Source organism: Hirundo rustica, chromosome Z (genome assembly GCF_015227805.2).
Source record: "Hirundo rustica isolate bHirRus1 chromosome Z, bHirRus1.pri.v3, whole genome shotgun sequence".
Taxonomy (NCBI): Eukaryota; Metazoa; Chordata; class Aves; order Passeriformes; family Hirundinidae; genus Hirundo; species Hirundo rustica.
Genome location: NC_053488.1, coordinates 597,447 through 837,167, shown reverse-complemented (window position 1 = coordinate 837,167; position 239,721 = coordinate 597,447). Strand labels below are relative to the sequence as shown.

General features: G+C 47.8%; 3 protein-coding genes across 5 annotated transcripts; all 3 read right to left on the bottom strand.

The window, feature by feature from the left end:
* Positions 1 to 19,799: 19,799 nt before the first annotated feature.
* ACAA2 (acetyl-CoA acyltransferase 2) lies at positions 19,800 to 40,015 on the bottom strand. Its single transcript, XM_040090788.2, has 10 exons — positions 39,937 to 40,015; positions 34,016 to 34,182; positions 32,320 to 32,448; positions 30,446 to 30,562; positions 28,130 to 28,277; positions 25,613 to 25,788; positions 24,587 to 24,716; positions 22,347 to 22,417; positions 21,643 to 21,797; positions 19,800 to 20,434 (listed from the first exon to the last, which is right to left on the bottom strand). Exons 1-10 carry the CDS (start codon positions 39,950 to 39,952, stop codon positions 20,350 to 20,352), a joined length of 1,194 nt encoding a protein of 397 aa, XP_039946722.1. The 5' UTR covers positions 39,953 to 40,015; the 3' UTR covers positions 19,800 to 20,349.
* Positions 40,016 to 42,428: 2,413 nt separating this feature from the next.
* On the bottom strand, positions 42,429 to 195,577 carry MYO5B (myosin VB). 3 transcript variants are annotated; one of them, XM_040090694.2, is made up of 40 exons: positions 195,447 to 195,577; positions 165,712 to 165,822; positions 162,056 to 162,227; positions 159,667 to 159,811; positions 143,334 to 143,490; positions 141,276 to 141,419; positions 139,807 to 139,888; positions 136,166 to 136,273; positions 134,060 to 134,169; positions 132,205 to 132,470; positions 126,848 to 126,929; positions 124,226 to 124,366; positions 115,618 to 115,740; positions 113,766 to 113,849; positions 108,624 to 108,773; positions 107,543 to 107,640; positions 101,464 to 101,550; positions 92,854 to 92,965; positions 91,152 to 91,363; positions 89,248 to 89,404; positions 86,306 to 86,545; positions 81,869 to 82,108; positions 76,894 to 76,978; positions 75,374 to 75,522; positions 74,512 to 74,631; positions 72,655 to 72,792; positions 71,014 to 71,076; positions 65,056 to 65,295; positions 64,158 to 64,255; positions 58,094 to 58,171; positions 55,701 to 55,899; positions 54,909 to 55,002; positions 53,758 to 53,901; positions 52,502 to 52,653; positions 52,042 to 52,131; positions 49,866 to 50,016; positions 48,826 to 49,111; positions 48,094 to 48,268; positions 46,302 to 46,382; positions 42,429 to 45,524 (listed from the first exon to the last, which is right to left on the bottom strand). In XM_040090694.2, exons 1-40 carry the CDS (start codon positions 195,471 to 195,473, stop codon positions 45,372 to 45,374), a joined length of 5,544 nt encoding a protein of 1,847 aa, XP_039946628.1. In that variant the 5' UTR covers positions 195,474 to 195,577; the 3' UTR covers positions 42,429 to 45,371. The 3 variants fall into 3 exon arrangements, with proteins under 3 accessions (XP_039946628.1, XP_039946629.1, XP_039946630.1); XM_040090695.2 differs by lacking the exon at positions 58,094 to 58,171 and having other exon boundaries at positions 65,044 to 65,295; XM_040090696.2 differs by lacking the exon at positions 58,094 to 58,171.
* Positions 195,578 to 201,135: 5,558 nt separating this feature from the next.
* CFAP53 (cilia and flagella associated protein 53) lies at positions 201,136 to 217,574 on the bottom strand. The gene is made up of 8 exons (XM_040090899.1): positions 217,476 to 217,574; positions 216,313 to 216,542; positions 213,945 to 214,121; positions 207,546 to 207,849; positions 204,535 to 204,753; positions 203,307 to 203,523; positions 202,784 to 202,886; positions 201,136 to 201,358 (listed from the first exon to the last, which is right to left on the bottom strand). Exons 1-8 carry the CDS (start codon positions 217,572 to 217,574, stop codon positions 201,136 to 201,138), a joined length of 1,572 nt encoding a protein of 523 aa, XP_039946833.1.
* Positions 217,575 to 239,721: the final 22,147 nt, after the last annotated feature.

The window sequence follows — 239,721 nt, the reverse complement described above, 5'->3', positions numbered from 1 at the left end:
AAGGACGCACTTCATCCTCTCTAGGACAGGGTTTTCACCCATCTCCTCCTGCTGACGGATTGCTGCCACTCAGCTGGCTTGGGGGGTCTGGGAGAGGACGCAACACCCTACGGTGCAGGCTGGCAGTGCCTCCAGACCCCAGCTGCTCCTGCTCCGTGCCCATGCTTTCGTGAGATTCCTTTTTGTCCTTTGGCTCTAGTGTGGGGCCACCCGTTGTCCTGCGTGACAATGGAAGGCGACAGATCAATCCCTCATCCCGCTTCGGGGCACCGAAACGGAGTTTGGATACCTCCTGGTGTCCGGGCTGGGAGGTAAGATACTCCTTCCAGACACAGACTGCTACTGTCAGGATCAACCTGGAGCTTCATGGAATTCAGTCATGGAACTGTCACTTGAAGCCCAAGATTCGTCCCATGTTTTGGTCCACGCAGTCAATAAATGAAAAAAAGAAATTCAAGGTTTGGCTGAGGGACACCCAAATCTTTCAAGCACGTACGAGGGGAGCTCCAAGACAGACACCAGAGCTTCCTGCCGGGGTGTTTAATGACTGTGAGCCCATCCTGTGGCAGAGTGCAGCCGAGGGGAGCCACCAGAGGAAAGGCAAGCGGGGATTTTGCTCTACACATCCCCATTTCAATGCCCAACACCGTAGTTCTGCTTTTGGAAGCAAACACCAGAGCTACCAGGCAACAAAGACGGCAAAGAGAAGGAAAAGGGAAGAGGAGGAGACCGAGGGGGAGCGGGATCAGAGGTTAAAGGGCACCCAGAGCCTCACACAAAACATTTTGCTTTTGATCTTGTCCTTGATCATGAAGGTCCGTCCCACTTTTGCACAGTCACAGGTCGTGTTATGGCTTGTTTTCTCAACAAAAAGAAATACAAAGCCAGAAAGTGGCAGACACTGGCTCTCACACACAAACCTGAGCAAGGGTCACATTTTCAAAGGGTTCAGTACCTATTCTGTCTTCAGACAAGGACACAAGGGAGGCTAAGAGGGTCTGGGGTTTGTCTCAGCTTCCTGTGTGAATGCAGATGAGCAGTTTAGGATCCAGCTCCTGCCACCATGCCCCAGGCTGGCAAGTTTTTAAGCAAATTGGACAAAGAAGGAGAGATCTCAAGGAACCAGTTTTTTGACAAGTTTATGTAGGGAAGAACAGAGTGAGAGAAAAAAAAGCCCCTTTAAGTGTTTCCATTCAGAGGAACAATCAATCTGTGGGCTCACGTCCTATTAAATATTGGAAAAACACACGCACCAGAGACCTCTTAAAAGGCATTGGCCATCAGGGAGCTTTTAATAAGAGCTCATATTTTCTTCAACACCAAAGTCAATCAGCATCAAGACACAAACCCACGGGCAATCAGGCATCATAGCACAATGCTCACAGGGCTTTTCCCCTTTCCTTCCTTTTGGACGAGGCACAAGAAATAAAAAACTTGTTCCCAAACTGTACAACTCTGAAGTGAGCAGCTGCTCACCAGGGGAAGACACAGAGCTAATTACCAAGCTGGTCCAACAGCCTCCTTGCGAGGCTTGTAGGGTGATTCAGGTTGGAATGGGCCTCGGGGGAGATCTGCAGCCTCAAGCCCTGCTCCAGGCAAGGTCAGCTCTGAATTCACACCAGCTGAGCCACAGAAGCCTCCAAGGATGGAGACAAGGATGTGCCGCCTCTCTGGGCAGAGCTTCTCCTGCAGGTCCCAAAGCTGTGATGTCAGGGGCAAGAAGGTAGTGGTGAGTGGCAAGGGAATCAGAAATTTCACAGAGCACCGACTGACCTCCCTCTTGGAGTTCCCCATCTTACCAACTCCTATCAACGCCCGGAGGACAACAGTTTTGGCAAAATCCAGAGTAAAACCCACTTTGACTAAAAAACGCCTCTGCAAAACCAAGTTCTCCAGGGAAAGCACAGAGCACGACCTCTCCCCCTGCATCTGCATCAGGAAAAATCCACCCATTGCCTGCCCACGGTGATCTCAGGCCCTAAATTTGAACTAGGAAATCAGCTGTCATTGGGAAAGTAACCTGGGTATTTTCAGCCACCGAAGAGGAGGATTCCTGGCATAGCCTGGGACTGCTCCGTGGCAGTCACAGCGCTCAGTTGCCTTTTGTGGGTTGCCTTTTGTGGGAATGAGCCTCGGGACTGGCCCCGGGGAGGAGGGAGCACGGGCAGGTTCAGCTGGTGCGAGGTGTGACGGGCGCAGGTCGCAGCCCACGCTGAGGCCAGCTTCACATCCCGTGACACAGCCGAGCCCTGGAAGGCCTTTGGCAAAGCCCAAATGTACCTAAACGGTGGTTATTAGGCCCAGAAAGAGTTAGTCCCTAGCTACTGCTAGCAGCCAGCTGGATGAGTCCATAAATGACAGCCCAGCACGGATGGGGGCTGGTCTCAGCCCAGCTCAGGTATTTTTATATAATATTTCCTGCCTTACAGATGTATTTATATTCTCACCCCCTACTTCACTGCATGACCAGGGCTCATTTCCAGCAACTTGATGCACACCTTATGCAGGGCCAAAGCAGGCCAAAGACAGCAGGAGCTGAGCAGTTCAGATCCTGGCCCAAAGTAGGAGAAGCTGTGACCCCACTGTTGTACCCCTGGCTGTCCCAAAGCACTTTCTGAGACAAATGGTGAGGTTCAGCTCTGCCCCAACATGGGAGCAAGACCAGGTGCTAAAATTCTGACAGGATCAGAAAAAGAAAGTGGCTTGTTACAAGCAGCAGGTTCTCCCTGCAAAGATACAAGTGTGCTGGTGGGAAAGGGCTGGTGCTAATCTTCACGCCTGTTTTATTCATGGCCTCATTTCCCTCTGCCAGAGGCACTGATCAAGACCCATCCATGGGATTATTCTTGTTAATGAGTGAAGAGGAAAGAGCCCAGAATGACTCTTAGTTTCTAGACCAGGATTCGAGGATTGACACTCAAAGTACCGAGCTGCATGTCGGTGATCAGCGTCTGGGACACCTCGTTTAGAGTTAACTTTAATGCCGGTTCCTGAGCTGCCAGTGTCGGAGCACAGGCACATCTTGGTGAGGCCAGAGCAGGGTCAGCAGTGCTGCATGTCTTTGTATCATCTCTCCCTGGCTGTAACTCTCCACTCCTTTCCTGCACACAGAAATGTGGCTCTGGTGACGGCGACCCCAGCGCAAGGCGTCGGAGTCAGCTCAGCATTTCGCACCTGCTCCAGGCCGTGCTGCCAGACCCTTCCTCCTTCCAGTGTGAGGGCAGTACCTGGGGTGCAGCTGCTGCTTCGGGTGTTTTTCTCATGTGCCTGTGCAATACATAACCGAGTGGTTTCCAATCCCATCTTCGTGCCCAGCACCTCCCAGCCCCTGCCTCCCCTGTGCCGTGGGCTGGTGGAGATTCTCCCTCTGTGGAACAAGAACGGAGATGCTCCAGGGAAGGAGGCTCAACACGGAAATCTCAGAACCACAGAATCACAGAAGAATTTGGGTTGGAAGGGACTTTAATGATGATGCAACTCCATGGGCAGGGACACCTTCCACTGTCCCAGGCTGCTCCAAGCCCTGTCCAGCCTGGCCCTGGACACTACCAGGGATCCAGGGGCAGCCACAGCTGCTCTGGGCACCCTGTGCCAGGGCCTCAACACCCTCCCAGACACCAATTCCTTCCCAAGATCCCAGCTGTGCCTGCCCTCTGGCACTGGGAGCCATTCCCTGGGGGCTGTCCCTGGGTGCCTTGTCCCCAGTCCCTCTGCAGCTCTCCTGGAGCCCCTTCAGGCCCTGGCAGGGGCTCGGAGCTCTCCCTGGAGCCTTCTCTTGTGCAGCTGAGCAGCCCCAGCTGTGCCAGCTTTTAAAATGCAGACTCCACCACTTTCTCTGTGTTTTGAGACATTTTCCTTCCCTCCCGTTTGCCCACCACTGCCTCTGTCACCTCCAAGAGCTCCTACTCCAGAATGCCACAAGCCCATTTATTCGGCTTCTTGCTCTGAGGTGCAGCTCAGCCACCTATGACTGCTGCTAACCCAAGCTCAGTTTTCCTCCATCCTCCCTCCCAACGTAAAAATCTAATTTCTTAGCAATGCCTCAGACTTTATCACGGTGCCCCAAGCCCCATTCAAGGCCTCCCAAGGTCTCCCCTTCCCCCCAGCCCTACGAGGAGGCAGAGGAAGCCAAACTGCAAGGACAAGCCCTGGCTTGGCAGCGATGCCAAGAAACTCGGGAGGTTTCCTGCTGGAGCACCTATGGAAAATGAACAGCTTATTTTTTCCTCCGTGTGTTCCCATTCATTCACGCTGAACACTCCCCAGTGTTTCCTGTCTCGGCAGAAGCTACGTTTGCTGTACCCAAAACCCTCTCAAAAATGCCACCAGACAGTCATATCCCACCAGGGTGGCAGCCCCTGGGTGTTTTATGGGATCACGGCATCAAACAGGTTGTATTTATGCTGTTTGCACCAAAAACGATCCTCCCCACCCTCCAAAAAGAACTTTCAAGGACAATATATTTTTTGAAAATATTTTTTAAAAATTATTTTGATTATTGCAGAATTTCTTGAAGACCACTTATTTTGCTATCAACAGAAAACAATCAGACTCCAGAAACTATTTAGAAAACCTTGCCTTGAGTAAATGAATCCCAGAACACTCAAGAAGTCACGTCCACCTGTTATCAGAAGCCACACACTTTGTAAGCACTTAGGTATACATCATTTAAAAAAACCCTAAACCTCCTTGTATTAAATGGCACATTTATTAGAGCTACTAAGTGCTTTGAAAAAGATCTTTTTACTTAAGAATTTAAAGGTATTTTTTGGGAAGATGTAATCCATTTTGGAAAGTTTGTTCCACATTTTTAGTCCTGCTGACAAAGTCACTGCTGTTTTTGCAGAGGATCTGTCACTTCCCTCAAGAAAGTGTTTTTATACTAAAAAACTTGTGGCTGCAGCATCATGTCCATACTTAACACTTATGAAATGCCTCATTTTTCAAGATTAGAGCTGGATAATTTTTGCAACCTCTTTCTATCACATCTTAATTATTTTTTCTCCCAATGGAACAGAAATATTTCCTCTTGATTTCTTGAAACAAGGACAGTTCGTGCATCATTTGGCAGCCCTGTGCAAGCAGTTTGTACTCGAATTTCCAGAAACACAAGGTGTTATTTACATTGCCAATTGCAACACTTCTTTCTGTGTAAAAGCTCCCTTAGAATTCCCCAATGCCAATCTTTTCCCTTTTTTTTTCTTTTTTTTTTTTTTTTTTGGATAAACAGACCCTGAAGGCAAGAGGAACACTGCAGGGAAGGAAAAACGCTCTGATACTGTTAGAGCTGGAGGCCAAACACAAATTCCACACTCTCTCCAGGCACAGGTTGATAAATTTGCTGGGATTTCAAGGCGCAGCCCCAGAATTCGATGTTCCCTGGGAGAGTGTTGATGCAGGAGATATATCTGTCTCTTAATACGCTACTCTTCCAGGGGAATGTGTCGACTGGCCCTCAGCTGGTCCAAAGTGCACTCCTCGCCGCTGTCCTGCCGCCCTGTGGAAGTCTTTCAGCTCCAGGGCTGGGAAGGAGAACTGGAAAAGGTCGAGGAATGGGAGGGGAGGGGAGGGGACGAGCAGCAGGAACGGGACCACGCCGATGCCCCAACACCGAAGCCACAGACCCCAAATTGCCAGCAGCTCCCGGCCACACACAGCGAGCCCCGCGTCTGTCACTGCTCCCACTCCAGCAGGCCGCCTCAGCATCCACCCCTTTTCAGATGCTTTCCAGTGGGAGCCACAGCCTCAGGGAGACAATAACCCTGGAAACACTGCAGTCGGCAAACATCCGTGATTGTTCCGCTTTAAGCAAGCCAGAGGTTCTTAAGTGGGAAACACCACATGAGCGGATATTCCACGCTCACAAGGTTTTAGAAACAAAAATAAGAGCTTGCAGTAAATCAACCCAATTGGAATAATAGGTAGGGAATTATTGTGTGTTTTTTTTTTTTTTTTTCTTTTAAAGGAAAAAAATTAAATCCTGGAGTGCACAGTTGTAGAAATAAGACACAATACCAGGAAAAAAACCCTTCAGAAAGCTGACGTTTAACTCTAGAATTTCACGTTTTCAGAAGGCACGGCTCGTCCCACACTCCCACCCCTGCGGAGGAGAGAGGAGAAGCTGAAGGCATTTAGCAGACTTAGATTTGCATCTATATTCTGCAAGCAGCAGATGCAAAGGAAGAGATTCATTTCCCCAACATAAGCCATCTAAAAATTAAATGCTGATAGTCATCTTGGATTCTTTTTTAACCCAGATTAAAATAGCTGCTATGTGCAGGTCTGCCCTGCTCTCTCCCCAGAGATTACTCAAAGCGCTCAAGTGCCAAAATTAAATAGGGGGCTGAAATCAAACCAGAGCTATCCCACCCTCAGCACAACTCCTGAATGCGCGGCCTTGTATCCAAAGCACACTGGAATCCCTGGAAAAAATCACGGCTGTAATCCTGGAAGGGCGTATCAGTCCTCTGCTGCTGCCCAGCGATTCGGGGAGGTCAGGATGACCTGAGGTGCTGTGTCAGCCCCCCCAGAGCGACCTGCCCTGCATCCAGCACCCTTCAGGGCAGCACACCAGCGTCCACTGGCTTGGCTTCAAAGGGAAAGGCAGAAGTGGAAGCGAAGAAGACACTCAAGCCCCCAAGCCTCTCTGCTGAGATCGGTTGCTTGGGATATTTTTACCGTCAGATATCCTGAGCCCTACCAGAGCAGCACCACCCTGAAGGCATTGGAATGAGCATCCCTGGGGGTGCAAAGGCAGGAACAACAGTAAAATCCTCAAAAAAGGGCCTAACAGGGTGAAGAGAAAGAAAACGCAAAGAATTTAAACGTGTCTGCGGCCTCTGCTTTTCGCTGCACCGTGCGGAAAAGGGAACGGTGCATGCCTGTGTGCATGCACAGGAGCAGGAGGGAGCAGAGCCTGGCCACACCAGCTCCTGCTCCTCAGCAGCACCCCATGGGACCCCCACGCTCGCAGCTGGGTGCCCAGGGTGTCCCACGTCTGCTAAATTTGCAGAATAAAGATGCAAATCTAAGTCTGCTAAATGCCTTCAGCTTCTCCTCTCTCCTCCGCAGGGGTGGGCGTGTGGGACGAGCCGTGCCTTCTGAAAACGTGAAATTCTAGAGTTAAAAATCAGCCTTCTGGAGGGTTTGGGGATTTTTTTGTTTTGTTTTTTTGGGGTTTGTTTGGTTGGTTGGTTGGGTTTGTTTGTTTGTTTGTTTGTTTGTTTGTTTGTTTTTCTTTTTTTTTTTCCTGGTATTGTGTCTTATTTCTACAGCTATGCACTCCAGGATTTAATTTTTTTTCCTTTAAAAAAAAAAAAAAAAATCTTTTCCCCCACCTATTACTCCAATGGGTTTGATTTACTGCAAGCTCTTATTTTTGTTTCTAGAACCTTGTGAATATCAGCTGATGTGGTGTTTCCCGGGGGCACACGGGGCACTCGGGCAGTGGGAGAGCAGCAAGAGGAGCCCCCAGCTTCCCAAAAAGCACCACCAGGAGACTCTCCGGCAGCAAAGGAGGGGAGGGAGAAGTCCTGGAAAGGAGCCCCCGTTTTTGTTGCTGGAGTCTTGCACTGCCAACCCAACACAAGGCTGGTGATCGAGGGCTCTGCCCTTTTATCGGCGCATTTCGAGCATCCAGCAGTCAGGGGAAGGTGCGTGGGGAGCAGAGTGGGAGCAGAGAGGGGACCAAGCTCATCTGCTTTTGTTCTTTCGATTGTTTTTTTTTTATTTTTTTTTTTAAGCGTGGCAGATGCCGCTTTTCCACGCGCGCTGCCAGCTCCACAGAAATTCTTTTTTTTTTTTTTTTTTTCCCTTCTTCTCCTTTTTTCCCCCCCTAACACGTTCCTTTGGGAAACAAAGGTTCGACGCAAAGCGCTGCCCCCTGATGAAATGTGGAAAGCGCCCGGTCTGGCTGCTGGTGAGTGCTGCTATTCATCTGACTAAGCAGCATTTGACATTTGGGCTTGGCGGGTCTCAAGTTTCCCTCTAGTAAGATATGGGCTGACTCCGCCGCAGCCAATCTCGGTCGGAGGCTGAGGATGGTGCCGGAGGGAGGGAGGGAGGCGTGAGCACATCCCAGACGGCGCAGCACCCACGGGCTGCGTAAGAGCGGCGCTGCGAGCCTGACCTCAGCTGCACCGCAGCCGTGGCACCGCTGCCCGGTCCTCCCGGACCTGCCGGGGATGCTGCTCAGCTGCAAATCCATCCCTTTCCTTTCCCTTTTATTTTTTCTTTTTCTTCTTAGTATTTTATCTTTTAGTCTTGGTATTTTATTAGTATTGTTATTTTTATTTTTATTCTTTTTCTTTTGAGTGATGTTTCGTTTTCTCTTGTTTCTTCTTATTCTTGCTTCTTCTTTGTTTTCTTTATTTTTCTTATTCTATTTTCTTTATTATTTTTATCTTCTCTTTTTTCTTGTTTTTCTTCTTCTTCTTCTTCTTCTTCTTCTTCTTCTTTTTCTTCTTCTTTTTCTTCTTCTTCTTCTTCTTCTTCTTCTTTTTTTTTTTTTTTTTCCCCCCACATTTCTTAACGACTTACACTTGGGGTTTTTTTTCCTTCTCTTCCCCCAGCTGCCAGAGTTTTGTGTTTCCTGTTGCCCGCGTGGTTTATCACCTTCTGCTGCAATCGCCAAGTGGAAGCTGTTCTACAAGGGCAGCGCCGAGTTTCCCAGCCCGGGCTTGAGCCTGGTGCAACACAACCGGCAGCATAAAGGGAAATCCTTTCTGTCAAGCCAGGGTTTCAGATTAAATCCCGTCAAACTGAAATCATACCAAAAGTGACAGGCTTGCAGAGCGCTGGCTGGGTGTTGCAAGGAGGCTGTGAGCTGAACCCACAACTCAGACATGTCCTCCCAGATGGAAGGACTCCAAGCCAGACAACAATACCACAGTCCAGTCTTCTGAGAGGTGTAATCCACAAAAAATCCCGCTCTGGGTGGATGTGTCGCTGCCCAAGCACAGCGAGCCAGCTGGAAAGAGCTGGCATGTTTGCCTTTGATGAGTAAAGCATTAAGTATGATTTGGTAGAGGCAGTTTGTGGTGCTGGGAAGACCTATACCATCCTTTAATCTTTACATTTCTCTTTGTCTTTTGCCCTCCTCCTCCCCACCCCAACATTTTGCTTTAACTACAAGCAAGGACACAAAGAGGGGAGCTGCAGCGTAAATGACACGGTTACTAAAATGAGCAGCGTTTATAAGCAAGAGTTCTCTAAGTATCACCACTTCCTGATGCAAGCACTGAACTCCTTGTCCACGATTTTTAAGACTTGTACAACAGAGTTTTTCAAAGAGTAAAAATCCCTTATCACCCTGTTTTGCACCAGACCTCCCAGGACTGTTAATGCAGTCACAGAGTCTCCCAGCACCCAAGAGCACCGTCCCTGAAGACCCACTTGTCACCCTCATTTCCACTTCCTGAGACTTTCTATTAGTGGAAATGAAATTTGCAGAACTTATTGCATAACTCATTCAAAAGAAGTTAGGAAGAAATATAAACACATCTCGTGGATGACAGTGAGCCTCTGTGAACCCTGAGCAAGCATCTACTCACTCCAAAAGCTATCCAAGGGCCCAACTGAGCGCAGGAAAAAAGTCAACCCCAGGCCACAAGTGCGGCAGAACACTGTAAAGCCATGGCTTTAAACTTTATTTGCCAGGTATCTCCATCCCTTGCCTCCAGGAGATGGATGGCCTCACCCAAGGATGGTTTTCTGCACGGTCCCTGGCTGCCCAAGAGCTCTGCCAAAGCTCAGCCTGACTTTGAGCCATCTCTTTGTTGGAGGAGACGCTGGAGCTCTCCTAGACAGGGTCTCAGGCCATCACGTCAGTGATCAGCCATGCGGTGTGACTGCAGGGATGCACGGGTCTCATGTGTGCTGCATGCTGCTGCAGTCCATGCAAGATGCGGCACGTTCCTCAGCTCAAGGTACACCCAAGATACTCATCTGCTCTGCAGACACAGCTGGGCCTCTCCAGAGGCAGCCCATGTGGACAAACATGGGTATGGAACAGCCTTGCACACAAATACGGGGATGTGCAGCCCTGCCAGAGCCGCACAGGAAATTCGGGGCATTCTCGAGGGATAAAACTGAGGAGTCGCCTCTCCCGGGTCACCCCAGAGAACCTCTGCCAGCTGTGACGAGGGTGCAGTGCCCTCCTGCAGCCCTGCCTGGGCGAGAGCAGCACCCCCAGGGCACCGAGCCTGGGGGAACACGCTCCACCCCACCCCTGCAGACCTCGGCTGAGGCAAGCAGAGGAGCTGTGGGAGGAACAGAGCAGGTAGAACCAGTGCTCCCCACCTGCCAGGGAGCTTGCTGCTGAGCAAGACCAGGGGCACAGTCCAAAACAAACAGCAGGAGAAACCACTTCTCCAAGGAACAGCTTGTCCACGCTGTTGAAACTGCGAGGGCATTACAGCAGAGAGAGCAGCCCTGCGCCAGCAGGCACCTCTGCTGTGCACACTCAAAGGCTTGAAGCACACCTGGAAAACGGAATGAAGAGGTCAAACCTGGGAGAAGGGCCTGCCTCATGCCACAGGCTGACCACGAGTCCCACACGTTTGCTCCGGCTGCCTTTAGCAGGCACACACGGGGAGGAGGGACTGACACAAATCCAGCTCTGAGCACTCACAGTGATGTGACTCTGCGTCTCACAAGGAAAAGGAATGCGGGTTTTTCTCTCCCTGCTCCTCAGGAAGGGCACAAGCCTCACTCCCAATGGTTTCCTGTGTGTGCCACAGGAAGATGGGCAGGCTGAATGCTGTCCCATCGGGAAGCAGCAGGCTGGAAGGGGTTTCTTCCAGCAGAGCAACACCATCTCTGACACCTCCCTGGAGGGCAGGAAGAACAGAGGGCTCAGTTTAACCTGCCCTTTAAAATCACATCCAATTCTCCCTTGTTCTAGCACCGAGCTGCACATCTACAGGTAACCTTCGGGGTTGAGACTGGAGGAGTCCCACCACACTCCACAGCTACACTCACACAGATGCATGACTGTGCAATAATAGTTGCAAAAACTTCTATCATTCAGGCATCAAGACCTGAAATGGGAGGAGAGGGACCTCTTTTGTTTCTTCTCAGCACGAGGTGAGCTTGGAGAACACCACCAACCTGCAAAAGCCAGTGATGCGCCCGCTCACACTACGTGGCCACCAAGCTATCAGCACTGTGCACACGCCTGCAGCAGGCAGCTGCGTAAGTCACAGAAAACATTTTTAGAAATACAGTTGCCATCACTAAAATGTTATATTCCCTGTGAAGAGTCCTTCCTTTGTTCCCCTGTCTCAAACTCTCACGGTTGAAGGGGGCAGAGGCAGCTCCAGTTGCAAGTTTACTAGCAGATTAACAAAAACCTTGAGGAACTTCAGCATATTTCTGGTGGCTGATATCCTAACGGATTTTATTTATATGAAATCCATGCCTTAAACAGCTGATAGTTGCTTCAAAACATGTCAAATTGACCCCTGTTCTGGCCTCAAAGGAGCTCACAAATCACAAATTTACGTAATAAATAAAAGTTCCCCTGGGACAAACAACAGACTGTAAAATGCACCCGTTCAGCAACTGCTGGGAACACTCATTTCCTAATCGGGCCCCGTGGATGCAGCACACACCAGCTTAACCTTATCTCCCCTCATCTGGGACTCAGACTGTGCGCTCACACAGCAGTTGTGCTCCTCCAGGAGCACCGTGGTGCTCAGGTGTCAGGTTTTTCAGAGATGAATCAAACACAGAACTGTGAAGAGCTACAGGAGCTACACACGACCCTAAACCCGCCTGGCACAGCCCCAGCCCCATTCCTGGGGGATGAGGAACCCGGGCACTGAACATCCCTTTTTGGCAGTCTGGAACCCTCTGTCAGATGCAGATGAGGAGCTGCTCCAGCTGTGGATGCTGCAGGTGATTGTTCGGAATGTCAGGGGGTTGGGTCACACCACGGAGCTCCCCACCTGCAGCCTGGCAGTGGCCAAGGCCAGCAGGAGAGCTCAGCTGCTCGGGAGCACTTTGGGAAAGGGCTAGGTAGCCAGGCTGGTGCTGGAATAAGCTCAGGACTTGGGGTGGAGCATGAGATCAGGGACATGAACGTGAAAATCAGGTTTTGGCTCATTATCTACACTCTATCACTGTATCTGACATCCTCTGCTTGGTGGGCTACAGCTTTGTACCAGGTATTTGGTACTTCCCTGATGCCCCATCCCTGGAAACATCCAAGGCCAGGCTGGATGGAGTGCTGACCAACCTGATCTAGTGGAAGCAACTCATTGCAGGGGGTTGGACTAGGTGTCCTTTGAAAGTCCTTGCCAACCCAAACCACAGAATTCTGTGATTCCGTGGTCTATTCCGGCACTGCCAGTGGTAAATAACGGCTTGATGAGGTATCTCACACAGGGGAGGCATCTAAGAATTTTAATGTACTTAATTCCACAGAAAAAATAGTTTTTTTAAAGTTAGATAGCTCTGTTCCTACATTCTCCCCAGGTCTTGACGCAGAAACAACCTACTGACTTGAGCTCCAGCTCTGCAGAGGGGAGCGTGCTCAGGAGAGCATGAGGAAGTGGGATAGTGGGGAGGGAGGGAACTCGGCCTTTGGGTGCCTGTGCTGTGCTCTGCAGTTTTGCACCTTAATGCCAAACGTCTCTTGTACTTGTGCAGTACATTCCTCAGGTCCACAGATGGGAGACAGCAACATGATCTTGTGGAAGGTGTGCCTGCCTCATGGCAGGGGCTGGAACGAGGTGGGCTTCAAACTCCCTTCCAACCCCACACATTTCCTGATGATTCTGTGGCAGGGGACAACCTGCAGCACCAAAACAAACCGAAGAAAGCTGCTGAGACACAAAAATCTGTCTCCTGCTCTCTCTGAGGAGCAGGCTGAGGGATGACAGCGAGCTCACTGCACCTGCAGCAGTCTCATGGAGAGGCTCATGCCAGCTTGTCGCTCTAAGCTTTGTGCCAAATAACTGCACCAGTGCCCAAACCACACCGAGAACGAGGGAGGAAAAAGAGAACTCCTCTGTATGGTTAGAGCCCCAAGCTGCCTATCCTCCACCACACAAGCAGGGATGGGAGTCACTGACACTCCCCCTTCCCACCCAGGGGAGTCACACTGAAATCCTCCTCCGAAGCCAGTGATTTAGACTGGAATTACACAGGTGGTAGCAACATACTGCAAATTCCTTGGGTTTGGTTGGTTCTCAAGTCATTCTCATGGAATCTATTTATAGGCCTGCAACTGCATTTTTCCATGGCACTCCATGACCCTTCCTCCCACCCCAGTGCTGGGCAGAGCAGGAAAAAGCTAAAGACAGAGACCTCAGATAAGCAAGACCTGAGCAAGAGGCACACCTGCTTTGCAGTACAAGAGTCATGTGTCTCCACTGCAGTACCTGGAAGCTGCTCAGAGAAGAAACAGCGGCACACACTTCTGCCCAGAGCATCAGGACTCGGGGCTCCCAATCTCCAGGACAAAATGCTACAGGTGGTGACGGAGGCAGGACACCCTTGGTGAAGGCACGCCTCAGAAACAGCATTAATGAATAAATACTAGTGTTTGTGTAGCCGCATCCAACACTTGCCACAGTGAGCTCCTGGTTCATATCCAAACTTGCCCTTTCCCTCAACTTCAAACTACTCCATGCTCAATACACACTCCAGACCCTACTCCATACTCAGCCTGGAACTCTATACTCTACTTCCATACAATCTCTCCTGGATCTTATTTGCAGACTGACACTTGCCACTGTTAGAGAAGCAGTCATAAATGTTCTACCTTTTGCTCACCACAAACTCGCAATGCTTTTCTCCAAATTAGTAACATTTGTTACTGTTCTAGCAACGGAAGAGTTGCTGAATCTCACAGTTTCATGACTATTTTTAAGGTGACTTAGAAGTTTCTGGAGTCTGGTCAATGTACTTTAGTTTGTACAGGTGAGGAACTTTAGCCTGGTGTCAGAAGAGGCTCCTGAAAATAAGGTTTTCACGCTCAATCCCACAATTAGCATTCCCGCAAATAGAATTTCTCAATGCTCTGCCATCTCTTAAGTTCTCCCTCCCATGTCAAAATTGCGTTGTCTTCCTCTTCACGCACTAGATTTTGAAAATCCCTTTTCAAGATCTGAAAAATCTCTGTTTGTAAATAACCACAGCAGAGGGGAAAAACGTTGTGTAAAATACTCTTACGAGAAAAACAAAAAGCCCAATGATTATATCATGTGTATCTTGTATTAGAGCTAAATGTTTATAAAGAGGGATTAATTTTTTTTTTTTTTCTTTCCTGGCACCATCTATAATAAATACACTGCTAGAGAAAACATGTGAAGTGGAAGACATGCACTCAACACTGAAGAAACATGTTTGGATACAGCTCAGTGTGGAACTCACAGAAGAATCTAACACCATAATGGGTTTTTTTTTTAAGAAAATAAAAAATTCTGTTTTGAGCTTCCGGCTTGATGTCAGTGCTCAAATCTCTCAGAGTAAAACTTGGGTGAGTTTTCTTTCGAGACGTGGTCAGATGGTGCATGAAAGCTCCATTAACTCATTAGCTAGTAACAGGAATGAGAAACATTTCATGGGTTAGCAGAGGTTATCAGGCAGCAACACAGAAACGAGGGCACAAAGCCTTTCCCCTCCTCCCCTTTCCCCCATAGTTCAGGTTTTGGCTCATAAATGCTTACTTTGTTCTTTTGGTTTTTGGTGGGTTTTTTGGGTTTTCTTTGTTTTGTTGGTTTGTTTTTGTTTTTTTTTGTTTTTGTTTTGTTTTGTTTGTTTTGTTTTGGGGTGGGTTTTTTTTGTTTTTTGGGGTTTTTTTGTGTTATTCTAATTGCCCTGCTGCTAATGCAGAGGACCCGGTGTGATGTCTGTGTTTGGGACAGCAAGGAATCTGTTGTGCCTGGCTCTTGGTGTCCAGGCTGAGCATCACAACCTCTCCAGACCAGCAGGTTCACTCCCAGAGCTTGCTGCCTTCGGCTTCCGTGCAACAGCTCCCTGTCTCGCTGATTTTCACAGAGATTAAAGCTCTGCTTTCACAATCACTAATGCCACATTTGGGCAATTCCTGATCTCACAGAAAACACATCCAGCCCAGGCAGGGCGTGAAGACACAGCCCCAGTTCTGCTGAATCAGAGCAAAAGCATGGCCACCAGAGGGAAAACAATAGCTGCTCTGGTTTAATACCTGCCAGGGGGAGTCTGTCATGCTGACAATTCCAAATAGCTGTGGATCAGCAGCCTGAGATCACACCTGATCTGCACTGCAACTCCTATGGCTCCAGCACTGCGACCAAGCATCGCTGGCTCCACAGCTGGACTTGTTCTCAAAGGGCGCCCTCGAGTAAGTCCAAAACCTTTACCTTTTGATCTTAACTCACTTCCATGAGAAAAAACTTATCCAGTATAAAACTAAAATCAACAACCGCATGTGTAATTCAAATTTAACTCGTGCTCCAGCCCACCTGTTGAATTTACTTTTTCATGTAAATGTACCAAAGCCAGCAAAGACATGACCAGCACTAGCTGTTTCCAGAAGAGGAGAAGTGCACCCCTGTTATCAAACCCTTAGCTCTGGGCTCTCAGAAGCATTAATTTCCCTTCTGATCCCCCTCAGCATCCCCCGGCAGCATCCCAGTTGGACAGCACAGAGTTTGGCAGGTGGAGAGGCCAGACAGAGCCCTGCCCAGATTAACAGCATCCCACCAGATGGAAAACGTCTGGATTTGCAGATGGAGGAAGAGCTTAACAGAAATACTCTCACGATGAGGTGAGACTTCCCCAAAAATGTGCACCTTAGGAGCTTCAAGATGTAATTTTTTTTGCACATAGAATGCTACACAACGTCCCATCTCCATTACTGGAGCTCCACAAGCAGTGCAACGGGACTGCTTGTCTCTAATCCAGAGAGGCATGCAACAGGTTAAGTCCATCTCTGCCAGGCCTCTGTACCTTCTCCCTCTCTCTCACATACAGTTGTTTAGGATCAAGGTTTATATAGGGTTTTTTTTGTTTGTTTGTTTGTTTTTCCCTAATTTTTTCCTATTTTTCTTATTTTCTGGACCAAGGAACCCCAGACTCTATTCTCTCCGTCTCCTGCCAGACCTGCACTCCAGTCATCATCCCCTCAAACTGCAGTTGGGACCCACCCTTATGCAAAACACCAAACGCTTCCCAACGCCCTCGGAGCCCAGCAGCACCACACGCTCCGGGGTGCAGGGCAGCACAGATGTGCTGCCGGCGTCGTGGCAGCTGCCTGCTTAAAAACCCCAAGAGGAGAAACGGGGCCTGAATTTTTAAGCGCTCAAGTTTCAAGGTTTAATCTGTCAAGCTCTTAGGAGAAAGGCCGTGCTACTGCAATGAGTGCAGATGCTTTTGCGAGTTTGCGAGGCCGGGACAGCTGCAGGGCGTCTACAACGCTCCACCCAGCGGCAGAAACCTCCACCTGCCTGAAGGGAGCAAATCCTGCACGGTTCCACACGGGCAGTAAACCCCACACGTGCTTTCTTTCCCCACACGGGTTCAGAAGGAGAAAGAAATTAACATTTTCAATGTACTGCACAATAGAGACTCTTCACGTAGAGGATACAACTCAGGCTAAAAAGATTTTTTAAAAATAAATAAATAAATAAATAAATAAATAAATAAATAAATAAATAAAGCATGCACTCAGGACACTTAAAGTACGTGACTATCCCTCTAAAATCTAACACATTTCTTATCTCCTGCTCCTTCCACGACACTTAAATCCCCCTAATCCCAACTGCTCTCAGCAGAGATGCCTTAATTTCCCAAAGGCGGAAACACAGTTCTACCATTGTTATATCCAGGAAATCAGAGGACATTAGTTGGGAATTAGTACAAGGATCAGGTATTTCTGCTGTTACTCCGTAATAAATGATGGGGCTTTACTAGCAAAGACAAGCTCAGACCAAAGCCTCAATGCTCAGCACCCCCGTGTATTGTGGAAGATTGGCTCAGGAATCAAACATCAATGCTAATGCTCGTCTTTAATGATAACTCAGCAAGAAAAAAGTGTTTTGAATCCCTGCCCATTGGAACTGAGGTTGGAAGCAGATGGTCTTTAATGTCCCTTCCGACCCAAACCATTTTGTAATTCTGTGATTCTGCATTCTGAAGCACAGCAAGCCGTGTTTGTGCCAGGCCTAGCACAGGACCTGGTTTTAACCTCCTGGGAATGCCATGCTCTAGGCTTAGAAGTGAAATCAGGAACTACAGAAGAGGAATTCAGAGGGATTGCTGCTGGTCTCAACCATTCAACGGATTAATTAGGACAAAGTCGGTTTAGATGGGATATTGGGAAGGAATTCCTGGCTGTGAGGGTGGGGAGGCCCTGGCACAGGGTGCCCAGGATCCCTAGAAATGCCCAAGGCCAGGCTGGAACAATCTCATCTGGTGGAGGGTGTCCCTGCCCATGGCAGAGGGTGGGACAGCGTCCAAGGTCCCTTCCAACCCAAACCATTCCCTGATTCCATGAACACATTGCTCTGACCATTGCTCATCTGGGTGTTGTGGAGGAAGCTGCAGGCGTTGGAGCAGCCCTACCTGAAGTCCCAGCAACTTCATGGGAAAGGATTTCTCACTGCTTCACTTTAGTGTGGCAAAGTCCCTCATCAGAGGTTCTCACAGGAAATGAAGGGGATAAAAATGGAACTATTTGGGAATAAGCAGTTGGCTCATACTGCACAGAAAGGTTACTGGCAGGAGGTTGTACATCATCTGCGCTGATAAAAAATTGTCAAGGTATCTGGAAGTTGTAGCTTATGCATTAAAAAGTTCTCTGGAAAATAAGGTGGACATCATGAAGCATTTTGCAGAAAACATGCCATTACTCAGGATGACCAAACGCAGCTCTCATGGCTAGAATTACGTAGGAATCTCAAAATTTTGAGTGATAAAAAGGGGAAGTGAAACATTATGTGCTAAACAAAGCACATGAAGGGGATTTACTGTAAACACACAGTGATGAGCTCAGAAAGAACGGTCATTACACAGGGATAAGATCCTGGAAAAACTTCATCCGGTTGTCTGAAATGAGAATTCAACGATCATGCACAGTCAAGAACTGCCCATAAATTCCTTCATGAGAGCAAGAGGAGAGGCAGCACCCATCCATGACCTCAGGGGCCAGACCCAATGGAATGACATGAAGTTCTGTAAGGGCAGGTTTAGGTTGGATATCTGGGAAAGGTTCTTCCCCCAGAGGGGTCAGGCACTGCCCAGGCTCCCCAGGGAATGGGCACGGCCCCGAGGCTGCCAGAGCTCCAGGAGAGCTTGGACAGAGCTGCCAGGGGTGCACAGGGTGGGATTGTTGGGGTGTCTGTGCAGGGACAGGGGCTGGGCTCTGCCAGAGCTCCAGGAGAGCTTGGACAGAGCTGCCAGGGGTGCACAGGTGGGATTGTTGGGGTGTCTGTGCAGGGACAGGGGCTGGGCTCTGCCAGAGCTCCAGGAGAGCTTGGACAGAGCTGCCAGGGGTGCACAGGGTGGGATTGTTGGGGTGTCTGTGCAGGGACAGGGGCTGGGCTCTGCCAGAGCTCCAGGAGAGCTTGGACAGAGCTGCCAGGGGTGCACAGGGTGGGATTGTTGGGGTGTCTGTGCTGGGACAGGGGCTGGGCTCTGCCAGAGCTCCAGGAGAGCTTGGACAGAGCTGCCAGGGGTGCACAGGGTGGGATTGTTGGGGTGTCTGTGCAGAGACAGGGGCTGGATTCCACGATCCCGGCGGATCCCTTCCAACTCAGATTATTCTCTGCTTCTATGATTCCAAGAAGGAAGAGGGAATTAGTTGTTGGGTATTACAGAAGACACTACTGGTTATTAAAAAAAATTCTTCCGCAAAGGATGTGGCAAAATCCATGTGGCAAATATATTTTGAGCAGTGAAATCCCAGTAATCCTAATTTACTGAGATAAGAGTAGGAAGAGGAAAACAGATACTGTATTAGACAAACATCTGGTTTGCGGCCCGATGGCAGCTGGGTTGGATGGAGTTTTTTTAATCCATATAAACAGTGCTAAATATCTCTACAGTTGTTAAAATCACTGCACCCATGAAAACCCCTGGGAAGGGGATCAGCATACTTCAATTGTTATCCACCAGCTGTAGCAACACTTGCCTTGACCTGAATTTCCTGCTAGGCTAGGCAGACAGGCATGAGTAACTGCCTGGCTTTCACAATCCTCCCATGCCAGCAGAGTGGCAAGAAGCTGTTGCAGATAAGGAATATTTGACAGCGGACAGAGGACAGGAAAGAGTAAAGGCTGCAGTCCCTGCTCCTGTTCCAGCGCTGTGGAGAGGCGTGTGCTGTCTCAGGGCTCTCTCCAGTGAGTACCTGATGCAGACATGCACATCAGAGCAAGCTGCTCACGGCAGCCTGAAGGACTCCAGTGAGCACAAAGCCTTCATTTCACCCCAGTGTCATGTTGGTTCTGTCAAATGATTCATAGCTCTAACTCCACTGCCTCTGAGAGGCCAGGCAGCTTCCTTGGAGCTGCACCTCCCAAACTGGCCAATAAGAACAGACCCAAGAAATATGGGTGATACTATCAGAGGAAATTTAAGAATGAGATGCTGAATGCATGCAGTCGCCATGTGACAACAGGAGAGATGCAGCCACAGCCCTTCTCAGAGGGCTGGCAGATTTGCTGGAGTTCTCCAGAAACTACCTAATAAACACCAGTTACTCCTCGACCAGGAAAAACACTCTCTCCAAAACTCAACAGTCATTTCCCAAAAGTAACGATTCTCACAGTGATTTACTTTTAAAATAAACTTACAAACAGAACACCAAGCCCTTTTCCTTTTTGTGTTGTATTTATTATTCCTTTGGGAGGCACAATGAAAATTCCAGCTTCTGCTGTTTTCCCTTGCAGAACAGCAGGGTACAGATTAATAGCCATCAATCTACAATCAATATATACTTCAAAAAGTCTCTGATTACATTTTCACATTTCCTGATAATATAAGAGGCACATGTTCCAGACAGTGTCAGTAGCTGAAGTAAGTTCAAGCAATACTTGCTTGAAAAGCTGCACTGACTGCTATTTTAAGGCAGGTTGGGTGATAAGTTTGACAGGCGATTTCCTCAGGAAATGAAAGTAATTTTTGCCTACAGAAACACATTGATTGAAAAGAGGCTTTTAGAAAATACCTCATCAGTGTGAAATCACATCGATGCCGCACTAGAAAGACATCAACGAATCTCTTTTTTTTTTTTTTTTTTTTTTTTTGTTCAGAATTCCGAGTTCTCAGTTGTTCCTTTACCTTGGAAAGGGCAGGCAGCGATGCTCTGTTGGTTTCTCAGGGAACCAGCATCTCGGGCCGGGCTGCACCGGCCAGGATCCATCAGGCTGTGCTCTCAATGAGCACAGCAATGCCTTGCCCGCCGCCGATGCACGCTGACCCAACGGCGTACTTCCCACCACGGCGCCTGCTCGGAAACAGCAACAGGGAGGGCGGGTTACCTGCAGGAAACCACAGCAGCTCCTGTCCTGATGTCACGAGAGGAAACCAGCTACCAGCAGGGTGTTACTGAGGATGTTGTTGTTTTCCTAGTAAAATATCACAAAGTGACCAGCTGATGTTGAAATATTTCTGGAGGATAACTTTGGACATCGTATGGTTCCACGCCCTGCCACAGGCAGGAATTACTCCCACTAGACGCCACCTGAACGCTTCTAGAGTAGTTTTTGAACCACCTGAACACTGCTGAGGGAGTTTTTAAATGCTAGGTTTCCTACAGCCATACTCCAAGAAACAGTCTTCTTGAAGGTGCAAATGATCTGAAGTTTCATGGCTTAAACAGTGTTGCAAGTACAAGCAAAGAGACACTGATCTCTACCCTGAGTGGGTGGGAAAAAACCAGAAAATTCAGATTAAAATGGGTACTAAGCATATCAAACAAGCCAAAAGAGCCAGAATTTCTGAAAATGAACTAAAGGAAAGAGAAGGTGACAACAAAGTCTTTTAAAGCATCCCCTTCCAGTAGCTAAAGGGGACTAGAAGAGGGACTTTGCATATGAGCCTGAAGGGACAGGGCAAGGGGAAAATGGCTTCCAGTGCCAGGGATAGATAGGATATTGGGAAGAAATTCCTGGCTATGAGGTTGGTGAGGCCCTGGCACAGGGTGCCCAGAGCAGCTGTGGCTCTTCCATCCCTGGCAGTGTCCAAGGCCAGGCTGGACAGGGCTTGGAGCAACCTGGGACAGTGGAAGGTGTCGCTGCCTACGGCAGGGGATGGAATGAGATGGTCTCTAAAGGTCCCTCCCAACCCAGAGCGTTCCAGGACTCTATGAATCCATGAAATGCACCATGCCAAGAAGAGAACAGACTTTGTTCAGAGGCCATTTCAAAAAAAAAGGAAACCTTCCCACAGACTCCTGTGGGCTTGGACCAGGCCTAGGTGAACTAACGAACGCTGCTGTGGCAACAGGACGGAACGTGAGGCAGGCGCAGGACCCGCACTGCAGCAGAGAGGTGGCAAATCCGTCCAGAAGGTGGCACGTTCCGGCGGGGAGGGCTGTGTGCTGGCCGACTGGAAGAGTTCAGCCACAGGGTATCCGTGCTCCGCCAAAACGTCTGCAGGCATCAACGCCCCAGCACTGCACCCACCCTGAGCAGCTCCTGTCCGTGGGCATACCTTAATTCATGCACCAGGTGAGCCGTGATCCGTGACCCCGAGGCCCCCAGAGGGTGGCCGATGGCGATGGCACCTCCGTTGACGTTGGTCTTCTCAGGGTCAAGGCCCAACACTTTTTCCACAGCCAGATACTGAGGTGCAAATGCCTCATTTACCTAAAGCACCAGGGAAACGACAGAAGTTTTACACCAGCTTCCGGCAGTACGTGTGCAAACAAGATTAACTGAGGTGAGCTGGTCCTTCAGGTCCTTTAGAGAAAAACATTAAACGCTGTGTTTGTAACAGCATGCTTAGCCAACGCACATCTGTCCATCCAACCCAACTAAATTAAAATACTAAGCAAGTATGAGGTGTATTTTATAAAAAAAAGGTACAGTATGTTCTGAGGCAGTTGGTCTACCAAGAGCCTGCTGCACTGACAGAGAAAGGCCCTGTTCACATGTATGACTAACTGCAAACATGAGCAGCCCAGCCAACGGAGTAAAATGTCGCATCACATGAGGATATTTTTGTTCCGTGGAATGCAATCACACCACTTCCAGTTTCCACGTGCCCGGGATTTTTGTAGTGACTGTGCCGCAGGAACTGGATGGACAGAGGTCAGGCAGGCTCCTGACAGCCAAGAGCACCTACGTGGTATGAGTGGAATCTTTCTGCTAAAAAAGATCAGGGGTAAAATCACCGCTCCTGTAAAAACATCTCACCTCTACCAAATCCATATCCTTCAGGGTCAGTCCTGCCTTCTTCAACACCTCTGTGATTGCAGGTACAGGGCCTGTTTAGAAATAGTATGCAGTTAGTTAAATAGAGACTATTAAGTATTAGAAACTTGTTTTACATAGGATAAATTCATAAGACCTCACGAGATCCCCTCCCACAAGGCTCTGAGCAGCCAATGAATTCTGGATATGTCACTCACCTGTTTTATTAGGTGGCAAGAGAACTCCTAAACCTCAAAACTACTCAGTCTCCCGGCCAACATAAAGCCAGGGAAAGCTAAGAGTGTCACAACTGCTGCACACAGAGCTTTCAAGTCAAGAGAAGTGAGAGTCCCCAGGCAAATAAAACAAATTCACAACGGTTTTGAGGCACTCTCCTTCCCAGTACTCTTGGTCCCACTTATTCTCTCCTCACAGCTTGCAGCCTCCAGGTAAACAGAAAAGGAAAAATTCAGGCTGCTCTAGAGTTTGCTGGTCATGTGCTTAGTTATGGGTATCGTTGTTTTTGTGTTTGTAATGTATCTGAAAAATCTTCTAGCAAAAAGCCAAACATTTAATTAGCTTATTCCAAACAATTAAATGCCTCCTCAGACCCAGGTCTTGGACAATTGAAGAAAGTAAGATTTTGGTTTTCAGAGTATTAAGAGTTTGGCAACAATACTGTTCCCTGAAAGAAAGCTGCCTTCTATAACCTAATATAATACACTGAGGGAAATTAATCCCAAACACAGCTCCCTAAGGAAACACACACTCAAAGAGAATTTTGAAGGGTTAACTAGGTACGTGCTTGCACGAGAAACGTTCTGAGATGCTGGGTGGTGGCTGATCATCCAATTCCAAAACGCCAACAATCCTAAACGCTATCACACTGCCAAAAAACGGTGTTGAAAACACACAGCTCAAAGCATAAAACAACAAAAATAAGTAAATGACCAAAGAGAAAGAAGAATTAAAAGAAGAAAGGGCCCAGTTCAGAGCTCAGCAGAGTATCGGGGAGCCCCAGGCAGCTTAACACTAGACTCTAAGTGCATCTAATTAGGGAAGGATTTTAGTATGCCTGTTAGGCGTGAGAGTAATGGGAGGGTCTCCTGTGGACAATACAAAGACCCCTAATGACAGCCAAGTAAACTTTTTCCCCACTCTCTCTTTTTTAAAATCATGAATGCTCCCACTGGACGCTGTGAGACAGGAGTCTCTATCAGTACGTGAAAGGACCAGTGGCTCAGACTGAGCTCCTGTTTGTCAGATCTGCTGCTGTCACGCTGATGAATCTCATCTGGTCTCTTTGAGCGGCTGGGGACAAGCTGTGGTGTGAAGGAGCTGGGATACTAAGTGATCCTCCATATGATTTATGAAGTTTTCAAACTAGCTACAAGAGTTGCCTGACTTGGAGAGAACAGGCTGGTGCAGGAAGCACAATGGCAGCACAAAGTCCAGTGAAAAAAGCCCTCCCTCCACGTTTGCTTTGAAGGCTGTGTCAGTCTGACCAGGAAAACAAATCTGACAATGCCTCATTTGCATTTCCACTGGCACACAGAACCAGCCAACAACAGCTCCTCTGAACGGAACGACAGAGAGGAAAAGCAATGCCGGGATACAATGCTGTCTGAAAACCCAAGTGAAGGGAAAAATCCTGTGGCGTCTGGATTGGCTTTGTGGGATTGTTTGTGCTAAGAGATGCTCGATAAGGAAACAGAAAACATGGGACTAAAGCAACCAGAAAAGGGGTTGGTTCGCCAAGTAATGCTTGAACAGATGCATGCCCTGGGATCCAAGCAGCTTGAGCCACTGAGGAAGTGCTGAAAGGCGTTCACATAGCCACGACTTCACCAACAAGAGGTCAGGCAGGCAATTCATAGTGACACATTTCATCACGGGATTTACAGCTTACAGGAAACTAAAATGAATTTTAGGCGAAAATGGTTTTTTTTTTTTAAAAAAAAGGTTTGTTTGTTTTCTTGACTAAAAGAAACAGTAAAAAAGGGGAAGGAGGAAGAGCCTGAAGGACTATACTCATGCTATGACTGTGGGTCAGACACTGCACACACCCTTCCAGCAAAACTGAGGAGCAAATCTGTCCCTCTGCACAACAGGGCACAGAAACGCCTTCAGAGCCACCAGCCCGAGCACAGTGGAGCACCCTTTCCTTGCTTTTAGAACGCCCAGGACAAGAACATTTAAATGCTGCTAGATGCTCTAAAATGATGTGCTCTACTGCAACTTACCGATGCCCATGATGGAAGGGTCACAGCCAGCCGAGTGATAAGCTACTACTCTTGCCAGAGGAGTAAGACTGTGCTTTTTAAGTGCTGATTCACTGGCAAGGATGACTGCACCAGCTCCATCACACACACCCTTGCAGTGAGAGAGAAGCATTCTTAGTGGGAAAATATAAAGAAACAAAAAAATATCTTCATGCTCTTTAAACTAAACCCCCTAAAAGGGGGCTGAGTCTAAGGTACTATAATCAGCATTTAACAATGTTTATTCAAAACAACAGAAAACAATCTTTCACTATTCTGAGGATGGGGCATGAAAGTTAAATATAGATAAATGTTTAATAAATTCCAGTGTGTTCGAAAAGAAAAGTAAGTCTTTCTTGCATTGGAAACATGCTTCTGCTGACTTGCAAGAACACTATTAATAATGAATAATATATGTGCTATTAATTATAAAAAATACTTTACAGACACCCACACTGTGGCTTACAGTCTATTTTAGGCATGAATTCAGACTGTATGATCACAGCACTCCATCTGGCCCAAAGAACTTTAACCAATTAATTAAGATACTGACTGTGGGAGGAACAGTCCACAATGACATGCTGCTAAGCACTGAGTATATTCTGGGTAATAGCAAAATGTGGTTTGGGGGAGAGAGGACAGTAGCTGTGGTACAAAGATGAGCAGCAGCAGTATGCCCACCAACAAAATGTAAGTTTAAAGCAAGTAAGTTCAGTAACCACTGCCTCCCAAAGAAAGCAGAGGGGCTACCAGCTGCACAACTCAAGGCTGATGAAGAAATGCCAAGGCCTGACTGCAAGATCAGTGGCAATCCACAGAATCAAATTTTAGGACTTAGGAGCGGCCTGAAGGATGCCCTGGCACCTCAGGGCTGGAAGAGTCAGCCAGGCCATTCAGCTGCAGAATTAGAAGTCATTTTCATCAGCAGACACCACTGACAGCCAACTTGGCGAGAGATAAAAACGGTGGCAATAGATCTGGAGAACCACAGCGGTCTGATGTACTCACTGAGGCGTTCCCAGCCGTGACTGTTCCATCCTTTTTGAAGACACACGGGAGTTTTGTCAGCTGCTCCATCGTGGTCTGGGGTTTGGGGTGCTCATCCTTTTGCATGCTTTCTTTACCCTTCTTTGTCTTCACTTCAATCGGTGCTATCTCAGCTTTAAAGTAGCCAGCATCATTAGCTGCAACCACAAAAAGAAAAGTAGAAGGACTTGATAAAAACATCTAGATGATTCTTCAGCATGACCGTATTTTCATGTGCACACAGTTTATGCTCTGTTTGAAACAAAAGCTCAGGGACTGCAGTACTTATGCTTGATTTTGCTTAAATAAATTGGTTTGTATTTTACTGTTGGGTGCTTTTGTGGTTTTTGTTATTTTAAGAAATTGGGGCAAAAACCATACAAGTACACTCTAAAACTTCTCCAAAGAAAGTCTCAAATATTGAAACTTTATTTCAGGTTTAAACAGCTGAACTTTTGGGGGGTTGTTTGTTTGTTTGTTTGTTGGGGTTTTTGTTTATTTGGTTTGGTGTTTTGTTTGTTTGTTTTTTAAATGTAAACTGCTAGGTTTATTTTTAGTACATATTCCCCTTGATTACTGCTTTTGAGATGACAGCTGAAATGACAGCTCTGTCATTTCTCAGATGGCCAAGATGTAAATCTCACTTGGAGAGGAATGTGCAAAAAACCTCTTGAGCCACATTGTTTCTCTTGATAAGATACTGTATTATCAATCAAAATCCGGTTCAAGGTGCTCCTCCAAAAGCTCTCACTGTCAAACCAGGATCTCAGAATGGGATTCAGCTGCCTAAACAACCTAAAACAATTCAAGTCATTGGAGGTATCTAAGATGCCCCAAAAAGGATCTGGCTACATGGCCTAACATAACATGAGACAGAGATTTAAAACTAAGACACTGAAATGGTCAGATCTGATGCTGTTCAGCTACCTCTGGGCTTCTCAACAAATTCCTCAAAACCTTTTTCTTTCCTGATTAAGCACAGGGCTCTCTCTTCACTGTGGGATAAGACAATCTGGTCCTACAGACAGAAACAAAAACAGCAAGGTAAAAATCCTAGAAAACAAGAAGCACAGTTTCTAGCAAAGGCTCCAGGAATGGCAGGAGTTAGGTAACAAGAGGAACAAGCAGGAAAGGTAATAAATGATGAAGAAAAAGTTACAAAAAGCACTTCTACATCTACATTTTTACTGGAAAAAATTCCAAAATCTTCCTTCAAGAGTGCAGCTGTTAAAATGCACCATCACTAGAATCTAAAACCATGCTTAGATCTTCCCTTCCCATGTTCACCTTTGGCCTGCAATGCATGATGAGTCCCAGCATGGCCACTGCACATTCTACTGGCTTTTGGCCTAAACTTCACAGCAACTGAATCACAGAAACCAGGGATGGTTTGGGTGAGAAGGAACATTAAAGTCCATCTCATTTCAACTCCCTGCCATGGGCAGGGACACCTTCCACTGTCCCAGGCTGCTCCAAGCCCTCTCCAGCCTGGCCTTGGACACTGCCAGGGATCCAGGGGCAGCCACAGCTGCTCTGGGCACCCTGTGCCAGGGCCTCAACACCCTCCCAGCCACCAATTCCTTCCCAGGATCCCAGCTGTGCCTGCCCTCTGGCACTGGGAGCCATTCCCTGGGTGCTGTCCCTGGGTGCCTTGTCCCCAGTCCCTCTGCAGCTCTCCTGGAGCCCCTTCAGGCCCTGGCAGGGGCTCGGAGCTCTCCCTGGAGCCTTCTCTTGTGCAGCTGAGCAGCCCCAGCTGTGCCAGGCTGGCTCCAGAGCAGAGGGGCTCCAGCCATGGCAGCATCTCCGTGGCCTCCTCTGCACTGGCTGCAGCAGCTCCATGTCATTCCTACACTGGAGACCTCAGAGCCGAATGCCTCTGAATCATGGTTTTGGGCACGTAAACCACCCAGAGAACAGTTTAAAACACAGCTCCTAAACAAACATCCCCTCTTCAGACTCCATGGGCTCCGAGTGTTCAAGCTTTCAAGAACAACATCGAATTTGCAAAAGAAAGCAGGGGGATTCAGATGAATTACAGCAGATGCTGGCACACAAGAAGGATGTGGGTCACTGTGGAAGACTGCTCTTCCCACAGAGGAAAGTGAAGCCAGGCATGCCTGGGACAATGCTGCATCCCACCAGAGGGGCACCAACAAATGCCATTCACCAACAGGAGTCCTGCTCAGGCAGGAGCTGACCCGTGGCTGGCCAATGCTGTTTGCTGCCCCAACAGCTAGGGAATGTCCCTGAGGAAATCACAGGAAGGCAGAGGAAAGGAGTTCCCACTAAACCTTCTGAGGGGTGCAACACCTGACCCAGTACACTCTCAAAGTCAACCCCCAAAGGAGCGCGTTATTCGCACCAACAAAATCACGAATTTGCCAACAGAAGGACGAATTACACCAGAGAAAACCTGAGAACACTTGGAATCAACGCTGAAAATGGACCAGAACCTGAAACCAGCATCACAGAACCACTTCCACTCCTCGATTTACTCACCAGCTTTGCACCTCTGCTGCGTTTTGAGCGCGTACCGGTCACATTCCTCTCGGGAGATGCTGTATTTTGCAGCCAGGTTTTCAGCTGTCACTGCCATAGGTATTTTGACATGTGTATCTGTCAGGGCTTCCCACAACGTGTCCTCCAGCTGCCACGCAACATCCGAGGAAGAAAATTAGAAAGCAGGGCAACGCTGTATTTATTACTGACAGCTTCTAACTGTTCAGCAGTCTCTTGGAAAGTAATGGCTCTTTGTAAAATTAATTCAGGTCACCTACAGATAATTTATTGATTTATTAGGATGAACACACTGGAAAACGATGCACAAGTTATTGTGTGCTATTCTAGTTAATCTTCACTGCGCTCTAGCACAATTCTTTCCACTCACACGTGGCCCCAAGAGGCTTGGGGAAAGGTTTAAAAAAAGATTTTTAGTATTTCAGCACATTTCACTTCTGTGTGAGATTATTTATTAGAGCCCTGTGAGCAAACACACCTGTCTGGTTGCCAAGAACAAAATGGGGAGGCTCTTTGAGAAGGCACAGCAGCCTACTGATTCTTTAGCTCTTTCTCTACTGTCAGGTAAAATCCCCTGCCTAGAGTCACAGGCTTCTGTGGGCACAACGTCTCAGGGGAGAAATTACCCAAGTCCACCTTCACTCAACTTGGTAAAGGCAGGCCCAGTCAGTTCAGATGGGTTATGTTATCTCTGTCAGCAGTGAAGTTCTGCAAAATAAACCCTTCATCCACCTGTCACTGTGTAATTCAGTTATTTTTATGGTAAGAACCCAGTTGCACCTACTCGGTGTATCAGCATCTTTGTGAAGGTGCTGTCCGTAGGGCCTGTGCCACACAAGAACAGAACCAAGCGCACAACATAGCCACCATCTTCACAGTGGAAATACAGCGTGGGGAAAAAAAAATCCCAAGGGGCTGAAACACTGAAATATCCTAATTTTGCATTCTGATATCAGTTACGACCCACCGAGAAAGTGGCGGCACGTTATCAGTTTATCCTGCTGCACTTACCCCACAGTATTCACTTCGGACTTGTGAATGCAAAGATAACTTACTCATCAATGGATTTAACGTCTAGGCTCCACTTTGGAATTGAGAGATGCCCACAGCTCACAGGAGGTACACGTGTTCCTCACCAGTCTATCTACCCACTGCCAGCATCACTAGCCTGGCCTAAACTGTGTGTGCCTCTGCTTCACAGACACTCTGTACGTAGTACTTGCACAGGATGCCCCACGTGAACTAAATTTTGTGTCCAAGAGTTTATTGGCATGTTTAACATGGAAAAGGAACTCAAAAATGGTTTTGAAAAAGCTGGAAAACTGGCACGCTTCACAGAATGGCCTGAACCTACTGTTTTGATACTGTCTGAATACTAGATAAATGCTTTAAACTACAAAATCTGGATCTAATCTCCACTAATTTCACTGGATGAATGAAATTTCAGGATTTAGTGCCTGTACAAGGATTTAGTGCCTGTGGGAAATGGCACTAAATTTGTCTAACCATTAGGAGTCCATCCACAAACAACTTCAAAAACTGAAAGATTTGACAAGTCAAATTGAAACAAACAACTGATCATGGTTAGACAACTTGTTTTAAAAGACAGAGCTTTACACCTCTAGATACAGGAGCTTTGCAAAATAAGTTTATATTTATTGATTGTTATAGTGACAATTATTAGTGAAAGTTTCTTGTGTACTTCACTGCATACAACAAACAACGAGGCCATTAACGAAGTTTATTCCATTCAAGAGATGGGGAAATGTGGGAAATGGATTTGTAGAGAATTCTCAAAGCCTGACAAAGTCTCACATAGCATGCATCCGTATGCAAACTTTGAGACAGTTTGCTGACTTAGAAGTGCCATGGAACAGGACAGACACGGTTGGAAGAGAGAAATGGAACTAGAAACAAGTTTCCAAGGATGGCCTTGCAAATAAATTAAGACACTTTGGAGAAACAGAACTAGGAAAGGTGCACTGTAGTAGGACCCACGAGGGGTAATTTTAGATGATTGGTTTTAAGGCATTAGCAGCATTGTGTGGCAAAAGCTGACAGGCCAAAACCCACTCAGAATATATTGTAATTACAAAATAGTTTGGCTCCTGATTGTGACGGCGTGAATTGTAACACCCGTACAGTCTCACCCCTCACGTGAGACTGAAAACGGAATCAAAGTTTTTAAAACGCCTCTCAGTTACCCCTCAGCTCTCTGGGTCAGGAAAAGGTGTAGTCCGACAAGTGCCTCCAATCCTGACACTAAACAATGCTTTCCACAGAGAACAGAAGAAGTACCTTGAGCTCTGCTCCTAATCTGGTTCCAAACCGAACCTTTCGAACGGCGTAAGGAGCCTGGCTCATGCTCTCAGCTCCGCCACACAGAACAACTTCTGACTCATTCAAGCAAATTTCCTGTCAACACAGAAAAACAAAACAGATCTAGGATTCAGCTCACTGTTTGAGTAATAAAATAACTGTTTCAAAATAAGGGGCTGTCACCTACAAAGCAACGAACTTAAGAATGAATCCAAACTTAGTCATGTGTGTATATTTATGAAGGGCTTATCCTTCTGTTAAGGCTGGGGTCTGTCGCCTTGATGCCACGTCCCTTTTTCCTCCTTTCTGCAAAGAATGGCCATATCCATGAGGGAAGGAGAGAATATGGGTGGGCACACGTGGCAGAGCAGAGGAACAGAGACATCAGGCATCTGCATGCTTGTGTGCTTTGGTTCACAAATGGTTGCATGGTGGTTTTGGGCCCCCATTCTTCTCAGAAGGAACACAAATTACACCTCAAAGCCTGAAGTAGGACCTTAACAAATCAAAAAAAAAATGGGAGGTAATTTTAGAAGACAATAGCTACGGATATGTATTTTAGAAGACAATAGCTGCCAAAATAAGTACCCAAAACACACTAATTCATCAATGGCAAAGAAGTACACGAAACCTAAAAGCCCCAACTCCTAAATGCACCATCAGAGCATTCAAAAATAGCGCTTCCTTAAAATGCTTCACTGAGTTGGGACTTTCAGGTTACTTATGAACTGGAATGAAAGAAAATTAAATTACCCCAGAGAAGCTGTGGCTGCCCCATCCCTGGAAACGCCCAAGGCCACACTGGACAGGGCTTGGAGCAACCTGGGGTAGTGGAAGGTGTCCCTGCCCACAATAGGAGGGTGGAACTGGGTGACCTTTGATACGCCTTCCAACCCAAACAGTTCCATGATTCTGTGGTCTTGATATACATTTGAGATTTCTAGTTAACAACTTGTGTCTAGCAGCACCTGCTGAGATGCTTACTATAGTTACCAGAAACTTTGTGAGCATCCAAGCAGAGCTGGCTGCACTGATGGAATGCCATCCTTGAAAAGGGCCTCACCACCATACTTTCAATAAAAGTTGGTCACGCCCTGCAGCGGATTTTTCCAGTGCGGACAAGCGTGTGTAAGGCCTTTGCAAAAAGCACTGGGAAAAACAGTGGGGTGGATATTATTGCAAACACATAACCTTATCTCCACATTTTTCACATCTTTTCTCCCAGGGAATCAGACCTAAAATAATTCTTTAGCCAAGGAAAACCAAAAAAACCCCAAAATCCCACAAAACCAACAATTCGCTTGTTCAAGTATTCATAAAAGCAATGTATGAGCAAATGAAATAAAAATCCCTGTGCTCTGAGTCAACGGTTTTGGCCAGCTCCTCAAGGAGAAGTTGATTCTCTTGCATTTTAAAAGAAGTGACACTATAAACTACTTAACCCGTGAGAGGTTTGGATCTTTGAGCAAAAGCACACTTAAAAAGCACAGGTTGCTTCTTACACAGCTATCCCTGTGAGAATATAAACAGTGATCAAGGGATGAAAGACTCCTGGAGCCCAGTAATTCATACAAATTCATACAAACAGGATCACAGGATGCAGCTATTGCACAGCTGAGCTCCACTGACACTTGCTGCATTCCCTGTACTAAACTAAAAATTGCTACAATAGTTGGATTTTAAAAAACAATCCCACAATGAGGCATGGTGGTGGCCGAAGTCCCGCAAAGAACTGCCGGACAACAGAAATCTCCACCAAAAATCCCCGTCAAGATCCCAAACACAAAGGACTCGTTCCTACACGTTAACAGCCTGACAAAAGTTACAGCTGACACGGAAACACAGCTTTGTACCTGACAGCCATTGGCAATGGACTGGAAGCCAGAGCCACAGAGCCTGTTGACGGTGAGGGCTGGGACGGACATGGGGACTCCCACACGCAACCCAACGTGCCTCGCAATGTAGATAGCATCCGAGGAGCTCTGCAGGCAGAACAGCAAACAGGTTTTGTCACACTCCCCTCGATTTGGAAAGCAAAAAAAGTCTTGGTGGGAAGCCAGAACAGTGCCACTGCATCCCTGAGGTGTGTGCTCAGCAGAAACCTTACTGCTCACCAGAAGCACGTTGATTCAGCTCGAGAAGACACCATCCTGCAGGATCTGAAAGTGTCACTGCCTTGATAAGCATTTTAAAGAAAAATGTGTGCTAAGTCAACTTTATGTTATCCCTCATGCCTTATTTTCAAAACAGCACCCACACAGCAGGGCAGATCCTGACAGGTGAGCTGCAATTATTTTAGTAATTTTTATTATTTTAAATTAATACTGCTCAGACTGACAAGGGAAGGCCTCCCAAAATCAGAGAGGACACCTATGCTCTTAAAGAACATGCCCTGAGCTTAAATGCATTATAGAGACAAAGTTCTGTGCACAGTGCTACAATACACATGCAAGTTCAGGAAAAAAAAATTAAAATTAATCAAGCTACTTCTGCTGAAGAAGGGGAGTTTGAAATATTCATACAGTCATAGTTAAATAAACTTTATCAAACAATACCAATAAACCAGAATTTTAAAAAAAATAATAATAATCCACTGGAATGGGGAAGTATGATGCAAAGGAAAAGACATGTACTTTCCAAATTAAAAGACACTTTATCAGGAGATTGCTATTTTTTATGTGAAAGCACTGCAAGAGATTTGAGTGCAGCAATTCTTTCTTAGGCCACAAATACCTCTTACAAAACTGAGAAGCTGAATAAAAGAAGCTGAGATGGTAGCTGTAGGAGACAGAGTAATTTAAAGCTACTCTTTTGGCTGAAAATCCAAAGAAGGAATACTTCCTGTTTCTTTGCTTACTGTCCAAGTTCTCAGTCACTTGCTTCTTCTGCAACCTTGAAACATGCAAAATACAAGTCTCCACCCTTAACAGTTATGGTGAAATCAGAACACAAAGCAAATTAAAAAAAGCTAGGAATGTCCTTTGCTGTCCGGCCTAAAACAAAGATCCTCACTTGTACGTGAGGGTAACTGCAGTTTTGCAGTTGCATGCAGCAGCATCCTCCTCACAAGCTCTTTGGAAAAGACACCATTGTGCAAATGTCTCTGTCAATCAAGGCACGGAAACTTGCATTCACTCAAAAAAAAAATCTACGGAAAAGACAAGAGAAAACACAAATCACTTGCAGGCTTGACACAGAGAGGGATTTATGCAACTTAGTGAAAAACCACTGATCACTGAGTCACACAGCTCCAGCCATTAGAACACGGGAAGCGTACCTGGGATGAGCCAGTTAATTGATACACAGCTTCAGGAGGTCAGCCCGTCCTCATTTAAACCACCTCTGGGCACTAAAAAAAGCAAGCCAAGCCTCGTTCCCAACAGCACCACAAATCACACAGGATACACACATCCCTCAAAACACACGAGCAGAAAAAAACAGGCTGCAAACTGCACCCGACCCCTTTCCCTCCCAGGGGCAGCTATCTACAGGGGCACACCGAGGGTGCCTCAAACAGCCCCTGAGCAGCAGATTTTCCAGGCTACCAACCTGCATGACATTGCCCACGACGACGCTGTCGATGATCTCAGGAGAGACCTTGCCGGCGGCCAGCGCGGCTCGAGCGGCATGTTCCGTCAGGTCGGTGGCCGAGAAATCCTTCAGCAAGCCCCCGTAAGTCCCAAAGGGAGTGCGCTTGGCTGCCACGATGAACACACCTGAAACAGGGGCAGAAATGACCCACAGCAGTGAACACACCTGAAACAGGGGCAGAAATCACTCACAGCAGTGAACACACCTGACATGGGGCAGAAATGAGCCACAGCAGTGAACACACCTGAAACAGGGGCAGAAATGACCCACAGCAGTGAACACACCTGAAACAGGGGCAGAAATGACCCACAGCAGTGAACACACCTGACACAGGGGCAGAAATGAGCCACAGCAGTGAACACACCTGAAACAGGGGCAGAAATGACCCACAGCAGTGAACACAGCTGAAACAGGGGCAGAAATGACCCACAGCAGTGAACACACCTGAAACAGGGGCAGAAATCACCCACAGCAATGTACACACCTGAAATAGGGGCAGAAATGACCCACAGCAGTGAACACACCTGAAACAGGGGCAGAAATGAGCCACAGCAGTGAACACAGCTGACATGGGGCAGAAATGACCCACAGCAGTGAACACACCTGACATGGGGCAGAAATGAGCCACAGCAGTGAATACACCTGAAACAGGGGCAGAAATGACCCACAGCGATGTACACACCTGACATGGGGCAGAAATGACCCACAGCGATGTACACACCTGACATGGGGCAGAAATGACCCACAGCGATGTACACACCTGACATGGGGCAGAAATGACCCACAGCAGTGAACACACCTGACACGGGGCAGAAATCAGCCACAGCTGTGAACACACCTGAAATAGGGGCTGAAATGACCCACAGCAGTGAACACACCTGACACGGGGCAGAAATGACCCACAGCAGTGAACACACCTGACATGGGGCAGAAATGACTCACAGCAGTGAACACACCTGACATGGGGCAGAAATGACCCACAGCAGTGAACACGCCTGACATGGGGCAGAAATGACCCACAGCAGTGAACACACCTGACATGGGGCAGAAATCAGCCACAGCAGTGAACACACCTGAAACAGGGGCAGAAATGACCCACAGCAGTGAACACAGCTGAAACAGGGGCAGAAATGACCCACAGCAGTGAACACACCTGAAACAGGGGCAGAAATGACCCACAGCAGTGAACACAGCTGAAACAGGGGCAGAAATGACCCACAGCAGTGAACACACCTGAAACAGGGGCAGAAATGACCCACAGCAGTGAACACACCTAAAACAGGGGCAGAAATGACCCACAGCAATGTACACACCTGACATGGGGCAGAAATGACCCACAGCAGTGAACACACCTGAAACAGGGGCAGAAATGACCCACAGCAGTGAACACACCTGAAATAGGGGCAGAAATGACCCACAGCAGGGAACACACCTGAAACAGGGGCAGAAATGACCCACAGCAGTGAACACACCTGAAACAGGGGCAGAAATGACCCACAGCAGTGAACACACCTGAAACAGGGGCAGAAATGACCCACAGCAGTGAACACACCTGACATGGGGCAGAAATGACCCACAGCAGTGAACACAGCTGCAGGGAATGCACAAATTATCCACAGATACTGCACCTCACACCCTGGAGTGCACCAAACCAGCCTCCAGTTGGCAACACCCGAAATTGACACGAAACTTTTCAAGTATGGACAACATGAACACAGGAAGCTCGAGGTTAAATAATGGTGCTTTCGACAAGGGATGGCATGGCAAATTAGAAAGAAAAGCTGGGAGAATTCTGGAAATATAGCCCCTTTCCACAGTGAGGTTTGACAACAAAGTAAGATTGGATCCAATTGTGGAGCTTGGAGCAGACTGCCACATACATCAGACATTAGTGCTAGTGCACTAAAAGCATGCCAGTGGCATCTAGGAAATCCTGTAGTAGACACCTGTGAAAAAATCAGATGGGCAGCAGTGCTTTTAGCAGTGGCCATTCCCTCACCCTAGAAAAATCAGCAGATATTTGGTTTATATGCAGAAACAGTTTCCCCAAAAAAACAAAACAAAACAAACACACACACACACACAAAAAAAAAAACAACAAAAAACCCCCCACCAAACCAAACCAAACAGAAACAATAAAGTACAAACCCATACTTTTTATATGCAACTTTAAGTACTTTAGATTAAGAGGAAAAACATTCCCTAATCAAAAAAATTAATGCCCCTGCCAGAAACATATATGCCACCTAAACATCTTTAGCACAAATCTTCTGGTTCCTGAGAAGAAAATCCAGTTTTCACCAGGCAGGAGACCACGCGCAAGCACATGTGCACAAATGCACGGGCCAGGGGCAGCCGATACAAATTCCAGCTCAAGAGAAGACACCTCTGAAGCGGAGCGAACATCTCCTGGCTGCCTGTCACACTGGCTCTCTGCCCCCACGTGCAGAAAAACAAGTGGGAGGCGGGCTGTGAACTTTCCCCCAGTTGAACGGTAGGGCTCACAAGCCCTGTTTCCACAGCTCCCTTCAAACACCCAGCTATTTTAGGTAACACTGCAGGGGACGTGCACAGATGTAGGAGCGCAGACAAATGAAAATGCCAGCTCATTGAGCTGCTCACGAGCACTGATTTCAGGTCATCCCACCCCTCTTACTTGGCTGCTCTGTCAGAGAGGGGGTGCTCTCCACCTCGCGTGTATTCGCACCCCAGCCTAGCACGACTGCTAGGAAAGGACATTCCAAACCGGTCAAGGTCAAGGGTCCCCACTGGCAAAGACCTGAGCACAGTGCAGAGATCTAAAGTGTGCATGGAGGATGCTGAGACTCGTATCACATAATGGTTTGGGCTGGAAGGGACTTCAAGGATCCTCCAGTGCCACCCCTGCCACGGGCAGGGACACCTTCCACTGTCCCAGGCTGCTCCAAGCCCTGTCCAGCCTGGCCTTGGACACTGCCAGGGATCCAGAGGCAGCCTCAGCTGCTCTGGGCACCCTGTGCCAGTGGCTCGCCTCATGGCAAAGAATTTCTTCCCAATACCCAATCTAAATCTTCCCTCCTTGGCATTTCTTTCCTGCAGCGAAACAGGCCTTGACACTCACATTCTTCACCACCCCTCCTGCCCACTGATTCCCTGCCTTCTCCTAATTGACTACAAAGGTTTGCTGCAGACCAGCCTGAGGACCTGACCAAGCTAAAAGAACTCTCTCTCCTCCCTTCTGGCCAGGTTGTCAGTTATCCACATTATTTGTTCAGTCACATCCACCGTGGCATTGCCTCATGATCAGTCTGGGGGCGAGGATGGAACTTTGCCCTTAAACATTCCCTCCACATCAACACCACCTCTCTCTCTTCCACCGAGGCTGCTCACGGCTGCCCACTTCCCAACAGCACTGCAGGGCCAATAAACCAGGGCAGGTCACACAACACGGGCAGCCAAACTCTAACCCAGACTCAGCAGAAAATGAGGGATTAATTTTCCCTTGGATCAGTTCTGTGCCTGAGTTCACCTTCTGGCTGCTCAATAAAACAGTAACTCAAGGCTCAGAGAGAAGGCTGGACTGAACCAGTAAGGGAAGAAGATGGGGAAGCAGCAGCACAGCCTGTGTTATGTTGAATTAACCGGGACACAGACACTCCTTTAGGATACATAACTCCAGAGACTGCCAAATTCTGCTTGACTGGAGAGGCACCTACAAATGCTAACCCCTCCACGGAATTTCAGGAGAGGCAACAAGGGGTGGTTGAAGTCCTGAGTGAAAAAGGACTCTTTGTCCTTTGACAACTCTTCCTAAATTCCCATTCGTTAGCTCTGTCCAACTTTGTCACAGAAAGATTCCAGAGTCTCTGCAATTTTCCAAGGTGATAAACATCGGATGAGAGCAGAACAGTGCCAAATGCATAGAGATCTGAAAACTTTTGGGGCAAGAAAGCCAAGATCACTCTGAATCCTTACCAAACACTGTATTTGAGACATCTTTTAAACTAGTTTTGTGAACTACTTGCTGCCAAACAGGGAACTGAAACACTATTTAATCCTACAACATTTCACAAATGAACTTGGTATGAAAGTAATTCTTATCAGATCCTATTCTGAAAGCCTAGAAAACAATCAATAACATTAAAAAAGGAAGTTAAGAAGCAAGAATGGTATATGAAAGTGCTGTGGGTTGAGATGAGAGAAAATCCTGCAGTGGGCACAGAAAACTAAAATCACAGGGGCAAGGTGCCCTCTGTCCTATCCAGCTCAGCAAAACCATCAGAATTATACAATGTTGACTACGCAGGCTTTAGCACTACAATCCCACACCATGACTGACACGTATGTTATTATTTAGGTACAGTCCGTCGAGTAGCAAAGCGCTGTCAAACAGATAAAAAGCCCTATTGCAATAAATTTCAATTTTGTTTTCACACAAGAGCAGGTCCAAAAAGGTGTATTTACCTCATTTTTAAGAGTCACAGTATTTAAACAATGTAGAGCATAAATAACTTCCTTGCACGGGACACTTTCAGGGGCTGTGGTGACTTAAGGAGTTTATCCTGCACTATTGGCGCTAACACCGGCAGTGACAAACTGACACTGACATTTGACGTGTCACAGTCACTGCACGTAAACAGGGAACCACAGAATTACAGAATCATCTGGGTTGTAAAAGAACCTGAAGACCATGGAGTCTCCAACCATTACCCGGCACTGCCAAGGCCACCACTGACCCCTGTCCCCAAGTGCCACATCCACAGGGCTACCTCCAGCGGTAGGGACTCCACCACTCCCATGGGCAGTCCTTTCCATGGAGAAAATGTTCCTGATACACAACTCAAATTCCCAGTTCCATGACAGACATGCACCCTTGCTACGCGTTTGTTGGCAGCACAAACTCGAGCACTGCAGGAAGCCAAACACCGAATTACTGCGTAAAGCAGCGCTGGGGAAACAGAGGCTGTGACTGACACTCTGCAACCCCACTCCCACCTTCTGCAACTCACTTCCACCCCCGGACCACATTACCACTCTCTGAACCCCATTCTCACATCCAGACCACATTTCCCACACTCTGAACCCCATTCTCACCCCCGGAACACATTCCCACTCTCTGAACCCCACTCTCACCTCCTCACCACATTTCCCACTCTCTGAACCCCATTCTCACATCCAGACCACATTTCCCACTCTCTGAACCCCATTCTCACATCCAGACCACATTTCCCACTCTCTGAACCCCATTCGCACCTCCTCACCACATTCCCACTCTCAGAACCCCATTCTCACCTCCTCACCACATTCCCACTCTCTGAACCCCATTCTCACCCCCGGAACACATTCCCACTCTCTGAACCCCATTCTCACCAGCTCACCACATTCCCACTCTCTGAACCCCACTCTCACATCCAGACCACATTTCCCACTCTCTGAACCCCATTCTCACACCCGGAACACATTCCCACTCTCTGAACCCCATTCTCACCAGCTCACCACATTCCCACTCTCTGAACCCCATTCTCACCCCTCACCACATTCCCACTCTCTGAACCCCACTCCCCCTCCTCACCACATTCCCACCCTCTGAGCCCCTTCCCCACTCTACGACGATCATTCCCACCCTCCCACCCCACGCAGCCCGGTGGGGTTTTTTTGGGTTTTTTTTTGGAAGTTCCTAATTACTTCCAGCGGTCTGTCCGCGCAGGCACGGACGGGACCGCGGGCAGGGAAATCCCCCCGGGAGGCACGGGAACGGCTCTCGGGGGCTCTACTTTGCCATTCCTGAGGGCCCCACGAGCTGCCCCGCCTCAGAGCGCCCAAGCCGTGACCGCCCGCCCTCAGGGTCCCCCCGGAGCCCCTCAGGCAGGCAGGGATCGGCGGGGGGACGCGATCCTCACCCCTCAGCAGCGCCATGGCCACACCGCGCCCCGGCCGAGTGCCGCGCCCGCCCCGCACATTCGCCACGCTGAGGGCGGAGGGGGCGCTGGCAGTTTGATTAAAGTTAACTCCTACGCGTAGGTTTGGTTTTTTTTGTTTGTTTTGTTTAATTCATTTTAAAACTGTGGTGGTTTTTTTTCTTTGTTTGCTTGCTTGTTTTTAAATTTTGCTTCTGCTCGGTTGGATTTTTTCTTTCCCCCCCGTGCGGTTTTGGCGAATCTGCGGCAGGGGAAGAGGGGGCGGGGTTGAGCGCTGAGGGGAGAGGCTCAACCCGCCGCCCGCCTCACAGGTAAATTCAGCGTGTTACAGTTAATTGCTCATAATCCTGGGATCGTTCCCGTTGGAAAAGCCCTCCCAGACCATCGAGTCCAACCTGTCACCCGATCCCCACCGTGTCACCGGCCCAGAACGCTCAGTGCCACGTCCAGGCATTCCTTTGACACCTCCAGGGTGGAGACTCCAACACGTCCCTGGACAGCCTCTTCCAGTTCTTTTCCATCCTTTCCATGGTGAGATCCCTTTTCTTGTCCAACCCAACCCTGCCCTGGCCAGGCAGCCGGGATCTATAACCCTCCTCGAGGGGACTGTGGAGGGTTGCACAATCCCTGCACAATCTGTGGCTGACCCAACGCTGTCCCCAATTCCAAGAGTTGCCTCCCCTGGACACGGACGGAGACGAGCAGGAGCTGTTTGCAGCCCATCGGTTTGACAGTGGAAAGCCCTTGGATATTCTCGTTTTCCAACACAGCAGACACTGAAAACAAGGGGGGGTGGGGGGGGGGGGGGATGGATTAAAAAGCCTGCATCCATCTATTTGTTACCAGAGTGAAGAACTGATCCCTGCGTGGGCTGCAATGAACAAGCATCAGTCGTGGTGATGCAACACCATGGATGGTGCGAGAACTGACAGCAGGGCAGATCTGTGGGTTGCTCTGACAATATGAAATAGTTAAAACCACACACAAATATCGTAGATACGGCTTGGATTGGAAGGGACATTAAAACTTATCCAGTGCCACCCCCTGCCATGGGCAGGGACAGCTCCCACTGTCCCAGGCTGCTCCAAGCCCCATCCAGCCTGGCCTTGGACGCTGCCAGGGATCCAGGGACAGCCACAGCTGCTCTGGGCACCCTGTGCCAGGGCCTCAACACCCTCACAGGGAAGGAATCTGGATCTTCAAGCTACACCTCTAAACCCACCCTTCACAGTTCTGATGGTTGAGCTGCACCTTGAAGTATGATTTATCTGTATAATTGCTCCAGTGGAACTATCCTGGCTGTCAGGCAGAAGACAGGGAAGATAGTGAAAATATTTTTTGTACAAATAAAAATTGCCATATGTCTTCAGGGATACAGTTAGAGCTCTGTAAATTTTCCAGAGGCAAAAAATTGTTACCCTGTGAAGAGCCCCATTTTTCATTTTAAATAATCTCTCAAGTACTTTCCCTACATAATTCCAATGATTTAATAAAATCATAAATCACTGATCAGGCAATCTTGTCTTTAAAAAGAGCTGAGGGTTTTGCTGTATTTTCTTCCTTTGCCATTGACTTCTCTCATCTGAGTCTCACTTAAGGCCAAGGGAAGGGATCCTGCCCCTGTGCCCCTGTGCTCAGCTGAGAGCCCACCTGCAGAGCTGCTCCAGCCCTGCCTCCAGCAGCACAAGGACGTGGAGCTGCTGCAGCCAGCGCAGAGGAGGCCACGGAGATGCTGCCAGGGCTGGAGCCCCTCTGCTCTGGAGCCAGCCTGGCACAGCTGGGGCTGCTCAGCTGCACAAGAGAAGGCTCCAGGGAGAGCTCCGAGCCCCTGCCAGGGCCTGAAGGGGCTCCAGGAGAGCTGCAGAGGGACTGGGGACAAGGCACCCAGGGACAGCACCCAGGGAATGGCTCCCAGTGCCAGAGGGCAGGCACAGCTGGGATCTTGGGAAGGAATTGGTGTCTGGGAGGGTGTTGAGGCCCTGGCACAGGGTGCCCAGAGCAGCTGTGGCTGCCCCTGGATCCCTGGCAGTGTCCAAGGCCAGGCTGGACAGGGCTTGGAGCAGCCTGGGGCAGTGGAAGCTGTCCCTGCCCATGGCTGGGGTGGTGCTGGATGAGCTTTAACGTCCCTCTCAACCCAAACCATCCTGAGATTCTGTGATTTATGCACATGCACAAGGGGCGGCATTTCCTCCCCTCTTCTCCACTCATTTACAATGGCTCTCAGTGCATTCCATACACAGTGAGTTTCTAATCAGCTGCCAATATTTCAGAACCTCTGAAATCAATTTATAACTTCTAAACCTTCCTGTGTCCTGAGTAAAAGTGATTCTCCTAATTTCTCTTTATACACTACTTAGAAATGTTTCTGTTAGATGGAAGTATACATTTAAAGGGGTTACTTTTTGCATCCCATTTTTGACCAAGAGCCACAATTTCTTCAAAAGTGTTTATTTCACAAATTTTTTTTTATCCCCAGCTGAGTATTACAGTGACTATTACAAGCATTTTCTTATAAACAAAGGTGTAGTTTACAGATTTGTTCAAAATGGAAAAATATTTTATAAGCAGTAGTATTTCATCTACAGTATTCACTCATGTATATCATTCAACATGTATATCATTCAACTGACAGCAGCTATACCTTCAGAAAAGTTAACATATATTAAAGGTATTTCCTAAAGTGTTCTCTTCCAGATGGATCTCACTGGATAAACTACATGATGACAGATCAAGACATGAATCCCAGTTCCCATCTACACGAACTAAGAGTTTTTAAGAGAGAACATATAAATTACTATCCTGAAATTGCCAGTGAAGGACCATTATCCCCTAGAAGACCATTAAGCACACTTAACAATGGTTATCAGCAACAAAGTCACTGCAGAAGAGGATTCTGCAGCAATCTGCCACTTAGTCTGAGTGATAAGAATAGGTTTAATCAATGCATTGGGAATTGTACTCCAAATAATTTACATCAGAAAGAGGTAGAGACCTGAACTGCCTGAAACTGCTGACCTAACGTGAATCCTGAGCAACAGCTCTCTGTTTAAACCACCTTACAGAAAGGCTGAATCCTGCTTTGAATTATTTATTTTTAAACCATGACGACTGTTGGAGCATGGAAAGAAGGGAGAAGCAGCAACTAAAAAAGTCAGAGCACTGCAAAGACATTCACCATGAAAAGAGGTAGGTGAAAATAAATAAAGATATTGCAGGTGAGTGGGCAGCAGGGCTTGCTGGGCATGGACAGCAGAGTGGTTGCATGACCCTCATTGTACAGCAAGGGGAGATGAAGGCACTACTGAAGACACAGCAGAGGTGAGAGCTCAAGGACTGCAGTTTGGAGGTAGTCCTGGCTCTATACAAGCCAAACATCTATAATTCCATGGGCGACAGTGTAAGGGGGGGGGGGGGGGGGGGGGGGTGGGGAATTACTTTTTAGCCTGAGGTCTGTCCTTCAGTGGTAACTGTTGCTCTAAACTATATTCTCAGTTTGAAACAAGGTATTTTACCCACTGGCATAGACCTATATAATTCTGCACAGCATTTGTCAGTTTCTTTTAAAATGTGCTTTTTTGGATAGTAGTACACACACATAGTACATACAGGACTACTGCAGTTTGTATGTACACCGATTATATACATGATGTCTAAATCACAACACGCCCCTTGCCTAGAGAGGAAACTGCAGCAGACAGGAGTTAGTGTATCTTCAAGAAACCTCACATTCCACTTTCAGTCTCGGAGCAGACAGCCTACCTGGCCATAAATTTGCTGTTTGGATTTACACCAGCTAAAAAGAGCCAGATGAAGAGAGTGGGTTTTTCTTTGAAAGCTCTTAGTCATGACAGAGCTGCAGACCACACAAGGAACCACAAAAGCAGGTGAGTTGAGATTGATTTAAACAATTGTGGAAGCAGAGAGGGCAGAATGCTGGCAGCCACACAACCTGATTGCAGTTTGGCACGTTGTGCTATGGCAGAAGCATCCCCACGCTGAGCAGTAGTGGAGCAACAGCAGCCCTTGGGAAGCCAGCTCCTCCCCTGCTCAGCACTCGCCGAGAATTCAGCGTGTGCTGCCAAGGACCAAAGAAAAACCAGTGGCTGGTCTCCTTCAACATCTGTGTGGTGAGGTCAGAGGGTTGGTTTGGTTTAGTTTATAGGCCTGATTTAAAATCCCCAAAAAACTAACAGAATCTCAACTGAAAGCAATTATTCATTTAAGGTTGTTGTAGACAAAGGGTTTGGGTTCACTCCTAAAGAAATGGCTTATATTACTAACATACCACCTGACAGCTTTTTTTTTTTTTTTAATTGTGTTAGTACATTTCATCTCTTTTAGAACTTCTTTAATTTTTAAAGCATTCTCCATTTATCCAAGCTGTGTATTTGCATGATTCTGAACGTGTTGGATGGGTGCTGAACTGAATGGAGCTTTTCCATGGACAGCTACAGATAGGATTAACCCACTGAACAGAGGTAGGGGTGGATGATTAAACTGGGTTGCCTTAGCATGATCTATGCATGGGATTCTGATACTGGCCATGTAAGAGATCCAAGAACTTTGGCAGCCACTGGATGAAAGTGTCTGACACTCGAAAGCACAAGGAAAGCCAACAGCAGGGATCAGGATGATGCTGTACTAGAAGCAGAAGGCTTAAGGCAGTCCTTTGCATCATGATTATTTCACTGGGACAAAACCTTTTCTAATATAAATTTGGTAACGTAAGAAAGTCCAATGGAACAAAGTCCTGCCAATTTATTTAAACTTCCATGAAGCAGATGCACTGAATGTATTTAGGAGGAGCAACGGCACTTCCCAAACATACAATTTGTGACAAATTCCACATCAGTGGAAACAAGCAGCATCTCAGCCCTGTTACCTTCATGGTGCGATAAATACACACCTTCTGCAATTTACCTTTTCAATTCACTATTGTGAATGCAGTTACTAGCAAGAACTGAAGGCAGAACTGCATGTTCTGTTATTCATACACACAGGACCACCTGCTACTAGACAAATGACACATCCTACAAGGCAGCACAAGTATCTCAGATTTTGTTTTTGTCATAGACACCTATGAAGATCAAAATAAGCTGTCTCCCACTTCCATCCTTTTTTGTTAGTGGCTTTTGAAGATGATTATGGGCTTTGAACTATGTCAACATAAAATCAAGCAGTAAAAAAAAAATCTATTTTTCAAGTATCCTTATTTCTGAGCTGCAAATTACCAAAAGAAAATCACATACAGACCAGTGTCTTTTTTAGTGTACATTTTAGCATCCATTTGTTACTGTGTACTGGTTCTTCCATAAGCTGTTTGGTCCATATTTAAAAAGCTCTTGAATTCCTTTTATGATTTTTTTCTTTCATTGCTGGAAGTCTCTGGGTGAGAGGTGAGCTTAATTCTACTTTCTTCAGACTTTATTGAGAAAATCCAAGTTGAGAGAAGCAGGGAGATGAATGGAGTCCATGGTGATGGCAGATGGGTTGAACGGGAACAGAACAGGGAACATGTGCTTGAAGTCTAACAGCAGCTGTGGAGGGTCATTCCGTTCTTGCAACTGCTTCTGTTGGGTGTGGGAGAAGAAAACAAATTTAGCGTCAGTTGTTCCCTTTTCTTGTTGTGTTTAACACCGTCAAAGGTTTGAGAACGGGCATCATTTTAGACATACTGCAGAGAACAGTGAGAACTATTTTGTTCTCTTCTCCAGCAGCTTTCCTTCTGAGCGAGTATTTACAGGAACTTCTACACAGACTGTAGGAAACACTGCTTCAGGAGAACCTGGTTACATGTTCTACATGACCACAAAGAAAAATACAGGACCTGGAAACAAGATGACCCCCTTGGCACAGTAAAACCAGGACTAAATGATACCACAGACCACCTTTGATTCAGCTGCTCAGCCATGGTGATATGTTCTGGGGGTAGCTGAACACATCCTTCCTTTTCCTCCCTGCTCTTTGTGAGCATTAAAAGGTGTTTGCTTTAATTTGTTTATCTTTCCTTTAGCTGCCAATTTCTACCTCCTATCTCAGAAGTAACTCCATTTCACCAACTCTTTGTTAACTCCTGCAACCTTAATCCTCAGTCGTGTTGCTACTGAGGAGCTGAATTAGCTGAGCTGGGGATTTGGGTGCTTGTTGCTCTCTGTGATTAACAGCATGGTCATCTCTGCAGCTGTGTGTTGTAAATGTGTGTGTGCACACACAGAGCACTGAATTCAGGACAACCTGCAGCACCACGCCTTTTATAAAACACCCAAGTTAGCAGCGATTTAATATGGATGTCACTAGAACTACACACTGTTATTTGTGCCCTCCAATTGATAGCCCTTTAAATTTACCTGTATGTTTCGTATGAAAGCTACTGTCACACGTTCTTCAAACTCATTCACAGGAGTGTAGAGATTAAGTATCTTTACAATCTGTTGAAAACAAAACACGGTTACAGTTGTGAGAAGCCCAAACTTTTCCAGAACACAAAGCACCACCAGCGGTTTGCCATGATATGGCCACATGTATTGGATTATGTAACCTAAAAAAAAATGTGTATTCTATTTCATCTGTTGAAAGCTGTTTTTTGGGAGATGTGTTATCCCTCCTTACTCCAGAGGGAAGGGGGAGGATGCCTCCTGATAATGTCCCAGCCATTAAACCCAGGTGGGGCAGTGTTTCTTATCTCTGTCACCACCCCTCCATCCTCCAGGGGACATCTTCTGATAATGGGCCATCAGGGCCCACCAGTGACAGGACACATTCCATCATCCCATTGGGAGATGCTCCACACAGTGTGGGGAGGAGCCAGCTGTTCCCAGCTGCATAAAAACTGGGGTTTTTATAAAAACACAAGGGATCCGGATTTTCCACTGGATTCCCAGAGGAAGACCAGACCCACCTTGTCACCACTGGATCTTCTACAGGACCATCTCTACCCCACAGAAGCACATCTGTTACTCCAGGAGGATTTATTTGGAATGCTTCCAACACCCTGACCACCAAGGTGCCAGGTTGTATCCCTGACTCTGTCAGGGTTTTTCCAGGATCCTTGTTTGCTTCCTTGCTTGTTTTGTTGTACTACTACATTTGTATTTTCCTTTTTTTTTAATATTCCTAATAAAGAACTGTTACTACTATTCCCATATCTTTGGCCGAGAGCCCCTAATTGTAAAACTATAATAATTTGGAGGGAAGGTGGTTTACATTCTCCACTCCAAGGGAGGCTCTAATTTTCCCTGGCAGACAATTGTCTTTCAAAACCAAGACACCGCAACAAGTCTGTCATGACAAAACAGAGAAAAGAAGCTGCAGAAGTATCACCCTGGTGGTTTTCTTTGCCTGCTGCAAGGTATTACAAGATCTATGGACCTGTCGAAATCATTTCTTATGGAAACACTTGTAAATTGGCAACAGACTCAGGACAGTCGATTTATACAGGGCTCCACTTATACAGGGACTCCACTTGGCTGGAACACAGTGACATGGATGACTTCTGAAGTCACCTCTACAATACTTCTCTTGATGCTCCCTCATTCCCGCTCCTCCCCTCATCTTTTCTCAAAAATGCATGTTCAGGACAGGGTGATGCAGATTCATTAGAAAGGCTCTCTGAGAAGCACAGGAAACCAGCTTACACCTCTCATTTCACCCTTCCCACAATATTATCAAATTAAGGACGGGCAATCCAGCAGTAAAAAATATGAGTTTATATCCTCCTGGAATGGAGTCTCAAAGTCCAAAGTCACATCCAGCTAGCCTAGGTTGGCATTTCTCAATCTCCCACCCCAAACAGGAATCCTTGGTGGGCATCCTGTAGACACAGCCAGTTAAGACTTGTCAGAAGACAATCAGCGGGTTTAAATGCCAAGAACTTGACTCACACAACAAACTCCTCAGGGCTGTGTTTCATCTTAGCACATTTCTGGAGCTCCAGTGCCATCAGTGGCACTGTAAGAGAGGAGCCACCACTGTGACCACCTCTGAGAGGGGCCAAGATGTAACATCAGCCCTCAAAAGTACAAGCTGTGCCCACTGAAGGAATGGCACGCTGAGGCTGGCCACCGAAGAGCTGGCAGCAGGAGACCAGCCTTTCCCACTCCTTGATTACCCTGTGCTGTAAACCCCTGCCCTGCTCCCTACCTGCTGCGTCGTGAGCGACGTGCACAAGGAGCAGATGGCCTCGGCATCCTCTGAGGTTTTCTTTTTCAGCTGCAGAAGCTGTGCTGCCTGAATCAAGGGCTCCAGAGTTTGTGCTGCTCCACTCTGCTGCAGATTCTTCCCACGCAGCCATTCCTCCAGCTGGCTTATGTTAAACCTGGATAAGCAACCAAGACAAGATGTGAGCTGAGAGATAAGAAGTAGCATCTTCAAAACTCTCTGGGCTCAAGCTATGTTTCAGTGCTGGTGTATGTGGATCTTTGTGATGCATATTTGTGATACACAACAAGAGACAATCAGGCCAAAGCTTAATACTCAACAACTCAGAGTAAAATATATACTTCCAAATACCTTACAAACAGATGAACCACATAGCAGCCAAACAACTCAAGGGAGGTGCTTTTCTACAACATTCAGATTCCTCCAAGTTTCAACAATTAAAATTAAGCCTTTAACCAGATTTTAAATGCTAACAAAATCCTGCAAGGCACCCAGATACCTCTGAGAATATCTACACAGAAAACGGTTTTGCTGTGCCCACTCTCCAGCTCAAGGGAACACAGAAAGATCCAGCATGGGAAGAGGAGAGGGTAGCAAAAGGAAGATTTAACTAATTTGCACTGAGAAGTGCGCTTTACCTTCCTATTTTCCACACTGTAACATTAACAAAACCTCCCTAAGCAGGCGCAGCCCTGCCCCAAGGCCCAGCCCCACCTCAGCTGCATGCCCGTGCTCCACGAGCAGACATCCTTCCTCAGCAGGAGGTTGTTCAGGGCGATGGCATTGATCATGTAGAAGAGCTGCTTGAACACCTGCTGGATGATCTCTGGGTCCAGGCCCTGGTCACACATGATGCTGTGGAATGTGTTCAGCTGGCGAATCATTTCATCCAGGCTGTAGGAGCTGTCACCTTCCGCCGCGTTGGAGGAGTATTTCCTGTGGCCCATCGGTTTGACACTGGAAAGCCCTTGGATACTCTCGTTTTCCAACACAGCAGACACTGAAAAGAGGGGGGGAAATGGGCTAAAAAGTCTGCATCCATCTATTTGCCATTAGAGGGAAGAACTGATCCCTGTGTGGGCTGTAATGAATACGCATCAGTCTTGGTGATGCAACGCCATGGACGATGCGAGAACCGACAGCAGGGCAGATCCATGAATGGTTCACTCTGATAATACAAAATAGTTAAAAACCACACAAATATCCTAGAATTATACGAGAGGTTGGTTTGGAAGAGGCTTTAAAAGCCATTTAGGTCCAACACCTCTGCAATGATCAGGGACACATTCCACTATCCCAGGCTGCTGCAAGCCCTGTCCAGCCCAGCCTGGGACATTTCCAGGGATGGGGCATTCCTCAGATGAATCCTCAGGGATCTGGCTGAAGAGGTAACTTTTCTCATATCTTCTCTCACCCTCAAGAAACAAGGGCTTTATGAGTCTTTTTCCTCTTCTCAGTCCTTTCCTCCCTTATAATGTACATTTCCATCCATAAAAAGATTAATCACAGCCCTGATCTGGAGGGGAAAGCGGACCCACCAGCACAACCTCACCTCTTCCACTGCCTCCCCAACAGAAATGAAAGAGTTATCTTCTGAAATGGGAGGAAAACCCCTCATCCCTATTAGCTTCTATCATGGGGGAAGATAAAAATTCTCCTGGGTCCTGCTGGCACTGTGCAAAGGTCTTGAAAAACAGCCGGAGCAGATAATCTGGGCCAAGAAACACCCTGCTAAAGGGCAGCACTGAGCTCACCGATCATGGGCTGCAGGATGCCCTCTGAAATGTTGATGAGCTGCTGGTAGATCTGGATGGAGAGCTGGCCCAGCACCTGGCGGTACTCGGTCAGGTCGAAGTTCTTCAGGCAGTGCTCGTTCTGCTTCGCCGTGTTTTGGGTCATGAAAACCTGAACAGGAAATTAAAACACCCGGGCTCATTATCCCACCCACTGACAGTCCATCAAAACATTAAAACAACCCTGCACCTTACAGTATATTACACCAAAATATGTTACCAAAATGCATTATAGAAAAGATCAAAACTCATAAATCACCTTTGATTTACCCAGGCATTTGTTCATAAATTATTACTAGAGGACTACCTTTTGAAGAAAATCATTAAACTACCGGTTTTTCATTTTATCCTTAGCCAAGGATCTGCACATTTGTATTGACTGCAACGTAGGATTAGAAAATGACATTTCAGGCCTCTGAAACTAGATTTTTAGCTACATGCTTATAGCTTTGAGTTCTAACTGTTTATGGGAAAAAAAATATTTTTAAATTAAGATTCTAGAAAACGGAAAAAAAAATTACTGCATGTTATGCGCTTTGACATTTCAAATTGTTCTGAAATTCGTAAATCTTCCTAAATAACTGAAATTGTTGCCTGCCTTTTGCTGATACGGCTGATCTCTGATCCTACATTTGGCTACTGTAAGCCCCCAGTTCTGGGCTCAGATATTAATACCAGTTTTAGTGGCAGAAGCCATTGAGATGTTTTAATTAACACAGATATTTTAATTGCCTGGTCATATGGCCTTACTCAGTGTGAAAATAAGAACTATGAAACTGTTTGTGTTGGTCTCTGACTAGCAAAATGCAAAAATACAACATGTACCAATCTGAGTTGATTTTACAATTTCCCCATTTTCCTGACTAATCGAAGAGAATCATGCTTTTCACATGACAGGACCGCATGTGGGTTGGGATTTTCTTTTAAACTTTCTCTTAAAAATAGGCTGGATTTAAAACTAAAGATAACAATATCTTGCAAACTGCTCAGCAGCTTTTCTCCCCTCTATATTCTGCACCAAGCTGCCAGTAGAATTTGCAAACAGCTGGTTCATTTAACACAGTAAATCACAGCAAACAACCTACAGTTTAAGATTGTGTTTTAACCCAGATGGTTTTCTGGGATTTTCTTTAAATGCAATATTATTATCCAGACAGAAGAGGGCAAACAAGAGCACAATTGCTAGTAAGTAGTCTCTAAAATATTTTTCATTTAACTTTTAATTTTAAATCCTCAAAATCCAGTACTGAGGTTTTACATACGAATCATTACCTTTTGAATGACCTGAATAGTCGGTTTAATTTTTTTTTTCTTACAGTTTAAATGCTCAATATATCAAACAAAAATCAAGACTAAAATAAAAAATTATTTGGGTCTGTTGAAAATTTTAATATGCAGAATACAAAGCTGTAAGGATAGCAGTGTGTAATGTTCTAGGAGAATTGTGATAATCCTGGTTTTTTGAAAGTGGTCACCTTTAATAAAACTTATTCCAAGCTATGAAATATTGTTTAATGAAAAGCTATGAGACCAACTAAAACCAGGAGAACAGCCTTCAAAACAGCACACCAGAAAGAGCACAGAGAGGCTGGCACAGCTGGGGCTGCTCAGCTGCACAAGAGAAGGCTCCAGGGAGAGCTCCGAGCCCCTGCCAGGGCCTGAAGGGGCTCCAGGAGAGCTGCAGAGGGACTGGGGACAAGGCACCCAGGGACAGCACCCAGGGAATGGCTCCCAGTGCCAGAGGGCAGGCACAGCTGGGATCCTGGGAAGGAATTGGTGTCTGGGAGGGTGTTGAGGCCCTGGCACAGGGTGCCCAGAGCAGCTGTGGCTGCCCCTGGATCCCTGGCAGTGTCCAAGGCCAGGCTGGACAGGGCTTGGAGCAGCCTGGGACAGTGGAAGCTGTCCCTGCCCATGGCAAGGAGTGAAATGAGATGGGCTTCAAGGTCCCTTCCCAACCCAAACCATTCTCCTCAACCATGAGTTTAGGAGCATTTACAGGAAAAGCTAGCTGTGCTGCACCCAGATTAGCCGAGGAGGGAAGCCTGAGTGGCCCCATCTGACAGCCAGAGGCCAGCCTGCGGTGCCAGGAGGATGCAGCACCCTCCCTGCAGGGATGCCCTGCCCCAGGCCCCCTCACCTCTTCCCCGCTGTACTGCTTCAGGCAGTGCAGGAGGCGGCAGGTGTTGGCCAGCCAGAACGATGTCATCTCAAAGTCGTCTTGGTGTTTCTGCAGACACAAAGTGAAAACACGTGAGACCCCCCCGCCCTCCCTTCCAGTGGGAGGGGGTGATGGCATCACAAAACTAACCAATTTTGAGTGTCCCCACCCAAAACCCAGGCAGTTTTTCCTCTGCAGCTGGGCAATATTAGCTGTTCTTCCCCACAAAGTTTTTTTTTTTTTTTTGTTTTTCTTTAATCTCTAAATTAATCCAATTTTATTGCTATGACCACAGTTCTCCTTGTTCTTCTAAAAAAGGGAGTCTCTAAGAGAGATTTGGCTTGAAAACCACTGTGAGAGCTGAGTGTCACACACATGGACATGGTCATTACCATCTGACAGCCTCTCAACCCCAAGACAAGAGCAAATGGGCACCTGCCTTCAGCACTTTCTTAACACCGTTGATGGTGGAGGTGAGCAAGGAGTGCACCTTCTGGTCATCATTGATGTAATCTGCGTGTCTGATACACATGTAGAGGATGTAAGCAGGAAGGCAGGGAACAGTAGCAGACACTGCCTGGGGCTTGAGATCTAGAAGATTTGACAATTAAAAAACAAAAAATTTCACAAAAAAAGGCAAACTTGTATTTCCCCAAATGACAAGCAGAGAATGCCAGAGCTGGAGAGTACCCAGGCAAACCCCTCTCCCCTCAACTCTGGAGAAAATGATATTTTGGCTCTGAAACTAGCATCCCTCTGCAGAGTGGACACAGAGCCAGAGGTTCAGCTGCAGGACAGTGGGACCTGTCCCAGACCCTCAGCACCAGGGCTTGGGAGGACAGCCCTGCCTGCACTGAGGTTTGTGACACCACCCCATTTCTCCTTATGGATGCACACTAGAGCCAGAGCATGTAAAACCCTACCCCAGGAGAACACAAACCACCTTAGAACAGCTCCCTGAAGCTTTCAGGAATACCTCCCGCAATAAATCCTCCCTCTGAATTGATGACACATTAAATCACTCTTTCCCTCAAGATACAGAATCCTAATGGCAGCTGCAGGCATTTTGGAGCCTGTAAAGAACAAGCTTGTCTGATTAGGGGAACTTCAGTGCCCACAGCACTGGGCTAGCACTGCTCTGGTGAACACTTTTTGGATCCTCACTAGGCTCTGCTGGGGTTAGAGTTGCAGTAAATACCAACACCTAGCCAGGGAAGCCTGACTTCTGAAACAGCACAGAGTGAGGGGATGCTGCAGCAACTCTGACCAGACTGTGCAGTGCAGAAGAACTCACAAGTTCATTATCTGTCTGTTATAACCTCACAAACCAAACTACCTTTGTTCCACTGCGGTGCCAGATCCCAGGGGTCTATCCTTCTGCCACTCCCTTCCCATTCTGTAACATCATATGAAGCTCAGAAGTTACTGCCTGCTCTAAAAACTGTAGCCTTGCTTTGCATTTCCCATTTTTTGCTACCCCTAAGGGATTGTATCCCTACAGGCCTATCTGCTTAGTGCAGCACTACTTTACCTACCCAAAGTGCCATCACCACAAACACGCAGCCACAGAAGGGATTAATTGAGAAGATCTATTTGTCTACCTTTATTTTTTTTAATCTCAAGTCTACAAACTTCCCCACGTGCTCTCCTCCTGAGAAGGAGCAGCCAGGCAGAGAAGCAGAGCAAGTTCCCCACCTGTAATGAGGTTTCGGATGAGGAGTGGCTCATCTTCTTTGTAATATTCCAGCATGCCCTGAAAATCCTTCTCCTTCCTCTGGACAGCAACCTGCATGTTCCGCCCGTGTGGCCTCCTCTCCACTGGCACCGTTGTCTCCGATGCTGTGAGGAGAAAAGATGATCAACACCTGGCTGGCACCTGAAAATCAACAACTGTTCAGGCCCTCCACTGTCCTTCTTAGTGCAGACACCAAGTCAACAAGTCATGCATTAAATTCCCAGTTACGCCATCAGCTTTGGCAGACTAATAAAAATATAAACAATTAGGTCCTGGATTACCAGTCCGCAGAGTTCTGACTCTGAGCGAAAGAAAAAGTGCAAAGCTTGAACTTAAAAGAGGAAGAAATGAAGCCATTTTTTACTTTCCAAGAGACCACAGGCTAGAAGGGAGCAACCCTAGTGTATGATTTTCACAGAGCGGGGCAAAAAGAAGGCAGGCAATGCAAAATCCCCAAGCACAGCATCTTCTGTCTGCCTGCAAAGCTGCAAACCACGGTGGCACACTGCTGAAGTGTAATAAAACAGAAGAGACCAGCATGCAAATACTGCAGCAAGCAGCATGCAAATCACACTGACAGAGAGCAGCTGGGCGAGCCGTGGAAACCCTCCAGTTATTCAGCTTAATTTCACTTAATGCCTGGTTTCCAGAAATTAACTCGTGAGAACGGGGCTCTCTGATTAATCACGGCTTCTCCAGAGAACAGCAAGCGCTTTCTATACAACACAGACGCCACATTTAAGGTGCTTTCCCATTAAGCAGAATATACACACATATTTGGATACCAAAGGGTTATAATCCCCCCTTCAAAATTGACAGGTCAGAGCATTTTCCTGCTGGCCACTGGGCTCCTTTCTGTATCTCTGCCTGGGTCACTGCATTGACTGTGATGACAGCAAAAAACTTTCCTTAAATATCCTCCAAACCCTGGCACAGGGTCAGTGTCAGCTCAGTGCCTGCTGCTAGTTCAGTGCCAGAACAAGCGAAATCTTACTTTCATAGAAAGAAAAAGAGAGAAAAGAAGAAAATCCTGCAGCTCTCCAAGGCTGGCCAAAGGATTAAAACCCAAGTGCAGTTCCCTCAACCCAGTATCACCCAACACACAAGTCACCTTCAAAATCTTGGACCTTCTTCATGTAAATCTTCAGCTGCTTCTTCAGCTTCTTTTCATTCTTTTCCAACTTTTCCAGCAATTCCTTAAGATCCTGAAAGTCAGAAGAGACATTTGAAAGAACTCCCAACATCAAACCCAAGAACAACTCATTTGGGTTGAGTTAGAGGCTGGAGTCTGGTCTGTGCATCACCAAGGCATGGTGTGAGCATCTCAGTGGAAGAGGAGCACCACGTACAGCATTTAACCCTGGCTGTTAATTAAACAGTTTTAAACTGTTTTATTTAGATCCTAGAGTTGTTGAAAAAAGGCAAAAACTTAGGAGGTGCCAACATTCCCTCCAGACCTTGCATGCAGATACAGAAGGGGAGAAAGGGAAAATTTATGATCACTCAGGCCAAATTTTTGAAGTGGAAACTGCCTTTTCACACTTTCAATAAAAGCAAGTAAGGTGAAAGGCCTGTTCTGCCTCTGTGCCTAACACAGTAGAGGGGTCCCCAGTGATCTAATTTAGAAGGCAGTGCCACAAAGTAGGCAGGCTTAAAAAAAGCATTTGAAAAAATTAAAAATAAAGCACCTGTGTGGTCACTAAAGTCATACAACCATGGAACATCAGCTCAAGGCCAAGTAGCAACACTCCCAAATGCATCAGTGGGAGATGCTGATGGATTCTGCAGAGTTTAGGAGGGGTGAAAGAGATCCCAGTGCCCTTCCCTCTCTGTTAGGCTTCCCATCTCCTTTCTCTCAAACTGCATTTTGCCCACTTTCTGTGTTCTCAGCACAGCCTCTTACCAGGTTTTCATTGGTCAGACGTGTAATTTCTTGCTGAAGTCCTAACTCCACCTGGACCTCTGGAGAGAGCTGCAGAGTCTGCAGGAATGCCTGCTGCTGGTTCTCCAGCTCCTCTTGCATTAAATCAATCTGGTTCCTCATCGCTTCCATCTCTTCTTCATGCTCCCTTCTCTGGTCCTGGAGCTGTGCTTCCAGCAACCTGAGAACAGGACCACACTGATCAGTCTGTGATGTCTGCATGATGGAAGTAACCACCATTTGAGTTTAGAGCCTTCAAAATCAGACAACTTGGGGGATACCTCAGCCAACCTCCCTATAAATCTGACAAACAAGAAGCAATTATTGCCACATCAGTCTGTCATTTGCTATACTGCAGACGATATACTTTTGAAATTAAGAGACATGAAATCAAATATTGGAATTTTTCTTTTTTTAATAAATCCCAAAACATCCCTTTTTTTTTCATTTAACTGCATCAAACATTCAGGTTCCTTTACTTGCAAAAAGCAAATACATGGCAAGAAAGCAATACAAATCAACACCTGCAGGTTTTGTTTCCAAAAGCTCAGCTTGAAGGACATTTTTCCCTGTGCTCCTTTCCTGTCAAACATAAATTCTCACTCTTGAAAGCTGCCATTTGCTAAGCCATAATGCCTTTTTTAAATCCAGTGGAGGAATGATTCACCACTGTTAACTGCAGTCACCTGTGCTGATAGTGACGGTGATAAACCTGGCAGGTGACATGGTAATTGATTTTTTTAAGTGTCCCCTACCCTCTGCGACATGGAAGTCTCCCTTCAGCCCACCAGCTCTTGCCAGAAGACTGAAGTGACTCCAGAAGGTAGGAGGGCTCTGAGACAGGGCCACCAAGCCAGAAACCACAAAGTATAGTCCCAAATTACACAGTTCAATGGTGGACAAGAGAAGAAATGACCCAAGGGGATCACCAAGCCCCTGCTGTAGCTCAGGGATGTGCCTGGCCAGAGCTATGGTCACCCCACACCCAGCTCAGGGCCTTCTGACACTGGATGCAAACAGCAATCCTCAAAGATGAGGAAGATTCTGCTGCTGACACCTCCACACTGACCCAGGACATGCACAGACACAGCTGGGCCAGTGGGGAAAAAGAAATTAGTTGTGATCCACACTGTGGACAGTTTCCCTACAGGAACAGCTGTGCGTGGAATTTTTTGTTTTTGTTTTGCCGTTTTCCTTTACTAACTTTTATAAAACAGTGCATGCTTTCAGGGAAGATTCCTGGATGAAAAGTACTAATCATTCCTCAGGCTGTTTTGTGTGGTTGTTGTTTTTGTTGCCTTTAGAAAATTTAGTAACAGAAACTCTACTCCCACCTTCCAGCACAAGACAGAAAAGCATGTTTTCCACCTATAGAAACATGGGCAGTAATGCAGTCAGCCTCATAATCCTGTCAGGACTTATATTCTTAATAGGCTTGGAAAATACAGACCCACCATGAAATAAGTATTAAATACTTAATTTTCATTTTATTTCTTCATACTGGGATTAGGTTGGATTCAGTCTGGATAATCTGAGACACCCTCAGAAGACCATGCTCCTTCTATGAGCCTGGGATCCTACTTTGCTTGGAAAAACACATGAAATAATCTCTGTTATTTCCTCCTGTTACTGTCTGGTTTCACTCTGACACCTCTAGATGTGAACACTTTAGACTGCTCTATACACAATATTTAATTTTTTCATCTCTTTAATGTCCTTAGAACTTTATTAAAAATCATAAATATTGGAGCCTCATAGCCACCAAGCACAGGGTGATGCAGGACAAGAATCCAGGAGGGATTTTTGCCCAGCAGAGCAGGACCTGGGGAGAGCTGTGGAATGAAGGCACCCTGTGTCCACCATGTGCTTTTCTCGCCTACAGACAATACATGGATGGGAGCACGAAATCCCCAGGATCATGCAAAGGATGAGCTGGGATACAAGGACTGACCTTCCAAAAGGTCAAGGATTGGGAGAAAACACTTCTGAGAGGTGCCGTGTCTTAGTGCAATTGGGGAAAAAAAATTAAAATAAAATGGGAGGGTTTTTTTGACTTCTTGGAGTCCCAGCTTCCCAACCCCTTCATCACCCAATTTGCCATGAATGTCACATAATCCTTAAGGGATCAAGCACAGGCATTAGTGACAACAGCCACCACCAGCAACGGCCCACTGGAACCATGACTCCTCTCAAAACTACAGGAGGGTCTCAGTTCCTGCAGTTTGGAAATCCTACCTCCAGCTGCTCCCAGAGAGGACAGTGGGCCCCGTCCAGGACCACATGGCAACAGCAGAGCAAGAGAAAGAAACAAGAGGGCAAGGAGAAGGCAGGAGAAGGAAGAAGCAGTAGTGGGGAGAAAAAAGAAAGTGTTTGACCTGGCAACTTGCTTTAAACCTTGATAAGCCAAGCCGAGCTCTCCATCTTCATTGAGATACCCCCAGTCCTCAGTCTTGCTAGAAATAAAGGACAGAAAAAGGAAACAACAGGACAGAGAAAGACAAAAGGTCAATTGAAAGAGAAGGGGGGAAGGTGCAGAACCCTTATTTATTTCATTCAGTATTATTTTTTAGAGCACGCTTTCATCACATTGCATTTCTTTTTCCATCTCAGGGAAGAAGAGCCCTGCCCTGGCTGTGCCGTGTAGGGTATTTTAAAAACAAGCTTCTCCATCTCTTTCCCACTGCAGGAACTGGTCTAAAATAAATTCTATTCCTTCTGCTTCAGCCAAGGATTTCCTCAGCATTTGAGCCAAACACATCAGTCTTTCCTCAGAGCAACCTTTGGTCCAAACACCACATGCATCCACACAAGATCAATCTCCTCTGTATACATCCAGGCAGAATAATGGGCAGAAGAGTCTCATCTTGCTTTAATACCTTTAGCAGATTGCTTTTTTTAGGCTCCTTTTAGCAGATTGTTCAGGGTTTTTTTGTTTTTGTTTTTTTTTTCAAGTTATATGAGGCAAGAAGCTGATTTATCTTTTTTAATGAGGTGCCAAACGGATTACAAATGAGTGATGCAAGCCGGTCAACTTGACCAGAAACACTTGTTGTAGCAAGAGTTTACCTGGCTTTGATGTCAGTTAGAAAAGAGAGTTTGTTTTAAGCAACAACAATTTAAAAAGTAAGCAAGGAAACCATCAAACTTAATATATCATTATAGTAATTAAAAAAAAAAAAAAAAAAAAAAAAGAAGAAGAAGAAAGCCAACACACATTTTGAAAAGAGCTGTAGCAGACTCCATTCCCTGGCAAGGGGATCTGCATATTTCAGTGGAAAAGCACAACACACAAAACATTCACGGGCATATTTTCACACGAGGAAAGCAGAGAGAAATGCGGTGTTGCAGCACTGCTTTGAAAGGGCTCTGGAGGTGCCTCACCACCACAGACAGCTCGTGCATCCCTCCCATGCCAACGCTCAAGCGCGGCACTTCTCAAAACAAGCAAACATTTCAGGCACTGACATTTGCAAAGTTCATCTGTTACAGCCACATGTATGAATTTAAATTAAAACCTCGTTGCTATCCCATACATAGCAGGTTTCCAAAAGGGTCTACAGGCTGACAGATACAGGGAGGTTTATTGTCTCATTTGCATGAACTTGTTAGTAAAGCCTTTTTTTTTGGTTCATGTAATCTTAGCAGGACACGCCCTCAGACCTTAAAAACCAACAGAAAAAGCAGGAAGGATCCCCACCATTTATTGCACGTAGAAGCCTGTGAAATCTCACATGATGAGCAGCATTTTCAAGAGATAGCCTCCTTGTGAAAATAGCTTTCCTTCCTTTTTTAATTGTAGGCATTGAGGCAAATGAGGAGAACAGTTCAAGAAAGTGCCATTATAAGATAAATATATTAAAATGCTTATTTCAGGTAAACCTGCCCTGGGAAATAAACATTCACTCCATCTCCATCAACACAGCATTGTCTCAGATACCACTGCACTCCCCCTTCTCCCAGAAGTTCATGTTGACCAAGACATAAAAAGGGGTCCCTTAAAGGTAATTAGAGTAATTGGCATCTCAAACATAATTTCCTAAAATGCTGGGTAAATCCTATTTTCAAATAAGGCTGGAGAGGAGTTGAAAGGGCTGATTCACAGAGCCCTTTATCCTGATCTTGGAGGCCCAGGTCTGGGGAGCAGCTGGGACTTGCAGTCAGCAAACTGTCCTCATCAGAAGCAAAAAATTCCTGCCCAAACACCTCCCCGCCCTGTGAAAGTAGCTTAAAGGAGGTGTATGTACCCCAGACCCAGAAATGTTAATTTCAGCATCTTCAGTAAACTATCCTCTCTCTGTAAAGAAGGGGCATTTCACATTCAGAGACAGATACAACTTTTTGTCTGAGTTAAAAGGAAAAATAATGCGCGTCACAGACTAGATCTATGGCAGAGTGGGAAGATACCCACCGGAGAGTGGGAAGCAGAGATAGGATACCATCCCCACATGATGGCCTCTCCCAGCTGCAAAAACATCCCTCATGTGAAGCCAGCATCAGCTTTTCACTTTGCACAGCAGCTGTGGGTGGGACTTGCCCAACAGAAAAAAAAAATAAAAATCCATGTACCCAACAGAAATCACTTGGAAGCTGATTTCAAAGACACAGCCTGATTTACTTTGAGCTGCCAGGTATTATCTCTTAACACCATCACCTGGTCTCTCACTGGCTCTGTATTTCTACCAAGGCCTGAAAGAATGATCCCAAGAACTGAAAGAGGGAACAAAAAGCCTACTTAGCTTCCAATTCAGTTACTGAAGTGGACAATGAGGTAGGAACTAACTTCTTTTCCCCTTAGCAGCTGAAATTCAGCAGAATTTTTATTTAAGAGGAAAAAAGTTTAATGCATTTATATAGAAAGGGCTGCTTTAAGTTCAAACTTGCCCTTGACCTGGAGTCAAAGGGCTTTCCTCCAAAAGCTTTGTGGAGAAAGAATTGCTACAAGGGCAGGTTTAGCAGCACCTGGCAGAGTTCTTCCTGGTTTCCTCCTGTTGTATTTAGAAGTGCTGCATTATATAGACACGGAGAAAATAAAAGGTTGATCTCCCACTAAAATAAAGCCATGGTTTGTCCTCAGCCTAAATAGCTAAGACATGATGACTTGGAGCTAGGAGCAACTCCTGGGTGGAGCGAAGTTTTACCACATCTGTCAGCCTGGGCTGGTGAAGAACCTCCACGTGGTCAAAAAGCACCTCAGACTGGGGGGGCAAAGAGCAGCTGACACCCCCAAAGGACTGGGTCAGACAGAGGGACTTGCACAAGCCCAAGCAGTGGCCCAAGAGAACCTCCTGAGGTTCAACAAGGCCAGGTGCCAGAGCTGCACCTGGGTCAGGGCAACCCCCGGGATCAACCCAGGCTGGGGATGAGCAGAGGGAGCGGCCCTGGGAGAAGGAGCTGGGGTGCTGTGGGTGAGAGCTGGACCTGCCCCAGCCTGAGCCCCCCGTGCCCTGGGCTGATCCCGCAGCGTGGGCAGCAGGGCAGGGGGGATCCTGCCCCTGTGCCCCTGTGCTCAGGTGAGAGCCCACCTGCAGAGCTGCTCCAGCCCTGCCTCCAGCAGCACAAGGACGTGGAGCTGCTGCAGCCAGCGCAGAGGAGGCCACGGAGATGCTGCCAGGGCTGGAGCCCCTCTGCTCTGGAGCCAGCCTGGCACAGCTGGGGCTGCTCAGCTGCACAAGAGAAGGCTCCAGGCAGAGCTCCGAGCCCCTGCCAGGGCCTGAAGGGGCTCCAGGAGAGCTGCAGAGGGACTGGGGACAAGGCACCCAGGGACAGCACCCAGGGAATGGCTCCCAGTGCCAGAGGGCAGGCACAGCTGGGATCCTGGGAAGGAATTGGTGGCTGGGAAGGTGTTGAGGCCCTGGCACAGGGTGCCCAGAGCAGCTGTGGCTGCCCCTGGATCTCTGGCAGTGTCCAGGGCCAGGCTGGACAGGGCTTGGAGCAGCCTGGGACAGTGGGAGGTGTCCCTGCACATAGCAGGGGGTAGAACAAGATGACCTTTAAGGTCCCTTCCGACCAAAGCCATTCTATGAAAGAGAAATGGGACTGCTTCTTGCAGAGAAGATGAGAGAATAAGTGGCTCTTGCCTATAAATCCCATTTCAGAACTGCAACCCCACCAGAAAATCTTCTCATTAAAATATTTATTGATCAAGATTAGAAAGGGAAGGCACCTCTGTTTCTCATGCTGACACCATTGGGTATAGGGCTGTGTAAGTACAAATGCAAATTTGTGCTGGGGGGAGGGAATGCTAATTTGTGTCCACAAACCTAATAATCCAGTTCCCCCAAGCATTTGCCTTCATCCACTTTACTGCCATCAACACCAGCCTCCTTCTTATAAAGCCCCCCAATAAACAGAAAACTGCAAAGGGAACTTTGTAATGGGGAGGTTGGTGGTGCTTAATGAGCCACTGGATAAATCACTGTAGAAAATCAGGGTGAGAGCGTATAGAGCTACTGCTGCTGTATTTCAAGAGCCAAGCTCCAGTCAAGCTTTACATGAGAGGCAGATGAGAGAATAATGAAGTGACCCGGGATACTGCAGATTTCCCCTCCCTAACTTTAAGAGGCCAAGAACCACCAAGGCCAGATCACATGAACTTCTTAAAATTGCAGCTCACCCGTGCAATTGCAAGGAAAAAGATTTGTACTCCCGTGGAAAATTAGATCCTGGAAACTCACAGGCTCTGGAGGGATTTAAAATCCATGTGGATGTGGCACATGGTTTAGCACTGGCCTTGGCAGCGCTGGGGGAAGGGCTGGACCTCAAGACATCTTTTTGAACCTGAACAATTCTACAATTCGATTCTTTCTGCAGAAGTCAAGTGTGGAAACCAGAATGTCGGGAGGAGGGCTGGAGCCTCCTGGCAGGCTGCAGAAGAGAATGTGCACCAGTATGGCCAGACACCAATTCATACCAGGGACCAGTGACCCCCACGGGTCAGACACAAGTCCTGCAAAAGCAGCAAACCTTATTTTGACTCCTTCACCAACCCCTGAACACAACCTTCCCTACCCATGCACACTGGCAAATTTAGGGAGTAACAAAAGCTGTGCCCAGCAATGGCATTTCACATCTCGTTATGAGCACCCACAGTTCCAGGAGAATGTTAGAAAGAAGGAAAATGAAGGAAAGAAGAGAAAATTCATGGAATTCATTAAGTGACCAAAACCCACTCCTTGCTGCAGGAAGCACGCTGAGCTCTGCTGATTTATTGACAAGAATGTGATGTGCAAATTAATCTCATCACCTCTGCTGCAGGAGGGGCACAAGCTTCATCAGCAAGCTCACTTCAGGAAAGCAAATACTCAACGGCAAATTGAAAAGAGCCACTAGGATTAGTCCTGAGCTATCCAGACATGATGCCCAGGTGAGAAACCAACGTCACAGGAGCCCTGGACCCCAACAATCCCCAGCTCCAGGCCTCCAGACCTGGTGAAACCTGGCAGAACAGCCTGGCTGAGCCTCAGTCCAGCCATCAGGGTTTTGAGCCCCACTTAAATGGGCCTTTCCTCTTATCCATACAGGTGTGAATAAAATCCTCATTAAGTTGGGTCCCAGCCTGGAATGTTAACAACCTTCCGCAACCACTCTACAAAGTACCAAACCATACTGTGTTATTAAAAGCCATTAATCCACAATGGCTGGGTCTTCTTCCTTCCCTGAATGGAAATTATTTAGGGGGGAAAAAAGCTTCAAACATCTGTATTTGTCAAGAGGAAAAAAAAAACAACTCCTTGAAGTAAAATAAAATTTTACTTTTTGTATTATTTTGCTGCTTAATCCATGTAATTTTTTTCTTCTTGAAAGTACTGCTTTACTATTTTATACCCTCCTGGGCAGCTGCAAAGACTGATTTAATGCTTGGCAGTATCAGCTCATTGTTACTGACAGGACAGACACATGTTCCACGTATTAATCCTCACTGAGGTAAACCTGCAATAAAACAGTTTTTCCTAACGTTCAGTTCGGGTGCACGAAAATCAATAATGTGAGTGTTTCCAGGGAATACAGCATGTTTGTTAGCTCAGTTAACCACAACGGGGTTTCGCCTCTGGAAAACCAGAAGGGAACTGTGGCATCTTCCCAACAACATATGAGATACCTGAAATAAATACAAATACAACCCCAAATCTTACTCTTGCTGCTCTTTACATACTGGAAGCAAAGTCAAAACCCAGTTTTGCTCGCTTCCGTGTTTGTTTTTCCACCTGCTCAATATCTGACTGGAACCAGATAATCTTAAAGGCCTCTTTTAAACCCAAACCATTCCGGGATTCTACAATTCCCTAAGACGCGTGTCTTTGGATTCATCCTTATGGCCCCACCCTTGAGTCCGTAACACAATCCAGAGGCTGGTAGCTCTCTAAAACGCCGTGATTTTGGTGTGGACCCGTCTGACACGCAGAATCCCCCCGGTGCTGGAGAGGTCTGTGCCACACTTACCGGTTGGTCTCGCACATTCCCTGGTAGGCTTCGATCGCGTCCGCCTGGTCAACGTGCCGGTCACTGTTGGGCCAGCTGGCACTGGGGGAGATGCTCTCCTAAAGTCAACGTGCAAAACAGCAATGTGACATCCTGCTTTAAAACTCTGCCTTGGCTCTACAAGCTCCTGACACCAAACAACTCCCAACTACTCCATTAAAATCATCCCTGGGGTGTCCACCACACTGCTGAGTTTCTATGGATCCACACACACAGAAGAAGAGATAAGAGATGGAAGAAGGATACAGTGATAAGAGATGGAAGAAGGATGCAGTGAACTTGGGAAAAGGATAAGCAGGGTGCTTGGCCTGGTCTGAAATAAACACCAAAACCCTGAGGAATGATAAGAGAGCGAATCAATAAAGTTTGAGTTTCTGGAAAATGTGCCCTTCCATTGGAATGTGCTCTAGATACAAATCCCATCACAGCTGTTTGAGAGAGAGGCTACCTTCTTGCCTGCATGTCAGAAGAAACACATTACAGCTGCACCAGCCTGAAACGAGCAGAATCTGGTCTCGAAATTCTTTTCCCTCACCCCATTTCCTTGCACAGAAAGATAATTGCTGCAAAACATTACCAGGAACACGCTGAACCACACACACTGCTGCAGGGGTGGTGTGGGCTGGCTTACCCTCATCAGGCATGGGCACTAGGGCAGTACCATGGCACAGAGAGTCCTGGGCTGTCTGAAATGCCAGGGACTACATCCCATCCCCGGGCAGGACCTGCTGCACAACCCTCCATGACCTCCCTGTGCCATCCTGCCCACCAGAGCAGAAATGGCATTGCTCAGGCAGCCAGCCAGTCCCCACCAACAGAGGGGAAGAAGGAAAAGAAAATCAGTTACCCTCTCCTTTACCATGTTTTTCTTTGTGTCCTTCTGCTGGGCTGCCTTCATGATCTGCGACCTGAGGGTGAGCACCTCCTCCTTGCGCACCTCCAGCTCCTCGTTGGCCGATTTCAGCTGGTTCAGGAGGAGGTTGTAGCTGTCCTGCACATCATTGGAGTAGTTGTTCTGCACGGCGTGGTCTGCGATGGCCTTCCTCAGCTCATTGAGCTCATTTTTCAGCTTCTTGTTCTCCGACTCCAGCTCTTGCCTCTGGGAAACATAGAGCCATTAAGCGGTTTAGATAAACTGCCCTGTGGTGCCTCATCCGCTTCTGAGGTGCCACTAAGGTGACTCAGATATCAATGATTACAGATCAATGCACGCCAGGATCTGGGTTTTGCTGCCAGCCCAGTCATCTGTGGTTCAGGGAAGGTAATTTTGCTTTAGTCAGCAGTCAGCAGTTGCTATTTAATAACAGCGCTACAGGGTGACCCGGGGTATTTTTTCTTTCATGACACTATTCCTAAACACGAAAGCAGGCTGTTAAAGAAGCTAAGCATGCTCTTTTCTCCTCCACCTCTTTTCCTTCTGAATCAGTAAATCACACAACCCCCACAACGTTCAGCTCACCTTTCATATTCATTAGATAAGCTGGAAGACGCTGATTTGCACACACCATCATCGTGGCAGGCATCCCTTAGGTGAGCCACAGGTCTGTGAATTGCCTCTTCTCTCATACACTTTGTAATTCCCCCACCCCAGCGCAGTGTTTACAGCTAGAGGATTTCCTCACCCTGATGTCTCCCCAGCCACTGGCATTTGACAGGCAGGGCCAACACTGTGCTAGCTTGATGCCAACTGATTCTCCTGCACAACATCTTTGCTGAGACAGCTGAAGGGCTTATTTTGCATGGCAGCAGAAGACAGAAGAACAGAACCCTGGCAGCTAAGACAGCCTTCATTTTAGTCCGTCACCACAAAGCTTTGCTGGCAGGTGGCAGCACAACATTTGGCAGCTCTCTGCCACCACCCAAAACCCACCTGGAGAATCCTTGCAAGAGCAGCTTTGCTCCCTTGCACATGGTGGAATCACAGAATCATGGAATGGTGTGGGTTGGAAGGGAGACCTTAAAGCTCATCCAGTTCCAACCCACTGGCATGGGGAGTGGCAAGGACACTTTCCATTACACCAGGCTGCTCCAAGCCCCATCCAACCTGGCCTGGAACACTTCTGGGGATCCAGGGGCAGCTTTACTGGGAAATCTGTACCAGAGCCTCACCACCCTCACAGCCAAGAACTTCTTCCCAATATCCCATCTAAATCTACCCTCTTCAAGCTTAAAGATCCTCCACCTCTGGGTGCTGCATGGTGACACCCAGGACTGCTCCTTCCCGTCCCCACACTCACAGACTTCTCAGGCAACGCCAAACCCCAACAGGACTCTTGTCCAGCACAGCCCAAACCAACACCCCTGCACGTGAGCTGACAAAGTCTGCTGTGGGGGTCAGCTCTTTCCCAGGGACCAACCCCCATCCGTGTGGATTCTCCGGTGTCTACAACAGCACAAGATCATCCCCCACTGTCACCCATGTGCCTCATCTCCCTGCTGCTTACTGAGCCTCCCCACAGCTTCCTTTCACAACCCCTCTTATCTCTGGGATATCTGCTTCACTATCAGCGTGGGCTGAGTCAAGCTAATGAATCCAAAAATGGCTGGGGGGGGATTTATACAATTTATACAATTTACACAGTGTGTAGCTAGCACAGCTGTGTAAACCCCGTTTCCTATGGAAACGGGTGCTGTAATTATAAATCCTTACAAATTATAAATAGCATGGCTTATCACAGCAGAGGTGTGAACAGAATAGCTGATCTGGCATCTGGGCAGCATGCTCCTAGCTGAACAAACAACATCAGTAATGGGGCACATTCAGGTACTTTATACCATCTGTCGTGAAAAAAACCAAAAGGGTGAGAAATGCCTCGGATCCATCAATTCCTCCACATTAAGCACGGCAGAGGGAGCATATGAGACATGGGATTTTCTCTAACTGGTGTTTAAAGCAGGAGTTGGAAGTGTGTGCGTGGTGGGAATTGATAGCACACTGGGCTTAACTCTTCCTGCTACATGGAGAAGCATCACCCCTCAATGATCATGAAAGAAGTTACTTGCTTTTCTACTAAAATTACTCTTCTGTGGGTTTTGTTATTTGCTTTACTTTTTTTGCTTTGCTTTACTTTTCCTTAACCTTCCTCCTCCTCCTCTTTGTATCTCTTTCTCACTCTCTTTTTTATCATGGGTCAACCACACTGCTAACTGCAAGGGCTGGTCATTTCAAGCTCTGCTCTGGTTAGAAACAAAGCCAGGAAGACCAGGAAAGAAAGCAATAACCAGTAACCCTGCTCCAAGGGCCCCTACTGTACACTCCACTCCTTTCAAAGTTTACATTTAAATTTATTCCCTACTCCTTTTCTTTGTGGGTTTCATGGAGCAGTGTTAAAACACCTTCTGGCCCCAGCTCATACACTCTTTTTGCATCAGCATTTGCCACAGAAGATCAGAAGCTAAAATAAAATGCTACGGATGTGGAAAGAGATTCCTACTGGCAAAGTGAAAAATGCCCTTTCTTCAGCATGGTCCAGTCATGCTGATTTATTTGACAAATATCTGATAAACAAATTTGACCAAAAAAATTTTACAGCCAGGATGCACTGAACTTGAACTCACACTTGCCCCAACATATGCAGCGTTAAAGAGCTCTGACACCCAAGCACTAATGGTGATGGAAATAACTTCCCTCTTTAGCAAAGAGCAGTGCTGGGGGAAGTGTCAGCTTGCCTAAGTGAGAGGTTAGCACTGCCATGCCAGGATTTTTCCCCCTCTCTTCTTTTCTGGTACTCTGCAGGAAAAGAAAATGAAATCCTTGACACAGCTCGTTTTATGATGAGCTGCCAAGTTCTAAGGGATGAAGCAAACATCCCAGCTATGCAACGAGTTAGAAACTGAATTATGCATCATGCTCCTGCTTGGAATCCTAGAATGGGTGAGTTAGGAAAGATCTTTAAAGGCCACCTAGTCCAGCTGCAGGGACAGCTTCCCCTGGAACAAGTTGCTCAGAAACACAGAGTCAGAGCAAGGGCTCCTTGGTGTTTTCATTCCCACTGCCACTTTCCCAGCTTGAAGAAAGAAGGAAAACACATTTTTCCCTGGTGCGTCTGAGGGACATATCTCCTTGTTTTGCATTCCTGGATGAATAACCAAACATCTGGCTGGGCGTATTTTTGGCCACCATTTTTTGAGAAATGTATTTATCCATTACGAAGGACAGGCTACTTCTGCCTGTAAATTTATCAGTGTTAGCTGAGTTTCCCACATTTCTTCTCAGCCTTACAAAACCAAAAAACAGATGAGCCTCTCTAATGGAGCACCGTGCCTCACTCACTTCCCTCCATCAGAATCTGCTTCAACAACAGGCTCTCCACCAGATGCTAATTCCAAGGACAAATCCCTGCCATCACAGGTGTCGTGACAGTAATTATCATAGTAATAATTACACCAAGACACCAAGCTGGAGGACAGAAGACACCTATCAGAAGTATCAGACCATGTGCTGGTTGCAAGAAAGCAAACCTGCAAAGCAAACCTCCAGTAACACCCACACCATGTATTGTCATGCTTGAGGGATTGTGACTGCCAAAAGTGTCTGAAATGAGACATAAAAGTATGGAATCTTACAACAGCAGAGACAGTCTGAGTTGGAAGGGACCTTAAAGTTTATCTCATCCAAACTGAAAGAGAGAAGTTTTAGATCAGAAAGGAGGAAAAAATTCCTGGCTGTGACGGGGGGCGGGAGGCCCTGGCACAGAGAAGCTGTGGGTGCCCCTGGATTTCCTGGAAGTGTCCAAGGCCAGGTGGGAGCAGCCTGGTCCAGTGGAAGGTGTCTCCATCCATGGCTGACTAACTGGTTCCTCACAAGCCATCCAAGAGAATCCACAGAAAGACTGCCTTGTGTGTGAGCTTTTAGGCAACTCAGACTATTTCCCCGAGATAAAGTCTTTTCAAGCTGGTGAAAAGGAAAAATAAACATATTCACAATAAACTCTTAAAGGAGCCAGAGACAGTACAAATATTTGAGAAACGTATTAGCAGGAGAAAGAGAAGACAGGAGTAGCTTTGTCATAGCCATGGAAGCAGCTGTCAAGGGGGAAGGAGGGAAAAGAAGCCCTCAAAATCAGCAGTAAGTCACTTTTGCCTTGCAGACGGAGACTTCAGGCTGTGTCCTGTGTTCAGATGTGGTGGGAACAGAAGGGAAGTGTATCTGTCTCTCTTTTCCAGTGGTCCCTCTCAGGTAAACACTCCTACAGGGAATGTGAAATGCCTGCAGGGTAATTTTCCACCTGCTCTAGACGAAAGTTTAAAGAACCCTGCATTTTTGGCAACACACGCCCCCTATTCTTATGAAACGCTATTAACATTAAATGGTATTTTAAAGTTTGTTAGATATGTCTTACTAAGAATCCTAGTATGTTAGTATGCAAAAAGTATAAAAAATCCAAAATTAGTATTTCTGAACTTCCAGGGTTAAACCTCGAAGAAAACACAGTTTGTGAATTCACACAGAAGTCAGAACTCCAGAAGCCATTTAAGGAGGTGGTGGTTCTCATCTGCTGGGTTTTCACCTTCAAAACTGCACGTCCATTTTTTTCTACGGGGTCAAAAAACTTAAACCTTCCACAAGTATGTTTAACCAACTGGAAAACACTTGGAGAGTGACCTTGCCGTGCTTCTTCTCCAAGGGGCTATGCAGAGGTACTAAGGAAATTCAGTGGGATCCCCTGCATCACAAACAGCACATTTAGCAAGAGCTACACCAATATCATGCTAGGAAAATAAAATGGGATTGATTAAGCGTCACAAAAATCTACTGCTAGAGATAAGAGCTTAGTGAGGGTTCGACATCCTTTCTATCTCTAATTTCTTTTTTTGCTTCTTTTTGCATCCTTCTGAGGAGATGATGCAGAAGCAAAATTTGCTATTACTACTGACAGATGGTTTAGCATCATGTTGTTCTGGAAAACATATGTTCCTCTGGACTTCTCGGTTGCATTGCAATATTTGTTAAGGGGACAGGGAGAGAAGGAACATCAGAAAGGTAGGTCTGCACTGAAAAAACAGCATTAAAAATTTCTCTTAGTAACCCTATCCCAGGAATTGTTTTTCTGAGGATAAGCAGGACATAAGAATTGGTCTAAAACAGTCAAGGCCAGAAGTGTTTGAATACAGTTAGAGCAGGAGGACAGAACACACAGAAGCTGCAACAGGAGACCAGGAGGTTTCAGCTGCTCTGATTGTCACAGAGGGAAAGAAATGGGGACAGAAACTGTCAGGATTTAGACCTTGGGGGCAAAATAAATTCTAGGGTAGGGCAATAGCTGATAAAAAACAGGATGACTGTGATCTGCCAGCATTTCTGCTGGGAGATGGAGGCTAATACTGCAAATCACACCACAGGTTTATCTGGGTTTGACTGCAAATCACACCACAGCTGAGTTTAACCTGAGTGGCACCTTAGGACAGCACAGGAAGTGGGTAAGAAGCAGAGGTGGAGCCTGGAACAAGAAACAGCTGTAAGAATTTACACCTGCTGCAAAGCCAACTGCTGAGACCTGCAGCGCCCTGTCAAAGGGAGCCCAACAAAGTCCCAGAGGGAATACCTGCCGTGGAAAAATCCCCCTTCACCACGAGTGGGCTTGTTACCTCCACAGATGACTCAGAGACAGGTAGATCAGCAGAGAACAGATGTTGCCCCATAGAGAAACATCTGTGAGCCCATTCCAGGCCCAGGAGCTGATGGAAAGCTATAGATTTCCAACTGCCCTCTCTAACAGAGCTGATTACAGCAGGTTTTGGATTATTATCACGTTCACACCATGGCTGCTGGAGCCATGCAATAGGTTCCAGCACTAAGCAGAAGCCTCTCACTCACCTTCAGGCTGTTGTATGCAAAATCTTCATATTCCGAAGTCACTTCAGTCTTTGTTTCAATTACCTGTGCAGATTAAAGAGGTAAATTTATATTTAGGAGCAGGCAGAGGAACCGGCACACAGCAAGGGGTAGCTGGGCACGTCTCCATCAGCATTCAGCCCTGCCGGCCAGCTCAACCGTAATAATGTCATTAATTGCCATCAGACAGCAACCCAGCAACACCAGTGGGGCAGAGGACACTCCAGGAGAAACGGGTTTAATCTCTCATTAATATCTTGATAACTGCACCTCGCTGCAGCTTTCAAACAATGACAGTCATTAAGGGAACAATCTTCAACACAGCAGCTGGAAAACAGGTTTTTAATCCTTCTGCAGCAGGAATGAGAGGCTGGGGAAATCTCCTGTTTCACGTGTTTCCTGCAAATTGCTAGGGGTGATCAATAAGGATATCTAGTGAAGCAAGTAGATAATTACTGTTGATTCTGTTGAGTCTCTTACTGCATTTATTCAAAGGTACGCTGATATCACACTGGAGAGTAATAACAAAAATAATTCCCAAACAAAGCAACAGGAGCCCCAGAAATTTCAAATATGTAGCCAAGAGGGATGGCATTTGCCCAACCATTTGTAAAAGAGCATCTTCAGTGCTTCAGGGCACCAAGCACACAGCACTGCTGTTTCATGGCACACTCTGGCCTCTGACAAACCACAGAACCTTGGCTGCAGATGGCAGGGAAAGCACATACAAGAGATCTGCTATTAAAATCCCCAGTCCCAGAAGTCAGCTCACCACAGCCTAGAGAGCTGTATTTTCAGACTTACAGATTCCTGTCCCCTGTATTACCACTGGGTTGATTTTCTTAACATACATGTTTTTAATTTGCTTTCAAGCAAGAAACTCAAAGTGCAAGAAGGGTTTTTTTGGTGGGGTTTGTTTTGGGGTTTTTTGTTTGTTTTTTGGTGGGTTTGTTTTGGGTTTTTTTGGTTTTGGTTTTTTTTTCACAAGAAAGGAATAATACAGCAAAAGAATACCCCTGCCTTGCAACAGAAATGGAGAACCCATTCTTCTAACAGCTATCCTGATGTTTCTGATTTACTACACTACTTTTAACCTGTATTCCTCTGATCATTACCGAGGAAAAAAACCCACACAAGACACACAGAGGATAATAAAACCAAACTGAGGACACCAGCCTGACTGACATGTGAGTGAAGCACTTTTCAGCTCATGCCACACACTGCTGGATGGAGGGAAGGCAGGACAGCAAAGAAATGCTTGAATAACAGAGAAAGGGAGGGTTGTTGAACATGCAAGGTGCCACAGGTGGGACACAAGGTCAGTGCTGGTGGAATAACGTGTGCCAAAATCAATTCTACCTTTCATTGCTTTCAAGAAGCTTAAGATATTGCCCTAAATATTTTATAACTAGTTTGTTTAAACAAATAAATAAAGCAGTTCTCCTGTCCAGTTGTGTTTAGCTGACAAAAAAGGTTTATCTCCATTTTCCAGATGGATCTGTAGCCTCTTAAGTTGAACTTGTCATTCTCAAAGCTAAATTCCTACATCACGTGGCCTCAGGCAATCAAGGAAAGCCAGCTACAAATATGAAATATTAGTATCCTTGAAAAGCTGCCTCTTGCCTGGGATTGCTTGATCTCTTGCTCCTTTTTCTCCAACTGGGCTTGCAGCTTCTTCCTCTCCAGCTCGAGCTCCCTCACTCGCTTCTGCAGCTTTAGGAAGAGGGTCATGTCCATGGCTGCTTTCTCCATCCCAATCTCCTGGAGAAGAACAGGAGGGAGGGAAAAAAACAGAAGACCTCAGTGTCAAGTTTTACAACCATGCACAATGCCACATGCAACCTGATTGTACATCAGCCACAGCCAGGAGCTTCCTAAGAAACACATGTACTTCCAAAGAGCAAATCCACATTTTAAATACCTATTTTTCGTGCCAGTAAAATACCTGACTTGTTTTGATAAATCATTGAACGCTTAATAGCCCAACCAATAAGTAGGTGATGGGGGCTAAGAACATAAAAAACATCCTACTGGGCCCCTTTTAGTTAAGTGTTTTTTTTTTTGGGGGGGGGGAGGGGGTGCGGTTTAAACTGCCTTCACCTGGAATATTTTATATCAAAGCATTGTCAATACTGATTATTTTGACTTCTGAAAATGCTTTCAGAGCAGTTCAGAAACACTAAAGCAATATAACAGAGCAGCCAGCAAAGAGAAGTGGGGGTTTCTGCAGGCATGGAATTGGTACAAAAAGTATGGTCTTGCCAGGAGGTGGCAGACCCTAGGAACATTCATCACCGACAAGTGCTCTTGAGTCAGAAAAGCGGAGTTTAAAAAGCAGCCTGTTCTGTCAGATGTAAGTAAAAACCACATTTTTCTTTTCCACAGGATCCCTGATAGCCAAGGAATAATTTGCGCTGCTCTTTCCTGCACTAGGAGACTGTTGATTTGATTACAGGGCCTGTGCTGGCCAGCAAAGCATCCATGAAGATGCATGGGAGTGAAAATTCTTGGGGCAAGAGGGCAGTGAATTCTGGCATCCTTGCGGAGAAGGCTCATGATACAGTCATGATCCACCAGACTGGGTGTAACTGCGGCGATGAATTTTCATCAGTCTCTAAGCTGGTATGGCCCAAAGACAGTTCCATATGATTTTTAAAGCCCTGATGCCACAAACAAGTAGCATTTTCCAGAGCGCCACAACTCCGCAGTACCTCTCACACAATTAACAATGCGTTTCTACAGCACAGAATCAATTTTACCCAACGCACCACACCACCCAACCTCTACTACCCACCCCCATACTACAAACCACACACCCACAACCACCCTGAACACAGCTCCTCCCTCTTGGCTCCTATACCATGCACAGAAATCATTGATCCCTCATGAAAATTGGGCAACCTCCAATGAGATCCACATTGCACTTATCTCCCCTTGGGAATTCTCCTTAAAAAACCTCTCTCTAGGTTACGGTGAGCAAAGTGTGTCAAATCCATGAGCCTTTGCAACATTATGTTAATTTATTACTTCCCATTGGTTAGCTCCCCAGTTCCTGGTTTTTACCCCCTTTGATTGGTTCTTTCTGTACCCTCTTCCCTGACTGGTCCCTTTCCAGTTCCTTTCCCTATTGGCCAAGTTGTCAAACCCCAACCCCTGGCTATCCTATATAATCCCTTCTCCCTTGACTTCTTTGCATCTTCCTTGGGGTTCTCACCCCTTTGGGAATAAAGAAGACTCCTGAGGACTGGAAGATTCCCGTCCTGTGTCCCGTGGTTCTTTCTCCTGCATTGCCTGGAGCGGCAATCGCGGCCCTGCTGCCAAGGCAGCACTCACAAGAGAGCTGATCACTCTGAGTGCCTGTGCCGAATGGGGTGTCTTTCTAAAGAGTAGGGTGTCTTTCTAAAGACGTTTCTGGCAAAGAAGGTCACAGCACCTTTCCACCACCCTGACTGCGACACCCTCCCTGCTGGTTCACTGTACCTCCACCTGCTGTATCACATCCTCGGTGTCCCCGATCTCAGAGGTGCAGATGGATGGGTTATTGGAATCAGACTCCAAGCTGCTCTGGTTGGATGGGTTTCTCCTGTGCCCCGATGTTTGCTGCCAAGAAATGATGCAGGCACATAAAGCACCCAGTGTTAAAGGATTCCTCTTGAAGTGTTGCCTCTTTAGAGCAAATATGTGACTATATACTTAAGTTACCTTATAGAGAACTACATGTTCTAAGTTTTTATGCCCTAACCTTAAAATGCATATTAACACTTCAAACTGCAAAGATATAGAAGCTCAGTTTAAAAATTCTGCATGAATCAAAGGCTCTTCATGACACCAGATGCCTGGTAAGTGTGAACACGCAAATCTGAGCTCAAGGTTGTGCTGCTGACACTACCCTCTAGGACCCTCTTTTAACACTCAGCCTTCCATCAAATCCAGCAGCACTCTGATTTTCAACAGTTTTTCTAACACTTTAGCAATGCTGAACATAAAGAGCTGGGGTTTTGAAACTCTGAAGTCATATTGCTGGAAGGTTTTTTTTGTTTTTTTAACCCAACACCTACACATGAACGTCACTGACACAAAAGCCAAACAAGAGCAAGCATGATCCAGCTTTTGCTCAGATTCACTGACATCTCTGAGCATTTCACAGAGAAGCATAGAAGACCAAGCTCCTTTTTCAAGGAACACAAATGGTTTGGCTCCAGTGCAGAGAGGTATTCTTGGAAACATCAAGTGCAAATTGCCCACTAATGGCAGCTGTATTAAATGTTTTGGGGGTGAGTGAGCCACATTATCCAGGCACCAACATCAGGTCCAGGGCACAAGGGAACAGGGATTTCATTACCTTAAAAATAGTAATTTCATCCTTCAAGTTGTCATATTTCTGCTCCAGACTTGCATACTCTTTTACCAGGTTCTGATAACGAGATCTCTCTTCTTCGAGCTCTTTCTTCATCTGGATATTTTCCTCAACTGTGTTTTGTGCAAATTCATCTTTAAAATAGGAAGGGGAAAAAAAAAGAAATTATGAACTTTAGCTCAGAAACAAGCTTTTTTTAAACATGTGGAACAACAACAACTAATGAACAAATACTCTCAGCCAAGAGCATTTAAAATCCATGTAAGCATTCACTAATATTTAGAGACTGTTATAATCTGTATTTGTTGCCTCAAGATTTGAAACAGCTTGAACTCTTCTGCTTGCAGAGTCCTTTGTCTTGAGTTAAAGTGAAGTCTCCAGCTCCTACAAACCATCATTTAGCTGTGACAGCTCCACCTCCCATGTGCCTGCCATAAGCACAGGACAGTACGTAAGCACATTCGTGTTGAAAAAGTGGTACTTGCTGCATATAAAAACCTCCCTGCCTGCTTCCCACCTGCAGCTTTGGCACAGGGGCAAACCAACAACAGCAGCTCTCCCTCATGTCATCATCAACCATTTACCATGGCAAGACTGTGGAGGTTCAAAGCAGCTTTTATCCAAATAAATCCAGTTATCTGTTGAAAACTCCCTTTTGGAAGCAAACCCGGTCCCTTCTTTTCCTGAAGAACCAGGCAAATGTAGCCTGTGTGTTGTTTTAAATGCATGAACAAGAAACCAACACCCTCCACTTCCTTTCTCCCATCCTAGATGCTCCAAAAGCATCCTGCAAGGGAGGAATAAATATTTGCGGCAAATTTCTTCTTAATATATTGGTCTTATCTTTATAAGGAATAAAGGTTATCTTTATTCCTCTATTCTGTGTTAGGCTAGGTGCGAAAGGCACTTCATAAGTACCACAGAGCAGTGTTAGCTACATCCGCAGCACGATGGTATTTGTAAATCTTTGCAAAATCAAAGCTGAAAAGGGTGACAAAAAATAGAAAAGCTCAATACACACATGAGAGTCTCTTTTGTGAAACAGGATTTTCCCAGGTTGCTTCCTCTATGTATGGCTTGTCAGCTAAGTCTCTGTTTTAAAAAAACACTCACAGGCTCGTGTCACACTAGAGAAATCCTTTGTCACAGCTCAATAATGTGAATTGTGCTGCCCCTTGGATCCCTTATTAATCATTCTCGGGACACTGTTATTCCCTACTCCACCAGCTTCACTGCCTCCCACACCATATGCATGAAATGCTTTAACATAACCGAACTAAAAAGCCTTGCTGGGTACTTTATTCTGTATTTCACCTATTAAACTAGCCTCTGGCTTATCACCCGCCAGTAGGACAGCATGAACAGAACTACCTGCACAACAAAGGCCACCAGGAAAGGGTCACGGTAAGATTAGCATTTTTCAAGTTGGGGAAAACAAGCTTCAGAGGAGAAGATTAAGCCCTTGGCTAATGGAGGCATGACGATGCTATAGACAGTTTTCCTACCTTCAGACTGACAGAGAATCCTGCTGTTCAGCTCCTCTTTTTCCTGCTTCAGGAGAGCGTTTTCTTCTTCCAGGTCAGAGATACGCTATGGAACAACAAGGCAGAGAGTTACTGCTGGCTGCAGGGCAGAGCTCCTGCAGGGATTAATTTCACCTGGCAGGAGACAGGGGGCTTTGTTCAGCCTCTCTTTGCTCTTTAAAAGATCTGTTCCCCTGTGTTTTGCCACTTATCGTTTGTACACCAGTATCAGAAGCGCAGGAGAAATGCACTGCTAAACAGAATAACCTTCCCTTTCCTGAGGGCACCTCTCCTTTAAATCAACACTTTCAGCAGAATCTTACAAAATACTGAGCAGCTGGACTTGGTGGCCATGATCTGCAGGAGCAAAGGCCTTGCAAGGGATCAGGTCATCAAATCAGAGGTTTATTTTTCCATCTCAATGAGCTTCATCATTGTCTTCAAGTCACAGCACTGAGTCACAGCTGCTGGGGAAATAAATCTACTGACTGTTCCCAGAGGTGTATCACTTTAGGGGCTGAGATGGACACTGTGAATGTGAGCTGAGAGAATAGGTCAGGCTTTTTTAACTTTATTGTACCCAATGCATGTAGCACGATGAGTCACTTCAGTGCTTCCCACAGCTACAGAACCTCTGGTACAGTGAGGAATGACATGTACCAGGGCCCTTGGCATTACAACAGCAGCACATTTAGCCATTATCAACAACAACAACTGCCTCATAAAATACAATGCAAACAGGAACTAAATCCTCAAAAATGCTATTTTCGCTTGTGACAACCGCAAGGCTGTACTGATGCTGACAGCAACCAAACCTGGGACGTTATTCAGCCTCCTGAATTCTGGTGCATTCAACAGCATTATCTCAAAACACACAACCACCGTATTGCCAAGTGAAAAATGATGCCACAGCTAAGCAGGATGATTCTGCTGCTGTCAGGTGGGAGAACACACATCATCCCAGAACGTGTCATTCCCTGTTGCCTGCTCCTTCACTTCCTGTAGCCACCGCTCAGGAAACGGCTACACACAGCAGAAGGATTTCAAGGCGCCAACGATAAACAACACTGCAAACACCATAATAAGAGTTTTCAAAGTCCAAGAGCAGTAATTTTGCTGTCACCACTAGATTAAATTTATAGGCAGCCCAGCTGGCATGCATTCCTAGCACAGATTTCAGTCTTCCACACAAGCGTGTTCCAATTAAGGCATTTTTTCAAACACTGGCTATGCCAGATACATACTAATCTAATACATACTAATGATGAGGACAAAAACACAGTGCATATTTGCTTATAAGTCACAACTGAATCAGTCCTGTTCCATGCACAAACTGAAAAACCTCCCCACTCATTACTCTCCCTGTTAATTTACTCCAGCTGCCTGCATTACATCTGTCTGCACCTCTCCTAGAAGGCTGGAGTCTGGATGTACAACTAGAAAGTGAAAAACCCCACAATTTAGGCATACAGAGCTACTGGTGTTTTAATTGCTGTGAACTGAGCCAAGATTTTAATATTTTGTACCAAAACCAACAGTACTCCTTCACCATAAATCACATCTGCCATTAGATAGTTCTGGTGTCTTCAAGGCAAGAAGAATTCTTAAAAAAATTAAACAGATACAGGAGTGATGGAATGGAAGGAAAACCTGTGATGCAATGGGACAGCAAGGAACTCTACTTGTTTGTCCCATCAAACTCCACTTGTTCCTGTCCCATACCAGGAAAATGTTAAGGTGGTGGGATTATTTTACAAATGTTTTTTATTGGGTGCTGATAAGGAATTCTCTGCCCAAAGCTATGATGGTTGGAAAACAAAACTGGACAAAAATGTTTGAGTATTCTCAACCGTGCTGAGAGGATATTTGGAAGAGAAAGACTTAACATAATCCACAACAATTATTCCCATATTTTAATATTTCTAATCCAGATTGGGTATTTTTAAGATGTTCTCTTGAATCGCTAATTTTTTTCTGTATTCCTATTTGTACGTGAAACAGGAACAAGCTCAGAGTCCAAAACATGTGTGTGACCAAGCCAGTGGGAACATGAACAGTGCACTACACACGGGGAGAGGCAAAGGGGGCAGGTCACACCATGGCCAAGCAGCACCAACTCCACCCCTGATACCTACACAGACAACGTTTGTACCTCCTGCTTGTCTTTCCACGGGAAACAGATCTTTGGAGGCGCTTCAAATGCAAGAGCACTTGCTTGGAAAGATTTCTGTGGAGGATGCTGAGCAGGGAGCACTTGTGATGGCTGCAGCTCTTATCTAAGTGTTACCCTGGAACAACCTGCTCATGAGATCTGCCTCTCATCCTCCCCCAGTCTTGTAAGGAAAGGATGATGGCAATTGGCACTTTTCTAATGGAATTCCTGGCCAGGCTGTGAATTATTCTAGCAAGATTAGGTGCTACCAAAAGCCCTAAAAAGAGCTGGTTGGTACTTACCCAGACGTTTCAACCTTTATCACAAAATTAAGCAAGAAGAGCTATTCTAAAATTAAGAACTTGGAGAGAATAGCTATGACAAAGAGATCAAAGGACTTTTTTCCAGTAACTAAATCATAACTGACATGGATTTGCAGGAGCTGCAGAAAAATTTAAGGCTCATCTCAGTCTCACTCAGAAGTGAGATATATTTGGGGATCTGTCTCACTACAACCATGGCCGTGGTGTCATCTTGATATTGAAGGTGAAAACTGTTTCTCACCTGAATTTAGTTTCATGACACTTCCTAGCTTCTAGCAGATATTAGAACAACTAAAAAAAAATCTTCCCAGAATTTTTCTTCAGAATTTTTCTGGCTAAATCAATATTGTCAGGAAGGAAACAGGTCCTCTCCATCTTCCCACTTACAAGGAACAGAAGGGAGCAATGGAAAGCTAATGTCAGAAATGGGAGCCTGAACTGCTCATTAGAAATGTTTCATAATTAAACCATCTATTTTCATGGTGAAATGCACAGTATTTGCTCCGCTGTAGGCACTTTTACAACAAGGGAAAGCTTCTGCTTTGTTTTTATGCTTTTTAAAGCATTTCTTCAGTGATTAAGCCAACCTTCCATCCAAGTGCTCAAAGGGGATTTGCAATCAAGAGCAGAGAGAGAGAGACAGAGTTTATCCCCAGCTGCAGCACCTTAAAAATCAAGCATCCTTTCAGGCCCTAAAAGTTTGTGCTGCAGCTAATGAACAGAGGCCTGTGCCAAAAAGAACCTTATTATTTTAAAAGGAAATCATTGGTTTCACATGTCCCTGCGTGGGTGCACCACAGGTACAAGGAGTGGAACAAGTGTTCACCTAGCAGCTCTCTCGGTCCAGCCAAGGACAGCGAGTGTACAGACTGTTCACCTCTTTGAGAAGCACACCCAAAAGTGCCTTTCACTCGTGCCAGAGGCCAAGGGTAAATCACCCTGGCCACAGTCCTTCACCACAGCTTCTCAGCCAAACCCATCACCTGAGGGCTCAGCCTCGAGGGGATGTTAGCCACAGCAATGGTGCTGTGCGAAGTGCACTAGAAGAGCCTCATAAGAATGTTCTACCACTGTAATAATAACACAGCTGATTCCAGGCTTTTTTTTTTTTTTCTTTTTTTTTTTTTGTTTTTTTTTTTTTTTTTAATTTCCAAAAGTGGCTCATCTTCAGGTTGTCACACACCGAGCACTGTTCAAGAATAAGAGCTGCACAAAAAGCTTTTTCTTTGCGATTTATCGAGTAGAAAAGCCCCAAGTTTTTTTTCCAATAGCAGGATCAAAGATTCAGTTCAATTTCTGGTGCGGAAGAGATATCATGGATTTGGCTTGAGCAGCCACAAGCAATTGCAAATGAAACTGAACTCTCATGTCAGTGCCTCAGGTTAAGAGAACGGGTGTTACTCAGAATTAATCTGATCAGCAAAGAAATTCAGGGCAAAAGGTCCATCTTTGCTACATGCAAAACAAACTCTGCACTCTGAAGTCTCTTTCTCCCACTAGAATGCCTTCTTGTACAGAAGTGGCAGCGTTGGACCCCACTTCCACCCCAAGGGATAAAGCAGAGGAGCTGCACTTGATTGTCCTTGTGGTTCCCTTCCAAACCAAGATATTCTGTGGCTTTACATGAAGGAGGAAGGAAAAAATAAATCTGTTTTGTGCCTATCCCAGCTCCAAACCCTATAAAAGCTCATAACAACCAGAGCTGGTGCTGGAGCAGTGCCTCCCCTCAGGGAGGGAGGCTGGTCCACACACAGGTCATGCTCTGTGTGTACCTACAACACCAGCCATGTCAGAAACTGAGCCTTGTGTCCCATCCAGGGCTGGGATGAGGAATATTTACATCTTCCTAATATTTGCAGCATCTGTGACAGCGCTCTCCAGTAATCTGCATCACACACCATGAGGAATCACTGTATACACATGAAGCTCTCGGCATATACATGAATCTTAGGACAAGAAAAGCAGCTTTAAGTTATGCCGGGGCTGGTTTAGGTTGGGTATTAGGGAAACTTTTCTCACTGAAAGGCTTGTAAAGCATTGAACAGACTGCTTGGGGCAGCAGAGAGGTCACCAGCCCTGGAAGGGTTCAGAAACTGCAGGGATATGGCACTTGAGGACATGGTTTAGTGCTGAACACCGTGGTGCTGGGCTGACGGCTGGACTTGGTCTTTTTCAACCTTCACAACTCTGTGATTCCATGCTATTCATGGTTATTAGGCATCCTGATTTCCAGATGTGTTTGGGTTTGGGGCGTTTCCTTGTGGTTGGCAGCACAAACGGCAGCAGGGACAGGTGGACATCCCTGCAGGAGCTGGGCTTGAGTCAGGGCACCCCATGAGCTGGCTAAAGGTAAATCCGGGGGGCATTCAGCAGCAGAAATGATAATCAAATAACACACGCTCCCCTTCAGAGTAGTGAAGAGCGAGCTTTTGCCGGTATGGCCAGCTGCAGGAGACAACCTGAGGCAGACAGACAGACATACCTTCCTCAGCAGGTCCCTCTCCTTGCCATGGCTGTCCTCCATGGCCTCCCTCTGCCTGTGAGCCCTCTCCAGCTCCAGCCGCAGCCGCTCCATCTCCTCCTGCAGGCTGAGGAGCTGGTTGCCATCACCCCGCTGGCTCTGCTGGTACTGCTGCAGCTCCTTCTTCAGCTTCTCCACCTCGGAGGAGTGGGCTGATGTCAGCATGGATAGCTGCTCATTCAGAAGCTTGTTCTCCTTGTTCTGCAGCCAGCATCCCAAAAAAGAAATAAAACACGAGCACAGGTGACATCAGTGCATGCAGTGATGTGCCACAAAAGCAACCACTCAAATCCTCAAGCGTGGTGGGTGAGAGACCCCCAATAACAAACGTTTCCATGCAAATGCTAATGAAGCTCATAAAGCTAAAATCTATTTCTAAACTGTGGAGAAAGCTCAGTAATATTTTGGCAATGATTACAGAAGCATTTGTCAAATTGGTATTACGCTGATGCCACTCAGAGCAAAGGCAAACAACTCTTGGTAGCACTGGCAAGTAAACCAAAATACTACACTTCCACTACAGCTTTCAAGGGATATTGCTTAATGTGATTGGTTTGAAATTTTGGGGGGGTTTGTAGTATTCCTTTTGCAGTTTACCCTTCTATTCCTGAATCCCATGCCTGCAGAAACCTGGAGTGACAACGCAGAACTGCAGCCTCAAGCACAAGGAGCTCCCAAAACTCCAGGTCTAAGTCATGTGCCAGCTCAGTTATCCTTTCATTTTCTCAGGTTTTCACTTTTTAAGCACTTAGCAGTGTTTTGCTCTCCAGTTTTGAGAACTGAAAATTCAGCAGACTTAGCTGATTTTTGGGCTTCGAATCAAAGTCAGTGGGCGCTATATTGTGACTAATAAAACATCATCATTACTAGACATCCCGAGGCTAAAAACCAAGAGCTTCATTAAAGGCCTACTACATAAGCTGTGCTGACTTTGAGTAGATAATCTTGATACCACAAGAACCACTTTGAAACTGCAAGTGCATTCTGGTTTTTAAAGTTTGATCTGATCATCCTCTGGCCCCTCTTAAGGTGACCTTCCAAAGCACCCCCTCTCACTGCATCTCAGTGCTTCTGAAGCAAGACAAAGACGCATCTCAAATGGAAAAACAAGTAAATGAGGCATATTAACTTTTCTTCCTTTGCTCTCCAGTAATGAATTATTAATGAACATCAAAATTCAGCATTCGTATCATATTAGGAAACTATAATTTCTGCATGACCAAAGGCATTTCATAGAATCCTAGAATGATTTTAGCTGCAAGGGACATTATAGCCCATTCCATTCCACCCTCCTGCCACAGGACAGGGACACCTCCCACTGTCCCAGGCTGCTCCAAGCCCTGTCCAGCCTGGCCTTGGACACTGCCAGGGATCCAGGGGCAGCCACAGCTGCTCTGGGCACCCTGTGCCAGGGCCTCAACACCCTCCCAGACACCAATTCCTTCCCAAGATCCCAGCTGTGCCTGCCCTCTGGCACTGGGAGCCATTCCCTGGGGGCTGTCCCTGGGTGCCTTGTCCCCAGTCCCTGTGCAGCTCTCCTGGAGCCCCTTCAGGCCCTGCCAGGGGCTCGGAGCTCTCCCTGGAGCCTTCTCTTGTGCAGCTGAGCAGCCCCAGCTGTGCCAGGCTGGCTCCAGAGCAGTGGCTCTAAAGACATTTCCAAAAAAATGCACCTTCCGAACCCTGTATACATGGTTTTACACACCACCCAACTGAGATTTTCATGAAAATACAAGATAAATACACAGAAATGGTTCTGGGAGGCTTTTTTTAGCAACTAGAGACGTCAGAGACCACTCACTGGATTGGTCCCCACTGCAATCAGAGATTGCTCAACAGACCCTGTTAAACTCAAACTTGCTTTATTTTCAATCATTATCCAGCCCCGTAGATCTAAGACAGTCCTGGTTTCAACCCAAGCTCTGTGAAAAAAAACCTAGTTTATTTTGCTCCCAAAGGCAGATGTAACAAATTCATCAGCTTGTTACCCAAACTAGTTTTATTCACAATAAATGCCCACAGAGAGATAGCACTGCTTGCAGGGACAGTGTACAGAGCTCACAGCGTATCTAAATATTGGCTGCATAAACATGCAACACAAAATTAGGCACATGCCTTATAAGTGTCTCAGGCAATTCCAACAAACATTTATTTTATTTAAAGAAAATAAATTGAAGGGAAGGGGAAAAAAAAGAAAAAAAAAAAAGAAAAAAAAAAAAAAAAAGTGGAATTGCTCCAATGTAAATAGAAAAGAAAGTGCTCCAGTGAGGGTGTTTTTGAGTAAAATAGATCAAAATCTCTGTGTGCAAAAAAAAAAAAAAAATCCCTCACCTGATTAAAAAAACTTAATTAAATGATTCCAGTTACAGATGGCAGAACATCTGAGCCGAGGCTGATGCAGAATAATAGGTTTTAATGTTTTCAAAGAAAGACCTCTTCCTTAGGGGCACACGGAGGATTTCATCTTTACTCATGCATGAGCTAAAGTAGCAGAAATAGAAACATTTGCTTCCACAGCTACTCAGGATATGATACAACTCCAGTTCTCCAGGTTACCTGCTGTATACTTTTTTTCTTGGAAAGTTAATTGGTATTTTCAAAGGTTGTGTTTATATATTAGAAAGGAGCGAAAGCAAGATCCTTCAGGGAAACTATGATACAGCAAATGCACTGTGCCAGAAAAAGAAAGATTCAGTGTGCTGAAAAGAAAATCTACTGGAACGGTGCTCATTAGCACTTCCAAAGCATCCCAGGAAAATGTGGCAGCCCAGGAGGGATGGTTGAATTCAGCTCACTGGACAGACCACCACGTGTAATCCAGAGCAGGAAACCTCTCCTGCAAAAGCTACACAAAAAGCATCGAAGAAACTCCTACAAAATGGTCTGTGGCGAGACTGAGGGAGAGAGCAAGATTAGCTCAAGGCCATTATTTTTCCCTGGTTAAAAGCTCTCCATGACTCCTTCCCTAAAGGAGATCCCTCTGCTGCTTTCATAACCCATGACAGGAAAGTCAATGCTAACCAAATATTAGGGTGGGTTTTTTGGTTTTTGTTGTTGTTGTGTTGTTTTGTTTTTCCTTTACTGTTCCACTGCCCCACTTCTAGCAAGGAAACAGGGAAAAATAAAAACTAAAAAATACTACTGATGTTCCGGTGCCAAGTCCAGCAGCTCAGCAGACCCAACACTGACATCCACACACCTTGCACAAGTTCTCCCCAAAATACCTGGACCTGGAATGACTCATGCTATTCAATTTCACCAAAATATCTCCTGGATGAAAGGTCATATCAAACCTTCTTCTGAGAGTTTTCCATTCCTGAGCTACTGTTTGTGAAATCTAACTATGGAAAAGGCATTTTAAAACTAAACACCAGGGTCTGGACCCTGTTTTGCGGTGCAGTTAATGCACTGCAGCCAATTAACACTGCAGTGAGGGTGACCACAGCAATAAAACTCCCCATGTGGCCTGACTTTGCACCATGTGAGACAACACAGAGCCACATGTCAACATCTCCAGCTCGGGAATGCTTGTGTCATACCGGGGTGGGGAGAGCTCAGGTGGTGAGGGAGCCGTGTGGGAAGGACAAGGGTCCTTGACAACGCCTCGGAATGACAAACTGGAATTGTCACAGACTGGTGCCACAAATAAGGGGTAATCCTGACTGAAGAGAATGTTCTCCTACCTGTAAAAATGCAGTTTAAGGGTACAAGTGGATATGAATTTCCCTGTTTACATTAGCCAGTACAACTAGGTCCCACTCAGAATTTCTTACCATCACTCCACCATTCCTTGTACAGCAATACAGAAGGTATTTAACAGGGTAATTTGTACACATTAGTAGGTGAAAAAATTATCCTGCTACGTGTGTAAAATCAAATCATTATTCTGCAGCTTATTAGTGGCAAATGGCTACTGATGAAAAGATCCCTGTGATCAAACAGTCTCTGCAAGGTCATCCCACGCAGGGGTCTGTCACATCACACCATCCCACCCACCCTTACTCCTGGAGAGTCGTTGCGTCTAGCAACACAAAGGTCCTCAAAGTAAAGTATTTACCCAAACCGCTGTTTATCTTCCAGGGAATATCCCAAGACACTCAGTCCATAGCACCAGTGGTGGCAGATACCCTGCACACAAAAAACACAGCAGGGGCAATTCAGCCCCAAACCTGCGACACTGGATCCCACGTGGAGCTGGCCTGGGTCTTCAAGCGACACCTTCCAAACCTGCCATTCCATCTCCCCGCTCCGAGCCCTGCTGGGCAGCCCCCACAACAATTCCAGTGCGGCTTTTGCGCCTCCCAGAGCAAGCTGTGTCCCACCCACCCTGACAAAGGCCCAGCCGCCACCACCACGGCCCTTCCCCGGAAAGGCTGGGCCAGGCCTGTCCTCGGCACGTACCTGCTCGTCCACCTTCCTCTGCAGCTGCACCACCTTGTTCTCCATGCCGACGTTGAGCTTCTTGAGGTGCTGTACCGAGCGTGCCTCGATGCGGAGGGCCTGGAGCTGGCGCCGGGCCCGGAGGCGCCGCCAGTGGCACTGCAGCACCACGGCGGCGGCCCGGGCGCGGCGGAACCGCAGGCGGGCCAGCCAGCCCCGGGCGTACCTCTGCAGGACGGTGGCCTTGTGCTCCGCCAGCATCTGCAAAACACGGCCACGACGGCGGCGGTCAGCACGGAGAAGGCACAGAATCACCCAACGGTTTGGGTTGGAAGGACCTGAGAGCTCAGCCAGCACGGGCAGGGACGCCTTCCACTAGACCGGGCTGCTCCGAGCCCTGCCCAAAGCAGCTCTGGGAGCTTCTCTGGGCTCCTTGTGCCATGACCTCCCCACCCTCACAGCTGGCAATTCCTTCGCAATAGCTTCTCTAAATCTACTTTCCTACAGCTTAAGGCCATTCCTGGAAGATCACCTGTACGCAGCAGCTCTGGTTCAGCTGCAACAAGCATTAAACACTTCCCAAACTGCCTTGGAAAAGGCTTCTCCTCCAAGGAGTGTCCTGGTAGATTGCAGGGGCTGATGGCTGGAAATGGAGGCTGCCGTTTTGCACCCTCTTTCATGGGCAGTACACTTGTAACTCTGCTCGTGGAGGCTTCTCCAGGCACGGTTCTCCACTGACGCAGGCAGGGCACACCTAGGAGCCTGCTTGGTCTCAAAGCAAAGACCTGCTTGGCTAGTGACATGAGGGAATACGATCCTGGTTGTGAGGACTTGGTGGGAGCAGGTGACGTCTGGGCAGAAGCGTGACTTTTTTTGGACCACAGAATAGTACTGAGATCCACCAGAGCCACAGCTCCAGAATAAACAGTCATCAACAGACAAAGCCCCACTTAGCAATGAACTTACTGTCCCCTCAGCACCAGACATCACCCACATCAGAACAGATCTGTAGACTTTTTTCTGTGTTCCACCTCTGCATTATGGTAATTTTTACTGCAGATAAATGCTGTCCTGATGGGATTTTATATCATGTGGATAACCTTCAGATAAAACTGTGAGTCCTTTCGCCATACAGTCTGCAGCCAGTTCTCTAGCACAAGTCAATTCCTAGTAATTTTTATCTGTTTTCATGAAATTTCTGGTATGTTTGCAAAGAATTTCTTCCCCAAAATTTATAGCTATCTTGTCAGTCAGTGGCAGTTCAATTTTGTCCTCTAAAACTGAAGGCTGACATTTTAGAGATACAAACAGCATGCGGTTAATAGCTTCATTATGCTTCAGTCTGCTAAGGAAATAAATAGGAGAATTTGAAAATCACAAGATGTTTTATTGTTATTAGTTTTGGTTGTTTCAGAAAAGGTTATCCTATCAGCTTCTCTTACAAATATTTTGCTTTCTTTGAAACCCTAAGGCTTTCTTTGCAGTTGCAAATTTTAATTCAGAATAAAGAGATTATATGAATTTAGGATGCAGCAAGAATGGCTGTGAAAGGAGCTTTGTATGTCCCCAGCCTTGGCATTCACAAATGGGGAAAGCTAGGGATGCCCAAACAGGTAGAAGAAACCCCACTACACTGCCCTGAAGACTTATTTCAGCTTTACAGCAAAATTTTGGTGGGCCCTGGGCATGCTCTCACCCCACAGATCATCACCCATAGCCCTGCACCTGTCACTGAACATGCACTGTAACCAACACCTATATCTAAAACCTATGCCCAGGTATTCCAAAGATTAAGGATGTTCAGATTAGCGAGGTGAGACCTTCAGTCAGCTTTCTTTGCCCTGTTAAGATTTGGGTGGCCTTGAATCTCAGAGAGTTCAACTGCTGGACCAGCTTCCTCCCCTGCAGAAGTTTCCAGTTTAAAAAACAGATGCTTAAAGAGCAGTGGCAGCACAAATCCCTTACCACCAGCTGCTGTGTCTCAAAGGACAACCCTGGTCTCTCTGGGAGGTCACCACATGTCCATTAACTTCAATTATTTCCAGGAACAGGCTTTTCCCTCGTGATGCCTCTCCCTTCTAGGAGTAGCCCCACAAGCCAGTTAGGCACCAATTTAGGTAACTACCAACACTGTGCTGGGTCTGAGGAGCGGACAGGAGATTTTCCAAAGGTGTTCTCAGTTTCCTGACAGAGAGTAGCTGGAGAAGGACTTTGGACAAGGCACCCAGGGACAGCACCCAGGGAATGGCTCCCAGTGCCAGAGGGCAGGCACAGCTGGGATCTTGGGAAGGAATTGGTGGCTGGGAGGGTGTTGAGGCCCTGGCACAGGGTGCCCAGAGCAGCTGTGGCTGCCCCTGGATCCCTGGCAGTGTCCAAGGCCAGGCTGGACAGGGCTTGGAGCAGCCTGGGATAGTGGGAGGTGTCCCTGCACATGGCAGGGGGTGGAATGAGGAGATCTTTAAGGTCCCTTAGACGCAAACCACCCCAGGATTCAATGATTACTCATGGTATCACTGCTGTCATCAAACTCTCTATCTTTTGTGTCCCACTCCTGGTTTTACACAGAAAGCTAAGGGAGAGACCTGTTTAAAGAGTTTTTTATATAAATAAATTACTTACTGCCTTCTGTGACAGACCCTACTGGGAGCAGGCCCTGCATGCAGCTCTGACATACACTCAGAGTGGGATGGGGAGGTTTTAGCAGAGCATAGGTTAGATCAAATGACATTTCCACAAGGCCTCCCAGCACCACAGTGACTAACTCCATTTAGCTGCTCTGCTGAGGTGCTGCTGTCAAAATGTTTTTTGCTTGCACAGCTTTAAATAGCAAAGCCGTCACCCTCCGTTCTCCAGCAACACTGGGGGCTGTCAGCTTCACAAACGTCAACACAGCCACAACAAACACATCGCAGAAGTAAACAAAAAGGTTCTTTCCTCATGCAAAGACCCTCCTGGAGGTGTACCTGGTAGTAAATCCTCCTGACAAACATGCCCCGAGTGAAAGCCTGGATGGTGAGGGTGGCGTTTCGGACCCTCAGGAAAGCCCGGCGCATCCGCAGCATTCGGTACTGCTTCTGCAAGATGATGGCAGCCCTCGTCCTCCTCAGGTGCTCAAAAAGCCTGCAATACACAGGAGGAGGGTAAGCAGGGAAAATAAACTCCACTTCTTTCTGATGCAGTACGTCTTGAACCAGGGGGAGAGTAAAACCTTCTGTCCAATGTGGCTTGGTATTATTCAGGAAAGACCACCCCAACAGCTGGGCTAGGAAAGCCTCCATGCCATCAGACAGCAGCCATGGAACCCAGGAGCATTGGGACCACAGACCAACACACCTCATTGTTCCCAAACACCATTAAACCCAAGTATTCCCCAGGTTTTCCTTGGTTTGAACTCTCTGCCTTGCGTCCTTGCGCCCAGGTTGGTTCCATCATTTCCCTGACTATAAAAAGCACATGTCACACAGGGTATCTACTGACTCGGTGAAAACAGCAGCAAATTGATTTGACATTTAAACTGGTGTGGACTGCTTTGGCAACATTCCTGAGCAGAGCCTCGAGCAATTCACTGACAGTAAATAATGAGGGATGTGGTCAACTCCGCACCACGTTGCTCCCATTCTCCAGCTGAACTCACGTTCAATTTGCTGTTACACTGGTTAATAAATGCCCATAAACCCTCCATTTAATTTGATAATTAGCTTGTTTTGCTGAATTTATGATTCACTTATTGCTCTCAGCATGCAGCATTATACAGAGATTTGATCCACTTATTTTATTTTGTGTCAAAATTAAGAGCCACATCGGATTGGTTTATATATTCCTTTGATTGAGGTGAATGGCTTCTCTTTAGGACCCAAAGACCCAGGGCTTCCTGAAGAGGATAAGAAATGGTCTGTCTCCAAAAAAGAGACAGTTGTTACTCAGATGCCATCCAACCCTACAAAACCTGCACAAAGAGGGGGACTGACAGATTATGCAGAAGAAACTCTGCAGCAGCTGTTCCTCCCTGACATCAACCCCCTTCACAACCACAAACAACACCACAAATTCAGCCAGTGTCTCAGATGTTCTTGTGCTGATTGTCTCACTTGAAGAAGGGCCACAAGCAGGAAGGTGGCCAGTGTGTTGGGATGCTGTTCCCTTGCCTCACTGCTCCCTCACACCCACCCCACACCTGCCACCAGCAGTGTTACCTACGGAAACCCAGCGAGCCACTGACACGAGGGAGCTTGAAAGAGTTAACACGGGGCTCTGTTATTCTCTACTGTACACAGCCCCCCTGCCAGTGATTTGGAGTGATTTTTCCTCATTATAAAGGACACAGCCAATCAATCCTGAGAACTCCCCCCAGACATCACGGAGACACAAACCTGGTCCCTGCAGGGGAGGAGTGCATACCAACTAGGCAGCTCTTCCCTGGCTGATCTAAATGCCCTTTACCCAAGGCAGTCCCAGGAAAATAGTAATTCTGTGAAACACTTTAACCTAAATCCTTCAGAGTACACTATAGTCATCTCATTATAACCAGATTGTCTATGTCAGGACCTTGGCCCAGCACCTAGAAATTAAACTAATTTAAATATGAAACCAGTCTGAGGCAAAGAATTTTGATCTCTTAACCCAAAATAAAAATGGAGAAAGGGGCCAGAAACAAGTCCTGAATTTAGCCCAGGAACTCTCACCACAGCGTTACCCACACGCGCATCACGCGTCTTGTTTTCAAGGAAGCAGAGCATCTTCAAAGTTCCTCACATGAAACCACCAAGTTTGAGTTCCAGAAGACGCAACAGGTTGGAAACACGGGTGGGCAGAGGTGTTTTCACATGTGACTTCCCAGCTGGCCCCTCTGAGGTTCCCCAGGACCCACCTGCGTGCCAGGTGCCCGCGGACGTAGCGCTGCAGGGTGAGGGTGGCTTGTCTCAGCCTCTGGTACTTGGCCCTCTGCAGCCAGCCCCGCACCGTCTTCTGGATCATGATGGTGGCAACTCTGAACTTGTCTGCCCGCAGCTTCTCCAGATATGCCACCTGGCCTGCACGGAAAAAGATCTTGGTACGGCCAAACTGGAACTTGTCTGGATCCTTTTCAAAAGCACAAAGAAAACTGCATTTAATTGAGGCAAACATTACTTTTCTTCTTTTTTGTTTTCAGTCTAAGGTGATCAGTAGATACATAGCAAAAACACCACTTGGAATCAAATTTATCAACACACACCTGTTCTTAATTGGGTAGTTAATGAAGATTTTATTAGAGGTATTACATTGTTAGTCTTATTAGACATTATTAAATATCATTAGACTTACTAGACTTACTACACTTGAGTGTTTATACACCCATTAAAGAATGCAGCACTAGAACTCAGTCTTAAACTGCATATATTTGCACAAATTTTGAAGGGGTTTTGAGTTGGGTTTTTTGTGTTTTGTGCATTTTCTTGGCTTGGTTGGGAGTTGTTGTTGTTGTTGTTGTTGTTGTTATGTTTTGGGGGGTTTTGGGGGGTTTATTTGTTTGGGGTTTTTTTGTTTTATTTTGTTTGCTTGTCTGTTTGGGGGGTCAGATTTTTTGTTTGGTATTGGTTTTCCTTTTTCTGTTATTTGCTGATTTTTATGTAAATAAAGAAATCACAGAATCACAAAATTGTTTAGGTTTAGGTCGGAAGGACCTTAAAACTCAAGTATACCCAACCTCTCTGCCATGGGCATGGATACCTTCCACTAGACCAGACTAGAAATGCAACACCAGAGCACCTCAAGAAAAATATTTCTTTCTCAAGAAGATTAATGTTTAGATCTAAAAAGTCATACATGTGCTGCAAAAGGCTCTGCAGCCAAAGGTAACACTGGGTGCAAAAACCTAAAAGAGGAACCCAATTGGGTCAATTCTTCAAAATCCCTCAGGAAAACAAGAGATCAAACATTAAAACCTGTCTAGGGTGCTGTGCACATTCTGAGCCACGCAACAGCATGAAATCTCTGCATACACGTTTGCAATTTAAAAATAATGCATACAAGCAAGCAGTAAAGTTTTTGTAACGAGAGGTGGCAAAACCTTCTAATTAGTTTACGGTTAAAAAGTCCCAGTCTGTGGGGGCCTTATCCACACAGGGCCGTTGAAACTCTCCCACCCATCAAGAGAAGGCATTTACTGCACTCTTCCCTTACTCATTTGTGCAAAGAGGCACTTAATGATTAACTAAGGTTTATGACATTGTCACAGGCTGGACCTCTGAAATGCGCTCCAGCCGTGGCTAGACAAAACCAGAAGGAGAGGCTGGGCTGCCACATTTTTTAAAAGTGGCCAATCATTCATGTCCAGCCAGTGACAGCAAACTCTGGACTTCTCCAGCACTGAAATTATTTGTTCCTCTTGACCACAACCAAGAAAACCCGTGTCCCACTTGCTCCTGCCACCTCCTCGCAAGACTCCCTCATTTTGGGAAAGCTCCCAGGCTGCCTGGGGTGGAGAAGCACCTGCACGAGGAGCAGGTGAAGCTGGAGCAATTTCAGAACCACACCAAAGCCATGAATTCCGTGCTTTTGAAACCACTGACAAAGATCTGGTCCCAGCTCACCTCAATGAGGTCCTTCAACAGGCTCTGACAGATCTGCTCCTTGTCTTTGTTGGAGAGGTGTCTCTTGTTCATAAGCACACGGTACCTATTTAAAAAGTCAGGGTAGGACCACCTGAAAGCAAAGCACACACTGGGTTACTCTGTATGCTGGGCACTGTTTCACTAAAATAAAGTCCTTGGAGTCATAGACGAGTCAAAGTGCGAAATACTTCCAGGGATTTCTCAGCACTGCCCTCAGCATAGACCAAAGCCACCCAGAAGGAGCTGCTCAACCGCAGCCTGGCCCCAGTCTCAGACACTGAGTGACCAGGTCAGGGCCCTTCTAGGCAGGAACAGAAAAGCCACAGATCACCCTGCTTCCCAATCTCCTGCTCTTTACCACTCAAATGCAAACAATGCTGTTCCCGTCACAAAAGAGAGCCCAGCTTTGGAGAAATCATGGGTCTCTTGATTGCCCCCCCCCCCAAAAATTAAACAGCAATCTTGATGAAGTTATAGAGAATTCATCAAATAGACTTTCTGTGGTTTTTGTGTTCCCAAACTCTGCTGAATACTTATTTGAATCAATTGACTCACTAATTGCTCCATCTTGAGGTCTGTGACCGACAACCTTCAAACAAACGCAAAATCTTTTGGCTCTGGAAAGACAACGCAGCCCCTTGGAAGATGCCTCACTGTCTCCAGCAGCAAAGCTTCCAAACAGGCAACAGTAATTGAAGGAATTAGAGCATTGTATCCCACTGCTAGGAAATACCATCTCCTGCTGCTGGTGATAGATGTAGAGCCTGCAGAATGTGATCCTGAAATTGCTTCAGCATCTGCCAAGATTCAGCCTTCTCTAAATTAACACAGTGAGTTATAAACCTCTCAAAACCGGAGTTTTTAATTAACACTAGCCTTTTCCAGCAATGTCCAGAATGACCACTGATATGTCAACAAAATACGCGTAACAGACATCAAAGGGAGACCGGAGAGAATCGCAGAGAACTTGATTTCTGCCCTCACTCAACAAAGCCACCTGTGAGCCTGATCCTTACCTGCAGGGATGCTCTGGCAGCCAGGACAAGAACAAACTGTGAAGAGCTGCCATACAGAAACATCCTTGTCACCCAGAAGCCCTGAACATACCTTAATTTTTGCATTACTGCCCCGCATTCTTCCTGTTTTTACACTTCCAGGGATTGAGAGTGTGGGAGGGAAAATAAACTGCAAAGGGCCAGAGCAATGCTTGCAACAGGTTTGCAGTGGTGAGGCTGAGCGAGACCACCTGAGCAGTCACAGCTGCCAGCTCTACAAAATACTTGATGAAACAGAATAGTTCACTTGGAAAGGACCTGCACAATCATCTACTCCAGCTGCTGATATCTCTCAAAACACCTTGAAGGCTGGAAGCTGTGGTATTTGCTTAGACAGGCATATTGCTGATTTCAAAATACACAGCCAACAGAGTTTTGTGTCACTTCAGAAAGGCAATGGGGGAGGAAAGACAATACTATTTTTTTGGTTTTTTTCATTAAAAGCAATACTCTAATTAAAAGAGTACAGCAGAAGGAAATGTTCGCAAAGGCAATGAAGAGAGAAAATGGGGGAAAAAAGATGGACTGGTAAGGACTGGGAAGCCACAAATAACTCTGTCATGGACACACAGCACCCAGGACACAGCCAGTAAAGAATATGGCAAAAATCAGAGGATTTCCTACCCTTAGGATTGCACCTGAAACCAAAGGTAGAATGCAGAGCTCCTGGAGGCAGAAGAATAAGGGAAACTGTGATGAAAGGATTTCCCAGGCTCAGAATGCTCAGATTGATTCTGGAGCAGCCAGATTTAGTGCTGATTTAATCTCTGCCTCCAGGGGCTAGTCCTGAGGCCAGGGAGCTAAGGCTACCCACCCTCAAATAACCAAAAGTACTGGATCACCACTAAAAAACACTAAGATGTCAGCTATGGGGAGCTCGCTCTGGGGTGAAAACTGAACACAAAGACTATGCAAAACTACAAGCTTGTGTCCTGTAAGGTTTAACTTAAACCTGCCTTCTCTTTGCTTTCCCAGTGCCTCCGTTTTATAATTACATTTCCCATTTTGCGTAGTGCAAATAAAACCCGTTTTCATTTTAGGCACGCCCGGGGTTTACACGGCTCCAAATCAAACCTGAGAGGAGCAGCAGAGCATGCAGTGCCCAAGGCACTCAGCCAAGCACACGAGGCTGGCCTGGGTATTGCTCGAGCCAGGGAAAGCTTGGGAGGGGGGAAGAGAGAAGGAGGAATATTCCCATTAACCTGCCAGAGTCAGCTCAGGCACTGACATTATTAACTGCTGGTATCTGGAGGAAAAAAAAAAAGATCACCCTGCAGGTGCCACCCAGGCTCTTCCAGCAAAGAGCAGATGGTGAGGAGGCAGAACATGAAACTCAGGGCACAGGTCCAAGCTGGGCAGAAAGCAAAATCCATCATCTTCCAGCACCAAGGAGGAGATCCCACAGCTGCTCACTAACAAGGGTCAGGCACCTGCAGGAATTCCTTAAAAATAGATCATAAGCCACTACACAGTGGGTCTTCCCCCAGAGCATGTCGTTCTCATTTTCCAAAGTGGAAAAAATTGATTTTCCACACCCATCCTTAATAAAAATTACTCACTTTTCAGGAGTAAGTCTTGTATGAGACATTGGAAGAGTCAGAGAATACAGCCCCTGGTTTCTGCCGAGGTGTTTATCAGGACTGGTGGCATCCACAGCCCCGTATCCACATCTCCCAGAGGTTCTCAGCCCCACACTGCACCCCCAGGGCACAGGATTGCCTCTCTTGTGCTCTCACCACCCTCTGATTTAGCAGGGGATGACAGCCCTGACACCACACCACTCCTCTATTATTGTCCATAGAGCATCAAGACAAAATCTGTGCCATGCCAGGGCTCAGCCAGCCCCTCAGGAGTTTCACTGGGATATTTGCCATCCCAGCTCACCAGCAAAAGAAAGCTGCAGGGGTTCATAGGTGCTGCTACAGAATCCTCCCCGGAGAAAGGAACAATTAAAGCACTCAGGTTTAATGTAACATGTCTCATTGAACCACTCAAGGCTCAAAGCTGTATAAAATTTCCTTACAACTACGTGCTCGGAGAGAAACAAACATGATCCCCCAGCCCTGCAAGAGAGATTTCTCCAGTGCAGAAATTCAGAAGCTCGGTGCTTTGCTGTACACATGCTTCTTAAAATAATTTTTCTGCACATACATATTGGCTTGATTTTTTTTTTTTTTAGGTACAATGTCTCCATTTTTAGAGGGGAAAAGAAAAAAACCAAACCAAACCAAACCAAACCAAACCAAACCAAACCCAAAACCAAACAAAAAAAACCAAAAAACCACACAAACAAACAAACAAACGAAAAAACCACCTCATTTCACACTCGCCAAACCACACACACTGACTCCCAGCAGGAGACAAAGGATGTGCTATGTTACCCCACAGCTTAGGAAGTCAGGAAAGACTAGGGAAAGGGTACCCCTCAGTTCAACTTGTGGACAGGTATCAAATAAAAAAGAGATTTCAGGTGCTTGGTATGCTGCCACAGAACACACAGCATGGGCAATCTCACTGCTGGAGGCTGGAAACTACCAAGGGACACTAAATAAACACAAGTCCTCATTATTACCAAGTTTTAAGACACAGGTAAGTGGTGCAGAGAAAAGAGATGGAACCAGGGGGATTTTTATACCTGCAAACCGAGAAACAGGAAGAAGGAGGCACAAAGGATTGGGCAGATGCTGCTCAAACTGAGATCAAGCCAACCTCAAACAGCTGAATTTTGCTTTGATGTCAGCACAGGTCACTAAAGGGAAAAGGCAATAAAAGGAATGGAAGGATTCAGGAAAATAACTTATGCTTGTGGAAAAAAAACCTCCTTGGGCTCAAGCAGCAAGGAGGATGGTTGCTGGGAGCCTGAGACTTCATCATCCCAGCAAGGTCTTTGTCATCCACAGGAAACAGAGGGAAAAAGCTGCAGCACACACCACAGATAATTTTTTTCCTGTAGTTTAAACAACCAGATTTCACACAAAAATGCAGCCAAGTGCAAGCAAAGGGGCTGCTCCTACCCAAAATTAAGGGGTTATGAACCTGAGCAGAGCCAGCCGGGTTTATTACAACATCAAAAGAGAGAGCATAGGTAGGAAACTGAGGGAGACATTCTAAGGAAGCCTCCGAAAAGCATCTTTCCAAGCAGTCATCAACTGCCCAGAATATCCACAACCCCTTGTTTCAGGGTTGTTACAGCAGTGTTATGCCAGCTGCACTGAGTGAACAGCTGAAAGGAGTGTAAGAGGCCAAGAAAGCTTCAAACTCTTAACCACAAGATGGTTTCTTCTGTACCCTAAAATAACTGAATGGGAAATGTTTCCACTCAGGGTGAGCAGATTCACTGCCTTCATCACCCAAGGTGCTGAGCAAACTCAGTTTTGTGTAAGAAATCCTGGTAGCACCACATGGCACCCTGCCCTGAAGGGAACAATATTTTAAGCAGGAAGGAGCTGGACAATATTGATCTTTCCAGAGGAGTCGAAACATGTCTGGAGGGGTGCAGGTTCAATCTTGGAGCCAAGATTTGCCATGAAATTATTTTAGAAACTGCAGTTCAGGGAGGAAATTTCTCTTGCCTTGTTTACTGCAGCAGAACAGATTTGCCTTTCAATTAGCTCTAAAACATGCAGCCTGGCCTGGCTTGAAATTAGCTGGAATATATTCAAAGGGAAAAACGAGGCGGGGGGGAAACCCCTCCATTTACATATTACACCTTTGTTGGGAGTGGGCAAACAGAACTGTTGGTAGCCAAAGCAATTTATAGGTCTCGTTATCCTGAAATAACAGCCAGGCAGCTAAAGGCACATTCTATAAAAAAAAAATTATATATCCAAGGATGTCCGTGATCGTTTTTAATTATAAGTGTTTAATGTTTATAGAGTTCAGCAGCTGGGATTTCACACTGAATTGATACAAAAATGCTGCATCTGACAGTGAGCTCCAGCGACCAGAGGAAGCAGCCAAATGCCAAGGATACTTAAACTATAAATACATAACTACAAAGAGGGTATTTCAGAGAGAACTGCAGTGATTATTCAGAGTGATGGCATGGTGGTAGACCACTGACTGGAGACCACCATAACCAGCAGGGGAAAAAAAAAAAAGGTACAGTTTTGACAGAACCAATTAAAAAACTTGTTTTAAGGAGTATTTTGTTATTCACGGAGATCCGCGCCAATTGGTCCTCTATAGACTCATCTCTATGCAGCCAGTTTCTGTAAAGAAGATGAATGGTTTCACAGCACGGAGACATCTTCCACGCTTCACCCAGGGAAGCTGATGATAGATTTACTACCTACACACCTCAGACAGTCCATTCATCAGAGTCGTTTATGTACGCGCTAACAGATACAGATTTCTTAACTGCTGAGTAACATTTCAAAGCAAATGATACATTTTCAATTTATTTCAGACACTGCCAGAGCGCAGCCTACCATGGAAATGGTAAAATAAACCCAGGCACACCCGTGGGGGAGCCCAAGGCTTCGGATTTCTGCAACTTACAGGGCTTGAACAGCTACAGTTTGTATTAAAAATTATTTTTTTTCTTAGAGGTAAAAAAAAAAAAAAAAAAATTATTAAAGACTCAAAACCTTGAACTCTTCAGCAGCAGGTTGTTTTATCCAGAAATCTCTGACTCAAAGCCACAACACGCTCAGAAGTTACCCTTGTGACAGTGTGCTGGAATATACTCAGAGGTAAACATTACAGGATGAAAATAAGTGTTTTTCTATTGTTTCTGAATAAAACTCACCTTGAGATAAACAAATTTGGAAACTCCCTGTTGCTTTACAGGTAAAATTGCTTACACCCAAGTGAAGCAAAAGTCACGAAGATCAAGTCTTCTGTTATTATTTTAAAGTATTCCAAATTTAGAGCCTTCACATGAGGTTTAAATTTAAAGCAATGACTGTCTTTTTTGGTTTTATTCTTAATTAAGCAAGATAAACTCAACTTGTCTCAAAATATAAGGAAATACAGAGGAATAATCAATGCTCACTGTGATGAAAACAGAGAGAGAGAGATCACATATAAAACTGCAGAAAGAACTAAAAATTCTGTTACTTTTCCTACAAAACAAGATCCCATGGAAGCATCTTTTCCCGTGATGGTCTATAAAGTCAATTTAAATACACAGATTATTCACAATCTTTCACTGACATCACCCAGCTCCTGGGTCTGGATTTTCAAGACTGGAATTTTGTGAGTAAGGAAGGTGAAGAAGAGCTACCACAGCCCAAAGTGAGCGTTCTATTCGGTGCAGAGCTGTTCCTATATACAATTATATCCTAGAAATATTAAAATACACAAAAATCTGTCCTTCAAGCATCACAAACTTTGGAGAAGGTCACTCTGAAAGGCTGAAATAGCTTTTTGCACCCTTTTTTTTTTTCCTTTGTCCCTGGAGGAAGAACAAGAGCAGACGACTTGCAGCCATGGAAGAGTTCTGTATTCTCAGTGTCCTGGGAAAAGATCTCATAACCAAAAGCATGCAAGCAGAAGTGAGAGCATCACTTTTTACTTTGTCAGGGCGGAAAGATCTTTGCACTGGTCAATTCGTTGCTGTCAATAGATCCTGGCCAGTCTCCAGGTGCTGCAGTGGTTTCTCCCCTCTGTTCCCCCTCCCCAGTCACTAATTTTACATTGATTTTCCTGCTGTCAGGTCTAAACTGCAGTTAAGTGAGCAAAAATGGAAGAAAACGCTACAAATCTGCAGGATAATTATGAACACAGAGGAACAGGGTGTCTGTGCAGCTGTGACAAGACCAGTAACAAACCTCACAAAACACACAGCGCTCAGGGCAGAGTTCCCCAAGCTCCCCCAGGACCCACCACAGCAGAGGCAGGGCCCAGACTGCACTGGGCAGTGTGACTGCTTGCTTGGAGAGCAAGAAACAGCATTTCTCTGGCTTCTTCCATGTGAAAAAAAACCCAAAAACCTCATAGTTTCAGAGTGTTTACTATGAGAGGACTGACAGATTTGGTCTGGCAACAAAGATGGTAATAGAAGACAAACGCATGGGCTGGAGTTTTTTATTCCCCACCATGGCTTAGTGACAAGCAGCTTTTTACTGGCTACTTCCACAGAATGCCTCAAGACTTCAGAGATGAGAGCCAAAGGTGATGCTGGGCCAGACTATCTATCAGGGCCAGACTCCCAGCAGCAGGACCCAGATCCCCACCCTCCCACACCGGCAGAGGCCAGAGGGGAATTGGTTTCCATCAGACTTTTCTTCTTCCCTTTTTTCTGTTTTCCTTTCCTCCTCCTGAAACAGTTGGACTCAGCTGGACAGGGAGAAGCCCACCACCAGCTGTGTCCTGCCCATGGAGGTCACTGGCCAAGAGAGGTGAAGGGCTGCAGAACCTCCTCAACATGCAGCTGCTGCCCTCGGCCGCCAGAAACCCTCTGCAGCTTTCCAGGAGGAGCACACTCCTCCTCAAAATCCGGGACAGGGATTTTTCTCATGGCGTTCCACATCATGCTCAGCCAGCTCTTCACTGAGCATATTTATAACTTCTTTGTTCCATATTAAAAAAAGGCTGTTGGCTCTGCTGACATTAACACAAAGCTGCTTGGCACTAAAATGCAAGTGATGCATTTTTAGAATTATTTGCCCTTGTCATCTTCAGGACTTATGTATAGTCCATGTTTTCTGATTTATTAGGTCTTAAAAACCCCTTTTGAATTTTACATCTCCATCAGCAGGGGCCACACCACCCATAATCCTCCTTTTTATGATGCAGAAGTTTGGAGCCTAGGATGATCTGGATGTGCCGTGTGGAAGTCCACAACAATAATTTACAACCCTTATTTTCTTTCTCCGCAAGCAGAATAAAAATTTTTTTTGGCTGAAATGAAGATTGCAGCAGATGTCTGAAGCCAGGGAAAAAAAAAAAAAACCCAAGGAAAAAAGGAAAGAAAATAGAACAGTGGAAGGGACTTCAGGCAAAGAGGGAAGAAGCCCCTTTAGGGCAATGCTTGCTTCCAGAGCTGTTGTTTTGTTGCTTGATGTCCACCTAGGTATGGGATCAAAGCTGGGCTCCATCATCTGCCAGTCATCAGCTTTTTCAGAGGTTTCATGAGAGCAAATTACCTCTCAGAACCAAACTGACAGCACCAGCTGCAGCACTGGACACAGCACAACACACCCTCTGTCACCCCCACTGTGCAGCTCTCTCCTTGATGATGAATCTCTTGGCCTTGAGGAACCCAGGACATGACGGGAGTTTTGCAAAACAAAGGAGAAACTACGTATAAAAAGTAGAAAATCTATCCTGGATATAAACCAACCTAAACAAACACTGTCCTGAGAACACAAGCATTTTTTTTTTCTCCCTCCGTCACCTCAGATTATCAAAGAACAGTTTGGTCTGGAAGAGTCTTTAAAGCTCATCCAGTGCCACCCCCTGCCATGGGCTGGGACACCTTCCACTGTCCCAGGGCACTCCAAGCCCTGTCCAGCCTGGCCTTGGGTACAATGAGCTTGCTGAGTAAATCACAGGAGCAGCACAACCCCAGGGAATTCCAGCCCAGCACCTGGATGGGAAGCCAGCTGCACTGATCCGGATGGTCTCCAGCACTCCACAGGCTCTCAGCTGCTGCACTGCTCTCTCCGGATCAAACCTGCAATTAGATTTAGGACAGACATTAACACACTGTGAAAGGGGTCCCACCTCAGCACCCCACCTGCCAGTGACTCTTCCAGAGACAGGAATGACCCTCTCCCCTCCTCATTACTCCTCATGCACAGATGTCACGCGTTTTTCTCTGCGTATCACAAAGGTGTGATTTTCAAGCTGCTTCAAACCTTGCTACCACCCTGCTACCAGTTACCAGGTGTATTCTTGGGATAGGATGACCACCTGCTGCAATTAATTAGTGCCTACAGCCAGAATCTACCTGGCTTTGTAAAGAAATACAATCACAATAAAGAAGGGAACAGACGACCTCACCACAAGCTGCCTGGTGAACCAGGCAATATTACTCCTGCAGCTCTCAGAGCAACAACCTATTTACAGAAACCAAATTCAACAGCAAAGTAAGTCTGATATATCCAGTTCCATACCAAAACCAGGTAATTAACAGCTGCCACAAGTTTCTAGATTAAGTTTTCCATGAACAGCGGTGCTCATGTTCCAGACTAATGACTTTGGTAGGCACCATGTGGAAATTCAGGCTGTTTCTTCCCTTCCCTTTAAAGCTTGCATCACGCCTTGTCACTGGCATCTCACTTCCATCAGCCATTTGTGCCAAAAAACCTCATTGCAACTTCCGGCTGAATACTTGGGCAGTGCTTCCTCTGGTTCGTGGCAAAAACTCACTGCCAGATCAGACTGTCCTTGCACAGAGTGAGTTCAGACACCAGCATCCCCCATGGCTGCTCCCTCATTCCACCCTGACTCAGAATACACAAGGATGTTCCAGCTCTCCTGCTCAGGAAGGCACTGGGAAAGGTCCTTGCATCAAGCTTTGACTCACACGATGCAGATGTCCATAGCTGCGCGAGGTTTCCACAGCAAAGCTTCTCGTATAATACCTGCCTTCCCCTTTCTGAAAGCCCAAAATATTTCCACCTGCAAGTCAAGATTGCATGAATAATTCTGTCTGCTCTCAGCTGTACAATAGCAGCGTGAAAAATAGTTCCCTTCTTCTCTCTCTGCTTCTTTTAATTCCCTGGACCTGTCAAGTCTACAACAAGTTATTCGCTCCAACAACACAAACACTGTGCAGGGTGAAAAATCAGTCTGGGCTGTCACTCACTTCAAGGAAGAACCCACAAGGGTGCAATTTCCATAACAATAAATAATGAACAGGACTGGCAGATCGACTGGTAAGCGTCAGTCCTGGAAGATCCCAGGGCAATCTCTGTTGTATCCAAGGGAAACTCTGCAAAGTAGCAAAGCCCAGTGGGGGAGAAATGCAGTCACCAGAGAGGCTGCAGTCATCTATCAGCTACAGCTCAGCTATGGGCTAACACTGAAATTAAGGCCCTAAAAGTGGGACAATACACTTTATTACAAACTCCTTTTCCTTGCCATGGAAGGTAGAAGCACCTAGCACGTTGCTTTTGGCCTGGAAACCCGAGTCAAAGATCCCAAACCCTGCCTGAAACAGAATCTAAAAGGAAAACTGACAGAGGAACAACCTGAAGTCAGGCATTCCCCTTGCACATCACTCTTTGGAAGTCTTCTCCACCAGAAATTAACCTCAGACACAGCTTGCAGTCAGATGCAGCAAATATCCCTGCTCGGTGCCTGCTCCAGGATGGGAGCCTGACACCCCTCAGCCCCATCACAGACCTTATTTCTTCAGCAAGTTGTGAAGTGGGAATGCATGGTGCAAGAAACCTGAGGCAGTCTCCATCCTAACCCTCTATGTTCAAAAGCTGGGACAGCTATGGGGGCAGACCCATAGCTCAGGCATTTGCTTATCCAAACTGACAGAAACTTCCACAGAGGGAGGCTGAACAACTTCTCTGGGCAGACTGCTCCATTGACAGACTGTCCTCAGGGAGAAAAAAACACGTTCGCTCATCTCCAATCTGAACTTCCTGTGTCAATTTGGGGCCATTGGCTCTGGTCCTCCCACCACACACCACTGTTGAGAGCATGGTTTTCTCCTCATGGTAGCCCCTCTAAGTTCTGAAGGGCTGCCATTATATCCTTTCTGTTCTCCAGGGTAAGCATCTCATTTTAGTAAAAGCGTAATGCTCTTGTGAGCTGAAGAACTTTATCTTTTAGAAAGAGAAAACTTCTTTTCTCACTGAACAGCAAACATAACACTGAGTGTTCTGCATGCTACAGGCACCACTTCAGCACTAACCTGGAGCAATGCTGATGATGTCTCACTTCACAAATGCTTCCCAGCGCTGTGCATTTTCCAGCATGTGTCTCTGGATCCCACTTTTACACATAAGTAAATAGGCTTCAGAGAGCAGGAGAAGGAGCTGGGGGAGCTGTGGAAGGGGCTGGAGCCCCAGGAGAGGCTGAGGGAGCTGTGGAAGGGGCTGGAGCCCCAGGAGAGGCTGAGGGAGCTGGGGAAGGGGCTGGAGCCCCAGGAGAGGCTGAGGGAGCTGGGGATGGGGCTGGAGCCCCAGCAGAGGCTGAGGGAGCTGGGGAAGGGGCTGGAGCCCCAGGAGAGGCTGAGGGAGCTGGGGAAGGGGCTGAGCCTGGAGAAAAGGAGGCTCAGGGGGAACCTTGTGGCTCTGCACAACTCCCTGACAGGAGGGGACAGCCGGGGGAGTCGGGCTGTGCTCCCAGGGAACAGGGACAGGAGGAGAGGGAACGGCCCCAGGCTGGGCCAGGAGAGGCTCAGGTTGGACATCAGGAGGAATTTCCCCATGGAAAGGGTGGTCAGGAGCTGGAAGGTGCTGCCCAGGGAGGTGTTGGAGTCCCCATCCCTGGAGGTGTCCAAGGAAGGCCTGGACGTGGCACCGAGAGCTCTGGGCTGCTGACACAGTGGGGATCAGGCACAAGTTGCGCTCCATTATCCTGGAGCTCTTTTCCAACCTCAGTGCTCCTGGGATTCTGTGACTTTATTTGAGCCAGGCTAAGGATGCAAATTCCTCAAGCTGGTGGCAGCAAGACCAAGGTTCACCACGATCCCCAGGTCACAACGCCAGTTAAGAAACCAACGAGGGGTGAGGGGAGAGAGTCTCTTGCAGAACCACCCACAGGAGACACCTGAACCCCCTGTGGATGAGGATGCAACCCCACCACCACAACCTAAAGCAACCTCCTCCAGAACCATCCTTGTGTCTGTTTTGGTCTGTCATTTGTTCCCAAAATCCCAAGCTTGGACATTCACCGACAGTAGCATTGAGACATTAAATTTGAAGAATTAGGGATTTTAGGGAAGTTAAGATAATAGATGCTGAATTAGCTGAAGTAGGTAGATAAGCTTTGCTTGCAGTTAACAGAGGCCGGATCTTAGATAAGATATCCTGAATTTAGTAACTCATTGCTTGTCAGCTTTATGTTAGTGTAGCTGTGCTTGTAACAAAAAACAAAATGCGGTAAATAAGATACAAGATAACTGCAGATTTCCTGCTTAAAGGACCCACTGAACACGGGAAACTGTAAGTTCTACCAAGGATTCATTTATCACAAATGCATTGAAAAGGTAGAACGGTCAGGACGAGGAAGACCCCTCTTACTTCCTCATTTTGGGTGACCCCTCCCCAGAAGAGACCCCCGACTCATTTTAGGAAATAAACTACGCATGCTTAATCACCTTTTTGCCAATTAGCATACAAAGCGAGGAATGGGAGGTGACAGGGGTATGAATATGGATATGTTTTGGATATTCAACGCTTTTGTAAATAAAGGGCTTTGTAATTACCTGTATTAGGGAGCTATCCCACGTGCTGCCCGGCCGTAATAAACATGCACTTTGTAACTTTAAACTGTTAGAGAGTTTTTGTCTGTCACAGTTCGGTATCAATACCAGATCAATACACGTATTTCTTTAATAAGTCAGCATCACACTGGACAGAGCCATCACTAGGACTAGGAGCAGGCACTGGCAGAATTATCCTCCTGGTGCTTGCTACCCACAATATCTTAGTGATGCAACTGAGTTCATTCAATTACTGCCACCTGAAAACCAGGAACTTGCGCATCCACGGAATTTATATTAACTGTATCCTGAGCATCACACGAAAAACTGAATTTGAACGTTGAAAGGCAGAGAAGTGAAGAACGATGAGCTGGAAGGAGAGCCAAGTAGGTACATGGAGCCTTGGAAACACTCCTTGGAAAGATGGAGCCACTTCACCACCCAGAGCACCTACCACACTCTCACTACAGTAAATCAGAGAATAATTTTGCGTTTCAACTGAAGAAAACAGTCAATCACACAGTGTAATCCTGAATTTCATTTAAATGAACACCCCTTGCAAAAGGCAACAGGTGACCAAGGTCCCGAGCCAATGTCCAGTATCTACAGGATGGTGTGTGAAACAGATCAGTAGAGCACAGGAACTGCCATCCCAGCACAGACAGCCTTCTCCAGGGCCGTCACCTACTCATCTAAGGCATCAGGTAAATATAAACCAGTTTCTGAATGTCTTGCATTGATTAATACCCCTCACTTTGCTGTTTGCAGGGGAAGGAGAGTCAAGCCAGGCAGCTTCCTGGCAGATACATCTCCCCCAGCACATCATGACCGAGGGTGAGACTGTTTAGAGGAGCTTTGCCCTCCTTTGAGGACACTGCTGGAGCTGTCTCTGCACTCCAAAATCACACTGTGCTCACTGGGAGCACTCAGCCTGCATCGGATCAGCTGGAGGGAAATGTCTCCCTGTTGCTGGATTACATTTACAACCTTCTTCCTTAAACTGCACCCCCTGCACTTTATGCCTTTCGAGGACATCACATCTGCAAGGCCCCTGCATACTAATGGCCAAGCTTTCCTGGAGTTACAGGGAAGAAAACTGGGTACAAATCCATGACCAAGAGGTCAAACAGGGCTAACAACTACCTGCTCTCAGGGTTTGCTGCCTGTGATATGTCTCTGAGCTACAGAGGAAGATCAGGACTGGCCTTTTGCTTCACCTGCTCACTCACCTGGAAACCTGCCTGAAGTTGATACAAGCCACGTCTTTACTTTTTGCTACATTTATTTTGGAAGCACCAAGATATTTTCATTCATTTTACAAGCCCACCACTTATCTCTGCTTTTTCATTTCTTTCTCTTTTCACTGTTTGGAACTATAATTACTTAAATCAAAGCCAGTCTAGGATGAAGACTGCCCAAAGACCCTATTACAGCGAAGTGAGGATGCTCAGTATTAGCAGAGCATATCTATGAATTATCAGAACCTGAATTTGTCTTCATTTCAAAGGCATGAAACCCACACGCTGAAACACAAAAAGAACTCCAGCAACCCACAGAGACCTTCCAGTTACAGGATCAGCATTAAAAGGAGGGGGCAAGCTCTCCAGAAGGAGGAAAAGCCCAAAGCACGCTCTGCTGCTGACACCGAGAGGTTTGGGCATCTTCATTGAGGACTATAAAAGATGGTTATTTGCGAAAACAAAGTCCTTTACTGCATCGTTAAATCAGCTTGATAAAAGCAGAGTTTTTACAGTCACGGCCAGAACATACAGAGCCTTCTAACACAGAGTCCTTAAGTTCTAAGCAGAAGCAGCAACATCTTATCCAATCAACAGCAACAACAGTGGCAGTGTTTTTCGTGAGGCTACTAGTACTCTCAAAGCAGCGCATTTTATTCTATTTTTGTCCAGTTAGGTTAAAACACGAATCTTCTACAGCCTCCCTGACCTGTCCTAAGCTAAGATTGATGTGCGAAGGCAAACGCAAGTTCTCACATAAATTCCACGTATATAATTCTATCCAAGAACGTTTAGCAAGGTTACATTGCTCTCATTACATCTAGAACTTAACCATCTTTGCAAAAGGCACTGCTACTGAACCTTAACCTAGATTTAAAGTCCTTTACTCACAAACTAATTCAGCCTCTTATTTACCAAAGCACTTAAAAAAAAAATCCTCTACTTATTTAAAACTAAACTTGCGTTTATCCCGGGGAGGTTTGCACTCCAGCGTGCTGCCATAAAGCTGAGCACATTCGCTCATTGGCAGCGCCACTTACTTGAAGGGGAGCTTCTCGTCGTTGGGCTTGATGCAGCGCACGTAGTGCGGGGTGGTGGCGTTCAGGGTCTCCATCAGCAGGTGCAGGGAGTTGCGGAACTGAAAGACAAAACCACTCGTCTGGAGGAGGGATGAGGGTGCTGTAACCCTGCAGCCCCAGACAGAAAGGCGCCACAAGCCACCCGTGGGCGTGACACGGCGGGAACCTCCCCACGGACCCGGCAAAGGCAGGGGGAAATTCCGGGAAGATGTTGGGGGCTTGAGGGCTTCCAGCTCAAAGAGGTTCATGAGCAATAAAGCTCGGGGCTCTGCCCAGCTGGGTCTTTGAAACATCTACGAGGATGGAGACAGCACAACCTCTCTGTTGAACTTTCTGACTCCCCACAGGGGGGGAAATGCTCCTTTTCTGAAGCTGTTTGAATTTATGGGCCCCACAGTATATTGGGACACCATCCAGAGAATCCCACAGTGGCCTCCTGTCACCGAGACACACAAAGCAGACACATGCAGACAAGAGATTTCTCAAGGCAGAGGTCCTTCCGAACTAGCTCCCAGCTAAGAGAGCGGAGAGAAGAGCCCCTTTATTTTTTACTTTTTATACATTTCTGGGTCTAGCAGAAGATTGGCTTTTTGGGGTTTCCACCCCTCAGCCTCAGTGGCCAGACCAACTGTCAGTTACAATTATTTTCAGGTTAGAAATATGCAAACAAAGGACAGAGAATGAAAAACAAAGGATTTGTTTATGTTACATCTGTGGGAAAGGTAGAAAACTGCTCTTAATATTGTACAATAACTAAAAAGATCTGACTCCATTTAAGAAAATCAAAAGGCTCAGAAAAACCAGGGTAACAGCCTCCTCCCTCCACAGATCATGTCTCAGCTGCTTTCAGTCAAGACTACTCAAGGCTGCTGTTACAGAGACACTGCAGAAGTCATCCAAAATGCAGCAGCTGAAGAGAGAGACCATGGGAAAGTCTCCTTCCACCCTCAACAGCCTTTTATTTACCTCCGCTTCAAACTGAAGCAACCAGATCTTAACTGGATTGCTCTGACGTTACTGACCCACTCAAATCTTACATTACCTGGTGTCCCACGGTTTTCCTGTGCTCCTTGTTGGCAGCTTTGAAGACTGCCCTGGCAGAGCGGACGCTGATCCGGGGCGCTCCCTTTTTCATGGCAGTGGCGGGCACAGCGTCCTTCTCTTCCTGGAATAAGTCTGCTACCATCTGATACTAAAACAAAAGGCAACACTTGAGCACCTGCTTGCTGGGAATGAATCCACCCAGATCCCTTTGCTCAGGTCATTTCTCACCCATCCTAAACCTGGAAGGGGGAAAAGCGCAAGAAAGTGAAAGCAGGAAGAGTTGCCTTCATAAACCACATCAACAGGACAACTGACCATTCTGTGCTGCGGCCCATGAAACCTTGAAACGTGCACATTAAACTGAACTAGCCAAAAATAAAAAAGAGCCTGGATTGCTGAGATCCTGCCAAGGCACAAAACCTCCTGAACATGAGCTGAAACTCTTGCTCCCAAGGCTTTGTTTCAGGATGTTTATCCAGCCCTGCCCCAGCATGGATGCTGCCTGCACAGCACATACCCCAGGAACAGGATCTCCTGGGAGGACAGGCAGCAGCCACCACAGCCCCACAGGCACCCCTGCTTTTCAAATAATTAAGGGACACAAACACTTCCTCCCGAATTACCCAACTTCCCATCCCACAACCCTGGAAGCACCAGTCTAGCCCGACAGATCCCTAAGTCTGGGATTTCTGGCAAGCCAGCAGCAACACCTCTGCTTCATAAACAACAGGTGAGCTGGCAAATGCAGTTAATGTTTTTTCTCTTATTATTATTATTATTATTATTTAGGGAGCAGGATATTCAGATTTACATTAGGCTGGGAAACCTGACCATTAAGTAAGCCACTATAAATCTGGTCTGGTTAGCAGGGCTGTTGAATTTCCACATCTCAAATCCATCTAGGCACCCACACTGTCTATTGCCACAGCTGCACTTACATTCAAAGGGGAAATCCTTAAATGCAAAAAAACCCTCTCTGTCAGCAGGTGGGATGTCACCTGTCAGAGAGCTGAGCTGGGCTCCAGCCCGGTGACACCACCAAAGCACCCACGATGCCTGCCAGCAGCACGGATGCGGGAGCACCTGAGGGAGAGAACCACATTCCCCACATCCACGGCACACCATGCCCAGCACATCCACCCCAAAGCCACTGGCACAAGGCAGTGCCAGCTGCATAGCACTCTTGCCCCCAACCTCAGGCTCCTCCAAGAGCCCAACCTGGATGTATTTCCATTAAGATTCCAGGAAGAGGGCTGTGCTTTACCACTTTCTAGACATGAATGGACAGCCCTGTGCAGTGAAGGGCTGCCTGGCTCTCTGCCACATCCCTGGGCTGAGACAGGAACACTTCCAGCCCTGTCCTGTGGGCTATTCTCACAGCTTGTTAGTACGGCAGCCTCAACACCACTGTGGGAAGGAAATTATTTGCATTACATGACCAATTTCTTGCAGGTTCCACAATCCGGCCAAGGACCTGCTTCATACTCTCAGCTTGCACTGCTATCTCTGCGATCACCCAACTCCTACCTAAATAAAGGCTCTCTCCTTCTTCACCTGACCCTCTATCCCTTAAAAAGACACCCTGACAGTTGTTGTGGATGACACATCACCATCTGGGATGCTCTGACTCCCGCAAACACAGCAGGCATGGATGGCGCATTCACTGATGAAGATATCCTACACAGGCTCTGCATTACTACCTCACACCCGAGAGCGTGGTAAAACCCCTGGGTCTAATTTTGGGTTTCAAAACATCTTCTCAACACAGCTGGGAGTGCCACTGACCCCTCCATCCACTTGGTATTAATAACAGCAGTGCTTGCTCCTGAATGAGCGCTGGAGAAGGATCCCAGAGCCGAGCTCCCAGCTTGCACGATGCAAACCTGGTGGAACTGGGATCATCTCTAGCAGGAATCATTCCACAGGTTCTGGGGCATAAACAAGAAGGACAGACCTCTCCTTCCCAGCTGGCAGAGTCAAAACCATTGGTGCATTATTTGTAATTACGAAGAACTGGAAAATAGTACCTTCACAGCGTGCCTGTATGCTTTCCATCAGCATTCAAATCGTCTCCATTAATTCAAAGACCATTGGCTCTCAACTGTTTTAGCTGACCAGCACTTACAGAACTAATTAAATGCTTTATAAAGTCTCTTTCACCATCTTGTTGATGGCGGTAATTGCATTCTAATTAGCAGAAGGCAGTTCTGCCTTGGTGGGAGTGCTTTGTCAGCAATGGCTGGCTGACAGGGAGGTGTCCAGGTCCTTGCTGTGTTAAATTCAGAGTTCTCCCTTGCCCTCTGCACTGCTTTAGTGGGAATGCAAAGAAGAGCGCAGGGAATGCTGTGTGCCAGCCTGATCCTGAGGACAGGACAAAGTCTTCACAGCACAGCCCTCTGCAGCACAGATCTGAGCTTTTTGAATTCACACATTTGGGTAGCAGACTCGGCACTGCCACTGCTGCTTTTTCTGGTTCAGTGAGACCCGGTCGCCTTTTGCACCAAAACAAAGTTGGTTTTGATTGTTTATAGCCCTGGAGGGCAAATGGCAGGCAGGAGGCAAAAATATCAGGGTACCAATGTGCTGGCAAACAGGGGTCGGGGGTGGCAAGAGCAGATCATCGGGTGTGGAAGGATACACGGGAGGAATGTGCCAGTGCTGCTGCTGCTCTTCCTCCCAGAACAGCACGGGATCAGCACAGGCTGATAAAAGCCACTGCTCCCACGTCATTAATGGAATGGCTTAAAGGCAAAAATTCATCAAGCTATCTCCCAAGTGTTATTCCAGAGTGTTCCAGCTGTGGCTGCCCCATCCCTGGAAGCATCCAAGGCCACAATGGACAGGGCTTGGGGCAACCTGGGATGGTGGAAGGGGCAGAGGTGGCACTGGATGGGATTTAAGATCCCCACCAACCCAGCTATTAAAAAAAAGTGTCCAGCCTGTGCCAATATTATATTGTGGTCCCTATATATGACAAGAGCCTTTCTTTTATATCCCTGCCTTTAGGGAACAATCTCCAGGGTCTCCACATCTCTACACCAGCGAGTTACAATCTCTCCTCTACACCAGCAGGAAGAAGTCAAACAGAAATCCTTATCAGACACTGCCAGTTCTGCACAACTGACTCCAATGGCAAGTTCAGCACTGGCTGAGTAATTAATCATATAGCATCAATTATTCCTGGAGGTTACCTGGCATTTCTAATGAGCTCTAGTCACACCCAGTTTTTTCCCTGGGAAGCTTCCTGAACATGTAGAGCTCTTGATTTAGGCATTATTAAAGCCCAGCTTCACAGTTATTGATTTCACAACTACTCCCATGGATGAGAAAATTGCTCATCTTGCCATCTTCACACGAATTCCTTGTTGTGAAACAGGCCAAGCCATCGACAACATATAAATAATCTCCCATTCTCATCTCTTACAACTCTGACAGGAACAAACTCCTGAAAATAATGTTTCCTCCACCTTTCCTTATCCCACTCTTTATTCAGGGTGGCATTTAGAAGGTCACAGGCAGCACCAAACCCAAGGATGTCACAAAGAGAAGTATGAATATGAGACATATTTGCTTGCAACATGCAGAGGGCCTTCAAAATCTTTAATGCAAAAAAAAAACCCCAAAACCCCAAACAAACAAACAAATTTATCAACCCAAACAAACAAAAACCCCACCAACTACTGGCCTATGCTGGTTTGGAGGAAAGCAGATGAACTCCTTCCTTAAACCACACACCAGGTTTGGAGGAAAATGGTGCCCCAGAGTCCCACAACCTGGATTTTGGCTGCTGGATGGTGAGCTGGACTTTGTAGGGCTGCATTTTCACACTACCTGTTTAATAAAAGCTGTCCCTGGGAGAGATGAGGTTCTTTAAAGTTTCAGCTCATTGATTGACAAAGAAAGACCGAAGGCTGCAGGGAAGAACTTTTGGTCTGGTTCTAAAACAACAAGAATTTGAAACTCCTTAGCTGTCTGTGCTATTGATACTTTTAACTCAACCTATCCAAATGCTCTTAGAGAGCACGAGTACGGTACTGGAAGCCAGTGTAAAATCTGCTCAATTTATATAGAAAACTATAAAATCTCCAACTTGGAGCCCACTGTCAAATGCTCAATTATTGCAGGCACGACCTACTCCAAAGCTTTCAGAGCCCCACAGCCCTTCTGCTTCCAACATCCCACCAAATCCACAGCCCATAGGAAATTTTAAACACCCAGAGCCAAAAATCCTTTATCAGGAGTCCTGGCATTCAAAGCCAGTCAATACATCCCTGATGTCACTTGGTAAAACGAGATGTTGACAAGTTGTTTGTACAACACCCGGGAGAGGGAAGGTACACAGCACAAAACCTTGTAACATCAAGAGGGATCATTAGTATCTGATAATTTGTTAAAGTTACACGTTGGCAGTGGCGTAAAACAGTTCCACAGCAGCTGGGGTGTCGCAGAGTTCATGTTACATTTCCAGCATTCTGTTTGATCTCTAGTTTTCGCACAGTAATTATTGTAGTAATTAGAAGTCACAGGGACAAGTGCGATGGCTTACAGCTAAGAGGAACAGCTATTTTCACACAGACGGGGGATAGGGCCAGCAAAGCCACCCACAATATACAAACTAGACTGCTGACAGTGGCTTTTAACCCCAAATCCCCATGCTTTTGACCAACCTGGTCTAGTGTAAGGCATCCCATGGCACGGGGCTGGAACCAGATGATCCCTCAATTCTCTTCCAACCCAAATCATCCTGTGATTCTACAGGTGATGAGTGACGGGTAGGGAGCTCCAAGCAAGAGTTAATTGGGATTCACAGAGCCCAAAAACTACCTGTGCCTAATTCTGACCCTTGGTGACCGAAAAAGAAGAGGATCAGCAGGTTTGGAAATTCTTTTTGCGACGCATCTTGACAGGACACCAACATCAGGGTGAAGGAACCCACAGACAACCACCCACATCCACACATGGGTGTGACTGTAACCCCCAGCACCCTCCTCTCCCCACTTTTTCCCTGCTCCACACCCCCTTTGGTTGCCGTCAGTGGCTGGAGGCAGCTGCACGTTCACACCCTCAGCCTGCTTGGCGTGGCACAGGGATGCACAGCTCAGCTCCAGCCTGGACCACTGCCCTGACTCACTGCTTTTACCTTGCTGGCTTTCAGGATGTTGATCTGCTCCTCATACACGGTGTCCCTGTTCTTCTCCAGAAACCCCTCGCTCTGGTACTCCACCTACCAGGACACAAAGGGAAGAAGCTCAGAGGGTCAAGTCCAGACACACAGGGACAGGGTGCTCACACCTCTCCCCCACGGTCGGGTGCTCACCCGAAAAACCTGAGAGGGGAAAGGAACAACTGGAATTCAAAGGTCACTTTTTATCAAAAGAAGTGAATCTGAGAGAAGGCAAAATCCTTACAGCAAACACAGATAGCTTCCCCGTCATTGAATTGCTGTGTGTGGAAGCCAGAGGTAAAAAATGCAAAGATCATCAGTACCTCTACACACTCTTTTGCTCACTCCTCAACTCCTTCTAAGTTGATCAATAAACCTTAAAATATGCCCTGCCTAACTCTCTTGCAGGCCTTTTGGGTTTTGAAAAAGCAGAGCGTTGCGATGCAAAGGAATTTAAAAAAAAAAAAAATTAGAGAGAACAAAAGAAAATTTCCCTTTTTTTCTCATTTAAAGAAAATGAAAGCGTGATAAGAATTATTGTTTATGAAGGATCCATATGCGAAACCAGCTGCCTAAGGAAAGGTGAGGACCAACCTTTTCCATGGTGCGTGCCCATGGCATCCAGGGCAAACCTGTTTAGGAAAAGCACCTGTACGGCATCACAGCACCTGGATGTTGTGCAGCTCCTCAGACACATCCCTGGGTTGATATTTTGAATTTTTTTCTAACAAATGTGTGTTTGGGGTAGCTTCAAGCTTTTGAGATTCCTGTTTGTTTTGAGTAACACACAAAGCTGCAGACCATGGACAACACCCCCAAGCACCAGGCACCAGGATTTGGTTTAGTTTAGTGCCACAGTCGGTATCTTCCCCCTCAGAAAGGCAGGATCTGCCTGGGATCACCTCTCACCTCCGTGCTGCACTGTGCCTTGCTGACACTCACAGCTCCTGCTCTTGGAACACAACTCCTTTTTCCAACAAATTTTCTGCCAAGCTGCCCTTACAGAAATCCATTTCAATGCAGCTTCGGGAAAAAGCATTTTTCCCTCCCAGAGAAGCCACGACAGCTCACAACCCTGAGAAGAGGCTTAAAGCCCAGAGGCTGATCCAGATCAGTACTCCAAAGCCACAACCACCACCCACCAGGCACAGCAGTCTCCAAGGACCACCTCATGAAGACTGTACCAGTCCCAAAGCCATCCATCAGACATTACCATGAAAAGTGTGCAGCTTTTCAATTAATTCAGACTACAGTGAGCCCCTCCTGGGAAATCTCCTTGGAAGACCTCTCTTAGCTCATGGTGACCACAGCGTGTCAAATCCATGAGCCTTTGTAACATTATGTTAATTTTTTACTTCCCATTGGTTAGCTCCCCAGTTCCTGGTTTTTACCCCCATTGATTGGTCCTTTTTAGATCCTCTCCCGGACTGGTCCCTTTCCAGTTCCTTTCCCTATTGGCCAAGTTGTCAAACCCCACCCCCTGGCTATCCTATATAATCCCTGCTTCCCAGGGCAATTCGGTTCTTCCCCCTTGGGCTTTTCTGCATGAATAAGACTCCTGAGGACTGAAGGACCCCGTCCTGCCTCTTTACCCCTGCATCACCCAGAGTGGAAATTGCGGCGCTGATGCCAAAGCAGCAGTCACGAGAGAGCTGATCACTCCGAGTGCCTGTGACCATGCCAAACAGGGTGTGCTTCTAAAGACGCTTCCGCCGAGGAAGGTCGCGGCACCTTCCCATCACCCCAGACGGGGACAGGGGGCTATCCACTGATTTATTTTCCTGCAGGAGGCTTTCCCGTCCCTGCCAAGCGCTCCCCGTGCAGGTACCTTGTCAGCGAAGTGCAGGACGATGAAGGAGGTGTTGGATATGCGAGGCTTCTGGAAGTGTTGGCTGGCGGCGTGGCGGTCGTACAGCTTCTGCGCCCAGTTCTGGTCTGTGCCCTGGGGCACCTGCATGGGGACAAAGGGGACAGTGCCAGGGCCGGGTGGTGCTCTGTGCACACGTTCTTTCGTGAGAAACACACCAAAGCTGCGTTTCCAGCAGGAAACACCCAAATCTTGGCTCTGTTCCAGCAGCCGGAATGGCTCTTGCAGGAAAAACAAAAAAAAACCCCAAAAAACCAAAACCAAAACACAAAAAAACAAAAAACAAAAAACCAAAAAAAAAAGGGAAGACAAACCAACAAAACAAACCAACCAAGCAAAAATGCAAACAAACAAAAAACACAACCACCCGTCAAAAAACACCCTGAAATAAAACAAACAAAACCCCCCCCAAACAAAAACAAAAGCGAACACAAACAACAGAAGCAAAAACAAAAACAACAAAAAAAACACCCAAAGACAACAAAAAAATCCACCAAAACCCCCACAAACCCACCAAACAAAACCAACAAAACCAAACAAAACCAAAACCAAAACCCAAACCTCCCCCACTTTGAAAAAACAACCCAGAAACAAACCCAGAACCAAACAAAAAACCCCAAAAGGAAACAAAACCCCAAATATACACACACACACACAGAAAACCCCTTAAACAACAACAAAAAAAATCCACTAATTAAAACAGAAATATTAAGGAAGTATTTTTACACTTATGACACATTAAGAACTCAGGGACCAACATTATTTTTTAATGCTGTTTTAGGTGACTGAATAGTTTCCAGAAACTGCCACATGAGACCACACACATGAAATTCTGGTTTATTTAACAGTGAAATTGTTCCCCCTGGGGTCTGAGAGCAACAACTGTTGGGGTCCATCCCCATCCCATGAATCACTGCTGAGCACAGCAGTGGCTGCACATACGCACACACACATGGGTTTTTTAACAACAAAAAAAGGATAATTGGATATTTAGGTTAGAAAAAGAAATGGTTCAGAAGAAAATCTCACATATTTAAACTTAGATGGGACAAAGCCTAGAAACCACAGAACAACTGTGCAGCAACAGAAAGAGCTCTTGATGATGTATCAGGACTTTACATAGGCCTTTATACAAAAAATGACAGGATATAGGGATGGAGAACAGAAAGATGGGGAACATCAGACAGGTGAGGAATATTTCTTTATGCTGTTCTGAAACAGCTTTTGGCTTCATGACAGCAAACCAAAACACACCAAAAGGGTTCTGGACACAGGAATAAGCACCTCCTGCCAATCCCTGTAATGAGGGTGAATTAAATGCAGCAGCCCCTCACGCAAGCCGTGCTCTCCCACATTTATTTATATTTTACAGATTTTAAGTGTAGCCAATTATGGATACACACAGAAATAACACAGACTGTCTATAAATATTGAAAGGCACTTAGCTATGCAATTATATACGTATTTTATTTATGCAAGGTAAGACTCGCATGTCTAAACTATGGGGCTATATTAAATGCAGATGTGTTTCTTTTCATGGTCTATATTTAATATTTGCATGCAAAAACATCCTTTCTGGAGGTATCGCTGGGTGCCTCCAGTGCAGGACTAAGCCACAGGTGCAGAGCAGGAACACTGCAGCCACTCTGAGCCGGATTTATCCTGCACCAGCTCTCTTCCAGGGCATCCACTTTGCTGAAAAACCTGCTTATCTCAGAGCTGAACTTCAAAGACCTCGCTCCTGCCTCCCAGAAAGATGGTTTGCCATACCCTGCTCACTGTCCTGCAACCTGGGTATTTTTAGCTGCCTGGGAAGCACCTGATAGGGACCAAGTTCCAGAGATAAAAACTAACAAGGCCATTATCTGTACTATTATAACAGCTTTTGGTATTACCTCCGCAGTTTGAGGCCCTTAGAGCAACTGAGAAGGTTATTTAGAGACTATCCATCTTCTTTTTTAGGAGATGGGGAAGAAGAAGAGCAACTGCCTTGCAAGTTTTGTTCGGAATCTTTAAACAGGATAAAGCTGACACCAGGAATTCCACAAGGTCACTGCCTGTGCTCTTCTGTCCCTGCCGTGCCTCCGCCTGCCAAGGGCAGGGTCCCCACCCCTCTGGATTCACCATCCCTGGTGCTGCCTGGAGCTCCTGCAACCACAACCACACCCACCCACTGCGGCCAGGGCCAGCCCCGCAGGATCCATTCTGCATCCCAGGACCAAGAACCCACCAAGAACCCACCAGCCAGGTGAGGAGATGCTTGGGACCACCTGCACTAAAGGCTGAGATTCCCACCAACACCTCCTCCAACAGAAGGACAATTAAATGGATAGAAGAAACAAAGGTCAACGGCTTAAGGTGGAGGAGGGTAGATTTAGGTTAGATATTAGGAAGAAATTCCTCCCTGAGAAGCACTGGCACAGGGTGCCCAGAGCAGCTGTGGCTTCTCCACCCCTGGCAGTGTCCAAGGCCAGGTTGGATGGGGCTTGGAGTAACCTGCGACAGTGGAAGGTGTCACGCCCCATGGCAGGGCATGGAACTGGATGAGCTACAAGGTTCCTTCCCATCCAAACCATTAACTGATCCTGTGATTCAAACTGAATTATCTAAAAGTCAACTGTCTAAAAACATAGTAGAACTACTGACATTTTATTTCTTTACTCCTTAGCACTCCAATATAAGTTAAAAGCCTAACAAGAGCCTAGGCTGCTTCTGCACTCCAGAAACATGTTCCACTGCAAGTGATGTGCCTGACTTTAAAGTCATCAGAGCTGACAGTGTGACGTCAGGGAGGCTGCTCTGCCCGTGGGTCGGGCGGCCCACACGAGAGGAAAGCCCAGGGGTCCAACCTCTGTGTAATCCTCTCGTGGAGCAGAAATTCCCCCGGACAGCAAGGCCATGTGCTAACTTCTGATGTCCAAAAAAACTAATGAGTCCAGACAAGGAAAACACATTTGCTCAGATCCCCAAGTTGGCAGTGAAGCACGGAGACAAGCAGGGTGGAAAAGCAGGCGGCCAGGAGTGGAGTACAGCGTTCCTGGCACTTGACAGAAGGACACAGCAAAGGTTAAAGAGCATCTTCTGAACAGCGTTAGAAAATGCATTTGGCACATTAGCAGCATAACGCGGTGGCGACGTGCCACGGAACACAGGATGGAGCCACAGAGGAGCTCAGGAACATGAGGGAGTTTGTAGGTTTGGTGAGACACACCCCCCTTTGGCAGCTCCAAGGTCAGGCTGCTCCACAAGCAGAAAGTTCCTTCACAAATTTGGATGACAATGACAATATTGACATGTGAACCATCCCAATCATCCTGCTCTTGGTTGAACCCTTTTGGTTGCACTTGATGGAAATGGACATTTGTTTTTCCATTGATTTTTTCACTCTCACTCCCATGCAAAGGCAAAAGTAAGGAAACAGTGAGGTAGCAGGACACCTTATGGAGAAACATGGACATCCACAGTAGCCTCTGACTGTACTCCCAAGCAGAACAACGGTACCACAGAATATCCTGAGCTGGTGTCATGGGTTAGTACAGTTTGGTTTTTTAGTTATAGAAGAATGTAGAATAATTCTCCAGGTCAGGACATGGGAATTGCTTTAGAAAGGACAGGGACCTATCAGAGAGTTAGTTGGAATATTGGCATCTGTTCTGACCACTGAAAATTGTTAGCTGCGACTTTGGGAAGTACCATATAAAACCCTGTGAATTTCCTGTAGGTGGGTCCTTTTCCTTCTTTCCTTTGGCCAGAGAGAGACAGGTAACATTGGGCTGGGCCTGCTGGTCCCCCCTTTTGGGGGGAGCTGGCCTGAGGCCTGGCCGGATTCCATCAGCTCCTGGGTGAAGGGGGGGAAACAAGAGGTTGCTGCTTTGCAACAGCTGCTTTCTTCAGACTTCCCTGGAGCAGGGAGAGATCTCTGCTGGGCCCCTGATAAGAGCTATGGGCACCATTTGGGCCGAGGCCACCCCAATTTACACCGAGGGGGTGGGCTGAGAAGGCATTTATGATCCTGCCTGTTGTTTTTTGTGATTCCGGACTGCCCGGGTGCGCTGATCTCTGATGTTTCTGTGAGTTCTTCCTCCCTCACCGGAGCGGCCTTGAACATCTAACAACACGAGCTACAGAGAGAGAAACAAAGACTCTGAGCAGATTTAACTCTTCCTTAGCAACATGAAGCTTCCAGAGCTTGGCCCTTCTCTGAGAGCGTAAAAAAGGACAAAGTGAACGTAAAGAAAAAAACAGCATGAAGTCAGTAGAGCAAGAGTGAAAAGACTATTGGGACAGAGGGTTGAAGAGTTGGTTGTTCCATTCTTATTTGAGCCATGGAAATGAACTATATTTAGATCATTCCTTTAAATCGTGGGAAAAATATGCATTTGGGGAGATGATTGTTTTAATTTGTGTGTGGATTTGAGCAAAGGTGTTTGTAATGGACTTAGTAATATTAATCCTATAAGATGCTTGAACAGAGATAAAGATGAGAAGCCCCCTGCACCAGTGAAGAAGTGAGAAGATATCTCTGTACTTTGAGGTGAAGAATCCTTTGCTTTAGAGTTATTCATCTTTAAAAGGTGACACCCCAGTATGCAAAAGTCTAAGACCCATGACCCATAAGCAGCTTGGGAAACTGCTCCTGGGAGGGTCACAAAGGCAGGTTTCTCCAAGCAGTTGTTTTTGTGACAGTTTAAAACCCACAAGAGAACTGTTCTAGGTTGTCAGTGGGATCCATGACTCCAAGAGATACTCTTCCCCTAAAGAATTGGTGAAACACTATTGTCAGATAATGAAACTGACTGAAAATTACAAGTTTTGTCTCTTTATGTTGTTTTGTAAGAAAGTGAACAGTTTGTAAGGGGAGGGAAGAGTGTTTTTGAAGTTTCATTCTGTTTTAGTTTTTTTTCAACTTTCTTTTTTCTATGCTTTTAGTGTATACTAATAAACCTATTTGTTAATTTTAAGGTTGAGCCTGCTTTGTTTTTCTCCTAGTCTCTCTCCCACAAAAAAGTAAGTACTAAGACCAGAATTTAGTGAACCTGAAACCACTATAGCTGGAAGGGACTCACAAGGACCAACAACATCCAACTCCTGGCACTGCACAGGACTGTCCCAAAAATATCATCCTGTGCCAGAGAGCGCCGTCCAAGGCACTTGGGAAGTGCCTGGAAGACAAGCAGCACACCCACACAGCATGTAATTTCCGCCTGAAAAACAGGACAGCTCATCCAGCTTTGACAGAGGCTCAACTGCATTTCTGAGGGTTTTCTGTTTCCTCTAAGAATAACTTAAATCTCTTGAAAAAACCAACCAACCCCAACTGTCTGCTCCTCTTCAGAGGGTGCAGGTCATTGCACAGGTTTCCTCAGAATTCAAAACAGGCACTTTCTTCCAAAGAGTGCTGTCCCCTCCACCAAAGTAACTCCCTTCACAAGTGCAACCATACCCTAAATCTCTTCCAGATATCCGAGCAATCTTCCCACAACTGGATTTAGAGACGACAGCCCTCATCCTTCATTCCTTCTGACCGGCTCTACTCCTTTCCCAGATTATTTCCCCCTTGGCCCCCCAGTGACTGCACCCACCCTTCAGAGCTCACCAGAGGGGTTCTCCTGGAGGCCCTTCTGCCCTTTCCCACCTCTTTAGGAACCCTCTCATCAGTTTGTGCTACAGCACGTCAGCATCCCACCACCGTGGTCACACCATGGTGTGACTTTTCTGAACGGGGGAAGTGAACTCTCACTGTTCCTCTGGCATCAGAGCACAACCAAGAGGTCCTAAATGCTACAGATGCAGGCCGGTGAAACTCCAGTGTTTTCCCAGAAAATAGGGAAAAGGCCCTTCAAGGACTCCAGGGTCCCCTCAGCAGAGGACACAAGTAACAGTCCAGAGAGATTATAAGGATTCCTGGGCACACCAAGGATGTAACAGGAAGTAGGACCAAAAGAGCTCCAGAAGCCACCTCCAACCTTAATAATTCTACAACAGCTTCCAAATCATAATACTTCAAAGCTGTTTAAAAAAACCTTCATCTCTCCCCTGGAGAGCGGTTTTTCACAAAGACATGGAGGAACAGAACAAGGGGGGATGGCTTCCCAGTGCCAGAGGGCAGGCACAGATGGGATATTGGGAAGGGGTTCCTGGCTGGGAGGGTGTTGAGGCCCTGGCACAGGGTGCCCAGAGCAGCTGTGGCTGCCCCTGGAACCCTGGCAGTGTCCAAGGCCAGGCTGGACAGGGCTTGGAGCAGCCTGGAACAGTGGAAGGGGTGGAGGAGGGGGTAGAGCAGGATGATCTTTAAGATCCAGACCAAACCCTTCTGCGATTCTGTGATTACATGATTCTAAATCCTAAAGTCTTGTTACAAGAAGAAGGGCTTTTCTCATTAGCTTTCATGAGACAGGTTTAGTCCTTAACACTCCAATCCCGGTTCAAGAGCCCTCTCTTTCACTGCCAATCCTTACATCAATTTTTCCCTAAACAGCAACAAGACTCTCCTGTGACCTACACTGCTTCAGCACGTACCCAGCCACCTCCTCCCCAGCCGCACATTAAGGATTAAAAAAACCCCCATACTGTGAAGCAAGAACATTAGTGACAAACCCTCTGCATTTGCACTAATGCTTCATTATGTACTAAATATTCCCCTGACGCCGTTTCACATCCCGGAGTGTTTTTATCCACTGCCGTAGGCTCTAACGATGCGGCATGTAATTACCTTATTGTGGTCACACCCCAGGAGGTGAAACACTACCGTGGGGGTGAAGGTTTTCATCCATAAACCGCTGCTTTCAGTGGACAGGTTTTGCTGAAATTTTCATAAATCTGGAGAACACTTGCAGGTTGTTATAAAAGAGGCGATTACAGGGCCAGTAATAAGAGCCTGTGACTAATGACAGGTAAACACCCAGATAGCTGGCATTTGATGAGAAGGGGGAAGGAATAGATCTTGTGGGTTTGGGGTGGAGGTTTTTTGTTCGGTTGGTTGGTTGGTTTTTTGTTGGGTTTTATTTTGTAAAAAAACCAAGTATGGATGGAAAAAGTAGCACCAGGAAGATCTACTGCTGGCACAGGGGAGTTGCAATGTCCCCACCAGCAATGCCACCAACAACAACCAGTGCCAGGTGCTCCAGAGAGGAGCCAAGGGTGTTACTCCCAACGCCAGGGAAACTTTCCTTTTGGTCCTCACAGCATCCAGGGGACAAACTGAGCCTGCAAAATTGAACTGGCTTAATCACAGAGACCAGATGAAATGGTGCTGAGTATCAAGCAAATAATCTGACCTCCTTCCAAACCAGCACTGGCTGAGATACTATTTTTAAGGACAGCAAATTAAGTCTAATTTGTTCTCATTTTTAAGGAGACTTCCTGAGAGCAGACTTCAACAGGGCAAAGCCCCAACTTCAGCTCACCCCAAAGACGTAGCCAGCATGTATCTGGAGGACAGCAAACACTTCACAGGTCATCCTCCTTCTAGACAAACACAGGTGTTACATCCTTGTCCATGGAAACTAGCCTAAAAAATGGATCACAACCCTTTCCTTCTGATACAACACGACACTTGTGTTCTTGAGCCACCAGATCTGTTCTGTGCTCACAGATCCAACAGGCACAGCAATTCCTTGGGTCCTTCTTATCACCTTGGCTATGCTGGTGAGGGCCCCTTAACTACTTCAGCTCTCCCAACACTTTGTCTCACTCTTCCCTGCCTTTATTCAAAAGCACTGAGAGCCTTCCCAGAGTCGGAAAGACATTTCCTGGAACAGAATACATCCAAGTCTCAATGGAAACCCTTCCTGAGGTTCCTGTTCCTGTGGGTCACCCCACAGCAACACCAGGTTGAGGCTCCTCCAGGCAGCAACACCCAGCAGGAACGCAATCCCCATCTCCTTCCAACTGGACATCTCCAGCATCAAGGAGATTCAAAACAGGCATCCCAACATCCCAAGGAAACCTGCCCTCTGACACTCCTTGTTCCTATGTATATTGGATTATTCACGACTGAACAATGTGTGAACAAGGAGTCCAACCTTTCTCTTGGATTGTCATCAACGTTTGTCAATCTGGCTTTTCTTCTCAAATTTCAAACAAGATTTAACTTTGGCCAGTATGAGAGAGAGAGGGCAAAAGAGAGCAAACTGCTCTCCAACATGACAGCTCTGAAGTCTACACACCAAATGCAACGAGCTTTACCTCAAAGAGCCGTTGCAAGAGGACTCAGGTTTCCCCTGAGACAAAATAAGGCTTGGGAGGAGCACCAGCTCCTGGGCAATGCCAAAGACATCATGTCTCAAGCAGTGGTTACTCCTCAGTAGAGCCAGGACAGACAGACGAGCACTGGCTGCACATGGTGAGTGCAGGTACAGGAGTTTGGAGCGAACACCTGCCCAGGAGGTTCTGAAGTGTTCCAAACCAAAGCAAATGCCAGCTCAAGCCTACCCTTGCCGTGAGGACAGCAGCAACACATGCGAAAGGAGATGTTAACCCGCCTACAAGACACCACAGACTAAAGCCCATTGTTCAATCTTTTTACAGAAACAAGGACACCAGTGAAAAGGTGGGGGCTCCTCTTTACCTTGCACTCTTCATCCAGCAGGTCCAGGATCCCAAGCTTGGCCTCTATCAGGTCTATGCAGGGCTGGTTGTCATAGAAGTCTATGAGAGTCCAAGGGATTCCCTCCTTCATGTACTCTTCTTGTTCCAGCTTAAACACGTGCTGGGAGCAGGAGAAAGCAGAGTCACCGAGTGTGGCCCCATCCAGTAGAGCACAGCCCCTTCCCCTCGTCCCTGCTGGACTTCAGCATTCCATGAGCACATCCTGAAGCCACAGAGGCTCTAGGTGCCCTCACGTACAGCCTGCGCGGGCTCTGCCATTCACACAGCCCAGCTTCTGACAGGGAAAATAAAGTCATTATGCTGGGAAACCACGGCGCAGGGAAAAATAAGGGTTGAAATTACTTTCACTACAAAATGACTGAAGCTGTCACTGCGTCGAGGTGGAAGCCATATACTGATGTGGCAATGACACATATATCTCCTGGCCTGACAAAAATCCTCCCCTGCTTTATTGCTCTGCTGATTAAAGCAGTGACCTGAAGCAGGTTCACGAGCTGGGAGCCCAGCCAGGGCAGAGAGCCCATGTTCCCCATCTGCGAGCAGGGCTTCATAAAGAGCACCCGTCATCCCAGAAGGGATATCAGCAGCAGCATCTGACTGACTCAGGGACACTTCAACTGAAAATTCTTCTTTAAAAAAAAGTATAATAAAAAAAGCATAATAATAAAAAATATCTTTGCATGCCTCACGTATCTCAGACCTCTGCCCAGGCAGATAAATTGTCTCTGGCTATTTCGGAGATAGTCTAAAGCATATTAAAAAATGATTTTTCAAATGCATTTTTTTTCCCCCCTTCAAAGATAGCTTTTTAAAATCTCTTCAAACATGTCATCTTGGAGTTTGAATTTATAAGCTTCAGAAGTGATAGTCAGACATACCAAGTAAGATATGAATAGTGCAAATACAATCCATAATTTACTTTTCACTTTTAGCAGCAGTGATCTATCTGATGCATTAGACTGCAAATGTTCATGTCCATGCATATGATATGGTTTCAAAGGGCCAAACTAATCTGCAGTACTTATATGCTCAAACTTAACAAGTTTTCCCCTGCATCCTGAAATTAATAGTAATTTTTTCCGTACTTAGAACCGAAGCAGAAGACAACTCCTCACTACTTACATTTCCAGTGAAGGTAAATGCTTGTTTCTAATAAAGTAGGAAAAATTCTGGGTTTTGTGAGGCATGTCCAAGTAAAAAGTGGGGAGTGTTTCCAATCCTGTTATTTAATACGAAGTTTTCATCTCACAGGTTTAAGTCATGCTTAACTGGAAGGTTTCCACACCCATAACTTAATTTAATTCACACTGGAAATCAGCATGAGGCCATCCAGGTTTTGTTTTAAGATTGAAACAGCACCGAGAAAAAGGCAAATTACACACTTATTCAGAGCAATATGTAAGCCTTTGCACAAACCACGTGCAAGCCCATTTCCAGGATCAAGTTTATACCTCAACTAGGAAACATTTTCCAACTTGATAGGAATATCTAGAACCACTGCAGTGAAATGTCTGGGAGGGAGGCACCGCAAGGATGCACATGATCTGTCCAGGCTGCAGGTAAATGCCATCTCGGTTTGCAATGCAAGATGTATTCTATTCCCAACCTGTTTAAACTGACTGAGAAGGTTGGGGTTTTTTTCTTTAACTCCAGGGGGAGGGGGCAGGTTGCCTTCTGCTAATGGGCCAGCTGTTAAAACCAGCTGGGGCAGTTTTCTTATCTCTTCAACAGCCCATCCTCCCTCCAGGGGAATATCTTTTGTTAATGGGCCATCGAGGCTCACTGCATAACTGATAAAATTACATCATCCCATTGGGAGATGCTCCACCCAGTAGGAGGAGCCTAGCTGGGTAAAAGCTGAGATTCAGACCAGCAGGACAGCCTGGTTTTCCACTGGATTTTCCCAGAGGATGACCAGACCAATCTCGCCATCACTGGACTCTTCTACAGGCTCATCTCTTCTCCAACAGAACCATAACTGTTACTCCATGAGGAATTCACTAGACTGCTTCCAACACCCTGACCAACAAGGTCGTGTTCTGACTCTGTCAACCTTTCTGAGACTGTTTGTTTGCTCGGTTTTTGTATTACTACATTTGTATTTTTGACATTCCTAGTAAAGAACTGTTATTCCTATTCCCACACTTTTGCCTGAAAGCCCCTAATTGCAAAATCATAATAATTTGGAGGGAGTGGGTTTACACTTTCCATTCTGAGGGAAGCTCCAGCTTTCCCTGGCAGACACCCGTCTTTCAAAACCAAGACAGTTTTAGGACTGAAACAGCACTGAGAAAAAGGCAAATTACACACTTATTCAGAGTGTGAATGCAAGCCTTTGCACAAACCACATGCAAACCCACTTCCAGGATCAAGTTTATACCTCAACTAGGAAACATTTTCTAATTTGATAAGAATATCTAGAACCACTGCAGTGAAATGTCTGGGAGGGAGGCACACCAAAGTTGTACATGATCTGTCCAGGCTGCAGGTAAATGCCGTTAAGCAGAAGCCAGACACACACCAATCCTGCCTTGTTACATCTTCTGCTCAGTTCTATGGAACGTTTCCAAGCTGATCTTACCGAGTTGAACTGCTGCTGAAGCTTTTCGTTGGCATAGTTGATACAGAACTGTTCAAAGCTATTCACTTCAAAAGTTTCAAACCTGCAAAGCAATGAATAAATCAACATTAGGCGCCGCTTTGTCTCAAATTCTTTTTTTTTTCCTCTCTCTTTTTTTTTTTTTTTTTTTTTTTTAAATAAATATTTCCTGCAACGGTGTCATCTCTGTGATGGAGAACACCGGTTACTCAACCGTCCCTTCCACTCCTCCTATCCCAAATCTACTTTTTTTCCTCAAAACACCTATCCCTGCTTGGCACAACTCAAGGGATTCAGCAGGTCCCTCCTGCTACACACGAATGAGACATTTGGCTTGACTGCAGCTTCCTGCCCATCAGCTCTGTCTGAGACAAGAAATGTAAATGTCTCTCCTGGGGAAAAATATCATGAAATATTAAGTCCAAGTACATTCACTGCAAAGGTGATGAGGAAACAGGAGCTGCTGTCTTAAAAGACCCAGCATGCTATTTTTAATGGAATTTAATAGAGCAGAAAAATAAGGTATTAAATTTGTAATTATAGCTTCTGTACTGCATCCCTGTTAGCACAAAAATTAGACACACGTGAGTAAGCAACTTCTGGGAGGGAGAAGTGGAAAAACTGGTGATTTCAGCTTCAACTCCATGTTACTTAGAGGGACCTTTGAGGGACATTGGTGCTGGACTCAGTGATCCACCAGGACTTTCACAGCTCCCCACACCAAAACATTATCCTAGCCTGCCACAGATCAGTTCCAAAACAGGCCCAAAAATAGCTTCTTAGTCACGATTAGAAAGGAAAAAGTATGCAGTTTTGATAAGACAAACCACAGGTAAGCAGCAGGGAGCCAGCAGAGCCCCTGAGGCTGAAGCACACAACATCCAGGGACAGGCACAGGGAGCCAGGCTTGCTTTTAAAACCCAAAGAGGGTATTTTGAGCTACCACTGGGAATTATGTGTTTTATATTTCTATTTTTAAGGCACAGTTGGAAGGGGGAAGGGGAAAAAAAAAAGGCTTTGACACGTGACTGTAAGGATTAAACCAAGGGGAGAAGTGGGAAGGCTTTCTGTGTTCAATGAGTAAGCTGCTGTAATGATAAATATGTGACTAAATAATTTTTCAGGTAATGAGCACCGTAGGAGCTGGCAGAACAGTCTTTAAACACTGAATAAATGCAGCCCTTTCTTTCCAGCCTCTCTTCCTCCAAATAATCAGTACTTCTCCCACTTCCTGAGGACCACCCTGCTGTTACCCAGGGGATGCAGTTATTCCCTGGGTACTTCCAGGTGACAACGCCACCACCACACAAAATGCTGGTGTCCCTGGGGAAATGCAACCCCAAATGGCAAAAGAAAGAGGGGAATGGGAGAAATGAGCTAGTTTTGTGCTTTATCACCCCCACAGTCCTTGAGGAAACCTGGGGCTGCCTTCCCTCTGCCTGCCCGGCACCGCCCCCGCAGCTGGGGCCACCTGTGCCAAGCAGAGGATGCTTAATCCGTTCACTTCCCAGAAACTGGGCTTTACAGACTTCCGTACAACAGAAGCTGGTGCCTGGGACAACAAATGTTTACATCAAACAGGTGGCCTGGCCCTCAGAGATGCGTCCTTGGAGGACCCCCAGGGCGCTGGATCCCGATTTCGTGGCTGAGCCAATCAGTGCCTCTTGCTCTTGCAGCTCAGGGAATGTGACACCCCAGGCCTCTGGAAGTACCAGCTTCTGCAAGCTCAGGATCACAGCAATACGGCAAGAAAAGGCTGAATTAAAGCATAGACGGAGAGGCACCGTAAGCTAGGTGGAAGACAACGAGGGCAGGAATACATGGGGAAAAGAAATCAGAGTAGGAACCTCTCCCCTTCCGAGACACCAGATGTGATTTATCAACCCTCCCAACGAGTTCCAGCCAGGGGCAGAGCTGCTGTACAACTCCAGCTCTGAGGGAGATCTCTCAAAGTTGCTAATTAAGGGACTCCACCAGCACAATTCACTAATTGACAAAGCAGATTAGTCACCAGCCCTATGTGTGTGCTCACCAGGAGGCCCTACCTGCTCAGAGCAACTGCACTGAGGCAACATCCTGATGGGGAAAGCAAAACAGCACCTGTTTGGTCTCTATTCATTTTAGTAATTTGTAGATTTAGTAATTAATCTCTCATTCATTGTAATTTGGTGGAAAAAATAAGCATATTCACCACTCCAGCCCATTGCTGTGGGTCCCTGGAAGGCACATCCAGCCTGGGGACAGCTCTTGTAAGTCGATTTTCCAGGGGAAAATGCTGTATTTTGGTTTTTCTGCTGCTCTGCATTCTGCTGTGTGGCTGGTCTCTCCTAAGTCCTCTGCAGCACCAAGGTTTGTATTAAAGTATTTAAACTTCATGAATAAGTCCAGCACACAGCTGGTTGCCTGGGTGTTCACACTTCACATGGCAAACAAGAGGGGGAACAAGCTGTCCCCACCAATTCCAGGAGTGCCACATGAACCCACTCTCCTGACTGACTTCAGTATTAGTGCTGCAGCAAACAACCCAATTTCAATAAATACAGAAAGGTTTTCAATGCTGCACCCTCTCACCTCAGTGCCAGCAGAGAGTTAAGGATGCAAAGATGAGCATTAGAAATCTGGAAGAAAAACTCGAGAGCTTCTGCATCCTCTGTTTGGATCCCATCCCTAGAAATCCCAGCCATAGGGACAGTCTTCCCCCAGGAACAGAGAAGCTCTGAGGACGTCAAGGATGTGCTGTGAAGCTGGCTGCAGGCTCCCTGCCTTTTCAGCTCAAATCCTCTCCCAAAGGAAAGGAAAAAAACAAGATCCATTGGGGGAAAAAAAAATCCGATAGAAAAATGCATTAAAAACTCAAAAAACACATGAGTTAGGAGAACCAGACCACTAAAACGTTCTGCAGTCAGGCTATCATCACTCATATTCCCTGCATTGTTAATTACTCAGCATTTAGAAAGCAATGCCCATTTAAAAAAGGGATTTATGGTCATTTTAGGACACCAGATTCCCACAAGCATTTCAGCCAAGAACATGGACACCTTTCCCTTCAAACCTCTTCAGTAGGACCTGCAGGTCCTTCTGGCAAAACCCTGCTGGTGCCACCAGGGCTGTGAAAACATCTGCTGGCACACGCACTGGACTGGTGGCTGAAGGAGGTTTTCCTCCACACGAGCAGGTTTTCAAGCCCAGCTTAATCCTTCATGAGCCTTATCCTCAACTCTCCTTCCATTCAGATTCCTGAAGGTCTGATCCTCTGACTCAGGCATCCAGTTCTCTGTATGGACCCACCATCACCCACAGGGCTCCATCTCTAAGCTTCATTTACCGTACTCCAGCCTGCAGAAATTTCCGTTCATAGGGACAGAGATGGGAAACAGCTTCTCTATCTCACACAGTCCTTGACCCACACTGTGCCATATTTAAGATCTTCCCAAGAGAACCCAGAAACTTATAGACCGGAGAGAGTAACCTCATCACCTCAATCTACCCCACTGAAATCCCAAACCAAACAGAACTGCATTGCTACCACCCTTGACAGCAGTGCCCCTGCGAACCCTCTCATATGACAGCAGTTACTGATGGAGATCAGCAGCCTGTGGGGCTGCACTGGTGTTCCAGCAATTTCTGACATCCTTTCTGCTGCTATGCCTGTCCGGGTGCCAAAACCAACACCCCGAACCAGTAGCTGCAGAAACCTCATGGGAGGGTTTACACCCAAGACCCAGTTCCAGCAACTGTGTAGGTGTTACAGCCCTAAAGTCATGCTGCTTTTTTGTTCTGATCCAGAACTGCTTTGGCAGGATTTCATTCTGAGCTTGAGGTTCTCCTAGAGCTGATAGGCCCTCAGAGGACACAGGACTTGGGACCGAGCAAGCACAGCCACTGCCCTGAGTTAGGGACTGGCTCCTGGAGGAGCTGCAACTTGTGCATTCCACCTTCCCCTCTGAAACAGGAGCAGTTCAGCACCTCAATGTGTTAAGGGAGAGCAGGAGGCTACTGCAGTCCCACTGAGAAGCACAGAACCCCAGAACAGTTTTGGGTTGCAAGGGACCTTTTAAGGTCATCCAGTCCCCACATACAGGGACACCTTCCACTGTCCCAGGTGCCATCCAATCTGGCCTTGTGTGAACCTGCTGCATGGATCTGTCTGGGCCAGCTGGGACTTCCCTCCTGCCCTTGCTGCCCAGAGACACAAACAAACAAAAAAAAAAGGTGTTGAAAAAATGGAGGGTAAAGCCCAAACCCACACAAACTCTTTCCTTTTCCACCCCACAACTGCCTGAAACTCTTCGTTTCTCTTCCGTCTTCTGCTTCTTTGCAGCACTTCAGCTCAAATTAACTGAGACAACTCTCACACCTCTCCTCTACCGCCACTCAAGTGCCAGGACGACAAACCTGGCAGGAAGGGGTACCCAGAACGATTTTAAAGCGGCTCATTGCCCCTGAGGGCGCAGGCTGCAAGCCTTGCAAGAGCTTTTTGCACCTTACATCCCCATCACAGGGTCCCAAGCTCCTCGGAAAGCTCTCACTGCACCAGGGCCCTGCAGCAGCAGCTTCACAGTTGAAGTATAAAAGCAGTGCCCTCAAACCCCACAGCAAGATGAGGCAGCCTTTGGTCTCCACAGCAGCACCTTTAGCCCAGCTCATCTTTAAGGTTGTTTTAAAAAGCACAGGAGACAGAAACCCCAGATGGGAAAGGTGTGGGAGGTAAATCCCAGAGCCCACTGCTCACACAGACCCACATGCACCGTTTTGTGCTGAAGGCTGCCCACTTTGAAGGAGGATCAAAACTGCAAACTACACAGTACTTTTTTGTGTTCCTTCCTACCGTTCCCATCATCTGCCACCAGCCAAAGCAGCGTGTGCTCTGCAAGAAGGGGAAGACAAATCAGAAAGGGCTCATTGAGCATTGGAATTCTGGAAAATTAGATTTTAAGATTTTAGTGTATAATAGTGTATGTGAAGCAACATGGAGGATTTGGGGCATTGTTCTTAAGTCCTTCTCCTTAATGGGTTTGGGTGGTTTTCTGTAATTGGGTGAGAAAAGTCCACATTGCAAGCCTTGGGTGGTCATTATTGGGTCAGAAACATAAGTAATAGAGGCGTCACCTTGGTATTGGGTGATTAGCACTTAAATAACCTTGGACAGAGTTAGAGGCACTCCATTTTAGCTTCATTTTCTAACTTGCTAGTTAGAGCTCACGACTCGTGAGGCTGTAACAGAGATAATAAATAATAAGCACCGAGTCCCAACACAAAACTGCGACTCCCGTGTATTAACCCCGACCTTTGCTAGGGAAAGAAGAAGCCGGAACCATCACAGCTGAGGAGGTGCCTACCCGTAGATGTCGAGCACGCCGATGAAGGAGTGCTGCTTCACCGTGGTGTGCAGGGCCTTGTTGATGTGCTGCACGATCCACTTGAAGAGCTGGGCATAGATGTGCTTGGCCAGGGCGTTCCTGGCGTTCACCACCTGGTGCAGGGACATGCTCTTCACGTAGGTCTCGGCCGTGGTGACGAGCTTGCGGTGGCACAGCCAGTGCTGCATCTGGCTGTGCTCCACGCCCAGCAGGCTGCAGAAGTTGCTCAGGTGCTCGTCCTCGCTCTGGGAGGGGGGACCAGAAGCAAAGTCAGCAGGCTGTTGACGCCCCAAACTGGCGTTTGAACGCCCAAGCTCACAGATCCGCTCAAGGAGTGGAGGGTTTTTGTAAGGGGTCTAGGGAAAGCTGTGTCCCTCTGTGGGGGACAGAAAGTAGTGACATCCATCCAGCCATGCTAGTCCTCAAGGCCAGGGCGGGACAGCTCACACGGAGCTCTGGATGGAGGCACCAAGGCTTGGCCTTGCTCTGGTTATCCTTGAGCTATCAGCTTTCACAAGGAGCAGATTCCCACTGGAAAAAGAATCCCCCACCTCACTCCTCCCCAAGCTGCACCTACACTCTCCCCCAGAGCAACCCTCAGACCAACCTCAGGGTATGCCATGGCACCACACCTTCTACAAAATAACTTTACCCGAATAACAAAGCTACAAATCACGCATTACCAGAAGGGCTTAGGCCTTGTGCAATTAATAAAACAAAATGTGAACTTCATTTTCTTTAGTGCAGTGTATTTCCCCCTCTCTGAAATGAGGACAAAGCAGTTCTGAGTCTCTGTCATGGCCAGAGACCAGGCAGTGCCTTTTGGAAAATGAAAAAACAATTTCCCCTTCTTCTGTGTAATAATATGTATCTGTTGGAAGCAAATTGTTTCCAGTTAGGTAGGTGTACTTAGAAATGCTGGATAGGGTTTGGGATCCAGAAAAAAAGTGCATTTTACAAGAATTCTAGGATTTTTGTTTGTTTGTTTTTATAAGAATTCTAGGATTTTGTTTTATTGCTACAATACCTTTTCGACCACAGAATCAAGGTTGTACCAGAACTGATTTAATACCGTGCAACGGCATTTGAAGGTAATTAAACATGAACTTCATTAACAGAACTCAGCACTGTTGAAGCAGGCAGCTTTCATATATCCATTGATGCCAAATATCAAGTAAATTACCCCCAGCATCTCACTCACTGAACACCACATGACCTCAATGGTAACACCAAAGTGTGTGCAGAACCCTTTTAATGCTCTAACTAGGAACAAACATCCCAGCCTAGGATGCAATGATAATTTACAGGACAGTATTTTCCATATAATCACTTTACTTTTTCCCACCTCTGAACAAACAGAAAAAAAAAACCACCTCCAAGGCATCTTTAGTGTTACTTATTTTTGCTAATTAACTCTCAGTGCTCCTTTGGCCACGTTACAAGCAGCAGCTCCGTGGTTTTGCCTGAAGGAAAGTGGTTGTAAAGCATCACACCTTGTGTTTGTGTCACCCTCAGTGTCCCAAGTCCCCAGGAACTCACACTGGGCATTCTGAGGAAGCAGGCGGAGTTAAAGGTGGGTTGGGATGCAAGGGATGTAAGCAATTTTTTGAACAATCTTGCTTGCAGGCTGGCTAGAGAGGAGGAATAATGCATTATCTCCCAAACAAACAAAGCAAGTAGGAACTTCTGACGTGTTTGCAAAAAAAGGCAAAGAAAACCAGGAGGAAAAACGCTTTCTATCAATGGACACTGCTGTGAAGCTGAACACATGAACATGGGCTGACTCCTGAGCACACCCAAGCTCCCCACGTGCCCCCTCCTGACGGTGACCTACCGACACACTGCAGGCTTCCCTGTCTCGCTCCCCTTGGATGTCCAAGTTCCCCAGGTGCAGAATGGCAGCAATTATCCTAAAAATGGTCATCTGATGAGACTCCTTCACTCCTGAGGGAACAATTGATAGCTGATTGTCGGATGGGAAAAAGAAACACGATTTAAAGTTTATTTGAAGGTGTTTGCAGTGTTTGATTTCCTTCCGAGGCAATCTGGTTTTCAGAATCATGAGGCTTCTTCCAATAAATACACCATAAACTCTCAATTTTAACCCAGATGGGTTTAATAACACAAACCCAAGGATGCTGCTCCACAGTGATCCAACAGGATCAGAGTTACAGCGGCTCTGCAGCTTCCACAGAACGAGGCGTTGCCTGTCTGTCATCGCAGTCTGCTGACAACCAAAGCACAGAAATTACAACTTATTGCAAACATCCCACAAGAAGAAGGGAAAATTAAAGCCCTGCACAACGCCTCCACACTGCTGGCACAGCTGGATGCAGCAATTCACCAGCGAGGCAATGGGGAGCTGTCTCACCGTCCCCAGCGTCTCAACAAGAGCTACATGCCATGGGTCTTTGCTGGGTGTGTAAGATGCTATTGCTTTATATATTTTATTTATATATTGCTTTGTCTGTTTTTTCTTTACAGGCATTCCCAGGATTTACAGGCATTCCCAGCAGGAGCTTTGCTCAGAAGCAGCCTGCACACTTGCCGTATCTTGCATTTCTTAAACATCCCAGCTGGGTTTCTGTGTCCCTTTTGTGCTCAGGGCTGGTGTCCTAATTACCCACCCAAGGTCTGAGACATCACCTGCTGGTTTCTGTATTATCCAGAGCTTCCCTTTCCCTCTCTCGGGACTTTTCTGTTATCAGCACAGTGAGAAACGTTTCAAGGTTACTAAAAGGAGCAACGCTCTGCTCTAACTTGGAACTCTTAATTGGAGATAAGCCTGGGGATTTGCAGACAAACTTTAGTTCTTTTTACACACAAAAAGGCAAGACTGGGAACTGTAGCAGCAATTTCACCAGGCCCTGAACAGAAGCAGAGCTGGGAAACACTGAAGGAAAATGAGGAAAAGCAGAGACAGAGGAGCACATGAAGAACAGAAAATCCACATCAGACTGGCCCCAGAGGAAGATGCTCTCACAGGGACCAGCAAGGAGAGAAGGGAGCGGCTTGGGGAACCAGAGAAGGGGATCAAAGAGAGACTACACATGCCAAGGGGATGGGGAGAGAGTTCTCTGGGGGTTACAGTCCCGTGGGCAAGTTTGGAGCAACCAGGAATCACATTTTTTGTGTGGTTAACAGAAGTCACACAAGCTGAACAAGAGGAGGATAAAGACAAGACCCCAAAGAGAAAGAGATGAGGCCCATCTTAAACACAAAGAGGACAAATTTTGGGGAAACAATTGCAGTTCTACAGCTTGCAGTGAGTCCCCACACTCACTGCAGGCACAGCTGGCCAGGGGATTTCACAGGCAGCTGTGAACATGACGAGCTCCTCTCCCAGCCTGTGAAATGCAACCAAGAGGCACCGAGACTGACCAGGATTCACAAACTTGGTTTCAGATAAATACAAATACACTGGGCAAGGTTTCCCTTCCGGGCTGTTTTTCCTTTTGAAGGCCCCTGCTGCAGGCAGGGTGCAGCCCTGCTGCCAGCACGGGGGCTGGACACAGCCACAGCTTCTGCAGCTGCCATGTAGATGTGGACTCTGCACAGCAAGGACGTACTCAGCTCGTTATTTCCAGGAATCGGCAACTCGGTAGAACGCTGATCCAAGAAGTGACATCACCCTGAGCCACAACACAGACTGAGCTGCAGAGTAATAGCTCTTTCCCTGTCGGTAAACAGGGTAAAAAATAGCAAGTCAATACTGCAGCCCTGCTCTGACTTCAGAATGGTTTGAGTTTCTCCTAAATACTGCCTCCTTCTCTATTTCACTGCTGCTTCACAGACAGCTGCTAGAAACACTTCTGTAGCTCTTACTAAGGAACAAAGCAAAGCCAAGTAGGTCAACAGGAAGGTTATAACTCAGGCAAAACACTGAGAACAATTGCAACAACAATCTGCTGGGCAGGCTTCAAGCAGAGCAACCCCTTACCGAGCAGGGTGAAGGCATGCCTGGTTTTCTCAAAGTCATCAGCATCGTCCATGCCGTTGATGGATGTTTCACCTCCCTGAGAAGTGTAGAAAAAGTCTTCAGCACAGGCTAGGAGAGAAGAAAGAGGAGAAATATATCAGCAAGCAGCACACCCCAGAACTTGTACTGGGATGCTCCCTGTCCCCACCCATGAAGAGCACCTGTGTCCTCTGAACCACAGTTTGCTCAGGAATGGATGGAGCAGAATCTTGGGAAGTGGCTGTAGCTTCTTCCTGCAGTGATGAGACCTCTTTTCCATGCACAGCAAATTCAGCCAGGGCAGCACTGTGGTGTATTTGGGATTCTAATAGCAGCTCCAGCACATGGGGGAAGACCATTTCAAATACTCAAGTGAACTACTTGCAGTAATTCCTCATCCTGTTTTACACATCCGTGACTGATTCAGGTATTTTAACACGTTTTCTACACAAAGGCTTAATCCTTGGGAGCAAAGGGAAGGGAGAATGGTTCACGCAGCCAGCATCACACCACTTGAGCACCTGTGCTTCAGCAAAGCGATTCTGGGATGACACCAATAAATCCTGTGGAGACTGAGAAGCATTTCCAATGCAAATGCACCGAGAAGAGATTGCAGGATTTGCGTCCACTTAAGAAAGCTGCACATGTAATCCCCCTCCTTAAAACAAGGCCCCACATGAGGCCCAGAGCAGCAGGATGTGTGCCCAGGGCTGCTGGCAGAGCCAGAGCTTCTCCCCTGCAAGGGCTGGGGGAGCCCAGCCCCTGGAGAGTCTCCTCACTCCGCCCAGAATCCCTTCTCAGCACCAGCCTCAGCCTGTTTTGAACTGAGTAGGAGTCATTTGCCAAAACCCACTCATTAACACACACAAACATATTTCCCAAGCATCATGAATATAGAGAAAAAGCCTACTGTGCTCCTCACCAGCCTAGTGGTAACCTTTAAAATCACTGCAATCTGCACGTTTCCTGACTCAAACTGCCACCAGAAGCTCCCCATCCCCTCCCAGGCCTCCCACAGGCTTCTGCATCAGCTGTGCTTTCAGGCTGTAAAGAAAAGCATTCAATTTTTCTTGGCATACAAAGCTTTGCGACCCAGAGATTGAGGTAACTCCGCTCATTGCCGGAGCACCAGGAACAAGGGGCAGAAAACGCCAGTTGGGGTCAGGCAGACAATGCCCCTCCTGGTCCACAGCAGGAGCTCACCCAGCCCACGGTGGGGCACATCACACCCACAGCCTGATGCTGCTGCATCCTGAGATGCAGCCAGGGCTGGTGGTGGCTGATGGGACCAGGACATCAGCTCTCAATCCTAAACATTCTCACTGGGATCTCTTTCAGCCTCAAGCCACTCCTAGTACAACCTGACTCCAACCTGTACCTTTCGAGATCTCCATAATTATTTGATTCACTGCAAACCAATAAAGCACATTCCCTCCTTGCACCGCTGCCCAGGCAGGCATCATTAAGCTAGACACCACACTCCAAAAGGCACTCGCATTGCACATCACCGCTTAAAGTCAAATATTTACTTTCTAGTTTAAAATTAAGCCTTCAGGATCACTCTGACCGAAGCCAAGACTGGCTTGCTCTGCTGGGCTCACATATGTTCAGAGACTCCTTTTGTTTTCCAGCATCTTGCAACATAAAAGGAAGTAATAACAATTCTCTGTATCTGCAAGACCCAAAGGTGAAGCAATAGCTCCTGGTTTTTTTTAGGCGGAAAAATATATATCCTGCTCCATGAGTAATAAAAAGTGGATTTTCACATCAAGACACCACTTGTTTTGTACAAGCCTTGGGAAGACAAGATTGACAGGCAAGTACAGCTCACACGGGGAAATAAATCTGAGTTCTGACTAGACATCTTCCAGCAGGCCAGTAAATCCAAGGCAAAGCTGGAAATGAAAAACGTCACTCAGAAGAAAGAAGTGAATTGTGCACCTCTGCACCCACAGACCTTTGCCCAGCACCGGCAACCCCAGAGGCCAAGGCAGAGCCGGCCTCACGCCAACAGGAGCAGCTCACACCCCTGTGAGCAGCCCCACATCTGACAGCCACCAGAGCACTTTGGGGAGGTGTTTCTCAGCTATTGCAAGGTGAGAGGGCAGCAAACACCAAGGACACACACCCCTACCTTTGGAAAGCACCGCTTCTTTTCCAGCACCCGATGGGCATCTGCGCACGCTGTGACACCGCAGATGCAAAGTGCCACAGAGAGCAGCGGGAGACTGACAGGCACTGGCACCAAATTTTGGTTAGAAATGACCCAAGAAGGCTTCCTTGCAGCCTTAGTGGCCCTGGCACCCACTCCTCCTGCACTGCCAGCCGTTGCCATCACACGTTCACCCCAAGGTGCTGAAGCTGAGAGCCACAGTCACAACAGCACAAACACGTCCTGGGTGCTGCACCAGCACAGCAAAGACCCTCAGCCCCTACTCCTACCATTCACCACAAAGACAGAGGAGGATTTTTGGAGGGCTGTGATGAGTAAGACTGGTATTTCCCCTGATCCACAAGTTCCCAAGAAGAGAGCAGTGGTTTCACAGCTGGAGCTCTCACACGTCAACTCATCTCCCAGATGGAGCTGAAATAATTTGTGTCTGAATTTTAAGATGCCAGCAGACATCATCGTTACCCAGGGCGTGTTTCTAAAAATGAAGCACGTTAACCATGGAAGAAGCTCTTGAAAATGGTTGAAGTGATGTGCTCTGTGTGGGCAATGGGCCTACAGTGACCCAAAAGGTCGTTAAGACAAGTTCAGAATTACCTAGAAACTGAAAGCCCCTCTCTTCATCCGCCATTCCACTGCAGTGTGGATGGCAACTTCTGCAAGACCCTGGGGTGGGACCAGAACATGCCTTGCTCACTACTGAAAATAGGTAAAAAGCCTGGTTTAAACCTGTTTTTTCTCTCAAAGCAGCAGCAAATATTCAAGATAAAAGAATAACTAAAATTCATCCCTGCACCACCTGCTGCGAGTGCAAACCCTCTGAATCAGGTGCTCTACAGAAGTTTTGCTGTAAATCCTGGGGAAAAAACCCAACCCATTCCAGGAGTTAGCCATTAAAAAATCCCATAATGAATTCAAAGGACACAACCACTCCTGCCAAGACCCTGGCCTGATCAGCCCACACTCACCTTTGATTTAAAATACACTCCTTATGCAAGGTTGGTACAAAATCAACACGTGATCTCCCTGCATCAGCTGGCATATACCACAGCAATGTAGTTTCACTGCAGCTCTGCTGCCGATTTTTGCAAAATCACAGCCACAAAATGGTTTGGGCTGGAAGGGACCTTAAGGGGACACCTTCCACTGTCCCAGGTTGCTCCAAGCCCCATCCAACCTAACCCCAGACACTGCCAGGGATCCAGCGGCAGCCACAGCTTCTCTGGGCAATCTGCCCACGCTCACCCGAATTGCCACGTCCCTGGTGATGAGCTGAGCACAGCTGTGCTCCACCCAGCAGCAGAAGCCCTTCAATCTCCTCTCCCTCCCCTGCTCCCACTGCCCGGGCACACAGGGCCCCACCATGACCTGCATTTCTGACTCCAGCAGGTTCTCCTGCTGCCCTGGGAGCCAGGCTGCAGCCAGCAGCGCACAGGCATGTGCCAGCACTTACTGAGTCCAAGGTCTTTGAATTCTGGGAGGCTTGAGGAGGCACAGAGCTGATAGAAGATGTGGTAGTTGCGCTCATCCTCTGCCTGTGGGGAAAGGTCGAGTTACCAGAGGCACAGAGAGTGTCCCCACCCTCACACTGGTGCCTCCTGAGCCCAGGGCCACCCTGTCCCACCCCCTGCTTCCCACCACCGAGACGCCATCAGGGACACCAACAGAAGGATGTTTTCCCTGTCACCTGGGAGAAAGGAGGTGCCCAGCCTGACCAACACATGTCGCCCATCTGGCAAAAGAGAAGTAAATAATTCTGTGTTACCTTCCACATCTTATCCCTCTCTGGGATAGCCAAGATAAATGAAGCAGCAAGCACTGAGTGGCAAACCCACAGCAACATAAAAAAAGGTGGTTTGCTCTGCGTGGCTTCTCAAAGTTGTCAGTTTTTTAGGATTTTTGTAGCTGGGGCACTCTTTTCTTTGTGTAAGGACAAAATTTTTGCAGCAGCTCCTGATCTACATCCCAAGCAGAAACCAAGAAAGCCTCCCCTAAGCCTGCAGCAGGAAACCCAAGGGGTGTGCTGTGGCAGAGACATCACCCTCCCACGTCCCTCTCCTGCCCCATCTTCATCTTCAAAACTGAGTACTGCTGCCTGCAATCTGCTCTCCCTGGCTCTTCAGCTAACAAGTCTCACAGGTACACCTTATCCCAGGACAAGGGTCATAAGGCTGGAATGATAAAAAACTCCAAGACTGACTCCAAAAGACACATCTGGAAGCTGTGTCCACCAAGAAAGCGACAGGACAAGGGGAAACGGCCTCAAGATGTCCCAGGGGAGGTTTATATTGGATATTAGGAACAATTTCTTCATGGAAAGGGCTGTCCAGCCCTGGCCCAGCTGCCCAGGACCGTGCTGGAGGGGTTTAAAAGCTTTGTGGAGGTGGCACTTGGGGACATGACCACAAGGAAGATGGAGAGGGATTTTGTACAAGAGCATGGAGGGAAAGGACAAGGACGATTCCCATTGATTGAGAGCAGGTTTAGATATTGGGAAGGAATTACTGGCTGTGAGGGTGTTGAGGCCCTGGCACAGGGTTGACCAGAGCAGCTGTGGCTGCCCCTGGATCCCTGGCAGTGTGCAAGGCCAGGCTGGACAGGGCTTGGAGCAGCCTGGGACAGTGGGAGGTGTCCCTGCCCATGAAAAAAAGGGTTGGAACGAGGTGGTTTTAAAGATCCCTTCCAACCCAAGCCATTCCATGATGATGGCTCTGTCATGGGTATGGCAGTGCTGAGAGGAGAGATGGATTCCATGCCCTTAAAGGTCACTTCCACCCTAAATGATTCTGTGGTTCTACTTGTAAAGAGACTTTTTTTTTTTTTTTTAATCCACAGAAAAGACCCAGACTATTGCAGACTATTGAATTCCTGGAATACAGCACCCAAGAGAAAAAACAATTAAAAAGCCTCACAACTTCTCACCTGAAATACAACCCGAGATTTTTCCAGCAGATACGTCCTCATGTTGGCACCAATGATGTGGTATTTTTTATCAAAGCCAATCTGAATGTATTTCCCAAAGCGGCTGCTGTTGTCATTCCTTGTTGTTTTAGCATTTCCGATGGCCTGCATGAAACAAACAAGAATAAACGTTAAATTTTAATTGCATTTTTGGATTTTTTTAAAACACTTGGATTTGCAATCAGGGTTATGTAAACAGTCACAGGAGGGTTTGAGGAAAACCCCTTGCCAGATGCAGAAGACAGAGGAACAGGACTTTGGGGAGGACTCTTCACTGAAAATGTGGTGTGTCTGGGGTTTTTATGGGAGAAAAATGCATACAAACAGCAACAAGTATTTGTACAGTAATTGAATCATCTACATCCCAAAAAGATCAAAATTTATGTTCTGCCCTATAGGATGCCCCCACCTTTGCTCAGAGCCAACACCAGCAGCTTCCCTGCATGGGTCTCCTTCCCACACAAGCCCACTTAACTCAGGGTTTTTCTGCAAACCAGGCAGTTTTCTTTTATTTATTTTTTTTTTTTTTTTCTGCATAGGCAACGTTCTCATCAATTTCCAATAAACACAGGCAAGTTGCCTGGCCTCAGCTCTTAGAAATTACAGCCAGAACCGAGCACAGGCAGGAAAATTAGAGCAATAAAATTCCGGGGTCATGTAGAAGAATAGCGCGCACTGTCAATTTTTTTTTTTTTTTTTCTCGGATGGTTTAAAGTGCCCCCTGGTATCACAGCTACATTCCACAGAGGCAGGGGAGAGAGGCGAGCAAAGGAGTAAACTAGCAGGTTTACCAGGAGCAAACCTGCGGGAAACCAGTCAGTTTCCCCCATCAGCCACACAGCTGCTGGCTTTTCTTCCTGCTCACCTGCACCACCACTGGTTTGGACATGGAGCTCACCCCCACTGGGCAGCAGGGTGTCAGGCTGCCCGTGCTGCCTGCCAGGCTGCGTCTCGCCCTGGATCAGCCACCACTCTCTGTGTGTCAGACAATTTGGCACGAGGCACCGTTATGGGAAGCTTCCCTAAAGGCTGAGCCAAGCCTCAGGTTAAGCACAGGACAACACTGTGCTCCGCTAAAGCAGCCTTGAAAAGGAAGTCTGAAGCACTCCATGGACATTGGAAAAGCCCAAACCAACTTCAAGGCACTTCATGACTCCAAAATGTGTTTGGGAAAAGGGATTTAGGCACTCGGATATTTATTTTCAGCATCTGGCTTCAGTGAAAGGAAACAAAGCTGCTTTTTCCCTGTCTTTTGTATTTATAAGAATTCTTTTCCTTCAGAGCAGGGATTTCCCTATAATGAGACTCATTATTCCCCTGTCACAGATCAATTAGGTTGGAAAATCCATCCCAGACCACCCAGTTCAACCTGTGGGCCCAAAGCCCACTGTGTCAGTGCACTGAGTGCCACATCCTTGGACACCTCCAGCGACTGGGACTCCAGCACCTCCCTGGACAGCCCCTTCCAAGGCCTGACCACGCCTTCCATGAAGAAATTCCTTCTAATGTCCAGCCTAAGCCTCCCCTGGCACAGCTAAAATCTGTGTCCTTTTGTCCTGTTGCTATTGCCTGGGGGAAGATACCGATACGAGACTGATAGCAACAGAAAACCAGCAAAAATAAAACTGAATTTAAATATCTCAAATAGATTAATCCCTTTCTTTTCTACTCTGTGTTTGTACAACAAAAGACGGAGATTATGGGGCACCATGCAGTGACAAAGGAGGAAGAAGATGATAAAACGCTAACAGTTGGGTTCTCCACTCTGAGGCCCCATCAAAGCCCAGCTCCTGGAGGTGTGCTGGGGATACTCAGGCTCAGCTTTAAGACCATCAAATGCAGGTGCAACTGGGGTGGTCTAAATGGAGGCTGTTGGTGCATTTCTGCATTTCAGCCCCGCTCCAGGACGCTGTTATGCTGTAAATCAGACCTGTCCCGCAAGTCCCCAGGTGTTCTCACTGCACTGGTGACTTAGAGTGATCAGTGCAAGCAGGACGAAGGAAAGGGAGCAGCTTTTACCTCCATGATGGGGCTGGAGGCCAGGACTTTGGCTTCAATGTTGGTCTCGCTGGTGGAGCCCCCAACAGTGGCAAAGAAGCGCATGGCGTATTTGGCCGAGACCGTCTTGCCTGCTCCCGACTCCCCACTCACGATGATGGACTGGTTCTTCTCATCCCTGTGGAGCCAGAGCAGCGAAGTTAATCAAAGCTAACATTCTCTAAGCTAGTCTGTTTCCTTGTCAGCTGCTCGCACCCACTTCGCTGGTCCCTCACCCTGTCGCCACCTACGTTACAGACACCGGATTTCTTCTGGACTGTGAAAGTGACAGTGAATAATACACAGCTGTGGCACTTCCCAGAGAAAACGTAAAGGACACTGAACATCTCCAGAGGCCTGCAGAGACAGCAGGAACAGAGCCCTTGCATGAAGCACTGCAGCCTCCTTCATCCTGAGACTGTGGGAAGCTCATTTCTCGCACACCACAACACCCAGCCTCTGCTGCTGGACGTTTGTCTGGAGAACTGTTAACAGGCGTTGGCTGAGTATCCTCTCCTCACACTGGATATTTAATTATCCCCGCCAGCTCCTTCACTCAAGCATTTGAGATTTTGCTCATTAAAACACAGCCAGCTTGTGAAACCTGCTTTTAAAACACAGTAACCCACAAAGATCTCTCCACACTCAAAACATGTTAAAAATAAAACACATAAAAATACTGTAGTTGTAAAATCAAGCATCCTAAAATTGGGATACAGAAGAAATCACTTGATTCTCTACTCAGTTAAATGAGTATCAGTATTTTCACACGACTTCCAGCATCTGGTTAAAACTTTGATGACAACAACACAGAGCATGTCTGACATCAGACTCACACCAGCGACTCATCCCTAAATCCTGTGACATTGTGAAGTCACTGACCTGAAATGCAGAGGTGCTTCACCAGACACCTTCAGGGCACAGGACTTTGCATGGAGGAGCTGAGGGTGCACCACCTCATGCATCTCTCGAGCCTGGCAGAGAGCACAGACCCTTCCAAATGCCTTTTTCCACTTGCAAAATGAATCACGCACACAAAACCCGTTGCACAAGTCACCATGAAATAGCCAGTCCTTCCCAGCATGGTACCCACCAGACACATCCCAGTAATTAATCTGTTTAACATGCTTGAGCTGCCAGGCAAAGAAAGGGCCAAGGCAGTAAGAGGAGCTCATTTTCTGAACTACATCCCTCCAGGAAAAGATTTGCTGGCCCCAGGGCCAACAGCTTCTGCTGCAGTGGGATCCGCTCCCCAGGGCATCATCAGCACACAGCAAACCCAGCACCTCTGCAATTTGGCTGCAGACTCTGGGAAGGGCAGAGTTTTCACTGCAGGATTTGCTATAAGCTGACAAAATACCCGAGCTCTTGGGTAAGCTGTAGGGACATAATTGAGTGTGTTTTTAAGTAAGATCAACTTAAGCTCCCCCAGACTCTGCCCTGGCTTTCATGAATCACAGCTGAAAGCAGGCACAGAAAATCCCATACACAAGTACAACAATAAATTTATACCTTGTGGTTCTCTTGACATCAGGAAACACCATCAAAACACATTTCAATTTAAGATACTCAGTTCAAGTTTATACCAGATGAGGACAGAGGCTAAACAATGGCCATACACACCACTTTTGCACTTCCAACAAAGACACACCACGCCATTACCTCCCTCCACTGTCAGGCACAAACATCTAAATTCCTTCTAGGCTCAAGGTAATTGGTTCGAGAAAAAAACCTCAGCCAAGTCACGTGTAACATTCTGGTATAAAACCATGACTTTGAGACTCTTTCAGCAGCAGCAGACTCACAAGAGAATCTCCAGCTCCCTCTATTTTTCAGACACCAACTCACAAAGTGCTTCTTAATCCCTTGGCCAGCTAGTTCTTCTGGGTACCAACCAACAGGAAGGCAAGAGGAGCCTCCAGCCACCCCAGCAATCAGGCAGCAATGCAGAAACATGGGCTGTGAATGGAGCATGCCCTCAGCCGGGCAGCCAACATCCCAGGGCCCGTGTTCCCGGTGACTCATCCCGGGTGGGGACAGCCTGGTATTGCTAAGTCACAGCGCCGTGCCCTCAGCAGGCCTTGGCAAAGCCACCAAGCCTCTCCCACAGCCAGCTGGCAGGATCCAGGCACGGGGCTGCCAACGTGCCGGTCTCACACCTTCGGACTTCCACCGGTGTGCACCAAACCTCTCCTGGCAGCACGAGCCGCCAGGCGTGGACAGCCAGCAGAGGAAAAACAGTGCCAGCGCCACAGAGGGGAAAGGAAACTCAGCACCAGCCCCAGAAGGAAGCTAGACGAACCCAAAGGAACAGTTCCTGGGACAGCTGATGGCTGTCATGATTTACCTCTGACTGAACTCAGACTGAAGCTTCCCCCCGGCATTGATAATCTTCAGTCAGGTGGGTTTTCTGCCTCTCCTTCCAGGGAACAGGGTGGAAGGAGAGGAAATAGCCTCAAGCTGTGCCAGGGAAGGCTTAGATTGGGTATCTGGAAAAATTTCTTCATGGATGGGGCTGTCAAGCCCCAGCACAGGCTGCTGGGAGGTGATGGAGGCCCTGCGCCTAGAAGTGTTCCAGCAAAGTGTGGATGTTGGCGCTGGAGGACATGGTTACGGTGGTGCTGGCTGACAGCTGGACTTGATCTCAGAGGCCTTTTCCAGCCTTAATGGATCCGTGGTTCAGTGACTCATGGACAACCTCCTGCTGAGCTCCACTGGTGAAACCCCACACTGGCCATCAGCAGCGTCCAACAGACAGAATTCCTGTCAGCTGCCAAGAAAGGAAGGGGCAGACAGAGGCTTTGGCATGGGCTGCAAGGGTGGATGAACAGGCTGTCCTTGGTCAGAGGTGAGGGAGAAGCAGAAGGGAGAGGTGACAACCAAAATCCCTGCAAAAGGAGCTTTGCAAATGCAAAGCTAGCAGGGCTTAGAGCTACACTTGCCTAAAAGTTTCCTCAGAACTACTGTTTCCCACCCTGCTCTGCATGACAAGGATGGCCCATGTGGCACAATCCAGGTAACATTTCCCTGACACTTTTCTCTTAAAGCCATAAGATAAAAGCTCCACTAGTCTGGGAGTGAGTCTTCAGCTAACTGAGGCCAAAATCTCAAAAGATGCATTACTTGGCATCCAGACAGCACTGCTGCAAGGCAGGATTTGATAACCAATTTTTTTTTTTTTTTTTTTAAATTTAGTGTTCACAATTACGAGTCCTTGTTACCAATTTTGGCCTCTTTCATAACTTCTCTATTACCAGCTATTGGGGTAGCCCAGGCTGGGGAAGGCAGAGACCAAACAGCCTGAGAGCCCAGCCAAGGAGCAACCCAGACCCACAGAGCCCCTGGGGCTTTGGATCCCATCACAAAAATGCCTGCAAGTGGCATTCTGAGTGCTTTATGCCTCCCTCTGTCTTGTCTCTTTTTAAACAGACGTCTGCCAAAAGACACTGAGCCTAGTGACAAAACTACAGCCAATACAATTTACTGCTACTGAGGCCACTCTGCCAGGTCCCATTTTTCCAGAGTTTCTCAAGAATTTGCCCTAATGGCTGACGAGCTGCAGTACAAAATGCGCCAGGTGAGCTCTCTGTGGCACACAAAACTTATGGGTTGTATCACTAACATAGAATGAAAAGAAAGCTGCTCTTAGCAGGCCACTCAACCTCCTGCATTCGCAGTAATGCGTCTCTTCTGGGTTTTTTGTTTGGTTTTTTTTTTGTGGAAAAGGTATGTTCAGACATTTATTTTCCAACTTCAGGAATAAAAGCCTTCAGGAATAAAGGCTGCAGAGCCCCTCCCTTCTTCAGTGTACAAGTTAACCAACTGCAGGTGCCAGCAGGGGAAGATCAATGAACCCCACGGAGCAGCTGGCGGCAAACAAGATGCTCAGGCAGCAGAAATGGTTAAAGCCAGGCAGGAGGTGTTTGTGTTCAGTGTGGAATAAAAGATGCTGACATGTTTGGGCACCATGCAGGCGCAGTGTGCAACACGGCTGCTTAAAATACATTCAATTTTGGCAGTGCCAGCACAGGAGAAAATTATTCTTGAGAAGAAGCTGGATAAAATGACACGTTTATGGGTGAGTACTGCCTTGGCTGCACCATGGCAGTGCTGCCCCAGCTCCTCCTGGGGCTGGGGGGGCTCCTGTGCACCTCAGGGCTGCCACTACAGCTTTTTCTGCTGCCACAAAGTGCATCAGGGCTCCTCTCCCCGTGGCACAGAGCTCACATGATGCCCAGGCTGGAAAACCCACACCATGATCTGGGCTACAGCCACTACCCATCAGAGAGGCAAACAAAATCACCAAGGAGCAGAAGTCCAACCAAAACAAAATCCAGAACGGTTTCCTCAGTGCAAGAGGCAAGAGCAGCTCCAGAGGTGCCCTGGAGGTGGGTAACACACCTTTTTGCAGGTATTTGCCATGTTAAGAGTAATGCCCCTCAAGACCACACACAATGAGAAGACAGGTGAGGCCTCCAGCCCAGCAGAACTAAGAGGGGAGTCACTGGTGCTTTTACAACACATGAAAAGTATCAGGAATCATAGAAATGCTAGGGTTGGGAAGGACCTCCAAAGGCCATCCAGTAAAGGCCATGAACAGGGACACCTTCCACTACTAACCCAGGTTGCTCCAAGCCCCATCCAACTCAGCCATTTCCAAGGAAGAGGCAGCCACAGCTGCTCTGGGCAACCTGTAAAAATCCCTTCTTTATACCTACTCTAAAAGTCTGGTAGATAACCATTTTTTAAAGGCAGCATCTAAAGGTGCTGCCCAAGGCAAACAGAGGTCAGTTGGCTGTGAAGAGAAAATGGCACTTCAGATTCCTTTGTTGATTAGCACCGGCTGCTAATTACCAGCCTTTACATCAAGGGAACATATTTCACTGCCTGTTTAAGCAGTGAAGTCCTTTACCTCCAGCAAGGCAGAGAACACTGCTGCCCTCAGAGGAGCCTCCGAACAGCCTGGGAAAGGTGTGGAGAAGCATCCACACCCCAAGCTGCCCAGCTGGAAACAGCTCTCCACCGCATCACAGCAATCAGAGGCGTGGCGCTGCTCAGTGTTTCCACGGGCAGCTCCCATCGCTTCATCTAATTAAGCCAGGACAGAACATCCCCGGAAAATCCTCACTTCAGAAAAACGGACAGTGGAGTCACTGCAATAAAAAAGGGTTTGAATTCAGGGATGGTTCTCAACGCCCTTCTGCCTGAGACAGAAGAGGCAGGGGACACCTCAGTGCAGATATTTACACCCTCAGCAACACTGCTCAAAAACAGTAATCGAGGACAAAAATACCCCAAATGTTCTTCAGACATATATCACCAGTCAGAATTCTTCCAAAGTCAGCTTTCTCTAAAGCAATAATCCAACCCATGAGAAGGGACCTGGAACATCTAGGATTTATTTTCATAGTCATCCCTTCAGAAAATCACCACTGGCGCAAGCAGCTTAACTGCACAACGTCATCCAGGTCTCTGCAGTGGGAGCAAAACCAGTTGCGCTAAAGGGAAGAGGGAAAAGGATCTGGAATAAATAAACGAAGGCAGAGCCAGACCCTGTGAATAATTGTCAGGGGTCACTCCAGCTTTAATCCCAGATCTGACACTAATTCTCTGTGTCGTTGAACAAGCCAGTAAGTCTCTCCACCATGGAAATCATATTTAACCTACTTCTTTCAGGTTGCTTGGAGGATTAGTGTTCATAAAGCAATCTGAAGATTAAAAATCCTTTAAGTACTTCAGCTTGAATAGAGCCTGACCACAATGAGAACACCCACAAAAGCCCCAATGCATTTCCCCACTGACAGTGCTGCAAAAGCTAAGAATGAACGTTGCTACTGCACTGTGTTGTTAGAAGTACAAAAAAATGCAATAATTTAATTACCGCTGGATCGGAGCCCTCAAGTGCTAGGGACAGTGATGAAAATTTGAGACGGTACAACTCTGCTTTCAAATGAACAAACAGAAGTTGCACTCTGGGGGTGGAAACCAGGGTGTTGTAGTGCTGTAACACAGGAAAAAAGCCATCTCTGAAACGGTCTCTGAAGCCAGGGGCTGTTCCCATTTCTGTGGGATAACTGGAATTTGGAGCAGTATCACTGTTGATAGTGGCAGCAGCTTCTTTTATTTGTTAGCTCTAATTTGGGCTTTTAGAATCCCTGGCATTGGTCACTCAAGGCAAACAGAAAACCACAACTTAGGGGCAGTTACACTTTTCCCTCAGAGAAACCCAAGAAGATATTTTTTCATCCAGTTGAACAAGAATGTTTAAGGACTTGTTTCCTGTCTGCATTTTCAAATACCACCTGGAAATGCACGTTTTATGCTGCAGCTGCTGAAGCCAGCAGCACAATAAAGGTAGATTTTCACGAGCTACAAATTCATTTGGGTCACTTTTTACACCGTACCTTTCATAAATGGCATGGATTACCTTATACAACCTTTTCTTGGTCTTTCTTTTTTTACACAGAAAACTATATTTAACATAGATAATTTCTTTTTTATAGGGATAACTTTTGATACAGCGGCACATACCGGGGGTGAAAATAATACCGTTTTCACCAACAATCTGCACCCACATCAGAGTTTCAAAATACATCCTGGTCACAAAGAAAGAGCTGGATTCCAAAGAGGTGGACTTGAGTTGAACCTGATTATCCTGATGAGTCCCTTCCAGCTCAGCATACTCTAGGACTCTTGGATGCACTGGGGGCGATGCTTTCCCCAGGATCCACCCAGCCCAGCTCTGGAGCCCATTTGCTCACACACCCCTGGGTTTCAGCAAGGAGCCAGAGAGAACACGTGCCCTTCAATGTCTCAGTTGCTGGCAAAAAGGCCAAAAGCAGCAGTTTGGCTCAGAATGGGCAAGGATGAGTGTAGCAGTGTGACTTGAGATAGTGAAGCTGCTACCTATTTCCCAACAAGCATCTCTTGTGGAAAAGGCGCCTGGGGAGGACTCAGGCAAAGCAGTCATGTCCACACATTACACACGCCAAAGCTCAGCAAAGGGAGGCAAGAAGGGCCTTTTGTATGATCAGGTCCAGCGAAGGTTTATTCCAGCACACCAAAGGGATCAGGGACAAAAAACCTGACCATGTGCTGTGCACAGACCCAAACAGGGGTCAGGGACCAATGGTCTGAGGGCACAGGAGTGCTACAAAGGGCAGGGATAAGGTCAGTGACCTATAGGGGACACAGGGCTGGCCACCAGGGATACCACAACCAGTGGGGAAGCAGGGAAAGGAGAAACCAAGAGAACCAGGGGCACCGGGAGAGAACGAGACTGGGGTAGATTACACAGTGCTGCAAGGAACCCCGGGGGAAGTCTTTTCTTTCAGTGTGGGTGGAAAGCTCTATGGTACATCTTTCCAGGGAAGGACCCTGGGGATTCCCCCAATAGGTTGGAGGGATTCCACAGATGAGCAGGCAGCCTGGACACCAGGCAAGGCACAGCACTGACCTTGCAGGGCTGCTCCCCCTGTCCCACACCATTTAACACACACCCATCCACCGCTCCTAACCCCACGGAGCAGATCTCGGAGTCTCTGCAGAGGTCAGAGCCCTTCCACAGGGTTCTCCAGCCCTCCAGGCACTCCCTCCATGGGAGTGCTGGGATTCCACAGGCGTGGCCCATTAATGCCCCTTCTCCCCAAAAGGCTTCGAGCAGCTGGCTGGAAATGCCCCTCCAACAGCACAGAAAACCCTCAGAGCTCCACGTTTTTGTAAAACACTGAGCTGTCTCCAGTCTGGATGACCTTCTCGCAGCACTGTTGCTTTGCACACCCCGTCGGGGAGGAACACAAGCTCCTCGGCCTCAGGGAAACGAGGTCAGCAATTCTTTTGTGTGTTGTTCCCAACGAGAGCAAAACACGCACCCGGCTGGCTTCCTTAGCTCTCTGGCACCCTGATGTTCTTTTCTGTGCCGGGATCACACCACAGAGCATCCCTGGCTCCAGCCCAGGCCACCTGCAAGCTGCACTGCAGGGGGAGGAGGCTTGGGACTGCGTCCTCCCAAAAAGCACCACATACAGGGAGGAACGGTGGGATGCTGTGCTATGGAGCACCAGGAGGACAAGTCAGCAGTTCTTCCACCCCATGCCAGTCCCAGAAACAAGGTCCTCCTGACTGACCACTGTCCTAAGCTACTGCTGCTTGGAAAACTCCCATGTTACCATGACTAACTTCCGTCGATGAAGATCAGGAAAACCCCGGGAAGGGATTTTCAGAAACCACGCTCTGGGTTCCCCATCCCAAAACCCCCAGAAGTGGGAGGATGTGGTTGGGCAAGGCCAACCGCAAGTTTTTGGGCTCTGATGTAATTGTACTGCTGATAAATGCTGTTTTGAATGTTTAATGATACTCGGTGCTACAGCTGTCTCCCCGCAGAGCTCCAACAGTTCTCCTGTATCACAGCAGGAGTCACATGTCTGATGTAGGCTATTATCCCTCCTTCCTGGTCAGCGATAATTCACACACATTGTTCTCAGTAAGGCCTTTCTCTACCTTAAGCTTTCCCATGCCAGTTCTGTCCCATTTATGAGTATTTATGATTTTTCTATAAGGGATGTCTCATTTATTATTAAATCTAGCAAATAGCACAGACCTTATCCTAAATTACCAAAAAAGAAAAAAAAAACAAACCAAAAATTCACATTTAAAACAAGTTAATTAGTTGGGCACTTATCCCCAGAGTATCTCTGTCCTCTTCCACAGCAACTAAGACCAGAGGGTCTCTCCTCCAGTTCTTGGGAAACACTTCCTGGAGTGTCTCCCAAAACACAAAAATCTGGGTTTTTTTCTATATATCACCTCAGGATAAAGCAATCCCTGAGGTCTCACACCAGTTCTTGAAAACCTCCTCCCCTCATCCCTATCTCACTTTTAACTCTAAGCAGAAGAGAACCCCCTCAATCTTGCAACTTCCTAAATTCAAGGCTCTAGAGTTATTTTTCTTCTGGTCCCCTTTTTAGACGGGAGCTTTATTTTTGGGATGATCCCTGCTGCACAGCCCTAGTGAGCTGCAGCTCAGCCCCACAGCTCCCTGCAAGCCCCCACCCAGATTCATTCTCCTGGAGACTAAACCCTTCCCTGCCTTTAATACGACAAAGGATTCAGCCTTATTTACTGTGCCAGTCTGATTCCCCTTGCATCTCTGTCGGGGGCTAATCTCTCTTTTAACTCCTATACACTCTCTCTCTTTGTACATCTTTAAATCCTCCTGTAAAAGCTTGGAATCTTTATGCTGTGAAACGACATCCCCCACCGTGCCCATACCATTCTCTGGAGTCTATTTGCCTGTGTGCAGGGTTGTTGCTGCAATTTCTGCTCTTTTCCAGCTCCAGCATTGCCCCCCACAGCAGAAAAGAGAGCAGCGGTCACCTCAGGCAGCCCCAGTGGCACCTGCCTCTCTGCAGGACATGGACATTTCCCCTGTGGCTGCAGGGAGCAGTGATTTTTGACAGTGCAGTGCAAAGCCTGGGTGTACTAACTTCCAATAAAAACGGAAAGCCACTGCTAAATAGAGTCACCTGCCTGCAGCCCCAGTGTTTGAGCACTTGGTGACAGAAGCAGCGTGTGGGCAGTGGGGCTGAAGGAAGGAGACACCCTATTTCCATACAATTTGCAATTCAGGAATTGCACAACAGGATGCTGAGCCCTGGCTGGAACTGCAGACACCGGGGGTTATCTGGTACCCACCGAGCTGCAGTTCAGACAAGATACGCAGAGGTTCAACTCATCCATCAAATCACTCCGGCATTTTTTATTTTACTTCTTCTGCAAGAGCTATCAACAACACCGAGAGCAGATCCTCATGCTGGGAAGGAGGAACCCTCAGTCTAACCAACAGGTCACCAGGACAATTGCCTTCCCACCGACATTGCAAGGGTCAGTTAAGGTCTGCAGCGCCCTTCCACGCTCCTGGCAGAAAACCACAATGTTCTGCAATTCGGATTCAGCAGTTTCACATGAAACAGACCCAAGATAATTTTGCCTGGCCACATGGAACAGCTTTGCAGGGATGCATCTGTGAAAGCATCAGCCAGATGGACGCACTAGGGAATAAAGCCCACGGCACTTGACCCAGTCCATGCGCTTGTCAGGAGGCTTTCACAAGCCTTTATTACCCGAGATCTCTGACACGGTAAGAGGTGAACACTGGACTTCCTCTGTGTTCAGTGCCTAAGCTGGGCTGCTGCCACATCTCCACATAAGGAGATAATACTCCTATATTCCTACCACATATTCCTATATTCCTACCACAGCAGAACCCAGAGGTGCCACACGGAAAAAAACACAGAAGGGCTCAACAATACCTTCAGCATCTGATTTATGATTCGAGTAAAGATCACCTCTGCTACCGGCTGCCTGTTTTGGCACGTGCCTCTCTCAACTAGTGCTTCCCAATTCTGTATGTTATTAAATGTAATGCATGAGGGGGTTATTCAAATAAATACATAGACAAACAAATAAGTAAATAAAACCCCACCAAAAGAAAACCACCACAAAACAACAGCAACAAAACCAAAACAGTAACCACCAAGAAAAAAACCCTCACCTAGTTTTTTGGTCAACATCACCTCAACCCAAAAGGATTAAGAAACCTTACTTGGACTAGCAACTCCTAGCCCATAAGAAGCCCAAATGGTACAAAAGGACGCGACAAAGGGCCAAAGACAGAAGAGTCACACAAATATATCCATTGTAGTGATTTTCCTGATAGACTCAGCCCAGCATCACATGAAAACATGGTGACCACACTGGTAAGTCGAGCTGGGATGAATTATAATGGAGCTGCAAACAAAACAGGGAGTATCTAACTAAAAATCCACCTGAAGTTCCCAAAGGCTGGGAGGGGGAAGCTGGAGTTGCACTGTCACCATCCAAACTTGCTCCATGGAGCTGTACACAACACCAATAGGGTCATATTCATACAGAGGGACAGGGGTCAGAGCATGAATCATGGAAAAGCCCTCCCAAGACCATGGAGTCCCAGCTGTGCCCAATGCCCACCTTGTCCCCAGCCCAGAGCACTCAGTGCCACATCCAGTCCTTCCTTGGACACCTCCAGGGATGGGGAATCCAAACCTCCCTAGGCACCCCCTGCCAATGCCTGACCACTCTCTCCATGAGGAAATTCCTCCTGATGTCCAAGCTGAGCCTCTCCTGGCAAAGCCTGGGGCCGTTCCCTCTCCTCCTGGGAGCACAGCCCGACCCCCCCGGCTGTCCCCTCCTGTCAGGGAGTTGTGCAGAGCCACAAGGTTCCCCCTGAGCCTCCTTTTCTCCAGGCTCAGCCCCTTCCCCAGCTCCCTCAGCCTCTCCTGGGGCTCCAGCCCCTTCCCCAGCTCCCTCAGCCTCTCCTGGGGCTCCAGCCCCTTTCCAGCTCCCTCAGCCTCTCCTGGGGCTCCAGCCCCTTCCCCAGCTCCCTCAGCCTCTCCTGGGGCTCCAGCCCCTTTCCCAGCTCCCTCAGCCTCTCCTGGGGCTCCAGCCCCTTCCCCAGCTCCCTCAGCCTCTCCTGGGGCTCCAGCCCCTTCCCCAGCTCCCTCAGCCTCTCCTGGGGCTCCAGCCCCTTCCCCAGCTCCCTCAGCCTCTCCTGGGGCTCCAGCCCCTTCCCCAGCTCCCTTCCCTGCCCTGGACACGCTCCAGCCCCTCGGTGTCCTTGCTGTCCTGAGGGGCCCAGAGCTGTCCCCAGCGCTGGACGTGTGGCCTCGGCAGTGCCAGCCACACGTGCTGCTCAGACCAGGCTGACTGCAGCAGAAATGCAGATTTTCAAGAGGGAATTTTTGCCAGACTCCAGGCTCCTGCCCAGAGCGATGACACATGGAAATCAGTGCCAGGAAGTGGGCACACAAGGGATCTTTTGTTCCTCTGCGAGAAAAGCAAGAATCACCCAGGGCATCAGCGGCTGCGCTGGCTCTCCATGTGAGCATGGCACAGCTTTCAGACTGTTCCCAGGAGGGCAAACACCTTCTGCAGCCCCCCCAACTCCACCGCACCTCTCCAGGACAGGACCCTGACCAGAGGAGGTGCCTGCACTGCCCTGCAGGCAATCCATGTCCCAAGGCACTCATTGCTTCCCACATGCGGCCACAACAGTCACTAAACGATCCATCCTTTCACCAGCCCAACACTCCAGAGCAGCACTTGGAGCAAAGCAACTCCATGCTGCTCACTTTGTTTAAAACAAGACTGTTTCAGTGAACTGAGTGTGTTTAGTCCCACACCGGGTATCTGCGGAGTTTCTAAAGAGCTGGTCACTGTAAAAAATTGGAGGATGTCACATGTGAATTTTAATCACTTACCTTTTTTGGGTGTTTTTTTTTTTAAGCAGTTTCACATGCAAATGCAGCAAAACCATCCTCTTTGTGTAAAGCTCACACTTAAAGGGGAGTTTTAATGCACACTGAATCCACTGAAGGTGTTCAGGTGCTTTATGAACTGTTTTGACTCAAAAAAGGGATCAGGCGTTGTTACATACCCTCTGTAGCCACCTTGTACAGCCCACCCAAGGCTTTTTTTTTTTTTTTTTTTTTTTTAAATTGGCATTTCCTGATGACAGGACAAAAGCCAACACAGGATGCCAGACAGTCACCCGTGAAGGTGCCTCCAGTCCCATCTCCTGGGCGCTGAGCTTGAGCCAGTGAGAAAGCACAGGAGCAGGTCATTAACACTGGTACCCACCAAGTGCCTTACACTCCACCCTGGCACCCTGTCTCTGCTTGGCCATGACACACTGGAAGCTCAGAGAAATAAAAATCTAATTACCTCCAATGTTTCTCATTTAATGGAGAGTCTTAAGTTTTCTGCCCTTGTCCTGGGTTAGTACAGTTTGGTTTTTTAGTTACAGAAGAATGTAGAATAATTCTCCAGGTCAGGACATGGGAATTGCTTTAGAAAGGACAGGGACCTATCAGAGGGTTAGTTGGAATATTGGCATCTGTTCTGACCACTGAAAATTGTTAGCTGCGACTTTGGGAAGTACCATATAAAACCCTGTGAATTTCCTGTAGGTGGGTCCTTTTCCTTCTTTCTTTGGCCAGAGAGAGACAGGTAACATCGAGCTGGGCCTGCTGGTCCCCCCTTTTGGGGGGAGCTGGCCTGAGGCCTGGCCGGATTCCATCGGCTCCCAGGTGAAGAGGGGGAAGGAGAGGTTGTTGTTTTGCAACAGCTGCTTTCTTCAGACTTCACTGGAGCAGAGGGGGATCTCTGCCGGGCCCTGATAAGAGCTATGGGCACCATTTGGGCCGAGGCCACCCCGATTTACACCAAGGGGGTGGGCTGAGAAGGCATTTATGATCCTGCCTGTTGTTTTTTGTGATTCCGGACTGCCCGGGTGCTCTGATCTCTGATGTTTCTGTCTAAGTTCTTCCTCCCTCACCAGCGCAGCCTGAACATCTAACACCACGAGCTACAGAGGGAGAAACAAAGACTCTGAGCAGATTTAACTCTTCCTTAGCAACGTGAAGCTTCCAGAGCTTAGCCCTTCTCTGAGAGAGTAAGAAAGGACAGAGTGAACATAAAGAACAACAGCATGAAGTCAGTAGCAAGAGTGAAAAGACTATTGGGACAGAGGGTTGAAGAGTTGGTTGTTCCATTCTTATTTGAGCCATGGAAATGAACTCTATATTTAGATCATTCCTTTAAATCGTGGGAAAAATATGCATTTGGGGAGATGATTGTTTTAATTTGTGTGTGGATTTGAGCAAAGGTGTTTGTGATGGACTAAGTAATATCCTATAAGGTGCTTGAACAGAGATAAAGATGAGAAGCCCCCTGCGCCAGTGAAGAAGTGAGAAGATATCTCTGTACCTTGAGATGAAAAATCCTTTGCTTTAGAGTTATTCATCTTTAAAAAGTGACACCCCAGTATGCAAAAGTCTAAGACCCACAAGCAGCTTGGGAAACTGCTCCTGGGAGGGTCACAAAGGCAGGTTTCTCCGGGCGGTTGTTTTTGTGACAGTTTAAAACCCACAAGAGAACTGTTCTAAGTTGTCAGTGGGATCCATGACTCCAAGAGATACTCTTCCCCTAAAGAATTGGTGAAAGACTATTGTCAGATAATGAAACTGAGTGAAAATTACAAGTTTTGTCTCTTTATGCTGTTTTGTAAGAAAACGAACAGTTTGTAAGGAGAGGGAAGAGTGTTTTTGACGTTTCATTCTGTTTTAGTTTTTTTCCAACTTTCTATTTTCTATGCTTTTAGTGTATAGTAATAAACCTATTTGTTAATTTTAAGGTTGAGCCTGCTTTGTTTTTCTCCTAGTCTCTCTCCCACAGAAAAAGTAAGTACTAAGACCAAAATTTAGTGAACATGAAACCACTACAGCCCTTTTCCCTTGCCATCCACTCAATCCCATTCAATCCTCTCCGCTGCGCTTTCCCTGTGTGCTCTGGGCCACTAACGGAGACAAAATATTCAAAACCCCACAAGACTGGCTGGATTGTTTTTCCTGCTCTCAGTCACCTTGCATGTTTGACCTTCTGAGATGGCAGGCTTGAGTTGTATTCCTGATCCATAAGGATGCATCAGACATAATCCAATTGTATAAATGCTGAACTGCAAAACAAGTGATATTTTTTGCACCAGTTTAGGTTTAACAAGCCATATCCAACCTCACCCCAAAGGACTAAAGCTGAGCTGCAGACATGAGGCATCCCACAGAGTCAGCATTTCAGCTGAAAAAAGGGCAAAAAGAAGTCCTTTTCAATGCCCTTTTTCCATCAGCCAGGAGCTACGCCATCCACAAACCCAGCTCGAGCAGCTCCACCTTTGAGCAGCGTGGAGGGAAAAACTCAGATCAAACTGCAGAGAACACAACACCCTCCCAGGAGCGCTCAGACTTAAACCTTGGCGTGCTACATTTTGAGGCACACGTGAAATAACCAGGTAGATTCCTATAATCCATGTCCCAATCTCCTCTCAGCCCTGTCTGAAACCCTCTTTTGTACCCAAGCCTGCAATTACCATAATAACAGCCCAAAACAGAGAGCACCAGAGGAGCGCTGAGCAGTGAGCACCTTGCTTAAGAGCTCTGAAGGTGGTTATTTTCCAGTCCCCTTGAAAACAGAGCAGTCTAAACCACCCAGAGACAGCAGTTACGAGTTGCTGTCAAAAGTAGCTTTATTCTGATAAGGAGGAAAGCAGAGACAAGCATTGTTGGCTAGAGCTGTTAGCTCACTGCCTGCAAAATTACTCAGGGATGTGGGAGATCAGTGAGTCTTCCCTAGCACAAACTTCAGCATATTTTAGATACTTTCCCTGGAAATCCCACAGGTCCTGTACACCTTTTGCTGGTCAGCAAAGCCCTGGTATCTTCTAAAAAGAACCATGCAGCTCTCTGCTCAGTCTGGAATCACGCAAGGAAAGCCTTCCTCTTTCTACAGGCAGCTCCACAAGTTCCTGAACTCTTCTCAAAGCAGTTTTGCCCAAAGCACAAGCACTTGCAGGAGTGAACTGCAGGCCGGGCTCAGTTTGGGTACAATCCATCTGATCTCTGGCCATGGCAGTGCTCCTCCAGATGCATTTCTCAATTGAACTCTGGCTCATTTTTACTAGAAATGTGTCCTAACCCACCACTAAAACCCCGACACGGCAGAAAGAAGGTTGTAACCCTTGGAAAACGGTTCACTGCTTACTCTTGCTATTAAAAGCCGTATAAAAATCTCAGCTAATCCACAAGCAAACATAAACACACTGTGTGAGTCTGACAACTGTAATAAAATGATCTCTGGTACAACAGTTTTCAGCTTCCTCTCCAATTCTCTTTTGGATCATAACTTATTTGATAAGAACAAAATCCTACATTTGTCCCCAGCAACAAAACAATCAAATAAATAAATAAAGTAAAACTCTCATCACATCCATCTGGTGAAGACACTGCTTTGAGGGATCCATAAATGCCTCCAAGTATCTGCCAGTCAACACCTAACCCAAAATCCCAATGTCTCCATAAAAGAGCAACTAACATTAGCTTCTGGATTTAGTTTGATTATCTCACCAAATTATCTGAAACGTGGCTTCCTCTAAGCTACTAAACATAACATTTGCAGAGCGGTTTGAATTTCTTCCAGGAGACTCATCCAAGAAGCAACAAGAGAGGGATCCCCCACTGAACCCCTGAGGACCACAGGGATCCCCATCAGCCCAGCAGTCTGGGCGCAATAACAGTCTGAAGTCATTAGGCAGAATTAATTAGAAACACCTGGCCTCCATCCACCACGCTCTCTTTCACGACTTTGCTTTCACTGAGTATTTCTGGAGCATTTAATGGCATCTTTGCCCACTTTTGACCCAAACCCCTGCGGCTGGGCCCCCACTGACCTGGCCATCTGCTTGTAGGCTTCCTCAGCCACGGCGAAGATGTGGGGGTCCATGTCCCCCATGTTCTGGCCGCTGTAGGCGTAGATGACATCCTGCTCGTAGATTGGCAGCTGCTCGTAGGGGTTGATGGCCACCAGCACGATACCTGAGGGCAGACAGACAGGCAGGTGCCTCACAAACCAAGCAGGGAGTTGGTATTGCAGGGTTTTCAAGCCTTGTGTTAGTTGCTTCAGTAAGGTTTTTGAAATACAGTGATTGAGAGCTAACAAAGAAAGGTGAGCAGTGAATGGGGAAGGGCTCTGAATTCTTATCTCAGCATCTCCCTCAACAGCAAGGCAGTAATCCCCAGTACAGCTACAAAGGAGATGCACAGAACTGATGAGAAGAGCAAAAAAATACAATAATCTCCATTGTGTGAAGACAGACTTTGCAGGAAGGGTGAGGAGAGATCAACACAGCCAGAGCCAGCACGACAGAAAAGCAATTCCTGTGCAACCAAAGCTCTGCTAGACCCAAACAAGCATCCTGGGTTTTCCCCTGGCTTGAGTTGCAAGCGAAAACTCCTAACAAAGAACGTACCCAAATCAAATTGAAATACATAAATCACAGGAAAGGAATGCCAGAGCCTGCTCTGAGGCTTTAATGTCTGCCTCCTCTCCAGCTCTGGGCACGCCGGAGGAGGCAGTGAGCTGGGAGCTAATGAGAGGCCAAGCCACACGTGGTGCTCCCCATGGGCTCCAGGGAGCTGCTCTGCACCCAGGTGCTGACAAAGCTCCACCTCTGAGGAGTTTCAGGTCAGGCAGGTCTCAGCTGTCCCTGCAAGGAGCTCCAGGAGCACCTGGCCGTGGGGCCAGCGCTGTGCTCCCAGCCCAGCCGGTTCATGGCTCGGGCACGCTCCAGCGACAGGAGCACAGGAACGCTCAGCTTGTAGCACACACCAGGAGTGTGACCTAGCCCGCCACAAAAGGCAAAGGTCAGTGACTGTCACTTCACCTGCCCCTGCAGGACATTGCCCCAGCTGCTCCACCTCCCCAAGCCTGCTCCTGCCTGCTTGCTTCCCCGTTCTGCTCAGGTCACCCGCCAGTGTTCCCTTACCAAAACCACGATGCAAACCACACTGAACGGCTCTCCTCCCTTCAGGCAAGCACCTCCCTGCTCTTCTCAAACACTTTATAACCAAGGCACGAGGAATGCTGCAGCCAGGCAGAGCTTTGCAACTAAGCCTACACAGCCCAGACGCCTGTATCTCCGTTAATGCTGCACTCGGAATGGTCATGAACCTTCACCAGAAGCTGCCTTCATGAAACCTCACTGGTTTTGGGTGAGAGCAGGTGGCTGAAGGCACATGTGCAGCTGCAAAAGGCTGACAAGCTATGCCAGTAATCCAACATCATTAAATGCTGAAAGTTAACACTGCTAAGAGCCACAGAGGTTACGTATTTCTAGGACACTGTTCTAGAAAGTCATCTCCTCCTGCCAAGCATTTCCTTCATAACCCCAAAGTGCAACACAGTCACAGCTGTACACACCAGTTTTAACAGCACCCAGGGAATGGCTCCCAGTGCCAGAGGGCAGGCACAGCTGGGATCTTGGGAAGGAATTGGTCGCTGGGAGGGTGTTGAGGCCCTGGCACAGGTTGCCCTGGGCAGCTGTGGTTGCCCTGGATCCCTGGCAGTGTCCCAGGCCAGGTTGGACAGGGCTTGGAGCAACCTGGGACAGTGGAAGGTGTCCCTGGACAGGGCAGAGGGTAGGAAGAAGATGATCCTTAAAACCCTTTCCAACCCAAACAAATCTGAGATTCCATGAATGGCCTTCTTTCCTTTCTTCTTGGTTTTTCAAGTTGTAACTTGTTGCTATCCATCTACAGGTAACTGCTGTCCCAAATAGCTTTGCCAAGACACCCTCCCCAAAAATCACAGACCCAAGCTCACACCTGCCCTCCTCCTGCTCTGAATTTGGAAGTTAGATGATTCCCAAAGCCATGAAGTAAAGGAAGGAAATTGCACTGCTGGAAGGTTTTTTTGTGTTTTGTTCTAGAGGAATACCTGCCGTGGACATTCCTCAGTCTGTCTGGCATGTTCCCTCTATTTTAAGTCCTACTTTTTCCTTGGGGGCTGCCAAGCACATGCAAGGCTGGCCTCAAACTCATCTGACAAGATGCTCCCACCAAGAGGAGGTGGACCATGAGCTCAGCAAGTTCACAGTGCACCGGCCCTCAAAAACCACCTCTGGTTTTACATCCTGTTGGCACACGCTCATGCCTCCCACCCACCCTAAACCCACCGCCCCCAGACTTCCCTCAAGCTGCAGCCTCTGCTTTATGGTCTCAAAGGGTTCCTCTGTGGCCCCACAACCTTTCAGGAGCTGAGCGTGTGGTCTGGATACTCACCACAGTAGGTATAGATGTGGTTGGACTCGAGGAACCTGACTTTGAGGTTGTGCAGGACGGCGGGCTCATGCAGGTAGCTCAGGGCTGTCAGGTCGTTCTGCCCTTCCAGGATGTCTGGATTGCGCAGGAAGGGCAGCTCATTCCCTTGGAGGTCGATGGGATATTCGTAGAGCTGAAGAGGCACACCAGGAAGGCAGCAACACAGAAAAACAACAACAGCTCCTTTAATGGCTTGTCACTTCTCCAGGCGTAGCTCCTGCTACTGTAAAAATACCTACACGCCCTGCTCTACATTAAATTAAAAGCTCCTTGATGATAAATGCTATAGGGGCTTGGGTGACAGACTGCCAACTCACCTCTCTGGTAATGGCTTTGAGCTCACCACCACACGGTCCTGGTGGACACTGAGGGTCCACAGGCACCAACGCAGCCACATCTGAGCCATCCTCAGGCCAGCCTTGGGACAAATAGCCTTCAGCCACCTCTGAGCAGTGACAGGCAGGGTACAGAAACACACAGCTTCATCTGATCTGAGCATCTTCCTGCTCTTGGAAAAGCAGCCTCAATCCAAACTAGACCATGTTCTTACCATTAGAGCGATTTCTCAGCTCGTTTTTAATTGAAGTTACTTTTCTACCTGAAACCTGACACCCCTTGAGGCAGAGAGGACTTGGAGGAGTGCAGAGCCCCTGCTGTGGAAGTGTTAGAGGAGCCAGCTTATGCTGCTGAAGCTGGCACGTGGGCAGCTTTATGCTATTTTTGACTCATCCCCAAATGACCAAGAGAGCCATCAACTAAAGAAAAACTGTGGGTTTTTTTCTTTACAGAGGAGGGGAAAAAATTGCCAGTGATGCTGCTTCCCACAGGGTGCCTCAGAAAGGAGGCTTGATGCTCAGCTCCCATCAGAAGGGAGGAATCCCAATTTGTTTTCCAAGCAAAACCACTGTCACTGCACTGGATCACTGCCCATGAAAGCAGTACAAGGAAAGCTGACCCAAGTGCATGAGGTCGGGCTCCCTCAGCATGTCTGACGACCTCAGGCTGGTTTTATCCTCCAATTCCACGTTGTCAATGCCAATTTTCAAGAGTTTGCACTCAGTCTCACATCTTAATGGCAAACACACCAGGGATGCCTTGTGGTATTTAAAAGTCAGCTCTTCATTCAGAGGAAGTACTCCTGCACACAGAGCAGAGCCAAAAACAAAAACCCACAAAGATTCACTTAAAGCACGAGGACAAAAGGAAGCACTGAACAGCTGGGTAAATGCGTGTTAGCTGTCAGGAACAAAAGGCTCTCTACGGCTTTGAATCCCCTGAAGACATGTGTGCTGGATATCTCCAACCTGATGCACACAAGTGCTGTTCCCCCTTGCTAGAGCTTTCCAACATGACATGGATCAAGGCAGGGCTTTGTACAGGAAAGCATCAAACAGGGCACTACCAGAGACCTTCGGTGTCTTGCACAACCCTAAAATGAGGTGTTCCCTGATTCACCATGACTATGACATGCTTATTAAGCTACAGCCTACAACACCTGGTAACCTTTTCACCTCCTTGTACTTTAATGTTGCTGATCCTGAACTCAGCTGTACAAAAAGATCAGACCTTGCATGACTCCTCCGCCCCTTTAGTTTGCAGGGAAATACCCAGATTAAAGAGGAAAAAATAAAAATTTCTGCCCAAGTACTAAAACGGCAAGAGATCTCAGCCAGGAAGGGAGGATGGGGGATGCAGCACTCAGCAGTAGGAGCAGGTACTTTGGCAGCCCGAGCACACGTGGAAGAAAGGAACTTCCAGCCCTGCCTCCAACAGCACAAGGACGTGGAGCTGCTGCAGCCAGCGCAGAGGAGGCCACGGAGATGCTGCCAGGGCTGGAGCCCCTCTGCTCTGGAGCCAGCCTGGCACAGCTGGGGTTGCTCAGCTGCACAAGAGAAGGCTCCAAGGAGAGCTCCGAGCCCCTGCCAGGGCCTGAAGGGGCTCCAGGAGAGCTGCAGAGGGACTGGGGACAAGGCACCCAGGGACAGCACTCAGGGAATGGCTCCCAGTGCCAGAGGGCAGGCACAGCTGGGATACTGGGAAGGAATTGGTGGCTGGGAGGGTGTTGAGGCCCTGGCACAGGGTGCCCAGAGCAGCTGGGGCTGCCCCTGGATCCCTGGCAGTGTCCAAGGCCAGGCTGGACAGGGCTTGGAGCAGCCTGGGATGGTGGAAGGTGTCCCTGCCTGTGGCAGGAGTGGAATGGGATGAACTTTAAGGTCCTCCCAACCCATTCCATGATAAAATGATGATTCTGTGCCTGGTGCTTCCAAGGGATTGCAGGGTGGCATGTGTGCATCTCCTCATCAAGATTTATCACTGTGGAAAGTAAAGAGGCATCAAGCATCCTCCATCCTTTATCCTCCCCAGAAAGCTGCCCCACCCTGGAAGGGCAAACTGGGCAGGACAACAGAAGCAGCTAAGGCTGAGCCAGGAAGACGCACCAGCACCAAGCACTGGGTGCAGATCCCAACATCAACAACATTCTCTGCAAACCTGGCATACTCACACACTGCCAACAAACAGCCTGAGCTGCTCTGGAAGAAAAACTGCTTTGATGAACTGCCTGATCAACCACAGCTCATTCCTGTTCTCCATCTTCCCGTTAAGGCAATGTGGTGAAAATGCTCCCCACAGTGTGGAAATGTCTGGCTCCGAGGGAATGGGAATTACTCGCCCTGCTCAAAACAGGTGGATTTGTAGTGGGTGGTCTCTACTAACTCATCTAGGCAACAGAGCAGATCACACTCCAGACAGCTCAGGAAACCCCACCTGCCCAATGAAGAAAGACGGCTTAGGTGAAACTGCATGAAAAATGTATCTATTCCTCCTGCTGCACCAGGCAGCTCACGGTGGGCAGAGAGCACAGCTGCTCCCTTCCCATAAACTGAATTTGCAGCTGATGCAAATGCCGTGGTTAACTTCACCTGCAATTCCCTGCTGTCACCCAACGTCCCACTCCACGAGGTTTTTGTGTGGAACGGAGAGCAGCTGCTCCTGCCCAGCCTCTGTCCTGCTCTGGGGATGATTAATTGTTGGCTGCACGTATGCTACAGCCCGGGCTGCTTGTGAATTTGGAACCAGCGCTTGCTAGAAAACATCTACATTTAAATGAATTTTTTGTCTTTATCTTTTAAAAGCTTTTCTTAGTTAAAAATAAATAGGGAAAAAAAGGGGTTTACGTAAGATTATACTCAAGCGAGAAAAACTAAGGCGTGGAGAGAGCTGTTGCACAGCAGTCACCTCTCAGTCGTGTGTGGGTTTTCCAGCAGTACCCAAGGCTGAGTAGATGCCACCAGCCGTGCTCTCCACAATTTGTTCGGCAGCAAAAAGCACAAACTGGCATTTCTGACATGCTGCTGCTATTAAAAAAAAATACATCCCGATATCAACGGAACATTACAAGTTTGCCAGGAGATGAAAAGAGATGATGGAGGTCAAGGGCTTTTCTCACAACCTACTGTAATGCAAGTGTCTAGGGAGCGAGGGAAAAGCTGGAAGTGTCAAGGCAATAAAACACATTTTAAACCACTTCACAGAAACTATGAGATGGCTCAGGCTTCTTCACACATTAATTTGAAGCTTTAAATTACTAAAAAGAATAAAGACTCTCAAAAGCTTACAGTTTCATCTTCAAGTTTCAGCTGGAGGCTTTTATCTCCCTCTTTGTAATCCTTGATGATTTCTGCTGATCTCCAAACTTCATCGGGGTCAGGAATCCAAACCCTAGTGTGCTGGAGAGGTGAAAAAGAAAAGAAAAAGTTTAAACACGACAAAACTTCAGGAAATTAAATGAGAAATAAATTAATTCTCCGTTAATACAGTCTCACACTCATTGCAAAGTCAATGCAACGAAACCATTTATTTTAGCAAATGAAAAAATAAATCCGGTTTTAGTTCTTGCAGTAAATTACAGACCAGAAGTCTAATTTTTCAGTCTAATTTTCTCCTGGAGAAGGTGTATACCGGCTTGTTACCAGTCTAACCAAGCAGAGTAAAGTCTCAAGGTAAACGTGGAATTTAATTTCTCAGGGTGAAAAAAAAAAACAACAGCCCTCCTGAAGGCTTTTATGAAATAACACAATTCACCCCCAGCAGACCCTACACCAAAGCGCATTTATTTTGCTCAAAAACGAGCCAGTTTGAGCAAAGAACAAACCCTGACCCAACCCCACAGCCAGGACAGAGGCAGGGAAATGACGATGCCAAACTCCTTCAGCTGGAGGTGAACACACCAACAGGCTCCAAGATCACGCTTAGATTTAAATGAATTAATGAATTAGGTTAAATTTAACCTTTTTTTGCATCTACAGAGTTAGGGCCAGCAAGCTGGGACTGCCAAGGCAGACCTGTGCAGCCCAGAACAAGTGCCCAGGGAGGATTTTGGCTGCTGGACTCATCCAGCCCACACAGCCAACAGGAACCCTTCAACAACCACTGATTTACTAGTCTTTTTGGGGCTTCTCTCCCCTCTGTTCCTCCTGTTGACCGAAATGACAGCTATATAATCTTTTCACTACTCAAAACACCAGGGGATGGGGGGAATTCCCGCAAATCCAAGTGGCAGCAGCACCAGAGCCCCAAAAGTGGTTTTCACACATTCGCTTGAAACCAAACCCCAGCACACAATGTCCAAGTAATATTTTGTAGCAAACGAGTTAACACAGCAGCAGTCACCACCTGACAGGCCGCTTTGCAGCTGAAAAGCAATAGATTTTTATACTTTATCACACGTAATTATTTTTAGAGCTGCTCAATAGCTACAGCAGCAGGAACCTTTAGATGTTAATGGAGCCACACAGTCATATTCCCAGAACAATAGTTTTACCAGGGAGTAGGGGAAAAAGATGTGAAAAGTCGAATTTTCTCAGCACAGCATCTCCAGCACCTCATGAGCTTTCAGTGCTCTCCCTGCCATGAGGAAAGGGAGGCTGCAGTGGGGATGGATTCATCCATGGATTCATCCATGGATTCATCCAGTGCCAGCTCCCTGCTGGCAGAAAGTGATACTCAGGCATGCTCTGGAAGTGCCCGAAATAGCCAAGGATCAGGATGTACCCAGCTAGAAAAGCTTCAAACACAAGGTGTTGTTGGTCTTGGCAACCTTGCAAATTTTCCACCTGCACACGGGGCTGGGCTGAGCCCTGGGCCTGCCTGGACAGGCAGGGACACACTGACCCCAGAGCCACCTGAAATGGGGTGGGTACAGCTCCAGCAGCAGCAAGAGGTCCCATGGGCCACCCTCAGCAACTCATCGCCAGCCACGGCCAGGAGCCACCCCGGTGCGACAGGAGGCTCTGAGGGTGACAGCTCCCAGCACCCGCTGCCCACAGCCCGTGGTGGGAGGCTCCATGTGGAGCCTAAGCTTCTCTGCTCAAAAAAAAAGCCCAACAAAAAGCATTTTTTTAAAAAAGCTTATTTTACTGCTCCACGAGCCCTGCCCGGGCTTCCTGAGAGCTTCAACAGCCTCTCCATCATCTGGAGGAGCTTATTATAACGGAAAGGGCACACAGGCCCATCTCAAAGCACTGGGAATGAAGGATTAACTTTGACTTTGGGCTCAGGAGACACAACCCTGGGCAAACCACTCAACCTCCAGACAATCCAGGGCTTCCATACATTTTCTCTTATTTTTCTCAAGAAAAAGATTCCTTTTTCCGGGCCTTTAACCGCTTCTCCCTGACCACAACACTACAGAGTTTAATAAATAAATAAATAAATAAATAAATAAAATTAAAGTAATAACAACAACAACAACAGAACTGATTTTGTGTGCACACACACGCGTGCAAGAGGCCAGCAGGACAGACTGCACCAAGAAGGACGGACATGTTTGCAAGGCCTCAGGAGAGGGTGACAGCTCCCAGCAATCCATTGTCCACAGCCTGTGGAGGGATGGTACTATGTCCCAACACCACCCTGACCACGACACTACTGAGTTTTAATAATAATTATAATAATAACAACAACAGAACTGGTTTTGTGTGCACACACACGTGCAAGAGGCCAGCAGGACAGATGGCACCAAGCAGGACGGACATGTTTGCAAGGCCCCAGGAGAGGGTGACAGTTCCCAGCACCCGTTGTCCACAGACCGTGGAGGGAGACTCCATGTCCCACCACCACCCTGACCACAACACTACTGAGTTTTAATAATAATTACAATAATAACAACAACAACAACAGAACTAATTTTGTGTGCACACACACATGTGCAAGAGGCCAGCAGGACAGACTGCACCAAGAAGGACGGACATGTTTGCAAGGCCCCAGGAGAGGGTGACAGCTCCCAGCACCTGCTGCCCACAGCATGTGGAGGGAGGTAACATGTCCCACCACCACCCTGACCACGACACTACCGAGTTTGAATAATAATAATAATAATAACAGAACTGATTTTGTGTGCACACACACACATGCAAGAGGCCAGCAGGACAGACTGCACCAAGCAGAACGGACATGTTTGCAAGGCCCCAGGAGAGGGTGACAGCTCCCAGCACGCGTTGTCCACAGCCTGTGGAGGGAGGCTCCGTGTCCCACCACCACCCTGACCACAACACTACAGAGTTTTAATAATAATTATAAGAACAACAACAACGGAACTGATTTTGTGTGCACACACACACGTGCAAGAGGCCAGCAGGACAGACAGCACCAAGCAGGATGGACGTGTCTGCAAGGCCCCAGGAGGCCTGGCTGGCAGATCCCAGGAGTGATCCAGCACTCCCCACACGGAGTGCTCCCTGTCCCGCTGCAGAGCCCGGGGCTGTGAGCACAGGCTGCTGTGAATGCACCTCCCCAAGCATCTCTAATGCTGTCCTCTCATGCGTGCACACACACACATCCAAGGAGGGAGAGCACCATTCATCCTGCTGTGCTTCTCCACCACCCTCCCCTCCCTGCTGCGCTAGGCCCTCCCTGCAGGGCAGGCTGCTACACAAACCCCCATCCAAGCCCTCCCTCTCACCCATAAATCGCAGATATGTCAAGCACACTGCGCTGGAATAGAAGCACTTTGTCACTGGTACATCTTTACAAGGCCAGCTTTAATTAGAAGCCGAGGAGGCCTGGGGGCAGCCCTCAGTGGGATCGCGCTGGGCTCCCCACCCTCACCTCCTCTGCATTCCCCTCTCCGACTTCCGCAACCTTCTCCCCCTAAAAGCAGCCTCACACCCCGTCTTTTTGACAAATGAACAAATGAACCCACACGGGTGAGAGCCACAGTGCCCCCAAAACCAGGCCGCTGGCAGGTGCCCACCCCAGGCATGGGGAGAGCATCCCTGTGAGCTGCTGCTTCCACACTCACAATTCCAGCATCATTTTACTGCTCCACGAGCCCTGCCCGGGCTTCCTGAGAGCTTCAACAGCCTCTCCATCTTCTGAAGAAGCTTGTTATAACGGAAAGGGCACACAGGCCCATCCCAAAGCACTGGGAATGAAGGATTAACTTGACTTTGGGCTCAGGAGACACAACCCTGGGCAAACCGCTCAACCTCTAGACAGTCCAGGGTTTCCATACATTTTCTCTTATTTTTTCCAAGAAAAAGATTCTTTCAGTCCTTGAGGATGCCTTTAAACAATATGCTAAACTAGAAATAGCTCTGCATGCTCGGCCTCTAAAAAAGAAAATTAAAAAAAAAAAAAATCTAGTTTACTTTGTGATTTTTTTTTTTTTTAACCAGATCCTCAGTAAAACTCAAGCCATTCAGTGTCCTCACAGCCTCTTGCATTATTCCACCCAGCTTAAGCAGAAGCTTAATAAATTCAATCCCCACCTCCTGATTTGATTTAGATTTTAGCAGGCTGCCACTGTGGATGCAGATTAAAACCAACATTAAATCAGAAGAGTCAGGTTCTCTTTCACTGTTTCAAAGCCCTCAGCGCTGGCCAAAGGCACTCCCAGCAAGCTCTGGGCAATGCGCTCCATCTCAGCGACAAGAGATGCAGGTCTGCAGGCAAGGACTTACAACTCCATGGACAGAGCATCATTTTTGTTACATTAAGAAAATTGTATAATCTTCCATTAAGTAAAAAATATTAAAAACTAGCGATCTCAGCTTCGTCTGGGCCGTTTGGCGGTTGCAAGTCTTCATGGCAAGCTGGACATCAGCAATTCCATCTTTATTATTACTGTGTTTTAATCCCCTGAGTTATTTCAGGAATGTCAATACTCACAGCTGACCAGGGGAAGTTTTCATTGCTCCTGGGTCAAGGGCATTTTTCCAGGGGCATCCTTCCAACAAACTGCAGACGGAGGGAGGGCACAGCAGAAAACCCACAATACTGGCAATAAAATAGCAACAACCACCCCACCATCAGGAATTCAGTAACAGGGTTGAAAACGCAGTATGTCATGACAAAGGTTCTTTCACACAGGTGAAGAAAATCCTATGAAAGGACTTCAGTTGAAAACAGAAGCAGTGATCTTTTTAAAAAAGCAAAGGTGAAAGCACAAATGTTAAGTAGAACAAGGTGGAAATTGGGACAAATCTCTATATTTTTCTCTGTAAAGCAAGCACACTTCTTCTTTTCTCCCTTTGCAGTGGGCTTGTTGCTGACCTCACTGCATATTGTTCAATGTCCAGTATTGCTGGATGCTTTTGAAGAGGACAGATGTTGGAGTCTAGGGCATTCCTTTGGCTGCCCTGGAGGGTCAGAGACCTGGGCAGGGGGGTCTGGGACCCTGGCACACAGCCCAGAGGGACACTGGCTTTGACCCCAGTCCATGGGAAAGGCTTCCTGCACTGCGGGATGGATTGCAGGCCACAAGAGTGTGAAAGATTGGAGTTTAGCTCATCACAGGGTGAGAAAACAGTAGGTTTGGGTTTTTAGTATGGAAGTGGAAGGGAGCAAGATGGAGGATTTGGGGCGTTGTCTCCTGCTTCTTCTTTCTTCTCCCCTCACTCCATTTCCTGCAGTGGCGGTGGCACAAAGTAATTTAAGGAGATTGGGTCAGAGCAGGGATGACCTGCTTAGTGTAAGTGATAGGTGTTGGCAAATAATGATAAATAAAGAACAGGTAACAATTAGGATAAAAGATGGAGACAGCCCAGTGCGGGGGGAGTCATCAGATGCCCAAGCAGCTGCACAGACCTTAGCTGGGCACAGAAAGAATTGTAAGATAAGAAACAACAAACAAAGCGCGCAACCTTGAGAAATCAGAACCTGAAGACTCCATCTCTTTGTTGTGTCCGGCTCAGGGCTTTGCAGAAGGCAAAAAGACTCTAAAACCACCTGAATCTCAGAAGAGAAACCGAGAGACAAAAAATACACATAAAAGGAAAAACAGGACAAATGTCAGCCCTGGCTTCCCCAGAATATTTATATTTACATACACAGCATGTGAATGGTTAAGCAGCTTACACTCAGGCCAATAACCACCTTCCAGCTCACACTCACAAGCTATCTACTACTAAAACTGAAGTTTTCCCAAAGTGTGCCCTTCTCAAGTAAGAGGAAAGCACAACCTGTACTTGGAATTAAAAGTGGCCATATCACACACTCTGCGTATTGTTTCTCTGATCCTGATTTTCCTTTTTAACCTAGCATCAAAGATCACTCCCCACCATCCCTAAATTAAGGGATAATTTAAAGAGGCTCTTGCAGAAATAATTTTTTTTAAAAAAAAAAAAAAACTCACTTTAAAAAAACACAGACAAACCACAGGAAAAAAAAACTTTACTTGCAGCCCCTGTCAGGATGCCCACAGCTTCTCTGAGGCCTCTGCGCAAAATCAAACAAACTTCATTAATTTTCATTAATACAGACTTGGGCCGAGCTGGGGTGGCCAGCAGAGGTGGTTTGGCCCGTGCATTGCCACTGTGCCCAAAGCAGCAGGGTCCCACATCGCCCAGGAATCACAGGTGGTTATTGAAGGAGTCACTCTGCCGTGGTAAATGTGTTTGTAAACCTGCGGGCACTGGGAAGAGCCACTGGATGCGTGCTGGCAGGAGGGGGACACAGAAAGGGACCATCTCTGTGGCTCTCCTGGGTGCCCTGCAGCCTTAAAGTTCCCTTCTGCCCCACTTGGCAGTGACTCAGGAGAAAAATCTGCTTTGCCCGTGACGCAGCAAGGCACGGGTGAGGTGCTCTGAGAGCTGGGCAAAATATCTCCATTAAGGGACTTGTGGATCATTACCTTTTATTATTATTATTTACAATAAAGAACATCGAGGCAGATGGCAAAGCGTAATCCTCCCTTTCCCATCCTCTGAATGAGATTTTCATCCCAGCAGCAATTCCTCCCCTGCCTGGCAGACAAGCGAAGCTGATATTTAGGTCAGGGCTCCCCGAGCTGCGCCGCGACTCCGGGACCTGCTGACCCCCATGTCTCACCCTGGTCTGGCTTCTCTGCCTGCTGCTGGGTACCACCAGCTGGCAAACCCTCAGAGGGGACAGGAGGGGGTGGCGGAGGGTGTCTCTGCTTGCTACAGGGCGGGCAGGGATGTCCCAGAGTTGCTCATCTCTCCCCTGCCCAGTGCCAGGAAACACAAATCCACCATCTCCAGCACGAGCCCAGAGGGTATCCTCTCAAAATGGGGACCTCTACCAGCAAAAGCCCAACTTCCTCCTCGCCCTAAATCCCCACAAACATCGAAAGGACTGGCAAATCATCATTTCAGCTCTGAGTGGGGAACACACACTACGACAGCATCATGCGCTAGGGATAGGGGAACAAGTAATAGTGTTTTACTTCTTAAAAAGCACAAAAAACATCATTCTGAGCTACAGAACACAGGTGCTAGCCTGCTGAGGGTGTTAAATGTAAAGGGAAAGACCGTGGCATGCTGCAGGAGCATCTCTAATTCCTCAACATGAGAACGAGCAAACTGAGTGTTTCCCAGGGCTGATAAAAATGTACTAAACCAAACAGCAGAGCCAAGGAAGATGGGCATTATCTAGACCATCCCTCATGTTCCCTATCATCCTCGGGCTAGTGGAGATGGACCCTGGACAAACACAAACGCACACCCAGACACTGCCTCCTTTAAAGCAGGGCTCTTAAATTTTGGGGAGCACCTCTCCATCCCCGAACACTGCAGGGGCCCCTGAGTTTGAGCAAACCATGTGCTTCACCGGTGCCTTCAAGGCACGGAGATATTCTCCTCTCCCCCTGAAGAGCTGTCACACTGATGGATGGCTCCAAGTCTCCCACCAGCACTAAATCTGCTCTATCCCTCCTTGCGGAATTTTACTCCCCTGCCCAAATTAACTCTGATGATGATTTGCATGAAGTGTCACAGCAGCTGAGCAGTGCTTGGACAAGCAGCATCTGCAGCATTTATCCACTGGCTCATTAGAAGCATTTCTAACGAAGGGGCATGCAAAAGGCTCCAGGTCATCATTGCACCAACCTCAAGCCACCAAAGCCGGACGGAAAACAGGCACTGAGCACAGGGAGGCTGTAGCCGAGCCATGACACCAGGACAGAAACACTGAGGCCCTTGCAGGCTTTACTTTAATTAACTGTGATTTTCAGGATGATTTCCAAGACTAATCTATAGTCTTACATGTAACTAACAGCCAACCCGTGTATCCCCAACATCTCCCCCGCCACTTCTTCTGTGGCATCTCTGCGGCGTCACTCGTTACTGCAGGTTTAATTAAGAGTGACAAGTTCAGCGTCAGGGTCTTGAGTGCACACACAGGCCTGCTCTCACTGCAAAATTCCTCTTCCAGTAAGTCATCAGATGCTGGAAAAGTAGGTAAAGCCCCAGGTGCTTTGGGACAATGCAAATAAACAATTTGGTCTTAATTTGGCAGTCATTCCCTCGTGGGCTGCGACACCATGATTTCCTCTGGGCAGCGCAGCAACTTCTATTTTCACTTTGCTTCCCTCCCCTTTAAAAAGCAACGAAACCAAAAGCGAGGCCAGCAAGCCTCCACCCACAGGGGATGCGCACTGTCACCTGCACCTCCCTGACAAACACCTCAGAGCAGCCCGAAATGTTCCAGGGGAGAGCTGGGCCAGGTGAATTGGAGCTGGCAGCACTCGGGGTCTCTCTGCAGCTCTCTCCTGAGCACAGGAGCCCTTTGCCCTGGGAGGCTCTGAAGCAGCACTGCCAAGGCTGGGATGAAACACGACGTGCACGGCAGGGCTCTTCCCTCCGCAGGGCTAAGCCTGGAGTCAAAGCTACAAGGCAGAATTAACCAAACGCTGCAAAGCCCCTCAAAACGTAGTGTCCACCAGGACCAGAGCAGCACCAAGAGATGGCAGCACCCAGAGTGCTGCTGCGAGTCCCCTCCCCAGCTCCTCATCAAGCAGGGGATCACTGCCCCACTTGTGAAAAAAAAGCACTGAGTTCCTCTGCTGTCAGGCCTGGCTCAGCCCTGCACAGGCTCCCCATCTGCTCTGCAAGATGCTCACCACCACTGTCCTTCCCCTGCCAGGAACAGGGACACTCTGTAAGCCCCCAAAAACCGCTGCAGAGTCCTGGGGAAGGACAAAAATCTGCTGACAAAGCCTACACAGGAAACTTGACTTCGCCTGCAGACCTCCCTGGAAGAGCTGCGGGCATCAGCATCCTGGAGCAGGGAGCTCAGCACCCTTACCCAAGCACCTCGCCTGGCCCCAGCACCCATGGGTGCTCACAGCCACACCGCCCAACCAAATCAGCTCCTCTGGGACTCCTCACCTCTCCTTGTAAGCGATTGATTTAAAAATTCCCACACTGCACAGGATCACAAAAAAAATCCTTGACCCGGAATGAGCCTTTCACACACAGCTCAGCCAGGAAGACTTTTTTTTTTTTTTTTTTTTTAAATTAAAGTAAGAGTTGTCGGGGTTTTACAGACTCGGGTTTTGCCTTTTTTAACTAAAAACTCCAGGCAGGGGCCAAGTGTCCCCATGGCATGACTTTCACCAAACAGCCTGTCATACTGCAAGAGTGAAATCCTTCCAGGCTACTTTCTGCAAATCCCTCTTGATTGGCATTAATTACCCTTCTCTCCTGTAATTCTCAATTAATCAAAACCTTTAGCAGCGCTGTGATGTAACCTTGCCTTCATTGTCCTCTTTTCCACCCGAAACCCATGTGAGCTCACCACTCCTTGGTGAGGGTAAGCTGGATCCAAAACATGCTCAACATACAGCATTTATAGCTGATTGGTAATGCATAGTTTAAAAAGCCTTTGGGTTTAATTAAATAGTCAAAAATAGCCCTTCACCCTGGGTTTTCAGAGTCCTCTATCTGTAACACAGATGCTTTAGGGAAATTCACAAGAACGTTCACTTCCCAGGGCGGTGAGCACCCCGTGTTACATCATTTTAGATGAAAACGGTCCTGGGAGGAGCCTGGCTCTGTGGTGCAGGGATGCAGCCAGGGGACAGCAGGGCTTTCAACTGGAAATGTTTAAAGCAGTGGCTGCTCCTTGGCTGTAACTGCGGTGACACACGGGTGGCATTCAGGGTGTCACCAGCACCTCCCAAAATCCAGAGCACCGTGGCACGTCCCCCACCACTCCAGAGCTCAGCCATCCTCCCCACTGGGCACCACGGTACCCAAACAGCATCAAAATCCACCTTTAATTGCAGTGTAACCCTTCCGCCAGACTGCACTGTTAACTTGATTCAGAAGAAGTAATTGGATTAATCAACCTGCACAGTAACCCCTCACATCTCCAGAATTTGTGTATTAAAACCCCTCTTGGAGCATCACTGGGGCATAGTTAACTCAAAGGGGTTTGAGTTAAAGTTACAGGACATCTTTCAGCATTTTCCAGCAAGAGGGTTATGCTGGAAAGACCCCCAGGGCCACCTCCGCATCCTTCTTCACTGCCAAGCCACTGAAGGAAAACAAATTGATCACCGGGGATTTAAATGAACAACGCTTTACTAGAGGTAATTAAAACATTCCAGCAATAAGGTCTGTTAGCAAGGAGACATTAGACACCTGGAGAACGGCAGCAGCGATCAAGACACAAAGCTGGAATAAACATGTTCAATTAAAGTAAGTGAAGCAGTGAGCACACCCTCAGACACTCCCAGCTGCTGAGGAACGGGAGGGCAGAGAAAAGCTCTCCTGCAGGGAACCACTGCTCCTGCTTTTTCGTGCAATGACAGGATGGTTTGGGTGGGAAGGGACCCAGTGCCACCCCCTGCCACGGCAGGGACAAATTCCACTGTCCCAGGCTGCTCCAAACCCATCCAGCCTGGCCTTGGACACTGCCAGGGATCCAGGGGCAGCCACAGCTGCTCTGGGCACCCTGTGCCAGGGCCTCAACACCCTCACAGGGAAGAGCTTCTTCCTAAATTTCTTTCATCTCCTTGCAGCAGTTTCCAGGTACTTGGGAATGTGATTTGTACTGGCTCTGCCGCTCCCAAGACGTCTTTACACCAGATCTCGGATGAGCACTTGTCCCATGAGTTGATGTACGGACTCTGTCTCTCCTCTCCAGTGAAATAAATCAGCAGTATTTTGCAATTGCTGAGCTAACACCGGTTCAAAACACTCATCCGAGGAAACTCAGACAAAAGGAGGCTTTCTTTTTAACATATAAAATGCAGGGCACAACATGGTCTGGCAGCCAGCTATGTTTTTCTTCTCATTCCCTCATAGTTTCAGCTGTCCAGCTGAAATACTGACGTTTTGGCTCTCCGGGTGTTCCTGCACTAATATCCTGCAGCCTCTTCTTTACACCACACAGCAACTCCATGGAAAAGCATCCCCTAAACCCCAAATCCAGTCTCCTCCAACAAAGGTAGGGGAGAAAAAAGCTTAAACAAGGAAGGATGCAGGAAAGAAAATCTCCATCAACCCCTGGATTTTGAATCTCAGAAGGTGATTTGGAAGGTGATGCCTTTGGCAAAGCAGCATTTGTGTTCTGCTGGAAAGGCTCAGGAAAGGGGAGCAACATGCAGAAGGCTGCCCAAGCAGGAAAATAGTTGCAAGAAGGGAACCTGAACCCACTTTACAAAACCTAAAACAAAACAATAAAAACCAACAACGAAAAACGAAGAGGAACAAAAAAACCCACACAAACAAAAGACAACAAACCAAAACCAACAAACCAAAAATCACCACTATGAAATGCATCTTTTCTAGCCTTCATCTTCTGGTATGAATTTTGATTTTTCTTCCCCCAGTCTGGCAACGTTCCCGTAAGAGTTAGGCAAATCCAAGTTTCTCCCTTCCCTTTAGAAGGGCAGGTGCCTCAGCTGAGCAAAAACACACGCCTCCAGGAAGACCCAACAGAGCTCTCATGAAACACTGGAGTGTCCACAAAACAAAGCACCCAAACAGAAGGAGAAAATAAAAATAGATTAAAAAAAAAACTTCTAAAAAAATAAGAAATAATCTACCTCATCCATGGGGTGCTGCACCTGCCTTCTCCATCCCCACAACACAACCAAGCCGCTCTTGGGAGGGCACATAGGACGCCCCTAGCTCAACAGGAGGTGTATCTACTGACATAAACACCCCTCCCTGTGCTACAGGACCAATTCTTTATTCCCCCAGCAGCCACAGGCTCCCTCTGGGCACAGGCAGGGCTGCAGAGCTGCCCCCAAGTGAAGCCTCAGCTCTGCCTCTTCCCACCACCTCAGGGACACCCCAGCTGTAAGATTTCTGTTCTCGCTGCACGTTCCCTGGCTCAGACCCAAGGAGCTTTGCCCCAACACCGGGAAATGCAGTTCCCACCCGAGGGATGCCTCTCCCTTGGGGAAGGACACAGAGTTACGGTCACACAGCAACTGATGACACTTGCCTCAAAGCCATTGGGCCCCATCAGCTCAGCTAAAGGGCTTAACCCGTTTCAAGGCTTAGTTACACCCACTCTTACCACCCAAGGTGGGGAAAACAACTGTTATTATTAACTAGAAAAGCAGCAGAACAAATAAAAATACATCTTGAAGTTATAGCAGAGTGCGGGAAGACAACTTAGGAGCTCACTCAAATTAGGGCCAAAGAGTAACTCAAATCCACCTCTACCAAACACTGCTCTGCCACTTTCCCCTCTCCTCTAAGGGATGACCTCATGCTTCGCTAGGTAGATGAATAACATGAAGGGAAAAAAAAAAAAATTGAATAAACATTAGGTTATTCTTAGATTATTCAAGTTTGTTTTGCTGTAAAAGTGAAGCTTTTGCCAACTGTGCTGAGAGTTCCCAGTTCAGAATGTGCAAGACCAAAGGTTTCTGCCCTTTCTGACAAAATACTCAGCCCCAATAGCTGAGTTCCTTCAGACTGCAAGGGTCAGTGGCTGGATAGGGACGGCTGAACCCACGTGGCTTCAGTCACTGCCAGGGGCCAACGTGCACTCCTGGTAACCCACACCATCACCCACGTCTGGGCTTGTCCCACAGGACCTCCAAACCACAGAAACCCAGAATCACTTGGGTTGGAAAAGGCCCCGGGCTGTGGAGTCCAACCATTCCCCAGCACCGCCAGGGCCAGCACTGACCCCTGTCCCCAAGCGCCATATCCACACATTTGTTAAATCCCTGCAGGGATGGGGACTGCACCACTGCCCCGGGCAGCTGCGCCAGGGCTGGACAACCCCTTCCACAAAGGAATTTTCCCAATATCCAAATGCATCAGAAAAGGCATTAGTGGCCATGCACACTCATGGATGCACCAGGGATTTGGGACCCTGTCCAAAGGAGATGTGATCTACAAAAAAACAAAGAGATGCGAAGCGACTCATGTCCCCTCACAGCTGCTCTACCTTCCATCACACAGTGGGGTGAAAATGGAGGCTGCTGCAAACTTTCCAACGAGTCCTCTTAGGTGCTTTATCAACAAGAAAAAAAAAGAAAAAAAATAAAAAAATCCCTGTTTGGATCACGGCATGGTGCCATCATCACGCAGAGGTGCCACCCAAACTGAACGCCACCCTTTTCACCCCAGATACCAAACCAGCCCTTGCCAGTGTTTCGGTTTCCCTCCTCCCTGTGGCACATCTCACCTTGCTGTTCCCTGATAAGGCAGCACGGTTCCCTTTCCTCCTCCCTGCCAGGGGCAGGGAGCCCTTATCAGGGCATTATTAAAGGCGCTGCCAGAGCACAGCCTCCCAATTCCCAGCTACGCTGGAGATAAGACCCACTTTGTATAAACAAAAATACTCTGCTAAGAGCAGAGACTCGAACGTGAGAGGAGAGGATCAATCAGAGCATCAGCGAGATGGATTCAGCTGCAGAAAAGGCAAATATTTGCCTTCCCCTCCTCTCCCCATCCTCCCTGTGTTGTATTTGCAAGTCGGGGTCACTTCCAACAACAGGATGTCCCCTGCATCAGGCTGGAAAGCCACGTGCCAAGCAACCCCACAGAGCTCCAGCTCAGCCCAGAGCTCACCTCCCACCAGATTCTCCTTGATGCCTTCAGTCACTGATTCCAATCACTGGGGAGGGACTGGGGACAAGGCACCCAGGGACAGCACCCAGGGAACGGCTCCCAGTGCCAGAGGGCAGGCACAGCTGGGATACTGGCAAGGAATTGGTGGCTGGGAGGGTGTTGAGGCCCTGGCACAGGGTGCCCAGAGCAGCTGTGGCTGCCCCTGCATCCCTGGCAGTGTCCAAGGCCAGGCTGGACAGGGCTTGGAGCAACTTGGGACAGTGGAAAGTGTCCCTGCTCATGGCAGGGAGTGGCATTGGATGAATTTTAGGGTGCTTCTCACCCAAACCCTTCTGTGATTCTGGTACTTCCCCACAGAGGGTGTGCAGAAGCCCCCCAAAGTATTTCCATGCTCCTTCAGCTGCTGGCATTTCCAGCTGTGGCATTGTGGATCTGGGCTCCAGGCTGATGCATTTCAGAGGAGCCACCTCGTCCAGGACACGACACATCCCAGGTCTTTGCCGGGTCTGCAAAGACAGCACTGACGGCCACAGTGATCTGGGGACAGCCTGGCTGCCATCCACGGGCACAGCACATCCACAAAGCCAGCACCGATGTACCAGGGAGGAACCCCAAGGGACCGGTTCTCACAAAAGCTCTTTTCACAGGAAAGCAGTATAACCTGCTCAAAAGGCGTTTTAGCCTGTTCAGAGAGGAGGTTTCCCCTCTGTCCATCTACCAGCAAAGCGCTGACAAAGGCCTGGGCTTTGTTTCAAAGGAAGCCAGCAAGCCTCAGCATCGTCCCCACAGCCTGTTTCCAGCCAGGAACGCTGTCTGGGAAAGCTCATGAGCTGGGATTTCCCCGCTCCTCCAACACTTCTGAACTCCTTTCAGGGTTTGCACGGTGCAGGAGAAAGCCCACACCTCGTTTTGCACCGACACAGGGAAAAACAAGCCACAAATCTCTCCTCACCACAAGACAGAAAAGGATGGAGGCTGCTCCAGTAGTGAGACAGACTGCCACGGTTAATATCATTATCACTCCTAACCTGTGTTCTGTCGCTGCAGTAAGTTCATCCTCAGTGCCTTACATCCAGTCTGCAGGAATAAAACGCAAGAGGCATCCCCAGAAACTGCTTAGATCCCCCAGAGTGGGGGGTTTTGTGAGCACCTTTTGCAAGGGATGTTTAACACAAGCAGAGAGTTCAGCAGCTGCTAAGCCCACCCAGGGCAGTCCAGGGCTGCCCAGCCTGGGGGGCTCACGGCATCCTCACAGCCCTGAAGGAGGGACAGCAAGGGACACAGCACCAGCAGCGTCTGGTTGTTGAAAGGACACGTCACCCCTGAAGAGACCCACCAAAATCTCGGGTGTCGCTCCAACCCCACAAATACTCACGGCTGGTTTGGCGGCCAGAGGCCACCGCTGTGCTTTCAGAAACACCCACGCTCGGTGCAGCCCGGGCTTTGTGGCATGAGGGACAGATCACCCACCCCCTCACCGCTGGTTCATTGCCAGAGCACAGAACCCACACAGGTCTCCAGATTTCCCTAAGCTCTGCCTGCAAGTAAAGGGTGGGAAAAGCAGTGTCTCCGTTTTTGACTGGACTGCTTCCATCCGACAACTTAAACATCCTTAATGGACCCTCAGCCATCGAACACGAGCCCTGTGCGTGGGCACTGCAGCTCCCAAGAGACTCCCCCAAGCATCAGTCACGGACGAGTGTGTTAACAGAGCAGCCAACTTTCGAATCAGACATCAATTATGGACAACGCCTGTGAGAGACAAGGGTCAGCGCTGTTTGTGAGGTTAAAGCAGGTAAGGCAGATACAGCCAGGGCCTCTTCCATCTGCTGGGGTGTTTCAAAAACTCTTCAGCTTTCAAAATATGAGCCCTGGTTCTGCACTCATTTGCTGTCCCTGACTTGAAAAATTACATTTGTTTTCTGTGAGCAGGAGGAGTGAAGTCAAACCCTTCCAAATCGGCCTTTCACCTTTCCAGACAAATTAACTATATTGAAGTTTAGCCTTGAGCCAGGACGGGTTTGTCCAGATCCCAGGTACATTTTAGCTGCTCCCAGCTTTCCAGCTGCTCTCCAGGCAGGCGAGAGTGAGCAGGGAGGCACCGGGGATGCAGCCTTCCTCCCCATCCCGAGCCTGCCCATCGCTCCAGAGCCACACGAACGCCACACCAGCCCTGGGCATCCAACACCCACTGCTAATGCTGCAGAAATTCCTCCTGAGTCACTCACAGGACACAGGGGCAGCTCGGAGCTCAGAGCCCCCAGTGACCAACTCAGACACCCAGAGGAGTGTGCGGAGGAAATTAATTTATCTAGACAAGCGTCAGGGCTACGCCTCTGCCAGCGATCTCCGTAACCGCATGTAAAAGCGGCATTTATCAACAGGGACGCATCCAAAACATGTCAGTCTACTGGCTCTGAAGCTTGAAGGCAGGAGAAACAAGATTTTAACCCGAGGAAGGTGCTAACTGGCTCAGAGAAGGTACTTGAACAGCGTTTAGGGAGCAGCTCAGAAAACGAGAGTGGGTTTTATACTGTGGAAGGAGAGCAGTGGAATCGTGGCTGCGGGCAAAAGCAGAGCATTAAAAAATACCCACACCTGAACGATCACACAAAAGCCTGTTTGCAAAAATAACAACAACGGTTGAAGAGTTGGACCCCCTTCCAGAAACCAGCAGCAGCTCCAGCTCATCCCTAGGGTGGATTCTTTGCCCCAAAACGCTGCCCGTGCAGCACAGCTCGACCTCCCATTTTCAGGTATGGCTCCATGACCATGGACATTCACACCAGGATCTTCCAACATCATGTGCCCGCATCTCAGCAGCACCTCACAAACTGCTACAACCCGAGCTTAGCTGCAATGTGAAATTGAGGCAGAAGTGTTGCTGTCGTACTCCAGAAGGATTGCAGAACTTATTTTTAATAAGGGGTTTAATAAGCTTTTAGCAGAGTTAAGTTGCTTTTGCTCGGCTCACGTGGCTGCAAAGATAAAACCTCGCACAAAGCAACAGCCACAAGCTGCTTGACAGAACTTGCAGCGCTAAAAATTATGGAGCTACCTCTTCAAAGAATGTTCTCTTTTGTTGCCTTTGAAGAAAACGTTTATATGCCTACAAACTGAGGTCCGGCTATCTCGCCGTTTTACAACATCACAGAGCTGCACCTCTGCAGTTTCTGTTTGCTTTCAGCCAGGCACCCGCAGGATCAGGAATGAGCAACACTGAAGGTTCGGGAGCATGAGAAAAACACTCAAATCTGGCTTCGTGGACTAGTATTTTTTATGTACTTAAGAGTCACATCATCAGGGCACCCTCCCGAGCTGGGACAGTCAAAATCAATTCCCACACCATATCCCACGTCCCCAGCCACCGCTGGTCACCCACAGCTGGACCAGAGCCACACCACGCTGGGACACAGCTCCCAACACCCTCAGCCACATCCCAACATCCATCAGCCACATCCCAAAGGTGACAGGGATGGTCATCTCCAGATAACACATCTGTTGAAAACCAGTTAGTATCAGTATTACCTTTTTCTCAGGGGAAAAAAAAAAAAAAAAAAAAAAAAAAAAAGGAAACAGAAAGCAAGCCCATCCTGAACCTAGGAAAGGGTCAGCACAATAAAATTTAAGATTAGAAATAACTATTAATGTTTTTCTACCCTGCGAGTGTTTCTCCCTCCCCCACCACTTAGCACAACCTCTATTGTCTGAAAAGCGTTTAACTGGAAGTGGGTCATGTCTCCTGGCATTACTAAATCTTCCCAAATTTCCCCCGATTAGTCAAATGCAATATCCTCTCTGACATCTGAATGATTGAGGTAGTGTGTAATGCCATTTTTCCCCTGAATGAGCCACATCAAAGAGGGTTATAAGCCTAGAGATGGCACTCCAGATAAAAGAGTCGCCAACAGATTGCGCCCAAAATGTTACCGAGGAAAATCAAATCGTTTTGTTGGAAGGTTTCTCCCTTGGAAACATCCAGCCGTTAGTATTGAAAGCGGAGAGACAAGAAACTGCCTTCAGATTTGCTAGCTGCGAGCTGAGTGGTCCCATAGTCAAAGCACTTATAGTTAAAACACGGGAGGTTTTCTATCAGCCACAACATCCAGCCTGCTCTTCACACAGGGACACCAAAAACCATCCTGCTGGGAGTTAATGACAGCTTAAATTTGGGTAATTCCTCTCAAATGGCTGAAAATTACAGCAGAATCCTATCAGACAGGGAGGGAAAAAGAGAAGGGAAAAAAAAAAAAAAAAAAAGGACAAAACAGCAGTAAACCTGCTACCCGAAAAAGAGAATCCCGTTCAGTAACCAGGACGTAACAGCCTGTAATTGCTCAGGCATGAGTTATATCCAAAGGGTTCAAAAATACCACTCATTGAAGCAGAGGGATGCCAGGACCCTGGAAGGATCCTGGGACAAGAGCTGCTCCAGTGCTGATCTGGGGCCGAGCTCTCTCCTCACAGGAAAGGAGCTGGAGCTCTTAAATATGTGTCAGGTTGGTGATTAGGTGAGATCCGGGCAAAGTTTAGTCAGTAACAGCAGGGTTTGCCTTCTGCTGATTTACCTCAGGTGACCTCCCAGTGCTGAAACTTTGCACCAGAGCAAAGGCTGGCAGGAGACAGCACCTTTCTCAGTCAAAATTAAAGTAATGAATTAAAATAATGTTTTTTTAAAAAGAGTGAGAGGGAGGGAGACCTTTTGGCATTGACAAACAGAATATTCTGTTTCTGAGAACTGGTTTTTTAGCGAAAGGTAAAAGGTGTATGGTGCAGAAATCTGTATTAAAAAATAAAAAAATAAAATAAAATAATAATAATTTAAAAAAAAATTTAAAAGAGGGGCCCCAGGGAGGTTCAATTTGCGTGAGAACACTGTTTCAAATGCCTGGTGGTGGACTTTGGGATGCAAACCTTTTTTTGGGTAGAGCAGTGCTTGGGGAGGAAAAGCCTGCTTGCAGCTTGCTTTTGGGGACTGCAAGTCGCTCAGCCTGGAGCAGCCTCAGCCATCCCCACCTTCTCCAGCACCGAGAAAGGGAAATTCGGGCAGGTTTTGCTCCTAAGGATGGTTCAGGCCCACCCTGATGGTCAAGCAGATTCAGGTTGCTCAGAGCTGGTGAGCACTGCTGGCAACCACCCTGGCACCACGGGGACAGTCCCCAGGCTTGGGAGGGCTCCCCGAAACCCAGGGGTGTGAGCACAGCCGTCCCTCACCGGAACAACAGCTGGGAGGGCAAAGTGCAGAGAGACGAAGATTAGCTCCGACAGCCTCGACTCCGAGTTTATTTTGGCATGGCAAGAGCACACAGGGCTTCAAAGCAGCTCTGACGAGCAGGGGCCGGGCAGCAGCGACTGCCCCGAGCTGAATTCCGCAGCCGTCCCTGCCACCGGTTGCACCCAAAGCATCGGCTCTTCCACCCTCGGCACCGGGGTTTCACACAACTGAGACCTGCGAGGCTCAAGACAACTCGATTTTTCTCCTTCCCTCTTGCTTGTTTTTAAATGAAGGTTTTTGTTTAACAGTTCTTCCTCCCTCCCCTGCGACAAGGCAGACAAAGCACCAGCACTCCTCTCACCACTCCGCACGGGGAGGGACAGCTTTCCTCCTTTCCGGGGCAGGATCCAAACAAAAAACAATGCTTTGGAAAGGAGATTAAAAAGAGGAAACAAGCAGAAGGAAGAGGGAGCAACAGATTTCAAAGCTGGTGCGTTCAAGGTTTAGAGGAGCAAGGTATGAGCTGCTTATCTCTGCCCAGGGCCGTGAAATATGAGCTGCAGGAGAGCCAAGGGCAGGTCAGTCACCCTGGGACTTCTGCTCCCGAAAGACGAGGGGAGAAAACACCAGCTCAGCAGAGCAGACACCTGCAGACACCCCTGGGGGCAGCTCTACACCAGCCCACGGGTGAGATGTTCACCCCTCACGCAGACCTGGCCTTCCCTGAGAGCTTTTCCGTGGTGTTACACGTCTTGCTTCAGCTGGAACGTGCCTTGTCGGTACCATTATTTGTGAGATGACAGCGCAGGTGCTCACAGTCTAACCCAGCAGGGAACTGAGCTCCTCCAAGGCCAGGTGAGACAGGAAAGCAAAGGACACGAGACACCGACCAAGATCTGGATAAGCGGCTCTTTATCTTCAATTTCATTATTTGATTTCTTACCACTGAACATGGCGGTGAAAGAGGCATCAGCCAAGCAACAAACAGGCACCCCACAGCTGTGGGAAGGGCTGGCAAGAGCCACACCAACATTCCCACATCCACCTCCCACCCAGGACTGGCGGCTCTGGAGCAGAACTTTCTCCTCCAACCCCTCTCCGAAACAAGACACGTGGTCCTGCCAGAAGACGTGGGACCAAAACCCAAGACCGCAGCAGTCCAGTGCTGCCACGTGAAAGCCACCTCCAGCTCTCCATGCCCACCCCACCAGGAGACCCAGCGTCCCTGAACGAGCCCCACGCCACGCCCAGGGCACTCTCTGTGCAAAGAGGAGCAATACCCACAGCACCCCACAGCCTCCCAGAGCCCACAGTAATTAAGCACCATAAACCCACAAGGAGTTACCCAGCTTAATTAGATTGAAAATTACAACTTCTATCATCTCAGCATCTTGGCATCCACCGGCTGCCTCGAGATATGCTTGCACCAACCGTGCTCGCCTGGGGTGCAGCACCAAGGACCAGCTCCTCAGCAGGCACAGGGATCAGATTTTGTTATTTCTATCTTGTTTTCAAGCCCTTTTCGATGCTAATTTGCTAATGCACACGTCAGCGGCCCCAGGTGCCTGCTCACACCCAGCCTGCTCTGGCAGCTGGAGGTTTGCCTGTGCCACCTGAAACCATCCCTGCGGGGCTTCCAGGAGAAACCCGACATTCCCGTGATTTTTAAAAAGCCACCTGTAAATACATCAAGGGTCTTTTTTTCCCTTTGAAGAGCAGCGACTCGCTGGGCCACATCCCTGAGGTGTAACGTGCTATTGTGACAGGCAGTGGCCGTGATTCAGCCCCGACACATCCTGCTCCCAGCAGCCCTGTAAGTGGGGGTTAGCACATCCTACCAGCACCTCACATGCCGTGACACTTCCAGCAGGGAGCCTGGGCCGTGACTCACGGGAAGGGCGAAGTTGGAATTGGGTGTAAGGGCTCCACCGAGGCATGGAGCCACCAAGAGAAGCCCAACCCTCCACGGGCTGCCCCTGGTCCTTCAGGGTGGGAAGTGCTTGTGGTCTGAAAGGGTTGGGCAACCCCCAAATGCGGAAAGGATGTTCTCAAGGAACATCCTGAGCTGGAAGCATGTGGTGAACGGAGACTTGTGGATGAGAGCCAAGAGAAACATCCAAAAGTCAGAATGGATGTAGGTTTCACAGAGATGTAGGTTCCCCAGAGCAGCTGGGGCTGCCCCTGGATCCCTGGCAGTGTCCAAGGCCAGGCTGGACAGGGCTTGGAGCAGCCTGGGACAGTGGAAGCTGTCCCTGCCCAGGGAACTGGATGACCCTTGAAGTCCCTTCCAACCCAAACCTTTCTGGGATTCCACGACACAGCACACATCTCCTTCCCGGAGGATCCACGGAAGCACCAAACACCTGGAGCACCCAGAGAAGGCAAAGCCACCCCAGCGGTGCCAGCACAGTGCCCGTGTGGGAGCACGAAGGGAGGGAGGTGAGGGCTGTACATCAAGGAGGACACGAAGAGGGAGGGTATCCTGCAACCTGCCCTGCACCACGCAGAGCCGGGGAGCGCAGCCAGAGGGGTGACACAGCTGACCTGCTGGATCTGCCAGAGCAGGGCCCGAAGCACCACTGGATTCCTGTGGGGAACTGAAAGTCAGTGCCACAGAAAACTGCTCAGGGAGGAGAAAACTGGTAACGAAATCTGAAGAAAAGAGAAATCGGCCGGGGTTTGGTTAAAAATGGCAACGGATGGTGGCACAGCAGGTCAGGAGCACACACCGCTGGAGGAGCTGCATCAGCACCCCAGAGCCTGCACCGTGCCACGGGCTGGGAGTCAGCACCTGCAATTGAGGGCTTGCTCTGCTCACAGTGAGGGTTTATGGACCTGTGCTGCCTTTACAGTTCTTGCAGTCCCACAGCCCATACTTGGACACGTTTAACTCGTTCCCGTGATTCCCAGGTTTCAGTCAGCTTGGAGAAGACTCTAGACACGGGCAAACCAAGGACAAAAGGAGAGCACAGCTGGAGAACGAGTCACATTTCCAGGTTGCAGGCTCTTCCCTGTAGGGTTGCTCCTCTCCAAACCCTCTGGATACCACACAGGGAAGGCAAAGAGCATAAAGCCCAAACCCTCAAAGCTTCATTAGCTTCTGAGCTAACTGATGAGTTTACCACAACCCAGACCACACATTAGAGAGTCTTCACACAAGGAAAGCCACGTGAAGCCCTTCACCCATCAAGCCTGGTCCTTCCCAGCCCTGCCACCATCTCTGGACAGGTCCCTACTCACACCTGAAGGTTCAGGCCAAGCCAAAACCCAACCCCACCCCACAAGACGTGTCCTAGAGCAGGCCAGAGGCACACAAGGCCAACTGCTTTACCACCCTCTCGAGACACAGAAAGCTTTTTTCGGTTCTGCTAAGTAGCAAATTCTTCCCTAAAGTGCTCTGCAAACATTTCAGGTGTCTGCCACAGCCTGAGGTTTCGCTGCAGTAACAGCAGTCATTTTCCTGACCTGAACTGCAGTTCACTCCGATGTTCCTTTAACCACCACCACCAAACGCCTCCGTGCACAGGAAGGGTCAAAGATCAGGCGATAGCACCGCACAAAAACACCCAACTCAGAGTTTCACCTGCATTACCTGATATTTATTACACCCGTGGCTAACTCGCAAGGTCCAGAGTCCACCTTCATGCTCAAGTGGGGCTACCCCTGTGGATTCCCTGAAGGACAGCTGTCCCAGTAAGGGTACATCACTCCTGTTTTGGACAGGGCTCCACATTAATTGGTGTGCAAATTAAAAGTCCAATGCATCCAGAGCTGCACTGCTTTACAGCAAACCGGTAAATTTAAACACTCATGCATAAAAATACAGTCAGAAAACATACACAGCCCTCCTTCTTGGTCACCAGAAGAGATACATGAGTTCACACTCAGGGTCATTATTTTCTACGCCTGATAATTGGCAGCAAGAAAGAGCAGCAGAGCAAAAATCCTCCCCTGTACATACATTCCTCAACAGCAGCCAGGCTGCCTGTAACAAATAACCTTGGATAAACTCCTTCCTCAGGGCAGGAGAGGGCAGGAAGGACTCATCCCACCCAATCCTGTAAGAACCAGCACAGCACCACCTCAGGCCCACTGCTGCTCCCATCCTTCACCCTGGAGTTAACCCAGAAAATTGCTGCAACTCGGGCTTGCCTGCACTGGGATTTCCACACCACAGTCTCGCAGCCTGGGAGCAGAATCAGGGCAGGAATTCTCAGAAACAGGGTTTTTTTAAAAGAGCAAGCTGATTAATCCCATCCAGCAAGAGGGCACACAGCTGGGATCTGGCTAATTCCCCCTGCTGGAGCCCAGCACCTGCACTGAGCTCCGCGCTCCTTGGCTCTCGTCTGACCCAAGCACAGGGGCTATTAAATGCACAGCTGAGATGAAAAATTGCACAGACAGAGGAGGAAATGGGGTTATTTTGGCAGCACAAAGCCCCTGGAGCAGCGTGCCCCGCGGTGCGACGTGCACCCACCCGGTGCCAGGAGAGCACGGGGTGAATCCCGGCCATCCCCTGCCTGTCGAGGGAGGGAAATGCCCCCCACGCCACAACCTCTCACCTCCCCTGGATCCACCCAAGGCCCAGACCTGGTGGACTGGAGGATATCTGAGCCTTGGGCTTGGCTCTGCCACCGCGGGGAAGCCGAGGGGGCCCCGAGCGGCTGCGGCGCTGGCCATGCCCTTGGCACGGTCCCCAGCTGCAGAGAGCTGGCTGGAGCAATCAGAGTTTACATTTCAATGATTTTCTCTCTGCCACTGCAGCTCATATAATGAGGCAGGATCAGGAGGAGCCCGGGGATGCCGACGGACCCGGCTCCTTCAGAGAGACAGCCCCGTCCTTAAATAAAAACCCCAGCGTGGCCCCCAAGCTGTCCCTGCCCTTTGTGGCATGGCCCAGACACGTCTTCACAATCTAAAATGAAGAAGGAAGAAAGACAAAAACCTTCAGCTATAACCTGCTTTTCCCAACAGGAGCTGCAACGGCAGCAGCAGGAGCTCAGGAGCTCTGCAGCATCCCGTGGATGTCCTGGGACTGACCCCAAACACCCCCCGTCCTCAACACTCATTCCCAGAAATTCATTCCACACAATCCACGAAAATCTCCTCTCTCCTTCCCAGCTGCTCCTCAGCCCCAAACCAGCTCACAGGCACACGCTAAGGATGAACCCTCCCCGAGCTTTGCAGGATAAATAATTTTCTGAAGGTTTTATGCCAGAAGGTTTATGCCAATTCATTGACTCAATCAGTGTGTGATCACACTGGCAGCATTTATGCACTTCTGAAAAGTTTCTTCCCAGGGTCAGAAACCACCAATTCATTCCAGCTATTTCATTTAATACTACTTTAAGCGAAAACCAGAGAGTTTTCTATACCCAACACCAGCCATTAGGAGAGGATTTTTTTTTTTTAATGCATCAAGCTCCATAGTCTGTAAGAAAATACTTGGCAAATAGCAGCCACTTTGCACAATGAGAGGGTGTAGTGGTTCACGTTCACTAAGTTCTGGTCTTAGTACTTACTTTTTCTGTGGGAGAGAGACTAGGAGAAAAACAAAGCAGGCTCAACCTTAAAATTAACAAATAGGTTTATTACTATACACTAAAAGCATAGAAAAAAGAAAGTTGGAAAAAACCTAAAACAGAATGAGACGTCAAAAACACTCTTCCCTCTCCTTACAAACTGTTCGTTTTCTTACAAAACAGCATAAAGAGACAAAACTTGTAATTTTCAGTCAGTTTCACTATCTGACAATAGTCTTTCACCAATTCTTTAGGGGAAGAGTCTCTTCTAGAGTCATGGATCCCACTGACAACTTAGAACAGTTCTCTTGTGGGTTTTAAACTGTCACAAAAACAACCGCCCGGAGAAACCTGCCTTTGTGACCCTCCCAGGAGCAGGTTCCCAAGCTGCTTATGGGTCATGGGTCTTAGACTTTTGCATACTGGGGTGTCACTTTTTAAAGATGAATAACTGCAAAGCAAAGGATTCTTCACCTCAAAGTACAGAGATATCTTCTCACTTCTTCACTGGCGCAGGGGGCTTCTCATCTTTATCTCTGTTCAAGCATCTTATAGGATATTACTTAGTCCATCACAAACACCTTTGCTCAAATCCACACACAAATTAAAACAATCATCTCCCCAAATGCATATCTTTCCCACGATTTAAAGGAATGATCTAAATATAGAGTTCATTTCCATGGCTCAAATAAGAATGGAACAACCAACTCTTCAACCCTCTGTCCCAATAGTCTTTTCACTCTTGCTACTGACTTCATGCTGTTGTTCTTTATGTTCACTCTGTCCTTTCTTACTCTCTCAAAGAAGGGCCAAGCTCTGGAAGCTTCATGCTGCCAAGGAAGAGTTAAATCTGCTCGGAGTCTTTGTTTCTCTCTCTGTATCTCCTGGTGTTAGATGTTCAGGCTGCGCTGGTGCGGGAGGAAGAACTCTCACAGAAACATCAGAGATCAGAGCACCCGGGCAGTCCGGAATCACAAAAAACAACAGGCAGGATCATAAATGCCTTCTCAGCCCACCCCTCGGTGTAAATCGGGGTGGCCTCGGCCCAAATGGTGCCCATGGCTCTTATCAGGGCCCGGCAGAGATCCCTCTCTGCTCCAGAGAAGTCTGAAGAAAGCAGCTGTTGCAAAGCAGCAACCTCTCGTTTCCCCCCCTTCACCCGGGGGCTGATGGAATCCGGCCAGGCCCCAGGCCAGCTCCCCTCCAAAAGGAGGGACCAGCAGGCCCAGCCCAATGTTACCTGTCTCTCTCTGGCCAAAGGAAAGAAGAAAAAAGACCCACCTACAGGAAATTCACAGGATTTTAGATGGTACTTCCCAAAGTCGCAGCTAACAATTTTCAGTGGTCAGAACAGATACCAATATTCCAACTAACTCTCTGATAGGTCCCTGTCTTTTCAAAAGCAATTCCCAGGTCCTGACCTGGAAAATTATTCTACACTCTTCTATAACTAAAAAACCAAACTGTACTAACCCAGGACAGAGGGGAAAAAAAATAATATGAAAAATAAATACCTTGGTTTCTTATTTACCCAGAGCTTGCAAACCTTCTGAAGAGCATATCTCGAGCTGCACAGCAGCCCGGGAGCAAAAAGACACAGATCATTGCCTAGCCTGGCAGAAGCACTGTTTTGCATGAGGTTCAGAGGCTATACTTACAAGGACAATTAACATATTTTAAGAAGCACCTTTGAGAGAGCAGAACATCAGAAGCCAAAGCAATTACAGTTGTTTTTGTCATAGGAAGAGCTTCACCTTACAACACAACAAAGGTCAGCCATACAAACAACGCTAATTTCTGGTTTAGTGCTTCTGGGGATGGCACCTGCCACGGGATGTCCTCGTCCATCCCTCCTGCCCAGCGCCCAGCCCAGGGCACAGAGCATCCCGTTATCCCACGGCAGGGTCACGCTGGCACCTGCACAGGCTCACGAGCTGCCTTTTCCTGGTGAAGAGGATTTGACAACCCCCCCCCTGCCCAGCAGAACACAGTTTTCCTGGGCAGGGCTGCACCAGGCACATCAGGGATGTGGCAGGAGCAGGGCCAGCACGAGCAGCCTTAGAAAGATGCTTCTTGGGCAATGCACAGATTAGGAAAATTTCTTCTAGCTCTCCATCTGGAACAGGCTGTTGCAGGCTGGAATCCTTGAAAGCACCACCTGCCCTATTCCTCTTGCACAGGCTGGTGCCAGCGGCTCCAGGACCGGGTCTGCATCCTCTGCCACAGAACTCCTTTTCTGCTGGGACGTGCACTAAACTCCTGTTTGACGCTGCCACAAAACGAAATCCACAGCCAGATAATCCCTGAGTCCCCAGCTGAAGCAGTGGGAGCGAGAAGAGAGAATGATCTCTCCATAACTATTTACCAAAGTGGAGTCCTACGTGCTTGAAGGTTGAGACAGTTTTGGAACGGCTCTCATGCTCATAATTAGGCAGAGCTATTAATTAACCTGCCTGATGGGGGCTATTAAACACCAGTCAGCCCTGATCTGGAAGGGGCATGGCGAGGCATCCCTTCCAGCAGAAGCCCACAGCTGCTGGTGCTCCCAGGATGGGCTCCTCTCCCACCTAAGCGCTCCCCAGGCCACTCAAACACATCAAATTCATCAGCACGGTGACCAAGAAAACCAAGAAAATTACTGCGTGTCCCCACAAGGCCCCGGAAAACCTTCTGCAAGCACCACACAGAAGTTAAGGGCCCTCCACACAACACATACCAGTTCAGCAGGAAGGAGACCTGAGAATTCCCACCTGGATGCTCAAAGGCAGCTCCTCAGCAGTTTCTCTCACCCCGGTTCCAGCAGGAGGAGGCATGACTCAGAGGACAGCGCAGTTGTGGCTGTGCTAGCACACACATTTAGCACGCATTGTGGGATCAGTAGGCTCTCAGCAAGACAGCGGTACTGACTGCGGATCATTCTGCTCTGCTCCCCCCAAAAGCAGCCTCACCGCCCAGCACAGACCCCGGGGGCCTCACCCCTGCCCCTGGGCAGTCAGCTCCTGCACAGAGCTGATGTGCAGGGGGGCACCAGGACCTTCCCCAGCGCCAGAGACCAAGGCAAACACATCCCCTTCTCCTCGGGGACCGCCGCAGCCGCCGGCACCGCCAGGCTCAGCACCTCCGGGCTGTCGGGCTTATTTCAGGTTTTAAGCTTTCTTTGATCTTTTTCTTGTACTCTCAAAGTCGCAGGAAACATTTTTCCTGCTGCTTCAAAGGCCGGAGCTGGCAGAGAGGCCCCGTGCAGCAGACAGCCCAGCAGGACAGTCCTAAATCTCACCGTGACTCAGCTGCACAGACAGCCCATGTGGGCTGCAGCCCCTGGCCCCACCACCTGAAAAAACAGCCGCATCCCCAGAACGTTCCTGCAAAACTGACAGGCAACAGCAGAAGGGCCGTCGCTGAAACACCTGCTCTCACCGAGAAACTTTGTTGTTATTAAAAATAAACCTAGAGTTAACAACACGCACGGGCTGCCACCAAACCCCCGTCACTTCCTCTATCAGAAAGTCCCTATACGGCAACAGGATCCCAAGCAACGCCCCAGGAGGCAGCTGACTCCTGTTCAACAGGAATATAAACCGAGGCAGCATAAAGAAGACAACACAGGTGAACTACCTGCTCATCACGTTAAAAAATCAATTAACCAGGCTGATTTAATCAGCCCATCAACAGGGATAATGCAGCACTGGGAGCCAGCCTCCCTCGTCCCCAGGGATGTTTCCATCACATCCATGCACTCTTCCTAAGAGATGCTGCGGTCGGCACCTCAGAGCCGTTCAGCCACAGCTTTACTTCTGCTCCTCTCCGGGTTTTCCAAGGGAAAAAGGTTCTCCAAACTTTGCTTTCAAAGTGCTCCCGAGAAGGACGGAGGTCACCCCACTCACAGACAGCCCAGGTCACCCCAGCGGGGCTTCTGCAATCCCAACACGTTCCAAGGAGGAGCCGCCAGATCCAGCATCCCTCCTGCATCCCTTTGAGAGCGACAGCCAAAGAAAAAGATGCGTGGCGACCCCCGACATTACATAAAAATATCTGTTGGCAAAATGAGTTACAGAAGCAGAAATCTGCGGCAGAGTTGAGCCCGGGAGGGGACAGAAAGCAATTCCTGGTGCCAATCCGGCAGCACCTCCATGAGCTGACCACAACCACAGGAAGAACCCGAACCACTAAAACTCTCATTGTGACAAGGGATGATGCTGACACTCTTTACGCAGCAAAGCCTTTCCTGAAGCCAAGCGCTGCTCCCGGCGAGCCCTGGCCCGGCGTTATCGATGGCTTTGACAGAGCACATTCCCCGGATCGCGAGCAGCTCCGGGAAGGCGCAGAGCGCAGCGAGGGGGCTCTCTCCACGCCAGAGCGAGCTCCGAACCAGGCGGATCTCGCACCGCCTGCGAGGAGCTCTTTCATCGGGACAAGTCAATCGGCAAAGATCTCTCTGGACACAAGCCTCTCCCTGGGAAGAGGAGCGGAAAGCTCCGAACTGTGTGGGAGGCATCCACAGCCTAGGGCTGGCCAAGGGTTGGGAATTCCTAAGTATCCCGCAGCCAAAATAAAAAAAAAAAATTAAAAAAAAAATTTAACCAGAGTGGAAACGGTGATTTTTCTAGTGCAGACCGCAGGCTCTGCTTTAAAAAGCGCACCTGAGCCTCCAACTACCATCACGATCACTTTTTGAGAGTAAACCTTCCCTCTGGGAGGCGTCGGGCCCGTCGGGGCGCGGTGCCCAGCCAGGCCACCAGCCATGTCACCTTCCCTGGCTGCCATGAGGAAGCGGGCGCGTCCCATCGCGCCCCTGCCAAGGGATCACATCCAGGAGTTGTGGAACAAAAAGGACTCGGGAAACCGGACACCTCGAAAGCCTTTCGCTGAGTTACGGCACTTTGCGATTCTGCGATTTTAAGGACCGCATCTTCCTCCCCCCTCCACCCCCGTGGTTTAGGAACACCCGAGGGAAGAATTATTCCAGGGGGATCTGGGGAAGGCTGAGACCGTTTTGGCCGCGCAGGTGAAGAAGCGCACGGAGGGCGAGGCCACCGCCGCCACCACCGCCACCCACACGGGCGAAGTTCACGCTCCCAGCGCAGAGAACCGGGGTGGGTGAAACGCCGGGGAACCGGGAGGGGACCTGGAGGGGATCGGGAGGGGACCGGGACCCCGCGGGGGGACGCCGGGGGTGCCCCCTCCGCATCCCGCGCACCTGCGGCCGCCGTCCCGGCGGGTGCGGGAAAGTTGCGGGGCCCCTCCAGGACCGGGAAGCAGCCCCCCCCGGGAGGACAGGCGGGACACGGAGAGGCACCCGCAAAGCCCCCCGCGCCCCCTTCCCCGCTCACCTTGGTGTAGAGCTGCGTGGCGGACATGTCCGGGGCGGGCGGCGCTAGGCGCGGGGCATGGGGGCGGCGGACGGCCGGACAGACCGCCGCACGGACGCACGGACACACCGGCACTCCGACCTTTACACCCGCCTCGGCCGGCCGGGCGCGGGCACGGGAAGCGAAGGGAGCGGCGGCGGCAGGAGGAGGAGGAGAAGAAGGAGGAGGAGGAGGAGGCAGCGCCGCTCCGCCTCCGCCGCGCCCCGCTCAGGTATGGGGAGGCTCGGCTCTCTTCGGTTCCCTTCGGCTCGGCTTTTATTATTATTTCTTTTTCTGAAAAACGGTAATTTTAATAAGTTTTGTTTGTTTGTTTGTTTGTTTTCCTTCCCGGCCGCTTCCCCCGCGGTCCTCAGCATCCCGCCCGGCTCCGGCGCCCCCCGGGCAGGGTCCCCCGGCAGCGTAGGTTGGTGCTGCGTTTGGGAGTTTGTTTGTTTGTTTGTTTTCTTTTATCCATCTTCCTTTCCCACAGAAGAGGAGCAATTAAGCCCCGTGCAGGTGCCCCTTGGTGGTTTTCGGGTCTTGCATCCCCCGCCGGCCTCTGGGGATCACCCACCTTTTGGGGAGTGAGGGGCGGCATTACTGGGGTGACCTTTGCCAGGACGCGCCTCGTCCCCGGGATGAGAGCACTGCCCTGGCGAACCCACTGGAAATCCACTCAAGAAATGTGCCAGGGATAGTTTTTTCTCTGTCTTTTGCCTGCAGGTGGGTTTGGGGTCCCCCCAGCACCGCTGCTCCTGGGCGCTGCTTGCGTGTCACTCCTACGCCGATGGCAGGAATTGCAACTTCCACAGCAACAGCCAAAAATTGATCCCAGCCTGTCAAATCTGTGGCCATGCTGCTTCCCACGGGAGCACCCTGTTCTGCAATTCATGCTTATACGGCACTTTCAGAGCCTGAGAGGGAGAACGAAATGCAAAGTATTCCTGATTAACCACTTCTGCTATTCTTTATCATTCAAGGTATTTTGCATATTAACTGAGCAGGCAGAAACCACACTCAGCGGATCCTGTTCTCTGTCTCTGGAGTTGTTTACTCCGTCACTGGGATCCCTCCTCCAGTGGTTTCAGGCTGTGACACTCACAGGGCACCCGCAGACTTTCCTCAAAGTGATCACTGGTGGCATCTCACACTCTCTTTCTTGTCCCCTGAGGGATAAAACTCTCCCTCTTTGTCGTATTTTCCCTCTTCCACCCCAGAGCCTGGCAACGAGCAGTGCTGATTTGGTGGAAAGACAGCCAGCATTGCAGATACCTCTCTTTTCCAGCTCTGATATCCTTGATGAATAAAAAAAAAAAAAAAAAAAAAAAAATTGCAGGTGGCTCTGGGGGATGTCTGGGAAGGAGGAGAGAAGGGGAGAAAAAAAAAAAAAAATGCACCATGTCTAGAAATCACCCTGGGAAAATTTGACAGGGTAATCTCTGCAAAGCCTCCAAGAGAGCTTTGTCAGGCAAACAAAACTTGCTCCTCTCATTTCATTAAATCAACTGCAGAAACAAAACGTGGAGCACTGGTGCAATTAGAAGCAAAGCTTTCCGTGAAGCTGGGGTAGCAGTGATAGCCCCGAGGCAAAGCACAGCCATTCCCGTGAAACACCAGCTGGTGCCACGTGTGATTCTCCATTTATCCAAAACTTTAATTAAACTCAGAAACTAAAATCCCCAAAACACATACAGAATCCCTGAAGTACATCCTAACTGCTGAGTTTCTGGAATTTGTCCCCTCCAGGAGATAGAAGCTTCTTTCCATTTGGGAATCAAAACTTGTGTTGATCAAATTTAACAAACAGGGGCTCTAAAATAGCAGTTTACGGTACCCCTTCTCGCATTCACATGGGAGGGACCTTGAGGTAAAAATTAAGTAAACACCAGGCGTTTTTCCCCTTGAAGCACAGCCAGTGGATTCTTTACAAGGACAGGATGGGTCAGAGCTCATTTTAAGGCCCCAGCCTTGTCCCTGTATTGTAATGACACGTGGAGACCCCAGGATCAGATGGATGGAAGGACGTGTGATGGCACAGGCCAGTGAGGAGCATCAATTCTGACAGCTCTAAATGTCATCACAGCATAGCTGGCTGTTGCTAAATACAACCCCAGGTCCTGAATTTTTGCATGCAAAGATGTCCCAAAGACCTCAAATCTGGATTTCACTCCTCCTGCGCCACACAGAAGTCACCACATCTGGACAGAGTCCCAGGGTCTGGCAGAGTCGTTGTACCGTGGGCATGGTGGCACCGGCTGTTTCTGCAGCAAGGGTTCCTACCTGGGTTACAGTAATGATAAATTATACCAGGTGATAAAGCAATGAATAATTCATATTCCTGCAAATAGAACTGATTCTGTCCAAAGCCCTGCAGCCCAGCCCCAGGGAGCAGGGACCAAGCCAGCACCATGCCACAGGGTGCTGGGAACCACTCCAGAGATCATCATCTTCTTTCTGTGGCCAGAAACGTCCCTATGGGAAGCCCTGGGGTCAGTGTAACTGCCCTTGCAAGCAGATGGGTGCATGTAGAGAAGTCCTAAAGCCTTGGGAGATGCTGAGGATTCAAGCCCTGGAGTGAGTCTGGGATGATGTGATCAGGGACTGGCATTCCCAGCCCTGCCACAGGCAAGTCACCCGCGAGCTCTGCTCTTCCTCTGTCACCACGACAAATTTAACTTAAAAACACGGGGAAGAACATTTTTGCAAAGCTCTGGTACGTGTCTAAGTGGAAAAGGCTGTAACTTCCAGGTTTCTAAATGCCAGTGTCTCTGTCCCTGCGTGGCTCAGAGCCCTGGTGCAGGGCAAGCTCAAGCCTAAGCCGGGCCGCTTCCCTCACCGGCGCTGTCCCTGCACTCGCTCGGGGTTTAACAGCTGGTTTGCCTGCAGGGTTGCTCACCGGGGCAGGAAATGCCACAGGATTTCGGGAGCAGCAGCTGCGGAGGCTCCTGGCACCTGCAAGCCACAATTCCAGATGCGTTTGGCTCGTTACTGCCTGGTCACCTGTAAGTCAGAAGTGTAATGTGAGCGCTGGCCCAAGGCAGGCAAAGAAAGGCACGACCACGTTCTGCTCGGTGCCCTATTTGCCACCTTACTGCGAGGAGATCCAGGGAGCTGGAAGAAGATGGAATGTTCCATCCAAAGAGCTGGAAGAAGATGGGAATCAGCAGGATTAAGGAAACCTTTCAGTCTTGCCAGAGAAAATCATTCTTATTGCATCTCTCATCTGTTAGGGGCAGGAAGAAGGGGCCTCTCCGTGCGGCTCTCCAGTTCTCCTGGACCAACCTGGATCCTAAAAAGCACTTGGCAGCAAAGGGTTCAGCCCCAGCAACTTGTTCATCCAGCAACAGTTTTCTCTCAGAAGAGTTTAGTTGCCCGTTATCCCATGGGAATTCGCTCCTGCTGACTGCAAACTTCTTCCAGTCTAATCTTTTAATCTTCTGCAGACCTCATGTCCATTGCAGAGGAAATTTGCCTCCAGGAGCAGGAGCTCAGATGCTCTATAAATGTTTGATAGCTCTGACCACCTCTTCTGAGTTATTATTTTATTTAAAAAGGAGATTTATTATGGTTCTGGATGACTTGAATTCACAAAGCTCGCCAATGTGGTATTTTTTTTTTATCTCTCATATCGGGTGTACCCAACAAATGTCACAGCCTTTAATAACATGCTTTAATTAATCCTGGAATTCTGAATGTGCTATTATCTTCATTTTTCAAAGAGAGGTCACAATAGTAAAGGAAAATCTACATTGCTTGCACGGGCTACTCCAAGAGTCTGCGGCAGACCAGGAAATTAATCTCTTAATCATTCTGCCAATTTGACTTGGTGGTGAGAGCACAGACCTATGACTACCTCAGCTCTCTGCACTGATGAAACTATTTCCTTTATCTGGGATGGCCTTTCCCACCTGCAAAACAGGAAAACAGGAGCAGCTCTGATGTCTCCTGTGTAGCTTTGGAGATGGCTGCTGAAAAGCAGCGTGTAAGGGCTCGGCATCCTGGCTACCAGCCTACCTCTCCCAACCTTCTTGGAAGCTTCTTTCCTCAGTGTCTGCAGGACAACCTGCTTGGATCCAAAGAATCCAAGGAACAAGCCATGAGAGGCACTGCTCTGGTCGGTCTGGTTCCCTGTTGGGATGGAAATAGTTCCAGTGGACTCGTCTTCTCTCCCATCTGGTGACTCAGGAAGTTTTGTCTGTAAGCAACAATAAAATCCCACCACACTCCTTTTCTCCTCAGCAGGGCCGGCTTCTTCCACCATTTACACCCAGAAATAGCTGGGTTGCTGGAAGCCCAGATGAATACATCTCCACCTGGCCTTTTTCTCCACAGGGCACAAAAAAGCGTTTGTCAACCTGGTATCTTCTTCAAACCAAGAGGACACAACTTTGCGGGGTGTTTATTCCTGATTTGTTCCAAGATGCCTGAGGCCGGGGCTCCTGAGCTCTGATCCCAGCTATTTCAGCTCCTCTGTGCATTCATTCATGTTCTCACATAACAGAAGCACAACCTGGTTTGTCACATGCTGAAAAGGAGGGTGGGGGGACAAAAATGGCAGAGCAAGTGGTTAGTGAAAGGTGGAAGTTTTGGAAGAAAAGAGTGAAAAAGCAGGAGCTGGAGGAAAGATGGCAGAAGCTGAAAAGCTGAAGGAGAGAGAAACAGCTGCAGATAAGCAAAGACTCATATGGAAAATGAAGAAAAGAACATAAAACATTTCCAAGTTCCACAAAATCTGTAAGTAAGAAAGGATGAGAGGTTTTCCATGGATTCTTCACTTCTCTCCTCTGAATAGGACAGAGGAAAAACCAATGAAAGACATAGCAAGGAGCTGGTCAAGGGCAGCACCCTGGGGAGCAGCTGGGTCACTCCTACCCATGCTCTGCCTGCATTAGGGGCAGGCTGGCTCCTGGCATGGGAGCAGAGAGGCCAGCGAGGTGTCCCTGCTCCCCACTGCCAGAACCCACCAACGCCTTCCCTGGGGACGTCCAGACAGCTTCTGTGCTGCTGGCTTGGAATGGTGGTGGTGCTCCGGCCCCACATTCCATGTGCTCCGAGTGCGGTGATCCAAAGAAGCCCAGAGAGGCAGAGGTGCCGTGAAAACTACAGAGAATAAACTCTTTTACAAGACACCTCTAACTTCAGCCCTGCACACTAAATTCTGCCCAAGCGGAGCACTCACAGACTTGGGACTCCAGTATTTCACAGATCGTTCAACAACTACTAGAATCTATGCAAGAGAATATTGGCTTTTTAATGTTCACTCCACAGTAAAATATATTCAAAGTTTTATACTTGGTATCTACATACAAAGAAAATAATTTTGCAAACATTTTCAGTTTGAAAGGCATTTTAATAAAGGTTTGCTGAAAGTTTTCTACAAATGTTCTTTGTGGAAATTTAAAAGAATCCCTGTGCATTGTTCATGTCATAATAATACACTATTATATCGTAGAGGGCAGACAGTATTCTTAAATTAAAATGTCAAGCACTTTGGATTGGATCAGATTTGTTAAAAATAAACTTTAAAATACTACTTTTCTTGTAATTTTCAATTAAATGTTTTAAGTATCACAGTGGAGAGGGTTCTTCCAACTCAAGTCAGGTAAAAGCATCCTAAGAAAATGTTTTAAAGGCAACGGAGTGAGCTAAAATTCCATGGTGAGTGATGCCCTTAAGAGTCAGGCATTAGTGCTTTTTTCGTGGTGGGGGGCTTTACTACAGACTCGTTGGGCATTGACAGAATGGACTGTACCCTTTCTTGGTACTTTCTCTCTGCTTCCATATTTGATTCATGTTCTTTCTTCCTCTGCTCTTCCTCGGCTTTTTGGAGCAACTGTTGATGGGCAATTTGAGATGTGAGCTGGTCTCTGTATTCTTTGGCCTTCTGTGCTTTTCTGGAAATGGCAATGAATAGGTTATTTAAGCAGTGTGGGTAAAAAGAATAATTATTATTATGTAATCTGTTAGCGTTTGAGCTTAGACTAAAGAAGCATTCAAAGTTCCTTTTAGCAGTTAAGAATAACTGCCACTATTAACCAAATGCTACATGCTAACCTAATGTTCTTCAGAGAATTAACTGCGTTCTGTTGTAGCCTATAAAGCAGGCTGTAAAACTGGTGCTGGAACAGAAAGAGGGAAAGAACAACTCCCTGTAATCAGTGCTCCTTGCCCCCTGCTCCTCACAGCCGTGGTGAGAGGATAGAGCATGAGGGTGCTGGGTCTCAGTCTGTGCCTGGCTCGGGCTCAGTGCTGCTGCTGCCGCTGACACCCATCCTTCACCCTCCTTCCGAGAAGAACGAGTCCCTGCTGCACTGATATTCCTGGAAGTGGCTGTCAGAAGAAATCAATCTTCCGTTCCACCTCAGGACTCATGTACTGCTTTCACTACCCTCTGGAGAAGCAGAGGAGGTCTTACGTGTTCAGGCCCTTCTGGAGCAGGAATCACACAGACAACTCAAACGCCAGCACAGTCAGGACTTGTGCACTAACTCAAGAGAGCTGAGGCACAAACCTTTCCTGACACTGCCCAGTGCCGTCTCTGCTAAGTGGAGCATTTCCCAGCTGGAGCCCAGCGTGTTTCCTTCACAAGGGTGACATTTCTGCCACAGCCAGGAGACTGTTCCCAGTAAAGCCTTCAGAGAACACAACAGACACCTGCTCGGGAAGGAGCCACTCGTATCTCAGGGACAGAGTGGAGAGAGGGCAGGAGTACAAAAGAGGGGTAAGTGGGATAAGGCCCTTTGCCCAAGGCTTTGCATGACACCCAGAGGAACATTCCAGCTACTGCGCGTAAGGATCCGCTCATCCAGAGGCGCTGTGAGGCACGGAGAGCCCCGTGCAGCCGGGTTACGTGCTGCAGCCTGTGTTTTGGTAGCTGACAGAGGACTGTTCAAGGGATGTCTGTGGGTGGAGTTTAGCAATAAGCCCGGACACACTTGTTCTCCTGGGGCAGGAACGAAGAAACCTTTCATTAACCCTCCTCCCCCGACTTCTGCCGCTCGTAACAACAGCTCAAAGCATGAGGGGATGTGTTTAGGAAATACGATTGAGGTAAGGCACGTGATGATCCAAAAAGACCAGCGCAAGCATATGTGCCACTATTTGCTGAGGTCAGAATTAATCCCTTAATACCAGCTGCAGTATTACAAGTCTGCTGTTGGGCAGTTTGGAACTGATAAAGGTGCGTGGTGGGAAAGCCTCTCCAAATAGAAGGAAGTCCACCCAGTGTTCTAGAGTTATCAGAAAAAAAGAAACAGCTCGCTCACAAGTTTAAAAGATTGATCTGCAAAAAATGAACTGATGACCTAGAAGAAAAATACCTTATACGTTTTTCTTCTTCTTCACGTTCAAATTCTCTGACTGCTTCAGCGATTGCCTTCTTCTCTTTAGCAATCTCCGTTTTCTTCTCTGCTATTTTCTGCACTAGAAAACAAAAGCAAAAATCCATTTAGAAGGTAACAGCTTTGCTGATCTTGAAGGGACAGTGAGGCTGCATTTGGGCTAAGGTAGCCTGAATAGCAAGCTCGAGTTTTGTTACTTGTGAAACACAAACAGCAGCAAGTGTATTCTCAGCTTATTTGTTTCTCATCCACTCAGAACTGTGAAGTTTTCACATTCAGGACCTCATGTTAATATAATTAATAACAATGACTGTCTGCCCACACAATCCTTACTTGACTAGGCTTTGCTCTGGCGATGGCAATGGGGAATTAGTGTGTGTTTTGGGAGCAGGTTCAGGGCGGGTCACGTTGTCCACTCTATCACACAGTGTGTGCTGGGCCAGATGCTGTTCCCAGCGGCTTGCTCTTGTACTGCCTTCTGCCCAGACGTGCATTCACTTACACTTCTCCTCCATCTGCGACTGCCTCGTGTTCATGACATCTCTCAGCAGCTGAAATCGAGCCTCCCTCTCTTGTTTCATTTTCTCAACCCTCTCGGCCCAAGCCCGATCCCGCTCTTCCTTGAAGATCTCCTCGTCTTCTCTTTCTTGCTCCTTCTCCCTCCTCAGCTGTTCAGCCAGATGATCCAGGTAAGTAAGTTGCTCCTGCAACAGTGCTTGCTGCAAACACACAGACATTTGCAGAGCTTAGTAAATTAGTTCAAAAAAGCTTTTCAAAGCCTGAAGAAAAGTGGTGGATCACAGCCAGTGTGGGAGATGGGAGCCCAGAGCTCCATTCCAAAATCTGCCATGGGAGACAACTGCTCAGAATCCTCTACCTGGACAGACAACAGGACAAATACAGAGTGAGCCCTTTCCCACAGCAGCTCAGCTGCCTACAACACACCCATTTTACAGATTTCCTACAGCTACTCCAGTAGCTCCAGTAGCTACATCTCCAGGCTACTCCAGTATCACCTGCATTAAATATAACAATATATCACGTCCTGTAATTCTGCAGCGAGGTGTAACACTGAGTTGATGCAACTTTCCTAACCTACATGAGCTTCTAAACACCTCACTCCTGTAGCCTAAATACCCTGAGACTCATTTGACTGCTGAAATTGGACAATCTACTTGTTTTAACTTCAGGAAATGACAGACACATCCATTGGTTCATGGCATCTCCAAGAAATAAAACATCAGAGTTTGCATCTATCTGTATATAGTTTTTAAATATTTTAAAGTTTTTTAGTTTTCATTAATTACAGTAAGTTAAATATTTCCTTTCTTCTGCAGTTACAAATATTTACTGCATCAGGTCCATAAAACTAAAAATAGTTTTCCAGCCTCTCTTATGCCCATTCAGTGTAAGGATGATAAAGCTCAATGAAATCAGCACAGAGGGACAAAATTCCAGGATTTCCCAAGAGCCCCCACTTCATTTATCCAGCCTGGTAGCCTTGCTGATAGCAAAGCAGGCTTTAAAGTGCTGTGTTTTTAACAGTTGATGGGCTTCTGCAGAGGTGCAAAGTGCTGGCAGGAGGAGAGGCAACAGGTTGTTCATAAAAGAATTATCTCGTTCAGGGAGAAGCGCTGGTGTCTGTTCTCTCTTACCCTGCACAGTTCACAGGCCCACAGAACTAGTCTAGATGAGGTATTGCCCCACAATTTCACTACAAAACACCTTACTTTTTTTTTAATTATCTCTGCATATTCCCTGTTGGGGTCCTGAAAATCTTTTTCCAAGATTGTCTTCTCTTCAGCAAGCTGCAATTTTTTTTCTGCATCGAGATGCTTCTTCTTGTCCTGCACTGCTTTGAGCAACATCTCCCTGCATTCCTTCTGCTGATGTCGCTTCTTCCTCTCAAGCTCTTCATTTTCTTTTCTAAGCCGGTGCATCTCTTCTTCCTACAAGGATAAAAGTAGCCAGCTCGTAAAATAACTTCAAACTAAGTGGTGGTTAGAGTTTGTTTATTGGTACATTGAAGAGCAAAGCCTCGCTGGCAACACAGAATTGCTGTAATCCACTAGACCTGGTAAAGCCTGAACATTTTAGCATATCATTCATTAGAATTCAGCATTTTTATCTATAATTATCACATGCACTTCAATACAAAAACTGTATTGTGCCTGGTGTTTTCCAACTGTTTCAGGCAGACAGACAGAGCCATCTCTTTAGGGAAATTAGTATCGTGCAGCACATTTGATCTATATCCAAGTGTTCATAAGCACTGACAAATAACAGGGCCACATGTTCCTGCTGTTTCTGTAGATGTTATCTGTCCTGTGCCTGTGTTGGGTGTTCAGAGCACTGCATCTCTGCTGGTCATAAGGCTGCAACAAGTCAGTGATTGGGTTCTTGTATTCTGATGGGCAGTTACTAAGCTTCCATGGTTTTAAATCAACCCACTTCATATTGGAAAGAACTTTGTATTTCACTTTATGCTGGAAAAATGTACAGTGAAACTGAGTTCTTAAAAAAGAAGCAGTGACGAATCAGAAATGCATATTTGAGATCAAACAGGTATTTCTATATTGAAGATTATTTAGCCCCCCCAAAAAATCAAAAGTAGCATCATTAAGTAATTTATAAGCATAATTTCTGGACATCTTGCAATTGTACAAAGTGTACAAGCACAGCTGCACTGAAACATAGTCATAACAGAGTATGTGACCATCATTAGCATTGTATTATCTCAGAAAACATGATTCAGCTGTCTCGAAGGCACACAGGTTTTTGTTAACCTGTTTTTAAATTAAATGTCTCTTTTGTAATGTGAATGAGTCCTTCAAAATGCCTCAGCAGGTTCGTCATACACAGCATGTCTAATCTTCCCCGTATGGAAGCAGAAGGTGTACTCCCTAAAGAACATCCCTTTTTATGCTGGACATAAAGCACCCACGGGTTCTTGCAGTATTTCAGAGCCAAAACTGACTTTGTATCTGCCTGAACTGTCAAATTCACTTCCAGAAGGTGGTAAAACAGCTTTTACACTCAGTATTTATATAATTTGAGGAATAGAATTAGTAATCCAAAGAGCTTTGAACAGCAAAGGTGGAAAGAAAGGAGAAATAGTTAGCAGTCTGCTGTGCAAGTTAGCACATGTCTTTGAATGAATTCTGACATCAGTGAGGCTGTGTGAGAGCAGCCAAGGATGGAATCCATGAAAGTTTACTCACTGGGGTAACACAATGTCGCAAATGTACAAAGAAGTGGCTACCAAGCACCCTTCTGCAAACCAGGAGCAAAGTGCTGCGGCAGAAACTCATCAAACTACAGTCAGGATAACACCAAGTCAATCACTTTCCAATAAGAAATAAGACAAAGGAGAAAGGCAGCTAATATAGGTAATGTGGCCAAAGCAAAAATTGCTGTCTCTGCTTTGTCATCTACTTCTGAGATAATCCTGGTGCACACATGCGGTCTACCATGCCAAAGGTGTGAGTTTTCCTTCACTAAATATCCTATTTTCATTGCAACAACCAGGAGAAACCTTTATGAAACCTTTAAGAAACACTTAGCTGTCCATTCATCCAGATGAAACTCCTGGACATTAGGGGCTACCAGTCTGCAACAGAAAACTTGTAACAAGGCCATCTGCCACATCCCTCTTCTGCTGAGAACGGATTACATCCCATTTTCCATACAGAAACCCTCCTTCAAAGAAAGTTGTTTTGTTTGGTTGGTTTTTTTTCAGAGACTCAACCACTTCACCAGAAATGTATCTCCTTGACAGAGCCCCAGGCTGCTGTCTCCAGGGGAAGACAGAGCCTTCTATTCTAACAGTGCTCTTCTGAAAAGGCCAGTTAAGGAGCAGCGCTCTTTGCCTGGGAGGTTTGGCAGTGCCTTAGAAGTAGTTACAAGAAAATAATTCTGTTCTACATGTATTTTAAATAAGCAAAACATTAGTCTAGCTTGGAATAAGGACTCTACAGTTTCACAGCCAGCATTTTCAGAGCTTTAGATCCATTATTGTCTCATTTTTTATAAAATGGGAAAGCATACATGATGCCAGCACCAGCTTCCAATGTCTAGCAGAGTATCCCGAGTGATCATTCTGCCTCTACGTGTAAACAGCTGCGAAATGAAGACTGAGTCTGAGCTAAATAGCCTCCCATAGTTCAAAGTCAACACAGAATACTGAACTAGCAAGCCACACCAAAGCCAGCAAAGCTACAGCAAGGGAGACGGAAAAGGATGGTGAAAAAAGAGGGTAGTGGCCAAGCAGTTGGGCCAAGGTAGCCAAATGTCTCCTGTGATGTGGGCTCAACAGCAGCCAGGTCCAACAGGTGAGAGAGCTTAGGTGCTGCTTGCTACTTTGTTTAAAAATATGTATGTAAAATAAATATTTCAGCTGGGAAACAAGACTCCACTGCTAACCTGCAGAAAACTGGAAATCAAAAAACTACAAAGATATTTGGCAAAAGATTAAAAATGTTTCCATTTCCCACAGCGGCTCTGAGAGACTGAGTGCCAAAACCCTTTAGAGTGCTGAGTTCCAAAAGATGCATTTCCCTCTGTAAAAGGGAATGCCTTTGCCACGGCTCTGGAAAAGAGGCTTAGCTTAACAGCACAGGCTCAGATACTAATGGAATCAGTGAAGATACAAATAAGGTATGGATTAGTCTAAATGTCTAGTAAGCCTATCATTAGAAGGGCCTTCTGCACAACCTTGGATGCAGAACACTATGGAAATTACCAGCAATTCAGCCTCCTTTATCATCTGCTGCTTCTCCTCCTCTCTGCGAGCGGTGTGCACAGCCACCTGGGCTTCACGCACATCCACCATTTCCCGGATCCGCGCTGCCGCCTCCTGTGCCTTCAGCTCCGCTTCCTGATCCTTAGCCAGCAGTTCCTTCTCACAAATCTCTTCCAACTTCTGCTCCTGCATCTTCTCCTCCTTTTTCAGCACCTCCTTCAGGGTCTGCTGGGCCAGCTGGCAGTCACCCAGTTCCTTCTCGCTCCGTTTCTTACAGTGTATGCGATACTCTTCACATTGGTTTCTGGAAGGCAACATAAAAGTTTGGGGTTTTTTAAAGTCTCAAAACAATAAGCAGGTCTGGAAGTGGGTGTGTGGTGAATGAAGGCTCCCAGCCCATCACTGCTCAAAACACAGCAAGCCAGGACACCAAGTTATACCCCAGGTCTGACACTGATTCCTTGTAGAGACTAAGGAGCCACAGAGAGCCTGATTTAACAGAGGTTTTGACATTAATAAACTGCAAGATTTGAATTTGTATAAAAAGCCTAAATCAATTTCCTCACAAGCAGAAGTGAAGAGGCAGCAGTGATCCCTGTTCCTCGTGACAGGGACAGTGCCCACGGAACGGCTGGAGCTGTGCCAGGCAGGTTTAGAGTGGGTATCAGGGAAAGATTCTTCCCCCAGAGGGTGCAGGCACTGCCCAGGCTCCCCAGGGAATGGGCACGGCCCCGAGGCTGCCAGAGCTCCAGGAGAGCTTGGACAGAGCTGCCAGGGGTGCACAGGGTGGGATTGTTGGGGTGTCTGTGCAGGGACAGGGGCTGGGCTCTGCCAGAGCTCCAGGAGAGCTTGGACAGAGCTGCCAGGGGTGCACAGGGTGGGATTGTTGGGGTGTCTGTGCAGGGACAGGGGCTGGGCTCTGCCAGAGCTCCAGGAGAGCTTGGACAGAGCTGCCAGGGGTGCACAGGGTGGGATTGTTGGGGTGTCTGTACAGGGACAGGGGCTGGGCTCTGCCAGAGCTCCAGGAGAGCTTGGACAGAGCTGCCAGGGGTGCACAGGGTGGGATTGTTGGGGTGTCTGTGCAGGGACAGGGGCTGGATTCCATGATCCTGTGGTCCTTTCCAGCTCAGGATATTCTGAGTGTAAGTGAACACACAATACATCCACATATTACATACACTATGTGTATTCTACAAGTAGCTGGAACATGAGGGGTTGCATGCATATATACCTTTTATTAACATATAAAACACACGCATGCTCCACTTATTCAAACGTAGGTTGGTCTCTATTCAAATGAAGACTTAGAATAGGTTTATAAGTCACCTGAAAGCTCATTCATATTCAGAAAATACTGCAACTGTGGAAATGTGGGTTACATGGTTGAGCAGGAACCACTAGATATTTATTCATTTTTTAAGTGAAGTTCTGTGAGATAATTCAGACAAGTTGCAATAAAAGCCTGGAGAAGGTAGAAAGTCAAACAAGTAATGCAGCTTTCAATTTTCATTTACTCTCTGCAACTGAGTTGCATATAAAGAGGTAATTTATCTTCAGTTGAAGAGCACTGAACTAATTGCAGATTCTGCTATTACTTTTGCAAACAAAGCACTATTGAGATCAACACATGCCATCAAACATTATTTAATTTGAGCAGTCTGCAAGCATTTTAATTCCGTTCTATAAACAGGATATAGATTTTCATGAAGTCAGATTGTGAAACTGGCAGACAAAGGTGAAGACCTGACAGTGTGAAGGATCTGTAAGCTCTGAAGATGTGTGACAGACACATGTGAATGCTGTGAAGTGAAAAGACATCTCACTATTTCATGATGAATTAAACCATCTTCTACAGATGATTGCAAAGGAATATTTAGGAATTCAGAGGAGATGTCATAGAATCATTAATATCTTCAGGGCAACAGTAGTTACCTGCACAATGAAATAGTATGACACAACACAAGCTTTAGCTGACTATCCGGTCTAAAGAAAATATTAAATATTCACCAGGCAACTACTTCAATGCTATCACCAAACTCCCTATCAGGGAACTTATTTAATTTTCAGAGCAGAGGTCTCACCACATTTTCTCCCTGTTGGCATTCAACATTTCACTGGGGACAAAGTATCTCTCTGTGCTCTCAGCTAAAGCCCCCAGTGCCACGGAGCCTGTGCTGAAAGGTGAAGGGTGCTGTACACAAACAGTGAAAGGGACAGCACTGCTGTGAAAACATCTCCATTCTGCTTGGTATTTGCCAGACCTGCCCCAGCCTGAGCCCCCCGTGCCCTGGGCTGATCCCGCAGCGTGGGCAGCAGGGCAGGGGGGATCCTGCCCCCGTGCCCCTGTGCTCAGCTGAGAGCCCACCTGCAGAGCTGCTCCAGCCCTGCCTCCAGCAGCACAAGGACGTGGAGCTGCTGCAGCCAGCGCAGAGGAGGCCACGGAGATGCTGCCAGGGCTGGAGCCCCTCTGCTCTGGAGCCAGCCTGGCACAGCTGGGGCTGCTCAGCTGCACAAGAGAAGGCTCCAGGGAGAGCTCCGAGCCCCTGCCAGGGCCTGAAGGGGCTCCAGGAGAGCTGCAGAGGGACTGGGGACAAGGCACCCAGGGACAGCACCCAGGGAATGGCTCCCAGTGCCAGAGGGCAGGCACAGCTGGGATCCTGGGAAGGAATTGGTGTCTGGGAGGGTGTTGAGGCCCTGGCACAGGGTGCCCAGAGCAGCTGTGGCTGCCCCTGGATCCCTGGCAGTGTCCAAGGCCAGGCTGGACTGGGCTTGGAGCAACCTGGGATAGCAGGATGTGTCCCTGTCCATGATGACTTTGAAGGCTCCTTCCAGCCCAAACCATTCCATGACAAGATGCTGTAGTTCAGTGGCAGTGCAGGCTGGTGAAAAGAGATGGTTGTTTTAGCTCTTGGATGAGACAGGAGCCTCCTGACCGCCATTTAACCCAGCAATAAAAGCAGAGATCAGCACAGGGATGTGCATGCCATGAGCCATGGCACACTCCAAGGAGGTCAACAAACGCACTATCTCATTGATGGTTTTCTTACGTTTTACCACTGGAATCTATCTTTCATCTCCTGGGTGGGAGTCAGTGGTGATTAAAGACCACAGCACTAATTAGCATTCATGAAGAACATATTTCTCAAATGTTGTGAGGGAAACATGCCATTATTAAGATTTGAAATCTTACTCCATTAGCAATAACTGTATTACCGTAACACAATGGGTTCAAAGTTCTCTCAGCATTGAAGGAATAAAGAACTAGTTATTCTTTTCTGTGATTATAAACTAATCCCATATTTATTGAATTTCCAGCAGGGAGTAGAAGTTAATTATGTTCAGCATTGTTAGAATTTTCATATAAAATAACCCTGTAATTGCTTGATTTCATCAAAATAATTCCCTCAAAGCAGCTTTTACACCAACCCATAAACATCTGCTCCCTCAGATGGCAGATTTTCTCCCTCACTTTACTATCCTAAGCTTCTTAACATTAAAACCGTGCCTGGATGTGGCTACTTCCCAAAGACAGAACCAGTTATTTATTCATTTTACGGCCGCAGCACGGTGTTTCTGGGATAACAACATTCCCCATATGGATGCTTCTGAACGTTACCACAAGAAAGAGGATGTGAAACATGTTTTTATGCAAATCTTAAGACGTTGCAGTTTTCTCTAAAGCTAGCAATGACGAACATGCCCTCAGGCCAGCACTGGCTGAGTCTCTTCTCAGACAAGAGGTAGCCCTCCCTGACAATGAATTCCAGCAGGACTCCCCGTGGTCCAAGCCTCGTCCCCGCTGTCACCTTGTGACAAAGGACTCCTCCTGATTAACATTACTACTGAGAAGCTGTTGCACCTGTACCCTCAGGCCACGGCAACCGGCCTACAGGGCTGATAAAAACGCTGCACGTCTGACAGTGTAGGTGCTCCTGTACCCCAGTGTTTGAGAATCCAAACCTGCAAAAGAGTGGAGCGCCTTGCCTGGAGTTAAAGGAAATACAAACAAGTCTGTCTCAGGTTTCAGAAAGACTTTCAGAGAGCTGTAAATACACAGGAAAGGGGAAACAGAAAATCATGTGCATATCCACCTGCTACTGGCTTGACTTGCCAGGGCTCCTGGGTGTGCCCTGGGGTAATTGATCTCCAAAGGGGAGGGCATGCAGGAAGGGAATATGTTTTGTACCATCAATAAATAACATTAAAAAGCAAAAAATAGCATTTATTTCATCTTTACATCACCCTTTTTAATTTCTATTTGTGCGTATATTTTGTAAGGTACACAATATACCGGGACAGTGTATTATTATATATTTATATACTTGACAAATAAACATATTGGGGTGAGAGTTAAAAGTTTTTACAGCTAGGGGGGTGCACTCAGATGATTGGAAGCCATTGCCCCAGAGGACAGGCTGTGACACAATTACAGGCTCCTGCTTGGGGATTTTCAGTGCGTGGCAGTCTCCTGAGCAGCAAATCCTGCTTCCAGATCTCTACCTGGACCAGGATGGTTTAGGAGGAAGAATGGCATCTAACAAAGATGTTCTACCAGAGAAAAACAGACCTGGGGCTACTTAAACAAGACAAACACATGCAGATTGAGATATGTTATCAATCTACTCAGAACCAATTACCACCGCAGAGACCTCCTTTCTCACTGGAAAAGGATGGACAACACAAGATTAAAATATAACCAAGCACATCCATGTCACGGAACTTTTGTCAGCTGGTGTTCATCAGAGTTGTGTTCTTTTATAGGAACCTTAATTTAAAAGTAGAAAGGGACACAGCTAAAGGAACTAACCATGGAATGTACTGCTATTACATCAGGGCAGTCAAAGAGAAGGACTCCGCCCCGTAGGGTGAATATTTGTTTGCAAAGATACCCCAAGATTTCTGCCACTCTCAACAGCTGTGAAGAGAGAGGTTTTTGCTGCCTCTAAATCCCCTGAGAACATGCAGCCAGCAGAACGCCAACAGGAAAGCTTCAGCAACACTTTTTAACAGGATGCTGTGTGGCGTGGATATTGCTTAGATCCCAGAGCAGAGTGGGAAAGGATGAAATAATCCCATCAGACCGAGTGAACCACAGATCAACAGGGCTCCACTGGGAAGACAAAGGACCTGAGACATGAAGACAGGCAACTACAGCATGAAAGTTCAAGTGCGTGTCACCAGATGATGCAGTTCGGTGACTCATTTTGCAATTAAAATGTCTAAAATTAGACATCAAAACAGTAATCTGCATATGTGCTAAACTCCCACTCTGATCAATGAGAGCCTAATTAAAGTGAGTAGAGGCTGGGGTGCAGTTCAACTGACAGGGCAGGATGAGCCTGTTTGAGACTGACTTTAGGTTCCTGTAACTGTCCTGATTTCAGTGAAGTTTTAACTAGAACAGGAATGAGGATTCCCAGTGAATACAAAGATACAGACACTGGGATGCCTGCCTTCAGGTGTCAATGTAACATCTCGGTGTGTAAAAAAAGCTACAATATAAAATAAAAGGCACCCCAGTAGCACCCCCTCCGAACTATTGTAAAAGTGAGTTTTAACCACTTTGTGTGACAGATAGAGAACAAAGCAGAAGCTGCAAAAGGCCAAGAGCCATGTTTTCAAACCACCATGTGAAGTTAGGCAGCATACGCACTTCTAACACCTGCCTAAGTCAATAAACCCCACATTTAAACAAACATTTACCTGTGGAATGAGTTAATTAGAATTTATGCACAAGTGAGAGCGAATGTTGATTTTTATCCCAAGCCTGTGCACACTGAGAAGCAGGTGTTGTAGATTTCACAGTACCGTGGGAGACTGGGAAAGACACATCAAATTATCACAATTAAATAACATTATTATTTCTTTCATCCCTCCCTCGGAAAACCAGATTTCCAAGAATGGGACAAGGCAGATTTCATGCCAAGGCCTCAGTACCTGCAAGTTACTGCTTTCAGTCAGAAAGATTTGGCACAGAACTTCAGGCTGCATTAAAACCTTAGCTGCAGCTGCTACTCTTGAAAAGTGTGCAATAAATAAAAACACTGTCTTTTTGGACAATCTTAACATTTTCGGAATCTTTGACATATTAGCTCAGCAAGCTTGCTTTAGGCCAAATTAACCTTCCATGCACCCTGTTCACTCCAATAGAATAAAGCTGGAACAGAAATTACAAAAAGGGCTGACTTGGCAGGTGGAACTGCAGGGAAGCTCATGTGGGACAAGGAGGATATGCTATACTTGCAAGAATTAAATATTTTGAATTTTTTTTCTGTATTACTGTTTCAACCACTTTCATCTTTCCTTCCTCAGATTATTATTGCCACCCTCTTTCTAAATTGTCCCTATATATTTACTTTGGGCAAATTCTCTTTCATAAGATATTTTTTATGGCAATACCTGAACTGCTGCTCTCGTTTTTCAGCCACCACTTTTAGTCTTTCTTGCTCCCTCTTCTCCCTCAATAATTTTGCTTGTTCCTTCATCTTTACTTCTCTGTTCTGTGCCTTTTCTTCATCAAGTGCCTTCACCTCAGCAAAGTGCCTGCTTTCCTCTGCCTCCAGAAAGTCACGAAGCCTGTAATGAAAACATTTGAATAAAGGCTGAATCAATCCTTCTGTTGAAGGACAAAGTTTTAGTTTATTTGTTGCTAACACAAAGTGGGTACTGGGCTCCTTTCAACACCTCTTGCAAATGTCACAGAAGTGAACATCAAATTTTAACTGGGGTATCATTCATGTTCCTTCAAGGGAATCTTACAGCACAAGATGAGTGATTCTGTCCAGGAACAGTTTAAACTCCTGATTTTACAGACCCGCTTTCAAAGCTGCTTTATGACTTCAGTTCCCCATTCATCAAATTCTTCTAATTCTCAGACTACATTTGTCACCATCTGATAACAATTAGATTTTGTACTATTGTTATCCTTCAGCATAGACCCACACAATATCCTGAGCTGGAAGGGTCCCACCAGGATCATCCAGCCCAGCTCCTGGCCCTGCACTGACACCCCAACAATCCCACCCTGTGCATCCCTGGCAGCTCTGTCCAAATGTTTTTGGAGCTCTGGCAGCCTTGGGGAGCCTGGTCAGTGCCCTACAGCTCCTGGGGGAAGAACCTTTTCCTGATACCCTCCTTTCTCTATGCATCTATAATTGTATCATCTCTCAAACGACCTCTTGCTATTTTAGCACCACTCCACAAAACACTTCATCCTGAAATATCTGTGATGAGAAAATTATGTCAGACAGGCAGTTTTTAAACACACCATCATCTACGCCTCCGTTAATCCTGGCAGTGAGAAAGCTGGGGCTGTGGAATCAGAAATCACCGATTTCAGCCCAGATGCCACAGTGTCTCAGCAGAGAGGGACCTGGAGGGTCTCGGCAAAGCTGAGCACAAGCCAGCAATGCACCCTTGTGGCAAAGAAAGCCACTGGCAGCTTGGGCTGCGGGAGGAGGAGCGCTGCGAGCAGGTCCGTCCTTCCTCTCGGCACTGCTGGGACCCCAGCCCGAGTGCTGGCTCCAGCTCTGGGCTCTGCAGCACCACGGGGACACAGCCTCAGGGGGAGAAGCCCAGTGGAGGGACCCTGAGGGACTGGAGCATCTCTCCCGAAGGGAGAATCTCTCCTCAAGTCCCTTCTTTCCTGAGAGAGCTGGGACTGTCCAGTCTTGAGAAGAGAAGGTGCAGAGGGATCTTACCTACGTGCATGAACTCCTGAAGGGGGCAAATGCAGAAAAGACAGATGCCATGCCGGCGTCTGTAGTCCTCAGCAGTTCCAAGTGACAGGACAAGGGGATACAATTAAATCATGTGAAATTCCAAACGAACAGAAGAAAACGTTCTGTTTTCTTTGTACTGTGAATGTGGTCGGATATTGGACAGGTTGCCCACAGAAGTGGTTCCGTCTCCATGCGTGAAGACAAGCAAAACTCAAATGGGACACACGCTCCTGGACACCCGGCTCCACGGCTGGACCAGGTCATCTCAGGAGGTTCCTTCTAACCCCAGTGGTTCTGTGGAACCCATCTACAAGGCACATTAGACCAGGACACCAAACTGACGACCTTCCCAGCTACAAAGTCACTTGACATGAAAGAGTAACTGAGAAATTAAACCACATTACTTTTTCCAAAGATCAGTACAGCCCAATTCTGTTCTTTACACGGCAGCAATGTGCTTCACCTTTAATATTTTCAAAAGACTTCTGGAAAATTTAAATTTTTTTCAGCTGATTGTGCTGCAGAGTGTTATCTGTAGGACCTCAACATCAGCTTGATGAGTTTGCAACAAAAGCCTCAGTGATACAGAACTGAGAGAATTTCTGACACTTTGCTACCCAGAGAAGATGTGGATGTTCATGACAGGGTGGCTGGAATTAGATGATCCCATCCAGCCCAAACTACACCAGAATTCTATGATCCTGCGCTCCATCCCTGGAAATGTTCCAGGCCAGGTTGGACAAGGCTTTGAGCAACCTGGCCTGGTGGGGATGTCCCTCAGGGGGGCTTGGAACAAGATGAGCTTTAAGGTCCCATCCAACCCAAACCATTCCATCATTTTATGATTATACCAAGGTACTCCTCACTCTCTTCCAAAAATCAGGCAACAGAAGTGCTATACCACTACTTCTTCCCTTCTCTGTGGCAGACAGGGGGTTCCAAATGCCACCTCGGCTACACTGGTTACTGTGTACTGTGTACACGTATCACTGGTGCCCGGCCCTCCGAGCTCCCACTGAAAACAGCCGGGGCTACTTGTTTGCTACCTCTCTCTTCTCGCATCGATCTCCTGCAGGTACTGCTGCAGGGTGGCCCGGACCTTCCTCTCGGCAGCGCGGTGTATCCATTTGTCCTCGCCGCCCTTGTGCCAGTCGCAGGCGTTGCAGAAGTGGCGGAACATGCGCAGGGCATCTTCTGCCTCACGCTGGCCCTCCTCCCGCAGCCTCTCAGCCAAAATCCTCTCTTCGACGATGTCTCTCTTGGAGGGCTTGGCTAGCTGTGAGAGAAAGGAAGTGGAGAAAGCGTAGGTATCTCATAGCATCCTTCCAGGATGCGAAGGGGCCAACAGTGAATCCAGAGATGGACTCTTTACAGGAACTGTAGTGACAGGACAAGGACTAAGCGGAAGAGGGAGAATTTAGGCTAGATGTAGGAAGATATTCTCCTTTGTGAGGGTGGCAAGGCACTGGCACAAGTTTCCCAGAGCAGCTGGGGTTGCCTCTGGATCCCTGGCAGTGTCCAAGGCCAGGACGGACAGGACTTGGAGCAGCCTGGGACAGTGGAAGGTGTCCCTGCTCATGGCATGGTGGGACTGGATGAGTTTTTAGGTCCCTTCCAACCCAAACCATTCATGGGTGGAAATACAAACTACTAGTCTGTGTGTTTTTCAGGTGAATTCATGACTGTGCAAGTACCTAACCCCAAGTGATGAGTTCACGGTAATTATGGGGTAATCACAGAATCACTGAGGCTGGAAAAGAGCTCCAAGATCATCAAGTCCAAGCTGTGCCTGATCCCCACCTTGTCACCCAGCCCAGAGCACTGAGTGCTGCATCCTGTCCTTCCTTGGACACCTCCAGGGATGGGGACTCCAACACCTCCCTGGGCAGCCCCTTCCAAGTCCTCAACGTCCTTTCTGTGAAAAAATGCCTCCTAAATTAGACAAACCCTGTCTACAACCCCACCCCCCGTAGCACCGGGCTCCTCAGGACCCCCAAACACAGCACGGGACACCCTGGGACCTTCAAACACAGCACCGGGCTCCCCGGGACCTTCAAACACAGCACCGGGCGCCCCGGGATCTCTCACACAGCACCAGGCGCCTCGGGACGCTTCCTGGCTGCTCCCAGAGGAGCAGCCCGCTCTGGGGCTCCGGCCCCCATGTCCCCGCAGCTCCCCGGAACAGAGCAGCCCCGGCGTGGCCCCTCACCAGCGCCAACTCGTGCGGCGCGGAGCCGGTGAACTCCCGGCGTCTCTGGGTATGAGAGCAGTGACGGGGCTGGGGACGGGGCTGGGGCCGCGCCGCCATGGCGGATGGAGGCGCCGCCGTTGCTCAGGGGACGCGTGCGGGACGGAAGTGGCATCATGGCGGTGGGGGCGCTGAGGGGCTGTGCCGGCACGGCGGGGGTGCTGAGGGGTGTGCTGGCATGGCGGGAGCGCTGAGGGGCGTGCTGGCACGGCGGGGGCGCTGAGGGGCTGTGCTGGCACGGCGGGGGCGCTGAGGGCTGTGCCGGCACGGCGGGAGGGCTGAGGGGCTGTGCCGGCATGGCGGGAGCGCTGAGGGGCTGTGCCGGCACGGCGGGGGCGCTGAGGGGTGTGCTGGCATGGCGGGAGGGCTGAGGGGCTGTGCTGGCATGGCGGGAGCGCTGAGGCGTGTCCTGGCATGGAGAGGCGCTGAGGGGCGTGCTGGCATGGCGGGAGCGCTGAGGGCATGTCCCTGGCATGGCAGGAGCGCTGAGGGGCTGTGCAGGCATGGCGGGAGCGCTGAGCGCTATCTTGGCATGGGGGAGTGCTATGGAGCTGTGCCGGCATGGCGGGAGCGCTGAGGCGTGTCCTGGCATGGCGGGAGCGCTGAGGGGCTGTGCCGGCATGGCGGGGTGCTGAGGGGCTGTGCCGGCATGGCGGGGTGCTGAGGGGCTGTGCCGGCATGGCGGGAGCGCTGAGGGGGTGTCCCAGCATGGCAGGAGCGCTGAGGGGCTGTGCCGGCATGGCGGGGTTGCTGAGGGGCTGTGCCGGCGTGGCGGGAGTGCTGAGGGGGTGTCCCGGCATGGCGGGGCGCTGAGGGGTGTGCTGGCATGGCGAGGGCACTGAGGGACTGTTCCGGCATGGCGAGGGTGCTGAGGGACTGTCCCGGCATGGTGAGGGCACTGAGGGGGATGCTGGCATGGCGAGGGCACTGAGGGACTGTCCCGGCATGGCGAGGGCACTGAGGGGTGTGCTGGCATGGCGAGGGCACTGAGGGACTGTCCCGGCACGGCGAGGGCACTGAGGGGTGTCCCGAGCTCAGGGGATCCTCACGGCTGTAAGAGACGCTCCAGCTGAGTCAGCGTGCCCCGGCACCCAGCGCTGCCGCTGTAACTCCGAACCCAGCAGGCCGCGGCCCCCCGAGCCACAGCCCGGCCCCTCCTGAACACCTCCAGGGACGGCGACTCCGCTGCCCAGCCCGTGCCAATGCCTGCTCGGTGAAAATGGTGTGGTGAAAATGGCTAAATGTTTCTGAAGAAGGGGTGTTCTTTAAACATAGAATCGTAAAATGTGCTGGGTTGGAAGGGTGCAGCCCACAGAGTGCAGTCCCGGGTGCCACTGCTGGGACATGAGAGGGGACAGGCTGGCATAGGAAAGGAAAGGATTTAGGTTGATGAGTTATCTTTTGGAGCCAGCCTGGCACAGCTGGGGCTGCTCAGCTGCACAAGAGAAGGCTCCAGGGAGAGCTCTGAGCCCCTGCCAGGGCCTGAAGGGGCTCCAGGAGAGCTGCAGAGGGACTGGGGACAAGGCACCCAGGGACAGCGCCCAGGGAATGGCTCCCAGTGCCAGAGGGCAGGCACAGCTGGGATCCTGGGAAGGAATTGGTGGCTGGGAGGGTGTTGAGGCCCTGGCACAGGGTGCCCAGAGCAGCTGTGGCTGCCCCTGGATCCCTGGCAGTGTCCAAGGCCAGGCTGGACAGGGCTTGGAGCAGCCTGGGGCAGTGGAAGCTGTCCCTTCCCATGGCAAGGGGTGGAATGGGCTTTGAGGTCCCTCCCAACCCAAACCATTCTGTGAAATGGAAATGTGTCCATTTCTACAAAATTGATGACAAGAATGGGCTCCCTGTGCCTGCAGGTGATGGAGCAGTGTGAGCCCCCAGCTCCCAGGTCAGGACTGTCACAGAGACCTCCTGCAGCACATCCTGCTGATGCCAGGCTCCAGACCTGCCTGGGCTGCAGGAAAATGGGAAATAAAACATTGTCTGTGCATCAGCAATTGCTTTGAGCTCAGTGCACTCAAAGGAGTCACAGGAAAAAGCTGCTGCTGAAGCTTTGAAGCTCTGGGACACACACACATACTCTGCCAAGAACTTTGCTTTCTTGAACATAATCACATTAGCTTGGCTGGTAACAAGCTGAAAAAAAAAATCTCAGGGAAAGAAAGGTCAATGTTTAACCTGGCTGTAAGCTTGTTCTCATCCAATTAAAACCCAGCGCAATTACTTCTGGTGTCGATGATGGGATCTTTGCTCAGCCAAACACAGCAGATACACAGGATTTACACACTCAAGGATGTGTTATGCCATGGTATAGAGCTTGAAATGGAATCTTTTATTTCAGATGAGACTTAAGCTGTCATACTATTGTGACTTAGTCTTCGAGATGTTTGTGAAAGGGAAACAGCTTCACATCACTTTCCCTCTGAAAACTTGTATTTGAGTGGAGGGAGGGCTGAATTTCTTGGTATCTTATAGTTTTGCTAGTATTTTATCGTGATTAATGGGAAATGTTGCCCTAGCCTTAAGATCTACGCAAAACCTATGATCAGTTCTATGTGTGACAGGCAGTGTACAAATGTGCAGCACTACCATCTGTTTGAAATCCGAAAATAAACAGGGATGTGTGGATTCTCTAAAGGCCCCATTCTTCTGTGAAGTCCCTCCACCGGCTCTGAGAACATTTCCTCCTGAAAAAGCTGAGTTTATTCCAAAGACAGTGCAGATGGCTTGTGACTTTGGCTTTATTTTACACTAATGTTTGATGAAAAAACAGATTCTCCTTAGTTTAGATGCCTAAGAGGACCCTAGTCGCTGGCTTTCCTCATTGGGAATGTATATGGGATATAGGATATACACAGGATATGGTCTGTTCTGGATTGAATTCTCCCTCCTGAAACCTCTCTCTAAGGAACAGCCATAAATTTAATGTATTCATGGAACCAGGATGGTTTGGGTGGGAAGGGACCTTAAAGCCTGTCCCATTCCACCCCTGGCATGGGCAGGAACACCTTCCACTATCCCAGAGTGCTCCAAGCCCCATTGGCAGGAGGCAAGGTGTGGAAGAAGGACAGCACATGATGATGGATGGAGCAACTCAGCAAACCAGAACCCATTTTCAGGAGCAAAATCTGCCGTGGGAAAATCTAGCAAGGACAGTAGGGCCTCTCTGTTCTCCAAGGAAGTATGAGAAATTGATTGATGTCAACTGATGGACAATTCCCTCTTTGTACAAAAGAAACTTTCAACTCCTTCCCCTAGAAGGAAAATTAACTCTATTTAAGGGAACCTAAGTCCTCCACACCCCTCATAAAAGGCAATTTTTCCCTACAATGGCTGCCTACTCTCTTTGTCTGGGATTGTGGTTGCTACATGAGCCAGTGTTTGAGCACACCAGGCCCCTTCCCTCTGCATGATCAAATGTCCTTCTGTCCTGCCGATGCTCCTGGCTTCCCAGGCCAGGGCTTTCAGAAGCTGCCAGTTCCTCTCCGGTTCTGAATTTCCCTGAGGTTTCTTCACTGGTCACTCGCCACACCATCTTGGGTTCCTCCAGCCAGGCTTATTTGTGATTATTCCTCCTGGCAGTCTTCAAAGCACTTGCTCAGAGAAACCATGACTGTCTCTTGGCTTTTTGTGTCTTTTGGGTACTTTTTTTTTGTGAGGGATTTCCTGTTTGCTAAGATCCGCATGACTGGCTGAGTCAGGAACCCAAGAGTCACATAAATATGCCTACAGTGACACGCTTTGCTTCAGTAACAGAGCTCAGACCTTCCACTAAGGTATTTTAAAAGTATAAGTTAAATATACATCTTCCCCTTATGTCGCTGGTCACAGGCAGTACCTGCCAGCCAGCACCACATGTCGTGGTGCAGAGCCACACAGGCCTGGCTGTGGCAGGAATCACAGAAACCTGGAATGGCTGGGGTTGGAGGGCAGCTTAAAGCTCATCCAGTGCCACCCCTGCCATGGGCAGGGACACCTTCCACTGTCCCAAGCTGCTCCAAACCCCGTCCAGCCTGGCCTTGGACACTGCCAGGGATCCAGGGGCAGCCACAGCTGCTCTGGGCACCCTGTGCCAGGGCCTCAACACCCTCCCAGCCACCAATTCCTTCCCAGTAACCCAGCTGTGCCTGCCCTCTGGCACTGGGAGCCATTCCCTGGGTGCTGTCCCTGGGTGCCTTGTCCCCAGTCCCTCTGCAGCTCTCCTGGAGCCCTTCAGGCCCTGGCAGGGGCTCGGAGCTCTGCCTGGAGCCTTCTCTTGTGCAGCTGAGCAGCCCCAGCTGTGCCAGGCTGGCTCCTGGCAGCATCTCCGTGGCCTCCTCTGCGCTGGCTGCAGCAGCTCCACGTGCTTCTCATGCCTGGAGCCCCCAACATACACACACATTTTTCATGTATCTCATGCAGTTTCCCCTGAGGCAGCAGCCTCACGTCTTGGCTCTCATCTCACCATTGTGATTAATTTAATTCACGCTGGCACTAAGTTCTGCAGCCCGAGAGTCCCACAGATGTTTCATGGTGGAGCTTTAAGCACCATTGACTCATCATTCACGTATCTGTGACACAGCACGTGTTTCTGTTGGATCCATCTATCTCCCCGTGGAATTCAACGGCAGCAAGATGAAGTTTCTATCACTGGCACATAAAATTCAGTAAGTCCTTAATATTTATTTGACTCTGAGCTTCACAGGAGAACTGAGAGTTTTGAGTTGGAGGCTGAAAAGAGCTCTGCGTACTTTTTGAGTGGATGAAGGAGGCAGCTGATAGAACAGCTGTGTTTGGCTGTGGCTGGCGGTGTCAGCTGAGTCCTGCTTGGTCACTGTGGTCCAGATGTGGAAGTGCAAAGATCAGAGTGCTTCCCCGACCACGTCTGAGCCAGGCGCCATCTGACAAATGCTCCTTTTTGCCCCAAATCCGCAGGGTGGAAGGCAGTTGGAGGATCAGCTGCCTCCTTCTCTCCACACCCACGGGTGAGCAGAAAGGATATTTTTCTCCTTCCTTTCTCTCAGCCTTGAAAGAGCAAAGAATAAACACAAAAAGGGAACATGGTGTGAGGGAGGGGTGAATAACTCCAGTATGATCAGGACAGAGTAAACTCCACTAGTGGATTTACAGTTTTATTTCTATAAAGCTACCTGTGGTCCTTCCCTACCTCCCTGCCCCAAGAGCTGATCCATCTCAGGAAACATCTCCTTACTCTCCCTGCATGCTCCAGATTTCACCAGGTAGACTGTATGTCCCCAAGTTGCTTTATCTGTATTTTGTGATTAGAAGGGGATATCACAGAGAAGCTCACCAGGCATCGTTTGGCATTTCACCACCTACGTCCTGCCTGGCTGCTCTCAGTCACCAGCTCAGGAAGTGGGTGAGATCAGCAGCGGGGTCAAAATTCCTCTCTCAGCAAATCAGAGTCCCTGAAGCAGAGCAGATCATCAGGCTCCAGCTACCTGCAGGCACAGCTTCGGGCTTGGGGCAGCGTTACCTGTGGCAGAGTGCTGCGGTGTGGCAGAAATCAGAATTCCAGGCTAGCGACATGGATCCTTGCACGTGAACACTCCAGGGAAATGCTGCCCTGCTGAGCTCTCTGCTGGCATGGGATGGAGAGCCGTGCACAGTCCTTCCCTTCCCAATCAAACTCCAGGCAGGAACAATTTCCCTGCTGCAAAAATGTGATTATTTGTGCTGGGAAACACGCTTGTTTTCATGCCTGAGACAAGAACTGACCGTGTAACCCAGCTGGAGTGTTTGAAGAGGAACTGAAAGTATTTGAGTTGAGGTTTTTCAGACTTGGCTACCTGCTGATTTTATGATGTCAATAAAAGATTATCTTACTCTTTTTAGCTAGAAAGCAATCTCTGCTGACTGTAAATTTTCCTTCCTGTTATTTTTACATGAGCCTTTCCAACAGACCCAAATGATTCCAATAAATAAGGTCATGTACTGTAAAGATGCTTCTGCGTCATCCTCACGTGCCAGTCACGGAAGAATGATTTTCTGTCTTCGTTGCAGTGGGGGCACCAAAATATCTGGCACAATCAGCAGCTGGCACAAAAAGGAGGGATAAAGGCTAAAGCCAGTGGGATAGTGAGGAAAGGACAGGTTACACAGAGGTTTTATCAACTGATGGTTCTCAAATGAACTTGGTGTAATGGGCTTTTTCCCTGAAGACTTAGAAAGTGAGTCCAGCCATTTAAGAGCTGTTTGCAGTGGGGCTTTTGGAAGGGAGGTGAGGTGCTGGCAGACTGAACAAAAACAAAAACAAACAAAAAACAAACAAACAAACAAAAAATTATTAAAAAAAACCACTTGGAAATTACAAGCCAGTTAACTTCAGTTCCTGATTAACAACATCAGAGACCGTGGAATAAATAACTGGGAAATCATTTGCAGGCAAGAAGAAAATACAAACACCAGAACACAGATACATCAAGGACAAATGGTTTCATGCTAATCGCATTCCCTTCAGTGATAAGTAACAGGCCATGTGGGGAAGGAAGCAGTACATTTAATATATTTAATATGATAAGGCTTCTAACACCTCCCTGTGCCCCACAGCACCTTCATCCCCGTGGCCTGTCCAGAACGACCCCTGGATCCCCCACCCATGGCTTGGTGTCACCTGGGTTACTGTCCCACCTCTTGTGGGTTTAAATTTCACTAATAACCTGGAGAACTGAGAAATTGTTATGTGGAGATTACACGGAGGTGTTAAGGACGAGGACTGCAATAGAAATAGATTTTCCAAGAGATCTTGAGGGTTTGGAGGAAAGGGCTGAAAAATCAGACACAAGGGTGTTGGTGAAGGTGGTGGCGCAGAAGGGATGAAGAATGCAAGGATAGGACACAGGGAATGGCTCCCAGTGCCAGAGGGCAGGCACAGCTGGGATCTTGGGAAGGAATTGGTGGCTGGGAGGGTGTTGAGGCCCTGGCACAGGGTGCCCAGAGCAGCTGTGGCTGCCCCTGGATCCCTGGCAGTGCCCAAGGCCAGGCTGGAGCAGCCTGGGACAGTGGAAGGTGTCCCTGCCCATGGCAGGGGGTGGCACTGGATGAGCTTTAGGATCCTTCCCAGCCAACCCATCCTGGGATTATTGGATTTCATGACGCTGATGGGGTTGCCTACCTGGACAGGAGTAATCAGGAGTAGTGGATGGGGGAACAGCTGACTTGGAAGCAGTTCCTTTGGCAGAAGCAGATGATCACGAGCTGGGAGTGAGTCAGCAAGGCAACGGCACTGCAGGAGAAGGCAGAGAGCTGTGGTGACCTCTTCCTTACACTCCATGGGGAACACGCTGTGTTTCCAGGCATTTCACAAATAATGAAACTTAGTGGGAGAGAATGAGTTCTGGAAAGTATCCAAGCTGACAAGTTGTTTAGCCTCACAGGAGGAAAACCATATTTTCAGATACGTGGCCTCATGTGTAAAAAGGGATTTTATCTTTACCTTGTGGTTGTCTGGTGGATAAGGGGAAATGTAAAGGTCCTTTTCCTATCACATTACAGCTTTCAGTATAAACCACTGAGCCACGCTGCTGAACGTGCAATAAATAAATCAGTGGGAAACCTGTTGTTTTTCCACCACTTTTCCTAAACCGGTCTCAGACTGAAATTCAGCAAACCCAACCATTTACCCAGGGTAAGAGATCTATGGCAGGGAGCCACTCTGGAAACACAGCCTGCTTTGGGGCTTTATCAGGTTAGGTAGTTTTAATTTCCTTTTTCCCCCAACTCCCTTCCAAAGCTGGATGTGAAAATTCCACCTTACTGCTGCTTTAAAATCTCATGTTCAAAAGGCATCACTTAATTTCAATATTAACTTGGTAGGAAATGGTGCAGAATATCATAACCAGGGCTGCTTGTGGTATTTGTGATACATTTCTGCAGGCACATTTTGTTCTGGCAAGTTACTTTCTAGATCATCTTTGATAAAAAATCAGCCACCGTTGATTTTAAATGCCAGTTCTTTCTAGAACGAACAGCATACAGGTGGTAACATTTTTATTAAGGATCCTGTTTTATTCTCACTGTGAAATTGCCATTCTTTTATTTCAAATTAAAAAGTTCTAGTGAAATAACCGGCGACAAAATTGGTAACAATATATGGATATTAAAGAAAGGCGGGGTTAGGTTGGTGTGTTGGTTGGTTTTGGTTTCGGTTTTTGGGGGGTGGGGGGTTGTGTGTTTGGGTTGTTGTTTGGGGTTTTTTGGTGTGGTTTTTTTTTTGTTTTTTTTTTTTAATTCCTTTATATTTCATTTTAAATCAAACATCAGACTTTGCCCTTTCATTTTCCTTCAAACTATTTCCCCCAGATTACTAATCATTCTTACAAAACTAGGATAAATGGCTTCCAGGTGTTTTTTTTTTTTCCTTTGTTCGCCTGCCACACTGCAAAGAAAAGTGAAAATGCTGTTTGTTTGTTTGTTTGTTTGTTTGTTAATTTGTTTTAAAATACTTCACAATCACAAACTTTGTTAATAATTTAGTGCTGTAATAGAAATTATGATGGCAAAGAGAGGCCTGCTGTTGGCAGGAGCTCTGTGAGTAGTCCCCAAGTTCTGACTTTGTGCCGATCTTTGCTCTCCAAGGAATTTAATTTTGGATATCAGCTTACCCCCACTTTCTGCATGGGGATTTCTCTTTTCAGCAGCCACCACAGACAGTCTGCTGCCTTTCAAAGCCAGCTGCATCTTAAATTTGTGGGCTGCGGGCAGAGGCTGTCCATAATCTCCCTTTCCTGGTTTCCTGCTGGAGAGCTGGTTCAGCACATCCCCTCCAAAATCCATCTCTCCCAGAAGACGCAGCATCGCAGCAGTTTTTGCCAGGAAGGGGCAATGGCAGGAAACTCATTTATCTCTGCATCCTGCAGCCCTGCCGAGGGGTGGGTTCAGCTCCGTTCAGGCTGCCAAAGGTCTTCTCTGCAAAGCAAACCCCTGGCTGCCAGTCCTGCACCTCCAGCTTCTTTGTAAAAACATGGGGCTTGGCTGATGGAAATAAAGTGACATTTGCAGCCCTCTGCAACACCTCTCCCTATAGCTCAGCCTCACATTCCAGCGGTTGGGCTGTACTGCTGAGTGTCCTGTGTTGGGGAGTCACAGAATCACAGAATGGTTTGGGTTGAAAGGAACCTTAAACACCATCCATCATCACCCCTGCCACCCCCTGCCATCGGCAGGGACAGCTTTCACTGTCCCAGGCTGCTCCAAGCCCTGTCCAGCCTGGCCTTGGGCACTGCCAGGGATCCAGGGGCAGCCACAGCTGCTCTGGGCACCCTGTGCCAGGGCCTCAACACCCTCCCAGACACCAATTCCTTCCCAGGATCCCAGCTGTGCCTGCCCTCTGGCACTGGGAGCCATTCCCTGGGTGCTGTCCCTGGGTGCCTTGTCCCCAGTCCCTCTGCAGCTCTCCTGGAGCCCCTTCAGGCCCTGGCAGGGGCTCGGAGCTCTCCCTGGAGCCTTCTCTTGTGCAGCTGAGCAGCCCCAGCTGTGCCAGGCTGGCTCCAGAGCAGAGGGGCTCCAGCCCTGGCAGCATCTCCGTGGCCTCCTCTGCGCTGGCTGCAGCAGCTCCAGGTCCTTGTGCTGTTGGAGACAGGGCTGGAGCAGCTCTGCAGGTGGGCTCTCAGCTGAGCACAGGGGCACAGGGGCAGGATCCCCCCTGCCCGGCTGCCCACGCTGCGGGATCAGCCCTGGGCATCGAGCCCGGTTGTTAACGCAGCACGGATCCGCGTATTCCCACCACTGATCCACAAATTCCTGCTTTTCATGGAGCACGTGATTGAGAAGACTGGCTTCAGGTAGACCAAAACAGGCGGGCTGGATGAAGGGGAGATAGCTGTGGGTTAGCAATCCTGGAAGGCAAATCCGATGCAAACCTTTGATCTGCAGCGATACCTTTTCACAGGGCATAGCGTAACTTCTCTGGAAAGTTGCGGAAGTTTTTTGGTTTTTGTTTCTTTCTGGGGGGGGGGGGGGGGGGGGGGGGGGGGGTGTGGAAACCGCCGAAGTCAACAGTAATTTGCTTTGACATTTGTTCCCGGCACTTCCCACCCCCTGCTTGGAAACCTGCCTGTTTGGCCACGGGGAAGCGCGTCCCGTGGGTGGGCCGGGCCGGGGCGGGCCGGGGGCGGCCCCGCGGGGATCCCAGGGCCGGTGCGGCGGAACAGCCCCAGAGCTGCGCCCGACATGGACTGCGGAGTCATCACCTCCAAGACCGTGCTGCTGCTGCTGAGCCTCGCCTTCTGGGTACCGCGGGGGACGGGGGCTCTGGCAGGGGGGCACGCTGCTGCGGGACGTGCCCGCGATCCCGGGGTTCCCGCAGCGAGCCGGGCGTTGAGCTTAGCTGTGTGCAGGTGACTCGTACATTTCTGTAGCAACCCCCGGCTGCGGATTTTTAACGGGCGAGGAGATCTAGGGAACGAGGAGATTTAGGGGGTTGAGTCTTTAAGAAAACAAAATAAGGTCGGACCTTGTTATTTCCGTTTGTTTGTTTGGTTTTGTTTTGGTTTTCTTTGTTTTTGTTTTTTTTTTTTTTTTTCTTTGTGGCGTGTTTTTAATTTGCCCTGTTTTTTAGTAGTGTTTTTAATTAAAGCAGTCTACAACCGCGTTTTGCGATCGGAAGCAAATGGGGCCGCATGGTTGGGGGCATTGTACAAGGGCTCTGCTCCGTATTTGGGGCGAGGAGACTTTTTGGGGAGGAAAACTGCTGAGAACTTTGTTCCAGCTATGTCCTTGGCACAGTTACGGCTTTCCAAATCACTTCCGCGATAATTATTTACAAGCAAGTGAAAAAAATGAGGGTGGTTTGTATACTTTTTAGCCTAACCCGCGCTGGTTTGGGGGTGTCGGCACCAGAGGTTCGTGGCACGGCTGCCCCGTGACAGTGACAGCGGGGCCTGGGGCTCCTGGCTGTTCCCAAGAGCTGGGGATTGCTCTGGTATCCAGGCTCGGGCATTCCCCCCGCGTGGGGAAGTTTGGAAAACCCCCACCACCACCTTGGCACTTGTGTGCTGCCGCCAGGGAAGGGCTCCTCTCAAACCTCGTGTGCTGTCGGTGCCGTGGGTTGGGGGCTCATGGCTGCTTTGTGGCACCTGGGTGTTTTCCAGAAGGGGTTTTGCCAGGGATACCTCCGGAGACAACGAGCTGCTCCGACCGGGCTGGGGTTCAGCGTGGCAGCGCCTCTTGCTCTGGGTGTAACAGTGGCTCTTCCTCAAGGGAAGAACCAGAGTTTTACAAAGAGAGACGTGAGGAGAGAAAAAATAATGCAGAAGAAGGAATACTGGTCAAATTAATCCCTGGGGCCTTGTGGGGTGTGGTGCCGTTTTGTGAAAACATGGCTGGCTGCTGGCTGTGGTGAGGAGCTCGTCCCCTCCGTCCTGTGCCTCCTTTATGGAGGCCCGGCACAATTTATTGCTGCGTGTGCTCCACGTAACTCCGGAGCCACTGGCACAAGGGGAGCTGCGGGCCGAGTCACGGCTGCACACCAGGTAACGTGATCTCCAAGCCGTGTCTGCTTGGTTTGCGACGATTTTATTTTATTTTAAGTAGCCACAGAGAAACATTGCAGCATCCCTCTGTCTGCATGTGGGAAGCCCCTGAGCCTCGGATCTGATGTACCTCAGGTTAGCATCATTGCTTGGCTTTTTGAAAATTGAACAACAGCCTTACATCCTCGTAGAAACGTCGCTGGTGCTTGTTCTTCTGCTCTAAGCGTGATTGGTCATCTGCATCCATGGGCTGGCAGTAGCCATCCTTCTGCATGTCTGTGGCCTCTGAATTTGGGGTGGCCCAGACCAGCCCTTTTGGGTTGTTTTTTATCCCAGTAAGAGCAGCGCAGCCCAGTACCTGTGGCGTTTAGATGTTGCTGCCACCATTATGTGTGGTAACCACATTCCAACAGAACTGCAGAACCTGGAATTCTGGTTTTAGGAGGGTGGAGATGGAGAGACTGATTCTTTTATGCTCCTTCAGAACTTTTCTAACAGTCAGGGCTCTGTAAGTACAAGGCTCCGGATGATTGTGAAAACACAGGATTTGCAAAGAACATTAGAGCCCTTCTCCGAGGAGTAATTCGTGTCCAGACATTCCATGCTGCAGATCTGTCCCAGCTTGGAAGTGATTATGGAAAATAATTCACCACCTGCATAGTCAGCAGATGGAGCAGATGTGGTTCTTCGACAGAAGTTATTACTTAAGGACATCCTAAAAAGGCAAAAAATCCTCTTTTGGATTTCTGATCGTTATCGTGCAGAGTGAAGGAAGTCAGATCTTCCACAATGACAAATCGGAGTTTCATAAATGAGGTGAAAAAACTGCTTTTCTCCTGAGCACCAGGCTCAGCATTGTACTTGCAGGTCATTCTCTGGGTGAGAGATCGATGCATAACTCCCCACAAAAACTCAGTGATTAAAGATTATTTTAATCATAAGGTTACCGGGTGGTGCTTCAGGCTGTGGGAGTTCTTCCCACCTCCTGTTCTGCTCTTTAGCACCTTAATTATGTGTAAGTGTGTGGTGGTTTTGGCAAGTGGGTGTTGGGCTTCTCTAGCTGAAGAGTGGGGATGCAGGTTTATCTCACAGGACCTAAAAGAGGCAGAGGAAGGGTCAGAGCAGACTGGGATGTTCTTGGCAATGTCTTTTGAGGGCACTGAGCTGGGTGGGATGTGATGATGCTCTTTTTGAAGGAGAGAGGCAAAATGCTGGGATTGAGTTCCTGGTCCCAAGGAAGAAACTGAGACTCTTAAAACTAGATGGAAGCTTTGTACTCTCCAATATTTCTGTATAATGTGCAGTAAACACCTTTCCAGGTTGCATTTGACCTCAAAGCATCCACCATCTTGCCCCTGCTCATCTTCAGCTTCGTTGTCACTAAACAGGTCTCTTCTTTCAGAGGGGGTTTGGCATCCACTGGTGGTCCTGGGGACTCGGAGTTGGATTTCCATCATCCTCGTGGGTCCCCTCCAACTCAGGATATTCTGATTCATCACCAAAGGGCTGACTTAGGCGTTCCTGCGGTGAAAATTGTGTTTGTCCGGATTTCCCATTCACTTTTAAGCAGAGGTGGGCACTTCCTCAGCTTCCTTGCTTTACATGCCCAACAGAGAAGCATAAGGACAAGTGACTGCCCCGGAGGGCTTTAGCAGGGATTTGAGAGAGCAGCATTTGATCTGCTGACAAGAAGTGCAGCCCCCTGCCATGGGCGGGAACATCTTCCACTACACCAGGTTGCTCGAGGAATCACAATATTGCTGTTGTTCACTTTAAATAATTTTTAGTAATTTGGAGGTATAAACTTACCCACAAGGAAAATTCCCGCGTGCGCGAATGGTTTGGAGTCACTCATGCCAGTAATGAGTTCTTTGGGAATGCTTACGCTGAAGCCTGAGTCAGAGAGAAATTTGGGTACTTTTAATTGAATAGCAAAGATTACCTGGAAGAAGGGAAGGAGAAGGTGATGGGTTCCTTGGGAGTTAGAGGGAGATGGGGTGATTTTTAAAGTCCCTTCCAACCGCAGCCATTCTGTGATTCTGTGATTTGTTTCTGAATGGTGAGAGAAGAGCAGCCACATGATGCAGAGTGATCACAGGATGGGGCTGATGCCTGGGCTGGGCACTTTGGCGTGATCCTGTTGAGCATGCCTGGAAAGGGTAAACTTCCTCCTTGTTTTAAATTACTCTGCCCAAGATCAGGAAGCGGAACTGAACGCACTTTCAGGAAAATGGGCTTTGCTGTGTTGCGTAGGGGCCTCAAGGACTAAATTAAAATAAAGATTGTGCAGTGTGGTCAGCACAGAGGAAGTGGTGGGAGAGTGATGCAGATTCGGAGGAACAACCTCAGCCAGACTGTCCCCAGCGGTCCCTGTGGCTGTGAAAGGACCTGCCAGATGTATATCCATCCCTAAAGGCACTTTGATCTCTTCGAAGGTCTCCCAGCGTGCAGATCGGAGTTTTGATATTGACAGGCTGAGAAGGTGGGGGTGATCAGCCTGAAGATGAGGAAGTTGTGTGGGGACCATGTGATAGCCTTCCAGACTCTGATGGGAAACCAAAGCAGGATTCTTCATACGGAGCTTTAGTGAAGGGAGAATGGCTTCACACTGAAAAGAGAGGACGTTTAGGCTGGGTATTGGGAAGGAATTGTTACCATGAGGGTGGTGAGGCACTGGCATAGGTTGCCCAGAGAAGCGGAAATGTTCCGGGCCAGGCTGGACTGGGCTTGGAGCAATCTGGGATAGTGGAAGTTGTCCCTGCCCATGGCAGGGGATGGAGATGGACTTTACAGGCCCTCCCAACCAAAACCATTCTGGATTTCTGTGATCCCATGTTGTGGAAGTGCCTGTGGTAGTTACAACAGCTCAAGAGGTTCCATTTTGGTACCTCTTCAGCGAGGTTTAGGATTAGCTCTGCTGTGATTTAGGTGCACCTTGGTTCAGTTGCAGGCACTGGTGTCTGAGCCTGGAACAGCTGATTGAGAAATTGGGGTGGTTCCGAAGGCAAATATTGAACTACGGGGTGTTTTGTGTCCAACAAACAGGCTGCTCGGATCCAGAACAGCCTGGCACTGGCTGATAAATCGATCCGTGCCCCGCTGAAGTTACACTCCCTGCCAGCTCATGCCCTGCAGTCTGTGTATTCGGGGAGAATGCAAGTGAAAGTTGGGGTTCTGACAAGTGAAAATGGGGGTTTTGCTTTCTCCTCCTCCTGGTCCTGTTGCCTCTGTGGTTGTGATTAACAGCAGCACCCTAGCCCCAAGGCAGGGGTTTAAGCATTGGAAGTCGTAGGAATTGGGGCAGGATTCCTTGCTTTGTGCTGCTGTACAGTGTCTCTGTGAGGACATCCCACCATTTCTGCTTTGTAGGGTACGTGCTGGCTTTTAGGGATGGGAAAATAACCTTGGAATTAGGCTTGGGGAACAGAAGAAGACATCCTAAAACAACTCTTAAGGCGGACATTTACCTAATATAGCTTGAAAACAAGCCCACTACACCCAGAATCCCCTCTGAGTGTGTGGTTTTGCAGCACGTAAAAACTGCAAGAAGATGTCGGGGTAGGTTTGGGATTTTTTTTTTTCTCCTGAAAGAGAGACATAGGTTTTCAGAGCCCTTTGGCAGCTGCTCATTGTTTCCATTTGAGGAAGAAAAGGAAAAAGCAAGCGCTTCCCACCCTACCCAGCAAGCAGCCCTGAGGTGTGTTTTGAAGGCAGGCTGAAACATGCCCTGCAGTTGTACATCCCAGGTGAATATTCAGGTGTAACTGACTTTGATGAGTCTGCTGTGGTGTAAGTTGGCTCAGAATAGTTGTCTGGGTTCTGTCCCACCTCTGTAGCTCATGTGAGGAAACTGTGCTTTGAAGGTTTTAGTTTGAGGGTAATGACTGGCGTGAGGTTGGCAGGAATTCTCTGCTGGAGCTGCTGGTGCTGCTGGAATCAAGGGCAGCCTGGTCGGAGCTCGCAGCTTTGGTGCTTTTTGCTTCAATCCAAAGCCAACTTGCTGAGTTCAGCGTTGTTTATTATTTTGTAAATCGGTGTTTTCACGGTGGTAGGATCTGAGGGAACACAGCAAGTTTGTGTACTAACAGGAGATCCCATCCTGCTGCAGCCAGTCCAGAGGAGGCCAGAGAACAGAGCCAGAGAACACAAGTGTGGCAATACCTGATTTGTCATTTAGAGAAATGAATACCATAACAAGGGTAGGAAATGGTAACTGGAGCCGGAAGGTCCCTTCCAGCTGACAGAGTTTTAAATCCAGGATGGCAAAAGGGAGAGAAGAATGTGCACGAGGGTGGGAGGTGCTGAGTTGGGGTCCCTCTCATTGCTGGGAGAAACCAGCTTTGCCTTGGGCCAGGGGAGACCCTCAGGTCTGGGAAGTGCCTGGTCCATGTGGGCCAAGGGGAGTTTTAAACTGAGGATGAAGTGAGGAAAGCCTTCCCAAAAGTGCTCAGTGCCTTTCTTTTCCCCTAAAGTCAGTAGAAAACCAGTTGGCTCCCTGAAAACTAAGTAGTGCAGCAGCCAGGGGGGACTTGAAACTCCGGTAGTGAATGGGAAGAATAAATCTTGTAGTACAATAAATCAGCAAGGGAGCCAGATAGTGATTCCCTTTGCCATACAAGCTGGCTGTTGGGTAATAAAATACATTATTTATGGAGGAAATGTGCAGATACTTTCAGGCAGAAGATTTACCTGTCAAGGTAAATCAAAAACACTTCTTGTATGCAGAAAAAAAGCCAAAAAAACAAACAAAGACATGGAGACTTCTCTGTTAAGGGAAGGATGGGCAGCTGTAACTGAGACCTGTGTTGCTGGGGGCTGATTCTAAATATGAGAGGAATGAGGGCAGCACAGTAGTAATAATTATAATTGGCAAAGTAATGACTGAAGGTAACATATCCCACTCTGTCCACTGAAACTGCTGAAAAGGTGACAGCATCCCAGTGAATGTAGGTGTTGGATGGCAAGGCAAAACAAAATCAGGTGTTGAACTGGGTGAGAAGCCTTGGCTATGCAAAGATACTGGTGAAAAAAGGGGTGAGTTGAGCCTTAAAATTAACTCAGACAGCTCTATGAGCTGGCTGTCTAATGATGAATTGAGAGGCAGCAGTTCAGAAAGGGTTTGTGTGGATATTCACAGTTCTTCCAGTTTGTATTCGCAGTAGTTTGCTGTAGAAGACAAGTGCTCTTACTGTGACATGAAAAATGGTATTATTTATCATACCTGTCTTTGCCCATAAAATGTTAACTATATAGTCCAGCCAGCCTGAGTTTTGTGCTCTGGTCCCTGGGAAAGTCCCACTGGGCAAAGGAGAAATGTCTTTAAGTCTCATAGCCTCAATTTTTACTGTATAGAGGCTGCGTCTCGCTGGGCACATGGGGTGAATTTGGAATTCACCCTGTTCTTAAGCTTCTGCTTTTAACGCTACAGCTTTGTTACTTTGTATTTTTAATTTTCCAGCCTTTTAAAAAGGAAGTCTCATACCAGTTTACAGCAACAGACCGAGTCCTAGAATCAACACTCCGAAGTGGGCGGATGCTGGGAGAAACCTTTTTTAAAAGTACCCCCAATCCTCCAGCCGGCAGACGCTGCCTTTTAACATCATAGCTGGTGGTTTGGCGCCTTTGCTGCACCTTATCTGGGCTTGGCAGGGGACAAAGGAGGCTGTGCTGATAACTGTGAACGAACACTAACCTCTGTTCTCAGCCATCACATAAGGTTGGCTTAGGAAAACAGAGAAGTAAAGGTGGAAAAGCACCTGTTCTGCCTCACTGATAGAAAAAGGAAGGTGCATATATATATATATATATAAAATTTGCATGTATTTCAGAGCAGTGGTATAGGGGAAGCTTTAAGCAGCCCCTTCTATGTCTGTGATTAGGTGGCATGAAGTATTTGCATGGCTATAAGCCTCCTGAAAAGGGTAGGGGCTTATGATCATCAGCATATAAAAACAGTGCAACACAAAATAAGAGGGTTTTTGTATTTAAAAAAATTGATAAAATTATTGTTTTCCAGCAGCTGTCCTGCTCTGCATCAGTGAGACAGTCCAGGCTCCTGTTTCATGGGCAGGATTGAATATTCACGGCACTGTGTGTGTGTGTTACGTGACTGAGAGTCCCCCCGTTGTGTTTGTACTCTGTGCACCTGCTTCCCCGGCTCAGCTAAGCGTGGAAGAGCCGGGTGAGCCCAGGCCCTGCCCAAACCTCAGCCTGGGAAAATCTGGTGACTGTCACAGCTTGGCTTTCTTCTCACTCAGCCCCAGTGAGTTCGCTTTTTCACGCTCAGATAGTTTTTCTGCTTTCTCTCAGGGGCGTGGGACATGAAAAATTGAGTGATTCTGGCATTAGGTCCTGGAAGGGTGCGAGCCGTGGTGGGTGAGGCAGCAGAGGCGGCTGCAGCTCTGTTGCCCAGCTGTGAAATGGGGTTTTCTCATAAAATTTCCTTTCGCCTCATCTTGTCACCTTATCTTAAGGAAGTTGTCACTGTAAAGAACCAGCAGCAGTTTCCCAGGGCTGCGTGAGTCAGCTGGGGCTGCGTGGGGACGACAGGGCTGGGTGTTGTTGGTGTCTCAGGGGAGGTGGTGCTCCTTGAGTCACTCTCCGGCTGCCCGTGCCAGGGTTTGTGCCCTGCGTCGCCTGAGCCTGCTGAGCGCTGGACCTGGCTGAAAGTGAGCTGCCAAGCAGGAGGTGAAAAAAGTGTGAAGAACAATGGCCATTCGTAGTGTGACTTTCTTGGTGTAATTCTAGCATCCTTGTGTATCATTTTAGATGGGCTTGAGAAGGTGATGGACTAATTGTTAAAAAGGAGGCATTTGATGTATTCCGCCTCAAAAGTAATAGCTCAAACTGGCCTTTCTGTTTGTGAGACTGCTTTTTTTTCTTGAGATCCAGCAGGCACCTAATCAGACATACTTTGAGATCCATCTTTTGCAATGCAAAGGACTTCTGCTTCTAGAAAAGCACATCTTAATACATCTTCATCTTAGACCTAGGAATGGGCTCTAGGTTTTGTGATGTTGGGGTGAAAAAATCCTTCCACTGAATTTTGAATTTGCCTTAATTCTGAAGAGGCTTAAGGGAAGAGTTCTGATTGAAGTTCTGAAATATTTTTCATCTTTGCTTTTCCCAAAACTTTTCCCTGGAAGTCACCTGCAAAAATCAGGGAAGAGATCATTAGCTGTGATGCCTTCTATTCCTGAGTGACCCTGCTCTTCAGATTTTAGGATTCTTCCCACTGAGTTAAAAATCATGAGGGAGGTTGTGACAGTATCTGCAGGGCAAAATGTCATCTTCTTTAAGTCTTTTCCCAAAGACTTCTGGTTTTGCCTCATTACACTTCCTTTTTCTGCTTGGAAGCAGAAGTTTGGAAATTTTAATAAACTTCTTGCTGGTTGTGTTTTGTCTCTGACCAGGAACGAGGCAGTCCTGAGTATTGCAATAAAACCCACTGTGAAAGTGCTTTATATTTAGCCTTCTGATTTTGTCTTGCAGTCGTGGAGCTTTGCTGGTCCTGGCTTTAGGGGCCTTCTGCAAATTGGCTTCATAATTTATTTATTTTTTTCTTAATTTGTGGCAGCCTTTTACTTGCAGCAGGCTTTTTCTTGGCTCCCTGCAGCTGGTTGGTCTTTAGCATATGCCCTGTCCCGCTTCCTTTGTGTTGTATTTTGAGCACACTGGAAATGGATGGAAAATGAAGTATGGATGAAAAATGAAGAATGTTGTTCTGCTGTGATGGAGAGGGACTTTGGACAAGACACTGGAGTGACAGGGTAGCAGGGGGGATGGCTTCCCACTGCTAGAGGGCAGGGTGAGATGGGATATTGGGAAGGAATTGTTCCCTGTGACGGTGGTGAGGCCCTGGCACAACTTTGCTTGCTTCTCCATGATTGTCCTTGCCCAGATGATGCTGTTTCAGAACACAGAATAGGTGGACACACACATGCATCCAACCTTCCAGGCCAGAAATACAGGATACACTTTTTGAGTCATGCACCTTCATTCTTTTTGTGCCACTGAAGGCAAAGGAGGATGGAGGCGACGTGTCCCCACCTCCACCTTTACTGCTGCTGCCATTCCAAGGACTTCTCCTGTCCTGCTTTCAGTTCAGGAACAAAATGCTGGAGACGAAGGTGAGGTTGCTCCTCCTCAACACCTGACTCCTGTGGTGAAGCGAGAAGGCAGCGGCACCCTTTGAGATAAAGTGGTCTCATCCTTTCTCTGCATCCCTAAAAAGGGGTGGCAGGAAAAAGCCATGGTCACCCTACACCTGCAGACAAGGGAAATAGGAAAGAGAGGAAAAACGAAAGGAAGCTTTAGGAACTGCTTTAATCATTAGCATATCTGAAAAGCCAGTGCATGTGGAGAAGAAAAACAAAGCCTGTTGACAATTGGTGATGATCCTATTCCTTTTCCTGATATCCCACTTTGTAGGGGACCTGCTATATCTGAGCCCCAGTGCAGCAGGATCTTTCAGGTCATGTGCTAAATGTCTGGCTTCTTTTCACTTGGTTCACTTCATTCACTTGGTGCATCTGACCCCAGTAATTCTGGAGTACAGACAGCATTCAGGAATGCAAGATTATGGGATGGGAGCTGTCTGAAACTAAGGATGTCCCTGCATTTGGAGGTAATTGAAGGGCAGGCAGCAGACCTGGCTGGAGGGGAAAGAGCCAAACAAGGTAAAGGAATTAGCAAGTCCTAGCTCCAGCCTGAGGAGTGTTTGATTTAATTAAAACGTACAGTGCTGGGGAAGTAACAAACTGCTCCAAGGCTGTGTGATGAAATCCTGCTGTGACCTGTTGAAAACAAACCGGCTGGTTTCCTTGAAGTTTCCAGAATGTGAATATGGACAGTGCTTCATTTTCCTTGCACTGCAGGATTACAGAGGGTGGATGAGCCATCCTGACTCTTGAGAGAATTTTTTTCTGCTATCGGTGAGGTTTGGCAGAGCATGGCTGAGTCTTTTGGTATTATTTCCAGGGCCGTACCCAGTCCAGTGGGTAAAAGTCTTTGGTCTCCAGGACAACTGCCACTGGTGCACTCTACCTTGGCCTCAGTCAGCAAAACATCCTTCTGGAGAGAGATGATTTTAGAGGTTGAAGAAATCTGTTTCCTTCAGGAAAAGGAGGCACTCTGTTTCACTAAGACTAGTTACATTTATGCCTGCCTTAGTGGTTTATGCTGTTGTGAGAGTGCAAAGGTTGAGTTTTTCTCAAAAAAAAAAAAAAAAAAACAAACACACCAACCAACCCCAAACCAGCAACTGACTGTGGTGATCTGATTCCTGCCAGTGCAGCCTTGGGTGGGATGCAGTCGACCCTGGATAGACAGTGTGAATTTGGCATTCTGCAGAGACACTGATGCAGCTCTACAGCCTCCAGCCTTTCAGCTCAGCTCCAGTGGTGCCTTAGTAGCAGGGAAGCGATTTTTGTCTTCTCTGGGTTCAAGTTTGAATGCGTAGCTAGATTAGGTAATAGTTTCAGATGCAGTGTTTTTTTCATCCAGTTCTTTTCACATAGCAGCCATAACTTCTAAAATCACTATTAGAAAACAATCCCTGATTAGTTTCCAGGTCAGAGGCTTAATAAATATCTGCTAATCGCTTTTCCCTACTGCATTTCAGGCGGCAGCTGCGGGCCTCAGCTATGTTGGGGCGTACGTCATCAACACCTACAAGAGCTACGACAACTTTCTGCAGGACAAGTACGCCCTGCTGCCAGCGGTGATCATTATTTGCGTGGCGGTGGTGATGTTCATCATCGGGCTGATCGGCTGCTGCGCCACCTTCCGCGAGTCCCGGGTCGGCCTGGGGCTGGTGAGTGCGTGTCCTGTGCCTTCCCCTGGCAGGGGGAGTGCTAGGCTGGACCTCAGGAGGTGGATCAGAGTAAAAGGTTGTTGTGATTCACGCTGCTGGAGCGCGGCTTGTTTGTGCGAGTCACCTACAGCTCTGATTCGCCTCAGCTGGCTCAGTGAAGATGAGCGCGGGGAAGCGGCAAGTTTTGAGGAGTGTGGTGGTGAAGGAACAGGAGGAAATACAAGTTTCTAAGGAAGCAAACCACAGTATATTAGTTTTCCTGCTGATTTTAGTCCTCTGAGTGCTGAAAGTATGCCTCGACTGCTCATAGAATTACTTTTAAAAATCCAGAAAGGTTCCCTTAGAGTAACTTCATGCCCCAGGTCATGCCCGGAAGGCAGTGTGAGCCCACCAGGCAGTGCACAATGTACAGCTGCCGGTTTATCTGTGCACTCTCCCCTTTGTCATCCACCTCGTGAAGTGTTCCACAGGCTCTTCACACAGGTCATGTCATGCCAGTGTTCAGGATCAGGCACAGAGCCTATGGAGCCACAGTCACCATCCCAGCCGATTACACACGGTAATCCCCGAAAGGTCTGCGTTGGAAAGGACCTTAAAGCTCCTCCGGTTCCAACCCCTTTTCCATGGGCAGGGACAGCTTCCACTAGACCAACCAATACAACCATGTTGCTCTAAACTCTGTGCAACCTGGCCTTGAACAATTCCAGGGGGAGGCAGCCACAGCTTTTTCTACTCTAAATTATTTTCCGGGAACTATTTTGATTGGAGAGGCAATAAGAGATAACGATCGCTTACTGCTGTAAATGAATGTGAAGTGTATTGTGCAGTTGAATTCAAGATTCTCTCTCACTGTCTCTCTTTTTTATTTTCAGTTCTTGGCCATTATCCTGGTTATCTTCATTGCAGAGGTGTCCGCTTTTGTCCTGGG

What these genes read in the sequence shown, in the direction of transcription:
- ACAA2 (XM_040090788.2), bottom strand. An exon ending in TCGTGGGCAATGTCATGCAG is followed by an intron (nt 32,449 to 34,015) that starts GTTGGTAGCCTG and finishes TTCTGCCTGCAG; the next exon opens with AGCTCCTCGGATGCTATCTA. An exon ending in CACCTGGTGCATGAATTAAG is followed by an intron (nt 20,435 to 21,642) that starts GTATGCCCACGG and finishes GTTTCCGAGCAG; the next exon opens with GCGCCGTGGTGGGAAGTACG.
- MYO5B (XM_040090694.2), bottom strand. Translation starts at nt 195,473, where the DNA reads ATGTCCGCCACGCAGCTCTACACCAAG. An exon ending in CCACGCAGCTCTACACCAAG is followed by an intron (nt 165,823 to 195,446) that starts GTGAGCGGGGAA and finishes TCACCTCTCCAG; the next exon opens with CACACTAGGGTTTGGATTCC. An exon ending in AGAGGGACCTGCTGAGGAAG is followed by an intron (nt 76,979 to 81,868) that starts GTATGTCTGTCT and finishes GTTGTTCCATAG; the next exon opens with CGTATCTCTGACCTGGAAGA.
- CFAP53 (XM_040090899.1), bottom strand. Translation starts at nt 217,574, where the DNA reads ATGGCGGCGCGGCCCCAGCCCCGTCCCCAGCCCCGTCACTGCTCTCAT. An exon ending in CAGAGATAATTAAAAAAAAA is followed by an intron (nt 203,524 to 204,534) that starts GTAAGGTGTTTT and finishes GTGTGTTTGCAG; the next exon opens with CAAGCACTGTTGCAGGAGCA. An exon ending in GAAGAAGAAAAACGTATAAG is followed by an intron (nt 201,359 to 202,783) that starts GTATTTTTCTTC and finishes TGCCATTTCCAG; the next exon opens with AAAAGCACAGAAGGCCAAAG.